This window comes from Bos indicus x Bos taurus, chromosome 6 (genome assembly GCF_003369695.1).
Source record: "Bos indicus x Bos taurus breed Angus x Brahman F1 hybrid chromosome 6, Bos_hybrid_MaternalHap_v2.0, whole genome shotgun sequence".
Taxonomy (NCBI): Eukaryota; Metazoa; Chordata; class Mammalia; order Artiodactyla; family Bovidae; genus Bos; species Bos indicus x Bos taurus.
The window spans coordinates 18,288,253-18,576,610 of NC_040081.1; the positions used below are offsets into that span (position 1 = coordinate 18,288,253).

The 288,358-nt window shown below is 38.4% G+C and overlaps 1 protein-coding gene across 1 annotated transcript; it reads left to right on the forward strand.

Annotated features, from left to right (window-relative positions):
* Positions 1–39,472: 39,472 nt before the first annotated feature.
* DKK2 (dickkopf WNT signaling pathway inhibitor 2) lies at positions 39,473–170,168 on the forward strand. The gene is made up of 4 exons (XM_027543888.1): positions 39,473–40,398; positions 163,627–163,777; positions 165,082–165,237; positions 167,804–170,168. Exons 1-4 carry the CDS (start codon positions 40,177–40,179, stop codon positions 168,052–168,054), a joined length of 780 nt encoding a protein of 259 aa, XP_027399689.1. The 5' UTR covers positions 39,473–40,176; the 3' UTR covers positions 168,055–170,168.
* Positions 170,169–288,358: the final 118,190 nt, after the last annotated feature.

Genomic DNA, 288,358 nt, shown 5'->3' on the forward strand with positions numbered 1-288,358 from the left:
TGGTTAAATGTATTAGAACTGTTACAGTGACTTCAGATGATTTAAAAGGCAGCATAAGCTTTTGAAAACTTTTAATAATTTATTTCTAAAGCATTTTCAAAATCTTTATTCAAAGTGAAAAGGTCTTTAAATGTAAAATTTTCATACGTTTTTGTCATAATTACTAAATATCTATATAACTTCATATATTCTCCCTTTGTTTATTCAGGATAAATCTCCATTCTCTTTGGAGAGCATGATCTCAATAAATGTTATATTACTTCAAAAGTATCAAATATACTTTCAGGATATACTCACTAATTTTATATGCTTCACTCCAAACACTAAATTCTGATAGTTGATGGTTTCATTGTATCAGAGTGAAAGTCAGGGTGGGCTTAAGAAAAAAAAAGCGAAACTTTCAGAATGAACATTTGCTGTTGATTATAAGAATGTGTCAGATATGTGTGTGGGGAAGGGGGAGGGTGTACGGTGGTGGGTAGTTGCATGATCTATTAATAAGAAACAGTTTAATTCAGGAGATCACTAAAGCATGGCTAATTCTGAAGCCAAAACCCACACATTCTTAACTTTCCCTCCAGCTTTAGAACCACTTTCCACACACTCAGTACAGGAACTGGAACATTATTCTTTGAAAGCAAAGCCAGTGTTTAGAAAATCTGAAATTGAGCTAACAGCACAGCATATAGAAGTCACACAGGATGTTATTTTAAGCTGTAATGCAGAAATGTCAGTTCATTTGATATCTTTATTTGTTACATGTGGGCTTGAAGAAAGCATGTTATATACATTTTTGCTTTACAGATACTCTGTTACAGGGTATATTCAACTGTCAGGAAATTTTGAGATCCATCAAAGAGACAGAATCTTTATGGAACAGCTTTTGGAGAAAGGAACATACAGTGATTTATCTCATCCCTTGCCCTAGAAGAATGTATATTTAAAAATACCACTCAGGAGTCATTCAGGAAGGATGTCCAGCTGGGTGAATCACATAAATGTAATGGTTATGCAATTTAAGCAGCTAGCTCGTATTCTATCAACATGCTCTCTCTCCATTGCACGTAAGTCAAAGACTTAAATACACAACTGGATCCAAAGACAGGGTTGTGCAATATCCAGAGGTAATGAACATGATGTTTAATTGAATGCACTTGACTAATGCTTGTGCTGTTTTACAGACACTCCAGTCCAAATATCTCACCACATCCTATATTTACGTTTTCTCTTTTTGCTTCATTACCAGCTTTATGTGATTACTTCAGAATATTAAATCAGATGGTCAATTGGTGACCTTCTACTACTTGATTAGCTGCTGTAAAAGGGAAAAATGAAATGTAAATTTTAAAATCAATGACACATGCTTTGATGTCCTAACAGCCTGAAGATTATACATCTCTGTTTTGTATAAAATGTACAAATAGGATAAGGTTGAAATTTTCTGTGTCTCTGTATTATAGATAAGCAGAAAATTATTTTGGATGTAACAGTAAAATAAAGCAGTCTTTGTCAATTTTTGTTGAATTGCTTCTAAAGGAAAAATAGGAAAGTTATTTCTCTTTAACAAGGATATAAGAAGAGAAAAATATGGAGTGAGAAAGGACCTTACTTGTATTGGTAGAAAAAGGTAGAAATGAATTTCTGTAAGCTAGAGCTGTATCTATATACATTACCTAGACATATAGCTGTAGGGATAGAGAAACTACAGTTGGGGGAAGGCTCTACCAATGGGTGATAGTGGTTTTGCATCTTGTCAGACGTCTGTGTGTGAGTCACCAGAGCACATTGGAGATAATGTACTACAATATCTGTCTACTGCAATTTCACTGAAAGAATTCACCTAGAAGTATAGATAATTAAAAAATATGTGGTGGGATATTTTAAATATTGTGTGATGGTTTAAAACTTTATTACCTTTCACAAAATATATTTTTAAAATTGTATTTATTTTTGGCTGTACTAGATCCTTGTGTTCTTGCCTGGAGAATCCCAGGGATGGCGGAGCCTGGTGGGCTGCCGTCTATGGGGTCGCACAGAGTCGGACAGGATGGAAGCGACTTAGCAGCAGATCCTTGTTGCTGCACATGGGCTTTCTCTAGCTGCAGCAAGTAGGAGCTGCTCTCTTTTGCAGTGCACGGGCTTCGCATTGGGGTGGCTTCTCTTATTGTGGAACACAGCCTCTTCATGAGCTTCAGTAGTTGTGGCACGTGGACTTAGTTGCTCCATGACCTGTGGGATCTTCCCAGACCAGGGATCAAACCCATGTCCACTGCATTGACAGGCAGATTCTTAATCACTGGATCACCAAGGGCAGCCCCAAGAAAATATTTTGATAGGACCACATCTCTTTCTTATAAGAGTGAAAACAAGCAGAAACAATATTTAATGTGGAAAGATTTTATAGCTATGTATATTCAAAAAAGTAAAGCAAGCCTCTTTTAAAATGATTGTATTGGTTTAAAATATGTAAAATCAGCAGATGAATGGATAAGAAAGCTATGGTACATATACACAATGGAGTATTACTCAGCCATTAAAAAGAATACATTTGAATCAGTTCTAATGAGGTGGATGAAACTGGAGCCTATTATACAGAGTGAAATAAGCCAGAAGGAAAAACACCAATACAGTATACTAACGCATATATATGGAATTTAGAAAGATGGTAACAATAACCCTGTGTACGAGACAGCAAAAGAGACACTGATGTATAGAACAGTCTTATGGACTCTGTGGGAGAGGGAGAGGGTGGGAAGATTTGGGAGAATGGCATTGAAACATGTAAAATATCATGTATGAAACGAGATGCCAGTCCAGGTTTGATGCACGATACTGGATGCTTGGGGCTAGTGCACTGGGACGACCCAGAGGGATGGTATGGGGAGGGAGGAGGGAGGAGGGTTCAGGATGGGGAACACATGTATACCTGTGGTGGATTCATTTTGATATTTGGCAAAACTAATACAATTATGTAAAGTTTAAAAATAAAATTAAATTAAAACAAAAACAAAAACAACAAAAATATGTAAAACTAAAGATACTGAATAAATTTTATTTAAAAATGTATTTAAAGCTACTTATGTAGGAGAGGAGGATATTGTATATTCCCATAGGTACATGTTGCAAAAAAAAAAAAAAAAAGAGAGAGAGAGTAATTAGATACCAATCAAGAACAATTTTGCTGAAAACTATTAAATTCCTTACAGGTTTTCATTATTGGTTTACAATTCTATGTTTTTACTTATATCCAATTATCATTTGTGGTGAGATGGGTGGTATTTTATAATGATTTAAATAATGATAGGCTGTACAAATCACTGTCAAAAATGTCAAAAAGTATTTTGACAGTGGATACATATTTTATCCAAGAATCGGAGTAGCTCTTTTCTTTAAAATGATTGTATTTATTCATTCGTTTAATCATCCAAAAAATGTGTGTTTTATGATCTTTATCTAGTAAGCACTGTTTGGGCATAAGGGTTAGCGTATTCACTAGTTCATGTACAATTGACCCTTGAACGCTGACCTGGTACAAAGTGGAAAATCCACACGTAAGCTCACAGTTGGCCATCCACGTCTGTAGTTCCACACCCTTGGATTCAGCCGAGGCTCATGTAGTGCTGTGGTACTTGAAAAACATCTGCACAGAAGTGAACCCTCTAAGTTCCAAGCTGTGTTGTTCAAGGGTCAGGAAAGTTTCTGTCAGTCATTTTCCTGGGATTCATGTTCTGATAGGGGTGATAGGGCTGTTTTGAAGAGAATGAAAAGGAGAGTCTTCTAGGGACATGGTATCCCTCCTTCTGTGGACCAACTCATTCTTTTCTTTAAATACATCTTTTCTGGGTTTTTTTGGTTCATGTTACTCTATTTTCTCTACTTCAATCTGTTATGGTTCTCCTGTACTATTCTAATCTCCAAACTAGTTTCCTTGTTTTCTTCCAAGCCATGCTGCACAATATGGCCAGACTGGACTTCTCAAGATACGTTTGTTCAAGTTGTTCCTCTATGTAAATCTTTTCAGTGGTATCTCTGTTTTTAGAATAAAGTGCTAACTCCGTAACACAGCCTGCGTGATGTGGCTTCTGCCGGCATCTTCTTCCTCACCTCCCATCACGCTTCACCTCTTACCTTGTGCCTCCACCTACCTTGCTCTGCTCAAGGCCATGCTACCAGAAGAAGCTCAAGCTCTTCTCATGTGGTCCCATTGCTTGGAATGCCCTTCCACCACTCCAGCACCTTTCTTTAACCTGAGTTGATGCTATCCATCTTATCCTAACTTCAGTATTACTTTATCAAGGAGAGCTTCTCCAACATTCCAAGTTTGTTTATCCTTACTTTCTCTCTAAGTGTCCTGAAGTTTCTCTTCCCACCTTAAGGTATCCTGAAGCTTCCCATGATAGTTATCTAAATTGCAGATTTATCGTTTGCTTGTTCAAGCCTTTAATAATGCAACTGAAACTTTAGCAAAGTCTAAGACTGTGTCTTCTTGCTTATTTTTGCATTTTCTGGCACAAGGTGACTGATCACTTATTTTTTAATAAATAAATGAATGAGTACTGCTGCCTTCACTAGGAATTTGGATGTTAGAAAAATTCCCTTACCCTCCTCTTCAGATTATCACAATTCACCATTTACTACATGAGTTTGGAAATTAGCCTCAGCTTTAAACTCTGTAGCCAGCAGAGAAACTGACTAAGAAATTTAATTATTTCAAACCAAAATATGACAAAATAATCATTCATTTAATCATCAAAAATATGTGTGTTTTATGACCTTTATCTACTAAGCACTGTTTAGGCATAGGGGTTAGAGTATTCACTATCTCTCTTATGGTAAAATAATGTGATTGTATGATTTTATAATTGAAATGTACCATCAGTTACTTTGGGTACATTATTTATGGCCATCTGTAATTTTGTGTTCAATAGCGGAAGGTTGGGCATGTTAGTTAATCTTTATTTGACTTGATTTTCTCATTTTTAAGTTTGACTATATGCTTGATCATCTACCTAAACTCTTTAAAGGCATTCTTGGACTATAGTACATACTCAATAAATTACAGAAGTTCTTTCAGATCTTTTTATTAATGTTTAAGCCAGATATAGCAGCTATACCTGAGTGCTGCATATATATAGCAGCTACACCTAAAAGCTGCACATACATATTGAAAAGTCTGTAAATAAGAGCATCCATTGCCAGCATGCTCACTATAGCTAACATAAGAGCAAACTATGCCATATGAAGCAACCCAGAACAGAATTTGGTATATAGCAGGAATGAAATACATGTTTGTTGAATGAATTAATAATAGCATGAAAATAAATAATTAATAATATTATAATACTACAGATCTTGCATTTCTTGGATATATAGGAAAAATGGAAGTAGTTTCAAAACTAAAGGGTTAATTTAGCAGAGTTAGGGTATTTTAAAATCGTACATCTCCATTGTTCATTGTGTAGTCATTAAGTCGTGTCTGATTCTTTGCGATACCACAGACTGCAGCACGCCAGGCTTCCCTGTCCTTCACCATTCCCCTGAGTTTGCTCAAACTCATGTCCATTGAGTCATTGAGCCATCCAACCATCTCATCCTCTGTTGTCCCCTTCTCCTCCTGCCTTCAATCTTTCCTACCATCAGGGTCTTTTCCAATGAGTCGGCTCTTTGCATCAGGGGGCCAAAGTATTGGAGTTTCAGCTTCAGCATCAGGCCTTCCAATGAATATCCAGGGTTGACCTCCTTTAGGATTAACTGGTTTGATCTCTTGCAGGCCAAGAGACTCTCAAGAGTCTTCTCCAACACCACAGTTCAAAAGCATTGATTCTTTGGCACTCAACCTTCATTATGGTTTAACTCTCACATCTGCACCCTACTACTGGAAAAACCATAGCTCTGACCAGACAGACCTTTGTCAGCAAAATGATGTCATAGCTTTTCTTCCTAGGATCAAGAGTTTTGTAATTCCTTGGCTGCAGTCACTGACTGCAGTGATTCTAGAACACAATAAAATAAAATTTTGTCACTGTTTCTAATTCTTCCCCATCTATTTTCCATGAAATGATGGATGCCATGATCTTAGTTTCTGAATGTTGAGTTTTAAGCCATCTTTTTCACTCTTCTTTTTCATGCTTAAGAGGCTCTTCAGTTCCTCTTTGCTTTCTGCCATTAGAGTTGTGTCATCTGCATATCTGAAGTTGTTGATATTTCTCACAGCAATCTTGATTCCAGCTTGTGAGTCATCCAGCCTGGCAGAGAACCCCAGGAACAGTACATCTCCATGTTGGTTGATAAGTTAATTTTTTTTATATTATTTTGGGTTTTAAGTGTAATATCTAAATTGGAAGTGGTCAAACAGGAGATGACAAGAGTGAGTGTTGACATTCTAGGAATCAGCGAACTGAAATGGACTGGAATGGGTGAATTTAACTCAGATGACCATTATATCTACTACTGCGGGCAGGAATCCCTCAGAAGAAATGGAGTGGCCATCATGGTCAACAAAAGAGTCCAAAATGCAGTACTTGGATGCAATCTCAAAAACGACAGAATGATCTCTGTTCGTTTCCAAGGCAAACCATTCAATATCACAGTAATCCAAGTCTATGCCCCAACCAGTAACGCTGAAGAAGCTGAAGTTGAACGGTTCTATGAAGACCTACAAGACCTTTTAGAACTAACACCCAGAAAAGATGTGCTTTTCATTATAGGGGACTGGAATGCAAAAGTAGGAAGTCAAGAAACAACTGGAGTAACAGGCAAATTTGGCCTTGAAATACGGAATGAAGCAGGGTAAAGACTAATAGAGTTTTGCCAAGAAAATGCACTGGTCATAACAAATACCCTCTTCCAACAACACAAGAGAAGACTCTATACATGGACATCACCAGATGGTCAACACCGAAATCAGATTGATTATATTCTTTGCAGCCAAAGATGGAGAAGCTCTATACAGTCAGCAAAAACAAGACCAGGAGCTGACTGTGGCTCAGACCATGAACTCCTTATTGCCAAATTCAGACTTAAATTGAAGAAAGTAAGGAAAACCACTAGACCATTCAGATATGACCTAAATCAAATCCCTTATGATTCTACAGTGGAAGTGAGAAATAGATTTAAGGGCCTAGATCTGATAGATAGAGTGCCTGATGAACTATGGAATGAGGTTCGTGACATTGTACAGGAGACAGGGATCAAGACCATTCCCATAGAAAAGAAATGCAAAAAAGCAAAATGGCTGTCTGGGGAGGACTTACAAATAGCTGTGAAAAGAAGAGAAGCAAAAAGCAAAGGAGAAAAGGAAAGATATAAACATCTGAATGCAGAGTTCCAAAGAATGGCAAGACGAGATAAGAAAGCCTTCTTCAGCTATCAATGCAAAGAAATAGAGGAAAACAACAGAATGGGAAAGACTAGGGATCTCTTCAAGAAAATCAGAGATACCAAAGGAACATTTCATGCAAAGATGAGCTCAATAAAGGACAGAAATGGTATGGACCTAACAGAAGCAGAAGATATTAAGAAGAGATGGCAAGAATACACAGAAGAACTGTACAAAAAAGATCTTCACGACCCAGATAATCACGATGGTGTGATCACTGACCTAGAGCCAGACATCCTGGAATGTGAAGTCAAGTGGGCCTTAGAAAGTATCACTACGAACAAAGCTAGTGGAGGTGATGGAATTTCAATTGAGCTATTCCAAATCCTGAAAAATGATGCTGTGAAAGTGCTACACCTAATATGCCAGCAAATTTGGAAAACACAGCAGTGGCCACAGGACTGGAAAAGGTCCGTTTTCATTCCAATCCCAAAGAAAGGCAATGCCAAAGAATGCTCAAACTACCACACAATTGCACTCATCTCACACACTAGTAAAGTAATGCTCAAAATTCTCCAAGCCAGGCTTCAGCAATATGTGAACGGTGAACTTCTAGATGTTCAAGCTGGTTTTAGAAAAGGCAGAGGAACCAGAGATCAAATTGCCAACATCCGCTGGATCATGGAAAAAGCAAGAGAGTTCCAGAAAAACATCTATTTCTGCTTTATTGACTATGCCAAAGCCTTTGACTGTGTGGATCACAATAAACTGTGGAAAATTCTTCAAGAGATGGGAAAACCAGACCACCTGATCTGCCTCTTGAGAAATTTGTATGCAGGTCAGGAAGCAACAGTTAGAACTGGACATGGAACAACAGACTGGTTCCAAATAGGAAAAGGAGTTCGTCAAGGCTGTATATTGTCACCCTGTTTATTTAACTTCCATGCAGAGTACATCATGAGAAATGCTGGACTGGAAGAAACACAAACTGGAATCAAGGTTGCCAGGAGAAATATCAATAACCTCAGATATGCAGATAACACCACCCTTATGGCAGAAAGTGAAGAGGAACTCAAAAGCCTCTTGATAAAAGTGAAAGAGGAGAGTGAAAAAGTTGGCTTAAAGCTCAACATTCAGAAAACGAAGATCATGGCATCCAGTCCCACCACTTCATGGGAAATAGATGGGGAAACAGTGTCAGACTTTATTTTTCTGGGCTCCAAAATCACTGCAGATGGTGACTGCCACCATGAAATTAAAAGACGCTTACTCCTTGGAAGGAAAGTTATAACCAAACTAGTTAGCATATTCAAAAGCAGAGACATTAATTTGCCAACAAAAGTTCATCTAGTCAAGGCTATGGTTTTTCCTGTGGTCATGTATGGATGTGAGAGTTGGACTGTGAAGAAGGCTGAGCGCCGAAGAATTGATGCTTTTGAACTGTGGTGTTGGAGAAGACTCTTGAGAGTCCCTTGGACTGCAAGGAGATCCAACCAGTCCATTCTGAAGGAGGTCAGCCCTGGGATTTCTTTGGAAGGAATGAGGCTAAAGCTGAAACTGCAGTACTTTGGCCACCTCATGAGAAGAGTTGACTCATTGGAAAAGACTCTGATGCTGGGAGGGATTGGGGGCAGGAAGAGAAGGGGACGACAGAGGATAAGATGGCTGGATGGCATCACTGACTCGATGGACGTGAGTCTGAGTGAACTCTGGGAGTTGGTGATGGACAGGGAAGCCTGGCGTGCTGCGATTCATGGGGTTGCAAAGAGTCGGACACGACTGAGCGACTGATCTGATCTGATCTTTATTATTAAACATTTAAATTAAAATTGATAAAGAAGTCTTGATATGAAGCAATATGAATTATTTTCATATGGACTAATTTTTAAAAATCTCTTTAATGCTTCCTAGTTGTGATGGAATCCCTCTCATGAGGTTTTAATTCCTATGTTACTATTTCTGACCATGGACCTTGTTTCTAATTGTCTTATATTGGAGATTTAAAAAAGAGTATAGGTGTCGTCTATGTCAAATGTCCCAGGAATAATAATAAACATAAATATATAAGGTTTACTCGAGTTAGTTGGCATTCTAGGTGTATCTCATGAAGAAGTAACTCTGTTTCTGACTTCTCTTGGGGCAGATTCAACTAAGTATTGATTAATATTGCCTTCCTTAATAAAGTTCTTTAACTCATGATACAGCTTCTGCTTCCCTGAATTGATCTTAGAAGTATTAAGCAGATGAAAGGTAAGCTCCTGCTTCTACTCTATTCAAGTCATGAAGTTGACTACTAAGAACATATTGTCTTCTAATGAATTAGTTGGATGGTCATGTTGAATGGAAGCTCTGTGGAGTGTCTGAGCTCTGGTCAAAACCAAGGGAAGCCTCAAGTGACATTCTAGACCTGTACAGTTAAGGTGATAATGCAAGAGGCAATCCCACTTTCCCATTTGCCTTTGTGTGGAATCAAAGAGGGTTCATATAACCAGACATAGCTAAGTAGAGGCATTAACATCACACAAGTCAAAGTGACAATTATTCCTAAGAGGTATAGCAGGAACTGATCCTGGGATAGAGCCTTGAGATAGGAAGGGAAGACTGGGAGCAGATATTACTGGTGCCAGTATTCACTGCATGCCCTCCACCTCCAGAAAATAAAACTTTATGGTCTATTTTTAAGTGCTATGAGCTGAATGTTTGTATCTCCAAAATTCTTTTGTTGAAAGCATAATTCCCAGTGTGATGGTATTTGAAAGTGGGGGCCTTTGGAAACTAGTGTTCTTATAAAAGAGGAGGTGACATGAAATCTCTTTGTCTTCACTTGTACACCAAGGAAAGGCTGTATGAGGACAAAACCAAGAAGGAGGCTCTTGAAATGGACCAAACTAGCAGTCTGATCTCTGACTTCTAGCCTGCCTAATCTTGAGAAATAAATGTTTGTTGTTTTAACAGCCACCCGGTCTATGGTAATTTTTTAATAGCAGCCCAAACTGACTAAAACAGTAAGGTCCTAGAACTGATAGCCCAGTTCATACAAACTGTTCAGATCATTTTGAGGGTAATTGTCTTTCAAATCAAGTAACTTTCTTGAGACCCTTTCTGAAAACTGCCTTGGTTGAAATAATGAAAATGTTAGATTGGAAGCATGTAAACCTAAAGAACATTGCAGAAGTCTTAAGTGTACACTGAGGTGCAGAGTTAGAGGTGGTGCAAATCAGATTTCTTACTCCTACACAAGATCTACAGTGGAATTCCAAGTGCCATAGCTGCACAGCACAGTCACCAGCTGGAGCTTACCAGACAGGAAATAAAATTGTTACAGAAAAGCAGAGGATTTGGAATCAGACCTGCCATCCTTCTTTACCACTAACAACTTTATGTTGATTTAAGACAATCTAAGTCAAAGGTCAAAGAGCAAATCATGGACATTGGTGGGAACAGGCATGTTTTATAAGATAATTTATAACTTTGTAAAATGTTTAACCGGAAGATCGTTGGTAAAGAGAATGTAAACATATACAATTAAAAATAGTTAACCTCTTAGTAATGAATTCACTGTCTCTTGTGAGATTGTTACTCTTGTCCAAAAATATCCATCTGTCTGTAAAATTAAGAACGTAGTAACTCCAGACCAACAAATTTCAAAGTCTTTTCCATGAAATTCTGGAGTTTGAGCAATAATTTAAGGAGGTTTGTTGAAATACAGTGTGGCCAAGGAAGGCATGCTTTAACACCACCACTTTGGGGACTTGATGCTGGCAATGAGAGTACATGAGGGATAGCAAATAAAACTGTCTGTCCTGGTTTGGGGAATTTGGATCTGTGTTAGGGAAACAGCGACTGATTTATGATAGGTATTTGGAGAAGAGATAGTCTGTCAAAACAAACACATCTCCCTTTTTTCTTGAGAGGAAGCAAGCTGTTTTATGGATTTCCTTGGAATCCTTAAAAATAGTAGGGAGAAATGTTTCCATTATTAACAGCATGCTTTAGTTTTGCAGATTGAGCAGGCGAAAGCGTTTGTACTTGTACAGGTAGAGCTGGAAAGTTCCACACCATGTTGGATATTGAGCTCTTTAAGGATGAATCACATCAACAGCTTACATCCCCCACATCCAAGATCTTTGGGCTTCCTCAGTCAAAGGGTTTGGCATGACTTAAGTCACACATGGACTCTGAAATTTAGGAAAGTCAGACACAGTAGGGAGGAGGATAAGCACAGGGTGGCCCAACTCTTGGTGGATGCGAGTGCTTGCTGTCCTCCTGTGTATAAAAGGGGCAGAATTAACACTTCAAATTCTCTGGTCACCTTGCTTCAGACTGTTTAATCTACCTGAAAAGTCCTCCATATTTTCTTTTCTCCCATCCTCAAATTTAGCCTTATAGTTTTGTGAAGTTTCTGAAGACTGGTAATTCTGGAGTTCAAATTCTCGTGTCAATTGGGTATTATTTACTTGCAAGGAAGTGATAAAGACCAAGTGGAAAATGTATATGCAGCCCTCAGTGAAGAGCCTGACATGCAGTAGGTACTCCATCAATGACTTATGTTGTTGTTCAGTTACTAAGTCAAGTCTGACTCCTTGTGACCTCATCAATGATAGCTTTACTAGAAAATACTAGCACTTGCATCTATATTCTTTGAACCAGTGACATAACAATATTATCCACAAATGATTTTTCCTTTATTGTATCTTTGGAGGCTATTTTCAGTGCACAGTAGGAGAGCATGCATTAGGTCTTTGATTCTGAAAATGAATTCTGAATATTTAGAGACATAAAGGTCATGCCCTGACCACCTCTGAAGTAGGACAGCTATACATAATCAACTTTCACTCTACTAGAAACAAATGTGCAGGATAAATTTATGGATGGTATTTGGCAGATTTAGATCCTTTTGGAAGACATGGAGGAAAATAATGCTTCATAATTATTGTAAATTCAATTTAAAATTGATTTAAAAGACTTTCTCTTTGGTTATTATGATTGTTTAAGTTCTGGCCCTTCTCCTCTAATTGCCATGATTTCTGGCCCCTTGTACTCCTTTATTTCTTGCCAAAAAATAAAATCAAACCCTGCTGTGATGATCCTTCTTCATTTTTCCAAACAAGCATTGTCTTTTCAGGAATACAGAGAGTGAAGTAGGGGAAAGTGAACTTCTGGTTGAACTATTTAGCTCAGAATTCCCCTCCCCTGGGAAATTTTTTTCTATACTTTCCTTCCCTTGAATCTCTATAGAGGTAATTATTCATAATTATTAATTTTTCTCTGCTACCTCTGCACTTTGCACAGACTGTTAAGCTTTCACTTCACTGTACTGTAACTTATTTCTTTGCATATCTGCCTCCCTTCTGAGACTGTGGGCCATTTGAGAGTAGAGACTATGCTGTAAACATCTTTGTATCCTGACTTGCTGCTTGACTATATATGTGGCAAATATTTACTGAACTGAATTATTGAGTTCTTGAGTCATTAAGTGAACACATAGTGAAAACATCCATTTTCACAACAATCATGACTATGTGAAATAAGTCATGGTTTTGAAAAAGTTCTCTTTTAACACATTTATATTTTCTACTTGTAAAAGTTAGGCTTGTTGTTATGCTTTTTATCTCTAAACTCTTGGCAGTGAATTCCTGCTGCTTCACATTGCAGTTTTAAACTCTTGGTGAAAATTTTCCTGTCTGTTCTGCCGTTTGTGATGAATGTTTTCCTGTTGTGTGTGTGTAAGTTATTTACTTTTCCTGTAATGACAAATTTTGTCCAACTATATAGTGCCTCTCTACCTACATTGTTATATAAATATCTTAGATTTAATTGTCCCTAAGGAACTAGCCTGAATTTAAAAGATTTATTTTGTCTCTCTTGTTCCTCTGATAAATAAATTCAGCAGATATAGAAAGGCTGTTCTTTGGAATATTGTGTACAATGTTTTTGTTTAACTACTTCAGTTTTTTTGAAAAGATAAAGGTGAGAATATATAAATTAGTAACTGAATTCTGTTTCTCTCTCTTCCTTATTTTCAACATTTACTCTTTAAAATTTTACTTTATAAACTTCCAAAAGTAACTGCATTAGAATATTACTACTGTTTTTCTTATACTCAGGAGAGATAAAAGCAATATATATATGTGTGTGTGTGTATATATATATATATACATAAATTTATATGATTAATGGTATGACTGTATATTGATAACAGTAAAATAATTTTCTGCATATAGTTTGGGCAAAAGGGAAGAAATTCAATCATTGTACAAAACGAGATTATTCTGTGCATAATAGCAGAGATAGTGAGATAAATACATTATTTTTAGTGTATTTAAAATTATAGTTAAAATGACCTCTGTATCCTGTTATATTACGGGACTTAAAAGGACAGTTGTGCTAGTTGGTTTAATGATGAAATTAAGTTACTTGTCCAGGGTCACACACCTAGTTCATAAGCAGCGTTTGCCTGACTTGCAGACCAAGCTCCTATTATTTTTAGGCAGGTAAATCAGACAGAGATTATTAGACCATGAATTGTTAATCCATTTCAGGTATTTCATTATTAACCATGACAGTTATATTAACCATGACATTATAACCATGACAGGCTATGCTTTAGTGCCTGGTTTTTATTAATTTTCATTGCAAGGCCTTCTAGAAATATGCAGAAAGTTACTGCTTAGCGTTTTCATTAAACACTTATTAAGCACCATTGGCGTGCTGCATGGGGCTAGGCACTCAGGATACCGAGTAGCAGAAAGTACCTCTCCCTGAGCAGGTATGGCTGCGGAAGAGCCACCCCTGTGAACACGTATTTTGAATGTTAAAAACCCTTTTTAATAGTTGATGAAGGACAGGTGATATTCCTGGAGTTGTCCAGGTTTAAGGAGATAAAACTTTCAGGGGAACATAACTGGACAAACCTGAAGCTGTGAAATAAACCGAGGGCGTGGCACTCTCGTCCCTGAGACACTGGCTTCCTGGAATTGCTGCTTTACATGCTCCTCTCATTTGTCTCCAGTCCATCCTGAGCTCTGCCCACCCAGGAATCCTGCCATGCACGCTTGCAGCTCAGTGTCTTTTTTGTTCCTCTGGCCTCTGTCACCGTCCTCTGGTTCACTATTTCCTGTTCATACCTTAAATCTCAGGTCAGATATCATCTCTGCTTGGAAGCATTTTTTGGTCCCCCTTCAAAAGCTGAGCTTATTACTCAGTTATCTGAAATGCCATATCTAGTGGAAGAGGCCACTATTATAAAATACTCATATATCTACTTAGTTTTCTTGTGATTTTGCACTTTATTAATTAACGAATCCTAACACTTTTCTAATACTACAAATAACATGTGGCTTTCATTAGGAAAAATTTGTCTTCTTCCTCTGGAATTAGATTGTAACAATTTAAACCATTCTTGTTTTGTTTCTAATAGTGATTATTTAAATAATCAGTCCTTCCAAAGAACACTTAGGACTGATTTCCTTTAGGATTAACTGGTTGGATCTCCTTGCAGTCTAAGGGACTCTCAAGAGTCTTCTCCAACACCACAGTTCAAAAGCATCAATTCTTCTGCACTCATCTTTCTTTATAGTCCAACTCTCACATCTATATATGACAACTGGAAAAACCATAGCCTTGACTAGACGGACCTTTGTTGACAAAGTAATGTCTCTGCTTTTTGATATGCTGTGTAGGTTGGTCATAACTTTCCTTCCAAAGAGTAAGCGTCTTTTAATTTCATGGCTGCAGTCATCATCTGCCATGATTTTGGAGGCCCCAGAAATAAAGTCTGCCACTGTTTCCACTGTTTCTCCATCTATTTTCCATGAAGTGACGAGACCGGATGCCATGATCTTAGTTTTTGAATGTTGAGCTTTAAGCCTTTTGCACTCTCCTCTTTCACTTTCATCAAGAGGCTCTTTAGTTCTTCTTCACTTTCTGCCATAGGGTGGTGTCATCTGCATATCTGAGGTTATTGATATTTCTCCTGGCAGTTCCTTTAATCAATCTCTTTCTTAATTTTTTTCTGTAGTTAAACATAAGCATAATTTCATGTCCAGATTGCTTCATTAGTGAAAAATCATCAAATCACCTTTATGAGCTTGAAATATCAAGCAGTAGAGAAACCCTAAACAGTTACAGCAAGTATTGTATATTTTTTATTTTATATATTTATATTGTTGATTGCTAATATGTCATTTGCTTCTTTCATCTTTTGAACTAATATCGTTTGCTCAATTGCCTCATCAGTACTCCTTTTAGTAGAGATTATTTCAATATGTCACATTTCAGAAAAAAATATCAGATCTCTGAGAGATTAAATTTTTTACTTTAGTTTCCTCCAAAATTGCTTTGCATATTAGGTCATAAAGATTCCCTAAAACGAAATCAGACGCATTTGATTTTGTATGGTTACAATTTCTTTGCTTTAGATAAATATTATCTATAGCTATATGAATATGTTTTAAATTATTTTATGATGTTTTGAGAAATTAGGTCAGTTGTAACATCAGAAACAATTTTGAATTTTTCAATTGATCTTGTAGGTTAGTCATTGATTTTTTTTTTCATTTCCTTTGTCCCTCCTCAATTTTCCAGTGAAACCAACTTCTCTAAACAATTATCAGAGTGAATTAATGTCTGGGTTGTTTCTAAAATCTTTCTTTTGTTCAGAAATATACCATACATTAATGAATGCTATAGAGGCAATACTGTTGATTTCCAACTTTCTAAAACATAATGGACAGAATAATTTTGAACATGTCTAAAGAGTCTTCTAACTTATGTATATTTTAATTTACTCTTAATAGAAACCAAAGTGCTCTGTGTGGAACACAAACCATGCAATAGTACCCTGAAATTATGAATTAATGATTCAAATCATTTTGTAAGGCTATCTCTTTATGTTCCCCTAGTGAGAAAGAATGTAATTATTTTTGTGGTAATCAAGATTATTTATATATTACTCTCTGCAGTAGAAAAATTAATCCCTGCCTTCCTCCTGAAAAGTACCTGTCCCCACTGGATGCTTCCACTATGGGAAATGGTGAATCCAGGTAGATTCTTTGTACCAGATGACCCTGCCCCCAAAGGGAACCAAGCAGATTCTCTTGACCAGGAATTTGGAATTTAGAAAAATCAAACTGACTGATTCATCCTGCTAAGAAAAACTGAGTCCCAAGATAACAAAGAGATATTACTGGAAGTTGGCTCTCCAAAAAAAAAAAGCCAAATCCAGTTATAAAGAGAAGACTGCAACAAGTCAGCAAAGAAGTGTGGTTTTCAGAAAAACAAAAACAAAAACAGCAGAATTAAGCAGTAGCACAAAGGTAGGCAAGAACAGGAAGCGGGGAGTCTGATGAAAAACAGAGGGTTCTCAGTTATCAGGCCTAGGCCAGTGTGATCAAGCTGAATTGTGCTTCTGTGTCTTAGTTCAGTTCAGTTCAGTCGCTCAGTCGTGTCCAACTCTTTGCGACCCCATGAATCGCAGCACGCCAGGCCTCCCTGTCTATCACCAACTCCGGGAGTTCACTCAGATTTCACGTCCATCGAGTCAGTGATGCCATCCAGCCATCTCATCCTCTGTCATCCCCTTCTCCTCCTGCCCCAATCCCTCCCAGCATCAGAGTCTTTTCTAATGAGTCAACTCTTCGCATGAGGTGGCCAAAGGACTGGAGTTTCAGCTTTAGCATCATTCCTTCCAAAGAAGTCCCAGGGCTGATCTCCTTCAGAATGGACTGGTTGGATCTCCTTGCAGTCCAAGGGACTCTCAAGAGTCTTCTCCAATACCACAGTTCAAAAGCATCAATTCTTCAGTGCTCAGCTTTCTTCACAGTCCAACTTTCATATCCATACATGACCACAGGAAAAACCATAGCCTTGACTAGACAGACTTTTGTTGGCAAAGTAATGTCTCTGCTTTTCAATATGCTATCTAGGTTGGTCATAACTTTCTTTCCAAGGAGTAAGCGTCTTTTAATTTCATGGCTGCAGTCACCATGTGCAGTCTTATCCTCAGGTGCCATCAAATTTCTTCTCTCATGTGCTTCAAACTTTCTATGCAAACTTGGGTAAATTTTTATTTATTGCAACCTAATTATCCTGAAAGTGAAAGTTTAGTTGCTCAGTCATGTCTGACTCTATATGACCCCATGGACTGTAGCCCGCCAGGCTCCTTTGTCCATGGAATTCTCCAGGCAAGAATACTAGAGTGGGTAGCCATTCCCTTCTCCAGGGGATCTTCCCAACCCAGGGATCAAAACCTGGGTCTTCTGTGTTGCAGGCAGATTCTTTACCATCTGAGCCACTAGGGAAGCCCTTAATAATCCTGAGAGTTATTTAAAATCAAAAAGTATTTATAAATTTAATAATATATAATAGGCATTATAAATCAAAAGAGTTTAAGAGATTCTCCTTACAGTTCCATTTCATATAAAATTACCAGATCCAAAGTATGTGAATAATAAAATACATTTCAATCTGAAAAAGAACTTTTTAATCTTAAGGTATATTTCCATATTAGAAAATCATAAGCAATTTTGGTATCTATCACATAGGATGATAGTTCTGTAGTAAATTCTCAAACATTTTGGCCCTAGTTAAACCTGAACTCTAGTTTGTGCTAAGCTTAAACTTAATGGAAAGTATACTTATTTGCTCAAGTAACAAATGTTCTCTATTTGTTTCTAGGCTGGAAAATTTTAACTGTTTATTCCAAATTCAGTGTATTTTGTTATAAGGCTCTTTTGACCTGCATGGCAAAATCCTCTACCTTGAAATAACTTAGACAAAAAGGAAAGTTTGTCAGTTCTCATAACAGGTCCTCTTATATTAGACTTCAGATTTGGCTCAAACTGTAACTAGTAACCTTTCTCTGTCTCTTGACTCAGTTTTCCCCTTGAAGAGCCTTCTTTCTTGAGTAGGTGCTTTTGTATCTTAGGTAGGTAAGTAGGTTTAGTCGCTCAGTCATGTCCAACTCCTGCAACCCCATGGCCTGTAGCCTACCAGTCTCCTCTGTCCATGGGATTTCCCAGGCAAGAATACTAGAGTGGGTTACCATTTCCTTCTCCAGGGGATCTTCCTGTTGCAGGGATCAAACCCAGGTTTCCTGTATTGCAGGCAGACGCTTACTGACTGAGCCACCAGGGAAGCCCTCCCCTATCTTACCTCTTGCAAATTAAGAAATCTTGGCAGGAGAACTTCTCATTCCACTGTTTCCAGCAAATGCCTCACCTTGACACTAAGAATCAGCTTCTGCGGCCAAGGATAGAATGCTGAGTTTCAAGGTCTGGGTCCTGTGTCCACTCTGAAGTCACATGAACTAAGAGCAGGGCAATGGGCGCAGGTAATTTCACCAAGAAAAACAAAGATGCTTTTATTATGAGAAGGATAGGTGGTGCTGGGAGGCATAAGCAAAGATATCCTCTACATCTACCCAATATATTTTGCATTTTTGTAGTTACTCTGACTGCATGCCCACCACAGTTATTACAGCTTTGTTCTTGTCAGTTGTGGTCTGTTAACCTACACATTCTTATGTACTGTGTGTGTTAGTAGCTCAGTCATGTCTAACTCTTTGCAACCTCATGGACTGTAGCCTGCCAGGCGCCTCTGTCCATGGAATTCTCCAGGCAAGAATACTGGAGTGGGTTTCCATTCCCTTCTCCAGGGATTTTCATGACCCAGGGCTCAAACCCAGGCCTCCTGCATTGCAGGCAGATTCTTTACCGTCTGAGCCACCACTAATAGTGCATTATCTTCCACATTAAGTGAAAGTCACTCAGTCGTGTCCGACTCTGCAACACCATGGCCTATACAGTCCATGGAATTCTCCAGGTCAGAGTATGGGAGTGGGTAGCCTTTCCTTTTTCCAGGGGATCTTCTACCAATTGAAAAATCATTCATCCTGTGACAGTCTTAGGAGCTGAGACCTTTTATGTAATATGATTCAAAGAGTGCCTGGATATTTCCTCTTTTTCCCAAATATTCCCTCCTACTTCCCAGCACGGAGATGTACTTTTTTGTATCCTTGGGGTCTCAGAGTTTTCCAGTTTAATTTAAACACAGATATCTCCTTAGAGCAGCAGTTATCTTAAGGCACTCAGAGTTGGTGCTCTAGCTGGGATTAGCTTATGGCCAGTGATAAAACAGTTTTCTGAGGGACAGTGTCTAAGAGAGATGGAATAGTAGATGATTTTTGTTGGCACAGCATCAAAGATTTACTTGATCTAACTTCACAGTTTTCTTATGGTTATTCCAGCTCTAAGTCATCTTTTATATTTCTTCAACTCCAATGGAAAAATGCAGATAAATTATATTGTGCATAAGAGAAGAAAGTTACAGAAGGATTTATTATTCATAGATGCTTTAAAAAAAAAAAGAAGGGACTTCAAGTGCCAAACCACAAGGAAGACATGACATGATAGCTATCCATCAGTGCTTATGGAATAAAATTCTATGTCAAAATAATGTTGTTATCTTTGCAAGTTTTTCTGGTAAGAAAAACTCACTGAATAACAGATGTTAAGATCGTGAAAAATATTATTAAATTCAAGTACAAAGCAATAATGTTTTATTGAATTAAACTGCAGAGGATCTAGTTAAGTCTTTTAACATTTAGTACCTTTTCCCTGCCAGGCATTAATCTAGGTGTTTGGGCTACAGTGATATGCAAACAGACTGACATCCTCACTCTCATAGAGCTTACATGTTAGTAAAGGACATAGACATTATGTACTGATTATTATCAACAAAACAAATCAGTAAACTATGTAGAATAGAAATGTATAAATGCCACGGCAAAAATAAAACATAGAATAAGTTAGCAGAAATAAGGTAGGCTGTGTGGCATTGTATGCGTGTGCTCAGTTGCTCGCGTCAGAGTCTTTGCGACCCCATGAACTGTAGCCCACCAGGCTCCTCTGTCCATGAGATTTCCTAGGCAGGGTAGATTTGACTGGGAAGATGACATTTGGGCAAAGACTTGAACCTCTGCAGGAATGAGCTGTAGGGTGTTGGCAGGAAGAAATTGTGGGCAGAGGGATCAGCCAGGGAGAAGTTCCTGGGGAGAATGTGTCTGTAGGACTCAGGACCAGTAATAAGGCTGGTATGCTGGGAGTGAGTGACCAAGGAGAGTGGGAGAGGTGAGAACACAGAGGATTTTATTATATTGTGTTGTTCAGTTACTCAGTCATGTCTGACTCTTTGCGACCCCATGAAGTGCAACACGCCAGGCTTCCCTATCCTTTACCATCTCTTGGAGTTTGCTCAGACTGATGTCCATTGAATTTATGATGCCATCCAACCTGCTTTAGTACAAATTAGTTGTATCCTCTGAGGTTCCAAACGTTCAGCTATTACATTTTTAATGTATTTTTCTTTGTAATTATGATTAGATTAACAAGTTCTGTATGGACTCCTTTGGTTTGATGTTAGCCGTACCCGTTTTAAGCTTCCTCAATTTGTAATCTCATTTTTTAAATAAATATGAGCTAAAAACCACCACCATCACGTATGTTAGAAGAGCACTCAAAAAAATGTGTGGTTTTGATAGGGCCAAAGGGTAGGAAGCTGCCATATGTGACTATTCTCAGCAGCAGACTAGATGGTCATGAGAAGGACATGCCTTGCTGCAAAATACACCTAAAAGTGGATGACTGCAACCAATCTCCCTCTAGCGTCCAAGAAAGAAAATGTGCAGCCCTTGCTCCACTGGAATTTGTTGGAAATGCAGCTTAAGTGAAGTCGAGATAAAGTTTAGTTTAGACATGACCACTGAGGCGCTGGTCAACTATGGGCTACGTATTGACCAGAATCTTAAATACATGAAAAAGTCTGATGACACTATTGTGAAGTAACTTAGTAGTTGATTAAATTTATCTGAGATTAGTTTGGCAATTGGCAATTATAATTCATATGTGATCATTTCATAAATATTTGTTAATATGAAACCCAGTGGATGGAGCTAAAGAATTTGGGGGGAAAAAATTACAAAACCAGAAAATCAGAGTCCCTACGCTTGATAACTATGATATATTTTGAATTTTCTGTCCTGAGTATGTATTCCCAGCCCTGCCTTTGCTGTTAAATGACGCAATTTATGGCTTCTTTCTTCCAGGGAATGTGAATGCTTAGAGAATAGCAATTTATTTAGTGTTAGCCTAAGTAAACACAAGAGAGCAGGTCTGTGAAAGGAAATAAAGTATTACATCCCCAAAGTGGGTCTTATGCTTTTACTTGTTTCTTTTAATAGTAAGAATTGATAATTTTTTAATTGATAAAAATTTTAATGTTTTACTAATTGTTTTGAAGTCAAAAATTTTCCCCTTTAGGTCTTGGATTCTTGCTCAGTATTTCCTGGATATTTACAGTTATAAAATTTATTTTTCTATCCACTTAAATATTATGTGAATATAAGTATATCTTAACATTTGCATAAGTAAAACAAAAATACAAGTTGATCCATAAAAAATTAAATAATGTTAGAATATATATATATATATAATAAAAAGCACCCTTCAGCAGCCTATTTCCCCTCAGTACTATATTCTTTCCCATGGTGAAACCAACCTATTAGAAGTATGAGTTTTATTTAAATGTTCACTTTTTGTGTACATACACACAAATACAAACTGTTTTTCTTTATTCTGCATTACTCATTTATCTGTATAACTTGGAGATATCTGTGTGTAACAACTATTCACTTATCTCTACCATTTTGTCTCTGTATCTGTTTACCTTCTTATCCATCCAGCCATTTAACTATCTGATCTCTCATTTTCAACATTATCACATAAGCTTATCGGTCATCTCCACCTCTTTCATCAGTCATCTCGATTTCTTTCTGCTCGCCTGCATCAATCTCTCTCCCCAAAGACTGACTCTCTTTCCTTCTTGGTCACAAGACAGAAACTATCACCAGCTGACTCTGAGTTTGCATCTTATATCAAGAACACACATAGAATCAGACTATTATTTTTAGTGCTGATTCCCAGTTTCACAGGGAAGGAAGGGGCTCACTGGCCTTATTAGCTCAGATGTGACACCAAATGGAAATAACCATGTGGCCAGAGGCAGATGGTGTTGTGGCAACATGACTGCCAGAAATCTTGTTCTGCAGCTGAACGGCAAATGTTACATGACATTACTTCTATGTGGGATCTACAAAATAATACAAGTGAATCTAGATACAAAACAGAAACAGACGCACAGGCATGGAAAACAAACTTATGGTTACCAAAGGGGAGAAGGACGGGGAAGGGCAAATTGGGAGCATGAGATTAACAGGTACAAACTACTGCACGTAACATCAGATCAGATCAGATCAGTTGCTCAGTCGTGTCCGACTCTCTGCGACCTCATGAATCGCAGCATGCCAGGCCTCCCTGTCCATCACCAACTCCTGGAGTTCACTCAGACTCACATCCATCGAGTCGGTGATGCCATCCAGCCATCTCATCCTCTGTCATCCCCTTCTCCTCCTGCCCCCAATCCCTCCCAGCATCAGAGTCTTTTCCAATGAGTCAACTCTTCGCATGAGGTGGCCAAAGGACTGGAGTTTCAGCTTTAGCATCATTCCTTCCAAAGAAATCCCAGGGCTGATCTCCTTCAGAATGGACTGGTTGGATCTCCTTGCAGTCCAAGGGACTCCCCAGAGTCTTCTCCAACACCACAGTTCAAAAGCATCAATTTTTCAGTGCTCAGCTTTCTTCACAGTCCAACTTTCATATCCATACATGACCACAGGAAAAACCATAGCCTTGACTAGACAGACTTTTGTTGGCAAAGTAATGTCTCTGCTTTTGAATATGCTATCTAGATTGGTCATAACTTTCCTTCCAAGGAGTAAGTGTCTTTTAATTTCATGGCTGCGATATCTTGTAATAACTTGTAATGGAAAAGAATCTGAAAAAATATTTAATGAATCATTTTACAGTATACCTGAAACTAATGCAATATTGTAAATCAACTATAATTTAATAAAAAAATTCACATACCATATAATACCAAAAGGGAACTGCAGATGAGAGTCTGTTTTCAGTGAAAATGGTTCCCCAAGAAAGAGATGGGGGTCTAGGCATACAGTTCACTCAGGGTCCACTTCCAGGCTGCTGTTGTGTTGTGCTGAGTCGTGTCTGACTCTTTGTGATCCCATGGAGCCTACCACGGAATTTTTTCAGGCAAGAATGCAGTGGCATATTACTTAGCCATAAAAAGGAACACATTTGAGTCAGTTCTAGTGAGGTGGATGAACCTAGAGCTTATTATACAGATTGAAGTTAGTCAGAAAGAGAGAAACAAATATCATATATTAACACACACACACACACACACACACACACATATATATATATATATATATATATATATATATGAAATCTAGAAAAAGGTACTGATGAGCCTGTTTGTAGGGCAGCAAGAGAGATCCGGGCATACAGAACAGACTTGTGGACATAGTCAGAGAAGTAGAGAGAGAGACAAATTAAGAGAGTAGCTTTGAAACATATATATTACCCTATGTAAAATAGACAGCCAGTAGGAGTTTGTCGTATGACCCAGGGAGCTCAACTGGCTGCTCTGTGACAATCTAGGGGGATGGAATGGAGTGGGAGGTGGGAGGGAGTTTTCTGAGGGAGGGGGCATATGTATACCTGTGGCTGATTCATGCTGATGTATGGCAGAAACAAGCACAACATTGTAAAGCAATTATCCTCCAATTAAAAGTAAACAAATTAAAAAAGAACACTGGAGTGGGTTGCCAACCCAGGAATTGACCCCATGTCTCTTACACCTCTTGCATTGGCAGGTGGATTCTTCACCACTGCGCCACCTAGGAAGCCCCTGCCACTTTTAGGTAATGTCCTCTTAAAACAATTTAATTCAGTTGTAAAACTTACCTCTCAAAGGTAAACTCTAGTATCAATAGCATTATTTTGTGTATTTGTATAGGAATTATCTTCGACAACTATTTCTAGGATAGTCTTTTATTCTTCTCTAGCTTCTAAACCTGCATTACAATTATGCATTCTATACTACAAAATGCAATGCTTTGGGATCTGAGTACACTCTCCCTCCACTCGCCCCCAAACTAAATCAGAAAACATAGTCTGAGATGTTATTACTGAAACAAAAACTATCATTGAAATTGGATGTCACCTAAAAAAAAAAAAAAAAAAAAAGTCAAAACATGCTTTTTTTCGATATATCTCCTGGTAAAAAATGTAAATGGATAGTGGCAGTGAAGCCAACTTGCCATGGCAGAAGAATTTAGAAGAGATTAATTCCTCGTGATGGTGACTGCAGCCATGAAATTAAAAGATGCTTACTCCTTGGAAGGAAAATTATGACCAACCTAGATAGCATATTCAAAAGCAGAGACATTACTTTGCCAACAAAGGTCCGTCTAGTCAAGGCTATGGTTTTTCCAGTGGTCATGTATGGATGTGAGAGTTGGACTGTGAAGAAAGCTGAGCGCCGAAGAATTGATGCTTTTGAACTGTGGTGTTGGAGAAGACTCTTGAGAGTCCCTTGGACTGCAAGGAAATCCAACAAGTCTATTCTGAAGGAGATCAGCCCTGGGACTTCTTTGGAAGGAATGGTGCTAAAGCTGAAACTCCAGTCCTTTGGCCACCTCATGCGAAGAGTTGACTCATTGGAAAAGACTCTGATGCTGGGAGGGATTGGGGGCAGGAGGAGAAGGGGACGACAGAGGATGAGATGGCTGGATGGCATCACTGACTCGATGGACGTGAGTCTGAGTGAACTCCGGGAGTTGATGATGGACAGGGAGGCCTGGCGTGCTGTGATTCATGGGGTCGCAAAGAGTCGGACACGACTGAGTGACTGAACTGAACTGAACTGAACTGAATTTATTGGCACAGACTATATTACTGGGATTTGAGGAAAGTCTGGGTGTTCACTGGAAGGACTGATGCTAAAGCTGAAACTCCAGTACTTTAGCCACCTCATGCGAAGAGTTGACTCATTGGAAAAGCCTCTGATGCTGGGAGGGATTGGGGGCAGGAGGAGAAGGGGACGACAGAGGATGAGATGGCTGGATGGCATCACTGACTCGATGGACGTGAGTTTGGGTGAACTCCGGGAGTTGGTGATGGACAAGGAGGCCTGGTGTGCTGCGATTCGCGGGGTTACGAGGAGTTGGACACAACTGAGCGACTGAACTGAACTGAATTCCTCATGAAAACTTTAAGTTACAGCCCTAATATTTCAGTGTTTCCAGTTCTCTTGAAGAGTTTAGAAGAATATAAAATGATATAATCAATATTCATGAAGATACTTTGCTCCAAAGGCCACCTGTTTGTATAATTGGAGTTTTTGCCTTTAATGTCTTATTGTTATTGCTATTGTTACTTTTATTTATGGAAATTTCATAACTATAAAAATAGAAGAGTGTAATTATAATGAATTCATATATGTATGATATGTACACATCACTGAGTCAACAATTACCAACTCATGATCAAACAGGTTTCACTTAATCCCAAAATCCCTCCCTGAGATTGTTTTGAAGCAAACTCCTGACATAAAGCCATCTCATCTTGTAAATATTCTAGTATGTATATATCTTTAAAAGATAAAAATTTTCTGCAAAAGAAAACTCATTCACAGAAACCATGATCACATCTTGAAAATTAATAATAGCTTCTAAATTTATCAAGTATCCATCATATAATTTTTCATTTAACTCAGGTCCATATATGATCCATGCATTACAACCATTTAATGTGACTCAGTTATCTTTTAATTTATGAGTTTCTTCATTTGTCAATTCTTTCCTTGAATTTTTTGTCATTTTTTCTGCTGTTCATAAAAATTGAGTCATTTGTTATACAGTTACACATGTAGTCAGGGTTTACTGATTTCATCCCCATGGTGCTATTTAATATGTTCCTCCATTTCCTATATATCTGAAAATTCATACTTCATTATAGAGGCTTGATCAGATTCAGTATTTTGGCAAGACACCTTGATAGGTTGTACAGCTGACCCTTGAACAACTCAGAGGTTAGGAACACCACCCTCCACACAGTAAAAATGGACACATAACTTCACAGTCAGCCCTCGAAATCCTCGGTTCCACATTTGCCAATTCAACCAACCTTAGATTATGTAGTATCATAGTGTGTATTTACTGAAAAAACTTTGTGTATAAGTTACCTGTGCAGTCCAAACCCATGTAGTTCAAGGGTATACTGCCATCAAGCAGTGTTTAATAGTTGGCAGTCTCAATATTTGTAATGTAACCAAGCACTGATGATAATTGCCTAGATTCCATAATTCCTTAAGAATGGCAAAATGATAATGTTTTAATTCTACCATCTATTCTTCATATTTTAACCCCTATACCTAGAAAGCCCTATATGAAAAGCACATCTTGATAATTTATTTGGTTACCCTGAAGTATTGTGAGACTAGAAAAAGCATAATAAATGCTTGTTTTTTCTTTTATCATTTTCAAAATAATTAGCTTGGTCTTTTATAATTTCTTTGCTGTCTGATTTGTCAAGATAATAAGGCTGATTTCGTATATTTCCTACTTTAGCCTTTTCTGTAAAGAGCCCTTAGTCCTTTTAGTAAGAAGTTGATAATGACACTGAAAATTCAAATTCCAATGAAGTGAAGGAGTATGTCAAGGCTGTATATTGTCACCCTGTTTATTTAACTTATATGCAGAGTACATCATGAGAAATGCTGGGCTGGAGGAAGCGCAAGCTAGAATCAAGATTGCCGGGAGAAATATCAATAACCTCAGATATGCAGATGACACCACCCTTATGGCAGAAAGTGAAGAAGAACTAAAGAGCCTCTTGATGAAAGTGAAAGAGGAGAGTGAAAAAGTTGGTTTAAAGCTCAACATTCAGAAAACTAAGATCGTGGCATCCGGTCCCATCACTTCATGGCAAATAGATGGGGAAACAGTAGAAACAGTGGTTGACTTTATTTTTCTGGGCTCCAAAATCACGGCAGATGATGACTGCAGCCATGAAATTAAAAGACACTTACTCCTTGGAAGGAAAGTTATGACCAACCTAGATAGCATATTAAAGAGCAGACACATTACTTTTTCAACAAAGGTCCATCTAGTCAAGGCTATGGTTTTTCCAGGGGTCATGTATGGATGTGTGAGAGTTGGACTATAAAGAAAGCTGAGTGCCGAAGAATTGATGCTTTTGAACTGTGGTGTTGGAGAAGACTCTTGAGAGTCCCTTGGACTGCAAGGAGATCCAACCAGTCAATCCTAAAGGAGATCAGTCCTGGGTGTTCATTGGAAGGACTGATGTTGAAGCTGAAGCTCCAATACTCTGGCCACCTGATGCGAAGAGCTGACTCATTTGAAAAGACCTTGATGTTGGGAAAGGTTGAGGGCGGGAGGAGAAGGGGACAAGAGAGGATGAGATGGATGGATGGCATCACCGACTCAATGGATATGGGTTTGGGTGGACTCTGGGAGTTGGTGATGGACAGGGAGGCCTGGCATGCTGCAGTTCATGGGGTCGCAAAGAGTCAGACACGACTGAACGACTGAACTGAAGAAGTGAAAGTCACTGAGTCACATCTAACTCTTTGCAACCCCATGGACTATAGAGTCCATGGAATTCTCCAGGCCAGAATCTGGAGTGGGTAGCTGTTCCCTTCTCCTAGGGACCTTCCAAACCCAAGGATTGAACCCAGGTCTCCCACAATGCATGCAGATTCTTTACCAGCTGAGCACCAGGAAAGTTTACACTTAGCCTCATAGATCTTACATCTGTTTCTTCCAATTCCAGTATCTCCAGTATCAAAAGTCCTGGCCCCCACCACATAAATTACAATTAAAACCCCATAGAAACCACAGGAAAGTCTCAAGATAATGCTACCACCCCTACCACTAAGAATCTGATGATTGAAAATAGTTCAGTAATGAATAATTGGGGTTCCTTGATTGCTCAGTCAGTAAAGGATCCACCTGCATTGTGGGAGACCTGAGTTTGATCCCTGTGTTGGGAAGGTCCCCTGGAGGAGGGCATGGCAACCCACTCCAGTATTCTTGCCTGGAGAATCCTCATGAACAGAGGGGCCTGGTGGGCTACAGTCCATGGGATCACAAAGAGTTGAACACAACTGAGCAATGAAGCACAATGAATAATTATTTTATAGTTATTTAAAGTACTTCTACAGTGACAATGCCAATTATTGTAAATGAGACTAATTTATATTCATGGTGCCCCCCACTCTATTTCTGTCCTCCATTTTAATTTTTGTGGTGGCTTATCTTTAATACTTTTTAAATTGTAAGCAAAGACAAGTGGATAGAATTACCGTTGTAGATATATATTTGTAACTATCCTTTCCTAGTTGAATGATAGTACACAATTTTCCATCTTGCCTTTTTCAGTTAATGATGCATCTTGGAGATCACTCTATTAAGTGTATTAAACATTTTACTTATTCATTTTTAAAGATACATAAAAATTCGTTATGGATTTGTGGATATGTTCTGATGGCTCAGACAGTGAAGAATCTGCCTGGAGCTCAGGAGACCTGGGTTCGATCCCTGGGTCAGGAAGATCCCCTGGAGAAGGAAATGGCAACATACTCCAGTATTCTTGCCTGGAGAATTCCATGGACAGAGGAGCCTGGCGGGCTACAGTCCATGGGGGTCTCAGAGTCGGACACAACTGAGTGACTTTCACTTTTTTCTGAGTGTATTCAACCAGTGCTTTGCTTATAAACATTTACATTCTTTTCAAACCCCTGTTGTTACAGACAGGGCTATAGTAAACACTGTTCTGTCAGTATATGATCTTACTTTTAGTGGTGTATCTTTGGAATAGATTCCTAAAAGTGGGATTACTCACTAAGTCACAGGTAAATGCTTGTGTTGTTTTATTAGGTTGACAAATTCCCTCGGCGTGGGATACCATCACTTTGTATTCCCATCAACAGAGCTGCTTGTTTTCTAACAGGCTTGTGTAGAGATAGTGTTGAACATTAGGATTTTTTCAGTCTTATAGATAAGAAGTCATATATTGTGTAATTTTAGTTTGTATTTCTCTTATATGCAAGTGCTTTTTCACATTTTCAAAAGCCAGTTGCTTTCTTTCTCTAAATGCTGTTCATATCACTAGGCTATATTTAATTAGAGCTGTTGGATTTTTCTATTTTTTAGAATCTCTTTACACATTAGGGACAGTCATCATTTATCTCTGACAAAATATCCAATTACTTTTCTTGTTTGTCATTAATATTTTATCTTTGTTTATAGTGATTTTTTACCATGAAAAATCATCTTTATGATATCAAATTTTTAAATCTTTCCATTGATTACTTCTGGATTTTAAATTAGGAGACTGTTAAATATCAAATGTTATTATTGTTAAATATTACATTTAAAAACTGATTCTTTGGTGAATTCCATTTCCCTGGTTAAGAAGGAATTCAGTTTATGGAGGAATTCATCCATGTTTTCTTTTTACCTCTTGGATTATTTGAGGTTTTTTTACACTTAGAATTTATCTGTTAGGGTGTGAAGAATAGATTCATTTCACTCCCCATATGATTATCTAGTTAAACTAATCATCTTCTAGCCCACTGATTTGGGATGGTACTTTTATCATATACTCAATGTCCATATGCAGTTGGGTAATCTCCTGAGTTTTCTGTTGTTTTATGGTGGTTTCTAAGTCTTTTCATGTGCCAGTAACAAACCATTTTTATGTGTCAGTAATAAACTAATGCCTTTTTTAGAGGTTTTTATTTCTGGTAAGTTTATCTCCATCTTTCCAATCACTATTCTTCTTTCTTAGAGTTTTCCTGACCTTTCTTGTTTACGTTCCTGAAAGATTTTAATCCAATGAATTTTAGAAACAACGTTATCAGTTTTGGGGAAAAGAAACATGATGTATTTTTTATTGAGATTACATGAAATTTATTAATTAATTCAGGCATAACTGACATCTTTATAATGTTTAGTTTTCTGCTCCAGGAATAGTGTATTACTTTCCATTTGCTTAAGTCTACTTTTTTTTTTTTTTTTAATGTTTCAGGAGTATTCGAGAGACTAAAAAGATTAAATATTTTTAAAAAATACTTTGTACATTTTAGGTTATGGTTTATACCTAAAAATTGTATTATTCATTTTTGGCAATTGACATGGGATTCTTCACTTCCATGGTAACATCTAAACACTTTTTTCTTATATATGAAGACTAGAGATTTTTAAATATTAAATTTAAAAATGGATTCCTTGGTGAATTCCATTTTTTTTTAGTTTTCCAAATATATACTTACATTATCTTCAAATAGTAGTTTCACTTTAACCTTTCCAATTCCTATGGCTATATTTGATTTCTGTTGCTCACCTGATGACTGTTACCAGTAACACAGTGCCCAGAAGTTGTGGAGATTGTGATCATCCTTATCTTGTTTCTGACTTTCTCATTTAAGCATCAAGTGACTCTATAAAGTATATTCCGTATTTTGTAATGATTTCTCTATCACTATTAACTTGATCTTGTCTATGTCCATCCCTATGTCTCTGTCTCTTTACCTATACCTGTGTTTATACCAATACCTGTACAGTTGGCCCTTGAACAATGTGCAAGGATTAGGGACACCAACTCTCTGTGAAGTAAAAACATCTGAGTATAGTATGTAGTCACCACCCTGTATACACAGTTCCTTTATATTCAAGGATATAACCAACCAAGCTTCTGTGGTACTGTGGGAGTCACCACTGAAAAAAAAAAAAATCTACATATAAGTTGACCTGGGCAGTTCAAACCTGTGTTGTTCAAGGGTAAACTGAATATAATTCCATAAAACCCCATTTTATTGAGGTGATTTTTAACATGAATGATTTTGACTTAGTATGGCCAAATGCTTTTTCTGCGACTATGGAGATAATCATATTATTCTCTTCTTAACTCTATTATACTGATGAAGCATATTAATGGATTTTCTAAGTACATTACATTTCTGAATAAACCCCATTTAGTCATGGTGTATTGTTGAAAAGATTTTACTAGAATTTTGTTTACTACAACCTTATTGAAGACTTCTTCACATTCATATACATAAGTGTTGTGCGCTCTCTCTCCTGTTACTCGTTATCGTAGACAGACTTTATATAATACTATATCCCTCTCTGGAGACCATCCTGTTGTCTTCGCTCTATAGGTAATTGTGTTTTCAGTACCTTGCTTCATTTCAAGGTCTCCCAAATCTTTGTGGTTGTCCAAATCTTATTTTCTGGCAAATTTCTAAGGAAGGGGTTTTGTGATAATGTTCTCTGACTCCTTGGATTCACAAACCATTTCTCTGAAACTTTAGTCCATAAAGATCAGTTTAGCTGTATTTAAAACCCTTGGTTCATATTTTCTTTCTTTGAATATCTTATATATGTTACTTAATTGTCTCCTAGTATAAAACATGGTTGATGCAAGTGACACAACTTTTTTGCCTACTGACCAAATTATATTATTTATTTTTCAAGTTCAGTAGTTTAACTAGAATATGTTATGGGGTTGTTCATTCTAGGCTTTCTCCTGTGTAAAATTATCATGTGTAATTTTAGATCTTTTTGCTTTTCTTCATGTTATTTTAGAACATTTTCTTATTTTGGGTTTGTTTTGTTCCATTGCCTGGTTTTCTTATTTGGGGAAAACTATTTTAAGTATGTTGAATCAGCTTTTCCTATCTCTGCATTTATTTTTCTTGAATTCTTTTCTTTCCTTCTTTCTTAATATATCAGCATTCTTCCTTTTTATCTGGTATTTTTCCTAAAGATTTTCTTTATGACATTCATTCAGTCTTAATTTCTGAAATGATTTTGCTTGTTACATCTCTTTTTATATCTTTCTTTTCTTGAAACATGTTATTAAAGTTTTCTAATCCTGACATATGTCCTTTCATAGTTACAAATTTTTCTTAATTTTCTTTATCATGTTTTGGAATATTAGGTTACTATTTGGAATATTAGGTTACTGTTTTTATGTGTTTACTGGGCATTGTGTTTTTTGTTTCTTTTCTTTCTTTTTTTTTTCCTGCAGGTAGTATTGCTATGTCTGTATTCTTTTTTTTTTTACATATTAAATTTGTATAGGATTGGACCACAACCCTCTTTTGTTGCCCATTGTTAATTCAGATAAGCATTTCTTTGTATTAGAGAGAGTTTTGGAACAAAATAACTTTTCTAGCTACATATCTCTAGCACTCCCTCTTCTCTCGTGTTTATGAAGTGATTTAAAAACTGGTCTCATATATTTGAGATCTACTTTCTCCCTTTGTTCATTTTTACCTAGGCTTTTTCTTTTGTCCTGATTGCTCTTGCAAATTCTGTTTCCAAAAGTTACTCTTCACTGAGGGGCATATAATACATGTTGATACCTAAAAGGCAAACTGATCAAAGATTTGAGAATGTGATTCTCTTATTAATTGAAATATATAATACTGGTATTCAAGAAGGAAGGTAACTGAATTTTGGAATATGGAAACAGGTATTGTGTTCTATGAGATGTTGTTTATCTTAGTTACATACAAATCTGCACATATATTCTTGACACCAATAATCAAATGGCATTTTATGGGTTTTAGACTAGATTGGGTGTGTTCAGGGTGGTATTGCTGTAGATGAGTTTTATGGATTTCAGGAGGAACAACAACAGTAACAACTAAAAAAATGAAGTTTGAGCTTATTCTAACTCAGATTTCTTAATAATTTAAAAACCAAGTGGTCACAGTGCACATATATTACAAAATGATTTCATGAACAGTTTCAGTGAAATTAGATAGTCCCTGTGCTTCAACATATTTAGCACTGCCTTGAATTAATTAAAGGTACTGTGATTCCAAGTGACTATTAATTTACTGAGTAAACTGAACAAGTTAAATTAAATAAATGGACAAATTAAGTTATTAACAGAACAATGTGCTGATTGCTAGATCACTCTATTTTTGATGGCTGCTTCCTTTTCCCTTGATCTATAATAACTTCATTTTTGTATTATTCACTCCTGTATTTTATTGTTTCCATCTTTCATTAACAAAGTCCTGTTTTTAAAGGTTGAAATGATCTTATCTTCTTGGCAAATAGCTTGTATTTTTTGTTGTCTTTTTCAGGGGCCCTGTGAAATCTCGACGTTCACATTCAGACTCCAGCTGTGTTCATATTTGGCCATAATTCACACAGAAGAAAGGTGAAGAAGTTAATATTATTAACACAGGTAAGAGGTAAAATGATAGTAGGAAAATTCTAAATAACACTTTTAATTGAACCTATACCACTTACCCCACATTATGTTTAGGAACTCTGGTAGAGTTCCAGAAATGTTACCCTTTCCTCAAATGTTTTATATTCCCGGTGTCTATAAATCCATCTGTTTGGGGCTGAATTTCATGCCCCCTCCCCAAATGTATATGCTGCCACCCTAACCCCCAGTACCTCCATAACTCCTTTACTGCCTTTGGAGATAAGGCATGATTACATAACTGCCTTTGGAGATAAGGTTTTTCAAAAGGTAATTAAGTTAAAATGCAGTCTTTAGGATACACCCTAATGCAAATATGGCATGTATTCTTTTAAAAAGAGGAAATTTGGACAAAGATGGAAGGAAGGCACAGCGAGAAGAGGGCTATCTGCAAGCTAGGGGAAACGGCCCCAGAGGAAACCAGACCTGCTCACACCTTGATCTTGCACTTCCAGACTGCAGAACTGTAAGTAAAGTTTCTGTTGTTTAGACCGTCCAGTCTGTAGTGTTTCACTGCTGCAGCCTGAGCAGATGAAGACACCCTCTTTATAACAGACAGTCTTTGTTGGTTTTCTGTTATATCATTGTTTCCAAGAGGCTTTTACTCTATTGGTTGAAGCTGCAATATACATATTCATCCACTTGTGTTGTAGGTGTTATTTTTGGCCCTTTATCAAAGGATTTATCTTGGCTTTTTTAGAGGAATCAGTGTTTTAAGTCCTCCTTCAGTGATGCAAAGGTGTCTCCATTTTCTTCAGATGAATTCTCCTTTTCTTAGGTGCATTCCACGTTGTTGCCATGGTTGCACCTCTGTAAGTATAACTGAGGGCCTGATGTGCTGCAAGTTACCCTCTGCTCAGTTTAATATTGGACATGTACTTAAAGACATGAACTGTGGGATACAAATAAGAGATAATACATGTAATACATGTAAAGTACCTAACAAGCCTGGTACATAGTAAGCATTTGTATATTTTGGTTATTATTATTTTTTGTTATTCCTGTATCTTCTAAGCCAGTTACCCGTAAAAGCCCTTAAACTGATTGAAAGTTTAATACCTTGATTTTTTTCATACCTCAAGCTGATTTTGAGCATTGGAGCCTATTTCCAGAGTATCAGAATGTAAGATCTGTTACAGAATAATCATTTTGAAGATGAACATCACAGTTTGCATTTCCTGTTACTAAGCCTGGTTAGGCTTCAAACACAGATTTTAAATTGCCACTTAAGAACCTTTTCCCTTAGTTTTTGCAAATAGTTTTCCTATTATTTTCCAATCTGTGCCACAGTTTATTTTATAGTTGAAGCTTTTCTGTGTTTATATTCATAGATTTAGATAACTGACCAGGAACAAACACATTTTACCATGACTTGATTAGCTACTCTGCCCTTCCATTGTTTAGTATTCTTTACTTCAAATGATCATATCTGATTGGAAAAACTGCCAGATTTTCAATAGCTTCTTCCTTTGAGTAATGTTTGTTTTGGAAAAAATCTGCAAACAGGATAGCAATCATTCCATGCAGTTGGCAGGTTAAGGGCTCATACAGCATTTTGCCCAACTCATTATTGCATCCATATCTATGCAGATGATTAAAAACAACCAAGCAACTAACACAGCCCTCCCCTAAATAAAAACAGTAACAAGACAGGCATTTAAAAATCCATCTTGCTGGAGCCATTTCCCATGAGATCCTGTCAAAAATAAGAGCAGGTCTAACTTCCTTGTCAGACTTCTGGAGAACTCTGGAGATCCAAGGAACAGAGTTTGGAAACTACTGCCCTCTGTCAAGAATTAAGTAGAATTCCCTTTTGCCACCAAGTCTAGTACTCTTTCCAAAGATGAATCTTAAAACAACCTGCCAGAGCTCAGCAGTAGAGGTGTAGAACCAGCAGAAATTGTGACAGGTTTGGTGTTAAATGTTTGGAGGTGATACCTAATTTCAGTTCTATTTAAGGTCACTCGTATGCACAAGAATCAATAGAAGTTTCTGTACCTGAGTTTCTGACTATATTATTTGCATGCTTTTTATTAGCTGGATTTAGTCTCTCCGGGAGGGACTACTTTAATAAATTTCTTTCATTTGGGTGGCAGATTAAGTATTGAGAAGACTGATGTGTTAGGACCATAAAACAAGACATTGGCTAAGAAATCATGTTTCTGATGGATTTACTCCGAAATAAACTTGAACCATTTCACCTGTGCTTGTTTATGTCAAGTACAGCTAGTGCCTTAAATGTGAGTGACATGGTCTTTTCTCATTAGCTGGTTCTGTTGTCCAGGAGATCAAGTTAGAAGAGAGTGAACAGCTGAACTATCGCAAGGATAGTGTGTACAGGAGATGCAATTTTTCATATCTGGTAATGTGTACAGTACTAGTGCTAACAACTATTTATTATGCATTATTTAAAATGTAATTGGTGCTGACACATGGTACTGTCTTTCCTTAGGCAAAGTGAGAAACATAAAATTGTCATTGGTAAGAGCCAAAGTCTTGCTAGAATAGAGGACCAGGTAGGCTGATTTATTGATTTATTATGGAGAGAGGAAACCTACAAAGACAGAAATTCCAAATCCTTTAACACCAGCATGATGATGTTTCATGTCTATCTCATGTGAACAAAATGATTGTGGACCTGTGGGCCCTACTGAAAATTAGTGTCCCTTTCCAAGTTTGCCATAGTACCCTACTTCTATTCTTATTTAGTGTCATTTCTCTGCATTTAACCACAAATATAGGGATACTATCTCCCTGTATGCTATTAAAATGCAATTCATGAGAAAAGACAAGACTCTGGGGGGACACTGCTAATACTTTTATTCCCATAGTCATGTGAAAATTCAGTCTAGCTTGGAAGATCCAAATACCCTCTTAGAGACTTTGGCTGGCAGAATTCAGTGGCAGATGAGAACAGAGGAAGGTCATGGCAGCAACTCCTGAGATGGGTGGAGGCAGATTTCAGTAAGTCACGGCCTTCACAGTGGAATGTGAGCCCCTCCAATGCCAAGGCCCTGACTTACTCACTTTTATATACTCAAGGCCCTACGTTTAATAAATTTACAGTGAATAAATGAGCAACTGATAATGGATTATTGTTGGAAGTAGTTGCTAATGCAGGGAGAGGTAATAGGATGGAAAACAAGAATAAGGCAACGAGGAGCACACTGAGCTCACGTTGGCCCTAAGTGTTCAGAAGGAAATCAGGACCCGGTAGGAACTGCTGAGTCAGTTGTGATTTTTCTGTGGAACAAAAGTTGACCCTAAAGTGAGGAGCAAAAAGAGGGAAATTATGGCCAAAGGAGAAAGAGGCACTTTCATCTGGTTAAGAGGACCCTATACTTCTGTATAGTGTTGCTTTTATACATTTGCTTCCTAATGATGCTATTGCAAAAGGTATAAAAGTCTGTTTTTGTAGAATATGAAATGTGTGTCTTCATACTTACGAAAACACATAAGAAAACATGTGTGGGATCATGACAGTAATCCAAAGGATTACGTTTATTTGCAGTTAGTTGATTTTGTGTATGCGTATCTACTTGTCTGCATGTGGGTTTTGTGTGTCTGTTTCTGTCTTCTATACAGTGTTACAGAGAGCATTTGTATCATGAATGAAATTAGTTTTTTACCTCCTTTTTAGCCTCAGGTGCAGTTGTGTATGTTTTAGCAGTTGATTTTGTTTTATATAAAAGGGACAATGTTTGTGAAAGTAACTTTCATGTGAACTTTGATTTTTAACTGTATTTGCAAAGTTTGCTTTTGGAATTTGTAGGGTCCTGTGTAAACCTCTGAGATAATCTCTTTATCCTGATATCCAGAGCCTAGGGGTTTCTCAAGAGTACATATGCTGAGCTTTACACTTATTTCTTTGTAGAACATGCCAGGAGTTAGGTTCTGACTATGTAGCATCTTACTTTGGTGGTAAAGAAAGAGGGAATCAACAGAAACAGGCAAAGTATCTTCAAATTTTCTTTTGATTCATTTGAGGTGGTTCTTCAGCAGATTGTGGATATCCACACTCTTCAAGTGGAGGTTAAGCAATTTATTGCTTACATATTTAACTCCCTTTTCCTCTTGCTCTAAAATACTCTTGAAAAATATACAAACCTTTAGCCTCCTAAGTTAATTTTATCTATTTCTCTGATTGGCAAATCCCAATGAAGACAAAAGATATGCCCCTGTATAAAGGCTATGCGTTGAATCCCAAGTACTGATCTATAGAGTGTAAGTCAGTTTTCTTGCCCTCCAGTAGTGCCTGGAATGTTTCACTTGTCCTTACAAATCCATTTCTGGGCACATTTTTTAAAAGTGAAAAAAATATTTTTTAAAGGTAAATCTCTTATATTCTGAGGAAGCACATGGAAATCTGAAGAAAACATACCTGAGGATTCCTCAAATTTTAATCACCTTTTGCTTGTGTATTCAAAAAGAAAAAAAAAATCATTCTGAAAATGAATTCCACACACAGATTCCATGCAAGGCTGGTGCAGCCTGGGGGACCCAGCTGTAAATTCACACTTTAGACCTCAGCCCTTTTGCGAGAAAAGAAAGGAATGGCTAGCGTTCTCAGTACCACCTTGACTGTGTGTCCCTGTCCATTCCCTTGTGTGCTAGGATCCGATGTGAAAGCTGAGGAACTCGGGTCTGAAAATTCGACAGCGTGTTCCGAAAGAACAGCTTCCTCCCCTAGCTGTTCTCCACCGAGTGGTGGTGCCGCACAGCCTCGACTTCTCTGTGCACAGATGGTAGCACAGCAGAGAAGGAGAAATGCAACAATTTCCTAAGCCCTCGGGTTGTTTTGGAAGCTTGGGCGCTCTATTGCCTCTGATCATCTCCAAACCGGGAGATTGCCTGGGACAAGTCTCATCTCTAGCATTTACTTCCTCGCCTCGCCAGCTGCCACTGGCGCCCCCAAGCGCCACGCTCGAGCCCTTTTCTGAACCTCTTTCCCGCCGAAGCAAAGGAGACCTGGCGAGCCTCCGGGTCTCCCAGGAAAGGCATTGCATATAATTGCCAGAGGCTAAGAGGCAGAAAGCAGAACCTCAGAGACTCCCTCGCCCGCAGTTCATTCCTATCTGGGATTTCCTCTTTGCAGAGGAGGAGTTGCCTAGGATGATAAAGATGCCCGTAGAACTGTGCGGTTCAGAGCTCAGGTCCCCAGCCTCTATTCCTCCCGCTCCTCAAAGACAGAGACAAACAGCTATTTGTGTGGTGGGGAGGGGGTCTGTAGGGTGAAGAAGGAGGAGACGAGAAAGTGCCAAATGCCTCTTGGTAGCGTGGTGGGACTTTCTTTCCCCCTTCTCTGATGCTCTTCTTCCCAAAGCCCCATCTGGATCGGTTACACACTCCCTGGCGCACCAATACAGTGCCAGCCTCACACATCCTCTGGGAGGCACAGGCTAAAACCCAACGTGAGTGTACACAGACCATTAACGCCCAGATGCTCATTTTACTTAACCTTCTGTCGGGCTTTTCTAGGGCTCCTCTCGGAGTCAGGGACTGGAGGTGGGTGGGGGAACCCATGGAAGGGTGCTGGCAGTCCTGAACCGCGGTGGCAGTTCGACCCTCTTAATTTCCACATTTGCCCTCCGTTTGTTGGCAAAGGCTTTTCCACCCTCTGGTGCGGTTGGTTGTCAGGAATTAGGAGTCCGCCTGTTACTCTAGGGGTAAATCCCATCTTCTCAGTTGCTGTTCGGTGGAAGGGTAGTGGGAGGGGGCGAGGAGAAGCCTAAGGGGAAGCCTCAGAAGGAAAAGCCGCAAGAAAAAGAGAAAGGGGGCGGGCGGGGACGTGGGGGTGATAGAAACGGTTTTAGTCTTTGTCACTCTTAAACTGGGGGCGGAGGGAACACCCCCCCAACCACCCCGCTGTGAGAAGCTATAAAAAGCAAAGGGGGCGGCGGTGAGAGAGCAGACGCAGCGAGGGAGACCGCGCGGAGCGCAGGGCAGCTCCCGGGGCAACGCAGCATCCCTGGCAGCGCTTGGCTGCGGGCTGGTTGAACACCGCTTCGGGCGACTTTGCATGCGCGTGGGAAACCTTAGCTGGCCTCTGATCTCCAGGGTCCGGTCTGGGGGCGGTTCCTGATCTCCCATATTAGTGCCCGCTAACTTTGAAAAGGAGGACTTGAGTCCCGCAGAGGTTGAGACCTAAGAGGTAGAGAAGGAAGAGAGGAGAGAAAACGCAACTGAGGCCGAAGGAGAACGAACTCATGTGGACCTCCTGAGCAGTTAAGAGGAGGACTGGACCTCTGAGAGCCGAGGCAGAACCTCGGAGGAGGTGTGGGCAAGGAGCAACGGAAGCGGTGCGGTCCGTGGGGCTGGGTCTGCTTGCACCTCGGGTCACGCCTCCTTGGCGAGAAGGCGCCTCGCCTTTGATTGCTTCCAGTTACTGCAGAACTTCCTGCCCTGGCGGAGAAGCGGGTCTTGCTTGGGTCGCGCTTACTCCGGGTCTGAGGCTTGAGACTGAGTTCACACGGTGCTGGGCCCCCAAAGCCAAGTGGGGTTGGGGGAACAGAGTCTGCGAGTCCCGGCGCCCCGAGTGCAGGGCCCCGTGTTGGGGTCCTCCTTCCCATTTGTATCCGCATCCTTGCGGGCTTTGCGCCTCCCCGGGGGACCCCTCGCCGGGAGATGGCCGCATTGATGCGGGGCAAGGACTCCTCCCGCTGCCTGCTCCTACTGGCCGCGGTGCTGATGGTGGAGAGCTCACAGTTCGGCAGCTCACGGGCCAAACTCAACTCCATCAAGTCCTCTCTGGGCGGGGAGACGCCTGCCCAGGCCGCCAATCGATCTGCGGGCACTTACCAAGGACTGGCTTTCGGCGGCAGTAAGAAGGGCAAAAACCTGGGGCAGGTAGGAAAATACCCCCAATACACTCTTCAACCAGAAGAGGTAGGGACCGGGGCTCTTGGGCACTTCATTTGACTTAGCCCACACGGAGTGCGCCCCCAGGTGTGGCGCACAGGATAGCTGGGGAGGGGTTCCCAGATGCACGATTGCACTGGTGGGAATGGCTGTGTGGGTGTGAGTGCTGGAGGATATGGAGCGGGCGGGATGGATAGGGGATAGGGTACTTTGTCATTTCTGTTTTGGGATATGGGCATGTACGGAGCCCTAGTGAGTACCGATGGGGAAAATGGGCAGGACGGTCCTTCTCCGCATTTAACACAGCGGATGTCGAGGATGCTGTTACTAGCTAACACACAGCAACTATTGGGTGTCAGGTATTGTTCTACGAGTTTTCCATATATTTAATCTTCACCACCCTATGAGCTTGGCGCTGTTATTATGCCTTCCCTGCAAATGAGGAAACTTAGGCAAGGAGTAGAAGCTATTTGCCCAAGGCACACACTTAGTGTAGGTGGCAGAGCGGGATTCCAATTCGGACAGTCTGAGTCCAGTTTCTGGGCTCTTATCCCATGCACTTTACAATCCGAAGGGAAAATTTACCGTTTTTCAGGTTCTCCTTCCTTCTCAGTTCCGTGAAGTTAGGTCACATACAGAAAACCTCAGTACACGTGCATTTCTCACGTCTGGATATAAATCATCCAAGAGGAAACAAAATAATGAGCTGACAGAGGTAGTATCAGGTGCGGAGGACCAGGGTACCTGGGACATAGCCAGGAGAACTCCCGAGGTATGTTTTCCAGTGAAAACTTTGCCGAGCATCTTTGTCTCTCTGTCACACAGGCAGACAGGGAGATTGACAGTCATGCAAGTAGTTACACAAACAGACACAGAGAGAAGAGCTCGCATGCTCCACGCGGCACCCGCTGTGGCCAGCACACAGCAGCCAGGAAAGGGGGCCCTGTGGGCACTGGGAACCACTACAGCTCCCCCTTCCGCTCCTTTTGTGGGAAGCCAAGACTGAGAGCCAGTTTGCCCAGCAGCACCGGCACCTCACACAGCCCAACTGTCAACTCATAAAGGCAGCTCATTGCCCCACAGATCGTGGGTTTCCTCGTTTTACGAGAGGAGCCTGCTGCAGCTGCTGTGCGCGCTCTCAGCAGCGTCTTCCACTGCCCATGCCCGCAGCGCAGGCGTCAGGGTGAAGATTGACAGCCAAGCCCGGTCTTGGAGGGACCACAGGGAAGAGTCTGCTCTGCTTGGCCCCCTACTGCCCTCTCACGGGGAGAGTTTTGCTAGTTCTACAGTTCCAGAATGCTTCCTGGGTTCTGAAATGTCAAACATTTCAGCTCTCCTCTGAAAGGAAAACAAAGTCTGCAAACACAGGATTCTTTTTAATGACTCAGGGGAAATAAGAAACTATACATCTGCATACACACCACAGGCATACATGTCCTGTGCATATTCTCACACATGTGCACACACCTCCATCCACACTTACAAGACCATTCTCATTGCTCTTTTTTCCTCGTTAGGAAATGCTCTGCCGTTTTCAATAGGAACTGACAACATTCTCTTAGAAACCCATCACACAATGGGTCAAAGCTTACAGAGAAAGGGTGCATTCAGTCCAAATCATCTGACTTTCCCCCCTAATGTTACTGACTTCAAATTCCACCTTATCAGTTGTTGAAAAGAGCCGTGTTGAGTTCAGCCAAGAACAGAGGGATGGACCCAGTAATCTTTGAGGTTCCTTTTGATTCTAATCTATGTACATTCTGTGAATTTCTGTAAAGAAGTTTAAAAGCTTCTGACACCATGGGCCCCAACACCTAATGTTGCTCAGTCAAATTATCAGTTATATCAGTACTACCACTAGCCATAGGGTTATATGGGCTAGACTGTGGGATCCATCTAAAAACCTGGCTTATCACTTATGTGTTGATATCAATCCATACACAAATATGTTTGCTTATTTTTCTATCTCTCCAAATTTCTGCTCCTTAAAGAGGATTTGAGTTATGTTGCATGTCTTCAAATTGAAGATTTCTTTTATACATCAGTTGAAGTTCCTTTTTTTTTTTTTTTTGAGTTGAATATCTTTTATGCTCTCCGTATCTTAGTGGTTCAATGGAATATATTTCATTATATTCACTTAATTGTAATACAGGATCCTTAAAAATTGACATCGGATTTGTGAGAAAATTGTAACGTATTAGAGACAGTGGGAACATGGAATGAAACACTGAGTTGAATCACAGGAAGACAGCTGGAAAATAAAATTATTATCTTTTGTATATTCTGGCTTTGCACTTGTTTATCGGGTGGTCTAAAATGTGTACTGCTGTGAAGGAACAAATAGAAAAAAAAACTTTTTCTTATAGAGGTAGAGGAATTCTTTGAATACTTATGGATCTCTTTATCTTCTTACTTCCACTTCTTACGTGGTTACCAAAAATTTTAGCACTCTTATTTTCAACAGTGGAATGGAAATTAGAAAGATTGTTCCAAACGGAAGAGGCCACATCCTTTTATGGAGAAAAACTACAAATAAAATTCAGTTGAGCTGAATTTTTATCCATCACAAAATAATTGATTGAGAAAATTTGTAAGTAAAATGCCAACTGTCAAAACTAATTATATAGTGTCATTTTGAGGCCTAATATGTCTGTCTCCCATCCTCAGTCTTTGATTGATGATGTTCTGTCAGTCACTGACTTAGTCCGACTAAGAGTCGTGTTCGACTCTTTGCGACCCTGTGGACTGTAGCCCGCCAGGTTCCTCTGTCCGTGGGATTTTCCAGGCAAGAATACTGGTGTGTGTTGCCATGCCCTCCTCCAGGGAGTCTTCCCAACCTAGGGATTGAATCCAGGTCTCCCGCACTGCAGGTGGATTCTTTACTGTCTGAGCCACCAGGGAAGCCCCGAACAGTAAAGATACAGGGACCAGAGACTGTAAGATAAAACCTCAAGTATGAGTGTCAGAAACTTAGTCTTTAGTCTTCTTTTCCTTAAGTGAAAGTTGAATGATTGTCTACTTTTCCTGATTTATTTTCATAATGGAGAATAAAAATAAAAATGTTATTGCTATTGCAGAAGAAATTGTTGAAGAAATTTAATAATTCATTAATCTACAAACGTGAAAATGAGGCTAAATGGGCTCCAAGGTTTTCTTGATTCACCGTAGTCTGATGTCATATAAAGAAAATATTCTTATTTATAGGAATTCTACTTGTCCTGTCAGCAAGGTGGATTATTTGTAAATCACTTCTGGAAAAGTTGTCTTTGAATTTCAGGAAAGATTTAGAGGGTGCCCAGAGAAAATCCACTGTTCTCCAGGGATGTTAAAATTCTCATCCTTAGGTTTGTTTTCAAAGACATAGTTATGAGTTTTGATTCAAACTGCCATAGAAAGTTGAATGTCTTACTCTTCATTCAGGTGATGGAAACAGAAGTAGCAAAAATTATTTTGGTGAATTATTCACATTGTTTTAATTTGACTTTCCACTTGCATCTATTATTACTGATGGGTTTTAAAAGGTAGTATGCGTTTGTATATGTATATTGGATAAATTAGATCGTAGGACTGTAACTAGCTTATATATGAATAATTTATACATCTCAATTTATGAAGAGACTTGCAAACTTTCTAAATCAAAAGCATTATTAGACAAAATTTCAATATCATGTGAACAAATATATTCTGTTAAGTACACTATTGCTCAACATCACCTCAGGTGTATGAGGTATCGATTTTTGCAGGCCACCTTAAAGGCAGATTTTTTTTTCAAAAAGCAATTTATAAAATCAGTTTACCCTTGAAATGAACAGTGATTTTTTTTATATGTGAATGAGAAATCTTTTGAATGTGTTTGTAATTGCTTCTTTTAGCCTTTACTCCTTGTTTTGTTTTTTGAGACCAGCAGATTTAATTTGAACACAACGCTGTATGAATTTGAAGTATTTGTAAAACTTATGATTAGAACTGTGAAAAATAATTATATTTTAAAGGTAGAAAAGCTTCTTGGTGTATGTCTCTAAAAAGAAGGTGAAATTGGTTTCATATAAATTCAGATTCCATTATTTTCTAATATAATTTGGACATTTGAGGGACAGGGGTTTGATGAAATTATGTTGTAAGAAAAGAACGCTTGAAATACACTAAAACGGAAGCTTGAGGAAGTTGGTAAGAGAACACTAATATTTTTTTTTTTTGAATTTTCTTTAATAAAAATGCCATATCTATTTGCATGCACTCATGAAAATGCTCATTGAAAAAAACTATATATCCTATTTTCTGGAGGTGATCGCTTAACTTTCTAAAATTAGCCATGACCTTTTTCTGAAAATCCCAGCCCAACTTTCCCCTCTTAGAGGTTAAATATTTGCTATCTCCTCTGTACTTCAGTTGACACTAAACGTAATCAGGAAAGCAAGTCATCTCTAAAATTAATTCTTTCCAAACAAACAAACAAAAATATTTGAAATACACTACACTACTTCTTTTCTTTATCGACAGTAGAGAGTTGATGGTTGACACCAGTGAAGGTTACCTAGTGAATAGCAAGAAAAGTATTTTAATGATAATCTAAGTGGGGACATCCATCATTTTATTTCTGTGTTAGAGAAGAGAAAGCAAAGGACAAGGTTACTTAAACTCACTCCAGCTGTGACTCTGACCTTACCATAGTCTTCTTGAGTACTCCTCTCTGATACAAACTCATTCCCAGGATGTTTCAAATCGTATAATTTTTAAAGTAGAGAAAGCAATGTAATAGAAGGGTACCTAGGAGACTATCGTGCTTTCTTCTTCTTTTCCCTGCACAGTTATATTAAGTGTACAGTAAACTGACCTGTTAAATTACAGAGGCCTTTATAATAGTCAGTATATTTAGTATTTTAGACTCAGTCTCTTCTGGCTGTTCATTCTTTGGTATTGATGTAGCATTGAAAAGAGTTACAATCTTATTTTTGTGATTTCCTCGGGGCCCTTTTAAGTCATTTTGCTTCATTATACCTCTAGTCACTTGTATTCATCTATAAAAAGGTGATAAAGCTACTCCTAGTTAATTATTTAACCATTGAAAACATTTGTGCAATATTTATATTCCTCTTAGAGTCATTTTTTTAAAAATCTGAAGCAACCTCCCCAAAACAAAATTAATAATAATAGATAGATTTTTGTGTCATGTAACATTGCTTTAAGATTACATAGAAATATGTTAATATGGAATGTAAAACAAAACTTTAGTATTACTGTTTAAGGAAAGCAGAAGTTAATTGTTTTTCTTCCTCTGTTCCCGCTTTACTTTCCAGGAATTAGAGAACGATATATTTTTCTCTAATAGTTGTTGTTGTTGTTTTCCAGAATAAATATAAACCATTCTCCCACACACAGAGGTCAACTGATATAAAATACGGGTGATTGTTTTTTTTTGATAGGAACATCTGTCCACAGGAGGAAAGTCAACATCCAAATATTTTAAATAGTGGCTTCCCAATGAGTCTCTCTTGTTAACAGTTTTGGGTTACTGCCCACTTCTTTGGGTTCAAAACAAGAAAGGAAGACCATGAGTAACACCAACGTCTAATCAGAGTCCTTAGGGACAGTTCATCCTGTAAATCCTTGTCTTTGTAATGGTAAATTAAATCAGAAACCATTGAGGCAGAAGAGATTTCAATATCAGATATAAACTGACGTATTTTAACTCAGTTTATGCAGCACTAAAAACAGAATTAGTATTTTAACTTTTATCCACAACCAGTGAACCTGATTAGGATACTACGTTTGTGGGATTTTAATAGTAGCTTAGATTTATCTATGTGCTTCAATGTAGGAATAAAATCAGCAAAACAGAAAAGTAGTAAATATTTTAATAAGTTACTTATCTCTCTTCCACAATCAGATAAAAGGGACAAATGTGCATCAGATATCTTTTGAAATATATTGCAGGGTCTAATTTAATTGGTTGATTCTACTTAAGTATTATAATTTTGGTACATAAAATAGCTTAAATTTAAATATTTCATTATCATACAACGTTTTAGCTATCCCACCCTGTCTAAAGCAAGCAAATAAATAAAAGCAGTGAATGAATATGAACATTAATTAGAAAAACAAAGCATTACAATTAGGGAGAGAGACTTTTTTAAGTGTTAGATTTATCCAAATATCTCGTAAAAATTTTAGCTCTCCATGTTATGCTTTATCATGTAGAATAAGAATGTTCTTCCCAGGACTGGAAGACAAGAGTGGCTTTCCGATATCATTTTCTTAAATTGGCATGCAAGTTGGTATAGCACACATTAAATTATAGTAAGAGGTTCCATTTGTTACTTATTTACTCTGCCAGGCATTGCTTCAAAAACTTCATTTGAATTAATTTTTTTCATTCTCTCAGTAGCCCTTTGAAGCGAGTAAGTCCTAATATTGCCCTTCTTTTTATAAATGATAAAGCAATAATTCTCCTGGGACACAGAGGGGTTTTGCCATTTGTACCAGTCACACAGCAGTAGGTGCAGAAAGCCACAACATGGACCTAAGTGATGTAGTGTTAGAGCCTGAATAGTTACCTACCAGGCTGCGCTGCCACAGTGTCCAGCCAAATAAGACATGGGTACGCTATCTATACAATACAGAGTTAAGAGGAGACATGGACCTTTATTTTATTCTTCCCTATTCTATTTTCGACTCACACAGGTATGACTCTAGGTTCATTAAAAACCATAGCAAAACCCAAACCCAAACCATCAAGCAGTTGATGCCAACTGCTACTCTGAGTAGCCAGAGTATGAGAATAGTTTATGGACTCAAAAGCAGGCACATAGTAGTGTCATCTCTGCCTTTACTTGCCTCCCTGCCAGAGAAAATTCACTAACACACGCACGCACACACACACACACACCCTCTTTCTTTCTCCTACTCTTCTCCATTAAATTATTGCATTGCCGTGAGTAGAAAGGAACGCTATTGCATAAATCCTATTTTGCTCTCCATAACCACCACACAGTACCCACCCCCCTGCCTCTAAGTGACACCGTGTGCCCACTGACATCAGCAATGTGGGGGCATTCCCAGCGGCCTCTCTGGAGTGACTTTTCATTGGTCTGGCTGGCATCCATCACACTCTGATCAGAGAGGGAGAAGCCATTTAGAACTTGCTATCGGTTTTGTTTTTCCTTTACTTTTGACCTCCTCCTAACTGCCTTTCAGATAATCGGTTGATTTGTAGCAGCACTAGAGTTTCGTAACAGAACTCCTAGGGGAGTTTTTCTCAATTGCATCTGGCTAGCTTAATGGCTTTGGAAAAGCCACTTAATCTCTGGTCCTTTTTTAAAAAAATCTGTAAAATAGGATAATAATAACAATAGCAACCATAATAGTAATAACACTCAACTTACTGGGCAACAGGGAGGAAGAGGAAAGTGCACTCAGTCATTTAACTGATGTTATTATTTCTATTACCATTACAGAAATATGTAAGGTCAAGTGCTCCTGTAAAAAATAGAAAGTGGCTACTTAATTTTCCCCACCAAGATGGGCAGGAGTAACTAAATGAATGCATATGATATCCATGAAGGAAACAAATGAACTCAATTACACCAATGCCAAGAATTGTCAATCAGAAGAAAACAAGACAAAAAAACATACATATACACACATACATATGCTGTCATGTTTCTTGTACTGCATGTTAGCATTAAAAGTGATAATAGGTCAGTGTTGTAAAAAAAAAAAAGCAAAATAGTACGTAATTGAATAATTGGTGAAATTACACAGAAGCAAGAGTGTACCAGACATTAAAAATACAACCATGATAGGAGGGGGTCCTAACAAGAATGGCAATATTAGTTATTTAAGCATAGGAACCAAAACAGTTGAAAAACATATTAGAGTCAGCTGCCAACAGCATTAATTTGATATTCTCTAAAGTAAGACAACCTGTGTAGAGGCAAACTTCTTGACACTTTATGCAGAGTGCTTGGACCCCGAAGAGCTTGCTAAGAATTTGGAAGACTTAAAACCCTCTTTGAGTGTCAGCCTGTCATGTACGAGGCGGACTCATAGATTCAGAGCTCATTATTCCCATTCCATCCCCTTGTTTGTTTTGAGTTCTTTTTTTTAAGATTCAGGTAATCTGGAAATATTTTGATAATGTTAAATTGAGAGTGAAAGTCAACTCACTGGAGTATGTAATATACTTCTTTCAATGTATTAGATATAAACTGCCAGTAAGAGTTTCTATCTGGTAATGAGCTAAAAACCTTCATTCAGATGGGGAAACCGTCATTTAAAATCAATCAACTGAGATGACAGCTCAGAGTCAAACAACAGTGTTCACTTGCTCATTCTAATTTCATCTCAGCCTTTTGAAATTTGGCTCAACGAGCATTGTCTTAATTTGTCACTTGAAATCCAAAGTCTGTTTTCTAGTCCCCATCCTGTATACTCTGTAGCCTGTTATCTATCTCTTATACCTAATACATTCCCCTACTTCTGTAATATTACAAATTTTTCTTTTCCGCTCTGGTTCATTCCTCTTTATGGTTTTCGCTGATTCCTCCACAGCGTTGTGCTATAAATGTGGGCATTCCTTCACATTCTCTCCCCAGTTCTCTTTTCTTTCTGTTCCATCTTCTTTTCTTTCCTTGTGTGTGGGTGTGCTGTGCTTAGTCACTCAGTTGTGTCCGACTCTTCGAGACCCTTTGGACTGCAGCCTGCCAAGCTCCTCTGTCCATGGAATTTTTTTCAGGCAAGAATACTGAGTGGATTGCCATTTCCTTCTCTAGGGGATCTTCCAGACTCAGGGATCGAACCCGGGTCTCTTATGTCTCCTGCATTGCAGGCAGATTCTATACTATCTGAGCCATCAGGGAAACCCATTATTTCCTTATTTGAAATCGTTTGTCACTTATGGAGGTATGTTTGTTTAAACTACTGAGCCTCCTTGCCTGCTCAACTGTTTTGGAAGTCCTTCCAGAAACAAACAAATCTCCATATCGAAATGTAACCTTTTATGGTTAACATCAAATTGTCAGGAATCAGGCAACCAGGTCTTTTTGATTTCTAAATGTTATAAAAAAGCCTGCTAGAAAGTTCCCAGGGTCAGACTAATGCAGGTCACAAGAATCTAGTCTGATTACCCTAACTTCTTATGCTCTGGTCTGTTTCGTCACTCGCTGCTGATCAATGAAAGCTGTGTACATTCCTATCAATGCTTTTGTTTTTTGACCTTTGTGTATTTGAATCCTTGGGATTTAAATGGCCTCCAATTTTTTTCCCTCTATGATGAACTTGTTACATTAATATCTGATGAGAAGATGCAAGTATCTATTATTTATGCTTATTAAATGTTACATATTATAATATGCACACAAATATTTTAAGCAATATGTAATGTTCGTTTTTATAGCTTGAACTATTCACTAAAGAGTCATTTTTTGCTACTTCCAATCTTATAAATGACTATTAATTTTTAGAGTGAGAAACCTCGACATTTATACATTTACTCAACATTTACCTGATACACTCTTAAAAGTGCTTGATATTTAATAACTGAATAAGAAGATTCTTAAAGTGTGCTTAATCACTATTAATCAAGATGGAGAGTGTTATAGAAAGAACAAAGAAAAACTTTTATCACCTGCAGGTTTCAAGAACTTGTATAACAGACTAAGGTGGGCATGCTTAGAGCTGGGATATACATTAGAAATCACCAAGTTTAACTCAGCTTATTTTACATATGAGGGAAGCAATTTGGGAGACTGTTGTGATCTGCTCTAATACTACAAATAATACTTTGCCTGTGACAAAGAAACTTCTGCTGAAACTTGTATCTTCTGACTTCTAGCAAGGGCCTTTCAAATAATAACAAAGCTCTGCAGACGAATTAATTTCAGTTGATTAAAAAAACTAATGGGAGATAAATTATATATAGAACCCCCTTTCAGCTCTCAATTTGTGTGTGTCAAAATGTATTAGCAAAGAATACAATACCATGATGACAACTGTGTCAGTAGGATTTAAAGAAAATTAATGAAATGACAGGGCTTTGGCTATATTATCCTTGCCTGCTCTTTTAGTCATGATACTTTAATAATGCATTTAGCAGGAAGCCTGGCTGAAGAGAGTCTCTACCAAAGAAAAACATTTTCCTTTGTAATCCAGAACATGCACACACGCATGCACACAACCCTGATAGAAGTTTCAACAATAAATACTTTTAAGATGCAGTTGTTCAGTCGCTCAGTCGTGTCTGACTCTTTGTGACCCCATGGACTGCAGCAGGCCAGGCAAAAAAAAAAAAAAATTCTTTAGTCCTTTCCTTCTATTCTGCGCTGTGCTACTCTCTTGCTCTGTTCTCTTTGCTCTTTATCTTTGAATACTAGTCATCACTATAGAATAGACTGACCAAAACCTGTTGTTTGAAAAACCACTGACCCGTCTGCTATTGCCCTTGCTTTGCAGCAAACTCAGGGCATGATGGTCGGAGATCAGTAGTACTTGAGGAGTCAGCCCCAGTGAGGGAAGGTAGACAGCAGAGGCAAGCAGGTTTTCATGGTATGACGCATCCGTCATCTCAGACTGCTCCCACCTTCCCTTCTCAGCTGCCTATCAGCCTCTGGTCTCGATGTAGGGGAGCTCTTCACCTGGGATGGACCGAATCTCTGCCTCTCTATTTCAGGAGTAAGTGACTTAAAACAATGCTGTGTTTGGTACTTGGATGTTTCAGACATCTTAATGTTAGTCTGTTATCCCACATTAGTATCGTTCTTTCTGGGTGTGTGCCCAGAATGTGTATCATCATACTTTATTTCTAAGAGTATACAGTTGAGGATACAGTTTCTACATAGGATAGCAGGGGAACGTGACACAGCCTGGACTATAGATTGAGAAGACCTGGTTAGCTAGCCTATTGTCTAACACACTGGACATGAAGAAATCATCTGACACCTTCAAGCTTTAGTTTTCTCATCAGAAAAGTAGGGCCTGTAATGATGGTGTTTTATCTTATCTGTTTGCAAAATATAAAGCATTGCTTATTTACATTATATCTTTAGAGGCTGTTTTAATGAAAAAACTAAAGACCTTTCCACTCTGAATTTATGAACGATAAATCTGAATTAGTGTTAAACCAAGAATAAGTTATTCTAGGTGATTATGATTCTGGAATTATAAGTTCAGTTTCTGTTTTGATAGACTGCCTCTTTTTTTTTTTTTTTAAAGAAAGAAAGACCGAGTGTGGAAGGTGTTTCTTCGCTTTTGTTTTCTTTCTTTGCCTTTTTGTCTTGATTCTCTTGGGTTTCTTGGGAAAAAATAAGTGCCAGTAGTAATACCTCCACATTTCTGATTAGAACTTGGTGATGTTATTATGATAATTATTACTTTTATTCCTGCAGGCTACAGACAGCCTGCTATTAGAATATCCTGCCTATGACTTCAAGAAGAGCCCTCTGCGTTTTTATTCTATCATGTATAAGATATGTTACTGTTTATATATTTTTAAAATGTCTTGGAAAGGCATAATAAAGGTCTCTATAATAGAAGTAAGTGTATTTTAAAGTTCTGGAACTAAACTTGAGCATCATATTTTGGGCATATATGTTACGCATATAACATATATATGTTATAGGGTTCACAAAGCATAAATTTCAGGGAAACAGCCAATTGTAAAGTCAAGTTGTATGGCTGTGAGATCACATTAATTGTGACAGACAAAATAGATTTTTGCCACAAACCCTTCAAACAGGAAAGTGGGTATTTTTCAAAGCTGGTGAAAACATACTGTTGTGTTGCTAAGTTGGCATTTCCTAGTGAACAGTGTAGCAGCTCTGATCTTTCATGTTACATGTGCAGGGATCTCACCCAAACATTTGTTCAGGCTATAAACAGTGCAGGCTTCCTGCTTGCCGTTCCTGCTCCTTAGTAATTATCCTCTAATTTAGAGGATTCTTCTTCTTCTTCAATAATGATTGCTTTTGTTGTTTTCTTGTCATCCAAGCCCTCATGGCCTTGATTCGGACCGTTATCATTTCCCAGGGGAACATTACAATATTGTGGTAGTTTTTTGCTTCTTCAAACCATCCTCCGCACTATTTCAGAAGTGAGCTTTCTAAAGTAAAAACTCTGATAAAGCTGTTCTAGAAATGTTCACTTCTAGGGCATGAAGTCTACACTTCTCAGCTTGGCACACAACAACGTCAGTTACCTTATACCTCATACTTTGGCCCTGAGACCACACAGCTGATGAGTGGCAGAGCTAGGGTTTAAAGCCAAGCAGTTTTACTTGAGTCTACTTAGTTGTGCTATGCCGCAGCCTCATATAAATTGGATGCCAGAGAATCCAGCTAAAGACTTTTTATTGGTATGTTTGAGAATTCAGATGTGATTAAATTCTTCTGGTAAGCCAGTCAGCTTGCTAATTGCTTACTTCTTAGAGGTATTAGATGCTACGATCACAGTCAACAAACATTTATTAGACACATATGTTCTACGGGGTCCTTGGTATAAGTAGCCATAAAAACAAATACAGTGTATTTGAGGAAGCCGGTTGGAATTTTAAGGTTGAATGAGACTCCCATATATTGTCCAGTTCAAGCCTCTATTTTCAGTACGGTATGAGAGCTGAACAGTTTGATGAGTTTTCCTTTTTATGCAGATTTTTAAGAGGAACACTTGTATCTCTTAGTTATCTGGTTACCCAGACTTTAATTATGTTAAGAACAGGAACCTTCTGTGTGCTGCTGTAAGTGAAACTTGAATAAAATGAAGCTGGATATTGATCTCTATGTAAAAACACTTCCTCACTAACAGAAAAGGTATCTACTTATTTTAGCCATTTTTCACAGAATATACTCTGGTTCCTTTGACAGACAGTCAGGTTGTCCTTGAAGAGTTATACTGTATTCATCAACCTGTTAAGAAAAGGTCTGACATGCTGGACATTATGGTGATCATGTTAAGAGGTGGTGCCTGCCTGCCTTTTCTGTTCCAAATATTTTGGAAGGAATTAAATTTTTATTATTTTTTCCTGTGTGTCAGTGCCTCACTGCTCCTGGAGGAAGTCGGATCTTAATTTTATCATGTACGAAAGCACTTTGAAAACATAAATGGGAAGAGGCAGTTGTTTAGTAGCTCAGACTCTTTTGCAACCCCATGGGCTGTAGCCCGCCAGGCTCCTCCGTCTATGGGATTTCCCAGGCAAGAATACTGGAGTGACTTGCCATTTCCTCCTCCAGGGATCTTCCTGGCCCAGAAAAAGGCAGGCTCACAAGGAATTAGAAGCATGGTAGGAAACAGCAAAATTGTACTAGTGGAAGGGTAAGAGTCTGGTGACCTCAGAACGAATGGTAGAAGGGTTGTGTTAATTAAAGTGGGCAAGTTCCTAAAACAGGGGTGGAGGAACAGGTGGACTGAAATGTATTAAAGAAAGAGTGTGGTAAAGTGCAAGTTTAAAATGATGTCACACGTTTTTCTAAACGAGCACGCTTAAGCATTTATTTTCCAAATTGGTCACTGCAGAAAACTCATTCCTTTGATATTGTCATTTAGACCTTTCTTTTGAAATCAACTTCAGAAATAGTTGACATGTTTATCGAAGGCCATAACTTTATGACCATAAACAAGGTTATATATGCTGATTAACATACTGTATTCGAAATCCTTGATTACCGAGTGCCTTTGTGTTCTTTCCATAAACAAAATATCCCACGGAAGGTGAGGACATCGAAGAAATGTGGTACACTGGGTGAAACCAATTCCCAAAAGCTCCAAAAGGCATTCGGAGTCACAGAATCAGTATTGTAGCTATAACTGTAAACAGTTCAATGTTGATTGCTTTAAGGTGGTATACCCTCAGTTTGGCTGATAGCCTTAAACAAATCTGTCATGTCACCTTGTAATCAAGTCCACTCTAGGAGAAAGAACCTGGCTGGAATTTATGTAATATGGTTGCCATTTCTCAGGGAAGCAGGAACTTCAGGAAGCAATTAATGAGTGCAAGCCACTAGTGTGTTCCCCACCCAAAACCCACTCTTTCTGTGAAAGAGGAAGCAAGAGCAAATCACACCAGCGCATTTCCCTAGAGTCCAGTCTGATGACACCCGTTACTTCATGTACCACTTTTTAGTTAAAATATATGCACTGAGGTCAGGGGGAAAAAAAAGAAAAGATGGTCTGTCAAAAGTTATTTTTTTTAATGCAAACGCATTCTATTAAAGTTTCATAGAAAAGACTAAACAGCTTAACTCAGTAAAAATGTTTTTTCAATTGTTCAAAATTAATCCAATGCTTCCAAAATGCTCTTTGGAAATCCTTGTAAGTTTCCTTGCCTATGTGCTCTCCTGCTATCTTCCCAACACTCTTTAGAAGGAAATTGGTTTTTAACAAGAAAAACCTTCTGGAAGTTGCATTTCCAATGGGGCCCTGGCCACACCAGCTACAACACACGGTGACTAAACCATTGTCTATTTTGGTTCTCATTGTTAAAAGCACAAGTGACCAACACTCAGGTCTTGTGCCACAGCCACCCCAGTGACTGACTACAAATTGGACTGGAATGAGTGCTGTGAATTTTCTTGTTAAAAAAATACAAGCTTTCAACACAAAAGAACAGCTATATTTGATAGCCTATCAGTTAAAAAGTTAAGACAGACCAAAATACAGTTCTGGTTCTTAGTGGACAGCAATAAAAAAATGTAGCCCAACCTCACGAGTAATTCTGTTTTATAAAAAAAGTCCATTTCTGGGAGAGTCAGAGACTAGCTAGAGAAAACGCTCTAATTGTGGAAGTAAGATAGTCCTAATTTTAAAGAACTCTTTAAAATATCTCAGGGAATCAAGGTAGAGTGGCCAGAGCCTTGGACAAATTATTGATTTCAAATCCCTGATAGCAGATTAAAGAATGGCACGTTCAATGAAGAGCTAGTATCAATCATCATAATAAGATTTAATATGAGGAACTGAAGGAGTGATATTCTGAAGCTAAGATGCATGGAAAGGAGAGGAAGACCATAAATGATAGCTACTTGTGTCTTAAACACAAAATTAAGCAGGATAAACAGGCTGACCTCCAAACTTTAGTCATTGCCTGCCCCATGGATAATGTAGCCTGATATTAACCATGTTGTGACTGTACCTCTCCAGCACATTTCTACCAATATCCTACAAACAGCATCAGTGTGGTTGGTACTGTGGTTGGATATCTAAGCAATACACAAGTCCTTGCTTCTAGAAGATAATACAACCAGCATTTGTTGAGAACCTACTTTATGTCAAGAAATTTCTGTTAATTTCACTATATTAATAACATTAGTTCATCGTCTCAATACCCTATAGCACCTGTCATGTGCAGAGCCCTCAGTAAATACTTGAGGGAGGCAGTCAGGCAGGAAGGAAAATGCTAAAAAAGTGACCATATGCATTGTAAGCGAGCTCAGTGTTTGGTATCTGTGGTCCCATGATGGATCAGCTTCAAACTCAGAGTTATTTGAGTATAGTTTTAATACAGAAAAGTTTTGTCTTGATGAATGCAATGGAAAGAACACACATTTTTTTTTGTAAAAGTGAATGAGACTTTTCCATATTGGGTTTTATTTATTTTTTCAGGAATTTAACAACTTTATAGAACTGTGCATATAAGCTCTGGAAACTATTATGAACTTTGTTTTCTCATCTCTGAAGAAGAAATCACAGTTGCTACAAGCTTCAAGCTGAGTAGAGTATATATATATCCATTAAAAGAAATACAAACCTTTTAAATATATAATAATTACTAATGGTCACTTAAAGATAACAACAGATTGCTAGGTAAGAACCTAAAGATAGGCTATGGGAAATTCAGATCCCAAACTGCAAATAGTTTATACTATTCTAGATGTCAGTTTTAGTGGGGAAGAAAAAACAATTAACACTAATTGTTCAATTGCTCTGGGTTGTCCGCCATGTTTTCTCTGACCATAATTTCATTACAGGTTAGTCAGTCAAGGTAGGGGCCAGATGGCTCTTTACAGCTTAAGGGAACTAGGCAAGAGAGAGAATTCCTTGCTGGTCTGATTGTTGCAAACCCGGTGACAAGAACACAGAGTATTTTTGGAATTTGCACATGCTTAACACCTGGAATATTCTGAGAGTTATAGTCATACTTCATCAGTCACCAGAATGAAAAGCCAAATGCCGATCTGAAGGAGAACTTCTGAGGCAGTTCTTCTGGAGCTCACTGTATACTCTACTTGTCATCTCTCAGACATAAGCCTTTAATCCCCTCTTCCTAAAATTGTTTATTTTAAAATCTGAGAAAGGCTAAGGATGTCACAGCCGAGTAGTGAGCTTTCCCTTTAAAGAATCCCATCCTTCAAGCCCATCTTTAGCAAAGAAACTGGCATTTCATGTGCTGAGCAGATGATGTCCTGAGGCCCCGGCCAGCCCGCCTGTGCAGCTGCGCCTATCTGGCACACAGGTGTCCTAATTTGGACCTTCTTGAAATTCTGACACCACGTTTTCCTCCACTGGGAAGTATGACTTGGCTATGCTGTTTTCCAGTGACAACAGATATACCGGGCTAACAATAACAGCCCCAAGTAAGGTGATAACATAGCCCTCTAACTCACACTTAGCTGGGACCCAGGGTACAGGGTTTGTTCTAGGAGTCTGGGCCAGGTTTTTGGTTTTGATTTCCTCTTTTATATTGTGTTTTGTCATTCATGTTCCCTCCTCTCACCTCTTAGGATTTGGGGGGCGTCTCAGAAGGGTGGGAAAGTTTCTTAGAGAAGGAAAATACTGCTGCAATACATAAACAAAGCTAAAAATTGTACATACATAGGATGGTAGTCTTCCAATCATTAGTATATATAGAGCAACCATATTCCAATGTTAAATAGTTGTCAAGGGTTTAAAAATAAGCAAAACTAGACAATTTCTTTAAATACTTTTCATAGTATTTTACAAAAACAACTGTGAAAGTAAAAGGAGATTTTTAAAAATGCAGGCAACAAGGAAGAAATGTAGTTGTTCTTTTCTACATAATCTTTTACATAATCATTTCAGTCTCACCGAAAATATTTCTTAGTGCAGAACCCAGATGTTCTAGTTTTTTTTTTTTTTTAAAGACAGCAATATTTAAGAACTTTCTTATTCCTTTCCATCTTAGTAACAGCTGCTTCTAACATCCACTTATAATGAATATGTCCAAGTAGGAAAAACATAAGTGGGAATAATGAGGGAAGTAGATGGTAACATAATTTAGTGCCATAGATTGTATTCCTGCCCTGACTCTGATTCTTTCTCACAAAAGATAATTCTGAAAAATGATGTCTTCTTTACCAAAAGCTATTCATCTTTACTCAAATATGTCCTACAAATCTGATTGGCTTTGCCTTTAGATAAGTAGACATAATTACTCAGCTCAGCTCAAGAAAGAAAAGTTTATTACTCAGAAGTGATTTTAGCCCACTGTTTTAAGATAATTCAGCTATTGCCTTTGATCTAAAAGGAATGATATAATATGGAAGAGATATCCTAATTTTCAAAAAGTGATGGTTTATTCCATAGAATGATGAGTTTGATACTGATTGTGGCCTACATTACAAAGCAGATTATAAAATTAAGTACTTATGGAAATAGATTTACCAAAGGAAAGACACAGGTTTACTTAGATTAAATCATGACAAACTAACTATAATTTCTTGAACATGGAAACCAGTCTGCTGACACTATGATGCCATTTATAGCCATTTCCTTTGAGAGTTAATGATCTTTTGTCTTTAAATACCACTGTATGCCAGTGACTCTCATATTGTATTTCTTAGCAATACCCCTGTCTTGAACTTCAGAATAATAAATGTCCACCTAACATTTCCACTAATACGTATTTCACACTGACCATGTCAAAATCATCTTTTCCCTTTTCCAAAGCTGTAGCACCCATGGATTCCCTCAACCCGTTTGATGGTAAATCTGTTTTTCTAATTGCTCAAACAAAAAGGCTTGGATTCATCTGTAACTTCTTTTTTTCCCATGCATTCATGTTCAGTCCCTCAGGAAAGCCCCTTAGCTCTATCTTAAAAACATATCCATAGATCAAAACAGGCATTTCTGCTTGTGAATTAACAGTAGTTCATAGAAAATTGACTTAGCAATTGAACTTAGGACAAGCTCAACCCTGAATATTCATTGGAAGGACCAATGCTGAAGTGGAAACTCCAATACTTTGGCCAACTGATGTGAAGAGCTGACTCACGGGAAAAGACCCTGATGCTGGGAAAGATTGAAGGCAAAAGAAGGGGCGGCAGAGAATAAGATGGTTAGATAGAATCACCGACTCAATGGGCATGAATTTGAGCAAACTGTGGGAGATAGTAGACAGGGAAGTCTGGTTGCTGCAGCCCAGGGGGTTGCAAGGAGTTGGACAGGACTTAGCAACTGAAGAACAACACCACCACATAGGGCAAAGCAGAACTTCCCAAGAAAATACCTTCATACAAACATGAGAAACATATTTATTATATAGTCTAGGAAGTGTTATATCTGTATACATTTAGAGTATTAAAAAATCTGGTATCCTAAAAACCAATTCAGTCATCAAGTCTGCATTGCCAGGGCAGGAAAAATTACTCAAGTAGCATTTACTGACCATAGCATATAAAAACAAAAACATTTTGAAAATCCTGTTGTTATACTGGATTCCTCAGTCATTTTTTAAGTGACCAGACAGCACCAAAACCCATGTCTTAGTTTGTTTTCTTGACACTTCTCTTTGGCTTTTTGGGGTCTTCTTCTTTTGGGTTTTTCTCTATGTTATATACATAGCTAGCAGACAAGGAGAATGGTTTCTTAGATTGGCCACTAGATTCTCTAATAGTCTTATAGGGACTTCCCTTGTGGCTCAGATGGTATTGAGATGTGACTTAGTTCTCCAAACTCAGACTTTTAAATAACTTTTGCTCTTTTTTGATTCTTTGAAAGAGCAGGCCTAATTTATTGTTTAGAAGTAGGGGAAATGATATCATAAAGAAGTGTTATGATGTTATTATGCCATTTATCCTGGTCTCAGTTTTTATCATAATTATTCAATTTATCTTTTTTAGTGTTTTCTTATATTGGAGAAGGAAATGGCAACCCACTTCAGTATGCTTGCCTGGAGAATCTCATGGACAAAGGAGCCTAGCAGGCTACAGTCCATGGGGTTGCAAAGAGTTGGATACGACTTAGCAACTAAACCAGCACCACATTACCAATAAATGATTGATCTGTCATAGACACATGAGGAAAATTGTATTTCATTTTAACTACAAAAAATATTTTATTTTGCCAAATTTTTGGGTTATTCTGTAATCCCATTTATAGGACTTAGTATTTATGTCTTGGGATATGAAAAATATAAGACTGTATTAGTTGATCTAGTGATATTGACAAATTAACCAATGAAATAGATTAGAGAGTCAAGGTAAAGATTGAGACATGGATCATTAAGAGACAGAGGAACTATTTAAAAACTGATCCTGGAAAATTGAGTATCTATATGGAAAAATCTGTTATTGTAACATTACCATACTAAATACTAAGATCAACTCTAAATGAATTAGTATTTTCATGCAAAAAGAATAAAATGAAAAACATTTAGAAGAAAATATAATAAATATTTTTTGAATCATGAAAAGGAGAAGGATTTTAAAAAGCAAGGCACCAACCAGAAAATAGATGATAAATTTGACTATGTTAAAAGTAAGAATGCTGGCCTACCCAATGATACCATAAAGGAAAAGTATATCACTAACTGGGATAGTACATGGAACTGGATAATAACTGGAAGCAGCACATGTAGCCAACCCAAATCTTGTATGACAAAGGATTAGTGTCTAGAATATTCAGCAAATTCCTGTGAGTTAACAAGAAATTAAAACCAGGGTAAACATTCCATAAAAATGAAAAAAAAAAAAAAAAAACCGATGAATAGGCACTTAAGAGTAATAAAATGGCCAAAGAAAATTTGAATAAAGTATCAATATTAATTAATAATAAAGAGAATGCAAATTAAGATACTGACTTTCCTTTTAACATACGCTGGATGATGAAAAATTAAAAACTTGATAATACCAAGTGTGTAAGAGAATCTCTGGAATTTCAGTATATTGTTCATGAGTGTGTAATCACTATATGCACATAAGCCCCTGGCTACGTGCTTGTGTGCTAAGTCACTTCAGTTTTGTCCCACTCTTTGTGACTCTGTGGATTGCTACCAGTCTCCTCTGTCCGTGGAATTCCCCAGGCAAGAATACTGGAGTGGGTTGACATTTCCTTCTCCAGGGGATCTTCCCGACCCAGGGATCGAATCACAAACCTTTGGCAGGCAGCTTCTTTACCACTAGTGCCACCTATAATCCCTTGACAATGCCTTGTAATTATAAATGTTCCTATAATCTCTCATCTAGTAGTTCTACTCCTAAGACTCCTGAGGGTATAACCCAGAGAAATGTTTATTTATGTGCACCAAAAGATATGTATAAAAAGGGCTATAGCATCATGGTGTGTAGTATAAAAAAACAGGAAACAACCAAGCTTATAGACAAAAGAATGTATATGTAAATTATGGTATATTAATGCTGTGGAGTGTTATGGAACAGTGAAGATACATAAATGAACTATAGCTAGACCCGAGCACAAATGAAGCTTTGAAATATAATGGTTAGTGACAGGAAATAATATATAAATAATATGGAAGACAGTGTTAATTTTGGAGAGTCAGGAGGGTTGAAATATAGGAGATATACTAAATTGAGATGAATTATTGATATTGTTCTAGTTCTTGGGTTAGATGGTGTGTTCATAGTTACACTTTACAATATACACATATTTAAATATATCTTGCATGTACCAAATATGCTTTAATATATTTTAAACATAAAAAATTAAAAGGTAATACCAAAGACAGATCTGAGAACCCGTATATAACTTGGGGATGATCCACTAAGGTGAGATTGGCAGATGAGAGTTGAGAGAGAGGTAAATATCTCTGAGCATACCCTTTAAGAAGTATTATCATTTTAAAAGTGATGTTTGGAAGTCATATGTTGACACTATGGTAAACAGATTAGGGAGAGTTGAATAAAAGTAGGACTCAGACCTTAGAGAATGTAGTTAAAGCCTTTATGAGTTTCCTATCCAACCAGTGATGAGCCTCTTTGCCCCTCACATATCCCACCTTTTGGCATATTCCCCTGATCTATGAGCCTAGATATCCCTCTGCTTACTCACCTTACTCTGCTTACTTAGGGTATTTTCTCCCTAACCTCTTTTCTAATCCTTAGAAGAGGATTCATGGCTTCAGTAAGCAACCCTTTCTACAAAACATGTCTCTATCCTATTTCTGCAACTTCTTAGGCGATTTGATAGAGATGAAATTACTTATTAGAGATGAAGAGAATATTAATGCTAAGGCCTCAGTGCTGCAGCTAATATGAATCCTGGATGGACTTAATCGCATGTAGAAAAACCTTTTGCTGAACTCTTCTATTGGGAATTTTATTAAATCTATTTGCTTCGTGGGTTCCTTGCTTGTAAAGTAGGTGATAATTCTTAAGCTGTAGTAAAGCAGATTGAAATATCTTTAAAACCTGTGTTTAAACTTTCCCTTCAGCAAGATTGCTTGTATGGGATAGGAGATATTTCAGCAGTTTAGCTTTGGATGCATTTTGCCTGTTGCATTTGGTGAATGTGATTAAAGTGATTTTTATTACATGAACGGTAGGTTATATCTGGTTAGCTACTTCCTGTTCTAAAGAGAATAGAGGTGGATACTAATTCTTTTCTTTAAGAGTAAAAATTACTTTCTCTAATTTATTAGCATGAAAATATTGCCTTACCTAAGTGGTTCTTAATGTTTGGTGCACAGACTCTTGGGTATATCCAGGACTTAAGATGTTATTTAATAAGTTATCAAAAACACAGTGCAAAAAAATGGTGAGTAAACTTGCTGGTGTCTTAGCATGAATCAATATAATGGCACCAAATTGTGCCAATAGCCATTGTGTTCTTCACCAACATACTCATAATAAAGTTATACTTACATACATGCACACAAGCATATGTATTTTACCTTAAGAATGTCCTTGAAGAAGCAGTAAAATTTAATTGTGCATATCTTCAAACATTCTGTGTGATGAAATAGAAAATATGCATAAAGCCCTTCTGTTGCATCTCATTATACAACTGCAGTACTTGAGTTGCAAGTTGAACTTGCTGCTGTTTTTCAGTGACAGCAGTTTTTTTTTTTTTTTTTTTAAATCTGAAAGAATTATTGAAAAACAAGCTGTAGTTATTCAGACTTAGCAAGTATTTAGCAAGTGTTTTCTCAGAAATGGACAAAATGAACCTGTTAATTCAAGGAAAACAGCTCATGATATTTGCTGCCATGATAAGATATGATTTTTCAAGGTCTGTTTAAGTCTGTGAACCAACATTTCCTAAAAGATCAATGGATGATGTTGCAAAGGACAGCAAAGGATTTTAATGTAATACAGTATGAATGTTTCATTAATATGGCCTTGGGTTCTATATTGTAACTAACCTTTAAGAAACTACCATCTGTTGAGTTTTGGTATAGTAATCAAAGAAGAATATTCATAATTATATGAAAAAGCTATTAAGATACTCCTCCCCTTTTGAACTACATATCTAAGTGAAGCCAGATTTTCTTTATCTGCTTCAACCAAAACAACATATCACAAGAGATTAAATGCAGAAGCAGATAAGAGAATCCAGCTGTCTTTTGCTAACTCAGACTTTAAAGAGATTTTGAAAAATGTAGAACAATTCCATGCTTCTCACTACAGTTTTCTCCTGTTTTAGAGAATATAGTTATTTTTCATAAGAAATAATGGGGTTATGTTATTCTTTTGAAATGAACTATTAAATATTGTGCCTTAAAAAGCTTTAATGTCTGATGTGGTCATTATTGATAGCTGTCACAAACATAAAGAAAAGCTTTTGGGAGCCCTCAATAGTTTCTAAGATTCTAATAGGGTTCTTAGACTCAAAAGTTTGAGGATAATTCTCTTTTGCAAACTCTTAGTCTTTCTATTTCAGTGGTTTGGAGCAAAGTAAATAGGAAACTTTCAGGAATTTTAGTACTTAACAGGAGAACTAGAAAGGCAACTTGATCCATTCTCTTTAGTTTTAGGTTCTGAGACTTGTCACCTCTTACTAAAATTGAACCCAACATTTATTCTCTTAACCACAAATTTTTGAGAACCTTTTATATGACAAGTATTGTCCTAGAACTGGGAACATAGAAAGAAAAAAGAAAAAAAAAAAAAAAGACAAATGTCCCTGTCCTCTCTTAGAAATGTTATTTAAATTAAATACTGGATTTAGCTTAAATTGATAAGAGTGAAGTCTGAGTGAACTCTGGGAGTTGGTGATGGACAGGGAGGCCTGGCATGCTGCGATTTATGGGGTCGCAAAGAGTCGGACATGACTGAGCGACTGATCTGATCTGATCTGATAAGAGTGAAAGATTGTGTGAAGGTACTTCATTTGTATTTTGTCAACCAAAAAATAAGACCATTGCTGTAAGGCAACAAAAGCATTTATTTGGGGCCTTAGGAATTATAATTCTGGAGACACAAAATCTGGTAGAAACCCAAATGTACTCTGAGGAGAGTTGAAAACCAAAAGGTTTTTAATGTAAAAGGAAGAATCTGATATAAGTCGTATTGCAGAAAGTATGATTGGGGCTGGCTGACTGGAACCATTTTTGTCTATACTTAATTAGTTGCTAAGGTTGTTATTATTCGAGAGTCTGTTGTGTAAGCGTTCTTTCAGGACACTGTGGCCCAGTTCAAAGTTCATGCATAGGTCTGCTTACCCGAAGGTCTCCTGGCTCCATTTCAGTGCTCTCTTAGTTAGTTAGTTAGTGTTAGTGGCTCAGTTGTGTCTGACTTTGCGACTCAATGGACTGTAGCCTGCCAGGCTCCCATGTCCATGGGGTTCTCCAGGCAAGAATAATGGAGCAGATTCCAACACCCTCCTCCAGAGGATCTTCCTGACCCAGTGATCAAATCTGCGTCTCCTGCATTGTGGGCAGATTCTTTACCATCTGAGCCACTTGAGAAGCTTTGGCATTGTAGACTCCATTTTATTCATTCCTTCACAATTTAGTAGATTATTTCAATTTTAAAAAAGGAATAGAAGTATTATCTATTTTTATTGCCTAATGGCTCTCATGTTTATGTATCTTAATACAGAGTTAACCTATACTTTGAAAGGGAATCATGGAATAGTGTATAGTCTTTAGTTGATGAGGGTTTAATCAAGACTCATGGCTGTCATCTAACTCAAAGCGCACACATGAGTATAGATGTTATTATATCATTGTTGGCTTCCCATCAGTAAATAAAAGCTCTGATAAGCACTGCAATAAAAGGATCTGTTTAAGGTTAAAAAAAAAAAAAAAAAAAAACAAGACAGCCTACTGGAAGGTAAATCAAGTCATTTAAAAAACAAGACAGCCTACTGGAAGGTAAATCAAGTCATTTAAATGGGAGTAATAAAAAAGTATACTTTTTTTTTTTTTTTTTTTAGTGTAAAAAACAGCTCATTTAAACCGATAAAGTGATGGTACACTTCACAGATGGCAAAATGCTTTGGGATCCTTAGAGGAAAATAAATTCTTTTGAAGTACAAACTTGAACAATTGAGGAACAGTCAGTCACCTGGGGCCAAAATCTTATTCCCTGTAATTCGAGAAGAATTCCCACAGAATTACACAGATTTAGAGAACTGGTTAGCAAGTACTCATTAAAAGAAAAATCTCTGTTGTCCAAGGAGCCTAAAACTGTTTTTTTGTTCGCATAAGAAAATGCCTTAGTCCACTTTGATACTGATTCAAGAACGTCCCTTCCAATGCTGTCAAAGTGAGGGTTTGCATATTTTATTAAAGTGACTTACTTGAAAAATATTGCTGTCCCTTTGCCCTCCCCCAGCTGCAAGTTCCCTTGTTGAAGCATGATTTCATAAATTTATTCTGAAATAAAATTTCTTTTTTCCTTTGCTCTACCCCTTCCAGCTGCAAACTCCTACCCTGCTTTGTTCAATAATTAATACATATGTTGAAAATAAGAACTCGTCTCCCCCCCTACCCTTCCAGCTGGAGATTTCTAGCCCTTTCATGGTTTTTTTGAGCTTCTTGTTTGTAGTAATATTTCATGAATCCAGAACAAGTTCAGATTCCCTGGTTCCTCTTTCCAAACCCACACTGTTGTATGGACTCTCAGTGGTTCTGATTCTTGCCAGTGGAGATTAGCCCAGGCCCTTCCTCAGCTGCAACATTACTTTTGAATTCCACTGTTTTTATTTTACTTTTGAATTCCCCAGTCCTAAAAACATTACTGAATGAGCATTAGCTAAGGAAGGGCATGTTATAATTTTCTAGTATGAAAACTGAGGAGAATTTTCTTTCTGTGCTTGAAGATGATAGACATGAGCCTTTTGAACTGGTCCATTAGTAAGTAATCTAGAATTCCCTTATATGAGTAATGTTAAGTGTATGAAAATATTTCAGTTGTTGGGAAGATTTATTTGGTTCTCCTTTGATAATCTTTGATGTTCATGACCATTTTCGTTTATCAGGTTGCAAACAGCATATTCTGTTATTTGGCATTTTATGAAAAGACATTACAAATCATGAAATATTCCTGATAACAGAGTGACAAATTGATACTTCTGTTATATAATCCAGTTTTGATTATAGTTGTTCATCATCTTTCTAAATACTCTTGAAAACATCTGTTTAGTAAAATGTCAAGTCTAGGAAACCATTCTATGTTATTACTACTAGTAACAATTTTATTTGACTTTTAATTTTCCTAGAATATTAAATCCTAAAACTTGGAAGCAAGTATAAGTCTTACTTGGCACTACATAAATAACCTGAATTGTATAGAATGTGCAGTTTGCGTGTGTGTGTGCATGTGTAAGGTATTGTGTATGAGACACTAAAGGAGGTTTAGCCTCTTGCTTTGCTATTCAATGTTATGGCTGGAGTGAACTTTCCAAATTGCATATCTGATGGTGTTTCTCCCCTTTAAGATAAAGTCTAACTGCTTTACCATGACTTACAGGTCCATGACGTTACAAGAGTGTTTATTTTCGCCTAACGTGTGGGCTTCTTCTTTTTCCCATTACACATTTTACCTGGATAACTCTTGCTCATCCTACAGGCTTTCCCGAACTTCTCAAGACAAAGTAAGATTCCTAGGTGTTCTATAGCACCCGTGAGTCTCAGTGAACTCCGGGGGTTGGTGATGGACAGGGAGGCCTGGCGTGCTGCGATTCATGGGGTCGCAAAGAGTCGGACATGACTGAGCGACTGATCTGATCTGATCTGATCTGATTTACCTTCATTATAATTGTTGCTGCTGTGAATATTTTTGGTCAGTTACTGCTGAGCCCCCCTTTCCACTCAGACTGAAAATCTTATTTTCACTATTGTATATCCATCCTTCATTTAGCACAGACACAGAGTGGACATGTAGTAAATATTACTTAAATGAATGAATAAGTGTTGAATTGTAAATCTTTTAAAGTACCTCTTAAATATGGAATATGATTCCATATTGCTTTTTTATATTGTCTACTTAGTTTTTATTAGTGGTAATTAGAGAATACCTATTTTCTTTTACCCTGTTTTATCAAAGGCTGAAACATTAAGTAGGGGGATTACGAGTAGAGAATATTGGAGTTGAATCAAGCAAGGTGCAGCCAGGAAAGGAGTAAAAGTCAGGAGATGAGATGGGGGTCTAGTTTGGGAAGTTTCTCATTCTGAGAGTTGGTATTTCCCAAGGAATCAGCAACCATGTTTAATGGCATGCACTTGCCTCCCACTGTTCACCACAAGTCTTTCCAATATCAAGTATGTCATTATCTATCTTTGCCCAAAGCATGACTTCATCTACTAGCATATCAGCTCCTAAACTTAGCTACATATTAGAATCATCAGATTCCCCAGTTGACCCTCAGAACAGTGAAGTCTCCTGGTGTAAAATCCAGGCATGGTTAGTTTGTAAAGCTCTTAAGTGAGTGTAATGTGCAGCCAATTTGAGATGTGATGTACTTGGAGATAACAACATAGCTGTTGCCTTGGGATTACATGAAACTCCACGAGCATGCTCAACGAAGAGCATCTTTCGGTTAGAAAATTATCTCGAGTTGTGAGCTATAGCACCACTGTACTTCAAGTCTTTCATTTCTTCTCAAAACATTTCTTATTTTGTAGTGGTATAATTTAAAACTGTATTTATTTGTACTAATGGAGTCACTCTATTTTCAGGAATGCTGAAATAAATGTCTACTTTTTCAAGAAAAAACAAATACATATGAAAAAATATTCTATATTCTTACCTTTCTGAAACCTATTCCACAAATTTTTCATGACCATATAATACAAATAAAACAGAGCCTCCGTTACTCCTGAGTCCAGTGACACAGCTGCTGCTACTAAGTCACTTTAGTCGTGTCCGACCCTGTGCGACCCCATAGACGGCAGCCCACCAGGCTCCCCCGTCCCTGGGATTCTCCAGGCAAGAACACTGGAGTGGGTTGCCATTTCCTTCTCCAATGCATGAAAGTGAAAAGTGAAAGTGAAGTCGCTCAGTCACATCCAGACTCTTAGCGACTCCATGGACTACAGCCTACCAGGCTCCTCCGTCCATGGGATTTTCCAGGCAAGAGTACTGGAGTGGGGTGCCATTGCCTTCTCCCCAGTTACACAGAGGGCATATTAAAGTTTCATGCAGGAGCTTAAATTTAAGCACAAACTTAAAGAAAGCACTAAATCTTCTGGGTTTTTTTAATAATGAATTCAGGATCATTCTGTCATTAATTAACCTATAAAAGCAAAGTTACTATGATAATTGCTCCTTCCGAATACATGTGCTCACTGATTTTATCCATTATCTCTGAAAATGTAAAGTGAGGTTCTGTTTTAAAGAGTGTCTTCTCTTTATAACATCTAAAATACTATCTTTTTGAAAGGTTTTCAGTTTATCAATGTTTGACATATTTGTCATATTAACATGCCTTATTTCCCTTTACTTTCTCCTCCAAAATAGCTGCATTTTACTTACAACCAAGGAAGGTTAAAATTTTCTTTTAATTTGCTCTCAAAATTCTGTCCTTTCCAATCAAAACTTGAGAACAATATTTTACCAAAAGGTTCTTACTTAACATCCTTAATTTTCACATGATTTGCTTTGTCTAGAAACAGGACCTAAGCCAGAGATTGTCACCTGGCTTTTTACTTCTTTCACTTAAGTCAGATTGGGAGGTGGGGAGTATAAGGGAGGGGAGGGGATGAGCAGAGCATAAAAAGAAAAGAAAACACCTGCACTCAATTCAGCCATCAAATGAATCACATAGAATTGAACACTTGACAAATAACTATGCACTTAACAAGATCTCGGAGTCACTAACAATTTCAACCAGACTCTAGAAATTTGATTCAAACAAACAAACCTTCTTGGTTACCCAGATTGTTTGCTGAAGGTATTCTTTTCCCCTACCACCAGGTGCTTCTAAGCATGGAGAGAGGAGCTGAGAAAGCAGGGAGGGCTCCCTCCTGGGGTTTAGTTAGGTATACAGAGAAGTGGGCTGCTTTGAAATGTTGTTGAGATGTTGGAATTCCACCTTCTGAATACTGCTGTAACACTCTATCCACTTTATCAAAATTGTATATTCAACTTTAGGATGATCATTAATAAAACAGAAAAAGCTGCTTGTTTTTTTTTTCTTGAGTCATTTTAATGTGAGCCTCAAACCATTGCTCTCCAGCCCTTTAATTTTTATTTCCGACATTTACCTTCCAGCTCATTAGTGACATTCTAGTTCTTTGATTACCTTCTCAGCTCTTTAGTTTTTATTTCCAACATTTTCTTAAATGGATTGTCTTTGAAGCCAGGACTGGGTTTTACATAGAAGGGTGTTATTTACTTTAAACCCCCATTACAATTCTAGTTTCTGTATAGTTGTGTGGTTTTAAAACAGGAGGAGACCATCATCTTCTTTGAGGAGCTTTTCCAGTGATTCTGGTAAGCCGCCAGATTTGGGAACTCATTGCTCTAGAAAACAAAGTATTTACTAAGTGAGATTTAAAAACTTCTGTCGACTAGTGTAGTGTAGTCAGTGAAACTCTACTGATAATTGTAAGATCATAATATAATTTGTCTAACAGAGAGTATATATGAGCCCATAGGATATTAAAAGAATAGAAACTTCAAATCTGTGCATTTTATCCTCCCACTTTAAAAAAAATACTGGAAAATAGCTTCTACCTCTTAAATTGCAAGTTTGGGATAATAATGCAAATAGACTGCAAGAGATGCAGAGGTGAATTAAGAGAATGGTGCTCATCAGAGACCATAGAAAAAAAACAAAAAATGCCATGATGTTAGAATATCATCCAAGATATTTGTATGTATTTTGGGGAGAACTGTGTTGAAGGCATCAAGAAGGGAGAAACAGATGTTCTAGGTCTCTCTGCTGTTTCACATTTTTAAATTTTTCTATTTTTTGTTTTCTCTTGCTGCCATAACAAATTACCACAAACTTAGTGGGTTAAAGGAAGTTCCCGAGGAACTTCAACACTTTCTCATGGAGATACTTCTCCCCTCTGGATGGCTTCAAACAGAAGATGAAGAACTTGTATTGCCCTCTAGCAACCAATGGAAGATTCTTAAAACTCTACATGAAACTTTCCATTTGGTAATTGAAAATACTTACCAATTTGCTAAGAGTCTTTTCAAGAGAAAAGGATTAATAAAAACCATAAGCCAGATTGTTAAAGGATGTGAAGTCTGTCAAAAGAATAATCCCTGTAACAACCAGTCAGCTCTTCCAGGTTTACAGCGTACAGGAAGATATCCTGGAGAGGACTGGCAGATAGACTTCACTCATGCCAAAAGCGAAGAGACATCAGTGCCTACTGGTTTGGGTTGACTGGAGAAGGAAATAGCAACCACTCCAGTATTTTGACCTGGAGAATTCCACGGAGCGACTTTCACTTCACTCGTGGGTTAAATCAACCATTTAAATCAATCAAATTATTTTATAGATTTATATGTCAGAAATTCAACACTAGTCTCACTGGGACTAAAATCACGGTGTCAGCAAGCCTGAGTTCCTTTCTACAGCCCTAGGGGAGAATCCATTACCTGGACTTTTCCACTTTCTAGAGGTTTCTCACATTCCTTGGCTCACTGGACCCCTTTCTTCCATGGTCAAAGCCAGAAACAGAAAGTTGAATCCTTTCACACTGCATCACTCTGGAATTTTTTCCAGTTTTAAAATCTGTGTACCCCAATATTCCAGACTAATCTCATCCCAAGGTATTTAATATCTGCAAAGTCTCTTTTGTCATGTGAAGTCACACATTCACAAGTTATAGGGACTAGAATATGGACATCATTGGGGGGACATTATCCTGCCTACTGTATGTGTGATCTTTAATCACACATTGTGCACATCACATCTTCTGTAAGTTTATTGGATTAATATTATTTTTATATAGTGAGATACATTTTAAAACTGTAAAATATTTTTTTGGCAACTGCAGATGACTTGTGGTTCATGGTAGAATAGATGTTAATAAATTTTTAACTGGGGCTTTGGTCTAGACCACTTGCACAAATCTCTTAGGAAGTCATCATTATGGACTCCAGCATAGGCCTATCACTAATAACTAATACAATCCATTTTTCTTCATGATTGGAAAGGATCACTAGAATTACGATCAGTATGAGCATCAGACACAGTAGTTAATAGGTTGAAAATGTAGTTCTCTAAACATCTGAGTCACAGTGAAATGAAATACCATGTCACAAAATATAAGAAGCATTTTGAATAATTCAGTAGCATATTCATATACCCAAACCCCATTCACTCTGATCACACAATTTGGAATGGTGGGCTTAATGTAAATTGTTCTCTCTCTTGAATTCTATTTTGTAGATTCTTGCTCTCTTTCAATCCACATAGCATTATTAATATGTTATGCTGAACCATTAGTTGCTTTATCACTTCTAATTTTGACCATCACTCATAAGAAAATAAGTAAAATAAACAGAGTATGTGAATTCCATGCCTGTGCTTTTTCCCCCATCCTGTAGTTCAGTTTGGAATGCAAGACTTAACTTCTTAGAGCTGGCTTAGCAAATCATAATGAGCATACAGATTACCTGGGAATTTGATTAGAATGCAGATTCTGCTTTAGTGGATCTGGGATGGAGCCTAACATTTTGCATTTTAAGAAGGTCCCAGGTGATGGGCTTATGGTAGAGAATCCACCAGCCAATGCAGGAGATTCAGGAGACCTGGTTTTGATCCCTGGGTCAGAAAGATCCCATGGAAGAGGAAATGGCAACCTTACTCCAGTATTCTTGCCTGGAGATTCTGATGGACAGAGGAGCTTGGTGGGCCACAGTCCCTGGGGTCACAAAGAGTGGGACACAACTGAGCATGTGTGCACACATAGGTCACGTAATGATGATGAACCCTGACTGGGACAGATTCAGTTCAGTTCAGTTCAGTCACTCAGTCGTGTCTGACTCTTTGTGACCCCATGAATCATAGCATGCCAGGCCTCCCTGTCCATCACCAACTCCTGGAGTTCACCCAGACTCACGTCCATTGAGTCAGTGATGCCATCCAGCCATCTCATCCTCTGTCGTCTGCTTCTCCACCTGCCCCCAATCCCTCCCAACATCAGGGTCTTTTCCAATGAGTCAACTCTTTGCATGAAGTGGCCAAAGTATTGGAGTTTCAGCATCAGCATCAGTCCTTCCAATGAACACCCAGGACTGATCTCCTTTAGGATGGACTGGTTGGATCTCCTTGCAGTCCAAGGGACTCTCAAGAGTCTTCTCCAATACCACAATTCAAAAGAATCAATTCTTCGGCGCTCAATTTTCTTCACAGTCCAACTCTCACATCCATACATGACTACTGGGAAAACCATAGCCTTGACTAGACAGACCTTTGTTGGCAAAGTAATGTCTCTGCTTTTGAATATACTATCTAAGTTGGTCATAACTTTCCTTCCAAGAAGTAAGCGTCTTTTAATTTCATGGCATCACTCACCATCTACAGTGATTTTGGAGCCCAGAAAAATAAAGTCTGACACTGTTTCCACTGTTTCCCCATCTATTTACCATGAAGTGATGGGACCAGATGCCATGATCTTCGTTTTCTGAATGTTGAGCTTTAAGCCAACTTTTTCACTCTCCTCTTTCACTTTCATCAAGAGGCTTTTGAGTTCCTCTTCACTTTCTGCCATAAGGGTGGTGTCATCTGCATATCTGAGGTTATTGAGATTTCTCCTGGCAATCTTGATTCCAGCTTGTGCTTTTTCCAACCCAGCATTTCTCATGATGTACTCTGCATATAAGTTAAATAAGCAGGGTGACAATATACAGCCTTGACGTACTCCTTTTCCTATTTGGAACCAGTCTGTTGTTCCATGTCCAGTTCTAACTGTTGCTTCCTGACCTGCATATAGGTTTCTAAAGAGGCAGGTCAGGTGGTCTGGTATTCCCATCTCTTTCAGAATTTTCCACAGTTTATTGTGATGCACACAGTCAAAGGCTTTGGCATAGTCAATAAAGCAGAAATAGATGCTTTTCTGGAACTCTCTTGCTTTTTCCATCATCCAGCGGATGTTGGCAATTTGATCTCTGGTTCCTCTGCCTTTTCTAAAACTAGCTTGAACATCTGGAAGTTCACAGTTTATGTACTGCTGAAGCCTGGCTTGGAGAATTTTGAGCATTACTTTACTAGCGTGTGAGATGAGTGCAATTGTGCGGTAGTTTGAGCATTCTTTGGCATTGCTTTTCTTTGGGATTGGAATGAAAAACTGACTTTTTCCAATCCTGTGGCCACTGCTGAGTTTTCCAAATTGGTTGTACCCTAATGATTTAGTTTTACCCTGATGATTTGTTGTTGCCATGGTAACCCTGCCAGGAGGAAAGGAAGCTGCTAGTTGAGGCATTTGGTGCATATTCTTGGCCAAGAAGCCAAAAGGGCCAAGCTGCTACTGCTGCTGCTGCTAAGTCACTTCAGTTGTGTCCAACTCTGTGCAACCCCATAGACGGAAGCCCACCAGGCTCCCCCATCCCTGGGCTTCTCCAGGCAAGAACACTGGAGTGGGTTGCCATTTCCTTCTCCAATGCATGAAAGTGAAAAGTGAAAGTGAAGTCGCTCAGTCGTGTCCGACTCTTAGCGACCCCTTGGACTGCAGCCCACCAGGCTCCTCTGTCCATGGGATTTTCCAGGCAAGAATACTGGAGTGGGGTGCCATTGCCTTCTCCGAAGGGCCAAGCTATTATCCTGGAATTATGACTGAATGCCTCTAAGTCAGCACTCTGCCAATACCAGCTTCAGGGCAATGTCAGCGAGCCTTGAGCCTCTTGTATAGCCTTTGGCTCAATGACAATGAAGGTCACTGGGCTGGGATCCTGAGGCCTCTCCAGTCAGCTAAGGGAATTCTGGGAACATGAACACATTTGTTAGGATTGAAGTGATGGTAAACTTGCCTGGGCCGAATGAAGCCTGAGCAGACTCTGGTGGAGATCCGTAGACATCCTGTGCTGATCCCTCTTCTGGCTTTGGGTGTAGGAGAGGAAAACTGAGCCATCCAGTAGCTAGTTCCCTCTGAAGATTCCATCAGGGTAGCAGGCACACATGGAGAATGCCATGTGAAGAGGAAGGCAGAGATCTACAAGTCAAGGATGGCTAAAGACTGCCAACAGCCCCCCTCAGCACCCTCAGAAGGAACCAACCTTCCCCTACCTGTTAAGTAACAAGGTTTTGTGGACTTGAGCTATGGAAGAGCTCACTTTCAACCTCTCCATAATCCTGTAGGAGGTGCCCTGAATTATGTACTATTAACCATTTGTGGAATGTGATAACATCTGTAACTATGTGTGAGTGCTCGGCTCAGTCTCTCAGTTGTGTCCGACTCTGTGACCCCATGGACTATAGCCCATCAGGCTCCTCTGTCCATTGGATTTCCCAGACAAGTACACTACAGTGGGTTGCCATTTCTTCCTCAAGGGGATCTTCCCAACCCAGGGATCAAACCCACACTTCCTCCATTGGTAGATGGGTTCTTTACCACTGTACCACCTGGGAAGCCCTATATGATACTATGCTAAGCATTTTACTTATGTTATCTAATTTAATCCTCACGGTGGTACCAAGAGATGGGTATTATCCCCATTTTATAGAAAAGGAAGTGAAGGCTGAGGAAAGTCAATGATTTGTTCAAGATTACATAGTTTGTAAGTGGCACAATTGAATTCAAACACGTTATCTATGTTATTCTAGAACCTGGGATTTTAATCACTGTGTTATGGTAAGTATTTTAACAGAGAGTATACTCTGAACCCCGGAGAAGGCAATGGCACCCCACTCCAGTACTCTTGCCTGAAAAATCCCATGGACGGAGGAGCCTGGTAGGCTGCAGTCCATGGGGTCGCTAAGAGTCGGACACGACTGAGCGACTTCACTTTCACTTTTTACTTTCATGCATTGGAGAAGGAAATGGCAACCCACTCCAGTGTTCTTGCCTGGAGAATCCCATGGATGGAGAACCCTGGTGGGCTGCTGTCTATGGGGTCACACAGAGTTGGACACGACTGAAGCGACTTAGCAGCAGCAGCAGCATACTCTGAACCCCAGGTCCAGAAGTTAGAATATTAGAATGAAACTGATTTTTAATTTTTTATACCATTTTTAGGGCATGCCAAATTTGCTTTTGACTCAACATTTGTTCAGTGACTAGTGCTAGTGGTTTTTCTATGCCTTTTCTTTCTTTTTTCCCTTCTTTTGCTTTTTGGCAGTGGAAATCATTGAGCCAGCAAAGCAGATGCATGTGAAGCCCTCCAGCAGATAAACATTTTCCATTCACATTTTGAAGAGAATAAAAAAGCCAAATAAAATAACCCAAATGGCAAACACTGTAAAGCCATTCCTTCATAAAAATAAATTTTTGGTAAAGAGGTCTTTCATTTGGAAATGAGATCCAGCTTCTGATTATGGAAAAAGCAAGTAAAAGGCGGGGAGAAGACCAGTAGGTCTGCTAACTGTAGGGCCACACAGTGATGCGCTGAGTTCCAGAATACAAAAATGTAGACTTAAAAGATTTGAACAATTTGTTTGTATATCTGTGCACTGTGAAATCAGGCATTGTGAAGAAACAGCATCCTGTAGCTAATTCAGAATGATATAATTCAGGACAGATTTTTTTTTTTCCTCCCCCGACACATGGTTTTAAAATCAAAGATTTTTTGAAGGAAGATGGAAAAGTCATCATGTACCAAGTGCAAAAAATTAAGTACAGAGTAAGAGTTTCATGGTATGTAACATTTCACTTCCTGCTTATTTTTGATTGGGTGAGTGTATTTCTTGTCAGCAAAGACCATAGTGCTTTTCAAGGCTGAGGTCTGCATTAGCCTACTGAAGGTAATGATGTAATGATAAGGCTTTCACATTCCAAAGGAGAGTGATTTTTCCCTATTGTGAATTAAAATGTTTATTTTTTCCTAACTGTTACAGAAGATTTCTTTAATACATTGTTATGTGCCTTTACTTATGGAAAACAAATAACTTCTCATTCCTTTAGGTTAAAAAAATAACAGTTCATTCTTTTGTAAATACAACATATCGTACTTAATGAGCAAGACAATGCACCAAATGGTGTGAGAGGTGGCAAGCCATGATTCTCTGCCCTGCATGACCTTAAAACTTGCAGATAATCTGAGATACAAAGGAAGAAAAAGAATGTACTATTTCTTACTGAGCAAGAGATACCACCCAGGTTTGGGGCTAAGAGCTTTAAATTTATTATTTAATCCTTACAGCAATCAGTGCCAGTTATTTTTAAACCCCAGTCCTGTTGCCTCAAAAAGCTATTTCCTTAATCTAGTCTTGAAGGCATGAATTTCATCATATAAGGGTTAAGTCGTTTACTTAGAAAATTCTTAGAAATGGAAAGCCTTAGGATTACCAAGATCTCTATGAATTTCCCAGGGCTGCTGTAATGAAGTGAGTGGCTTAAAACAATAGAAATTTAAATATTTAAGCCAAACCGATTGGTTTGAAACAGCAGAAATTTATTCGCTCTCAGGTCAGGATGGGAGAAGCCTGAAATCAAGCTGTTGGCAGCACCATTATCCCTCTGAAGTTTCTAGGGAAGGATTCGTTCTTGCTTCTTCTGATATTATTGGCAATCCTTGGCATTCAGTAGCTTTGTATGTTGTATAGATTGATGATGCTAAAAAGTGGTGAAGCTTGGCCTCACTGGGGCTCTATATTTCTAAACAAAAGGTTGTTGTTGTTCAATCGTTAAGTCATGTCCAGCTCTTTGGGACCCCATGGACTGCAGCCCACCAGACTGTCCTTCACTATCTCCCAGAGCTTGCTCAAACTCACGTCCATTGAGTCAGTCATGCCATCCAACCATCTCATCCTCTGTCATCACTTTCTCTTGCCCTCAATCTTTGCTAGCAGCAGAGTCTTTTCTAGTGCTCATCAGGTGGCCAAAGTGTTGGGGCTTCAGTTTCAGTATCAGTTCTTCCAGGTAAATTCAGGACTGATTTCCTTTAGGATTGACTGGTTTGATCTTCTTGCAGTCCAAGGGACGCTGAAGAGTCTTCTTCAGCACCACAGTCCTAAAGCATCAGTTCTTTGGCGCTTAGTTTTCTTTATGGTATAACTCTCATATCCATACCTGACTACTGGAAAAACCATAGCTTTGACCAGATGGTTCTTTGCGGCAAAATGATGTCTCTGCTTTTTAATATGCTGTCTAGTTTTGTCATAGCTTTTCATCCAAGGAGCAAGTGACTTTTAATTTCATTGCTGCAGTCACTGGACACAGTGATTTTGGAGCCCAAGAAAATAAACCATTTTCATTTTTTCCCATCTATTTGCCATGAAGTGATGGGACTGGATTCCATAATCTTCGTTTTTTTAATGTTGAGTTTCAAGCCAGCTTTTTCACTCTCCTTTTCACCTACATCAAGAGGCTCTTTAGTTCCTCTTTGTCTTCTGCCTTTAGGGTGGTATCATCTGCATATCTGAGGTAGTTGATATTTCCCCAGGCAATTTTGATTCCAGCTTGTGACTAATCCAGCCCAATATTTTGTATGATGTACTCTGTATGTAAGTTAAATAAGCAGGGTGACAATATACATCCTTGATGTACTCCTTTCCTGATTTGAACCAGTCTGTTGTTCCATGTCCAGTTCTAACTTGCTTCTTAACCTGCATATAGGTTTCTCAGGAGGCAAGTAAGGCGGTCTGGTATTCCTTTTCTTTAAGAATTTTCCACAGCTTGTTGTGATCCACACAGTCAAAGGCTTTAGTGTAGTCAGTGAGGCAGAATTTTTTTTGGAATTCTCTTGCTTTTCCTATGATCCAGTGAGTATTGGCAATTTGATCTCTGGTTCCTCTGCCTTTTCTAAATCCAGTTTGTACATCTGGAAGCTCTTGGTTCATGTACTTTTGAAGCCTAGCTTGAAAGATTTTGGGTATTACTTTGCCAGCATGTAAAATGAGTGCAATTGTGCAGTAGTTTGAACATTCTTTGGCATTGCCCTTCTTTGGGATTGGAATGAAAACTGACCTTTTCCAGTCGTGTATCCACAGCTGAGTTTTCCAATTTGCTGGCATATTGAGTGCAGCACATTAACAGCATCATCTTTTAGGACTTTGAATAGTTCAGCTGGAATTCCACCACCTCCACTAGCTTTGTTCATAGTAATGCTTCCTAAGGCCCACTTGACTTCATACTGCAGGGTGTCTAGGTTTGTAACCACACCATCGTAGTTATCAATGTCATTAAGACCTTTTTTGTATGGTTCTTCTTTGTATTCTTGCCACGTCTTCTTAATCTCTTCTGTTTCTGTTAGATCCTTACCATTTCTGTCCTTTATTGTGCCCATCTTGCATGAAACAGAGTGTAGGTTTTTTGTTTTGTTTTTTTGTTTTTAGCAGAGAAAGGAATCCTGTCCATATGATACGGAGAAAAGGTAAAAGAGATTACTCCTTCAACCAGTCATACCTGGGTTTTCCCTCTCAGGATGCTTCAAATCTAAGATCTTAGAGCCGGCTGCAGTTAGTATATTTCAGGTAGTGGTGAAACAGAAAAAAACAACTTACCCAACTCTCACAGATTTTCAAGGTGGTGAGATCTAAACTTCCTAGCTGTATTGTCCATGGACAAGAAACTGAACTCAAAGGCCAGTGTCCTCATCTGCAAAGTGGAGATAATATTCATTGTAAGGATTCTATGAGACATTACATTTGAAGAGTATGGCATCATGTCTTGCATGTAATGGACCATCTGTTCTCTTTGTCCTTTGATATATGTGGGTGCACTATATCTCAGAAGGGTCACAATTTAGGAAATCTGGTACAAGCCTCCTCTATTAGCATATGAAATAGAAAAAATAGGAGGATAAAATGATTAGCATAGAGAAAGACACTGAATAGTTCAGTTCAGATCAGTCGCTCAGTCATGTCCGACTCTTTGCGACCCCATGAATCGCAGCACGCCAGGCCTCCCTGTCCATCACCAACTCCCAGAGTTCACTCAGACTCACGTCCATAGAGTCAGTGATGCCATCCAGCCATCTCATCCTCTGTCGTCCCCTTCTCCTGCCCCCAATCCCTCCCAGCATCAGAGTCTTTTCCAATGAGTCAACTCTTCGCATGAGGTGGCCAAAGTACTGGAGTTTCAGCTTCAGCATCATTCCCTCCAAAGAAATCCCAGGGCTGATCTCCTTCAGAATGGACTGGTTGGATCTCCTTGCAGTCCAAGGGACTCCCCAGAGTCTTCTCCAACACCACAGTTCAAAAGCATCAATTCTTCGGGGCTCAGCCTTCTTCACAGTCCAACTCTCACATCCATACATGACCACAGGAAAAACCATAGCCTTGACTAGATGGACCTTTGTTGGCAAAGTAATGTCTCTGCTTTTGAATATACTATCTAGGTTGGACATAACTTTCCTTCCAAGGAGTAAGCGTCTTTTAATTTCATGGCTGCAGTCACCATCTGCAGTGATTTTGAAGCCCAGTTACCAAATAACCAATTGAGGTATGCAGTATAATGCCCATTTGCTCCTTGAATAGAAGCTTCCACTCTGAGTAAAAGCCTCTGGTACTAAAAGTAGTTTAGTATTAAGTGTTGCAAAATCGATGGTGCAAGTTTTGCTTAGATTAAAAAATCCATAGTCATTTTGTCTAAATCTTATAAACAACATTGTTTATTCTAATTGAAATGAGTGTTATATTTTTGATGAATTAAACAAACACTGGAATTTAATCTCTAGCTATTAACATCACTTCAAAACTATTAGACTGGTTTTTCACACTGTTAACACTAAAAAATAAAAATCCATAGTAAAAGCAAATTTGCCGTTAATCAAGGATCATTCTTCTTAAAAGTAAGAATTTATTAGATATCTAGCAAATTTTAAGTCCAACAAGTAAGTTTTAGTGGATTTTTATCTTGATGATTTTTAAAACTATGCGTTGTTTTTAAAATATTTTGGCCCGTTGACGTTTATATTTTCATTTTATCACCCTTTACACACTTTCCTCTTATGCAAATATATCTACTCTTATCACCTCTTTATGTATTTCTTTTCATATTACATGTTTCGTTATCACATTTATTCATTTTCATAGTGATAAGGTTTCAAAACATTCCCCTTCCTTTCATAGGCACAGTTCTTTCTCCTAGAAATATCTGAGGAGTTGATTTCTTACATTTTAAAATACTCCAGTTTACACTTAAAATTGACATTATGCATATGTCTATAAAATAGTAAAGTAAAAAGAAAAATACAAAAATTTGACTTAGATTTTTTAACAAGTTGTTTTTCAAGTAGCCATATCCTTTCTAACTAAAGAAATAAAGGCTGAACTAGAAAAAGAAGCCCCCTTAAAAAAAGATATATACATATATATGTATGTACACACACACACACACACAGATTTTCTTTATAAAGTAGGGTCGCTTCTAATGTATTCTTAAAACCCTAAAATATGCAGTGACCCAGGCTTTGTGCTAGGTGATTTACATACTTTAGTTGTGATTAGTGTAGTAACTCTGGAAGGTAGGTTTAGGATTATCACCAGGAAAATAAAATAATTTTGCCTAAGGACACAAAAGTAGGTCAGGATATTAACCCAGGTCTTTCTATGTCCAAAGTCTGTATACTGTCCCTGAAGCCAACTCCTACATGTTTTTCCCCCTAAAGAAACTTAAAGTAGATGACTCTCTTGTTGTTCAGTCATCCAGTCGTGTCTGACTCTTTGCGACCCCCATGGACTGCAGCACGCCAGGCCTCCCTGTCCCTCACCATCTCCCAGAGTTTGCCTAAGTTCATGTCCATTGCATTGATGATGCCATCCAGCCATCTCATCCTCTGATGCCCTCTTCTCCTTCTGCCCTCAATCTTTCTCAGCATCAGGGACTTTTCCAATGAGCTGGTTGTTTGCACCAGATGACCAAAATACTGGATCTCCAGCTTCAACATCAGTCCTTCCGATGAGTATTTAGGATTGATTTCCCTTAAGATTTACTGGTTTGATCTCCTTGCTGCCCAAGGGACTTTTCAAGGGTCTTCTCCAGCACCACAGTTCAAAGGCATTGACTCTCTGGTGCTCTGCCTTCTTTATGGTCCAGCTCTCCATAACTATAAGTGACCACCGGGAAGACCATAGCCATGACTACACAGACCTTTGTTGGCAGAATAATGTCTCTGCTTTTAATACACTGTCTAGGTTTGTCAATGCTTTCCTGCCAAGAAGCAATCATCTGATTTCTTGGCTACAGTCACCATCCACTGGGATCTTAGAGCCCAAGCAAAGGAAATCTGTCACTACTTCCACCTTTTCCACTTCTATTTGCTATGATGACTCTAAGGAGTTACTATACTGCTGCTGCTGCTAAGTCGCTTCAGTCGTGTCCGACTCCGTGTGACCCCAGAGATGGCAGCCCACCAGGCTCCCCTGTCCCTGGGATTCTCCAGGCAAGAACGCTGGAGTGGGTTGCCATTTCCTTCTCCAATGCATGAAAGTGAAAAGTGAAAGGGAAGTCGTTCAGTCGTGTCCGACTCTTAGCGACCCCATGGACTGCAGCCCACCAGGCTCCTCCGTCCATGGGATTTTCCAGGCAAGAGTACTGGAGTGGGGTGCCACTGCCTTCTCCGTTACTATACTACATCATGGTTAAGTCAGAGACACTCAGTTTTAATGTTTCAGTTGCTGCTCTGCTTTTCACATATTACTCAGGGAGCTGTTTGTATCAGCTGCAGAATCACACACTTATAATCAGTTTATGTGATTACTTGTGATTTAGTGTCTCAAATGTAGGCTTTCTAATATGGTCATCAATTTAAAGTACTATTTCATGCTTTCTGTAATTAACACAAATAAATAAGATTGCTCTCTCAAAATAAGACTTAGGACTATTTTTCTGATTAGCTATAGCTATTTGTATATGGCTTATTTTAAGGAAATTTGACAATAAATTATTTGGACATACATTTATGAAAATATTATTATTTTGTAGAACTATTCCCTTTATATGAGAATACATTGAAGATTAAAAAAAAATTATATCAGTATTCTCTTTTGACTAGAGCTACTGTGTTAAATGAGATGTATTGTAAATCCTTGGTGGCATTCATTTCAGAGAGTGCTTCTGTAGGGAAGACTGACTGGTTGCCCTTACTGGAGTAAAGGAACAGATGTAAATATCTTTGTGGGCATGCTAACTTGCTTCAGTTGTGTCTGAGTCTTTGCAACCCTATAGAATGTATCCCACCAGGCTCCTCTGTCCATAGGATCCTCTAGGCAAGAATACTGGAGTGCGTTGCCATGCCCTCCTTCAGGGGATCTTTCTGACCCAGGGGTCAAACCCATATCTCTTGTATCTCCTGAACTGGCAGATGGGTTCGTTACTACTAGTGCCACCCGGGAGGCCCAAATATACCTTTAAGCTCCTGCAACACCAAAGAGGTTACAGTAATTTGAATCCAGAAAAATCTGGATACACTTATTTTACTCTTCTTCCAGAAGAAATGTAAGCAGAATGACTTGTTTGTGGCCAGATGGAGGCCTACAATACTGTGAGACTGAAACAGAATGGACAGAAAAACTCAGTGCATTGAAAATAGAATAGAAAATATGATTCATTTATTTTGTGGAAAAACAGGATGTCTTGAAAGCTGAGAAGGAAAAAAAAAGTCCTTTGCTTGAATATTTCAAGTTCTCTTTGCCAGTTGTTTCACATTCTCCTGCCTCACCTGCTTAAATGTTCAGAAAATGGTGTTTCATATGCCGAACAATCTGATCATCCCTGCTCTTAAACAGTCCTGGCAGCTTTAAGACTGTAATTCTGGAAACAGGAGCCTGATATGATGCATCTGCATGTGCTCTCCATTATTTCCTCCTGAAGAAAACAATAGTTGGGTAAGATTATACTCTAATGGACTCCATTTTCAGACGTAATTTGGTAGACTATAAAAGAGAGAAAAAAGGAAATATTTAAAATGAAAAGGGCAAGTATAATGCTCATTAAAAATTGAGTAGCTGATTACGCATACATGCATAATTGCAGACCTGAATATTTGTTTCAATACACCTGAGTCTTGGAAATTGAAAAGAAATATCAGTATTTAAGTTACCATGTTTATCATGGATGTTTTGGTTTGTGGACTTACTATTAATACATTCCAGTCTTCCAATATCTTTTTTTAGATGAAATTACATGGAGTATTTTTCATTGGCATGATAAAGGAAAAATGAAGCACTAAGAGAATTAAAAATAAATCTCTTGAGTGCCTGGATAGCTGATTGGCCCCAGATAAACTTGTTGATACTCTTAGTAATTTCCTGTATTTCAGGAGGAATTGAATCTATTTGCATATTTACAGTATAAGCATAAGTATAATCTAAATATTCTGACCAAAACATGTGGCACTTGGCTGATAAAAAATCTGAAAATCATTTCATAGGATGAACAAATAAAATAATTGAAACTTTTAACCTGGAAAGAATATCTAGCGGTATTCTAAGTGTTGGTATGGAGTAATTATCCATTCACTCAATTATTTATATAACAGACATCAAAAGTCCACTGCATGTTAGGACCTGTGCTAAATACAGAAAGAGTTGCTGCACTATATAGCTAGTATGGTGGAAACAGTTTTTCTTTGTAACTGGAAAAAAGAACTGGAACTAATAGGCATTATAGGCATTATAGAGATTACACTTGAATTTTGATTAAGGTAAAATTTTCTAAAAGCCAGAGATTTTATGAAAGTAAGTGGGCTGTTTGGTGTTATAGAACCCTCTAGGAATGTTCTAGAGATAACTGTGTGCCAATTTGTAGGGAATATTTAATGTATACCATTATATATATTAATATAGGACTTCCCTGGTGACTCAGAGGGTAAAGAATCTGCCTGCAGTGTGGGAGACCCAGGTTCAATCCTTGGGTCAGGAAGATCCCCTGGAGAAGGGAATGGCAACCCACTCCAGTACTGTTGCCTGGAGAATCCCATGGACAGAGGAGCCTGGTGGGCTGCAGTCCACGGGGTCACAAAGAGTCAGACAGGACTGAGTGACTTTCACTGTCACATACATTAACATGGTGAAACTTCCTATGCTTCCTCTCAACTCAATGATTTCTTTTCAAAATCACATGTAATTTATTATTAGCCAGAGTTAACTCAGAGTTAACCTTGGCCTACAGACAAAGGCTAAACTGGTGTCAGGCACTTTTCAGAGAAGCAGGGAAGCCTACTAGCTGTGTTCCTGTCACAACTGCCGCAGAAAGCAGAGGCCTAATCTTGAGCAGCTGTTTTTCGTCACCTCACTGGTTTTTAGACTAGTGAAACAGGCCACTAGAGGAACTATGAAAACCCGTCTCCATCCCGTGGCCCAGCCATTTTGTGTGTGAGGTTAATCACCAGATCCTGTCCTTCTTTTGATGTCTTGGAGGGTGAGGGTGGTTGTAGCCTCCGAGATCTGTCAGCTTCAACATCCATGTGACTTCATAGTTTACCAGAGAACTTTGGGCTCAGAAGAACTCCATTCAAAACACTTTCTTGACATCATATTAAATTTACAATCATATAGTTTTAAAATGTGAAGGGTTCAGTTACCTTTCCTAGAAACAGAATGGGATCCTGATCAGAGCACCTGAAATAAGACATCTCTAAGTCTATACTTTTTTCCTTAATAGTCGCATATTCTACATTGTCCATAAATTGATTCACACTTTTTTTTAATCTAGAAATTACTGCAGTTGGGGTCAGTTTTGTATCTGAGCACTTATCAATTAAGAGACTCTGTGACTCTGAAGGTCTAAAATGACAACTATAGTTTGTCTGTATGCATTCTGTTTGAATTTTCATTACAGTTGAAAGTTTTCCAAAGTAGGCTTTTTTGGTTTTTATTCTCCAGCACTTTTCTACACTTTAAGGATTTCTCAATATCACAGAACTGAGTTTGGGACAGATGGCTACGTAAAAATATGGAAGTAAAATGTCTTTTGGATTTCTCTTGGTGAGTGGGTACCTAAAAGTACATAAATTCCTGTTTCTTAGTGACCTTATGATTCACTTTCACTTTCCCTCTTACATTATGTAGCATCCTGAAAATTCATATTGGTGAACTTATTTTTTAAAGATTTCTTCGATGAAAAATCAATCAATGAAATACGAACGAGGAAATAAGTCCCCACTGTGGTGCTGGAGAAGACTCTTGAGAGTCCCTTGGACTGCAAGGAGTTCCAACCAGTCCATTCTAAAGGAGATCAGTCCTGGGTGTTCTTTGGAAGGAATGATGCTAAAGTTGAAACTCCAGTACTTTGGCCACCTCATGCGAAGAGTTGACTCACTGGGAAAGACTCTGATGCTGGGAGGGATTGGGAGCAGGAGGAGAAGGGGACGACAGAGGATGAGATGGCTGGATGGCATCACCGACTCGATGGACGTGAGTTTGAGTGAACTCCGGGAGTTGGTGATGGACAGGGAGGCTTGGCATGCTGCGATTCATGGGGTCGAAAAGAGTCGGACAGGACTGAGCGATGGAACTGAACTGAAGCTGTTTGAGCAGTTAACACTATGTGTCCACGTGTTGGTCAAACAAGAGCCATTATTGTACTTTCTCTTATCGGGTGTGCAAGGCAGTGCTCAGAGGAGCATTGGGACTTCAGAGGAGAGTGGCTGGGCCCAGATGGGGCAAGTGGTAGGCCATGAAAGGGTTAGTTTGGTAAGTTCCTTAGCAAAGTTTCTTCATCTTCTCTGGTGACTTTCCTGTTATTTACACAAAAAAAGCCATGGTGCTGAATTATAAGATAAAAAGAATTGGTCTCTAACCTTCAGATTATTTTTCTTTTGCAGTGTCTGGTTCACTTAGTATAACCTGCTTTTTGAGTTATTTAATTCAGAATTGTTATCAACTCTAATTGAGAACTGGTTATGAGGAATCATCTGTGGGAGGGTGTGTGTGTGTGTGTATGTGTGTGTGTGATTGTTTTGGAAGAGGGATGCTGCTGCTAAGTCACTTCAGTCGTGTCCGACTCTGTGCGACCCCAGAGACGGCAGCCCACCAGGCTTCCCTGTCCCTGGGATTCTCCAGACAAGAACACTGGAGTGGGTTGCCATTTCCTTCTCCAATGCAGGAAAGTGAAAGGTGAAAGTGAAGTCGCTCAGTCGTGTCCGACTCTTAGTGACCCCATGGACTGCAGCCCACCAGGCTCCTCTGTCCATGGGATTCTCCAGGCAAGAGTACTGGAGTGGGGTGCCATTGCCTTCTCCGTGGAAGAGGGATAGATGCTCCTAAATCATGGATTAAAATCTGAAAATTTATCCTAAGTGAATGTAAGCAAATCTTCAGATCTGTTGTGGCCATACTGATCTTCAGAAATAGTCTGTGGTATATGGGCATTGCATTGCAGATTCTGAAACCTTGGCTTCTGTCCTCAAGAGGTCTTAGGCTGGTAAAAATCCAGAGATAAAGATAGTTAAATGGCCCCACTTGGTGAGAGGAGAGGATGGTATGTGAAGTTAATAGTGGAGAGGCTGCTAAATACAGTGTCTGCTGGCTGTTTTCACAAACCACAAAATACTCTTTAAGTTCTTCAAACCAAATTACTTCAACCACTAGATAAGGTTTCAGTGCATGATATTATTATTCTGCAGGCTTTTTTCCCCCTTCCAAGTTAATGTCTTTGTTTTGATTTTGGCTGGGGAAGTTCCTTTGTTGGTCAGCCGCAACATTTCCATTAACTCACATAAAATCCCTATCTCACAATGCTTGCCAGTTTTCTCCCTGCCCAAACAGGATAGATAACATTAGCAGTGTTGCATGAAATATCTAAAATGAAAAGTATGTTTCCCACAGCTTCTGACCACTGGCTTGTGAATAGCTTTGATACTATTCACAACCTTCCTAATCAAAGCAATGAACTTGGAAATACTTTTTATTTTGCCTAGGAACTAAGTCTTTATGATATTAGAAATTGTTTATAGGTTTTTAAACATAAAGGGGTAGCAGAGTTCCTTCAGAGATTATTTTTGATCTTGTGAAAAAACCAGTTTGCCTGTTTTAGTTGCCCAGGACAGTGGTCACTGAGCCTGTATGGCATCCCCCTTCAATTCTTAATGGCAGGGAGTTACCCAATAGGCTTCTGGAGTCTAATCAAGCAATCCAATCAGTCAGCAATTCAAGAGGCCAATATATTTACTAAATACCTAGCAGATGTGAAGCAAATAGGACTCCCCTGATAGCTCAGCTGGTAAAGAATCCAACTGCAATGCAGGAGACCCTGATTCGATTCCTGGGTTGGGAAGATCCCCTGGAGAAAGGAAAGGCTATCCACTGCAGTATTCTGGCCTGGAGAATCCCATGGGGTCACAAAGAGTCGGACTCGACTGAGCAACTTTCACTTTCACTTGTGAAGCAAATTGGTCCCCGTAGATATTTTGGCAATGATTACATGGGCAACTGAACTACTATCTCACAGTTTAAATAAACTAGAGAAGTTATTCTGTTAGTGAGATAATTAGGAACCTCCACTTCCTGAGCATTTCTCCATGTATCACTCGGCTATTCTTGCCTGGGAAATGCCATGGACAGAGGAGCCTGACGCGAACAGTGCATGGAGTCGCAAAGTGTTGGGCAGACTTAGTGACTAAACAACAAATAAAACCATGTACCATATTTTACCATTCAGTCATGGGCTAAGTACTTCATAGGCACAATCTTTTAAATTACTAACAACAACCCAGAGAGATAAAAAGATTTTAAATAATTTTACAGATTTTTGGGCACCTTTAATCAATTTGTCCAAGGGTATATGGTCATTGGTGGAAGAGTCAAGATTTAAACCAGACTCTGGGCTTCCCTGGTGGCTCAAATGGTAAAGAATCTACCTGCAATGCAGGAGACCCAGGTTCGATCCCTGGGTCGGGAAGATCCCCTGAAGTAGGCAATGGCCACCCCATCCAGTATTCTTTCCTGGAAAGTCCTATGGACAGAGGAGCCTGGCAGGCTACAGTCTATGGGGTTACAGAGTTGGACATGACTGAGTAACTAACGCAACACTGAAGGCTATACTCCGGACCATTATTCCATGCAATTTAATTGAACCCTGGTCACCCAGGCTTTGGGAAGAATGGAAAAGAATAAACTTCTTTGCACTTGAACCATTTTTTGATTCAAAGGAACCCAAAGAGAGATGCATACTTGTTCTATGCAGTATCTGTATGAGATCTTCATAACTCCTAAAAAGAACTCCATTCAATCCACATGCAACTCTTTCTATCTCAAGAGCACAGGAACACCAGTGAAGTCTCATTTAAACTGTGTCATGTGATAACAATGGCAATAATAAGCCCAAAGAGCACTTCTGTCAGGCACTGTTTTAAGTGCTTTCCACGCAGTAACTCGTTTCCATCTTCACAACAACCCCATGAGGGAAATTCTCATTTTCTGGGGCCAGAGATTAGGTGGGGGTCGGGAGGTGATTTTTTTCTACTCAAACATACATGTAAATGCTTCCTACTATATCTCTTTTTAATGATTCACAGTTCACATGAGCCTAGGAAAGGCTCTGAGAATCTCTGCAGCAAAGAAGCTTATCTTTCTTCTAGCCAGGGTATTCAAAATTTATTTTATTATTCACTCCTATTGCCACTAACACCTATTAATATGCTACAGAGTACAGATCAAGGATTGCTGTTCCTGATTTCAGTAACAGCCTGAATTCAGAAGCAAACCCATGGAAAAATCTTAATGGCTAGGAGGTGAGGAGTGGAGCAGCAGGGGGAGAGGGGTATTACTCCAGCAATTCTACAGACCACACCAGAGACACTGGGCTCTGGTGAGCAAAGCTACATTCCATGTGCCAATCAGAGTGTTGTTTGCCAGTGCAGAACTACATAGAGGGAAATTCTGGCACTTAACTGCAGGTCAGCACTTAACCCAAACTTTTTAGCATCTCTGCTTATTTGCTAATGCAAATCTCTCATCTAATAATCCAGTGATTCCATGGCTTAAGGCAGATGATGAGCACCATGAATGTAACTGATGATAATACGATAAATCTGTTCAAGCAGAGATACTCTTGGTACATTTACATGTGACAATGGTTGGTATTTCACAACCTGCTGCTTAACTCAGGCCTCTGAGGGAAGGCTTTAGCAAGTGACCCAGATTCAAAATCTGGTCACGTTTCTGGCTCCATGGGATCACTTAAGAGTTGAGCATTAGGATGGAGACAGAACGGAGCAGTGCAAGGTGGGCCATGGAAACAACTGGAGGCAGACGATCCAAGTGGCAAATGAGTGAGGGAACGGACTCTTGCTGGAGCTCAGGGTTTGAAGCTGAGGATGTAGAATGAATGATTTACCAGGCTTCAAAAGTTTGAGCCCCAATGAGGAACCTCACTGATGGGTGGGATTTGGAAAAATTCAGAAGAAAAGTAGTATTCTGATATGCACATGTGTGTACATGAATCTGCGTATGTGTGTATTGGAGGCCAGAAGAAAATGAGTTAGTATGGGAAAAAGTACGGTTGTAAATTGAGCCTGTATTCTGCAGATTACAATAACCTGATCTGGCTGCATGGAAATGCTCATAGGAAATTTGAAATGTAGGCTAAATTCAAGTGATGGAGTTCTTTGAAGGCCAGGCCAAGGATTGGCCTTGTCTTGGTAGAGAATAGAGAGCCCTGAAGTTCTTGAACAGTGGGATGATGGAAGAAGTGGTGTCTTAAGAAGACGAACCCAGCAGTGCCAGGTGGGATAACAAAAATACTACATGTTTTAATTGCTGACTCACTTATTCTTAAAAACATCATCTTAGAAAAGGACATTAGGACTGTATGAATCTCAATATTGAATTTTATGAAATTCTGGAAACAAAAAAGGAAACAAATTGGATTATAGGAAATTAATCTTTTAAGTAATAGTTTTAGTTTACACAAGATTAGTACTCTTAATGGATTAGTACTGTTACAGATAATAACAGTATTATCTATAACAAATGAAGCCAGGTTTTTTAATAAAATAATACACCAGTTCTGAGGAGTATTTCATATTTTACTAGAATAAAAGCATAGTATACTTTTTTGGTCCGTCTGTACTTGGCCATCTAGATTGGCTATGTAGCTTAACCAAAGGTATGTGGAGGACACTTTCTCCACATAGCAACACTGTTCAGGTTTCTGCCACCACCACTTCCTCTTCAGGCTTAAAAGAGATAATGGTTTCCTTTATTTCTCGAAACCTGTACCATTCGATATGGTAGCCACCAGCTACAGGGCACTATTGACAACTTGATGGTATGATTAACGTAATAGTGTAACTGATGACTGGAGAAGGCAATGGAACCCCACTCCAGTACTTCTGCCTAGAAAATCCCATGGACACAGGAGCCTGGTAGGCTGAAGTCCATGGGGTCGCTGAGGGTCGGACACGACTGAGCAACTTCACTTTCACTTTTCACTTTCCTGCATTGGAGAAGGAAATGGCAACCCACTCCAGGGTTCTTGCCTGGAGAATCCCAGGGACGGGGGAGCCTGGTGGACTATCGTCTATGGGGTTGCACAGAGTTGGACACGACTGAAGTGACTTAGCAGCAGCAGGAACTGATGACTTGAATTTTTAATTTTATTTAGTTAAAATTAATTAAATTTAAACTTAAAAGCCAGAAATAATATAAAACTAAACACAGCTTTATTATTTCGGTAGGACTATATTTTACATGAGAATTTATTATTTAAACTGAGATGGACTATAAATGTAAAATACACGTCAGATTTCAATGATTTAATATGAAAAAAGAAAAATATCTTACTGAACATTTAAAATATTTATTACATTAAAATAACTGGGATAGGTTGGGTTAAACTAAGTATATTATTAAGATTAATTTTACCTGTTTCTTTACACTTTTTTAATGTTGTTACTAGAAAATTCTGAATTACTATGTGGCTGCCACTAATGACCATTCCTGCTGTAAATCTTGCCCACATCATTGTAAATAGCCCCTTTATACTCTTCAAATATACACAGTTTAAATATGCCACCACTTTCTGACCCTGATCCCACTGCAACCAAAAAAAAAACCAAACAAAACTGTGACCAATTAACTTTATTTCTTGTGAACCATAATCACCACTCTGTTTTTAAAGAGAAGAAAAATATAGGCTTCTTTGGAGGAAGATACACACACACACACACACACACACACACACACATATATATATATTCCCCCCGCCCCGCCAGTGGGCTTTATATGAGTAGCCAGGCAATATGTGGCTTTTAAAGATGTTTCCTAAACAATGTTTACATTGTGGACTAGTAAAATAATCTTCAAAAACGTTTTCTGAATGAAAGTACTAGTATTAAGTAGCTATCATATGCCAGAAATTTTTTTGACAGATTATCCAGTCTATCCAACTCCTAGACCACTTTCTATGTCTTCTGCAGCCTCATGGGTAGCCACTTTCAAACAAACCTCAAGTCGTCTCCCAGCAGTCCTTTGAGGTGGGAATGTTTTGAGTTGCCTTCATTGTACAGACCAGGAAAGTGAGGCATGGAGAGGTTACTTGTTTAAGGTCACACAGCAGGCAAGCATAGAGGCCAAATTAAGTCCAGATTTGCTTGACTTTATAGCCCAGGATCATTCTAGCACACCAAACAATAAAATATTCCTTACTCTAAGACATTTTAAACAAAATTTAAGGGGGAAATTTGTTGACTTTACCAGGTATTGATTTTAAAACTTTCCTCGCAATGTAGGTGGTCTTTAGTGCTGTATTTCTTTTCTACCCAATCTCTCAGACCACATTCCACTTCTTCAGCAGCCCCAAGGGTAACCACTTTCAAACAGACCCAGAAAAGACCATAGCTCACAAAACTTCCATGCAAAGGAGCTTCTAGGGAGGGCTTGTCAGGTCACTAGCCAGAAGGGAGAGACAGAGGTTTGGTGGAATAAATCAGGCCAGTCTGGGCAGGCTGCATTCTGTTGAGTCCAGCCCCGATCCCGGCCGCAGCCTCACCCTATCCTTAATCAGAGTGCCGTGTGCACCCTTAGGTAGTCTTGCTTCCATTCAGTGACACTGGGGAAGGAGGTAAACAGGCTCAGAGACGTAAACTGTATCCAGATCACAAAAGGGACAAAGGTCCTTGAGCCTGGGGTTGAAGACATCATAGTGCTGCCTCCCATTCTTATTTTCAATGTATAGTCTGATCCTCCTGCATTTGATTCTGACTTACAATGTAATTTCTTCATGGGGGTTTTAAAGTGATGTTTACACATGTTAGCACATGTTGCTTTGGACTTCACTTTATCATCCCTAGCTAAATGGGTGTGAAATAAAAATGTGTTTTTAAATGCAGGTAGTTGAACCCATGTTAATTCTGGAATTGTGTACAGCTGTGTCACATTAAACACTAAAAAGAATTACAGGAACCTCCAGATTCATTGCAAAATTGGTCATGGTTTTGTACTCTTTATTTAGTGTAAGGCATTCTTCAGGTACACAGTGATTAAATGTAAACAGTGATTAAATATTTAATACTTAAACATTTAATAAATACTATCTGATTAAATGTAACAAAGAAAGGGATGTTTCCTCCTCTATTCATTTTATATTTTTGGTCTGATCTAATATAACTGTGTGACCTTCTAGACACTCTCTCATTTAAACTCTTCTGAAACTGAAAACAGAGGCAATGTTACTTAGGGATTAAAAGAGAGCTTGAAGCAGGCAGACCAGGGTTTAGCTGTGTTGTCCAGATGTATGGGTGTGGCCTGGCTCCTTCACTTCTCTGCACCTCAGCTGCCTTGTCCGCAAGAAGGTAGCAGCAGAGCAGGTAGAGTTCTTCAGGTGTAAGAAACAGAAATCAACTCTTGACTACACAAAATTATTTTTAAAAAGGAATTTACTGTAAGGATATGAGAGAGCTGAAATAATCAAATGCAAGAATGAGCTGAGCCTCAGAAGAGCTCCAGGGTTCTAGAAAACAAGACCTTTTGGGCATTATTAGGGCACCTCAGCCAAAGTAAGGTTTCTTATCAGATTTCATCCTTTGGCTCTTCTACTCAAGATACAAACTCCCAGAAAGAGTCAGTGAACTGACTTCATTTCCTTGATGAAGGGAAGGCAGGAAAAGGAAGTGTGGCCCGACTGACAAACTAGTAAATGAGGGAGGCTGAGTTCCTAAATAAAACATCAGGGTGGTGTTACCCAAGAAAGAGGTATGGGCATTGGACAAGCAAAAGAAATGATGTATTTTACATGCTCCTGACCTTATAGAGTGATTATGCTATTCAAATCAGATCACTGATGTAGGTCTACATAGTAACAGTACATATAAATTATCAATAAAGATAATTTGAAAAAATTATCAGTAAGATAGAATTTATAATTTAATTTATTCTTCCCATTATGTTTTCAAAGAGCGTATTTCAAACACACACAGACAGAGCAGTCCCTCAGATTTTACTAATGGGGGTATTGTAACAATTTGCTATCTACTAGATAGAGATATATGGAAAACAAAATAAGTAGGAATTATGTCCCAAATAGTTTGCATGCAATTATTTAACTTAAAAGTATGCCTTTGGTTTTTCGAACATAAGCCAACAATAAATCCCACGCCATCTATTTTAGTTACGGTAAATCATAGTCGTATGTGGTCATGATTATGGCTAATTGTGGGATAAAGGATTTAATTTTAGAGTATGAATGAAATATACTGTTGTTGACATTTATGCATGACATTCTGGGTATAATAGGGGAAGTGCTAACAGCTATGTGTTATAAATCCCCCTACAAAGAGAATATTAAAGAACATTTTAAAATCAAGGATTCTGATTCTTAATAAAGGTACTGATGATTCTAGAAGCCTGGGCTTTCCATATTTAGAATGTACTAACTGCTTCAAATTAGAGAGGCTCTAAACTCTTCTGACATGAGTTCACTGATGGTGTGTGTGTGTGTGTGTTGTATGTGTGTGTATGAATGAGTCTTTTCAGCTAAGTGCAAACAGAAGTCTAGAATACTTCCCTGAACTATTAGTTTTTAGAGAAATACATTCTGTGGTGGGCTTCCCTGGTGGCTCTGTGGTAAAGAATCTGCCTGCCAATGAAGGAGACACAGGTTTGATCCCTGGGGCAGGAAGATCCCCTGGAGTAGGAAGTAGCAACCTACTTGAGTATTCTTGCCTGGGAAATTCCATGGACAGAGGAGCCTGGCAGGGGGTGGCAGAGTTGAACATGACTTAGTGACTAAACCACCACCAATGTTCTGTGGTAAATTGCTATCCCACACTAAGATTGCCAATCTACATTGAAATTTGTAACTTTATAAAGAACATTAAGATTCGAGAGTCTATTTACACTTGGCCTGAAACTGCTTATGAACTGAATGCCAATACCAGAAACTTAAAAGGAACCATCTCTATTTTTTTTTCAACTTCTGCATTCACTTGACAATGTCTTCCATTAATACTAAATGATTAGATCAGAGAACAAGATGGCAGAGGAGTAGGTGGATGTGGAGTACATCTCTCTCCACTGATACATCAAGAATACACCTTCAGACACAGAAGTGCATGCAGAACACCAGCTGAGAGCGGACAGGAGTACCTGACCAGCAGAAAAGAATATATAGAACCACGCAGAACTCGGCAGGATGAAGGAACTAGGGGGAAAAACAGGAGTGTTAGTAGGAATGGACCTGCCCTCAGCAGGCAGGGGAACTGAAGCAGGGGTCCAATCCCTGCATCAGGGCAACTGTCTGAGTCAGAGGAGAAGCATTTAAGGCTGAGAGTGCAACAGCTGATCTGTGGTGGCCTAAATGGAATGAGAATCAGACAGTCCTTGCCACAGCCATACATACCCCAGATGACGCAGTGGCTGGGAGCTGAAGTTTAGGGATTGTGGAGCAATCCCTGGGCGAAGGCTGCTGCTGACTGCAGAGAGGATTGAGGAGATGTGAGGAAGGCCATTGTGGTGGGAATGCCTGTGGAGGAAAGCCAGGCAGCCATGGAAGCAAGGCAATAATGCTGAGTCACACGTGGTGGTGGGTGGAGCCATCACCATAGCCTCCCTCTCCCCATATGCCAGCATAGGCAGCTGAACAATAGAGAGGTTCGCCCATCAAATGCCTGAGGCACTGAACTACAGAGTAGGACCCCACCCAGGGTGCTCCTTTAAGTGACTGATGCACCAAACAACAGAGAAGGACCCCAGGCAAGGGAGCCCTCTGAGTGATGTACAGGCAGAGCTAAGGAGAAAGACTGGCCAAAGAGGCCTTCTGATCACCGGTTACAAGAGGCTAGAAAAAAGACTCTAATAGGTACTAACTCCTGTGGCAGTGGCTGCTGCTGCTAAATCGCTTCAGTCGTGTCCGACTCTGTGCGACCCCATAGACGGCAGCCCACCAGGCTCCCCCGTCCCTGGGATTCTCCAGGCAAGAACACTGGAGTGGGTTGCCATTTCCTTCTCCAGTGCATGAAAGTGAAAAGTGAAAGTGAAGTTACTCAGTCATGTCTGACTCTTTGCGACCCCATGGACTGCAGCCTACCAGGCTCCTGCATCCATGGGATTTTCCAGGCAAGAGTACTGGAGTGGGTTGCCACTGCCTTCAGCAAAAAAAAAAAAGTCTTGTGCTTATGCATGCAGGATCGCTTTGGTAGTGTCTCACTCTTTGCAACCCTCTGGACTGTGCCTGCCAGGTTTCTCTGTCAGGGAGGGGGGTTCTCCAGGCAAGAATACTGGAGTGTATTAGCCAATACTGATTGCCATACCCTTCTAGAGCACTGTATTTCCTGCTGCCCTAGCCGCCAACTCCACTGAGTACCTGCTGCTGCCAGAACCCTTGCAACCCAAGCAGCTGCATCACCTCCACACCTGGCCCTCACAGGGGCACACCCACGCCCTCCAGGGCAGCCTCAGGAGCAAACTCCAGTGGACAAACCACATGCAGAGGTGGAAATAAAACCACAACTGAAACCCAGGGGCAGTGTGGCAAAGGAAGAAGACCCCAAACCCTCCCACCAGCTCTACAAGCTGCAGATTAAATCCACGTGATCAACTAGGCAGACTCTGTGTCTATGGAATATTTGAAAGGTCCTTGAGAGCTCCCACAAAAGAAAACACACTAGTTCTGATAGTTGTGTACATTGGAGGCAAGAACACAGAGGAGTAGGACCAGATCAGAATCTGCCCCCAAAGCAGGTCCAGAGATCAGCACAATGTTAGAGGGCATCCTAGGGGGGTGAGGTGGACTGTGACTCCCAGAGAGGTAAAGGACTCTTGGCAGCAGTGACTCCAGAAGAACATTTATTATTTTTATGTTTGACTTGTTCTGTAGATTCTTTTGGATTTTTCTTTTTTTTCGTTTTTCTCCCCACTCTTGTAGTTGTCAGTTTTATTGGCACTATGAAATCTAATTAGGCTTTTGAGCTTTTTTTTTCTTTTTTTATCTCAGTCACATTTTTATTGTTATAAACCTCTGCCTGTGTGTTGGGCTTTTGCAGTTCTGGGGAGGTCTTTTTTTTTTTCTCTTTTTTAAATTTTAATTTCTAATTTTTTTAAACCTATTATTATTTTTTCCAAATTTATTCCTTTGTTTGCTTTTCCTACTGTACTTTTCCCCTTGTGGTTACTCTTTAATATATATAAATCTTCTTTATCTACCTCTGTTTAACTTTGCACATCTATTCTTTCTTTCTTTCCTTTAGTCTCAACATATTCGTTAGTTTTATTTCCATTGCTGTATTCCCAAATTGGCACCTTGCATTAGTTTTATTTTCCAATTAGTGCTTTAGTTAGTTTTGTTCTGGTAGACATACTGTTTGGTTACCTTTGTTTGCTGGGTCAATCTACTGTACTTTATTGGACTGTTTAGATTTTGCTTATGGGTATATATGTATATATGTACATTCGGTCACACTTTTTATTGTTGTTATAAACCTCTACCTCCATGTTGGGCCTTTGTGGTTCTGTGGAGTTTTCCTTTTTCTTTCTTCCTTTTTCTCTTTTTTATAATTGTAATGTTTTTAAACCTATTATATTTTTTCTACATGTATTTCTTTGTTTGCCTTTCCTACTGTTCTTTTCCCCTTGCAGTGAATCTTTGACTTAACTTTGCATATCTATTCTTTCTTTCCTTTCCTCTTGACTTATTTGTTAGTTTTATTATCATTGCTTTATTCCCCAATGGCACCTCGCTTTAGTTTTCTTTTCCAGTTTGTGCTTTAGTTAGTTTTGTTCTGATAGATATACTCTTTGGTTTCTTTTGTTCAACAGGTCAATCTATTGTACTTTATTGTTGTTGGGCTGTTTTGATTTTGCCTATGGGTGTATATGTATATGTGTATATTCAGTCACATTTTTTATTGGTCTTATAAACCTCTGCATCTACATTGGGCTTTTGTAGTTCTGTGGAGTTTTCCTTTTATCTTTCTTCTTCCACTTATTTTTCTTTCCTCTTTTTATAATTTTAACTTTCAATTTGTTTAAACCTATTATATTTTTTTTCTACATTTATTCCTTTGTTTGCCTTTCCTACTGCTCTTTTCCCCTTGCAGTTAATCTTTAATGTATATAAATCTTCTTCATCTACCTCTTCTCTGATGGCTCAAATGATAAAGCATCTGCCTGCAATGCAGGAGACCCGGGTTCGATACCTGGGTTGGGAAGATCCCCTGGAGACAGAAATGACAACCCACTCCCGTACCCTTGCCTGGAAAATGCTATGGACAGAGGAGCCTGGTAGGCTACAAACCATGGGATCACAAAGAGTCAGACAGGACTAAGTGACTTCAGTTTCACTTTCACTTTCATCTACCTCTATTTAACTTTGCATATCTATTCTTTCTTTCTTTCCTTTCCTCTCAACATATTTGTTACATTTGTTTTCATTGCTTTATTCCCCACTCAGCACCTTGCTTTCATTTTTTTTCCCCCCAGTTTGTGCTTTAGTTAGTTTTGTTCTTAACTGGTAAATATAATTTTTGATTTTCTTTGTTTGCTGTGTCAATCTATTGTACTTTTATTTTTGTTGGAATGTTTTGACTGTGCTCGTGGGTATATATATATATATATTCCATTATTTTAATTATTATTTGCCTGATTTGGTAACTGTCATTTGGCTGGGGTTCATCTTTGGTTTCTTATTTTTGGATATTTGTTTTAATCTCACTTAATGCCATAACAAACCACTTGTAGAATATTTGTTCCTGACCAGAGATCAAGCCCTGAGCCTTTGGAGTGGGAGCACTGACTCCAAGACCCTTGAGTAACCAGAGAACTAACCTTAGAGGGTATCAAATAGTGAGAACTCACACACAGGCAACTGCTGGAATACAAGACCCAGCATCACTGAACCACCAGTAGTACCCTGTGTAGGACACCCCATCTAAACAACAAACTAAACAAAAATACAAACCCAATCATCAGCAGACAGGATTACCTCCTCACTCAGCCTTGGCCAACAGAGGAAAACAAACAAACAAACAAAAACAGCACAAATCTCACCCTGTAAGAAGCTTACACAAACCACTGGACAAACCTTAGGAGGGCAGAAACCAAAAGGAAGAAAGAATTCAACCTTGAAGCCTGGGAAAAGGAGACCTCAAACATAATAAGTTAAGAAAAAATAATAAAAAGGCAGAGAAATACTACACAAATAAAGGAACAAACTAGAAACATAGAAGTCCAAATAAATGAAGAGGAAATAGGCAAACTACCTGAAAAATAATTCAGAATAATGATAGTAAAGATGATCAAAAACCTTGAAAACAAAATGGAGAAAATGCAAGAATCGATTAACAAAGACCTAGAAGAATTAAAGAATAAACATACAGAGATAACACAATTAATGATATTAAAATACTCTAGAAGGAACCAATAGCAGAATTTCTGAAGCAGAAGAATGAATCAGTGAGCTGGAAGATAAAATGGTGGAAATGACTTCTGAAGAGCAGAATAAAATAAAAATAATGAAAAGAACTGAGGACAGTCTCAGAGATCTCTGGGACAATATCAAACACACCAACATTTGAATTATAGGGATCCCAGAAGAAGAGAAAAAGAAACGGTATGAGAAAATTTTTGAAGAGATTAGAGTTAAAAATTTCCCCAACATGGAAAAGGAAAGAGTCATCAAGTCCAAGAGGCACAAAGAGTCCCGTACAGGATAAACCCATGAGAAACATGCCAAGACACATACCAATCAAATTAACAAAGACTAAACACAAATAAAGAATATTAAAAGGAGCAAGGGAGAAGAAACAAGTAATATACAAGGGAAACCCCTTACACTTAACAGCTGATCTATCAGCAGAAACTCTGCAGGCAAGAAGGGAATGGCAGGATATTTAAAGTACTGAAAGGGAAAAATCTACAACCAAGATTACTCTACCTGGTAAGGATCTCATTCAAAATTGATGGATAAATAAAAAGCTTTTCAGACAAAAAGCCAAAGTTAAGAGAATTCAGTACCACCAAACCAGCTTTACAACAAATATTAAAGGAACTCATATAGTCAAGAAATAGAGGAGAAGAAAAAAGATCTACAAAGTCAGCCCCAAACAATTAAGCAATAGGCAATGGGAACATATATCAATAATTACTTTAAGTATAAATGGATTAAATGTTCCAACCAAAAGACACAGACTGGTGGAATGGACACAAAAACAAGACCCATATATATATATGTCTATAAGAAACCCACTTCAGACCTCAAGACACATATAGACTGAAAGTGAGAGGATGGAAAAACATATTCCATGCAAATGGGAAGCAAAAGAGAGCTGGTGTAGCAATCCTCACATCAGACAAAACTGACCTTAAAATGAAGAAGATTACAAGATATAAGGAAGGACACTACATAATGATCAAGGGATCAATTCGAGAGGAATACATAACAACTGTAAATATCTATGCACCCAACATAGGAGCACCTCAATACATAAGAGAAACACTAACAGACATAAAAGGAGAAATTGACAGTAACACGATAGTAGTAGGAGACTTTAACACCCCACTCACACCAATGGACAGATCATCAAAACAGAAAATTAATAAGGAAACACAAGTCTTAAATCATACATTACATAAGATGGATCTCTTTGATATATCTTCAGGACATTCCATCCAAATGCAGAAGAATACAACTTCTTCTTAAGTGCACATGGAACATTCTCCAGGATAGACCACACCTTGATCACAAATCAAACCTCAATAAATTTAAGAAGATTGAAATCATATCAAGCATCTTCTCTGACCATAACGTTATGAGACTAAATATGAATTGTAGAAAAAAAAAAACAACAACAAACTAAGAATCACAAACGTGAAGATTAAACAACACATTTCTAAATAACCAATAGATTATTGAAGAAATCAAAAGGGAAATAAAAAAATTCCTAGAAACAAGTGACAATGAAAACTCGACATGTTTTCATGGGATGAAACCTATGGGATGCAGCAAAAGCAGTTCTAAGAGGGAAGTTTATAGCAATACAATCCTACCTCGAGAAACAAGAAAAACATCAAATAGACAACCTAACCTCATACCTAAAACAACTGGAAAAAGAAGAACAAAAAAACACCCAAAATTAGTAGAAGGAAAAAAATCATAAAGATCTGAGCAGAAATAAATGAAAAAAATGGAAAGAAACAATAGTAAAGATTAATAAAACTAAAAGCTGGTTCTTTGAGAAGATAAATAAAAATGACAAACCTTTAGCCAGATGCATCAAGGAAAAAAGAGAGAAGAATCAAATCAACAAATTTAGAAATGAAAAAGCAGAGGTTGGAACAGACAATGCAGAAATACAAAGGATTATAAGACACTATTATGAAAACTATATGGCAATAAGATAGATAACCTGGAAGAAATGGACAGGTTCTTAGAAAAATTCAGTCTTCCAAGACTGAACTAGGAAGAAATAGAAATTATGAACCACCCAATTATAGGCACTGAAATTGAGGCAGTGATCAAAAATCTCCCAAAAAACAAAAGCCCAGGACCAGATGGCTTCACAGGGAAATTCTATCAACCATTTTGAGAAGACTGTCCACTTTCACCACTATTATTCAACATAATTCTGAAAGTCCTAGCTAGAGCAATATGAGAAGAAAAAGAAATAAACAGAATCCAGATTGGAAAAGAAGAAGTAAAGTTCTCACTGTTTGTAGATGACATGATACTGTACATAGAAAACCCTAAAGATATATCAGAAAATTACTAGAGCTAATTAGTGAATTTAGCAAAGTTGCAAGATACAAAATAAATACACAGAAATCACTTGCATTTCTATATACTAACAATGAAAAATCAGAAAGAGAAATTAAGGAGTCAATCTCATTCACCATTATAACAAAAAGAATTAAATGTCTAGGAATAAACTTACCTAAGAAGACAAAAGAACTGTACACAGAAAATTATAAGATACTGATGAAAGAAATCAAAGATGACATAAACAGATGGAGAGTTATTCCATGTTTCTGGAAAGGAAGAATCAATATTGTGAAAATGTCTATACTACCAAATGTAATCGACAGATGCAGTGCGATCCCTATCAAATTACCAGTGGCATTTTTCAGAGAACTGGAACAAAAATTTTCACAGTTCATATGGAAACACAAAAGACCCTGAATAGCCAAAGCAATCTTGACAAAGAAGAACGGAGCTAGAGGAATCAACCTTCCTGACTTCAGATTATACTACAAAGCTACAGTCATCAAGTCAGTATGGCACTGGCACAAAAACAGAAATACAGACCAATGGAACAAGATAGAAAGCCCAGAAATAAACCCTTGCACCTATGGGTCCCTTATTTTTGACAAAGGAGGCAAGACTATACAATGGGGAAAAGACAGCCTTTTCAATAAATGGTGCTGGGAAAACTGAACAGCTACATATAAAAGAATGAAATTAGAACACTTCCTAACACCATACACAAAGATAAACTCAGAATGGATTAAAGACCTAAATGCAAGGCCAGAAACTATAAAACTCTTAGAGGAAAACATAGGCAGAACACTCGATGACATAAATCAAAACAAGATCCTCTATGACCTACTTCCTAGAGTAATGGAAATAAAAACAAAAGTAAGCAAGTGGGACCTGATTAAACTTAAAATGTTTTGTACAACAAAGGAAACTAAGCAAGGTGAAAAGACAACCCTCAGAAAGGGAGAAAATAAGAGCAAATGAAACAACTGACAAAAGATTAATTTCCAAAATATACAAGCAGCTCATACAACTCAATACCAGAAAAACAAACCACCCAATCAAAAAATGGGAAAAAGACCTAAACAGACATTTCTCCAAAGAAGACATACAGATGGCTAACAAACACATGAAAAGATGCTCAACATCCCTCATTGTTGGAGAAATGTAAATCAAAAGTATAATGAGATACCACCTCACACCAGTCAGAATGGCTATCATCAAAAAGTCTACAAATAATAAATGCTGGAGAGGGTGTGGAGAAAAGGGAACATTTTTGCACTGTTGGTGGGAATGTAAATTGATGCAGTCACTGTGGAAGATGGTATGGAGAGTCCTTAAAAAACTAGGAATAAAACTGCTATATGACCCAGAAATCCCACTCCTAGGCATATACCCTGAGGAAACCAAAATGGAAAAGACACATGTATACCATTGTTCATTGCAGCACTATTTTCAATAGCTAGAACATGAAAGCAACCTAGATGTCCATCAACAGATGAATGGATAAAGAACCGTGTACTACTCTTTGGAGTATTACTCAGCCATAAAATGCACAATGGAATATTACTCAACCATAAAAAGGAACACATTTGAGTCAGTTCTGATGAGGTGGATGAACCTAGAACCTATTATACAGAGTGAAGTGAGTCAGAAAAAGAAAGATAAATATTGTATTCTAATGCACATATACGGAATCTAGAAAAATGGTACTGAAGAATTTATTTACAGGGCAGCAATGGAGAAGCATACATAGAAAATAGGCTTATGGACATGGGGAGAGTGGAGGAGAGTGTGAGATGTATGGGAAAAGTAACATAGAAACTTACATTACTATATGTAAAACAGATAGCCAAGCAGGAATTTGCTGTATGACTCAGGAAACTCAAACAGGAGCTCTGTATCAACATATAGGGGTGGGATGGGCAGGGAGGTGGGAGGGAGGTTCAAAAGGGAGGAGATATATGTATACCTATGGCTGATTCACGTTGAAGTTTGACAGAAAACAACAAAATTTTATAAAGTAATTATCCTTCAATAAAAAACAAATTAAAAAAAAAAAACTAAACGATTAGCACCCTCATAGCAAAGCCTCCAACAATTAACATAGACTCAGAGTTATTTCCTTTATTGGAAATTTTCAGTGATAAGCAAAATATTCATTCAATATGAAGAGGAACCCGAGTATGCCCTCTGCTTCCATGAAACATCTCTAGTAAGAGAAACTCCTACTGAACTGAAGGTAGTAGCTACATAGTGTCAAGATATATAATGCCTGTCAAAACTTTTTGAGGGATTCTCTAAATAAACATGGGTTGAAGGGAATTTTAAATTGTGCCATTTTATAGTTGTACTTTGTGTAGTACACTCTGGATATTTAATCACTCTTTCTATTCTGGAAATATCTTAGTATTCACACAGTGTCTGAGCTACCTTTAGGGGGCAATGTGGAAGAAGCTTGACTAGCTGGGAACACTGATTCCTTTTAGAGTATTTTTTCATTTCAGTTATGGTATTTGTCATCCCTGGTTGTTCTTTATATTTTCTAATTCTTTGTTTAAAAATTCTAACTTCTGGCTCTTTACCTCTATTCTTTTCCCAAGTTCTCTGATCATATTTATGATGATTACTCTGAACTCTTTCTCAGGTAGACTCCCTATCTCCACTTTACTTAGTTCTTCTTCTGGGGTTTTATTTTGTTCCTTCATCTGACCATATTCCTCTGCCACCTCATTTTGTCTAAGTTGCTATTGGCATTTTTATGTATGTGGTAGGTTAGTTACATTTGTCAACCTTGGGGAAGTGGCACTCTGTAGGAGGTGTCCTATGGATCCCAGAAGTGCACCCCGCTCTGGTCACCCAAGCTATATGCTCTAGGGGTTTCCCCTGAACAGGCTGTGTGGGCCTTCCTTTAGTGGCAGGCTGGCTTTGTGGGCAGTCTGTTAGGCTTGGTTGGCTCCTAGTCTGCTTGGCTGCCAGGTCCTGTCTTGTGTGGATGCTGCTGGCTGCTGTTTAGTGGGGTCTGGTCACAAGGTGGCTGGTTGAAGAACCCTAGGGGCCCCGGGGCTAGTGCCATCTCACCAGTGGGCAGATTCAGGGTCCCCAAAGACTTGGGGGCTGTTGCCCACTCACTGGCAGGTGAAGACAGAACCTGGGGTTAGTGCCAGTCTACTGGCAGGCAGAGTTGGTTCCTGGAGTCTGGTTATAGGACCCATGAGTCCCAGAGCTTTCTTCAGATTGTTGGGGTGAGGCATTCCTGACACAGCTGGCTATGAGGTCTGGAATGTCCTGAAGGTTGTGTTGGCCTGTTAGTGGGCAAGGCCAGGGCCCAGCTGGTCACAGGGGACAGTCTGGCCAGTATTGCAGGATTACCGTTTTCTTGCTTCTGGGGTCTGTCCCCTAGTGGGTGAGGCTGGTCTTGAGGCTTGTGCAGCTTCCTGGTGGAGGGGCTGGTGCCTGCCCACTGATGTGTGGAGCTGGGTCTTGACCCTCTGGTGGGCTGGACCGTGTCTAGCAGCATGTCTGGGAGCAGCTGTGGGCTCTGTAGTCTTTAGGCAGCCAGTCTGTTGGTTAGCCAGTTCGTTATTTGGTGTGGTGTCCCCTGCACACTGAAGCCTACAGGCCATTGGTAGAGCCAGGTCTGGGTACTAGCGAGCCGATATGTAGCTGCCAGGAGGGTTTTTGCATTTGGATGTCCCCAGTATGTCTCCTACTAGTGTCTACATTCCTGTGGGTGAGCTGCAGTCCCCACCCACTCCCAGTACAGACACATCCCTCTCCAGGAGACTGAGACCAGCAGGAATGACTGGCCCAGGTTCCTATCAAATTGCTTGTTTTGCCCTGGGTGCTTGTGTGCATGAGATTTTGTGTGTGCGCCCATTAAGACTGAAGTCTCTATTTTCCCCAGTCCTGTGGGGCTCCTGCTATTAGGCCCTGAGGGCTTGGCATCTTCCTGGTGCCAGATCCCTGGGCTGGGGTGAGGGTGGAGGGCTGACATGCAGCTCAGAATTCTTCCTCCTGTTGGAGAACCTCTGTAATGTATTTATTCTCCAGTTTGTGGGTTACTTACCTGAGGGTATGGGATTCGGTATCACAGGTTTGCCTGCCTGTCTTGGGCTGTGCTTCTTTACATCTTTAATGGTAGAGGATCTTTTCTAGGAGGTTCCAGTCTTTTTCATCAGTGGTTATTCTGCAGATAGCTGTAGGTTCAGTGCACTCATGACAGGAGGTGAGCACAGTTTCTTTCTGCTCTGCTACCTTGGTTGTTCTGATCCAGCATCAGCTGGGATCTAAATTGAGTCCTGATCAAAGATTCAGGTTGATTTTGTATTGTATATTTGACTATCTGAGTGAAATTCCTTTCCTTCTTCATCCCCTCCCACCTTCCTCCCTTTCTTCTCTCCTTTCTTCAGTTAAATATTTTGTGACAATTAGATTCACAAGCAGTACTAATAAATGAGAGATTTACTGTATCCTTTACCCAGCTTCCTTCAGTGGTGTCATAATACTACAGCATAATATCACAACCAGGATATTTACATTGATATAGGCCAAGGTACCAAACATTTACATTCCATGGGGATCTACTGTGTTGCCTTTATAGTCACACTTGCTTCTCTCTTGCCCAAATTCTGTCATTTCAGGAATGTTCCATAAAGGAATCTTTCAGTATACAATCTTTTGAGATTGGCTTTTCTCACTTAGCATTCTTTTCTGAAACTTCATTCAAGCTGTTATGTGTATCAATAACGCATCTTTTTTATTGCTGAGTAGTATTCCATGGTATGGGTATACCAGTTTGTTTAACTATTATTCACCAGTTGAAAGACATCTGGGTTTAATTCCAGTTTTTGTTTATTCAGAATAAAGCTGCTATAGAAGCTTGTATATGAATATTCATAGCAGCATTATTCACAGTAACCAAAAGGTAAAAACACCAATGTACAGCAACAGATAAATGGATAAACAAAATGTGTGTATATATATGTGTGTGTGTATAAATATAAATATATGTATGTATGTATATTAACATGGAATATTATTCAGCCTTAGAAAAGAATGACATTATGTATATGCTACAACACAGATGAACCTTGCAAAGATTATACTAAGTGAAAGAAGTCAGACACAAAAGAACACACTGTACAATTTCACTTACTAATATGATTTTCCAAGAATAGGCAAATTCACAAAGACAGAAAGTAGAATAGAGGTTAGCAGGGGCTGAAGAACAGAAAGAAATGGGGAGTTATCATTTAATGAGGATGAAGTTTCTGTTTGGGATAATGAATACTATTGATGATTGCATGATATTGTGAATGTACTTAATGCCAATTAATTGTACACATCAAAACTCTAAATTTTATGTATATTTTCCCACAATTAAAAAAAAGAATATATAAGCATTTGTGTGTAGGTTTTCATATGAATAGAAGTCTTAATTTCTCTGGGATAAAAGTCCAGAAGTGCAATTGCTAGTTTGTATGATAGTTACATTTGTGTTTTTCAAGAAAATGCCAGAGTACTGTACATTTTAAATTCCCATCACCAATGCATGAGTGGCCCAGTATCTCTGCATACTCACCAAAATGTGGTGTTGTCACTAATTAAAAAAGAAAAGTTAACCATTCTGATAGGTGTGTACCGGTATCTATCTCACTGTAGTTTTAATTTGCATTTCCCTGATAACCAGTGCTGTTGAATGTCTTCTCAGATGTGTTTTGCCAATTTTATATCTTCCTAGTTGAAGTATCTCTTCATGTCTTTTGCCTACTTTCTAACTGTATGGTTTGCTTTTTTACTATTGACTTTTGAGAATTCTTTACATAGTCTACGTACTAGACCTTTGGCAGAGGTATAGTTTGCAGACAATTTCAACTACTCTTATCATCTGTCTCTCAATCTTTCTAATATCATCTTCCATAGAACAAAATGTTTAAGTTTTGATGAAGTCTGATTTATCATTTTTTTCTTTCTGTGGATTATGATTTTTTTGTGTCAGATCTAAGAAGGCTTTGCTTAGTCCTAGATCCCAAAGTTTCTTCCTACTTTTTTTCCCTAAAAGTTTTATAATTTTACATTTACATTTAAATGCATGATTTAGTTTGAGTAAATTTTTGTATAAGATGTACAGTTTAGGTCAAGATGATTATTATTTCCCTTAGGGATAACCAATTTCTTTTACACCATTTGCTGAAAAGACAATCCTGTTTTCATTGAATTTTAAAAATTACCCTAAGACAATGCTTTATCCTTTCTTCCTTCCCTCTCCCTCCCTTCCTCTTTCTCTTTTTGGCCACTGCTTTACATAATCTACACTGTCTTCGCTGTGGCTGTAAACACCTTCATGCTATGAAGTTTGATGATGAGTGTGTATGTGGAAGGCACACCTTTATATTTTCTAAATATTTATAAAACACCTAAATCAGTATTTTGCTGGTCGATTTTTTGCACTTTCATAACCCTCATTTAATTAATGAGCAAAAGAGAGATGGAGACAGGTAAGACCTTTCAGTGCTCTCTCTCTCGTACAGTGTGCTCAGTGCCAGCAGCCTCGGCTCGTCTGGGTTTATTTCTATCTGGTATACTGGGGGGACCGGGGACTTGGGAATGAGGCACAGGTGTCTCTGTAGCAAACGCGGTGATTTATGCAAACAGACCTTATACATCATTTCTTCCCTCCCTCCCTGTCTCCTTCCTTCTAAATATAATAAATAAATAGGAGTAATATGTTACACAAAGTAGACATTTTTTATTTCATAGAGATTTTATTCCGGTGAAATAGGAAGAAGATAAGCAAATAAAGTGAAAACAGAATGAACGTCATTTTACAGGGTTTCATCATTGTCATACATTGAAATACTCCAAACCTTCAGATTGTGTTGATTATAATATTGGAATTACAAAATGTGTCATTAGAGTGATATGTTTTGATTCATTGACAATGTTTTACTGATTTCCCAATATTTATGGCATATACCAGTAATGTCCTAGTTGCTGCAGTAATCTGAAAGAAAAAAAACTGTGTAAGTTTTGATTTCCAAGAATTTGTAATTTAGCTGAGGAGGTAAGAATATACATAAGCACAAATATTTTAAATTAGTGTCATATAAAGAGAATGATAAATAAACGTTAAAAAACAAACAAACACTAAAATAGTCCAGTGAAGAGGAAAAGTCTCTTCCCTTGGGAATAATCATGGAAAAGCACCACTAAGTAACATCATAAAGCTGGGCTTTGCGGCCAACAGTAACAGGCAGACTCGATGAACATGGTTTGGGTGGACTCCGGGAGTTAGTGATGGACAGGGAGGCCTGAGGTGCTGCGGTTCATGGGGTCGCATAGAGTCGGACACGACTGAACTGGACTGAACTGAACTTCATGTTGTTGCTATAATGATAAAATGAGATCATATATATGGATTTAAAAAATGGTATATAGTGCCAATTTAATATTATTATGTAAGAAACTTCATGATGGCTTAGACTACTCCTCATATACCTTTGCATTCTCCATGTGCCTGTACCCAGCACACAGAGCCTACTTACAATCAGCAGCATTATTAAAAGTAGCAATGATTCCACAGTACATTTATTCGCCTATACACATAATCTGTTTAATATGTCTGATAAATGCATGTTCTGTGAACTTGTTTACAAAGAATTTAGCACGTAATTATTCTGTTTAATTGCAGTGAATCCCTCAGAAAAGTCCTACTACTTGTGTCAAAAAAAAAGAACACCCAAAGAATTATTACTTGTTACACTTCTATGATGATATATCTAGTGTGAGGCTGAATAAAAGTCAAATTATATATCTTCCACTGGCTTCACTTTATGGGTAAGCAGATTTATAGTCACACTATAGCATGCAAAAAAGAAGTTTAAAAGGTTTGACCTAAATATTTAAACATAATTTTTAATAATATATGACTAGATAGATATATACATATTAATATATGTATATATAAACACAGATATCTAGAAGTATATACCTATATATGTAAATATATAGATGTATAGCTATTATAAATATACAACCGTATGGCCTAAATTGAAATTAATATTGCTAGTGTCTCAGAATGTGCTGAGTTTCAAGTCACATTCATAGGGAAACAAAATCAGAAATTGTGTTGTTAAAATTAAAACTTTATTCTAGAACTCTTACAGCATCCTATATGGGAGAAACTGTCTGTAATAAAGATTGATGTAGCAGAAATTGTAACATATCCACCAAAATGAAATTTTACGTTCAGGTTTGTGGGTGAAAAATTTAAGACTTGTGGTAGTAAAGTGATGAGTTTTATGTATTATCCCCTTATGAATCTTTTTGACCATTTGGAAAAGTCTTATGGGGTTAAACATCCAGGTTCAACAAACAAACAAACACCTGGACACTGTGACGGACGAGGACAGACAGAAACTGCATCTGTGGACGGGTGCAGGGAGTTTGAGTAAGTCAGTAGTAAGGACGGGAACAGCACGGTTTCTGCCAAGTGTGCTACACACTCAGCAGAGCAGATCCTGAACACGTGCAAGGCCTCAAGGTCTGGGTCAGCAACAGTGTTTAACAGTGATGTGGAGCTCCTTCTAGGATGAGTCACGAGTGTGTAATTTACCATGGAGTGGCCTATTTATGGTACACAGGGGGATACCTCGCTGGTTGTTTTTTCACACAGTTATTAAATCTTAGTGGCAGTTAAAATCCAGGAGACTGTATGACTTTGCACAAGATGACAGGATGCTTCCTACATGCCTCTTGTCTTTGGAAAAATGATATTAAGCATAAGCTAATCAGAACTCAAGGAATGGGAAAAACGTGAGTTTTCGAGCCAGATGAACTTGCCTGGCTCTTTATTTAGCTTTTGTTGGTCCAAGTTTTATGCTTTCTTATACAACAGACAGAACAATATTCACCTTGTATGATTATTTTGAGTATTAAATGAGATCAAAGTGAGTTAAAGTCGCTCAGTTGGGTCCAGGCTCTTTGCGAACCCATGGACTATAGCCCACCAAGCTCCTCTGTCCATGGGATTTTCCAGGCAAGAATACTGGAGTGGGTAGCCACTTCCTTCTACAGGAATCTTCCCAACCCAGGGATCAAACCCAGGTCTCCTGCATTGCCGGCAGATTCTTTACTCTTTTCATCCATTAAATGAAATAATGGATGCAAAAATTCAATGTAATGTCCAATATGTTTTAGATTTCACACTCCCTTGCCCTTGAACACCACCTCTCCTTTCCATTTCCATAGCCCAAGGGAAAATTAACAACAAATTTTAGAGTTCTATAAATTCTAAAAATAAAAACTGTGTTTTCCTACTGAAAACTGACGCTAATTCATATGAAAAGAATGCAATACCTTCTCAGATATTGGTACCTATAAGAAAAGAAAGCCAGCAACTGTCCTACCTATGAACTTTACATGCGTTATTATTTTTAAAATAATTTTATTTATTTTTGGCTGTGCTGGATCTTCACTGCTGTGTGAGATTTGCCTAGTTGTGTGTGCGGGGGCTGCTCTCTAGTTGAAGTGTGCGGGAGCACGGACACTACACGTTCAGGTTTCAGTAACTGGCTCGTGGGCTCCAGGGCACAGGCTTGGTAATTGTGGCACTTGACTTAGTTGTTTCATGGCATGTAGGTTCTTCCTGGATAGGGACAGAACCTGTCTCTCCTGCACTGGCAGGAGGATTCTTAGTCCCTGAGTCACTGGGGAAGCCTTATATACGATATTGTTTTAATCCATACGTCAATAAATACCCCATCTGGTAGGTATTATTGTAAGTATTTTGCATATGCATATCATAACAATTATGAAGAAAAAAGTACCTACTTACACTGGCCTTATGACAAGAATAAGGGCTTCCCGGGTAGCTCAGCTGGTAAAGAATCCACCTGCAATGCAGGACACCATGGTTCAATTCCTGGATCAGGAAGTTCCAGGGATAGGCTACCCACTCCAGTATTCTTGGGCTTCCCTAGTGGTTCAGATGGTAAAGAATGCATTGCAATGCAGGAGACCTGGGTTTGATCCCTGGGTTGGGAAGATACCCTGGAGGAGGACACTGCGAGCCATTCCAGAATTCTTGCCTGGAGAATTCCACGGACAGAGTAGCCTGGCGGGCTATAGTCCATGGGGTCACAAAGAGCTGGACAAGACTGAATGACTAAGTACATTACGATGCAAACTCAGCAAGAGGAAGGCAAGTTTAACTGCCTTTTGTTTTAATGTTATTCTGTTCTGCACTTAATACGTAGTCAGGAAACATTAGTTGATTTCTTTCCCTTCAGAACTTTCATTGCTAAACCCAGAAAGATGACAGCATAGAGACTCTGTTTCACTGACCTAAGTACTAATCAAGAAGCTCTAGGTACCTAGGTAGTACAAGAAAAAGTATGTTGTATAATTTGTGAATAACCTTGATAAAATCCAAACCTTGTCATTTGGTCTGTTCATTTACATAAAGATAGTGTGGAGGGGTGTGGGCAGGGAAAGAGAGAGGGAGGAACGGAGTTGACACAGTCTTCTGCGTCCTCAGGTATGAGAAAGTACTAGCAAATTACTCTTGGAAGTACTCAGATTGCATTTCAGGAGTTGCACTGAAAAAGGTATTTTAGCTAAAAATTTATTATAGCATTACCAGTCTGAGACCCTTACTTCTTTGGATCTATTAACTAGCATCACAAATGAACGGATGCTGCTTACAACAGATTTAGAGTACCAAGGGAGTAGCGTCAGGTTGCTACATCTGGATAATTTTCAGGGGTGGAAAATAAAATAATGAGGATACCAATTGGGCCACCCACTGCAAAATGTGGGTGACCAAATGAGCCAACGGAACCTCTAATGAGTGTTTACTCCAAGGGACTCTGCATGTAAACGACTTCCAGACTGATGTGGTGCCAAGCTTAGAGGATTAAGTCTTTCAAGGGCTTTTGTTGGTCAGCAGCCAAGGCATCTAGGAACAAAGGAGGGGGTCTCCTTGTTAAACATATCAAGAATATTACTTTCAGACAAGAAGAATGCAAAGAATGGATCAAAGAACACCATAAAATAGATGGAAGACAGTAGAAATAAGTAATAACAGCATCATTCATACTCTGAGTTTAGGGTGATTATGTTTAGTTAGGGCATTATTTTTCAGAGGACTTTAAAGCACTGCTTAGCATTTATGTGGTCTGGCCTACATTATAGGTAGTTGTGTACATGTCTTAGGTTTTGATGATCTTGAGGGCAAGAGTTTCCTCTGCTTTGTCTCATGAGTGTGTCATTAATCTTCCGTTTCTTTCTTCTTCTAGCACTAAGCAGAGTATAGATATAGGTTGTTGAAGAATTATTTTTGAAATACGTTAAAATGGATTTGCAACCACTTTTGCTTTAATAACATAAAAAGTACCAGGAGGAACATATCATGGTTTTGTTTTTGCTTTTTTAAGGAGAGGTAAATCTGTAATACAGAGAAATTGCATGTCCAGAGGGAACAACTCAATATCACTTAGAAAGTTAGTCGCTGGGTTTATCCTGACTCAGGGTTCTTTTATATCTGACTAATCAAATCCCCCAAAGCAATGCAAATGACAGAGTACATATGGAAAATCACATTCCCTGTATGTTTACCCGGAGAAAATACAAAGCAAGAAAATGTTTGCACACTGTGACAAAAGTCAGTGCTAGAATAGATTCTAAGATGGCCACCCAAACAAATGTTTACTTCTGTAAAGCAAAGCAACAAAACAAAACCTAATTGGATATTTTAAAAGTTTGAAACACAGCAACAAACTTATTTGATTCATTTTTTCTGTTTCCAAATAGTTGCGTTAACATTTTGGAACCTTTACCTTTCTGATCCTTCTCAAAGTGGTCAGTCGCATTTTACAGCAAGATTTCCTGATAGACATTGTCAAATGTAAACTTTGGCCACCAATTTCTCCTTCTTTAGGCAAAAGGTAGCCAGAGTTGGCCTGAAAGTTTGGAACTGCACTGTGTGGTTTGAAGACTTTCCCGATGGTCAGCCCTGCCAGTGTGGCCACGGTCCTAACAAAGAGCCATTACTCTTTTCTTAGATGGACAGCAGTTGCATGCCTGCAGTTACTCATGTGTTCAGAATGCTTCCAGAATGTTTGTTTATTTATATCCTTAATTTAACAGGCTCACATAGTGCCAGAAAGTGTTCTCTGTGAAGCAGATAGAAACATTATCCCTGTTTCATAAATGTGAAATTGAGGTTAAATAAATTGTTGAAAGCCATGCATCACAAAAGTGGTAGAACTGGGATTCAAACCCAAGCCACCTGGTTCAAGTGCACTAAAGTCTGACTCAAACTCAAAAACACATGTTTTAAGGAAAACGATGACAGTGGCTGGGTTTTTATACAGTCCTATCTAGCTTAATCTCGCTGAAACTGTGTGGTGTACATCTTCCTCCTCTAGTCCACATCCAGTTCCTCAGTAGAAACAGGAAGTTCTCCAGGTCTTATCCCCCTGTGGGGAGGAGGGTCTTGCATAGTGGATTTGAGAGGAAGCTTAGACTCAGGAGAGTGAAGGAGGTGACTGACTAGACATCTGGGGATATGTCGGTGCTCATGAGGACTCCTTGTGTCCCTTTTGTGACAGCTCCTTTCCTTTGCTGCTGCTGCTGCTAAGTCACTTCAGTCTTGTCCGACTCTGTGCGACCCCATAGACGGCAACCCACCAGGCTCCTCTGTCCCTGGGATTCTCCAGGCAAGAACACTGGAGTGGGTTGCCATTTCCTTCTCCAATGCATGAAAGTGAAAAGTGAAAATGAAGTCCTTTGCTGCTACCAGTAAATTCCAAGTTGCTCTATTTCCCATTAGTTCAGAAAGTGGTAGAGTATTTCTCACGCCTAAAGCAAGTGCTACAGTATATAAAAAACACTTAAGGTTTCTGTTGCTGGGGGGTGGTGCAGGCAGAAATAAACAGGTTGACAGTACATCAGGAACAAAAACATATTCCTCCTTTTTGTTTTAAACTATCTTTTTCCCCTCCCCACCCCGTCCTCTGTCCCCCATTTAAACACTTACCGTTGGTCCAAGTTACGTAATTGATTTTCAGAATAAAGCTTTTTTGGTGTGTGGTTATGGAGTCAGCTTGGCACTGGATTTCTGAGGGGAGGAGGGCTGGGACATGTGGAAACAGAAAGATAAGGGAAGAAGGGGCCTTAGTGCTACTGAGAGAGTAGGTCCCAGGAGTGCTGGTCCCCAGGGAAATAGTCCTGGAGAAGGTGAAGGGGCAGCACCTGGGATGGCTCCAGGCTATGTGGGACAGGAGGGAAGAGGGGTCTCAAACTGGAGCTTAAAGTCTGAGCAAAGGCAGAGTAAGGGAAGCCAGGTTTGAGTTCTCAGCAAAGCTCATCAAACTGCCTCTTTGCAGCGCTTAACTCTTAAATTAAAAAAAAAAAAAAAAAGAAGAAAGGAAAAAATAGCGTAAACCAGCCTTATCCTCTAGGAACCTAGCACTCCACTTAATTCCGGAAAAGAACTGGGATTTGTTTTAGGTCAAATGCTAAAATTTCTTCTTGAGTACTTTTGTTTTGCTCTGGGAGTGTCTCTAAGTTGACCAGTCATGCTTCTGTGAAATCCAAATTGGCAACGTGGGAAAGGGAGAAAGAATATGACCGCATATCTTGAGGGAGTGTCTTTTTATCGTCTCTTCAGTGGGGGAGTCAATAATATTTTTAACTCCTTTTCTCTTAACCTGAAGAACTACAACCAGAGCCAGCTCTTCCAATTTTCTGTAAATCCCATGTGTGACAAGGTTCAGGAATCTTGCCAACACATTTAAAGTCAAACTGCCCAGAAAGCCATATGGAGAAGGGAGACTCGATGACTCATATGCAGACCATTTTATGCATTCTGTGTTTCTGCTATCTGTTGGGCACACTGTGTTTTGCAACAAACTTTAATTAAATGTAGTATTTGCAAGAATTTTAAGAATATGAAGCATGGCCCCATTATGTAGACTCTCTAAATCTTAACCACTATCAAGACCCCCTCAGTGGAGAGAGGAAAAAAAAAAAAGATTTATGTGTGTGTGTGTATCGACACACTCACACTAACATGCTAGAGAGAGGGCTGGTATGGCTGAATCACTTTAAGCAAGCTGCTGAGCTATTCTGGCTTTATTATCCCATCTATATAAAAATGACAATAACAACCAAAATGAGATAAACTCCGTCAAAAGTTGAGGAGCCCCATAGTGGATGGGGGCTCTATTTGACTTGTGTGTGTGTTACTCACTCAATTGTGTCCGACTCTTTGTAATCCCATAGACTGTAGCCCACCATGCTCCTCTGTCTATAGAATTCCAGGCAAGAATACTGGAGAGAGTAGCTATTTCCTTCTCCAGGGATCTTCCCTACCCAGGGATCATTGCAGGCAGATTCTTTACCTTCTGAGCCACCAGGGAAGCCCTCTATTCGACTTAGATATCTCCAGATCTTGCAACTCTACTGTTTCACTCCCTGAGGTTTCCTTTCTTCCTTTTTTCCTCCATCCATCCCTTTCTTCCTCCTTTCTTTTTACATGTATTTGATGGCTGGATGGCATCATTGACTCGATGGACATGAGTCTCAGTGAACTCTGGGAGTTGGTGATGGACAGGGAGGCCTGGCGTGCTGCGATTCATGGGATCGCAGAGTTGGACATGACTGAGCGACTGAACTGATCTGATCAACTCTATTAAGTGCTAAGCACTGTGTTTAATGTAATTAACAAAACCCCCAGCAGAGAAGAAAGATCTGCGTCATAAGAGAAAGATGCGTCAATGCATCCTTCTCCTTACATTCCTTATGTGACTTCTTATTTCTTTTACAATAAAGACCAATATCTGGGTCATGGCTGAGCAAGCCTCATCTCTCTTCACTGTTACCTTGTTCTCATACCTCTGGACACTTCCACCTTCTTTTTCACCACACAGCCTCCTGCCACAGGGATTTTTCACAAACCATTTCCATTTTCTGGAACTTTTCCTCAGCATGGCTCTCCCTTCAATTAGTTAACTCCTAGGTTCCCTTCAACTCTCAGCTCAAATATTACCTCCTCAGAAAAACTTTCTCTGACCCTTCATCTGGATGAGGTTCTTTGGCTGTGTGCTTCTACGTGCTGTGTCTCATTTACCTATCTGAGCTTACATTTATTTATTACTCTCTACTCCACCAAGCAGCAAGCTCCTTAAGACCACACTCTGTATTTGTTTACTTCCTCCATTGAGAAGCCAGGGCGTCCCACAGCCCTGATCAGTGGTAAGTGCTCAGTAATTGTTATTTGAATGAATCGATGGTGAGTAAGTGAATCCACCAGGAAAAGTCACTGTCCTCAGTTCCTGTCCTATAAGTTGCTGTGTAGCTTTATATAAAGCAGTTCCTCCTTTTAAAAAACAAAAAAAAATGCACTGCTTTATTATACAAATGGACTATAATCATGAAGATAATTTTTTGAAGACAGTGCCTTATTGTGACCTTTCTTCTACTCGTAATTTATCAATATTATTAACCCGATTCCTGCAGCTGAAGAGCTTGGTAGTTCTGAGATAGCCTCCAGAGAATTAAGACTTGCAGGCTCTTCATTAAGATGCATATGGTTTAAAGAAAGAATGAACCCAGGGGCTTACAGCATGCTCTTTCAATCATGACTATTTGAGAACAAGGATCAAGACATTTAGTTTACTTCCTAACAGATGAGGTTTAAATTAAAAAAAAAAAAAAAAAAAGTACTTTCTTGGGAAAATTAAAATGGCTGAAAATTTAGGAGAGATGGAGAGTTGGCTACTAAGGAGAAAAACCCCAGGAAATTGATTAGTTGGTATTCAATTGCAGTTTTTGTGACTGTAGTTGACAGTAATGCTACATACATTTTGTCCTGTAATGTACATGAGTGAAGTCGTTCGGTTGTGTCCGACTCTTTGCGACCCTGTAGACTGTAGCCTACCAGGCTTCTCCGTCCATGGGATTCTCCAGGCAAGAGTACTGGAGTGGGTTGCCATTTCCTGCTCCAGGGGTTCTTCCCGACCCAGGGATCGAACCCGGGTCTCCCGCATTGGTTAAGGCAGAGGTTAAGGCAGACGCTTTAACCTCTGAGCCACCAGGGAAGCCCTGTAATACATTCCACAGTATAAAAGGCATATGAAAAAAAAAAGTGAATGAATTTCATGAATCTGATATTATATTACTAAAGCCAGTTTTTACTAGAGACAGCATATTAGCTACTGTTTTTTCATGAATTATTGTTTAAATTACTTGGTCATTATATCATAATTTCAATCATCTTAGAATATAAATTAATTATCCATGGCTTACTACAAACATCTGAACCAAGTTCATTTGAAATTAAGTATGTAAAAGCCTTTATATTTTTCTAAATTATTTTTATATCTTAAATTACTATATGTATCCCTGGATTTTTCACTAGACTTCAAATATAACCAAGAACTTCTCAGTGGTATTAAGATATTTTGGAAGAATACTGAAATAATTACATAAACAATTAAAAACAAGTCAGTAGGTTATATATATTAAATCTTGTAAACTGTTTGGAGCATTCCACCAAAAATAATCATTCCTTCTTTTAGTTTCTCACCCCTTAGTCATTTTGCTGAATATTGGTATAGTCATCTGAGAATCAGAGTAAATAAAGCTCCCTCTATCCATCCATGTACTTTAATCAGTAGGTCAAGTACACAAGTCCCCTTTGGCAGTCTGGTGAAACTTAGGGACCTTCTCAGAATAACATTGAAATAAAATAATAAAACTAAAAGGAATGTCGTTTATATTTAAATATGATTAACCAAGTTTGTAATATGATAATATATGTATTTATATTAAATAATAAGATATAGCTATAGACTAGAGATCTCTTCAAGAAAATTAGAGATACCAAGGGAACATTTCATGCAAAGATGGGCTCAATAAAGGACGGAAATGATATGGACCTAACAGAAGCAGTAGATATTAAGAAGAGGTGGCAAGAATACACAGAAGAACTGTACAAAAAAGAGCATCATGACCCAGATAATCACGATGGTGTGATCAGTCACCTAGAGCCAGACATCCTGGAATGTGAATTCAAGTGGGCCATAGAAAGCATCACTATGAACAAAGCTAGTGGAGGTGATGGAATTCCAGCTCAGCTATTTCAAATCCTGAAAGATGATGCTGTGAAAGTGCTGCACTCAATAGGCCAGCAAATTTGGAAAACTCAGCAGTGGCCACAGGACTGGAAAAGGTCAGTTTTCATTCTAATCCCAAAGAAAGGCAATGCCAAAGAATGCTCAAACTACTGCACAATTGCACTCATCTCACACACTAGTAAAGTAATGCTCAAAATTCTCTAAGCCAGGCTTCAGCAATATGTGAACCATGAACATCCAGATGTTCAGGCTGGTTTTAGAAAAGGCAGAGGAGCCAGAGATCAAATTGCCAACATCCACTGGATCATGGAAAAAGCAAGAGAGTTCCAGAAAAACATCTATTTCTGCTTTATTGACTATGCCAAAGCCTTTGACTGTGTGGATCACAATAAACTGTGGAAAATTCTGAAAGTGATGGGATTACCAGACCACCTGACCTGCCTCTTTAGAAACCTGTATGCAGGTCAGGAAGCAACAGTTAGAACTGGACATGGAACAACAGACTGGTTCCAAATAGGAAAAGGAGTACATCAAGGCTGTATATTGTCACCCTGCTTATTTAACTTATATGCAGAGTACATCATGAGAAATGCTGGGCTGGAAGAAACACAAGCTGGAATCAAGATTGCTGAGAGAAATATCAATAACCTCAGATATGCAGATGACACCACCCTTATGGCAGAAAGTGAAGAGGAACTAAAAAGCCTCTTGATAAAAGTGAAAGAGGAGAGTGAAAAAGTTGGCTTAAAGCTCAACATTCAGAAAACTAAGATCATGGCATCTGGTCCCCTCACTTCATGGCAGATAGATGGGGAAAACATGGAAACAGTGTCAGACTTTATTTTTCTGGGCTCCAAAATCACTGCAGATGGTGATTGCAGCCATGAAATTAAAAAATGCTTACTCCTTGGAAGGAAAGTTATGACCAACCTAGATAGCATATTGAAAAGCAGAGACATTACTTTGCCAACAAAGGTCCGTCTAGTCAAGGCTATGGTTTTTCCAGTGGTCATGTATGGATATGAGAGTTGAACTGTGAAGAAAGCTGAGTGCCGAAGAATTTTGATGCTTTTGAACTGGGGTGTTGGAGAAGACTCTTGAGAGTCCCTTGGACTGCAAGGACATCCAACCAGTCTATCCTAAAGGAGATCAGTCCTGGGTGTTCATTGGATGGACTGATGCTGAAGCTGAAACGCCAATATTTTGGCCACCTCATGCGAAGAGTTGACTCATTGGAAAAGACTCTGATGCTGGGAGGGATTGGGGGCAGGAGGAGAAGGGGACGACAGGATGAGATGGCTAGATGACATCACCGACTCGATGGACATGAGTTTGAGTGAACTCTGGGAGTTGGTGATGGACAGGGAGGCCTGGTGTGCTGCGATTCATGGGTCACACGAAAGGGTCGGACACAACTGAGCAACTGAACTGAACTGATCTGATAGATTTAATAAATACTGTGATTTAAAAATAATGATGGATAGGAACAGTATTTTGAATTCCAGAAATGACTGTAATGTGATATGAAGCTATCTGTGATTTCTGTTGTTGACAAAGTCACAGATACTGCTCATACCACTGTGATCCATTGTGTGTATTTACAATTGAAAGACATGGAGCTGGAGGTTAGTGACAATACAGATGTTGTGCCCTCCCAACCAAGTTCAGAGACCTCTGGTTAAGAATCAGTCCACTGTTTGGTAAGGAAAAAAAAGATGGTTTAATCAACTGCGACTTGGATGTTATCCATGGATTTAATTTCTCACGTTTGTACTGATGACAAGAACAGTAATAGCGGTAGCTAAACACTTAAAACAACTATTAATTGCCAGATATTGTTTTAAGTGTTTTAAATATGTCACATCACGTCATTCTTGGAAAAACTCTATGAGGTAAGATTTTACAGGTATACAGAGAGGCGAAGTAACTTGTCTAAAGCAAACAGTTTTGTAATGATAGAGCCAGGTCCTTCATGGTCTTTTAACTGTTGTGCTATATAACTGGTTTCTTTGTATTTGCTTGAGTTTTGTGGTAAATGATGGAAGGCCAGAAATATATGAGACATTTTTTCCAGTAGAAAAAGTTATGAAGCATATTTTAAATATCTGTAAATTTGCATAAAGGGTTTACTATTGTCTATCTAATTTATATAGTGTTCAAATTAAATGTCAGAAGCACAAGAAAGGGAAAATTCACACAAATAAAGTCTGTGATTGTTAGCCATTACCAGATTTTCTTATTTTTCTTCTTTTTTTTTTTAGTTATTGATGGTTAAAACATTGAGTTTGAAATTTCTTTATAAAGTTAAAACATTTTAAAATTTATTGTTGTATTTTTTTTTTGACTCTTGAAATTCTAGAACCACTTTGTTGTGAAAATGTCAAGGTCTCAGAAGTTTTAATAAGATTAAAATGTATATTTTTCAACTCTAAATTTTGCAAAAGAGAAAACTCATAATATGTACCAACTTTTCAACAGGGTGAAAACACTTTTTTTTTTCCTGGAAGATTTAATGAATTTAGGGTTTCTATTTTAGAACACACAAAAATTGAGCCAACTCTTAACTTTCCAGAGAAAGGGGAGATGAGATGGCATGAGAATTCATATTTAGTGTCAAGCCAAACATAGTGTTTAATGTAAAACTTCTATTTCATCAAAATATTAGTTAAGATTCTAACAAATAGATGAATTAAGTGGAAAACCTCTTTATATATAAAGTTGTCAAAAGAAAAACAAAACTTTGGGTAAAAAGAGAAAAAAAATCACACGCTTGGATCACCCAAATATGCATAATTATACTGAATAATAAACATCAGTGACTATATTATTAAGGGCTTCCGAGGTGGCACTAGTCATAAAGAACCCACCTGCCAATGCAAGAGATGTAAGAGATGTGGTTTTGATCTCTGGGACAGGAAGATCCCCTGGAGGAGGGCATGGCAAACCATTCCAGTGTTGCTGTCTAGGTTGGTCATACCTTTCCTTCCAAGGAGAAAGCATCTTTTAATTTCATGGCTGCAATAGCCATCTGCAGTGATTTTGGAGCCCAGAAAATAAAATGAGTCACTGGTTCCACTGTTTCCCCATCTATCTGCCATGAAGTGAGGGGACCAGATGCCATGATCTTAGTTTTCTGAATGTTGAGCTTTAAGCCAACTTTTTCACTCCTCTTTCACTTTCATCAAGAGGCTCTTTAGTTCTTCTTCACTTTCTGCCATAAGGGTGGTATCATCTCATATCTGAGGTTATTGCTGTTTGTCCCGGCAATCTTGATTCCAGTCTGTGCTTCCTCCAGCCCAGCGTTTCTCATGATGTAGTCTGCATATGGATCATCGAAAAAGCAAGAGAGTTCCAGAAAACATCTATTTCTGCTTTGTTGACTATGCTAAAGCCTTTGACTGTGTGGATCACAATAAACTGGAAAATTCTGAAAGAGATGGGCATACCAGACCACTTGACCTGCCTCTTGAGAAACCTGTAAGCAGGTCAGGAAGCAACAGTTAGAACTGGACATGGCACAACAGACTTGTTCCAAATAGGAAAAGGAGTACGTCAAGGCTATATATTGTCACCCTGCTTATTTAAAAAAACTTAATGTAATGAATTTTTGTGATGTGGATACTTGCAATATTTAATTTTTATCCACTAGGAAAATCCTTATATGTTTGGAGTATGTTTCCCACACAGACAAAATCTTTTTTTTAGACATCTTGTGAAAGTCAAGTACAATAATTAGGCACATTTTTTTGGTATTCCAAAATGTGTGCTTGACATGATCACCTGTAAAGAAAACAAATGTAAACGTGTGTCTTTATTTAGTCATTTTTCATCTCTTAGCTTTTTAATGATAATTTGTTGACTCCTTTCATTATATTTGCGGAATTGGGAGAACATAAAGAAAACTGAATCTATTAGGCAGGAGAGCAACTGTTTGAACTAGACACCAAAAATTAGAAACAGGATTGCTCAAGTACATAATTTTTGTACTCCTTACTTAATTAAAATTTTACCAAACTATATCCTTTAAAAATTCTAGCCATGTGACCATGAATTTAGATCTCCTTCACAGGGCCTCCCATATATTCAGTACAGTAGGACTTTTTTTTTTTTTTTTTAATATGTATGGTATAAATGAGAGATTAAGAGTGACAGTATCGCCTTATTTCTTGACTAACAGTACAGATTTTGTAAAGTTAAATAATGTGTAATCCAAGCATATTTTGACAGATCTCAGGTTTGCATCTATTTTTGATTGATTCTTTTAAAAGGATTGAGATTAGTATTGACACTTGAGCTTCAGATAATTAAAATTTTGTTAATAAAACTCTCAACAAAGATAAAAGTACCAACAGTCCATTCCAAGGATCCTATAATATAATCTATATATAATTTATATGATTCCCTGGAGAAGGCAATGACAACTCACTCCAGTATTCTTGTTTGGAGAATCCCACAGACAGAGGAGCCTGGTGGGCTGCAATCCGTCCATAGGGTCACAAGGAGTCAGACATGACTGAGTGACTTAGCATGCAGGCGAGTGCAGGAGACGTAAGTGATGCAGGTGCTGTCCCTGGCTCAGGGAGCCCTCCTGGAGGAGGGCATGGCAACCCACTCCAGTATTCTTGCCTGGAGAATCCCCATGGACAGAGGAGTCTGGCAGGCTACAGTCCATGAGGTCACAAAGAGTCAGACACGCATCACACATCATATTATTGGCCATTTCTATTCTAGGTCAGAGAAATTGCAAAAATACTGTTTTGCAATGCAGACAATTCTGAATCAATTCTCAGTTCTTTTACTTCAGTAGAAGTGGTCAGCTAAATTTTTTGAAGAGTTCTTGTTCTTTTGTTAAATGCTAGTATATTACCATCTAAATACGGAGTACAGTCTACAGTTTAGATGAAATTATCTCTGGAGTTCAGAATTTCTGTTTTCAATAATTATTCACTGACCCTTCTCTATATATCAGAAACTACTATGAACATGAATATAGAAATGAGTCTAACACCTTACCTGCACTAAGGAAATGTCTAAACAACTATAGTAGTTTGTGATAATTGCTGTAATAAAGGGAAATGAGTTCTACTGGGAGAAAAAGTGGGACTTCTGTTTCTAGGGTTGGGGTGCAGATGGAGGGAATGAAGGAAAGGGCTCCATCAGAGGGGTAACATTCACTTAACTCTTTACTGGGCCATGTCATAGATTAAACCTAGGATTTCTCTTTTAATCAGTATTATGTAGTTGATACTGATAGCTTACTACCAGGCAATGTTTTCATTTGTTCCCTCTGTATTTCTGACTGTGGCAAAACCATTTAGCATATCTAGGGTTGACTGCAATTCACCAAAGTTTCTGTGGTACATCAGAAATTTGTTAACCTTTTCGGAAAAAATTAATTGCTTTTCCTTTGTATTTTTAGGAGTGAAAAGATGTGTGATAGTGAGTTCATGGTGGTGTATTGAAACCTACTGGGTGTGACTGCATAGGTGAGAAAGCAGCTATTCCACAGACACACTCTGGGGTGGTGGCGCCCTTGCCAACCCTCTGAAACCTTCCCTGGTGACGAAAAGAAAGAGTGGGAGTTCTGTTTCTGGGGTTGGGGTGCAGATGGAGGGAATTGAGGAAAGGGCTCCACCAGAGGGGTCACGTTCACTTCTCTTTACTGGGCCGTGTCATAGCTTAAACCTAGGATTTCTCTTTTAATCAGTATGCTCAAGCCTAGTGAGTGGAGTCAACAAGGAGCCTGTTTTAAAAATGTATTCACCTTACACTTGCTTTCAAAGAGTTTCAGCTGTACAGAAAGTATACCTTTCTGACTTTAGAAGGATGGGTTGGAAATATGGGTAAAAAAGAGAAGCATAAAAACCTGCTTGGCCTTCAGTTTGGAGAAGGGCATGAGTATATCATTAAAAGAGAAAATAAAACCTACTACATTTCCAGTAGTTATTTTAAGAGATAATTAACAGTACAATCTAGCACATTGTCTTGTTCATTATTACTTGATTTGTGGATTAAAAAAAAAATCCATTGAGAAATTCCATGGAGAAGCAAAGTTGCCTCACAATGCAGTTTCCCAAGGCTCTCCAATTGAGACAAAGCAGTGCTATTAATTATGAACTTGTGGGATCATATTCCACAATGGTGAGATCTCTCCACACTGTCAGGAAGTGTTTCCATTCCAGTCTTACACACACACCCATCTAACACTGATGGTGGTTTCTGTACATATGAACTTTCAGATACCTGCTCTTCTCTGTCTCATAAAAATGAGACAGAGAAATTTCTCAACTCTGATTTAGGCTATCATTTGAAGTAATGGAGTGGTTTATTAAGGAATGTATTGTGCCTTACTTAAGATGTAATTACAGAAGTCATACCTCTTTCCTCTCTAATTTTGCTATGATAAAAATATAAAAAATTAGGTAGTCCAAATAGAAAATAAAAAGCAGTGATGATAACATTAGGCAAAACAAATCAACAAACAAAACAACTCAAAGCTTCAAAATTCATATGCACATCCTAGGACTTTTAGATCATCACAAATCATCTAAACCTTGTGTCTGAAATTTTAGCTGGTTCAGTGGTGACCCTGGCTATATATGGAAGAGCAGACAGATTTTCATCATGCAGCTTATCATCTATTTGGGGAATTTTATGTAAATTAATGAGAATAATAACACTTTTACAACATTTATAATGTACTTTAAGTAACAGGTTATCTCATTTGACCACTCAACAGTCTAGTAAATAGTGATTATTATACTCATTGTGTATTTGTGGAAACTGAGACATTACTTTGCCAACAAAGGTCTGTCTAGTCAAAGCTATTGTTTTCCAGTAGTCATGTATGGATGTGAGAGTTGAGCCATAAAGAAAGGTGAGCACTGAAGAATTGATGCCTTTGAACTGTGGTGTTGGAGAAGACTCTTGAGAGTCCTTTGGACTGCAAGGAGATCCAACCAGTCCATCCTAAAGGAGATCAGTCCTAAATATTCATTGGAAGGACTGATGCTGAAGCTGAACCTCCAATACTTTGGCCACCTGATGCGAAGCAGTGACTCACTGGAAAAGACCCTTATGCTGGGAAAGATTGCAGGCGGGAGGAGAAGGGGATGACAGAGGATGAGATGGTTGGATGGCATCACTGACTCGATGGACAGGAGTTTGAGTAAACTCTGGGATGCCTGGAGTGCTGTAGTTCATGGGGTCGCAGAGTCAAACACGACTGAGTGACTGAACTAAATTGAGGCTTGGCTGATAATTTGCAAAAGATGGTGCTCAAACTCCATCCATAACTTGTATTTTCCTCACCATAATGTACAGTAGGACTTTCACACTGTATGAAAACTAGATGTCTAGAGCCTTATGATAAATTAACTGGAATTATAAAGTGAGTATATTTTTGAAGTCTAAAATATTTGATTTTATTACTTGAAAGTGATAGAATTTATGATAGTGTAGTGCAACCCTATGTACCATTATTCTGTGATTCTGGAATGTGAGGAGGAGGATGAAATAGTCTCCTTTCTGCGGGGAATATTCTCAATCTCTTGCTGCTCAACTCTTCAGTGGGCTATTAGTGACTTAAATGTAGGATTGCTGTTTTTATGTGAGGGACTACCTCACATGAACACAGTGGGGAAAAAGTCTCAGTAACCTCTGAGCTTCTGAGGAAAGGGAAGGAAAGATGAGAAGTCTCAGCTTTCCCTTTTATCTACTGAATGAGGCAAATTATCTATAGCCTTCAAAATCATCAAAATGTAATTGATCTTCCAAGTGGTAATGGTTAAAGCCTTCATCTCATATTTTTCTGTATTAAACATTTGTTACTTTGTTCTCCTTCTATAGAACAAAACCGGTGGGAAGGTATGAACAAAATTTATACCAGAAGGGTGTTCTAGCCACCTCTTTAGATTTGTGTTACAAATGTGTTTTTGTCTGTTTTATTTCCATAGAGGAAGGTGAAGTGCAATCCCTGCTTTGGAGCATGAACACAGTGATGGGATGGCCGGCACGCAGTGCTGGTTGTCCTGGTAACAGCATCTCAAATCTTACACTAACATCTGGTGTTCTTAAGCTTAACAGCTGGTTGTCTACAGAAAAAATTGAACAAGGAGTTGAAACACAAATGGGAATACCATAAAATAAAAGGAGTTACCTAGGAGGAATACCAAGAAATAACTAAGCTAAAGCAGGAAATGAGATGCAACTTGCAAAATGCAGAGAGAAATATATCAGGGATTAAAAAATGGATAAAAGATAATGTCACTTGGAAAATAATGAATATTCTGAGTTAAAAGTTTTGCATTATTTTTATAGGCAAATTGACCAACATGTTGGAAAGATGAAAGATCAAAATTAAATTTTGGAGAATATGAACCAACAGACTATATTTTGTATTCCTTAAGTCCCAACACAAGTGGAAATCATGATTGCAAGTGTACTCAAACCTTTTGAACATTCTTGGTAAAGTGTTTGAAGATGAGAAAATACTCAGGATTTCTTGATCAGAGCTTTTAACTATTGATTTCTACTCATAGAATTACATGTCATTATAGTTGAAGGATTTGAGGTTATTTTTATTTTGAGGAGGTGTTTTTTTTATGGACTCACTGAATAAATACTGAAGTAGTACTCATTTTAAATCACAATGTTAATACAAATAAATAATGTTGGCACCAATATTACTCATTCTGAAGGGCACAGGATGTTATTTACAAAAAGTTGTTAACAGAGATTCATAGTGATAATTCTCCACCTTCACCTTTAAAGTTGGAAAGTTCATTAAATTTCCAATTACAATAGTACAAAAAAATTCCTGCTATATCTACTCTCATAAATAAAATATATGATATAGAAATAGGTTCTTTCCTACAAGGAAAGTGACTGAAAATAAGCAGAGGCTTTCTTGTGGTTTAAGATATAATCACAGAAAGCTAAATAAAGCCACCGGACTCATAACAGTGTAAGACTTATTCTGAGTAGATTTAATAGGCAGAACCAGAAAATCTAGATAGGAATAGAAAGGGAATCAGACTTTTACTTGTCACAGAGAAGAATAGTTTAGGAATTTGTTTCCAAAAAGGAATAGACAGCCCCTTGAGGTCATCATGTCCAGAGTTTCAGGGGACAAGTTTTAGTCATTACTGTTGAGAATGCTGTATATAGAAGGCAGTCAAGGCCATAAATGGACGGAATTCTGGAGCGAAACATTCTACCAAGAAACTGGAAAATCTGAGAGCAGAGCTGTTTAGAATTACTGTGTTAGAAAGGTGAAAGAATGAAGATGACTCATTTAAGATACGGTGAAGAACCAGGAATGATGAGTGCTATACACTAAGAAAATCAGTGTCCATTAAGGACAATCATGTCCTTCAGAGAGAGAGAATGAAACGAGTAGGGATAACTCTGTATTGAGCTCTTTGAAGGTTAACCAGGGGTAAATTATGAGTTTCTGCACATTGATAGCATCAGATCTCAGGTTACATGATGAATTAAGGAATAGATTAGCAGCCAGAGAGAGCCTGTGCAAACTACTCTTTCAAGAAATTTACTAACAAAAAGAGAATAAGCATAGAGATTTTTTTAAATAGAATTTTGCACAATTTGCTAGCAGATGGGAAGAAATAAAAATACACACTCTCCTTCTAACTAAACTCTCACTAGTCAAACTCCAGAAAACAATATATTCGGGTAGCAGGCCAAACTTATACAAGAGAAAGGAAAAACCATTAGAGAAGTAAAGAGTCTATGGAGCCTAAACGAGAGAGCAGTAGGGAGGAACAGTACCCTGTTAATGCTAGATGTGCAAAACAATGTTCATATAGCAATTCATTCATTTGTTTTTAAGCATTTATGATAGGCCGGGCACAGTTCCAGATGTTGTAGACACAGTCATATAAAAGAAAATAAAAATCCCTGCCCTCATGGTGCTTATACTTCAGTCAGGGGAGTGACAATAAATAAGTAAATGATTCAAATAATTAGCATGCCATATAGTGAGAAATGCTGTGGAGAAAAATAAAGCTGTAAAGGGGGAGAGGGAGCAACGGAGTTGGGTGTCAGGATGGCCTCAATAATACAGTGAAGGAAGGAGAGGGGCGACTGGGTGAGGTGGCTCTCTGGGGATGAGCCTTCCAGCAAAGAGAAGGGCTGGCTGCTGGGTCGTTAAGTATGAAGAGGCCTGGTGTGTGGGAATCATAAGGAGATCAGCATGGCTGGAGTGGGGTGAGCAGGGTAAGACAAGCACAGGGTCAGCTCCTTTCAAACCGAAGGGGTTCAGGCTTTTGTGCGGAAGGAGATGGATAGCCAGTGGACAGTTTCTAGTGAGTAACTGACAGCATAGATCTTCCATTTCAGCAGACCCACTAAGGCTGCTTTGTTGAGAATACAATGGTGTAGGAGAATTCTGGGATGGAGGAGCAAAGATGGAAGGAGTGAAGCAGTGCAGATAGTGAGCAGAGGCTGGATTCCAAAAACACATTAAGGATAGAGCTCCATGGATCTGGTGATAGATTTGAAGTTAGGAGTGAAAGAGGAATACAGCATGGTGTGAGGTTTTGGCCTGACAACTGCCATTACAGACTTGCCATTCACTGAGATAGGGAAGACTTCCGTGAAAAAGAAATAGAATAGCATTTGTAATCTTTTTCTGAAGGTCTCCAAAGGATCGTCCCCACCTATATGCAATTCCACAAAACATTCACTGGGATTTTTTAACATTCCAATTTGGAACTGAATTGAATTGAAGGTTTGCAATTCATGACATTTCACATTGTGCAGAAGCCTCACACACGTTACTGCATGTAAAGCACTTAACACATAACATAGTCCATAGTAACTACAAAAAATGATTCCAATAAATATTACCTATTATTAGAATTTTTGTAGTGTCAGGCTGTTGAGATGCTGGTGCTATATTTACCAAAAGTTTTGTCTAGATCTCTAGTTTGTTCTACTAGATGGAAACAAACAGTAAAAGCAGGTAATATCATATTATTTCTGTAATGCTAAAGAAAAGCAGGTTAATGACATATAGTCCCTGAAAATGGGCAACTTTTATATTAGTTGCAACAAATAGCTTTTATAAACAGAAACCAAAATACAGCTTTTAAGAGGTGATTTCCCTCATTATGTAGACAAAAACCAAAAGCCCACAGATGTTAGTGATATGTGCAAAGTCTACATGCTGATAAGGGAGAATCAGGACCTGAATCCAGAATTCCATCTCCTGGTCCTCAGCTACTTGGACCACAATAATACTACCTCTTTTGTTTGAATCCAAAATTCATCTGTACAAAGATTTCTATGTTTTCAGGCAACTGTGTTTATGTTCATCAGAGCCAAAAAGGTACACTCCCATTGTTTGTGCTTTTCTGTGATGATTAGGTAGAAAATAAATAGAAGTAATTAAAATGTGACCAAAGCTGTCATCTTTTTACCTAAAGTAAAAAAAAGAGTCCAAACAGCCACCCACCCGCAGAGCAGAGCTCTAGAAATGTGTGAGTAATTCAAGTCACCTGGGTACTATGGACTCTGCAGGTGTTTGTAACACATACCCTTTACTGGTAAATGATTTCCTGGTGTTTCATTTAGTCCCAGTGTCAGTGCATAAAGAAGGAAACCTCAGACATCAAAGGAAGAAAGAAGATTAAAGGATCCTAGCACTTTAGAAACAAGACATTGTCAAATCTACCGTTTTCTTCCCTGCAGTGCTCCTCTACACGCAACTCTAAGCAAAGTGACTAGGGGAGCAAGCACAATCTGGTAGGCAGATGTTGGAATATATGTTGGCTATATCGCCACTTGTCATCTATACACATGTACACACATGGGAGAGGGCAAAGAAAGTGGTTTGGGGTTGATGCTAAGACACTGACATCACTCTTGCAGAGATGCAGGATAGGAGTCGATGCCCCAATCTGTACTTCTAAGACCTTTCAGTAAACGTGGACTAGGACACAGGCAGAAAACTTTATGTGTGAGGATTGACCTGTGTCTTTATGTCAGATGGGTTGCTTACAGCTCTATGTATATCTCTATATATCTAGAAGCACCTCAAGTAATACTAAAATAATCCCTCTTACCTTTGACTGTTAAGCAAACTAATTCATTCAACATTAATGACTATTCTATGCCAGGCACTCTGTGTCAGACCCAAGATAGTAGTTATTAGTTCTAGAATTTTGCAAGTACAAACTTACACAGTTTAGTAATTTCCTCATACATGCTGGAAGAGATAGTAAGCTTAACTAGTTAAGTAAAAGTACTGACCTTCAGCCAGGAATAAGACACTAATTTACACTTTCCAAGGAGCAAGTACTGATATTCAGCCAGGAATAAGACACTAATTTACACGATCATTTTAAAGCTGACATAGTGCTCTCACCTACATGTTTTCATTTTGATGTTCACTCAGCCAGTGAACCTGTGATGTAGAAAAAGTGGACACCTTCTATAAGCCTGTTCTTGTTGTTCAGTTGCTCAGTCATGGCTGACTCCTTGCAACCCCATGGACTGTATGTAGCACACTTGTCTCCTTGGTCCTCCACTAGCTGCCAGAGTTTGCTCAAACGCATGTCCGTTGAGTTGGTGATGCTTGATCTAACGATCTCGTCCTCTGCCTCACCCTTCTCCTTTTGCCTTCAATCTTTCCCAGCATCAGGGTCTTTTCCAGTGAGTTGGCTCTTCACATCAGGTGGCCAAAAGATTGGAGCTTCAGGTTCAGCATGAGTCCTTCCAATGAATATTTATTTCCTAAATATGATATGATTTCCTTTAGGATTGAGGGGTCTGATCTCCTTACATTCCAACAAACAAGTCTTCTCCAACACCACAGTTCAAAAGCATCAATTCTTTGGCATTCAGCCTTCCTTATGGTCCAACTCTCACATCCATACATGACTACTGGAAAAACCATAGCTTTGACTGTACAGACCTTTGTCAGCAAAGTGATGTCTCTGTTTTTTAATATGCTAAGTTTGTCTTAGCTTTCTTTCCAAGGAGCAAGCATCTTTTAATTTTATAGCTGCAGTCACCATTTGCAGTGGTTTTGGAACCCAAGGGAAAAAAAATCTGTCACTGCTTCTTCCACTTGTTCTCCTTCTGTTTGGGATGAAATGATGGGACTGGATGTCATAATCTTAGTTTTTGAATGTTGAGTTTCAAGCCAGCTTTTTCACTTTTTCACACTCATGAAGAGGCTCTTTAGTTCCTCTTCACTTTATGCCATTAGAGAGGTATCATCTGCATATCTGAGCCTGTTGATATTTCTCCCAGCAATCTTCACTCAGGCTTGTAAGTCATCCATCCAGTCATCCATCATACATCCACATGATGTGCTGTGCATGTAAGTTAAATCAGCAGGGTGACAATATACACCTTGTTGTATTCCTTTATCAATTTTGAACCAGTCAGTTGTTTATAAGCCTATTTTGTTTAAAGAGACAATGTCCCTGATTGAATTAGCAAAACCTGTAACTAGGAAATATGCTAATAGGCAATTCAGTCTAGCATGATGGTTCACGTCTTGGTTATTGTAAACAGTGCTACAGTGAACACTGGGGATGCATATATCTTTCTGAATTATGGTTTTCTCTGGGTATATCCCCAGGAATGGGATTGATGACTCATATGGTAAATCTATTTTTAGATTTACGTTCATACTGCTCTCCATAGGGATTGTACTAATTTACATTTTGACCAACAGTGTACGGGAGGGTTCCCTTTGCTCCACATCCTCTACAGCATTTACTATTTGTAGACTTTTTGATGATGGCCATTCTGACTGGTGTAAGGTGATACCTCCCTGTATTTTTGATTTGCATTCCCCTAATCATTAGTGATACTGAGCATTTTTACATGTACTTTTTGACTATCTGCATTTCTTCTTTGGATAAATGTCTATTTAGATCTTCTGCCCATTTTTTTTGTTTGTTTGTTTGGGTTGTTTGTTTCTTTTATATAGAGCTGCATGAGCTGTTTGTAAATTTTAGAGATTAATCCCTTGTCAGCATCATTAACAAATATTTTCTTCCATTCTGTGCCTTATTTTTTCATTTTGTTTATAATTTCCTTTGTTGTGCAAAAAGACTTTAAGTTCAATTAGGTCCCATTTCTTTATTTTTATTTTTCATTTCATTACTCTAGGAGGCAGATACAAAAAGATATTGTGGCAATTTATGTCAAAGAGTGTTCTGCCTATGCCATCCTCTAAGAGTTTTATAGTATCTGGCCTTACATTTAAGTCTTCAGTCCATTCTAAGTTTATTTTTTGTATCTGATATTAGAAAATGTTCTAATTTCATTCTTTTACATGTAGCTGTCCAGTTTTCAAAGCAACAGTTATTGAAGAGACTGTCTTTTTTTTTTTGGAAGGTTTGTCGGTCCAGCTGTTCTAATTGGTGGTTGAAGCTTTCAAGTCAGAACAGCTAAGATTTGGGTCTCACATAGATACGTGATGAGAAAAATGGAGACAGAAGTTCTCTTGATGCCTTGTACTCAATTTTTCTAACTAGGAAAAGTTTTTTTTTTTTTTTTCTGATTATACAACTCATGCATTGTTTTGTAGAAACTTTGGAAAAACAGAAACTCATAACAAAGACAATAAGATGTACCCATAATTGCATTACTTGGCAACAATTATCAATATAAATTCACTTGCAACATTTTTTTTCCTTTCAGGAGAGCAAGGCATTTTGGGAATATGTTCTTTTTGTTTTTCTTTAATAGAAAATTATTTAATTAGTATACATGTGTTCCCCATCCTGAAACCTCCTCCCTCCTCCCTCCCCACACCATCCCTCTGGGTCGTCCCAGTGCACCAGCCCCAAGCATCCAGCATTGTGCATTGAACCTGGACTGGCATCTCGTTTCATACATGACGTTTCACATGTTTCAATGCCATTCTCCCAAATCTTCCCACCCTCTCCCTCTCCCACAGAGTCCATAAGACTGTTCTATACATCAGTGTCTCTTTTGCTGTCTCGTATACAGGGTTATCGTTACCATCTTTCTAAATTCCATATATATGCGTTAGTATACTGTATTGGTGTTTTTCCTTCTGGCTTACTTCACTCTGTATAATAGGCTCCAGTTTCATCCACCTCATTAGAACTGCTTCAAATGTATTCTTTTTAATGGCTGAGTAATACTCCATTGTGTATATGTACCACAGCTTTCTTATCCATTCATCGGCTGATGGACATCTAGGTGGCTTCCATGTCCTGGCTATTATAAACAGTGCTGCGATGAACATTGGGGTACACGTGTCTCTTTCCCTTCTGGTTTCCTCAGTGTGTATGCCCAGCAGTGGGATTGCTAGATCATAAGGCAGTTCTATTTCCAGTTTTTTAAGGAATCTCCACACTGTTCTCCATAGTGGCTGTACTAGTTTGCATTCCCACCAACAGTGTAAGAGGGTTCCCTTTTCTCCACACCCTCTCCAGCATTTATTATTTGTAGACTTTTGGATCGCCGCCATTCTGACTGGTGTGAAATGGTACCTCATAGTGGTTTTGATTTGCATTTCTCTGATAATGAGTGATGTTGAGCATCTTTTCATGTGTTTGTTAGCCATCTGTATGTTTTCTTTGGAGAAATGTCTATTTAGATCTTTGGCCCATTCTTTGATTGGGTCATTTATTTTTCTGGAGTTGAGCTGTAGGAGTTGCTTGTATATTTTTGAGATTAGTTGTTTGTCGGTTGCTTCATTTGCTATTATTTTCTCCCATTCTGAAGGCTGTCTTTTCACCTTGCTAATAGTTTCCTTTGATGTGCAGAAGCTTTTAAGTTTAATTAGGTCCCATTTGTTTATTTTTGCTTTTATTTCCAATATTCTGGGAGGTGGATCATAGAGGATCCTGCTGTGATGTATGTCAAAGAGTGTTTTGCCTATGTTCTCCTCTAGGAGTTTTATAGTTTCTGGTCTTATGTTGAGATCTTTAATCCATTTTGAGTTTATTTTTGTATATGGTGTTAGAAAGTGTTCTAGTTTCATTCTTTTACAAGTGGTTGACCAGATTTCCCAGCACCACTTGTTAAAGAGATTGTCTTTAATCCATTGTATATTCTTGCCTCCTTTGTCAAAGATAAGGTGTCCATATGTGCATGGATTTATCTCTGGGCTTTCTATTTTGTTCCATTGATCTATATTTCTGTCTTTGTGCCAGTACCATACTGTCTTGATAAATGTGGCTTTGTAGTAGAGCCTGAAGTCAGGTAGGTTGATTCCTCCAGTTCCATTTTTCTTTCTCAAGATCGCTTTGGCTATTCGAGGTTTTTTGTATTTCCATACAAATTGTGAAATTATTTGTTCTAGCTCTGTGAAGGATACTGTTGGTAGCTTGATAGGGATTGCATTGAATCTATAAATTGCTTTGGGTAGTATACTCATTTTCACTATATTGATTCTTCCAATCCATGAACATGGTATATTTCTCCATCTATTAGTGTCCTCTTTGATTTCTTTCACCAGTGTTTTATAGTTTTCTATATATAGGTCTTTAGTTTCTTTAGGTAGATATATTCCTAAGTATTTTATTCTTTTCGTTGCAATGGTGAATGGAATTGTTTCCTTAATTTCTCTTTTTGTTTTCTCATTATTAGTGTATAGGAATGCAAGGGATTTCTGTGTGTTGATTTTATATCCTGCAACTTTACTATAATCATTGATTAGTTCTAGTAATTTTCTAGTGGAGTCTTTAGGGTTTTCTATGTAGAGGATCATGTCATCTGCAAATAGTGAGAGTTTTACTTCTTCTTTTCCAATTTGGATTCCTTTTATTTCTTTTTCTGCTCTGATTGCTGTGGCCAAAACTTCCAAAACTATGTTAATAGTAATGGTGAAAGTGGGCACCCTTGTCTTGTTCCTGACTTTAGAGGAAATGCTTTCAATTTTTCAGCATTGAGGATAATGTTTGCTGTGGGTTTGTCATATATAGCTTTTATTATGTTGAGGTATGTTCCTTCTATTCCTGCTTTCTGGAGAGTTTTTATCATAAATGGGTGTTGAATTTTGTCAAAGGCTTTCTCTGCATCTATTGAGATAATCATATGGTTTTTGTTTTTCAATTTGTTAATGTGGTGTATTACACTGATTGATTTGCGGATATTGAAGAATCCTTGCATCTCTGGGATAAAGCCCACTTGGTCATGGTGTATGATCTTTTTAATGTGTTGTTGGATTCTGATTGCTAGAATTTTGTTAAGGATTTTTGCATCTATGTTCATCAGTGATATTGGCCTGTAGTTTTCTTTTTTTGTGGCATCTTTGTCAGGTTTTGGTATTAGGGTGATGGTGGCCTCATAGAATGAGTTTGGAAGTTTCCCTTCCTCTGCAATTTTCTGGAAGAGTTTGAGCAGGATAGGTGTTAGCTCTTCTCTAAATTTTTGGTAGAATTCAGCTGTGAAGCCGTCTGGACCTGGGCTATTGTTTGCTGGAAGATTTTTGATTACAGTTTCAATTTCCGTGCTTGTGATGGGTCTGTTAAGGTTTTCTATTTCTTCCTGGTTGAGTTTTGGAAAGTTGTACTTTTCTAAGAATTTGTCCATTTCTTCCTCGTTGTCCATTTTATTGGCATATAATTGTTGATAATAGTCTCTTATGATCCTTTGTATTTGTGTGTTGTCTGTTGTGATCTCTCCATTTTCATTTCTAAGTTTATTGATTTGATTTTTCTCCCTTTGTTTCTTGATGAGTCTGGCTAATGGTTTGTCAATTTTATTTATCCTTTCAAAGAACCAGCTTTTGGCTTTGTTGATTTTTGCTATGGTCTCTTTTGTTTCTTTTGCATTTATTTCTGCTCTAATTTTTAAGATTTCTTTCCTTCTACTAATCCTGGGGTTCTTCATTTCTTCCTTTTCTAGTTGCTTTAGGTGTAGAGTTAGGTTATTTATTTGACTTTTTTCTTGTTTCTTGAGGTGTGCCTGTATTGCTATGAACTTTCCCCTTAGGACTGCTTTTACTGTGTCCCACAGGTTTTGGGTTGTTGTGTTTTCATTTTCATTCGTTTCTATGCAAATTTTGATTTCTTTTTTGATTTCTTCTGTGATTTGTTGGTTATTCAGCAGCGTGTTGTTCAGCCTCCATATGTTGGAATTTTTAATAGTTCTTCTCCTGTAATTGAGATCTAATCTTACTGCATTGTGGTCAGAAAAGATGCTTGGAATGATTTCTATTTTTTTGAATTTACCAAGGCTAGCTTTATGGCCCAGGATGTGATCTATCCTGGAGAAGGTTCCATGTGCGCTTGAGAAAAAGGTGAAATTCATTGTTTTGGGATGAAATGTCCTATAGATATCAATTAGGTCTAACTGGTCTATTGTATCGTTTAAAGTTTGTGTTTCCTTGTTAATTTTCTGTTTAGTTGATCTATCCATAGGTGTGAGTGGGGTATTAAAGTCTCCCACTATTATTGTGTTATTGTTAATTTCTCCTTTCATACTTGTTAGCATTTGTCTTACATATTGTGGTGCTCCCGTGTTGGGTGCATATATATTTATAACTGTTATATCTTCTTCTTGGATTGATCCTTTGATCATTATGTAGTGCCCTTCTTTGTCTCTTTTCACAGCCTTTGTTTTAAAGTCTATTTTATCTGATATGAGTATTGCTACTCCTGGTTTCTTTTGGTCCCTATTTGCATGGAAAATCTTTTTCCAGCCCTTCACTTTCAGTCTGTATGTGTCCCCTGTTTTGAGGTGGGTCTCTTGTAGACAACATATGTAGGGGTCTTGTTTTTGTATCCATTCAGCCAGTCTTTGTCTTTTGGTTGGGGCATTCAACCCATTTACGTTTAAGGTAATTACTGATAAGTATGATCCCGTTGCCATTTACTTTATTGTTTGGGGTTCGAATTTATACACCATTTTTGTGTTTCCTGTCTAGAGAATATCCTTTAGTATTTGTTGGAGAGCTGGTTTGGTGGTGCAGAATTCTCTCAGCTTTTGCTTGTCTGAGAAGCTTTTGATTTCTCCTTCATACTTGAATGAGATCCTTGCTGGGTACAATAATCTGGGCTGTAGGTTATTTTCTTTCATCATTTTAAGTATGTCTTGCCATTCCCTCCTGGCTTGAAGAGTTTCTATTGAAAGATCAGCTGTTATCCTTATGGGAATTCCCTTGTGTGTTATTTGTTGTTTTTCCCTTGCTGCTTTTAATATTTGTTCTTTGTGTTTGATCTTTGTTAATTTGATTAATATGTGTCTTGGGGTGTTTCGCCTTGGGTTTATCCTGTTTGGGATTCTCTGGGTTTCTTGGACTTGGGTGATTATTTCCTTCCCCAGTTTAGGGAAGTTTTCCACTATTATCTCCTCAAGTATTTTCTCATGGTCTTTCTTTTTGTCTTCTTCTTCTAGAACCCCTATGATTCGAATGTTGTAGCGTTTAATATTGTCCTGGAGGTCTCTGAGATTGTCCTCATTTCTTTTAATTCGTTTTTCTTTTATTTTCTCTGATTCATTTATTTCTACCATTCTATCTTCTAATTCACTAATCCTATCTTCTGCCTCTGTTATTCTACTATTTGTTGCCTCCAGAGTGTTTTTAATTTCATTTATTGCATTATTCATTATATATTGACTCTTTTTTATTTCTTCTAGGTCCTTGTTAAACCTTTCTTGCATCTTCTCAATCCTTGTCTCCAAGCTATTTATCTGTGATTCCATTTTAATTTCAAGATTTTGGATCAATTTCACTATCATTATTCGGAATTCTTTATCAGGTATATTCCCTATCTCTTCCTCTTTGGTTTGGTTTGGTGGGCATTTATCCTGTTCCTTTATCTGCTGGCTATTCCTCTGTCTCTTCATCTTGTTTAAATTGCTGAGTTTGGGGTGTCCTTTCTGTATTCTGGCAGTTTGTGGAGTTCTCTTTATTGTGGCTTTTCCTCGCTGTGTGTGGGTTTGTACAGGTGGCTTGTCAAGGTTTCCTGGTTAGGGAAGCTTGTGTCCGTGTTCTGATGGGTGGAGCTGTATTTCTTCTCTTTGTTCAGTCGCGCTGTGGGGAGGGAGGGAGGGATGCTGCAAACAAATAACACTGGCGTGCGCTCGCAGTGCCTCAGCCACACTGGGTCTGCCCCTGCCCACACTGCTCGGGCTCTAGGTTGTTCCGCCGGGAACAATCCGAGGCTGGCCCTGGGTTGCATGTACCTCCCAGGTCCAAGCCGCTCAGGTTCAGGCACTCGGGTAGTCCTCAGAGGCGCAGACTCAGTTGGGCCTGAGTTTTGTGCTCTTCCCAGGTCCGAGCAGCTCAAGTGATGAGGTGTTTGGCGAGCGCCAATGCTGCGACTTATCGCCTCCCCGCCACTTGGTTATCTGGGTGTAAAACTGGCGCACCTTCTCAGGCAGATGTTAACCGTCCAGACCCCCAAGAAGTTTTAGTTAGCAAAGAAGCCTGCTTACAGTTTTATAGATAATGTCTCTCTGGGGCTGCGATTGCCCCCTTCCGGCTCTGGCTGCCTGTCACCGGAGGGGGAAGGTCTGCAGACGGCTATCTCTGTTCAGTCCTTTGTTCCGTGCATGGGCCTGGCGGTCTTAAGTTAGGGCTGGCTTTTCGCGTGGTAGATATCCCAAAGTCTGGTTTGCTAGCCCAAATTATTTCGCTCAGATAGTGCTCAGGGTATTCAGGCCAGATTCTTACTCTAAGCGATGCAGCCCGCGCTGCGCCTCCCTGCCCAGCCCCCGCTTGCTAATGGCGCGTGCAGGCGTCTGCGCTGCTTCTCCGCTGGGGGAGTTACCATAGGACTCGCAATCTTCGAGTTTTAATTGTTTATTTATTTTTTCTTCCTGTTATGTTGCCCTCTGTGCTTCCAAAGCTCGGCACAGATTCGGCAGTGAGAAGGTTTCCTGAAGAGACTGTCTTTACTGTATAGTCTTGCCTCCTTTGTCACAGATTATTTGACCATAGGCGTGTGGGTTTATTTCTGGGCTATCTATGCTGCTCCAATGATCTATTTATCTGTTTTGTGCCAGCACAACACTGGTTTGATGACTGTAGCTCTGTAGCATAGTCTGAAGTCAGGGAGCCTGATTTCTCCATCTCTGTTTTCCTTTCTCAGGGCTGCTTTGGCTATTCTGGGTCTTTTGTGTTTCCATACAAATTTAAAAATTTTTTGTTCTAGTTTTGTGAAAGATGCCATGGGTAATTTGATAGGAATTGCACTGAATCTGTAGATTGCCTTGGGTAATATAGTCATTTTGACAATATTGATTCTTCCAATATAATAATATGGTACTATCTTTCCATCTGCTTGTGTCATCTTTGATTTTGTTCATCAACATCTTACAGTTTTTGGAGTATAGGTCTTTTGCCTCCTTAGGTTTATTCCTAGCTATTTTATTCTTTTTGATGTGATAGTAAATTTGATCATTTCCTTAATTTCTCTTTCTTTTCCTTATTAGTGTATAGAAATGCACAGGATTTCTGTGTATTAATTTTGTATCCTGCTGCTGCTGCCAAGTCGCTTCAGTCGTGTCCGACTCTGTGTGACCCCATGGACTGCAGCCTACCAGGCTTCTCCGTCCATGGGATTCTCCAGGCAAGAACACTGGAGTGGGTTGCCATTTCCTTCTCCAATGCATGAAAGTGGAAAGTGAAAGTGAAGTCACTCAGTCGTGTCTGACTCTTAGTGACCCCATGGACTGCAACCTACCAGGCTCCTCCATCCATGGGATTTTCTGGGCAACAGTACTGGAGTGGGGTGCCATTGCCTTCTCCCACTGTATCCTGCAATTTTGCTGAATTCATTGATGAGCTCTAGTGGTTTTCTGATAACATCTTTAGGTGTTTCTATGTAGAGTTGATGTCATCTGCAAACAGTGACAGTTTTATTTTGTTCTTTTCCAATTTGGATTTCTTTTATTTCTTTTTCTTCTTTGATTAGCATGGCTAGGACTTCCAAAACTATTTTGGATACAAGTGGCAAGAGGGGACATCTTTTTCTTGTCCTGCTTTTCACCACTGAGAATGGTGTTAGCTGTGGGTTTGTCATATGTGGCCTTTATTATGTTGAGGTATATTCCCTCTATGTCCACTTTCTTGAGCATCTGTGTCATAAAATGGGTGTTGAATTTTGTTAAAAGCTTTTACTTCATCTATTGAGATGATCATATGTTTTTAATTCTTCAGCTTGTTAATGGGCTGTATCACATGGATTTGTGGATATTGAAGAATCCTTGCATTCCTAAGATAAATCCGTCTTGATCATGGTATATGATCCTTTTAATATATTGTTAGATTTGGTTTGCCAGTATTTTGTTGAGGAGTTGTTTTTTTAATAGAAGAGGACTTTAGAAAAATAACTGCAATACTATTATCAAAACTTTGAGTTCCTTAATATCATTAAGTATCCTAAGAATTCGTGAATGCTTACAATTTTGGAAATCATCAAGGAAAAGTGATTACAATTGAAATGTGTAAAGACAAGTGGTTGTTTTTTACTCATTGGTGAGTAACATATCGATAAGGTGCTTAGTCATACTGTGAAATCATTTTGTAAAAAGCACATCTGCAAAGTATTTGCAGTTTCCAGGAGCCTGTTATTTTCAGGGTCTCATGAAAATACAAACAGTTTGTAGAGAAGCTCCAGCATCTATGGCATCTATTAGCGGGAGGAGTCTTTTTGGCTGGTGACATGGTGAATTTAAGGATTTACATCTGGGCTGAGGTTATGGGGGAGAGTACTGAACTCATACTCACCACACCCAGGTTATGCACCCAAATTCCCAGACAACTTTTGTATTATTTTCGGCAAAGACTGTTCTCAATGAGAACCATCCTGCTCTATTGCTAGAAACAAATTTTTGCCAATGATCAGGGATTGGTTGAGGACTTGGCAGTGAGCCAGCCAGACAGCAGGACATGGGTGTGTACTCTTACCCCATCTCTGTACATCCAAACACATTTATCTAGCAATGGAAAGATCCCCCCAGACATTAAAAGGACAGGACCTATGAATTTTAAATGAACTTCTCCCTAGGGCTCTCCAAACACATGCTGGCAGTTGTGACAGAGACAGTTAATTTGTTAATGCTTAAGAAAGTCACTACTTTTGAAGACAAACAGCTGTATGCACAATTGATGTTAAATAGCAATTATTATTATTATTATTTAATCAGTAACTGGCTGATTACTCTTTTAACTGATTCATTCTATGAAACTGTGTTTTAAAGAATAATAACTTCTTTTTGGAAGGTTCCCAAAAAGTAGGACTGGACTTTTTAGCAAATTTGCTCTTGTTTATTAATGTCTACGTATAAGAAAGGCATTGTAATGTTTCTTGGAATCATCATTTGCAAGTTGTAAACAGTTTTCAGTATACCATTTATAAAAGTACAGCTCTTGTTACCATGGGATGAGCAGTATTATTTCAAAAGCATATTCTTGACTTTTCCAAAAAGTCCTGTTTAAAATTGCAGGTGGAATTTGGTCAGTGCATATTGGTCAGTGCTCAAGGAGGGGAGATGAAAAGCAGTGCATGACCAGATCCTTATGCTTTTGATCCACACTCAGAAAAGAGTCTGGCGAGTACTGGGTTTTGTAATAAAAAATCACTTCATCCAATGTTAATGTGGAAACAACTTGATTTGTTTGTGTGAATAAAGTTCTGGTGATCTCATTTAAACACAGGAAATGTTACAGTTAGGCTGTAATCCATCCTATCTGATACCTGCTGGGCCCAGGTGTGGCTGTCTTTCCTCTTCCTACGATAGGGAATCCAATCGCTCACGTCTCTAGACCATGCCCCAGAATTATACAGGAGTCTTAAAAAGAGACTTAACCTTTTCAAACATACAGTGACGCCCTTGCCTTGACTCACAACATGGAACAAATATGCAACTTCTGGCAACATTTCCTGATGTAGAGTTATTTTGTGCCTTTTTGCCCAGGCAATGGGCTCTTCCTACAAATCTTTTTACAAATATGAAATGTGATTCCAGTTTAGGCTGAGTAAAATACTTTGCAAATTTCTCTAAGCTCATAAACTTGGGAGCAGGGCCTGAAAAATGTATGGCTATCCTCAAAATTCTGATGCATGGCCATAACAAGGGGAGTTGATAGGTGTGTATAAGAATTATAGACATGATCTGAAGCGAGTTTATTTCAAACAATAGACATGCTGTCCATATTTTGGGGTGAAAACTGGCATGCCCATGAGATTGAACAGAATTAACATGGTGGGAAACTTGCTTACTGACTCAGTTTGTTTAGACTCATAAACAAGTTAGACTTTAAAATAAATGATTGGGTGGTGGTATTCCTTGGGGCAAGCATTTTGAAAAAGTAGTAGTTTTGTACTGGTTTCTGTATGGTGGTGATGAAGGTGTATCAGGAAACTGTATACCCTTAGTATTCCATCTACATATCTTTAGGATATTTAAAGGAAGCCATGACTAGCTGCTCACCTTTTTGTTTCCTTACAAAAATACAGTGGTGACGGTTAACTAGGAATGCTATAAGATACGACCACCAATGAGAAAAATATTGATAGACAAAGGCAAAGAAAATTTAGGAAGAGGTATTTAGGATGGAAGGTCAGCAGCTTCATTTGATCCTTGTAAGTACCCAGTGTAATAGCTCCCACCAACCAAGAGGCTTAACCAATTTCCTGAGAACAATCAGGGAAGAAATGAAATAGAGAGTCATTGTGTGCTGCTAGGACAGCATTATTGCCATGGCAGAGACCATCAATACCACTTAGGGATGAAAGAGTCTATTTTTTCCTTTAGATAATTTATATGTGAAAAATATCAGCTATAGGAATGTAACATGTGAATTTAAATTTTTTTAAATTGGAGTACAGTTGCTATACAATGTTGTGTTAGTTTCCACTGTACAATAAAGTGGATCAGCTGTACATATACACACGTACCTTCTTTTATGGATTTCATTTCCATTTAGGTCACACAGAGCACTGAGTAGAGCTCCCTGTGTAATGCCACAGGTTCTCATTAGTTATCTATTTTATACATAGTATGTCAATTTCAATCTCCCAATTCATCACAGACTCCCTTTCCTTGGTATCCATACGGTTGTTCTCCACATCTGTGTCTCTATTTCTGCTTTGGAAATAAGATCATCTATACCAACTTTTTCAATTCCATATATATGTATTACTATATGGTATTTTTTTCTTTCTGACTTACCTCCCTCCGTATGACAGACACTAGGTCCATCTACATCTCTACAAATGACCTAATTTCATTCCTTTTTATGGTTGAATATTATTCCATTGTCTATATTACAAATGACCCAACTTCATTCCTTTTTATGGCTGAGTATTCAGGACTGGAAAAGATCAGTTTTCATTCCAATCTCAAAGAAAGGCAATGCCAAAGAATGCTCAAACTACCGCACAATTGCACTCATCTCACACACTAGTAAAGTAATGCTCAAAATTCTCCAAGCCAGGCTTCAGCAATATGTGAACCTTGAACTTCCTGATGTTCAAGCTGGTTTTAGAAAAGGCAGAGGAACCAGAGATCAAATTGCCAACATCCGCTGGATCATGGAAAAAGCAAGAGAGTTTCAGAAAAACATCTATTTCTGCTTTATTGACTATGCCACAGCCTTTGACTGTGTGGATCACAATAAACTGTGGAAGATTCTGAAAGAGATGGGAATACCAGACCACCTGACCTGCCTCTTGAGAAATTTGTATGCAGGTCAGGAAGCAACAGTTAGAACTGGACATGGAACAACTGACTGGTTCCAAATAGGAAAAGGAGTTCATCAAGGCTGTATATTGTCACCCTGTTTATTTAACTTCTATGCAGAGTACATCATGAGAAACGCTGGACTGGAAGAAACACAAGCTGGAATCAAGATTGCCGGGAGAAATATCAATAACCTCAGATATGCAGATGACACCACCCTTATGGCAGAAAGTGAAGAGGAACTCAAAAGCCTCTTGATGAAAGTGAAAGTGGAGAGTGAAAAAGTTGGCTTAAAGCTCAACATTCAGAAAACGAAGATCATGGCATCTGGTCCCACCACTTCATGGGAAATAGATGGGGAAACAGTGGAAACAGTGTCAGACTTTATTTTTCTGGGCTCCAAAATCACTACAGATGGTGACTGCAGCCATGAAATTAAAAGATGCTTACTCCTTGGAAGGAAAGTTATGACCAACCTAGATAGCATATTCAAAAGCAGAGACATTACTTTGCCAACAAAGGTTCATCTAGTCAAGGCTATGGTTTTTCCTGTGGTCATGTATGGATGTGAGAGTTGGACTGTGAAGAAGGCTGAGTGCCAAAGAATTGATGCTTTTGAACTGTGGTGTTGGAGAAGACTCTTGAGAGTCCCTTGGACTGCAAGGAGTTCCAACCAGTCCATTCTGAAGGAGATCAGCCCTGGGATTTCTTTGGAAGGAATGACGCTAAAGCTGAAACTGCAGTACTTTGGCCACCTCATGCGAAGAGTTGACTCATTGGAAAAGACTCTGATGCTGGGAGGGATTGGGGGCAGGAGGAGAAGGGGACGACAGAGGATGAGATGGCTGGATGGCATCACTGACTCGATGAACATGAATCTGAGTGAACTCCGGGAGTTGGTGTGGACAGGGAGGCCTGGCATGCTGCGATTCATGGGATCGCAAGAGTCGGACACGACTGAGTGACTGATCTGATCTGATTATTCGATTGTATATATGTGCCACACCTTTATCCATTCCTCCGTTTATGGACGTTTAGGTAGTTTACACGTGCGGCTATTGTAAACAGTGCTTCAGTGAACGCTGGGGTGCATGTGTCTTTTGGAATTATAGTTTTCTCTTAGTATGTGCCCAGTACTGGGACTACTGAGTCACACAATAGACTATTTTTAGTTTTTTTTAAGGAATCTCCATATTGTTCTCCATAGTAGAGAACAATAATACATCCCCACTAACAGTGCAAGAGGATTCCATTTTCTTAAGACCCTCTCTAGCATTTATTATTTCTAGATTTTGTGATGATGGCCATTCTGACCAGTGTGAAGTAACATGTCATTGTAGTTTTTTTTTTTTTTTTTTTTTGCTTACCAGTTGCTTTCTTTTTACATTTTATTTTTAAACTTTACATAATTGTATTAGATTCATTTAACAATTAGTCATACTGTGCATCTTTTTATGTGTTTGTTGGCCATTTAGGGATATAATGTAAAGGGCTGAGGATAGCACTTGAAAATGTGAATCTGAGGCTCAACATGAAATATCTGCAGACAAATTGCTAGCTGGAAAATTACTTTTCAATTGATTTTCTTTTTATAAACACATATGAGGTTCTTAGTTAAAAAGTTATAGGTTACAAATAATTTATGTAGGACTTAGCTGATTTTTAAAAAATCTATTTCAAAATATATACAAAACCATCTCTTGATTTTCAAAATACTTCTTTTTAACGTCTTCTTATGGGTACTTATGTGAGCACTCAGTGGTACAAATTTCAAACCACTATTGCAACAATATCTCATTCATTAATTCATTACCAGACAAAATGCAGAAAACTAACTTACTTCATTATGTGTCCATGGGGAAATATAATTTCCATGATCAAAGATCATAAAAAAGGCAAAAGAATAACTTAACAGAACAGGATCTATAAACAACACAGTAGAAATAAGCATGAGGTGTTAGCAGAAGGCCGGTTAAACTGGATATCCAAATTAGCTGGGGGGTGAGAAGCCAGGCCAAAAATTTTCCCCAAAATGAAGTTCAGTTCAGTTTAGTCACTCAGTCATGTCCGACACTTTGTGACCCCATGCACCGCAGCACACCAGGCCTCCCTGTCCATCACCAACTCCTGGAGTTCACTCAGACTCACGTCCATCGAGTCAGTGATGCCAGCCAGCCACCTCATCCTCTGTTGTCCCCTTCTCCTCCTGCCCTCAATCTTTCCCAGTATCAGGGTCTTTTCAAATGAGTCAGCTCTTCGCATCAGGTGGTCAAAGTATTGGAGTTTCAGCTTCAACATCAGTCCTCCCAATGAACACCCAGGACTGATCTCCTTTAGGACGGGACTGGTTGGATCTCCTTGCAGTCCAAGGGACTCTCAAGAGTCTTCTCCAACACCACAGTTCAAAAGCATCAATTCTTCGGCACTCAACTTTCTTCACAGTCCAACTCTCACATCCATACATGGCCACTGGAAAAACCATAGCCTTGACTAGATGGACGTTTGTGACAAAGTAATGTCTCTGCTTTTTAATATAATGTCTAGGTTGGTCTTAACTTTCCTTCCAAAGAGTAAGCGTCTTTTAATTTCATGGCTGCAGTCACCATCTGCAGTGATTTTGGAGCCCAGAAAAATAAAGTCAGCTTCTGTTTCCATTGTTTCCCCATCTATTTGCCATGAAGTGATGGGAGCAGATGCCATGGTCTTAGTTTTCTGAATGTTGAGCTTTAAGCCAACTTTTTAACTCTCCTCTTTCACTTTCATCAAGAGGCTTTTTAGTTCCTCTTCACTTTCTGCCGTAAGGGTGGTGTCATCTGCATATCTGAGGTTATTGATATTTTTTCCCAGAAATCTTGATTCCAGCCTGTGCTTCCTCCAGCCCAGCATTTCTCATGATGTACTCTGCATGTAAGTTAAATAAGCAGGGTGACAATATATAGCCTTGACATACTGCTTTTCCTGTTTGGAACCAGTCTGTTGTTCCATGTCCAGTTCTAACTGTTGCTTCCTGACCTGCATATAGGTTTCTCAAGAGGCAGGTTAGGTGGTCTGGCATTCCCATCTCTTTCAGAATTTTCCACAGTTTATTGTGATCCACACAGTCAAAGGCTTTGGCATAGTCAATAAAGCAGAAACAGATGTTTTTCTGGATCTCTCTTGCTTTTTCGATGATCCAGCATATGTTGGCAATTTGATCTCTGGTTCCTCTGCCTTTTCTAAAACCAGCTTGAACATCAGGAAGTTCATGGTTCACATATTGCTGAAGCCTGGCTTGGAGAATTTTGAGCATTACTTTACTAGCATGTGAGATGAGTGCAATTGTGCGGTAGTTTGAGCATTCTTTGGCATTGCCTTTCTTTGGGATTAGAATGAAAACTGACCTTTTCCAGTCCTGTGGCCACTGATGAATTTTCCAAATTTGCTGTGATACTGAGTGCAGCACTTTCTGGATATCATCTTTGAATGAGTTGGAATTATTCTGATGATGAAGTGAGTGGAGGAAAGGTAGTCACACAGCAGAGGAAAAACGTCTGCTAATGCATAGACATGGGGGTGTGTGGCTAAGGGATGGGCAAGCAGCCCCTTATTTCTGGCATATATTATATAGTATAGGGGGTAAATAGGGATCAGAATGCCATGCTAAGAAGAGAAATATTTTCTGCTCGTCTTTATTGAAACAAAATCGCCTGGTTTGGGTAAACCAGGCAAACCAAAGTAAATGGGATAGATTTCAGATAGCATCTCAAACATAATGCCAGCAATACTTTACCGTTGGATATGAGCAGGGAAAAAATCTGAAAAAAAAAAAAAAGTGTAAGATTTCAGATTGACCCTAGCAAAGTTGTATCAAAAACTCTATTAGCCATTTGGCTAATTAATAATTTTGTTTGATTTGTTTGTCTAGACTTCCTTCTGACCGAAACAGCACTTGAGGAGTTGTGCTGAGGCAGTACATTATCTACCCCAATCTCTGGGGTGATCCTGCACTCCACTTCTCTTTCACACTCTCCCTCCTCCAGCTCACATGTTAAAGCCCCATAGTTGCTGAAAATCCTGCTGGAATGTGATGCCAGACACAGAGGTGTTAAAAGAGTCCGGTGCCAGCACATCTGGGGATCCTTAGTAATGAACACGGGCCGACAAAAGAAGCAGCAGAAATACATAGGAGCCTACTCTTTGCACAGTTTGCACAGTTTAGAAAAACCAATAGGATGAAGGGGGAACTGATCTGAGCCTGAGACGGGATTTCATTTCTTTCATCTAGTAACAAATCATCTGACCTCTCCTGAACTACTGAGAAGGTCCTGGTCAGCACACCAAGTAGATGTATTGAGATGCGTGTGGTTTGGGGGATTAATGTCTTCTATGTGTTTTCTTTGAGCTTACTGACACATTGAATATGTCATCACTAAATGAACCGCATTTCTGAGGCTGAGGTTTGAACACAAAGATCACACAAACCAAAGTATCTGTCATCTGGCTCATAATTTCCTACCTTTCCCATCTCAAGAAAAGCATTTACATAGAATTTTTTGACAAGAGATTATAAGCTAATGAGTGATGTTTTGCTCTATGCCATATTGCTCACTAGAAGTAGACTGTTTATGTGTTAACCTCCTTTTTCTTCTTCTACATAATAAGAGTTTAAATTTGGTCATGAGGGTAGAAAGCTGAGAAGAACCACATGTGTATTAAAATACTGACTATTTTTTGAAGAATTTTATTAATAAACATCATGTAGTCATATAATTGCTATTATCTGACACTAAAACTCTCCCGGTTGGGGCTTTTCAATCCAATCATCTTGTGAATGTCTGAAATAGATGAGTATCATTATATATTATAATTTCATCTTACAGAAACTCAGGTAATAATTTTCCTGGATGATTTAACCATATGATTATATTAGAGTCTCTTAGACTAACTCAAACTCTAACTGAAACATTGTTTGGATCTTTGGAACCCAGAAATGATGACATGGGAGTATGTAGAGTGCTCTTTGCATGAAGAACTTCCATGTGAGATCTGCCTTACCAACTAAACATTCCAAGTTAATAAAAATGAGACAGATATGTAGCATAGATCTTTACATATTTTACAGGTTATGTATGTATCAGGTATGTAAACAACCTAAAGAAAAAAACTAGAAACTGGGAAAGAATAAGTATGGTGAAATAACTGATGCTATAACTCCTATTCCTTTCTCTTAGTAACATACAAATTTATCTCTCAGTAACTCATCCAAAGTGCAAGAGTTGAAGTCTTTATCCCATTGCACCTATAACTTGTATCTTAGTCCCTCCATAGACTCTTCACGCACTTAGTGTTTTCCTCCAAATGGCAAAGGCAGAAATACACTGAGTTACTTAGGCAGAGTTGTGAATTACCTCTTCATCTTACTCTTTTAATTAAAAGGTTTCTTAGGTTTCAATCTAATCTCTGTGGTTATTGCTATTGAGTAAATCTCTTATTCCAATATTCTGGATCATCTAGGGCCATGCTTTATCTCAAATGATTGCTTCTCCCCGTAGAATATCTAGAGGATAAAATGCTGCCTGCTTTCTGATTTATGACTCTAAATTTAAATGGTAACATTTTATATTTTTGAGAAATATTTATAAGGAGCTTCAAGTAGTTCTTTTTTTTTTCAAGTAGTTCTTTCTTAAACAGAATTTGAGTATTTTCACTACCAATGAATATTGAGTGTTATATTTTGCTGTGCTTTTTCCATCTTCCCAAGTAAAACAGCAATATTTTCAGTTTTATCAGCTTCCATCAACTGTTGCATCAAAGTCAGAATAGAATATGGCAAGTGGCTATTTGACTATTGGTCTAACCTGATTCTTAGAAGAATAAAGGAGAATCAAATGAGATTAGAGAAGCATAAAGTTTGTACATTATATATTAAATTATATGAGCCAAGACAATAAACATTAGCTCAATTAAATAATTGTTGGGACAATGGATTGTTTATATGTGAGTATGTATGTCTGTGTGTATATATATATTAAAAATTAAAACACCATCAATGCAACATTCAAATTATATTTGAATATTATATATATATTATATATATTTGCATGTATATATAATTTGAATGTTGCATTGATTGATTCTGCTAATAAGATAAACATTTATGAAACAAAAGAGAAAATTTTTAATCAAGAAACTTCAATCTGTATTCTTGATACTCTTGCAAGAAACCCTGGCTTTAGGAAATCCAAGTTCTTCCAAGCCTTCCTAATATGAAAAACATGAGGCATAAATTAGCAAGGAGTAAAAAATTTCACTTTGAATCTCATAATATTACAGTTGTTCATCAGTATTCACAGGGAATTGGTTCCAGGGACCCTCATAGTTGCCAAAATTTGAGGATGCTCAAGACCCTTAAAAGAAATGGCTTAGTTATAGTCAAGCTTCTGCTTTGGTGTGTTCTATGGGGCCTATTAACTGTAGATCTTTTAAAAATTATGTTAATATTAATACATGTACCCATCACATATTATAAAATGTTAAAAAAGCATTTATATGGAAACTAAATGTTCCTTTTTTTTTGTTCTCAACAACCCTGTCCACATTCCCACTGATAAATTTTGATGTGTGTTTCTTGAGTATATCTTCCCAAGAGAAGGCAAGAAGGCAAGGTAACTTATGTACATACACATACACACACACCTCCATAGGATTTTCATTTCTATGAAATTATGATATTATATGTGAAAATTATAAGTGAAATTATATTATATTATATATATTATATATATATATATATATTATATATATTATATATATTATATTATAAGTGAAAAATGACCCCAACTCTTGAAACATTTAAAATTCACAAGTGTTTACACTGGGGGTGCAGAAATATTTACCAACACTGACCTATTCTATCATCATAAAGACTGTTTGAAACAGCAGTTTGAAAGAATGTTTTCATATCTACCTGGACATCAATATTTGAATTTTCAATGTGCGTTTCATTAGAAAGGAAAATCTGATGCTATACAAAGAAATAGAAAATAATAATAAAATCATATGTCATCTATTTATCATACTTGATGTGGGGAGGAAGAGTACTTGTTTTGTAAAGACCAACAGGACACACGATGCAGAGAAAACTGCAAAGCCACGTGCTGTCAACCAGAACCAGGTGGACACCACATGAGGATATAAAGCCAGCCCGCCCTAAGGGGTGTGTTGACAGCTCTGAGTCTACACTGTGTTTCTCCCAAATGCACTGCTGTGTTATATGTTACTTTACTTTATCATACAGTTTTAGAAATTCTTAAGCCACCCCTAAGCACAGTGGCTACGTCCTAGCACAGAGGATAAACCTGTGTGGAAATAGTTGTTGTTGTTAGTGCGTCTCTTACTTAGATTCATGCTGATGTTAGGGAACCAATCTCTACCTTATATTCATGTCTATCTGGAACACTATGGAGTCCGTATCTCATGTAGACCAGACATTGTCAGTATAATACATGTACAAAAGCATCTGTAATTTTTGCAGCAATTCTGTAAAGCAGTGTTTCCCTATCTTACCTTAACATATAATTACCAGGACAGTATTCATTAAAAATAAAGATTCCTGGACCACATCTAGTTCTACAGAATTAGCCTCTATGGGTAGTCCGTGAAGGATAAGTTGTTTTTAAAGAAACCTAATGTGATTTTTAAGATTAGTTAAGGAAGGGGAAGGGCTCCCTGGTGGCTCAGTGGTAAAGAATCCACCTGCCAATGAAGGAGATATGGGTTTGATCCCTGGGTCAGGAAGATCCCCAGGAGAAGAAATGGTAACCCGCTGTAGTCTTCTTCCTGAAAAATTCCATGAACAGAGGAGCCTGGTGAGCTATAGTCCATGGGGTCACAAGAGACTCAGACATAACTTGGCAGCTAAACAACAAACAGGGGGAAATGCTGCTGAAGGTAGGGATTATTTCCATCTTACCAAGGAAGAAACTGAGACTCAGTTAAATAACTTGTAACAACAAATTAATTGTGAATGCATAATTCAAACTTCAGTATAACTCCAAATTTCTTCCTACCATATTACTTTGCTACAGGTCATGAGGTCAGGTAAATCTGAAAGGCTACAATGAAAATTATATATTACAGACATTTGATCCTGGATTTAAAAGAAAATGCAAAATTGTGGAATTTCTTTTGCTGTTTTGGATAGGACAGTTATATGGAACCAACTGCAGAATTACAAACGGCTTTATGATTACATATGGAGTATAAAGGGCTCTAGCCACTGCTATAAAAGCACTCTGGAAATGCTTTTTGAACAGGGATAGATGTGTTCTGCACTATATATTCCAAATGAGGGGGAAATGGCCTAAAACCAGCAAAATAAAAGCCAGGTTAACAAGATGGTTTAGATTTCTCAGGTCCTGAGACCATAAAAGAAGGGTTCCTCTTTCCATTCACCCCTGATCAACAGCAGAAAAAACACACAGTGCTGTTGAGAATGTGGTCTGTGTTGGAAGCGGGGAATTCCTTAGAATCTCTTTTCTACTTAATGCCATACAGAGAACAGGGTGAAGAACTGAAGTGGGAGAGGACCCTGCATTTATTTCACAAAATTATTGTTTCTTAGGATTTAAGTGAGGCTTTCTGAACACTGGGGAGGTTAATGAACCCTTGCCAGAAACCTAGCATTCCTAATTTATAATCCAGGAAGTATTAGTAGAAATTCTCTAAATTCTGAACTTTTATATAAAAAAAATCAAATGTCTTACAAACTTAGTCTTAAAATGAGTATGTGTAAAAGGTATCCAAAGGTTTTCCACAGTGTGCAAAGCATGATTGTTTTAGGGAATCAATTTCCAGATCTTCACCTTCCATGGTTCTTTTCCTTAAAATTGTCTGGGAAAATGCCTGTGTTTACAATAAGTCTTTTGCTATTTTATGGGGAGAAAAAAGGAAAACAGTTGAATTCAGTTCAGTCCTTTAGTCTTATCTGACATTTTGCAACCTCATGCAGCACAGCAGGGTGCCCTATCCATCACCAACTCGCAGAGCTTGCTCAAACTCATTTCTGTCAAGATGGTGATGCCAGCCAACTATCTCATCCTCTGTTGTGCCCTTCTCCCCCACCTTCTATCTTTCCCAGCATCAGGGTCTTTTCTAAGAAGTCGGTTATTCACATCAGGTGGCTAAAGTATTGGAGCTTCAGCTTTAGCATCAGTCCTTCCAATGAATATTCAGGATTGATTTCCTTTAGAATTGACTGGTTTGATCTCCTTGCAGTCCAAGGGACTCTCAAGAGTCTTCTCCAACACTACAGTTCAAAAAAATCAATTCTTCAGTGCTCAGTTTTCTTTATGGTCCAACTCTCACAACCATACATGACCACCGGAAAAACCATAGCTTTGACTAGATGGACCTTTGTCGGTAAAGTAACATCTCAGCTTTTTAATATGCTGTTTATGTTAGTCAAAGCTTTTCTTGAAGGAGCAAGCTTCTTTTCATTTCATGGCTACAATCACCATTCACAGTGATTTTGGAGCCCAAGAAAATAAAGTCTGTCACTGTTTCCATTGTTTCCCCATCCATTTGTCATGAAGTGATGGGACCGGATGCTATGATCTTAGTTTTTTGTATGTTGAGTTTTAGGCCAGCTTTTTCACTCTCCTCTTTTACTTTCATCAAGAGGCTCTTTAGTTTCTCTTCACTTTCTGCCATAAGAGTTGTGTCATCGGGATATGATATTTCTCCTGGCAGTCTTGATTCCAGCTTGTGCTTCATCCAGCCAAGCATTTCACATGATGTACTCTGCATAGAAGTTAAATAAGCAGGGTGACAATAAATGCCTTGATGTACTCCTTTCCCAGTTTGGAAGCAATCCGTCATTCCATGTTTGGATCTAACTGTTGCTTCTTGACCTGCATACAGATTTCTCAGGAGGCAGATAAGGTGGTCTGTTATTCTCATCTCTTGAAGAATTTTCCACAGTTTGTTGTGATCCACATAGGCAAAGGCTTTAGTGTAGTCAGTGAAGCAGATATTTTTCTAGAACTCTCTTGCTGTTTCTGTGATCCAATGGATGTTGGCAATTTGATCTCTGGTTCCTCTGCCTTTTCTAAATCCAGCTTGAACATCTACACATATGTGGTTCATGTACTGTTGAAGCCTCACTTGGAGAATTTTGAGCATTACATTGCTAGCGTGTGAGATGAGTGCAATTGTTTGGTAGTTTGAACATTCTTTGGCATTGCCCTTCTTTGGGATTGGAATGAAAACTGACCTTTTCCAGTCTTGTAGCCACTACTGAGTTTTCCAAATTTGCTGGCATATTGGATGCAGCACTTTCACAGCATCATCTTTCAGGATTTGAAAGAGCTCAGCTGGAATTCCATCACCTCCACTAGCTTTGTTCATAGTGATGCTTCCTAAGGCCCACTTGAATTCACTCACCAGGATGTCTGGCTCTGGGTGAGTGATTACACCATCATGGTTATCTGGGTCATTAAGATCTGTTTTGTATAGTTCTTTTATGTATTCTTGCCATCTATTCTTAATATCTTCTGCTTCTGTAAGGTCAATACTATTTCTATCCTTTATTGTGCCCATCTTTGCATGAAATGTAACCTTGGTATCTCTAATTTTCTTGAAGAGATCTCTAGTTTTTCCCATCCTATTGTTTTCCTCTATTTCTCAGCATTGATCACTGAGGAAGGCTTTCTTATCTCTTTCTATTCTTTGTAACTCTGCATTCAGATTGGTGTATCTTTCCTTTTCTTCTTTCCCTTTTGCTTCTCTTCTTTTCTAAGCTATTTGTAAGGCCTCCTCAGACAACCATTTGCCTTTTTGCATTTTTTTTCTTGGGCATGGTTTTTATCACTACCTCCTATACAATGGTATGAACCTCCTCTGTCCATAGTTCTTCAGGCACTCTGTCTATCAGACCTAATCCCTTGAATCTATTTGTCCCTTCCACTGTATAATCAAAAGGGAATTGATTTAGGTCATACCTGAATGGTCTAGTGGTTTTCCCTACTTTCGTCGGTTTAAGTCTGAATTTGGCAATAAGGTGTTCATGATCTGAGCCACAGTCAGCTCCTGGTCTTGGTTTTACTGACTGTACAGAGCTTCTCCATCTTTGGCTGCAAAAAATATAATCAATCTGATTTATGTATTGACCATCTGGTGATGTCCTTGTGTAGAGTCATCTCTTGCGTTGTTGCAAGAGAGTGTTTTCTATGATCAGTGCATTCTCTTGGCAAAATTCTGTTGGCCTTTGCCCTGCTTCATTTTGTACTCCAAGGCCAAACTTGCCTGTTAGTCTATGTATCTCTTGATTTCCTACTTTTGCATCCCAGTCCCCTATGATGAAAAGGACATTTTTTTGGTGTTAGTTCTAGAAAGTCTTGTAGGTCTTCATAGAACCATTCAGTTTCTTTGGCATTAGTGGTTGGGGCATAGACTTGGATCACTGTGATATTGAATGGTTTGCCTTGGAAACGGAGAGAGATAATTCTGTCATTTTTAGGACTGTACTGCATTTCGGACTCTTTGGTTGACTATGAAGGCTACTTCATTTCTTCTAAGGGATTCTTGCCCACAGTAATAGATATAATGGTCACCTGAATTAAATTCACCCATTCCAGTCCATTTTAGTTCACTGATCCTAAAATCAATGTTCACTCTTGCCATCTTCTGTTTGACCACTTCCAACTTACCTTGATTAATGGCCCTAATATTCCAGGTTCCTAACCAATATTGCTCTTTATAGCATCAGACTTTACTTCCATCACCAGACACATCCTCAACTGGGCGCTGTTTTTGCTTTGGCTCCATCCCTTCATTCTTTCTGGAGTTATTTCTCCACTCTTCTCCAGTAGCATACTGGGCACCTATGGACCTGGGAGTTCATCTTTCAGTGTAATATACCACCCATCAACATAAAATTGGGTTAAAGATTTACTGAGCATGGTCTAGCCCATCAGAGCAAGACCCAGATTCCCCCACAGCCAGTCCCTCCCATCAGGAAGCTTCTACAAGCCTCTTATCCTTATCCGTTAAAGGGCAGACAGAATGAAAACCACAATTACAGAAAACTAACCAATGTTAACTAATTACAGAAAATTAATCACATGGATCACAACCTTGTCTAATTCAGTGAAACTATGAGCCATGCCATGTAGGCCCACCCAAGATGGACGGGTCATGGTGGAGAGTTCTGACAAAACGTGTTCCACTGGAGAGGTGAATGGAAAACCACTTTAGTATTCTTTCATTTATAACCTCATGAACAGTATGAAAAGGCAAAACTGCCACACATTCCAAATCCTGATACACTGCATTAGTCAGAGGTAAAAAACAAACAAACAAAAAAAAACTTTTGTTGGCAAACTAAAATAGAATTCAGAATATTGGTTTAACAAAGTATCCTTAGTGATTGATCAGGACATTCTAAACACAGAAAGGCACTTTCTTTCCTTCTCTTCTCTTCTTGGATTGATCCCTTGATCACTATATATTATGTTATCCTTATCTTTTGTAACAGTCTTTACAGTCCATTTTGTCTGATATGAGTATTGCTACTCCAGCTTTCTTCTGATTCCCATTTGCATGGAATACCTTCTTCCATCCCCTCACTTTCAGTCTGTATGTGCCCCTGAGCCTGAAGTAGGTCTCGTGTAGGCAGCATATATATGAAACTTGTTTTCGTAACCAGCCAGCCAGTCTATTTCTTTTGGTTAGAGCATTTAATCCATTTATATTTAAGGTAATTATCAACATATATGTTCTTATTGCCATTTAAAAACCTGTTTTGGATTTGTTATTGTAGGTCTTTGTTCTTCCCTTCTTTTTGTGCTCTTCTTATGGTTTGATGACAATCTGATACTCTATAGAGTTGTGTTTGCATTGATTTTTCTTTTTTGTGTGTCTATCTATTGTAGTTTTTTGGTTTACAGTTCCCATGAGGTTTTGATATAGCAGTCTACACACACACACACACACACACACACACACACAGTTGTTTTAAGTTGCTGGTCTCTTAATTTCAAATGTGTTTCTCATTTCTTGCATTTGTGCTTTCCTATTCTCATGCTTGCTGATTTTGATATCATATTTGTGTGTGGGTGATTTCCTACTTTTACTGTACATTTACCAGCTTTCCCATTTGTGATTTTCATCTTTCTAGTTGTGGCCTCTTTTTTTCCCCTGCCTAGAAAAGTTCCTTTAGCTTTTGTTGTGAAGCTGATTTGGTGGTGCTGAATTCTCTTATCTGTAAAGCTTTTGATTTCTTGTCAAATCTGAGTGAGAGCCTGAATAAGAGCCTTACTTGGTATTCTTGGTTGTAGGTTTTTCTTTTTGATCAATTTACGTATCCTTCATCACTTTAAACGTCCTTATCATTCTTTTTTTTTTTTTTTTTAAGTGAGTCTTGGCTCTAGTTGCAAAGTTCTGAATATAGAACATTCAAAACTGTTGTGATGACTTGTTCATTTTAACATTTAATTGAATGTTTTGTAAGATTATCTTTCTCAAGGAAGAATATCTACTAATAAATACATTGCAATTTACTTTAGGATCAGGCTGCATTGGGCAATATTTTATTGAATCATGACAAATTACTGTGAACTTCATCTATAAAATGTTTAACATTTATATTAATAAAACAAACTTACACTGAAACATTTTACACATCAAATGCATGCGATGATGCATGTTTTTCAAAATTATTTTAGGTGCAATGATTTGCAGATCACAGAATATAGTTTTTAGTTTCTGTATTATAGTTGGGAGTTCAATAAATAAAAGCTGAATAAGTAATTATTGAATACTAAAGGAATATCCAAGCAGCTGCCTTAAGAAACTATGGTACACATCCAGAATATCATGAAATATCTGAAAATTTCCCCTCAAAGTTAATACAGCTCATTTCTCCTGGCCTTAGGTTCAGGAATCCTCAAAGATGCGGTTCAGGAATCCTCAAAGATGCATCTAGTAAACCCCTGTCCCCTAGAGGTAATTGTGGACAAAGGAAACGATCCAATTGCCTAGCCTTTGGCATGAAGTGTACAACTGCACAGATTGAGTTATATTTCCCTGCACCTCCTGCAGTTACAATGTTAGGGTATGAGTCTGAAATGACCACTTTAAAGAGTAGCATATTTTGCATGCTCATTGAAATATAGCTGTATCATGCATAATGTCATGACAAGGGAAATTAATCTTTTCCCTAAGGACTGAGAGGAAGCCAGTCTGATCTGGTTTCCCAAGCGCACTCGCCAACCCTTCGCCGTGTTCTCTTTAAGCCCTCAGACACGTTCTAGTCCCCAGCCCTTTCGGCCACCTCCCTCTGTCCACTTGCTTCAAATGTTTTTCATTCCCACAGCTGGATTGTCCCCCTTCAGGCTTTCTTCTGCCTGCCCAGCTGATGATGTTTTTCTGGCTCCAGAAAACTTCCAAGATTGTTACAAACAGTGCTTGCGGGGACAAAGGATTGTCCCGAGTAAAACAACAACAAAACTGGGACGCTCTTGCAAGAATCCGGATGGGTGGCTCGCCCACATGAAAACTTTGTGATGTTTCTCTCTTCCTTTTTTCCCCCTTTATTAAACAGGAACAATGTCACTGTTTTGAAAGCTTGGGAGTTAAACTAAGGTTTTACTTGTGGCAAAAGGTCTATAAAAAGTACTCAGTGCTGCTGAGATACCTGAAACACTTCTCATTTCATAATCACTTCACTGTTGCATTGGTTGGGGGGGGTGCTGCGGAGAAGGCTGTAAGGGATGGGCAGTAATTGAAAAGTAAAAAAAAAATATACTCGGCCCTAAATCTAAGTCTTGATTTAATAAGCCTTTTCTTTCTGCAGTTTTAAGAATAATAGGGGAAAAAAGAGGCTCAATTAGTTTAAGAAGATGCAGTAACATTTTATCTTATTCATTAGAATATTATTTATCATTATTTGCATGATGGGATTTTGCTTATAACTCTGGTTACACTGAATTTAAACAGCCATAAAACGGTTGTCAAAAAGATGGAAAGAGGAAACGCTGTTTATAGTCTTGTCAGTGTTTTCTGCCAGTATTCTGTTTTTCCAACAGCTGCAGCAGGACATGCTGTTGGTATTTGGAGGCTTCTAGAAAGAGAAGTGGCCAAGTTTATTTTCCTAATCTCTAAATTCAGCACACTGGTCACCATTCAAATACCTTTTCTATGTGTGCATTAACAGTCATTAAAAGATCAGTTGTGACACCTTACAGTGAGGTCTGCAACCCAGGGCAGGGCTCTGATCCCCAACTTTTCTGCCGCTGAGCTCATAAGACTTATTTGCAGAAGTTACTTAAGCTCTCTTCACTTCGTTGCTAAAACTGTAAAGAAAGGTTTCAGATTAGTACAGAGTAAACAGATGTTAAAAAATACCCTTTATACTAAACAAGAAATGCTCACTTCTGATGGACATTATTTTCAAGCTGTGCCCAATGTGTTCACTCTTATTTTAGTCCATGGCATCGTGCTAATGATAACTGGCACTTCTATTTATGGGAACCACCGTATTTTTAGTCTAAAAGGCGGGGGAGGTGGTTGGTCAAAACGTCTCTGCTTTTTGGCTTGATCAGGGACAGCTCTCATGCTTTCTTAATTTATGGCCTATCTTCTGCTATTATTAGGTCTCGCAAATGAATTCAGCCCCTAAGTGTGACTGAGGATAAGTCATGAATGATTTTGCATGAAGGCGCGTATTCCTGGATGCTCAGGGAACTGGAATTCTGATTCAGTTTTGGAAATATTAATACAGGATAGGCATGTATAAAGTCTCTAATTCTTTCATTTGATTTCTAGACATCCGCACAGACTGTCACTGTTGCTTATACTGTTCACTTAAAGTCAAGTGAATGAAGAGCCAAAGAAATTCACTATTAATAATTTCCATATCAGGCGAAGAGAATCAGTCTTCTTACTCATTTATAAAATAAGAACCAGAGATGCATATTATTATTTTTGTTAAATGGAAACTTAGACTGAGGTGCTCAAATGAAAAAATCATCATTAAATGGCCCCTTTGGGGGCCAAAGGAAAGGAAAGTTTTTTAATGACACTTTTTTTTTTTTAAACTTTTATTTTTCAACTTTACAATATTGTATTGCTTTTGCCATATATCAACATGAATCTGCCACAAGTATACACGTGTTCCCCATCCTGAACCCTCCTCCCTCTCCCCTCCCTGTAAGTCCCTTCAATGGGCTTGTTAATTGCCACAGGTCATCACTTCTTCAGGATTCTCCATAACTATATGAACTACGTGCTTTTCTTCTCTGTCTCTCCCTCCCTCTCTTGCCTAATATGATACCGTTTCCAGACACGTTAGAAGGGACTAATGTAGGACGGAGAAGCCTGGCATACTGCAGTCCATGGGGTCGCAAAGAGTTGGACATGACTGAGCAACGGAACCAAACTGAATGTTCAGGAAAAACTCAATAGCAAACTGTAGAACCCTCATACTTGAGTTTAAAACTCTTTCCTGAAAAATAATGCATTAGGCCAAAAACATGAGAATCCCTTTTAATCAGTCAGAGTCGTGTTTTCTCCTGGTTCTGCATTTTCTTGCTAATGGTTACATCAAGTAAACTTTATTGCTGACCAGATCCATCCTGAGGGACACTGATTTTCAGAAGACAAAGCATGTCCCCAAATATCAGTTGCTTTCCCTATAACTTGTTTCAATCAATTTTTCTCATCTATTCTTTATTTTATTCATATATAAATGCTGTTTATTGGAGCCAGGAATTCCATAAGCATACTGGAAGCTATGTAATATAACCTTGTATTTTAATAATTAAAAACTTATTTTTGTCAAAGAACTTCCCTTAATATTATGTTCTGGGATTCCATTCCAAGGACAAGTTCACATTAACAATAACCTTCCATTAAAAAAAAAAAATTTCCTGCATACTTATTCTGCCTATACCATTTCTAGTTCAATAAAAGACACACTGAAATATAATAAAACTGCCTAATATTTTTGCTCTCTCCTCTGAAAAATTGGTGAGAATTTTACTGTGATCCCATTCACAAAGTACTGTGCATACTGCTTTCTGTAACAGTGTCAAATATTTTCCATCAAGTATTTCCCACCAACTGAGAACAGGAAGATGATAATGTGCCTTCTCTAATTTTCTGCATAAATGAACTTCAACTTTTAGAAAACAAGTTGCTTTCTACCGTACAGGCTATTCTTTTAGGAATGGAATCAAGTATTTCTCTATATTCAAAATCCCTTGAAGAGTCATTGTTTGAGTTGAATTACACATGATGTTTTAGGTGGCCTGTTTACTTCCATTGAAAGAACGTGTCCTATTTTTGAGAAAAGAAAACAAACAAAACAAAGCCTTGTGATACATCAAATGTTTCTTGCAAAACTATTTGGTGAAATAAATGTAAATGAATCAGAAACATGTGAAGTGTATTTCAGTTAAACTTAATGGGTTTAAATATGAAGGCAGTAAAGTGCTCAGGGGGAAAAGAGTGTAGCAAGTCGGGAAGTGACGTTTGTTTTGTTTTCATCAGTCCTGGACTCTTGAAAAGTGGCCTGATACTCTGAATTCAAGCTCATTCAGATTCTTTCTTAAGCCTAATGATGGAGTTACAGAATGGGACAGTAATATCCAAATTAATTTTATAGTTTTATCTGGCTTCATTTCCAGTGTGCAATGCTTCAAGAACACTTTCAGTCTGAAGTTAGAGGTTTTTCTATTTTCTGTTCTCTTCTGAGGGTAAAAGTAAATTGTAATGATGTTAAAGGTTTATCTTTTTTCATCAAATAACATGTAAAGTTTCCAGAGTCACATATCAACTTCACACTTATTTCCTCTTTCTAACATGATCAGATCTGAATAGAAAACACAAGGGGTCTGAACGCATGCAAACATACGCAGGAGGAAAGCCCAGGGAGAAAAGGTGATGGAAGAAAGAGAGGGGTGAGGGGAAGGGAGAAGCAGTGCATGCAGGGTCAAGTCATCAACCTCATTTCAAAAGTAAAACATTCAAAACACACTAATTGAGAGTCACAAAAACTTTATCCCGTAGTTTTCTAGTCCTATCGTTTATGCTTGCTTAAAAACTATATTGCTTTTTAAATTTTTTTATTTTGCAATTTTAAAAATGCATTATTGTGAAAAGTAGGAAAAAAAACATACTATACCACAGCAATAAAAAAGACTTCCAAGTAAGTCTCCCTGTCAACATGCCTCAAGATGTGAGTTAGTTTGATGTGTGGTGTGATATTTCTATTTCTCAATTCTCAGTCTCTGAAAACAGGGATATTTTAAGCATTCCAGTAACTTCCTAGATACAAGGAATATATAATTGGAGTGTATATATAAATGCATTTTTTGAGACAATATATGGCATTGCTTAAGTAGCCTTCTGAATCAACAACTTGGTAGAGAAATGTAGGAACAGAAGTCCTTTCTGTGTAAGTAGCCTGTAGGGCTGTTTTGTATGTTCCAAGTCTGCTTTTTTGTTTCCTGAGAACATAACGATATAACTGGAGTTTAGCAAGCTCTGACCACTCAGAATGCTACTGCTGCTCATCACTGAATTTGGAGTGAAGATGCTGCTCCTTGAATTCTTTGTTCCCAAAGTTTCATTGCTTCAAACTCTCTGGAAGCATCTCCTTGTGTTGAACTGAGAAAACACTCTTAGAATATCTGTTCCATAAATGGGCAGGAGATGTATTTTAGCTGCTAGCACAGCCCATTGTTGCTTTATGTAACCTTCTCCTTATGCTAGTTCAGTGGGTAAAAAAAAGAGTGACTAGGCCGTTTCATTTATACCTTAAATCACTGGCAGTATAACAATTACAGCTATTTTTTGAGCCTCCAGAGTCACACTTTAGGGCTCTACTAATCAAAATAAAATCTAAATCCTAACCCCAAAGTCGTGTCATTGAAAGCATATGGATACTGTCAACTTTATCTTTGTCATCACCATCAGCAATCAATGTTTGCTGCTGCTGCTGCTAAGTCGCTTCAGTCGTGTCCGACTCTGTGCGACCCCAGAGACGGCAGCCCACCAGGCTCCCCCGTCCCTGGGATTCTCCAGGCAAAAACACTGGAGTGGGGTGCCATTGCCTTCTTCGGCAATCAATGTTTATAAAGCCCTTAATTAAGTAATTGTTACTATGTAGTACCTCTGCTTAATTAAGGGCTTTATAAACACTGATTGCCGGAGAAGGCAATGGCACCCCACTCCAGTGTTCTTGCCTGGAGAATCCCATGGACGGAGGAGCCTGGTGGGCTGCAGTCCACGGGGTCACTAAGAGTCGGACACGACTGAGTGACTTCACTTTCATTTTTCCCTTTCATGCATCGGAGAAGGAAATGGCAACCCACTCCAGTGTTCTTGCCTGGAGAATCCCAGGGACGAGGGAGCCTGGTGGGCTGCCGTCTCTGGGGTCGCACAGGGTCGGACACGACTGAAGCGACTTAGCAGCAGCAGCAGCAGTACCTCTGCTCAGAACATTATTAAATATTTCCTTTGAGGAGGGAAATATTCTGATTTTCCATCACGATTTGGTGCAATAGCTTTTTGCTTACAAGATCTAATCTTTGCTTTTGGTGTTCTTGTTCTATTTCATGACAGGCCTACCCTTGTAGCAGTGATAAGGAATGTGAAGTTGGGAGGTACTGCCACAGTCCTCATCAAGGATCGTCGGCCTGCATGGTGTGTCGAAGGAAAAAGAAGCGCTGCCATAGAGATGGCATGTGTTGTCCTGGTACCCGCTGCAATAATGGTAAAGGTCTCATTCGGTGCTGATGGGCCTCTTTCCTTTCATGTAGGAAACCTGGATACCTAGTTATACTGCCTTCTCCTTAGTCATACGTCTAAAATGTAAGGAGACTTCCAAACTGGCAGGAATGGGATCAGGGTTTAGAAATGTATAAGATTACCTTGTGTGTGTGTATTAGTCTCTCAGTTGTGTCTGACTTTTTGCGACCCCATAGACTGGGGCCTGCCAGGCTCCTCTGTCCATGGTATTTCCCAGACAAGAATACTGGAGTGGGTAGGCATTCCCTTCTCCAGGGCATCTTCCTGACCCAGGGATCAAACCTTTGTGTCCTGCATTGCAGGTGAGTGCTTTACTGTCCCTCTCAAATCTTGGTTTTCCTGGGCTCTGATCACCTGCTGTAATTTATAATCTATGCTGACCTGGGATGTGCCATGTTGAAATGTTGCATATAAATAGCTAGATGTTATATTCCACTGAACACTTAAGTGGATATGTGCAAAGGAACCAAAGATAGAAACCTGTGATTCATCAGTACACTTGTGAGTTTGTTTTCATTTTCATACCAATTTCATAGCTTGATTCTCACACGCAAAGTGTCCTTTTTTGAAAGCCCCACACTGTGGCACACACAAATGCTGACAGAGTGATTGTTTCCTCTGAAAGGAAACACAGAAGTCTATTACTCGGCCTTCAGCCAATCTCAATGACCTTATGGGCAGACAGTTCAGCATTGATGATGAAATGAAGAACCTCCAACACATGGTAAACAATTAAATACTTACAGAACATGATCAGGAACACAATTAGTCATGCAAAACATCATAATCAGGCTCATATTCCTACACTTGTTCCTGACCTGTGGGCCTGGTCCTACTGAGAGTACCCTGGACAAGAAGCGAAGGGAAGAAGACCTCACCCCATTAGAGATGTTTACAGTGTAGATGGGGATTTTATTTTTGATTAAAAAAGGAACCTTGATCCTGAACACAGATGTCTGATCAGACAGTTTTAAGCTACTAAGATTTGATAATACTTCACGCTGTCACTATTCTAAACTCTTCCTGTGTATTCACAGTAACTTTATGAAAGGAATTCTGTTTTTATCCCTATTTTTGCCCAAGGTCACTTGGTCATGAGACTGACAAGACTGAAATCAAGAAAGCCTGGCTTAGGTCCAAACTATTGAGATCTCAAGTCTAGATAGATGATAGATACATGGCCTCATACTTCACGTCAGGAGAATACTTGGATAAAAAACACACTTTACAGAACTGAACAAGTCTAACTAATTATCTGACCATCTCCAGGCATCTGCATCCCAGTCACTGAGAGCATCTTAACCCCTCATATCCCAGCTCTGGACAGCACTCGGCACAGAGATCGGAACCACGGCCATCACTCGAACCACGACCTGGGATGGCAGAACCTGGGAAGACCTCACACTAAGCTGTCACATATAAAAGGTGGGGATAGCTGGAGCTCCAGAGAAATGTAGATAATTAATTCCATTGCTTCTGAGTGCAATTTGAAAAAAAATAATGGGAAGTTACTGTAATAGTAAGATTTTAACTGAATTTCTTCTCAATTTTGAGGATGCTAGAGGTTTCTCAGAGATCTTAAATTGTGAGAAATACATATGACAAGAATTGTATTCTAATTAACCATGCCATCTTCTAAATAGTTCAGCCTTTTTACAGGATATTTAGAACAAATCTTTTACACAAACATTTCTCTTCCATAATCAAGAATAAAGCATTGCAAAACATAAATGGGAAAATGTTTGCTGCTATAGATTAAATTACTAAGATTTAGAGTCCTTTTCTCACCTTTGCAGATTCAGAAATTTTATTTCACTAAACAACCAGGTAATATACTATGCATAAACCAATTTTCCAAAAATAATTCATTTCTAGAGGGATTACGTATGCCCATAAAAATTCCCTTCCTTGTGTCACAATATTTGGTAAGCCTAATCACTAATAGTAAAATTTTGAAAAGTAGAAATACCTATATTTTTAAAGGAGGCTTTTGCGAGTGTATTCTGTGGAACACTGTTCTTTCAAGACATTATATGACTAAAAGAGCCCGTGTGTTCAAGAGTTTTGTAATAGTGTATCTGCCCATTTTTGGAACTTTAAAATAAACATTGATAAATTGACGGCTCTGAGAAGTTCAGCAATGAGGAAAATAGGTTAACTTTTTCAGACACTGTATTTCCCTAGTTTACTTAACCATAAAACCTTTTCCCCATATTTTTACCTTCTGTGGATCTAGTATCCTACAAAATATCTGACCTGTTAGTCCAACCTGAAATACTGATGATTCTATCAATAGGGTTAAAGTAACTGACAGTTCCTCTTCAACCAGCCCCCGTCTACACTTTCTGAAGGCCTAGCCCTTTTCCCACATCTATTTCTATCCCACTGAAATCACATGCATTTGTTAGTACATGCATGCTTAGTCACTCAGTTGTGTCCTACTCTGTGACCCCATGGACTTGTAGCCCACCAGGCTCCTCTTTCCATGGGATTTCCAAGGCAAGAGTACTGGAGTGGGTGGCCATTTCTTTCTCCAGGGGATCTTTCTGACTCAGGATCAAAGTCGCACCTCCTCTGTCTCCTGCATTGCTGGCAGATTCTTTACCCGCTGAACTGTCTGAAAAGTTTTTAGTACATGAGTGTCCATCTTTATTCTGACAGATATCTGTGTTACAGTACAGTTTCTAATTTATTAATCACTATTAGCTAATTATATGTATAATTTCCTGATGGCAGCTAGCAAGAAATGTTGATGGCTAGTGAGTTGTGCCCACATTCACACAGTGGGACTGGTGACATCCAGGATGGCAGCTAACCTTTTAGACCAGGCTTGGCACACTACGGCCCGTGAGCCAAGTCTGTCCTGCTGCCAGTTTTTGTAAATAATGTTTTATCGTAACACAGGCCTGCCCATTCACTTAGGAATCATCTGTGGCTGCTTTTGTGATATGAAAGCAGAATGAAGAGCTGTGTCACAGATCACATGGCCTAAAAAGTCAGAAGTATTTACAATCTGGGAGATGACAAAGCAGCTTGTGGGCTACACATCAACCCCACTGTGACATGTGGGTGCTCTCTGCTGACTTCATCCTTTTACTGAATTGAATCCCCAGATCTGTGCTCCTATGATTTTTTTTTATGGGTTCTTGGTTGACCCTGGGGCTGTTTGCCCTTGCTCTGCTCCACTCTGTATCATAGCTTTTCACAGACTTCATTGCCTAGACTCCCTGTCAGGTGGCTTCCAGCTGCATGGGTTTGGCTGTGGTGAGAGATTGAGAGGCAGAGGAAGGGAACGGCCAATGGATTCGCTCTGCCTCTGGGAGTGTTTCTGGCAGAGCTGCGCCTCCTCAGGGTCTCAGCTCCTGCCGGGATTCCAGTCCCCTGCCCTTGCGCCATTCTGACGTCACCAGCTTCTCCGGATCCTCCAGCCTAAATGTGGTGGTGGTTTCCTGCGGTGCTGCTCTACGTTCTCTGGTGCTTCTTAGCCTCATAACTCACTGCCTGTGTGACCCATTCTCTGCATTAAATATCTTCTCTCTTGAATACTCAGGTTCTGTTTTCCTGGCTAGATTTTAACTGATACCTGGCCTTAGGAGGTACAGACAACTTCAGCCTTCTTGACTCAGTTTGTTTACTTTTTCCAAGAAGGTATCAAATTAAATAGAAGGCATTTCTTTTTACTTATTGTCATTCAGTTAAGTAAACAACAATACAAAACAGAAATATCTAAGTAAGTTCACACCATACCAAAGTGAAGAGAAGATGCAGCCCCATCCTAGCTATTCGTTAAACTTAATATTCAGACAGCAAACAACAGAAAGAGATGAAAGTTGGTTCACATGATTAGAGGGAAAGTCAATTGATATGACTGTAAGACATCACGGAAGATAGGAAGATAGTATGAGTACAAATATTTTAGGTGCTTCTGTTTGCAGAATAGATTTTTCTCCTACAGTGTCATGGTAAAATCTTTTGGTTATCATTTCTTTAGGACATGAAGGAGATCCCTGTCTACGATCATTAGACTGCACTGAAGGGTTTTGCTGTGCTCGTCACTTCTGGACCAAAATCTGCAAACCCGTGCTCCATCAGGGGGAAGTCTGTACCAAGCAGCGCAAGAAGGGCTCACACGGGCTGGAAATCTTCCAGCGGTGTGACTGTGCAAAAGGCCTATCTTGTAAAGTATGGAAAGATGCCACCTACTCCTCCAAAGCCAGACTGCACGTCTGTCAGAAAATATGACCACCTCTGAGGACAAGCATCAGGAGCAGACTGTGAATCCATGTATTTAATGCATTATAGCATGGTGGAGAGTAGGATTTGGGTTTCAGAAGACGGGGTAAAATGAGGAATATGATAAGAACATAGATCAAAGAAAAAGGAAATGGAAGATCAGAAAGGGTGACAAGTGTGGTTAGTGTGTTTTCCATCATGCAACTTTTTTATGTAAATAATGTACACATTTGTGAAGATGCCATGACTAAAAAAATAAATAAATAAAAGGCACACAGAGGGATTACTGATGAATACCATGTGACTTTCCAGGTGTTTAGGTTGTGCTGGAGGATAAATGTCTTTCACAGTGGTGATTGCCTATAAAAAATAACCATAAAGCCTTATTTCTATTTAAACAAAGATCTCCCCATATACCCTGGCATACAGCAGGCTCTAAAACATGAAAAGAGGAATCATGTAATGGGAAATAAAAGCGTGGAGCACAGAGAATCTGCAACATAGATTCACCTTTTAGTTTGGAACACTACTTCTTACTGCTCAATTAAAGACCTTGGTAGGAAAAAAGTAGTCAATATTTTCCAAATAATTTCAAAATAATCACAGGTCTTTAAGTCCTTCAGGAAAAAAAAAAAAATCTTTGTTTTTCCTTAAGCTGCTTATTCATATTTTTGAAAAGTTTAATTTCAGCTACAATTAATAAGAACCAGTAGAATAAGACCAAAATAATCCATTCAGATTTCTAGAGGATATAAATTGCATCTCTTGATTATGCATTATTCTTACTCATTTTATTCTCCAAATTACACGCATTGTGAATAACACAGAGCAGAATTTTCAGGTTGTAAAAATTTTAAGATGCCCAAAGTAAAAGTTACTAGATCATATTATTCAAAGCTTTGGCATTCCCTATGTTAGATAGAACTAGACATTTACTCTTCACATACTCTGCAGTATAGTAAAAATGATAAAAGAAACGAGATATATCTGTTCTGCACTGAAGCACAGCAAGGAAATGGGGAAAACTTTGTCAACTGTCCAGTTTTGGCAACACATGGATCATGTGTTTGAAGCACAAGCTGACTTTTCATATGTGAAGCCCAAGGCTGCACAACATACATGGAAATTGTCCATGGGATTTGCTATCATAATATTTACTACGCAGATAAGTTCAGTGTGAGGTAACTACTTGACCGCAAAATATTCTTTTATATTTCTGAGGTCATACAATCACCTTATTTTGAAGAGGTCTCATTAAATGGACTCCAAGACAGTTAGGATAGTAAGATTCCATTGCTCTTGGTAAGCTGCTTTCTAACTGGCTGACGGCACCATCTGACTTTTTTCAGCATCAACTCTTTCTGTAACAGCTGTGTTTTTTTGTTTTTTTGTTTTTGCCAAAGATACAGTTTCTGTCTTCTACAGCCACTGAGATTAAAAATTATAAATGGAGTAACTTGTAAAATCTACATTTTGCTAATCTATAGAAACCACAGGTTCTAAATTTTTACATCCATTTTATTACTTTTTACTTTATTCAGTTCTATTCAGTTCTAAATATTATGTCTAGAGATTAAAACCAAAAAGTTATCTTATACTTTTTACTTTGGACCTTTTCTTTTACAGACTATAAATCACTCCCTAGTTTTCATTTACTTAAAGCTCATTTGCAGTCTCAAATTCAAGTTCTCCCAATAGAAACTGAACCTGAGCCTGCATGTCTATTAAGAATTTCACCTTCCCACATAGGTTCACTAATATGATTAAGATTTCCATTTTCCCCCCACATGTCTGTTAAAACAAAAATTAAGAACCAAAGTCTGTACAAACAGGTTTCTATAAGCTTAGCAACGTGAAAATGGAACATTTCAGGGAAACATTTCCTATACAACAATTACAATTAAAATCTGGTTTCTGCATTATTTCCCTTATGTACATCCCTTCAAAAATTATTATTTGAAGTAATTTATTTACAGGAAATGTTAATGAGATGTATTTTCTTATAGAGATATTTCTTACAGAAAGCTTTGTAGCAGAATATATTTGCAGCTATTGACATTGTAATTTAGGGGAAATGTATAATAAGATAAAATATATTAAATTTTTTGCCTTCAAAAATGGAATTCAAATTTCCTTGTGTTTTGCTTTGGGAAAAACTTTTAAGAAGCACAGATTTTCAGAGTTCAACTGAACAGATGGGTCTGATTTTGCAGTCTTAGCAGATATCCTTTGGATGACATCACCATGAGATGATCCAAGGCAGTTTATGGTTAGGTGCTTATTTCATGGTGGGACAGCTGTAATTGTCTAGAGATCTCTTCAAGAAAATTAGAGATACCAAGGGAACATTTCATGCAAAGATGGGCACAATAAAGGACAGAAACTGTATGGACCTAACAGAAGCAGAAAACATTAAGAAGAAGTGGCAAGAATACACAGAAGAACTATATACAAAAGAGAGTCACTAAGAAATGACTCAGAAAACCATGATGGTGTGATCACTCACCTGGAGTCAGACATCCTGGAGTGTGAAGTCAAGTGCGCCTCAGGAAGCATCACTATGAGCAAAGCTAGTGGAGGTGATGGAATTCCAGCTAAGCTATTTCAAATCCTATAACATGATGCTGTGAAAATGCTGCACTCAATATACAAGCAAATTTAGAAAACTCAGCAATGGCCACAGGACTGGAAAAGGTCAATTTTTATTCCAATCCCAAAAAAAGGCAATGCCATAGAATGTTCAAACCACTGCACATTGCACTCATTTGCTCACCCGCTAGCAAAGTAATGCTCATAATTCTCCAAGCTAGGTTTCAACAGTATATGAACCGTGTATGTGTAGATGTGCAAGCTGGATTTAGAAAAGGCAGAGGAACCAAAGATCAAATTGCCAACATCTGTTGGATCATAGAAAAAGCAAGAGAGTTCCAGAAAAACATCTACTTCTGCTTCATTGACTACACTAAAGCCTTTGACTGTATGAATCACAATAATCTGTGGAAAATTCTGAAAGAGATGGGAATACCAAGCCACCTTACCTGCCTCCTGAGAAATATGTATGCAGGTCAAGAAGCAACATTTAGAACCAGACATGGAACAATGGACTGGTTCCAAGTTGGGAAAGGAGTACATCAAGACTGTATATTGTCACCCTGCTTATTTAACTTCTATGCAGAGTACATCACGTGAAATGCCAGATGGATGAAGCACAAGTTGGAATCAAGATTTACAGGAGAAATATTAATAACCCAGATATGCAAATGACACTACCCTTGTGGTAGAAAGGGAAGAGGAACTATAGAGCCTCTCGATGAAAGTGAAAGAAGAGAGTAAAAAAGCTGACTTAAAAGTCAATATTCAAAAAACTAAGATCATGGCTTCCGGTCTCATCACTTCATGGCAAATAGAAGGGGAAGCAATGGAAACAATGACAGATTTTCTTTTCTCGGGCTCCAAAATCACTGCAGATGGTGACTGCAGTCATGAAATTAAGACACTTGCTCCTTGGAAGCAAAGCTATGACCAACCTAGACTGCATATTAAAAAGCAGAGATGTTACTTTGCCCACAAAGGTCCATCTAGTCAAAGCTATGGTTTTGCCAGTAGTCATGTATGGATGTGAGAGTTGGACCAAAAAGGAAGCTAAGTACCAAAGAATTAATGCTTTTCAACTGTGGTGCTGGAAAAGGCGCTTGAGAGTCCTTTGGACTGAAAGGAGATCATACCAGTCAATCCTAAAGGAAATCAGTCCTGAATATTCATTGGAAGGACTGATGCTGAGGCTAAAGCTCCAATACTTTGGCCATCTGCTGGGAAGAACTGACTCATTTGAAAAGGCCTTGATGCTGGGAAAGACTGAGGGCAGGAGGAGAAGGGGATAGAGGATGAGATGCTTGGTTGGCATCACTGACTTGATGGACTTGAGTTTGAGCAAGCTCTGGGAGTTGGTGTTGGACAGGGAAGTCTGACAAAGCTGCAGTCCATGGGGTCATAAAGTGTTGGACATGACTTAGAGACTGGACTGAACTGATTTTTTTCTTTATTAAACCTATAGTGTTCTAACTTGTGCTTTCTACCCATTTATCCTTTTTTTTTTTTTCCTTCTGAAACATCTTAGAACACAAATATTCCACAAACCTCTTTAAAACACTTGAAGTCACCTACTGTATTTCCTATAATCCTCATTTTAGGTCAAAATTTCTCCAAATAGAAATGCTAATATGCTTAAGGTATTGGTTCATTCCTGTATGGCACAAATAAATTACAAAATATGTTTACCCCTGTGGCTACAGAGAGCACCCATGAACTAAAATCTAGTTCCCTGGAAGGTTTTTCCCCTTCTTCCTGAACACAAAGATGTCAGGAGTGTTTGACAAACATTACTCATCAATTATGAGACTGGGAGTGGTTGCAAGAGCACATGTTGTATTAGATGTTAATGGGATGGAAATGTGGAAAATAAACATTCTGTGACATAGTGGAATGAATTAAGTACAGCTTCATGGCAGCTTAATGAAGCTAAAACAGTGCGACAGAGGTCAGGATTGAGGACATCTCAAGCATGGCTGAAATAACTCCCCACATTATTCTAATTAGTCACTTAGTGTTTTCACAAATAGTTATCCATTTCTTCAAATTGAGAACATTCAGATTTCCAAGCTACAGTGTATTTTTAGATTATAACAATCATACGGGTGATATTTTTCTTTTCCACTGAGCTCAGTGAGATGCTCTGAGAAGTGATGAATTGCCCTGACTTTCTTTTTAGCCAAGAAAAAACAATACCCTATTGCAGCCTTAGAATTTAAGGGGAAACAATCAATTACCCTTTTCTCCTCCCTCAAATTGAGACCATTTGAGAAAAAGGTTAAGAAAGAAAGGCAGATGACAGATAACCCTGTGGCTGATAAAGTTAATAATGGAGAGTGTGGCACGTATCTGTGGGCAAGGAGACAGAATTCGTGCCCACTGTCAGGCAACACCAGACAATATCAATTCTACCTGTTGGAGCTGCCCCTGTAAAACTTACAATATACATGGGCAGAATCGAATGAGACACTTGCTTCTCGAAGTTACTGCCAAAGAAGACGGGTGAAGAGAAGATGGAACAATGCATTTATCATTCAAGCATCTCTTATTTGAAATTCTCTAAAACTGGGTAATTCATACCACAAGAAAGGAGTGAGTGAGGGATGAAGTGAGACAAAGATTATTATACATTTCACATAAAACTAAGGATTAGAAAAGAAGAGCTTCTCTCCATTTTATTCCCCAGATCTTTATATTTAATCGAGTATACATAACTATTGACTATGGTGAAGATAAGGGTTGTAACCAAAGTCTGAGAAGCTATCTACTAGTTGAGGTCATTTCCCCAATTCCAATTACTCCCTCTTTATGGATCCTCTAGGTGATTTAGGTTTTATCTGCAGAAAATTGTAAAATGGATGAAAATAGTTCACTAATTCAACCGACTCTAAAATCACACTATCCTCAGGACTGAAAAGAAAAAAATCCAATAGCTGCCTCCTTCTTTTTATAATCCAAATTATGTCCATCACATTACTAATATAGTTGATTAGAGGTTCTGTAGTGGGATTAAATAACACGTGTATCTGGTAATAAAATGTATAAAAGCACTTCAGTCATAAAATTCTGAGAAAACAGATACCCCACTTTTTAATATAAATCCTCTTCCATTAAAAAATTCCTGGAATGAATTCAAGTACAAAATTTATATCTTGTTGCATGTTAAAACCAAAATAAGTTGAAGTCCAGAAAAATCAGTCTATATTTGCTATCTTCAATGGACAACACAGAAGAAATGGACAAATTCTTAGAAAAGTACGACCTTGCAAGACTAAATCAGGAAGAAACAGAAAATATGAACAGACCTTTCACAAGTACTGAAATTGAAATAGTGATGGCTTCACAAGCAAACTCTATCAAACATTTAGAGAAGAGTTAACACCTATCCTGAAACCCTTCCAAAAAATTTCAGAGGAAGGAACACTCCCAAGCTTATTCTATGAGGCCACTGTCACCCTGATACCAAAACTGGACAAAAATATCACACAAAAAAAGAAAATCACACGCCAATATCACTGATGAACATAGACATGAAAATGCTCAACAAAATAGTAGCAAACCGAATCCAACAATACATTCAAAGGATCATTTACCATGATCATGTAGGATTTATCCCAGGGATGCAAGGATTCTTCATTATCCACAAATCAACCATTGTGATACACCACAGCAACAAATTGAAGAATAAAAACCATATAATCATCTCAACAGAGGCAGGAAAAACTTTTGATAAAATTTAACACCCATTTAAGATAAAAGCTCTCTTATCTCTCTTGCAGTAAGTGGGAACTTACCTCAACATAATAAAGGCCATATATGACAAATTCATAGCTTACATCATTCCCAATGGTGGAAAGCGGAAAGCATTCCCTCTAAGATCTGGAACAAGGCAAGGATGTCCATTGTCACCACTTTGATTCAACATGGTTTTGAAAGTCCTAGAAAAGAAAAATAAACGGAGTCCAAATTGGAAAAGAAGTAAAACTGTGACTGTTTGCCAGTGACATAATACTATACATTTGCTAGCTTCCTCTACAGAATAGAGTAAAAGGAAATCAAAATTCAAAATCCTCAAGTTCACAGCTGAAGTATTTCTCCCACATTCCATATTCTTCTCTGACTCAGCCAGAGGAGTTATTTTTTGTTTGTTTACTATAAATTAATTCACTTTTTAATTTTGTTATAGTAGGTCCTTATTGGTTATCTCTTTTAAATATAGTAGTGTGTACATGTCAGTGGGCTTTCCTGGTGGCACAGACAGTAAAGAATCCACCTGCAATGCGGGTGATCTGGGTTTGATCCCCAGTTTGGGAAGATCCCCGAGAGGAGGGCATGGCAACCCACTCCAGTATTCCTGCCTGTTTAATCCCCATGGACAGAGAAGCCTGGTGGGCTACGGTCCATGGGGTCACAAAGAGTCGGACACAACTGAGTAACTAATCACAGCACACGGTGCATTGTCAGTGCCAGACTTCCCACCTATCCCTCCCCCTAGCACCTCCCCCCCGGTAACCGTCAATTCCTTCTCTCCATCTGTAAGCTGCCAGAACAGTTCTGGATGCCTGGGTGAAGTGGGATTCCAACAGTTACGGAATGGACTGTGTCTCACTGGAATGAGAGACTTTCACTTTTAATAAAGTCCAATAAATTTTTAGGATGCACAAGATTAAGTAAAAACTGTCACCACATTGAGAAAAGAAAGCCCATCTCTACCTCATAGAACAGATATCTCAGAGAATGTGCTATTAACAAATCTAGGACTTGGTGTTGTCAAAAACCACAGTAGAGATGCTTGGAATCTAAATGAAGAAAGATGGATGGAGAAAATCTTTGTTTTTGCTTTGCTAAAGTCAACCAATCCAAATTAGCTGTCTGGAACCCATGGCCTATATACCTAAACTTATGTGCAAAAAATGTCCCACCAAGATATTAGCTACAGAACTATATTTTACCATAAATTGGGGTGGAGAGAAGGGAGAATCCCAGCTATGTTCTTCACCTACTGTTAGAGACTGTTAGTTGAAGTATTGCTGCCTTCGTGTAAAACTGGTCAAGTTAGAAGTCTGCCACAGTGCGGGCCTCTCTGAGGCTGCTTTTGCTCTCAGCATATTCAGAGCATTACCAGTGCTTATCTGAGGACAGGTTTAGCTGGGGGATGTGGCCTCCAGTCTCCTGCAAGCTGGCCTTTTCAGGATTGTACTGCAGGAGCTGCTTCCACTGCTTCATACTGTGGAATTCCTTACTCCCTCTACCCCGCATTTGCTCTAATTGTAGAAGCACACCAACACACATTCCTGAAATTAAACTGCTACAGATATTTCTGAAAATTATTTTAGCAAAGAGTGCACAGGGACATAGACGACAATCCCAATTTAACATTCCTTCACTCAACACGTACTTGTGAAGAGCAATGTCTATTGTGCTAGGCAACTTTGCAGGCACAGTGGGCAGAAACAGAAAACCAAACCAGTAAGGTTTATTCATTTATTGTGTTTACCCTCCAGTTATTTTTCAGGGAGATGGCTAGGAGGCAGGAAATAACTAAGTAACAATTGTATAAATACTACAGGAGAGGAGATATGAGCCCTGTGAAGAAAACCAAAGCAGGGTAAAGGAACAGAGGGAGATGAGGAGTGTTATTTTAGCTTTTGCAGTCAGGGAAGATCTGTCAGAGGAAGCAAACCTGAGTAGAAACCTGAATGAAATGAGGGGTGGTCTGGAGAAACAGTGTCACGGGAAGAGCAAAATAAACATTTGACCCTGGGAAGAAGTTGAGAGGCAGACTGGGGTCGAATGGGTAAGGGAAGAGAGAAAGAGGATGAGGTCAGACAAAGAGTTGAGTCAGACTGTGTAGACCCTTACTGCCCATCATAAATACGTCTATTTTGAAAGATATGAAGCTGGCAAGAACCGTTGAGTAGGAGAGTAGCGTGAGCTGACACACTTTGAAAGGACCACCTAAGCTGCTTTGCAGCAAAGAGACTAGTGCATCCAGGCAAGAACTGTTAGTGACTTAAATGGTGAGATAAGGTGGAAGTACTGACAGATCACTGGACTTAGGATATGCTGGAGATGGAGGCAACTGTATATGCTGTTGACCTGGATGAGGGTTGTGAGAGAAAGTAAAACCTCTTTAGCCTCATATAAGGATCAAGAACATAGAGAAAGTATTGATGAGAAAAGAAAGATTAAAAAAAATATCTCTTCCCTGAACAGTGCTATCATAGTAAATATATACAGAATTGCCCTCAGTAGAATACTGACAATTCTTTAGAAAATTTCCCTTTGTAAGTTTCTCACCAGACATTTGAGAACATAATGAAAAGTTATATGAAGGACAGATTGCATCAATAAAAAGAGAGAGATTGTTGGATGCGCTAAGGGAAGCAGTTGCAGACAAATGAAAGGATGAGGGGCATCGGGAAGATATAGGAAAGGGAATAAACAGGTGCCAGAGCATAGAGACTGAGGAGAGAAAGCATGAGGTGGATGGAAAGAGATAGCAGAAATATTAAAAGGTGCTAATGCTGCTAAGTTGCTTCAGTTGTGTCCGACTCTGTGAGACTCCATAGATGGAATCCCACCAGGCTCCCCCATCCCTGGGATTCTCCAGGCAAGAACACTGGAGTGGGTTGCCATTTCCTTCTCCAATGCATGAAAGTGAAAAGTGAAAGTGAAGTCGCTCAGTCGTGTCCAACTCTTCGCAACCCCATGGACGGCAGCCTACCAGGCTCCTCTGTCCATGGGATTTTCCAGGCAAGAGTACTGGAGTGGGGTGCCATTGCCTTCTCTGGAAAGGTGCTAATGCTGCTGCTGCTGCTAAGTCGCTTCAGTCATGTCCGACTCTGTATGAACCCATAGACCGCAGCCCACCAGGCTCCCCCATCCCTGGGATTCTCCAGGCAAGAACACTGGAGTGGGTTGCCATTTCCTTCTCCAATGCGTGAAAGTGAAGTCGCTCAGTCGTGTCCAACTCTTAGCGACCCCAGGGACTGCAGCCCACCAGGCTCCTCCATCCATGGGATTTTCCAGGCAAGAGTACTGGAGTGGGGTGCCATTGCCTTCTCTGCAAAGGTGCTAATAAGGAGCTTCAATTTGAGGCAGATGTCAAAGAGTGTCAAGGAAAGCTTACAGGAAGAGAACAGTTGACTCTCAGCAGTAGATTTAGGAAACTATTTTAGCAAAGGGTGTAGCTCAGGCAACACTCCCATTGACACTGGGCCAATGCGCTGCATTAAAGGGCAATTTGTCAAAGCAAGTCATAGCTATCTTTTGAGTCTTAAGTAATTGTATAGTGTAGGACCTGGGGATTCTAAAGAAATAACAATATGCAAGTAATTGAAGTACTTTCATGAGAAATACACTGGCTATCATACCTCTCACACATACGTCATGAATACCACAGTGCATGGCCTTTTAAAATTTCCTGGGGGTCAGCATTTCTTACAGATGCCATGGACTTGTTTTATTTGTTCCACACCTTCCCACTTCACTGCACCTGCTTCACCAGTCATCATTCTGTGTTTAATGGCCAGTCAGCCTCCAGGGCCCAGTAACAGATGGAGAACATCAGATCAGCTAGTGCATGTAAAATATTCTAAGTCCTACTTAAGCTTCTCACGCAGACTTTGAAATTGAGATCATTTTATCGACCATTTATTTCTCTATCTTGCCTATTGCTCCTGGCAGCTGTGTTTTTTCCCTGTTTCAATAGCTTTTTATTCTGTGCCCAAATGTATGCCATTACTTCAAGCTTATTTAGATAACAGGAAGGCTAAGCAATGTCTATGGGAATTGCACTGCATCATTCAAGCTATTTAACATGTATCCAAGTCTTATAACTTTCTAAGATCAAAATATAGCGATGCTACCTTTTAATAATGCCTCAGAGGAAGATATAGCAAAATTCATTTTTACATTTTAAGGGACCTTGAGTTCTCTATGGGGAGTAAATGCCCCAGTATACCATGGGCTTCAGTTTGGGACTGTTAAAAATGAACATTAGCTAAAGAAAAGTTGGGGGTGCTGTGCTAACTTCTCTTGAAATAAAAGTGGTTTAAGAAAAATCCTTGAAAACAGGATTTATTTTGTAAATGAGTGTGAAGTCACTCAAAACACTATTTTAAGGTTATAGAGGAGAGTGGGTATCTGTTATTTAACAGGGAAAACCCACCTTGGGTTGGGGAGAAACTACTCAGTGTTAAGAGGGAGAGAGGCTGAAGAGAGTGATCATGTGCAAGAAAGAAAAGCAGAAGCAATTCGAGCAAATGTTAAAGAATCAGGACTGTTACGCAAGCTCTCCTTGGAGAAATCTTTGTTTTGGTAGCTTTGAAATAAGTCGAATGCAGCACTGGAAAAGGAGGACTGACCGGGTAAAAACTGGTTGTTATGGGTGGGAGCGTCACAGAAAAAACAGTGATTTAGAGACTATCCGAAAAGAACACTGCACTAGTCCAACATTCCTTTCTGATGCTTCAAGTCATCTTACTGAGAATCCAGCTCTTATCTCATCGTCAGTTGGCAAAGAGGAATGTTCATAAGGACTTTCCCATAGGAAACATACACAAGAGGGATGATGATAATCATTACTATTTACACAGCACTTATTTGCTTCAGAAATGCCAAGTGTCTTACTATGCTTTATTCCTTATAATACGATTGCAGCTCCTGTCTCTTTTGAAGGTTGACGGTGGACCAGGTGCTCGCTTACTGATGTCTCCCCATCATCTCTGGTCACTTTTCACAGCAACTGCTCTGTAGCCGAGTGCAGTGAAGCCAAGACTTGAGATTGACTCTCTCAAGCCAGACTCGGCACTCTTATCAGTTAGTCCATGCTGCCCCCATTTGGAAATGATGACCCTTTTCAGGATTGTAGGGGATTCTGTGGCCTGCCTGCTACCACAGAGCTCATTAGTATCAGATCTCAAGTTAAAGGACATCTTTTATAACCATTTCTTCACTCCCAAGATTTACTGAGTACTTCCTAAAGCACTTTCCTTATCTCCCCTGAAATCATAGTGCTAGAATGTGGGCTAATTGGAGAAAACATCATTTTCTCCCCAGCAGGTATTACTCCCCACTGACTTCTTTCCAGGGGACTGCTGCTACTAAGTCACTTCAGTCGTGTCTGACTCTGTGTGACCCCATAGACGGCAGCCCACCAGGCTCTCCTGCCCCTGGGATTCTCCAGGCAAGAACACTGGAGTGGGTTGCCATTTCCTTCTCCAGTGCATGAAAGTGAAAAGTGAAAGTGAAGTCGCCCAGTTGTGTCCGATTCTTCGAGACCTCATGGACTGCAGCCTACCAGGCTCCTCCGTCCATGGGATTTTCCAGGCAAGAGTACTGGAGTGGGGTGCCATTGCCTTCTCTGTTCCAGGGGACAAATCTATCTAATTAGTATTTTGGACAATGTTACCAAGAATAAGTTTATAAAGTTTACAAATAAATGATCTATCACTTTACAGGTGCACAACTGGAAGGTAATTTAAAAGTTCAAAATTTCACAACAAGAATGGAAAGCAGGAATCGGATGTTTCAAAGCAGGATTTGGAGAGTATATGATTGCAATTTGCTCTGGTATGCTGCTGCTGCTGCTAAGTCGCTTCAGTCGTGTCCGACTCTGTGCGACCCCATGGACTGCAGCCTACCAGGCTCCCCCGTCCCTGGGATTCTCCAGGCAAGAACACTGGAGTGGGTTGCCATTTCCCTCTCCAATGCATGAAAGTGAAAAGTTGAAGTGAAGTCGCTCAGTCATGTCTGACTCCTAGCGACCCCATGGACTGCAGCGCGCCAGGCTCCTCCATCCGTGGGATTACTAACATGCTAAAATAGTGATTGAATCTCCATCCCACCTCACATTGCATTCTGCTGTGAAACATAGTTCATATCAGAAAATTAATCATTACTTCTTTGAACATCTTGTTATCTTGTAAAAAAAAAAATCAGTTTAAGGTTCCACTGAGTTTACACTATGTTCTGTGCTACTTATACCAAAACATTAAACCTATTTAGATAATACACAGAATTACTACACACGATACAAATGTGTTAATCACTCTTTGACTGCACACATTCAAAGAGGGTCCAGTCATCTGTCAGGGAAACAGAAATACAAACTGAATGAAATGACTTGCCAGTGTCACTGGAGTGGGGGCCAGAGGAAGTGAAGGTGGAGATTTGCCCAGACCATGTCCAATATGCTTTGTTTAGACACCTGTACTTTACTTGTGGGCCAAGTTCTTTTATATATTTTTAAAAATATTACTATACATATATTTTGCTTCTTTGCCTAGTGTGGCCTAGAGAACTGAACAGCTCCTGGAAGAATGGTGATTCTTATATTATACAGTGCTTCACAGATAGCCTCCTTTGTTCCCTCCATTCATTCACTACACCCAACTCCTTAATAGGAATGTGAGGCCGACTATGAGTTCAGATTGTGTTTTCTCAAAAACCCTGGGTTGGATGAGTAATTTTCACCAGAATATGAAAAGTACTCTTGAGAAGCAGTTCTTTCCTTTAAGGAAAACAAAAACTTGAAGAATCAGAGTCAGGTAAGAAAAGACTGCATAATGGCCACTGTTTGCTAGTTAAAAGAAAAAAAAAAGCTACAACTTTTAGTTTGCAATTCATTTTCATAAAAATATCTTAAATTGGAAAGGTTTTTAATGCGTTCTGGATGGATATTAAAGGTTATAAAGTATTTTAAATCACTTTTTAAAAGAGTTGCCTGACTGTGCAGGGTGGTCTACCTTGGTCCTCCTGTGTCCCACAAGACTGACCAGTACCAACTGCGGTCAGGGGGCTCTCTAAACCTCTAGCTCCTTTCTGGGTTTGGCCATTGGAAGACACCCGAGAAAGGTCTGGGAATAAGAACAGATGGCTCAGAGTGTATCTACATTTGGCTCCTGCCCTGGTGTGGCAGAGTCTGGCAGTGGCTGTATTCTTCCACCAAAGGCCACAGGCAGGGATGAGCATATTTCTTCTAAGTCCTCTCCAGGTTTCAGGAACGAGTCCTTCAGTCCTACCAACATTACTTCAGGCTAATCCTAGCCCTGAAGACGTGAATATTCCTTGTTGCCTTTTCCTAACACTGCCCACACCATTTTAAATAGTACTTTATCAGTCTCTCCTCAGTGACCTGTCTCTGTCTGCCACCTGCTTCCTGCCAGGAGCCTGATACCTGACCAGGTCTAAAGGTTAATGTGCTTTTCCTCTTCACTGTTCTCACTCACAGTCTATGCAAGCCAAGAGGTAGCATCATCAAGATGTAGCATCATCAAGGCCAGTGCTTCATCTGGCTTCCCAGTTTGTTCAGTATTGTCTACTAACCACTTGAATTTACAAGCACGGGGTTGTATGCTGATTTTAGAAAAATGTGGATTATTTCTAGCATTTCAAAAATAGAGTTTTTTTACCAAAAAAAATCTGACTTTTAGTACATTATATGTAAGATTAATTTCTAAAAAACATATTTACCATCTACATATGATATAGCTTGACTTTTTGACTGAACATGCTTCAGTTTTTTTATATGAGAGTATAGTTGACTATGGAGAAGGCAATGGCACCCCACTCCAGTACTCTTGCCTGGAAAATCCCATGGATGGAGGAGCCTGATGGGCTGCAGTCCATGGGGTCGCTAGGAGTCGGACACGACTGAGTGACTTCACTTTCACTTTTCACTTTCATGCATTGGAGAAGGAAATGGCAACCCACTCCAGTGTTCTTGCCTGGAGAATCCCAGGGATGGCGGAGCCTGGTGGGCTGGCCCTCTACGGGGTTGCACAGAGTCGGACACGACTGAAGCGACTTAGTAGTAGTAGTAGTATAGTTGACGAACAATGTTGTGCTTGTTTCAGGTGTACAGCAAAGTGATTTAGTTACATATATACATGTATCTATCCTTTTTCAAGTTATTTTCCCATGTGGGTTATTACAAAATATTGAGCAGAGTTCCTGGTCTACACAGTAGGTCCTTGTTGATTAGGGTTGCTTCCTTTCTCTTTTATTCTGTTCCTCCTTATGTTTCCAAGACAATCCACTGAATCTCTAATGTTTTATGAAGATGAGTTACCACTTATTCTTATCTGCCTAGCATCCCACAGTCTGTTATCTGTGCCCTTGTTGATATGCCGGCTAGCCTATCTGAAAACCTAACTGCTAACGCTGTGTAAAGGCAGTTATTCATTACTCATATGCTCATAAAAGGCTAGCACTATGATTTTACAAGTAATTTTTTGCATAAAAATATTAAAGCAATAAAATAAAAATTATATTATCTTCACATATAACCCCCCATAAAAAACTTGGATTTCTATATCCTCCTGAAAAAGAAAACATACTACCCTGAACTATAGGAAAATGCTGGATCTGTATTTCTGCCCAAGAACAATTGATTAGGGCCTTGGGGAGCTGGAGTCTCTTTCTTCAATTACCACCACTCTTGCATTTGGTTATCAATGGCTATTTTTTTAATTGAATGTGGAATGTGAAACAATTAATTTATAATTGTTGTATATTTGGTAACAAAATGCAATATCATAGATTTCTCTGCTACAAAAACTCCAGTCACTCATTACCCTCAGAACAGCCTCTAAATTCAATGTGGTCTGGCCTCTGTCTATCTTTTAGAGCTCCTCTCCCATCTCTCTCTCTTTCTCTCATCCCACTCCAGTCAAGCTTTTCTTTTTCCTGTTCTTTGAAATTCACCAAGGTTGTTCTCATCAAACTCACTCTTCCTTCAGTCCTTTTGCCTAGTGTAGTTTCCATACACACATTCCCACCTGATGTTCACATGGCTTGCTTCCTTAATTTGTAAAGATCCATGAAATGCTTTTTCTTGAAAAAGTCTCTCTAGAATCTGGAGTATCCGTTCTGAAAGCAGAAGCTAGCATGTAGGACTTCGCTGGTGCAGTAGATAAGAATCCGCCTGCCAACGCAGGGGACACGACTTTGATCTCTGTCCCGGGGGGAGGATTCCACATGCTGCAGAGCACCTGAGCTGGTGTGCCACAACAACTGGGCCCATGTGCTGCAACTACTGAAGCCCGCACGCCTAGAGCCTGTGCTCTGCCACGAGAAGCCACCGCAATGAGCAGCCCTCCACCACAACTGAGAAGCCCCGATTGACCGCAACTAGAGAAAGCCTGCACAGCAACGAAGACCCAGCACAGCCAAAAATAAATTAATTAATTAAAAAAGAAGCTAGCATGTATGCGTACAGCTCTTATATCTTTCTTCTGGATCCTCGGCCTACTTTTTATACAATCTCCAGCACCCCTCTCTCTCAGGATCCTCCACCAACAAATCCATAAATTGTAGCAGCAAGCAAGCTACCACCACATGACCTCTGCGTGGTCCAGACTGAATGTTGCTTCAGCCCTGGGATTAAGAGGAGGAAGAGTTATTATGCAGTATTAAAACCAGATGGTGTTATTTTAATTAGTGTAATGGGGGTTCTTAATCAGGAAAAGTGTACTAATAAAGCCAGGATATATCATGATCATTAAAAAAATCAGGAAAGACATTACTTTAGGATATCCTTGAATTTTTCTACAGACATATATTTCCATTAACATGTACTTGTGAGCCTTCTCTAAAATTCCTTCCACATTTTTTAATTCACTGAATGAAGAGACAAAAAGCACAAATGTCTTCAAAGGTACAGAGTTTTGGTGCTTCAGTTTTGGGGTGTGGGTGTGCATGTCTGTGTATTTTCTGTGTGCATAAGGTGTGTTTTCTCCAAAATAAATAAAACAAAAGATAAGTTCTCCCTTTGGAACCATTAACCACAAAAGATTCCTACGAGGAAAGTGAAATTTAATTTGGTAAGGATGAATGGAACAATCTGGTCCCATAAGTAGTGCAATATACTTAGTTCTATTCCAATCATTTTATAATAACTCACACCCACTCTTTATCCTTTTCATTTGCCTGTGTTTTAGCACTTCTATGCATATCTCTAGAGACCTAAGCATTCTTTCCATGTTTTTGACACTTGTGCTTATACGTATTGGGGCTGATCCTCTCTCCTCCATTAGATTTTAAATTTATGGCGCACCAAGAAGTTTATAACTCCCCACTCCACTTAGTAGCCCCACAGCTGAAGCCTTACCTCTTTCATGAACTCTCCCTTAGACCTTTCTGACCCCTGGTGATCCTTTCCTTCTCCAAATTCATATTGCGTTTTTCATTGCATCACATCCCACAGCACTTTCTGTAATAACATTTACGGAGCACTTGTTGTATGACACACACTCCTCTGTACTTTACATGAATCACAAAACTTAATTCTCACAATAACCCTATGTATCAACCCTATTGGCTCTTTATGCCAATTCAATAGACCAGATTAAAATATTTGCTCAAGTCATATGGTCAGTAAATGTTATCACCTAACCAATATTTTTGAATTTAGAAACATTCTTTTCAACCATTCTGTTTGATTATGTTACACTATCTCCCACATAAAAACATCTACTCATATATGAATTATGTCTTATATATTCATTGAGTCTCAGCTAAATGTCATACTATACTCAAATAGTCCCTATAGTGCCCAGGCCTGTATTATGGGGGTCACTCAATAAATACATCTTAGAAATTCAGAAGCTGTAGTTTGAACTAAACATTCCTCATAAAGAGTCTCCACAGTTCTACACCAGCTCACCTACCTGCATGTGGAGAAGGCAATGGCAGCCCACTCCAGTGTTCTTGCCTGGGGAATCCCAGGGATGGGGGAGCCTGGTGGGCTGCCATCTATGGCGTCGCACAGAGTTGGACACGACTGAAGCAACTTAGCAGCAGCAGCAGCTGCATGTAGCCAAGTTTTTTAAATCTATGAGACTTCAGCATTTTTATTTCTGAGATCATTAGAATATTCCAAAGAAATAGATTTATGCTATGTAACTGAGGTTACTATTTTTAGGATCTAAGGAAGGAAAGCTGAGCTTGCAAAACCTTCCATTCACCAACATGATCAGAAATAATATTTCTTTCTGGAATAGAATGAGTTACGATTAACTAGAAACACTTTATACTCTGGGGAGAAAGAGAGATGACGAGAGAGGATAAAAAGAAACCACTATTCATTAAGCCTGTCTGTATCTTATTACCCAAATTTACATTAAAACTGTATTATAAAGCAATTTAAAGACATCAATTATAGGAAACAATTCTTGGTTTTCTTGTGCAGTTCCTAGAACTCTATGGTGTCAACTGACAGACTTCGGGGTGTTAAAAAACATTACGAAATTCTCTGTAATATCTGTGTGTCCATTGTTGTTTAGTTAAGAGGCTTCATAGTTTTCATCAGTTCCTCAAAGGAGCTTCGACAATACCCTCAAAATAAAGAGTTCAGTAAGATCCACTGCTTTCCTGATGATTACAGTACATCATAAATGACCTAAATGTTACTCATCTGCTCATGAGCAGATAGAATAATATCTACTAAGTTTCTATGAATGACAATTTACAGGCCTTAATGTAAGGAAACTGGCAACTGAAAAAACTGTTCCTATTTTAGAACGGAACTCTTTGATACTCTTAACAATTGAGGAATTTACAGCGCTTTTGTTTATGTGGAATGTACCACGTGAGGAACTGAAACAAATACAAACACATACAGGCACACAAGGCTGATTCCATCAGCCTTCAGAGTAATCACCATCAGAGTGACGGCCATGTGATCTTTGGAAAATTCCACTGTGTGAACAAGAGACAGTCAAGAGAGAGAAGGCAAATAATGTTTTTGTTTTATTATGAAAATAATTTCACTTTGTAACCCCCAAAGCATCTGCTGCTGCTGCTGCTGCAAAGTCGCTTCAGTCATGTCTGACTCTCTGCAACCCCATAGACGGCAGCCCACCAGGCTCCTCTGTCCCTGGGATTCTCCAGGCAAGAACACTGGAGTGGGTTGCCGTTTCCTTCTCCCCCAAAGCGTCTAAGAGGCACTAAGGTGGACTCAGATGACATTTTGAGAATTACTGCTTTAATTGGCACTATTTCACCATTTCATTAGGGTTCTCATCTCTGATGAGATGAAACGGAGTGAACTATATGAAAGAGTTAACACTATCCTCACTATAATTTCACCCCTTAGTTTTTTTTTTTTTGCCTCACTTTGATCATGTATTTATTTCATCTTACTATACTGTGAACATATTTACAAATCCCTTTAAGTCTTTTTTGGGACAAGATAGTATATAAAGAGATAAACAAAGACAGCACTAAATGATCATAAAATACTAATTCAGGCAGTAGTTTCTTTTTTAAAGTAATTATTCTGAAATTACTAAGTGCAATGTCATGATATTATTAGAAAATCTGAAATTTTTAGCAAGTTAAAAAAAAATTTAAACCTAGAAGTTTTGATGTTTTACTTATCTTTTTACAGAGGAGAAAACTGAAGCACAGTTTTCTTTTAGCTTCCTCAACTATGGAATATTTTTAAAAAGATTCCTTTAATTAAATATTTGAAAATAGAAGTACCTTGATAGAAAGTACTTTATTGTATTTTTTTATTGTTAATGAACATTTGATAGTTCTCTTACATACATGAGCTGTGAGGCCACCAATCTACTACGTGCTCAACCTATAATGGCTGATGTCTAATATACCCAAGGAATGGAGGCTGTGAGTGGGAGCAGAGCCAACAGAAGCAACCAGGGTCTGTGCCAGTGCATTGCTCATCATCGACAACAGGATACCATACTTTTCATGCGCAACTGGTGGCCTTCCCTCCCTGCCAGTAGCCTACTGTTAAAGATAAATGTTTGAAAACAGGAGATTTTTCCCATGAAACCATAAATCTGTGTTTGTGGTATTGTCTAATCTCTGTTGTGGGAATGGATCTGACATCACCACGTGAAAATTATGACTGCTTTCAACTCAAAACCAGGATGTAAGCAACAATGAAGAAAGATTTCCTCTGCATATTCAGGCAAATGTTACAATTGTGTATAATTCTATTACCCATGTTAGAGGCAAATGGACTTAGGGTTTGCTATCCTTTAATTAGAATTATCTTCCAGGAGAGGTCATGGTTTATGTGCTCACTAAAGCAATTGAACTGAGCCCTTACTTCCTCTCTAGCTAATCCTGAGCTGGAGAATGCAAATGTCATCACGGTAATATTACAAGTCATGGAAACAACCCAGAAAAGAGGATTTTCATCGAAAGGTTCAAATCAACTCCATATTTCCAGGTCCCCAATCACTTCCCCATGTTCTTTCATCAAACATTTCCAGCATACATCACACCTTGCTGGAAATATCTTTTAAATTCCACTTGTCAGAGTGACATGATGCAAAAGTTGTGCTTTATGGTAGGAAAACAACCTGCCACCTACTTATCTGTGCATCCCTCCTACAATCCCTGAAACATCCTCCAAGAAAAGAGGCTTGCTTTCCTTATCTTACCTTGTTTTCTTTTTTTTTAAACATCTGAGCATATGTTGGAAGCAATGACATCATGCAGGAACCTTCCTTCCTCAGAGCATGCAACACCTTTCAGGCAAGATGCTCACAGTGAACACTGACCATGCATGCTAACTCTCCCCTGCACAAGGTAACCCACTCCACATCACACAGATGTTCACTTGCAGAAGGTCACTCTGTGATCTGATGGTGCAGCTGGGAACAGATGCCAGAAGCTCCAGCGCTCTGTGAAGTGTTCCAACTCAAAAACTCAAGGCCTGCTTCTTGGGGGGAAGGAAGCCCATTCTGGGAGCAGGTTGATGATCTGGCTAAAGGGAAGACGGTTGTGGCTTCCTCAGCCCCGAGTATGCACCCTTTCAGAAACCTGCACAGGGGTTTTAGGCAGGTGTGACTTTTACAGAGTAACTATTTCTATCAGCACAAAGACTATCCTACTCTATCTTTGATAGTAATATGAAGGCAATTTTATTTCAAAACAGAGAATTAAAGACTGGAGAAGTACCAGTCTTGAAAATTCCAATCACATCCCTTGACTTATAGAACAAAGCAAAACAGAACAACAACAAACCCCACTGTGAAACTTTATGAACATCAGGGGAATATATATGCCATTTTGGGGGAGGAATTAATAATTTTTTGTTGCTATGAGCTGAATTAGGTATTTGGAGTAGCTGCTTTAGGTGGTACTATTAAAGCTTGAATATTCTGAACTTATTCAGACCTTAGAATCTGACAGTTTCAGTACCTTTCCCACTACATCCACTCTCTGCCCTTCAACCTACCAGCAAGGCCTAGATCAGCATCATGGAGGCCATATATTGAACTGAATGTGTCCTTCAATTTACTTTTCCATCCTGCATAGCACTTCTCCATTGACATGACTGATTAGCCAAGGTAACGAAGCCACTGTGTTCATTTAAGTTTTATTTTTTCAAAAAGGCAAGACCCAAAGGAGGAGTCAGAATCTTTTCCTTATAGAAATGCAGCCTGAGAACTAATTTTCACTTTTCATTCTTCTTTGTAAAATTTCCCTATGAACTATCCCTTCTTAAGTAAGGCTTAACGTTTTCAACTTAAATAATTATAGCCATATAAAGACAGACAGACATTTGTCAACCAGTAGCCTGGAAACCAGTATATGGTGACACACAACTTGTATAAAGAAGCGATAGACGTAAGTTAATTACCAAGACAATGGGGAGGGGTCAGAAAGAAACATTAAAAAAAAATCCAAAGACACAAAGTAATTTTAAAGTTAGTAACCTTTAACCTGACTCACATTGGTTGGAATCCAATATTGACCAGAGGGACTGGAATTCATTCTGATGATGTGATGGTAAAAAGTTGTGAGCTCAATGAGTCTGGTGGTCTTGGCACTATTCCCAGAGAAATCGAGTTCCCAGCACATAACTAAAGGACCTCAACTCTGGTCCAACTAGCCATCTTTACTCTGTCAAAAAAAGACTCAGGGTGGAAATGGGCCATGGGGACACATTTTTTTCCTTCCTACTGACAGGTTTCGTCTCTGAATGAGTGGAAGGAACTCTGGTGGTCACCTCTGGAGAAGTAGTGGCCGAGACCTCAGTCTCAATCTGACCTGTGGCTGCAGTAGATTTGGGTTTCGAAGGAGTCCTTCTCAAAGCCTAATGCTATCTTTGGGGAACACAAAGGAACATAAAATTTATCACTTGGAAAGATAGAATAATTTCATCTGCAGCCTTCATCTCAGAGTCCTTAAGGAGAAATGATGAATAAGCTGAGAAATTTTATCCAGCAGAACTATTCCCTTGGGTACGAGGAAGAGTGAGCCACAGTCATCTTTATTAGAAATTATGCACCTGAAGGCTCCCAGACAGAGGGAGAGAACATGCACAACCCACTGTAAGACACTTTTAAAAAATCTTTGGAAAGCATAGTGCATTAATACACAAGGGTTTTGCTCTGATTGCCTGATATAGAAATCCCAGCTGCTCATCTTTAACAGTTAACACTTTCCATTATAAAGTGGTTTTTGCACTGTTTTCCTCTTTCTTTTAATTTGTGGTATTCATCAATAGAGTCCTTATATGGTCCCTACGGTTTCTAAAATTACTAAAGGAAGAAACTCTTCCCAAAGTCATTGTTAAGTGACTGAGGTGAGTGATTCTGGTTCGTGGATCAGGCTCCAAAAATACATGAAAAAAAAGTTCAAGCTAGGTTACAGTGAAGTGATTCTAGTGTCTGTAATTACATTATTTCACTGGTGTTCCAAACCAAATGGATTATCGAAAAGAAAATGATGCAAAACCCATTAGTTTCTTGGAAGGGTTCAATCCCAGTGTGAACAGGATATGGGCAGCTAGAAGATACATTGCAAATTAATTTTATAATAGAGAGAAGGAACCCTGAAAGAATATTCACAAAGGGAAAAAAATAACACACTAAGTAAGAAGGTGCAAGATGAAAATTTAGTCAGATCTTCCAACTTAAATTTTATCAAAAGGTCAAATAAAATACAACATTGTTTTTCATGCCCTCTGGCTTCAAATATTCTGTTCTCTCGACTTCTGTAACACTGATTTTCTATCCAGTCTCCTGTTCTGATATCTTTTTGCCTGGAAAACGTGATGCTTTTTTCAAGGACCTGGATCCTCTCTTCACAGACTGCAGACTCTCCCAGGGATAGTCTGTCTTATTGTTTGACTTTAGATTTCATCTACTTGATAACATTGCAAATGTTGTGACATCTTATGTTTCTTATCATAGTAAATGCTACAACCATCTTTCCATTTGCCCAAGGAAGAGAGCTGGGAGTTATCATTCATTTCTACTTGCCCTTACATTCAATGAATCATAAAGTCCTGTACATTCTCTATTCTGAATATCTCTTCCTTTGGGGCCACCATCCACAGGATTATACCTGCAGCTCCCTGACTGATGGCTTTATTCTTAACCCACCCTTTATTCTAATTAATTTTTCATACTGCAGACAGTGATGTTTGTCCAAGAAAATACAATTCTATGGTTTCTTTGCCTAATGTCCTCTTATCAGTCCTTGTTAGAATAATGCAGCTTCAAAGGTCCCCGCTTACCTCTCCAGTTTCCTGCTCAGTTACTATTTACCACTCAGGCAGTGTTCTCAGCATACTAAACACATTCAGTTCCTCTAAGGAACTCAGGACTTTCCTCTTACCTTGAGCTATTGAATATTTGGTTTCTTTTCCCTGGAATATATGTATTTCCAGATAGATCTCATTTCTTTTAGCAAATATTTTCAACTCGCCCTTCCACTGTTCTTGGCTGTTACTCTTCTTCAACTTCACTATAGTTACACACTTTATGTGGTGTTTTATTGACTAACTGCCGGTAACCAATCACTATATTTTAAATTTCATAAGAGTAATGATTATGTCTTGGTCACAATTTTCTCTCTCAGTAATTGGTTCATACTAGTCAAAGTATCCTATGTATCAATGAATAAACTCTGACCTTCAACTTTTTGTAAGGAAAATTTAATCATCACATAACAGACATAAACTTCATTTAAAGTTTTGCTGTTGTTATTTTAGTATTATGGAATTCATCCTCAGAAAAGTTTGTATCAGAGGCAGGACAAAGACTAATCTAAAAAAATCAAAGAAAGAGAAAGGAGTATAAGAAAAGATTTATGATGGTGAGTCAATTTTTCAAAAAATCAAGATGGGAAAATTCCTATTTTATTGCTTAGGGTTCATCAATGGAGGCAGAAGAGATGCAATTATTGCTATGGAAAATTTATTATGGTTATTATATTTTAGGCAATTGTGGGAGGAGTTGAGAAATGAACGTCTGGAATACAGAGTTGGAAGATAAAGGAGAGAGTTGCCAACCAGCCAGGCTCCTCTGTCCATGGAATTCTTCGGGGAAGAATACTGGAGTCGGTTACCATTTCCTTCTCCAGGGGATCTCACAGGCCCAGGGATCGAACCCATGTCTTTTATGTCTACTTTCACTGGCAGGCGGGTTCTTTACTACTAGTGCCACCTGGGAAGCCCAGGAACCAAGTCTGTCCAGTTGCTAAAGTGAGTCTCCTCAGTGGGAGCTTGTGGCTATGTCTAGAGAAAACTCGGCTACAGCAACCATCCCTGTGGGGTCACTGTCAAGTTCATCTGCTAGTTGTCCTGAAGCCACTTTGGTCAACAGGACCTGAAGTGGAAAGATCTGAACGTAGAGCAGAGGACAGAAATGATAAACTGGGCCTGATGAGAATTGCTAAACAATGTTCTTGAAGACATCTGGCTTGCAAAGAGGTCTGTTTCATGTCTCTTTTCTAGATCTCACTCAAATTTCTAACATGGATCCACATAGGCGAGGAGTTTCTAGGAAACATATTTCCCAGCTTCACATATTTGACCAGCATCAACTGATGGATGCTAAAGGCTTTCTTTAGGTGCTAAAGACACATGTGGCTTTACTTACCCATCCAACCTGAACCTGGAAGAAAAGCAGACATTTATTAGATATCTGTTGCCCTGTACAGCATGGTGACCTTGACTCAGACTTCACTGAGTGTCTGTAGTGTAAAGAAAAGGATGGAAATGCCAAAAAGTCTACGTAATAATCTAAATAATCCTGAAGATCAAATAAATTCATGGCATATGGAAGAAAGAATGAGATCTAGTCTTATTTTTATGGGTTTTTAAAATAGAAAACATTCTGCCAAGAAATAAAGTATAAAAATGTTTAGAGTGAGCTTCAATTATAGTTCAGTTCAGTTGCTCAGTCGTGTCTGACTCTTTGCGACCCCAGGGACTGTAGCATGCCAGGCATCCCTGTCCATCACCAACACCCAGAGTTTACCCAAACTCATGTCCACTGAGTTGGTGATGCCATCCAAGCAGCTCATCCTCTTTCGTCCCCTTCTCCTCCTGCCTTCAATCTTTCCCATCATCAGGGTCTTTTCCGATGACTCTGTTCTTTACATCAGGTGACCAAAATATTGAAGTTTCAGCTTTAACATCAGTCCTTCCAATGAACACCCAGGACGGATTTCCTTTAGTCTGGACTGGTTGGATCTCCTTGCAGTCCAAGGGACTCTCAAAAGTCTTCTCCAACACTGTCGGGAGCCGCGTTAGGCATTACTGACAAAATGGAGGCACAGTCCTCAGCCCCCTCTCCTCATTCCGCAGTCACGGATCCTGGGATGAAGGAGTTAGGCCTTGTAATTCTGACTTGTCTTTTCCTCTCCTCGGCAGAGTTGACTGAAAAGGAATATTAAGGTGCTTATGGTTCTTGAGAGGAGCATGAGAAGGCACAAAGCCTTCTGCAGCATTGCTCAGAAAATAATTCAAAAGTTAATCATTGTAAGGACTTTTACAAAAGAGTGTTCCAGGATGAGCACATAGGCTGTAGCTTGAGGCCATGGGAGGGATTGATATCTGAAGCCTATTTGTGAGGAGAATGTTTATGGCAAAGGAGTTTACTGAATTTAGGGCTTAGAAATAATTTAAACAGTTAAAAGTTAAAGATTTAAGGAATGTTGTAAAGTTAGCATATTTTACTATAGCTTACAGAAGTTAGGAATTTTTAGAGACACTATAGCTAGAAGCCTTTTGAAGAGATAGTGAGCTCAGGATGTTACAGGCAAACAGGATTTAGGAAGATAAGTAGTAAACTGAGGAATGTAGCATGAGTTACAATGTAATCACAAGTTAACTATAGGACACAATAGAGGAGGTAGGTAATAGATGATAAGGCTGATTCCCAGAGAATCACTGAAGCAGGGACTCTGTTTGAAGAGCAACAATCATTTATGGAGATAATAAATCTGGGAGAGGGGGAACTGAAAATGTCAAACCTCTGGCCTAATGTTTTTGTAAAAGTAAAAAGAGACTCTTAAACTTGGAATAAGCAGGCAGTCCATAGAAAAATGAGAGGCTGTCTCATTGCCAACACCCTTCACCTCTTCGGGTTGAATCCCTGGTTACTGGAGTTGGACTCCGGCACAACATGACAGTTCAAAAGAATCAACTCTTCGGCACTCAGCCTTCTACACAGTCCAACTCTCACATCCACACAGGACCACTGGAAAAACCAGAGCCTTGAACAGACAGACCTTTGTTGACAAAGTAATGTCTCTGCTTTTGAATATGCTATCTAGGTTGGGCATAACTTTCCTCCCAAGGAGTAAGTGTCTTTTAATTTCATGGCTGCAGTCACCATCAGCAGTGATCTTGGAGCCCAAAAAATAAAGTCTGTCACTGTTTCCACTGTTTCCCCATCTATTTGCCATGAAGTGATGGGACCAGATGCCATGATCTTAGTTTTCTGAATGCTGAGCTTTTAGCCTACTTTTTCACTCTCCAATGCTGAGCTTTTAGCCTACTTTTTCACTCTCCTCTTTTACTTTCACCGAAGGCAATGGCACCCCACTCCAGTACTCTTGCCTGGAAAATCCCATGGACGGAGGAGCCTGGTAGGCTGCAGTCCATGGGGTCGATAAGAGTCGGACACGACCGAGCAACTTCACTTTCACTTTTTACTTTCATGCATTGGAGAAGGAAATGGAAACCCACTCCAGTGTTCTTGCCTGGAGAATCCCATGGACGGTGGAGCCTGATGGGCTGCCATCTATGGGACTGCACAGAGTCGGACACGACTGAAGCAACTTAGCAGCAGCAGCAGCAGCAGAGGCTCTTTAGTTCCTCTTCACTTTCTGCCATAAGGGTGGTGTCATCAGCACATCTGAAGTTATTGATATTTCTCCTGGCAACCCTGATTCCAGCTTGCGCTTCATCCAACCCAGCGTTTCTCATGATGTACTCGGCATATAAGTTAAATAGCAGGGTGACAATATACAGTCTTGACGTACTCCTTTTCCTATTTGAAACCATTCTGTTGTTCCATGTCCAGTTCTAACTCTTGCTTCCTGACCTTCATACATGTTTCTCAAGAGGCAGGTCAGGTGATCTGATATTCCCATCTCTTTCAGAATTTTCCATGGTTTGTTGTGATCCACACAAAGGCTTTGGCACAGTCAATAAAGCAGAAATAGATGTTTTTCTGGAACTCTCTTGCTTCTTCAATAATCCAGCAGATGTTGGCAATTTGATCTCTTGTTCCTCTGCCTTTTCTAAATCCAGCTTGAACATCTGGAAGTTCCTGGTTCAACTATCACTGAAGCATGGCTTGGAGAATTTTGAGCATTACTTTACTAGCATGTGAGATGAGTACAATTGTGCAGTAGTTTGAGCATTCTTTGGCATTGCATTTCTTTGGGATTGGAATGAAAACTGACCTTTTCCAGTCCTGTGGCCACTGCTGTGTTTTCCAAATTTGTTGGCATACTGAGTGCAGCACTTTCACAGCATCATCTTTTAGGATTCAAAATAGCTCAACTGGAATTCCATCATCTCCACTTTGTTCATAGTGATGCTTCCTAAGGCCCACTTGACTTCACATTCCAGGATGTCTTGCTCTAGGTCAGTGATCACACCATCGTTATGATCTGGGTCATGAAGATCTTTTTTGTACAGTTCTTCTGTGTATTCTTGCCACCTCTTCTTAATATCTTCTGCTTCTGTTAGGTCCATACCATTTCTGTCCTTTATTGAGCCCATCTTTGCATGAAATGTTCCCTTGGTATCTCTAATTTTCTTGAAGAGATCTCTAGTCTTTCCCATTCTGTTGTTTTCCTCTATTTCTTTGCATTGATCACTGAGGAAGGCTTTCTTATCTCTCCTTGCTTTTTTTTTTTTTCAACTCTGCATTCAGATGGGTATAGCTTTCCTTTTCTCCTTTGCCTTTCAGTTATTTTCTTTTATCTGATACTTGTAAGGCCTTCTCAGACAAATAATTTTGTCTTTCTGAATTTCTTTTTCTTGGGGATGGTCTTGATCACTGCCTCCTGTACAATGTCACGAATCTCCATCCATAGTTCATCAGGCACTCTGTCTATCAGATCTAGTCCCTTAAATCTATTTCCCACTTCCACTGTATAATTGTAAAAGATGTGATTTAGGTAATACCTGAATGGTCTAGTGGTTTTTCCTACTTTCTTCAATTTAAGTCTGAATTTGGCAATAAAGAGTTCATGACATGAACCACAGTCAGCTCCTGGTCTTGTTTTTTGCTGAGTGTATAGAGCTTCTCCATCCTTGGTTTCAAAGAATGTAATCAATTATAGTTAGAAAATGTAAAACAATGACTTAGAAATGTTATATTTGTCTTATGGACTTGGGATGAAAATTAAATGTCCAATAGGAGGTGTCACATGAGCTAGTAAATTTTTTAATATTAAGTGTCTCTGTTCAGGATATACTCTCTAACACCGAATCCTCTGAGGCTATCTATCTCTTTGAGCCCTCTGCCCAATTTCTAATAAGATCTTGGTTTCTTCTCTGACAAACTCTTTCCCATAGCTTCAGAGCTTTTTGCCAGAGGAAACTGGGAAAATACTTAACTTCACAATACTCTCTCTGCAAAGATGATCCCTTCATTCATGACACAGCCTTTTAAAATCATTAAGTACAACAACATGCCAGCCTGAAGCATTTGCATTTGGATGCTGTCCTGATGTCCTCTTCTAAAACACATGCAATATCAGCTCAATGGCAAAGAAGCTCATCAAACCAACAACAAAAAGATCGTAACAAATACAACTTCTGCTGTCCTCTTCTTTAAAGTTACACAAAACCAACTTCTGACAGTTTTTTCATAGTCATTTTGTCCTGGCGGTCAGCCAATAAAGCTTCAGTTATATTGAGGTACCGTGTCAGAACACTCTAATAGATAAATGACAAACTTTAAATGTTATTCCCATCATGAAATTAAATACAGATTTTCCAAAATTACCTCCCTTTCACTAGGTGGAGCTTCGTATAAACTACCTTGAAGAGCTATCTATCAAGTAGATTCAAAGCCCACTTTTGCCACTTGTTTTCAAAACCCACGCAGGAAGTTTAGTGTTTCATTCAGTTCATTCCCACAACCGCTTCCCGTGCCTCTCACCCCGGGAGAGGTGCCTTCTTCGTTCATACTGTACTGTTTCTAATTAACGTGCTTTAATACTGCCTTTGCATTCCCTCTTAAGGTCCTTCCTACGATTTTGCCTTTGTCTTAGTTGTTAAGTTGTGTTAGTTGTCTTCTTTCTGGGCACACGAGAGTCATAACAAAAGATTCTGTGGACAAACCTTCCTTACTACAGATCATTGCTCATCTTCTGACTCAACGGGCCTGGAGGCTTAGAATCTCTGTTTTAGTTACAATTCATTTTTAATAGAACTAAAACAAGTGTGTTGAGAAATGGGACATTTTAGTTGACTGTTGGGGAGGGGTGCTTGCCTTTAACATAATGCAGACACTAGAGAAGCACATGATACACAGTTCTTAAAATTAAGTTTAAAGATACAGCAAAGTAAATTAACAAGCTAACACGCAACTTTAATTCTATACTTTAAAATTAACCATTTTTAGGAAGTTAAATATTAAAAGTTACTTCCAGACTTAACATATTCTTGAATGTTAGTCAAGAAAACAAATTGGAATGTTCAATGTCCAAAACCTAAAAAAAAAAATTAAATCTTATGAGTCTTATGTCGTTATCTTTTTTTAAAATTTATCTTTAAAATAGTTTATTAACTTTTATGTTATCAGCGTGATTATTTTAACAGAGAATTTGGCTGTCTTAACTGAACAGCTGACACTAACCAAGAGAAAATTTAAGACTGAAGTAGCTGTACAGGGTGATGAAGACATCATCCCCTGGTATTCACCTTTTCCTAGGAAACCAACTGCCATATTTGGACAAGTTTTGAAGTTAGAAACTGACTTAAGAAGAGGATAAAGGGCATGAAGCTTTAACATATTAAGGCATCTAAGATGGGACAAATTCAGATTTCAAAGTTGGAATTAATACAGATATAATAATTTTTGGAAAGAACAATCTCAAACTTTTCTACTAAAAAAAGGAAAAAAGTCAATATCCCAGGCAAGTCATCAAAGTAAAACTATTTATACATATGCAACTGAAACAGAAAGAAACTAATGTCCAAATATATTCCAGTGAAGTATTTTAACATTTTTCTGAAATAAAACAAAGGAATAAAAGATGTCACTATGTAATCCAGCAACCAAATTCTATTTAGGGGCTTTATTAAGCAATGCTGATACTATTTCATGAGTTAATCATAACACATGAAGTTTAAATTTAGAGCTCCAGAAAATCCGACCCTACTTTTAATAGCCACTACACTTCATCCAGTAGAGGGCAATGGTGCATACTTACAGCTCAGCTCTAACCAGGGAAAGGGGGAGAATCCACGGGAAGGAAAGTTTGGAGCAGCCAACAGGCAAGGTACAATGCAGTCAGAACTTATTATAAATATCCCCAGAGTTTGTTACCAATGGGAGATAAGCCATTTCAGATCTATGAGGTTTACTGAGATATTGGTAGAAAGAGCCAAGAAATGGGGGAATTTCGCTTCTGAAATGCTTTATCTCAAATTACAGAGTCAGAGGATTTAACAGTGGTAGGAATTATGCAGCTTTCTTGCTCTCTCTCTCTCAGCCCTTTAAAGCCTGTTTCTTACTTTTTTCACTTAATACTACTAAAATCATCTTGTCATAGTCTTACATGCAAGAACAAAAATTCTGATAACTAGTATTTATTGGGTATTTATAATTTATAATATTGTTCTGTCAAAGTCTTTACATATGCTTCAAGTTATGAACTGAACATATATGTTCCTCCAAAATTCATATGTTGAAGTCATACTCAGCTTTTGGGAGGTAATTAGGATTAGATGAGGTCAGGAGGATGTTGCCCCATGATGGGACCAGTGCCCTTCTAAGTACCTTGAGAGAACTGCTTTCCTCTCTGCTTTCTGCCGCGTGAAGACACAAGGAGAACTCGTGATAGCTATCTGTCAGAAGGTCCTCAGCAGAACCTGTCCATGCTAGCAATCTGATCTCAGACTTCACGCTACTACAACTGTGAGAAATAAATTTGTTTTTAAGCCACCCAGTCTCCAGTCCTGTGCTACATCAGCCCAAAGGGACCAAGGTGCTATATTAACTCATTACTTTTTTCAGTAACTCCATTGTATATGCATTTTTATTATTTCTACTTAAAGGTGAATAAGGTTAAGCAACTTTTGCACTGTAGCTTATTGCTCCTCACTGGTGAATCATATTTTAGAGTTTTCTCTCTACCACATCTTATATATTAGGTTCTGCAAAGACACAGATCGCCTCCAACTTCCCACTATGGCCAATCTTAAGGTGTAGAGAAAAGGGAACGCTCTTACACTGTTGGTGGGAATGTAAATTGATACAGCCACTATGGAGAACCATATAGCAGTTCTTTAAAAAATTAAAAATAGAACTACTATATGACTCAGCAATCCCACTACTGGGCATATACAGAGAAAACCATAGTTCCAAAAGACACACATGCCACAATTTTCACTGTAGCTCTATTCACAATAGCCTGTACATGGAAGCAATCTAAATGTCCATCAACAGAGGAATGGATAAGGAAGATGTGGTACATAGGTACAATGGAATATTACTCAGCCATACAAAGGAACAAAACTGGGTCATATGTAGAGATGTGAATGGACCTACAGACTGTCTTCAGGATGAAGTAAGTTATAAAGAGAAAAACAAATATTGTGCAGTAACACATATTCGTGTAATCTAGAAAAATGGTATGAAAGTGAAAGTGCTAGTCACATCCAACTCTTTGTGACCCTATGAACTGCAGCCCACCAGGCTCCTCTGTCCATGGAATTCTCAAAGCGAGACATTGAGTGGGTTGCCATTTCGTCCTCCAGGGGATCTTCCCGACCCAGGGATCGAACCCAGGTCTCCTATATTGCATGCAGATTGTTTACTGAGTCACCAGTAGGAACTAATACAACTTTGTAAAGCAACTATACTCCAATAAAAAGTAAACTAAAATATATCATATAGTGAAAGGGCATGCATAGTTTACTTGTATAGAAATAAATCCTACTAAAGCAATATCCCATGATTAAAAAAAAAAAGAAATAGCTATCTCAAAATCACAAAGATCTTTTTCTCACATAAATTTTTTTCTCAAAGTGTTTTAAGTTTGGGTTTTACAATGAGAAATACAATCTATTTTAACTTAATTTTTATATATCTTGAGAAGTAAGGGTCAAAGATTATTTTTTTATATATGTATAGCAAATTGTTTCAGTACCATTTGTTGAAAAGACTGTCCTTGCTCCATTAAATTTCCTTTGTTCTGATACAATAATTGACCACGTGGGTGGGTCTATTTCTAGATTCCCTATTCTGTTCTGCTTTCTACATAGACTCTTGCAGCCAATACTGTAGCTTTAGAGTAAATCCGGAAATCTGATATTATGTGTTGCCTCTGTTCTTTTTCAAAATGTTTTTGAATATTCTAGTTCCTTTGCTTTTCTATATATATATTGGAAAAAATCTTTCAATTTTTAACATATATGAGATTTTTATGGGATTATAGTGAACATATAGATCAAAGTAGAGGGAGTTAATGTTTGGCAATACTCTGTCTTTTGGTCTATGGATGAAAGTGCCGTGGAGAATTTAATGCCTTCCCACAGCAGTGTGACACTGTTCAAGCCTGCACCACTCACAGGAGCTCTCTAGCTTTCCTGACTGGCTTTTCAGTTTTCTTGTGAATGCCTACTTGTGGAGAAGAGCCTACAAACTTATACAAACTCCCTTTGTATCTGCAGCCTCATACTTGCCCAAGAACTTTATACCTTCACGCTCAGCCTTCAGATATTTGTGAAATGCAAATTCTTTCTACCCAGCTGTATGGCAGTGCTGTCTTTCTGCCATGCACAAATTTCAGTTGGGAGCAAAAGTCTTTCTTTAAATTGGGGGCAAACAGGTTACTCTGTAGCCTCAGCTCACTGAGGAGTTGAAGAACAATAATAATTTTGTAGATGCTTTGCACTTTTCGTGTCAGAGTGAGAGTGATGCCTTCTCCATCCTAGGTACAAGAGCCAGAAGCTCTTGTACTATAGCTTTAAAACATCTTTTAATATCTGGGAAGAAGGCATTTCTCTCTGTTATTATTAACTTTCATAAAAATTCTTTCCACATAAGAGTCTACTTGAAATATTAATTCATTATACTGTGAAAATGAATTTATCAAAAAAATATCTATACCTCTATGTTCACTGCAGAATTTTCTACAATAGTCAAGATATAGATACAACCTAAGCAACCAAAAATAGATGAAAGGGTAAAGAATATTTCACACAATGGAATATTATTCAGCCACAAAAAGACTGAAATCTTTTTGTAGTTACCAGAGGTGGGGGAAGGAAAAAAGAGAAAATGGTCAAACTTCTAGTATCAAGATAAATAAATACAAGGAACATAACATGCAATCTGTTGATTACAGTTAATACTGCCATATGGTGTACATGAAAATTGTTAAAAAAGTAAGTCCTAAGAGTTATCACCACAAGCTTTTTCTTTTTTCTTTTTCTTTTTACTGTCACTATATGAGATGTAGGATGTTAACTAAACTGATTGTGGTAATCATTTCATGATATATGAAGTCAAATCATTATGTTATTAATCTTACACAAATACAGCAATATATATCAATTTTATCTCTATAACACTATGGAAAAGAGTGAAATCTTGCCATTTACAACAACATAGATGAGGTTTCAGGGTACTACAGTAAGTGAAATAAGTCAGGCTAAGTCAATATATGATATCATATGTGGAATCTTAAAAAATAAACACACACACACACACACACACACACACAATAAAAACTCAGCTATACAGAGAACAGACTGGTTGTTACCAAAGGCACAGTAGGGGTTGCAGAGGGAACAAGGAGCTAAATGGGTGAGGTGCTCAAAAGGTACAAATTTCCAGTTATAAAATAAATAAGTCCATATGATATAAGGTACAGCATGGTGACAAGAGTTAATAATACTATATTGTATATATGAAAGTTGCTAAGAGAGTAAATCAGAAATTTTCTCATCACAAGAAAAAAATGTATCATTATATGTAGTGGTAGATGTAGATGTTAACTAGACTTACTGTGGTGATCATCTGGCAATATATACAAATATCAACTTAATATATTGGACATGGTAAAACTAATATAGTGCTGCTGCTGCTGCTGCTAAGTCGCTTCAGTCGTTTCCGACTCTGTGCGACCGACCCCATGGACTGCAGCCTACCAGTCTTCTCTGTCCCTGGGATTCTCCAGGCAAGAACACTGGAGTGGGTTGCCATTTCCTTCTCCAATGCATGAAAGTGGAAAGTGAAAGAAGTTGCTCAGTCGTGTCTGACTCTTAGCGACCCCATGTACTGCAGCCTACCATGCTCCTCCGTCCATGGGATTTCCAGGCAAGAGTACTGGAGTGGGGTGCCATTGCCTTCTCCCAATATAGTGCTATATATAATTTATATTTCAAAGAGTTTATGGGAAATTTAAAGATAATTAACATATTTTCTAGGTTAAAATTTCTATATAAAGATGTTTTATATTTCTATGTATTCAGGAGTTATTTTACCTTTTACAATGTTTTGCTGACTCATTCATTCATTTACTTATTTTTAGAGAGGCAAAATTCACTAAACATCAAATTTTATGTTAAAGTGCATAATTCATTGGCATAAAATATTCATAGTGTTGTGCAACTACCATGTCTATCAATTTATAAAAACTTCCATCATCACAAAACAAAATATCGTACTCACTAAGCAAGTCAACCCCCTATTTCCCACTTTCCCCAGCCACTGAAAATCACCAATTTATCTTCTGTCTCTATAGATTTACCTATTCTGGATATTTCACATAATATACACAATAAATAGATTCGAGTATGACTCTGTGCCTCTCTTATTTCACTAAGCATAATGTTTTCAAGATTCCTCCATGTTGAAGTATGTATCAGAATTTTACTCCTTTTTAAGGCTGAAAAATATTCCATGCTAATATATATATATATATAATATATATTGATCTTCCCTGGTGGCTCAGATGGTAAAGCGTCTGCCTACAATGCAGGAGACCTGGGTTCAATCCCTGAGTCGGGAAGATCTCCTGGAGAAGGAAATGGCAACCCACTCCAGTATTCTTGCCTGGAAAATCCCATGGACGGAGGAACCTGGTTAGGCTACAGTCCATGGGGTCACAAAGAGTTGGACACGACTGAGCAACTTCACTCACTCACTCTCTCTCTCTCTCTCGCTATACACACACACACACACACACACACACACACACACACCAGGCTTCCAGGGTGGCTCAGATGGTAAAGAATCTGCCTGCAATGTGGGAAACCTGGGTTCAATCCCTAGGTTGGGAAGATCCCCTGGAGAAGGGCATGACAACTCATCCAGTATTCTAGCCTGGAGAATCCCCATGGACAGAGGAGCCTGGCAGGCTAGAATCTCTGGTGTTGCAAAGAATCTGACACAACTGAGTGACTAAGCACAGTACAGCATAATATATATATCACATTTTGTTTATCCATTTATCTGTTGACCTACACAAGTGTTGTTTCCACTTTTCTGCTATGACTAATGCTGCTATAAACACTGGCATTAAAACTCCTATAGCAGCTTTATTTTTAATAGACAAAAACTGGAAATAAACCTAGATGTCTTTCTAAACCATTAACAGGTAAATGGTTAAACAACCTCATATATCCATACCATGGAATACCACTCAGCAATAAAAAAGAATGAACCATTGATACACACCACAGCTTGAAATTCCAGATTATACTGAGAAGAGCCAATCTCAAAAGATTATGTAGTATATGATTCTATTTATGGAATATTCTTGAAATGACACAATTAGGGCAAGAGAGAAATATATGTGACTATAAATGGTAACAAGATAGATTTCTGTGAATTGGACAGAAATCCAATTTCTGTGTTCTGTACCTTGATGTATAGCAATGCCAATACCTTGCTTGTGATACTGTAATATAGTTTCACAAGATGCTACCACTGGGAGAAACTGGGCAAAGTATAAAGTGAACCTCTCTATGTAATTTATTACAACTGCATGTGAATCTATAGTTACCACAAAACAAAACATTTAACTGAAGAAAGAAATGAAGAAAGGGAGGGAGGGGAGAGGAAGGAAGGAAGGAAGGAAGTGAGGAAGGTAGGAGAGAATGGAGAAGGAAAGAAATCTCACTCAACTATTCAATACGCAATACAAAAGTCCACCTGAATTTTGGATCAGGACTGATTTAGATATCAGCCAGACAGGGCTAATGTTTTCACAGTTTAGCCATGTTGTAGCATATATGAATACTTTATTCTCTTCTATGGCTGAATAATACTCCATTGTATGAATATACTACTATTGGTTTACCTACTTATCTGCTGATAGATTATTTTTCCCCCACCTTTGGCTATTGTTCACAGTGCTGCTATGAATACTTGTGTACAAGTATTTGAGTAGCTGTTTTCGATTCTTTGGCCTTCTACTTCAGAAAAGAATTTCTGGGTCACATCTAAGTTTAACTTTTTGACAAATCAACAAATTTTTTTGCATAACTGCTCCATTTTACTTCCCACGAGTAATGTGTGAGGATTCCCATTATTCAATAGCTTCTGCAGCTCCTGCTTTTTCCTTTTTATTTTAGCCATTCTAGTGGATGTGAAGTGGTATCTCATTGTGGGCTTTATTTGTATTTCCATAATGACTAATTATGCTGAGCATCTTTTCATTTTTACTCCTTTAATATATTTCTCATGTTTTTCTCTGAGGAGCTTTATGTACTGTTAGTTTTACTTGTATTAATTTATAACATAAGTTATATATTTTACATTTCTCTTGTAAATCTAATCCCATTTAAAATTATTTTTATTTGCTTGATGCTAGTAAAGAATTGTATCATTGCTTTTCTAAGTTGAACTTTCATTCAGGGGAACTGTCATTATTATTTAAAAATTGTTTACTATTGAACTATCTATAACAGATTTTTTTTCCTTCCCTTATAATCCTTAACACTCTTCCTGCCTGTTTCTCAAATGTTGGCTGTCTTAGTCCATTTGGGCTGCTCTAACAAAACACCACAGGCTGTGTGCCTTATAAACAGGAGAGATGTATTGCTTACAGTTCTGAAGGCTGGACGTCTGAGAAGAGCATAGTCAGATAAAGGCCTTCATCTGGGACACAGACTTCTTAATCATATTCCCACATGACAGAAAACAAGGCTATTCTCTGGGATCTCGTTCAGAAGGACATTAATTTCGTTCATGTGGATGACCTAATCACCTCCCAAAGATCCCCGCCTACTAATACCTTCACCTCGGGCATTTGGATTTCAACACATAAATTTAACAGGAAGAGTGGGGGGTGCACGCACAAACATTAAATCACAGCCACTGGCAATGATCTTCAATATTATGCTAAAAAGTAGCTGTGATGAACTCTGTATCATATCCCTGATATTATGCATCTAAATTCATCTAAATTTCTTGCAGTAAGAATGCTTTCTTTCTGTGGGTTTAAGGTATACAGATGTTTATTGTTAGGAAAGTTCAATCTAGTCCTTGTTTTATGAATTTTAAAAACCAAATATAAGTAATTAGTTTTATGAAATGCTTTATCTGCTTGTTGTAATACTCACTTATGTGGTAAAATGAAGGTAGTTGAAAAAAATAATAGTTTATAATGATGAACCATCCTCTGTTTCCTAGTGTATTTTGACTTTGATACAATTTACTTAAGATATTTACTTCTAGATTTAAAATAAAAATTATCTATCACATATTTTTCTTATACTGTTCTTAGATGATTTTACAGTAGTGTTGTGCCAGCCTCATAAAATTTATTCATGAACTTGTCCTTTTTTCCTATGTCTTGAAACAAAATACTTATGGTAGATATTTCTGTCAATATAAAGTTCAGCAAAATTAAGAAATAAAGCAATACAGACCAGGGCTTTTTGTGGAAAAGGAAGGGTAGGAAAAGAGGAAAATGGCGTATCTTTCATTAATCATTTCAATTTATTTCAATATTTTAGTTTTCTATCCTGGGCTCTGGACACTAAATATATCACATCCCCAGCCACTGTGATAATTATAAAGACAATTATACAGATTTCCAAATGCCAGCTAGGAACTGATATTGCCTCTGATTGAAAACAAATTATCATATTTATATTTTATAAAGTATTCATATATTGCTTTTAAAAAATCTGTTATATCTGAGATTACTTCCCACTTTCCTAGAATATTTTTGCTAGCACCTTCCTTTTTAATCCATACATAAATCTTGCTAAAATTTTGACTTCTTTCATTATTTGTTTAAATGACTTCTGCTTTTATGTTTGTTGTATTCTTGTTTCATTGGCATTATTCTGTTGCTCTTTTTCAAAAGGAAATTAGTATGACTTCAACATTTCCTGCTTTGTGACTAACTCTATACAAGGCTATAATTTCTTTCCAAACTCTGTTTTAGTGTACACAATAAATTTTAACTGTAATGTTTTCATTTTTGTTCAGTTTTTACCATTTTATAATTTCCCTAAAGATTTGCTTTTTAATTCAAGGGTTTTTTTCTAGTACATTATTTTGTTTTTTCCAGACATTCAGGATTTTTTTTTAAAGTTCCTTTAATTATTAATTTTTAATTTTATTGTTCTGTGGATCAGAGAACACATTCAGTATATTTGCTTGTTAAAAATATAATGATGCTTCCACATGGCCTTGAGAAAATTTAATTTTTGACTGCTTCTTGTTTAGTCATGTAACAATATTTAATGAATATTCAGTTTCTGAGTTTCTGATACACTTTTAAGCACTTGAGTAAGTTAGTGAATAAAATAGATAAAATCTCTTTCCTCAAGGAGCTTACCTTCTACCAGAAATAAAAAAGATAATTAATACTAGTTAGTAGATAAATGGAAAGCTAGAAATAAACAAACGTTATGGGAAGAAAAAATGGAGAGATGGGTAAAGCAGACTGGCAATGTCAAGTGAGACAGGATTTCAATTTTATAAAACAAAATGATCAAGGTTGGCTTTCTTGAAAAGGAGGCATTAAAACAGATAGTGAAAGGAGATGAGAACTTGAATTAATAAGATATCTGGAAAAATATAATTCCAGGGAGAAGGGCCAGCCCGTCAGTGTCCTGAGGTAGCCAGATCCTTCAAGGAATGTGTGGTTATGGAGGCCAAATGATGGAGAGTCTCACAGGGCACTGTAAAAAACTCGCTTTTTTATTCAGACAGAGAAGCTTTCAGAAGTTTTAGAACAAAGGAGTAATATGATTCTCACATTTTAAACACTGGCTATTGAGTGACTTATTGGCTATGGGGTCAAGGATGGAAAAGAGAAGAATTAAGAGACAACAGCAGATCCCTTGGAGGAGGAAATGGCAACTCACTCCAGTATTCTTGCTTGGGAGAATCCCAAGGACAGAAGAAACTCATGGGCTACAGTCCATGGGGTCACAAAGAATTGGACATGACTGAGCGACTTAGCATGCATGTGCCATGATGAATCACATCATGGATGTTGCAATGGAAACAGTGAAATATGGCTGGATTGTGAGTATATTTTTCAGTCCAGTTCAGTTGCTCAGTCATGTCTGACTCTATGCGACCTCAAGAACCGCAACACGCCAGGCCTCTGTGTCCATCACCAACTCCCAGACTTCAGCCAAACTCATGTCCATTGAGTTGGTGATGCCATCCAACCATCTCATTCTCTGTTGTCCCCTTCTCCTCCTGCCCTCAATTTTTCCCAGCATCAGGGTCTTTTCAAATGAGTCAGCTGTTCACCACTAAACCATCAATGGATAACTGAAGAAATCAAAGAATAAATTAAGCAATACTTAAGAGAAAAAATGAAAAAGAAACCACAAAGAGCCCAAACCTATGAAATGCAGCAAAAGCAGTTCTAAGATTGAAGTTTATAACAATACAAGCCTATATCAGGAAACAAGAAAAATTTCAAATAAACAGTTTAAATTTACACCTAAAGCAACTAGGAAAACATGAATGAAGTCCAAAGCTAGTAGGAGGAAAGAAATCATAAAGAACACAGAATAAATAAAAGAAACAGAAAAACACAAAACAAAACAAAAAATGAGGTCAATGAAATTAAGATCTGGTTTTAAAAGGATAAAGAAAACTAATAAACTTTTGTGGGTTTCCATGGTGGCTCAGTGGTAAACAATCTGCCCGCCAATGCAGGAGATAGGGGATTGATTCCTGGGTCAGGAAGATCTCTTGGAGAAGGAAATGGCAACCCACTCCAGTATTCATGCCTGGGAAATCCCACAGACAGAGTAGCTTGGTGGGCTACAGTCTATGAGGTTGCAGGAGAGTCAGTCACAACTTAATGACTAAACAATAGCAACAACAATAAATCTTTAGCTAGCCTCATCAAGAGGGCAGATCAAATAAAATCAGAAATTAAAAAAGAGAAGCTAAAAATAACACTGTGCTATGCTGTGCTTATTTGCTCAGTCCTGTCTGACTCTTTGTGACCCGATGGACTATAGTCCACCAGGCTCCTCTGTCCATGGGGATTCTCCAGGCAAGAATACTGGAGTGGGTACAGAAATACGAGATAAGAGATTATTGCAAACAAATATATGTCAGTAAAATGCACAACCTAGAAGCAATGGACATATTTCTAGAAAAATATAATCTGCCATGACTGCACCAGGAAGAAATATAACATATGAAGAGACCAGTGAAATGGTAATGAAAGAAACTCCTGACAAACAAAAGTCCAGGACAAGAAAAATTTGCAGGTGAATTCTACCAAATATTTAGGTTTAACTTCTCAAACTTCTCTAAAAATTGCAGAGAAAGGAATGCTCCACAACTCATTTTCAGATCAGGATCATCCTGATATCAAAACTAGATGATGATATGACAAAAAAGAAAATCACAGGCCAGTATTACTGAGGTACACAAATACAAAAATCCTCAATAAAATGTTAGCAAAACAAATCCAAAAATACATTAAAAGGATCATACAACATGATCAAGTGGGATTTATTGTAGGGATGCAAGAATGATTCAATATCTGCATATTAATCAATGTGATTAATATGTGTCCGACTCTTGTAACCCCATGGACTGTAGCCTGCCAGGTTCTTCTGTCCACACAGGGATTCTCCAGGCCAGAATACTGGAGTGAGTTGTCATTTCCTTCTGCAGGGGATCTTCCTGACCCAGGAATCAAACCCAGATCTCCTGCATTGCAGATTCTTTACCCACTGAGCTACAAGGGAAGCCCAATCAATGTGATACATCATATTAACAAACTTAAGAATAAAAGTCATATGTTCAACTCAATAGATACGGAAGAAGCTTGACAAAATTCAATACCAATTAAAGAAAAAAAAAAAAAAACTCTCCACAAAGTGGGTATAGAGAGAACATAATGTAATAGAATCCACATATGAAAAGCCCACAGATAACATCATACTTAATGATGATAATATGATGATGATATTATGTTGATAGCATTTTATCTAAAATCATAAAAAAGAAAAGGGTGCTCACTTTCATCACTTTTATGAAATATAGTTTTAGAAGTCCTAGACACAGTAATCATAGAGCCAAAAAAAAAAAAAAAAGGAAAGAAAAAGACTCCAAACTGGAAAAGAAGCAGAATCATCATGTTTGCTAATGACATGACATGACACAGAAGATGTCACCAAAATACTACTAGAGCTCTTTAATGAATTTGGTAAAATTACAGGATGTAAAAGTAATATACAGAGATCTGTTGCATTTCTACAAACAATAAACTATCAGAAAGAGAAATTAAGGAAACAACCTGCCTTACATTGAAAAAAAAAAAAAAAAAAAACTAGGAATAAATCCATCTAAGGAGGAAAAAAACTTGCATTGAAAAACTATAAGACACTGGGAAAGAAATCAAAGAAGACACATATAGATGGAAAGATATACCATGTTAATGGCTTAGAAAAGTTAATATTGTTAAACAATCATATTACCCAAGGTAGTCCCTACCAAAATACCAATGGTATTTTTCATAGAAATAGAATAAACAATCTTAAAACACTTCAGTTCAGTTCAGTCACTCAGTCATCTCCGACTCAGTCACTCAGTCATCTCTGACTCTTTGTGACCCCATGGACTGCAGTAGTCAGGCTTCCCTGTCCATCACCAACTCCTGGAGTTTACTCAACCTCATGTCCATTGAGTCAGTGATGCCATCCAACCATCTCATCCTCTGTTTTCCCCTTCTCCTCCCACCTTCAATCTTTCCCAGCATCAAGGTATTTTTCAAATGAGTCAGTTTTTCGCATCAGGTGGCCAAAGTATTGGAGTTTCAGCTTCAATATCAATCCTTCCAATAAATATTCAAGACTGATTTCCTTTAGGATGGACTGATTGGATCTCTTTGCAGTCCAAGAGATTCTCAAGAGTCTCCTTCAACACCATTTTTTGGAACCAAAAAAGACCTCAAATAGCCAAAACAATCTTGAGAAAGAAGAATAGGGCTGGAACAGGGAAATATCACATTTGCTGACTTTTGACTATGGTTTAAAGCTACACTATTTAAAACAGTATGGTACTGGGTCAAAAACAGACACATTAAAAACAGAAAGACCCATAGATCATTGGAATGGAACAGATAATCCATAAATAAGCTTACCCACTTATGGTCAATTAAACTATGACAAAAGAGGCAAGAAGATACAATGGAGAAAAAAACAGTCTCTTCAATAAGCAGTGTTGCAGGGAACCCATTCTGGTGCTCTGTGATGCCCTAGAAGGATGGGACTGAGGGTGGTGGTGGAAGGGAAGTTCAGAAGGAAGTGGATTTATGTATACTTACATCTGATTCATGCTGTTGTACAGCAGAAATTAATACAAATTTTAAAGCAATTATCCTCTAATTAAGAAATAATTTAAAAAAACAGTGTCAGGAAAACAGGACAGCTACATGGAAAACAATTAAAACATCTCACAATATATACAAAAATAAACTCATATGAATTAATCATTTAAATCTAAAACCAAAACCCACAAAACTCCTAGAAGAAAACAAAGACAGATTTGACATAAATCATAGCAATATGTTTTTGTTCTCTTAAGGAGAGCAAAAAAATCAGATCTAATTAAACTTAAAAGCTTTTGCACAGCAAAGGAAACCACTGACAAAATAAAACAACAACCTACTGAATAGGAGGAAACATTTGGAAATGATATGACTAATAAGAGGTTAGCATTCAGTCCCATCATTTCATGGCAAATAGATGGGGAAAAAACAAAAACAGCAACAGACTATTTTCCTGGGCTCCAAAATCACTGCAGATGGTGACTGCAGCCATGAAATTAAGACATGCTTGCTCCTTGGAAGAAAAGCTATCACAAACCTAGACAGCATATTAAAAAGCGGAGACATCACTTTTCCAACAAAGGTCCATCTAGTCAAAGCTATGGTTTTCCAGTAGTCATGTATGGATGTGAAAGTTGGACTGTGAAGAAAGCTGAGCACCAAAGAATTGATGCTTTTGAACTGTGGCATTGGAGAAGACTCTTGAGAGTCCTCTCGACTGCAAGGAGAGCAAACCAGTCAATCCTAAAGGAAATCAGTCGTGAATATTCATTGGAAGGACTGATGTTGAAGTTGAAGCTTCAATCCATTGGCCACCCGATGTGAAGAGCTGACTCACTGGAAAAGACCCTGATGCTGGAAAATATTGAAGGCAGAAGGAAAAGCAGATGATGGAGGATGATATGGTTGGATGGCATCACTGACTCAATGAACATGAGTTTGAGCAAACTCTGGAAGACAGTGGAGAACAGAGGAGCCTGGCGTGCTACAGTCCATGGGGTTGCAAGAGTCAGACATGACTTAGTGACTGAACAAAAGCAACATCCAAAATATATAGCTTATATAACTCAATATAAAAAAAGAAACAACCTGTTTAAAAATTAGGCAGTATACCTGAATAGATATTTTTCCAAATAAAATACACAGATGGACAACAGGCACATTAAAAGATGCTCAACTCAGCTAGTTTGTGACCCCATGGACTTTACAGTCCATGGAATTATCCAGGTCAGAATACTAGAGTGGGTAGCGTTTCCCTTCTCCAGGGATCTTACCAACCTAGGGATCAAACACAGGTCTCCTGCATTGCAGGCAGATTCTTTACCAGCTGAGCCACCAGGGAAACCCAAGAATACTGGAGTGAGTAGCTTATCCCTTCTCCAGTGGATCTTCCCAGCCCAGGAATCAAACTGGGGTTTTCTGCATTGCTGATGGATTCTTTACCAACTGAGCTATTAGGGAAGACCAGTTACCAGTGAAATGCAAATCAAAATCACACTGACATATCACCTCACATCTTTCAGAATTATTACCATAAAAAAGAACACAGTAACAAATGTTGGCAAAGCTGTGGAAAAATGGAAACCCTTGCACACTGTTGGTGGGAATGCAAATTGGTACAGCCACTATGGAAAAACAGTATGGATACTCCTCAAAAAACTAAAAATGGAACTATCATATGATCTAGAATTTCCACTCCTAGGTAAAAGATATGGAATACTATTCAGTCATAAAAAAGAATAGACTTGCCATTTGCAACAACATGGATGGACTTAGCAGATGCTATGCTAAAGAAGTAAGTCAGAGAAAGAAGGATAAACACTATATATCATCTCTTGTTTGTGGAATCTAAAAAGTAAAATGAATATAACAAAACAGAAACAGACTCACAGATACAGAGAACAAAGAAAGTAGTGGCTACCAGCAGGGAGAGGGTAGAAGGGAGGGGCAGACTTGGTGTAGGGGATTAAGAGGTACAAACAACGTGTAAAATAAGTAAGCCATAAAACATTTTGTATAGCACAAGCCACAAAGCCAATTAAAAGACACTTACTCCTTGGAAGGAAAGTTATGACCAACCTAGACAGCATATTAAAAAGCAGAGACATTACTTTACCAACAAAGGTCCATCTAGTCAAGGCTATGGTTTTTCCAGTGGTCATGTATGGATGTGAGAGTTGGACTATAAAGAAAGCTGAGCGCAGAAGAATTGATGCTTTTGAACTGTGGTGTTGGAGAAGACTCTTGAGAGTCCCTTGGACTGCAAGGAGATCCAACCAGTCCATCCTAAAGGAAATCAGTCTTGAATATTCATTGGAAGGACTGATGTTGAAGTTCAAACGCCAATACTTTGGCCACCTGATGCAAAGAGCTGACTCATTTGAAAATACCCTGTTGCTGTGAAAGTTTTAGGGCAGGAGAAGGGGATGACAGAGGATGAGATGGTTGGATGGCAACACTGCCTCAGTGGATATGAGTTTGGCTAAAGTCTGGGAGTTGGTGATGGACAGGGAGGCCTGGCGTGCTGTGGTTCATGGGGCCGCAAAGAGTTGGATACAACTGAGCAACTGAACTGAACTCAGCCAATATTTGATAATAAATTTAAATGGGTACAATACTATAATAAATAGCCTCTATAAAATTTGTATCACTACATTGTATATCTGAAACTAATGCATTGTAAATCAATAATACTTCAATAAAATATTCTAATGTAAAAATTAAAAAATAATAAAATTATATACACAGCATACACTATAGTTTTACTGACATTGCTGATATAGCTGATTACAGGTCAGATTTGTAACTAAATGTATTTTTAAAATTAATATTTCTAACCTGACTTTACTTAGTAAGTTAAGAAGTAACAGGGATGGAGTATAGCTGGTGGTGGTGGGTAGATATAGAGTAAGGATCAATAATATTATAATTCCCAACTTTGAGAATAATTTTGCCTCAAAGTATGTGCCAGAACATCAGTCACCAGTGTCATATGCCATCATTTCACTAACACAGGGGAAAAGCAACCTAAAAACTATAAAGGTAAAGTAGAAGACAGAAGTCAGTCATCCCTCCTCATTTAAAGAATGTTTCCTGAAACTTCAAACTGAAAATGGTACTTTATGGAAGAGAAATAGAAGTCAGTTAAAAAGTCTTTGCTTCTGGATGTTCTCCAGCCTTGCAGTACCTTGAGAATTTCACCCAACATAACCATGGTCTTAAAGGAAATCAACCCTGAATACTCATTGGAAGGACTGATGCTGAAGCTGAAGCTCCGATACTTTGGTCACCTGGTGTGAAGACCTGACTCACTGGAAAATACCCCAGTGCTGAGAAATACTGAAGACAGAAGGAGAAGAGGGTGACAGAGGACAAGATGGCTGGATGGCATCACTGATTCAATGGACATGAACTTGGGCAAACGCTGGGAGATGGTGAGGGACAGGGAAGCCTGGCATGCTGCAGTCCGTGGGGTTGCAAAGAATTGGACATGACTTGGTGAGTTAACAATGACTACCATGGTCTAAGCTGCTGCTGCTGTCACTTCAGTCGTGTCCGACTGTGTGTGACCCCATAGATGGCGTCCTGGGATTCTCCAGGCAAGAACACTGGAGTGGGTTGCCATTTCCTTCTCCAATTCATGAAAGTGAAAAGTGAAAGTGAAGTCGCTCAGTCGTGTCCGACTCTTAGCGACCCCATGGACTGCAGCCCACCAGGTTCCTCTGTCCATGGGATTTTCCAGGCAAGAGTACTGGAGTGGGGTGCCATTGCCTTCTCTAGTTGTAGCTAAAACCCCACCCCGGGCAGTGATCCGGCCTCACCAGCACTGCTGGACTCTACAGTAAGTGAACCAAGGAGCACATGAAGAATGTTGCTTTCATGTGATCTGCAGGGGAAACTAGGATCATGGACCAAAGCACTCATTTCTAAAACCGACAAGCAATTTTTTTATTATCAAAGAAGTCCTTAAATTCATGTATTTCCTTCTACCCGCACATAACCACAATTATGGAGACTAAAAACAAAATTAGTTATTTTTTTTCCTATGCCAGTATAGTAGCTGATCATGGGCCTAGAATAAACTTGGATTTTAATTGGCTTGACCACTTCCTAACTCTGTAACCACGGATTTGTTACTGCTCCAAAGCTCATCTTCCTCTGGTAAAACGTGGAGGACACAATGGCATCTATGGCCAAAGGCTGTTGAAAGAATACAGAAAATAATTCAAGTTCCAGGCATTTACTGAATAAACGACAAACATTATTTTTATAATATAACCAAGGAGATAATTCTAGTATCATCCCCAAATAACTGTCTTACTTTTTATAAAAGTTAAATTAATGCACATAAAAACTTAAAAATATTAAAATCAACCCAAAGCTTAAAATACAAAATGTATATTTTCATAAAAAAATTAGAGGTGTTATAAATTGTCTGGAAATAAAAACTGATTTTCAAAATGAAGTATTTTCAGGAAGTACTTATCCTTACTGAAAAGTTCCATAAGCTACATTTCAGCAAGGATCGTCATACTCAAGGTATCCATAAATTACACTATATATTACAAAGACCTTAGAAAGAGAAGAGCACAAAATAAAAGTGGTAATAAAGTGACTGTGTCCTAAGATACATAGTTTTATCACTGATTGCATCATCTCTTTGTGGCTTGACCACCCAGATACAATTTACAGTTAGTACCATTCATGCCAGTAACAACTTCATTATGCTCCAGCCCTTGCACAATTTATTTCCTCCTTATTGTTCTTTTTTATTACTTTATTCTTACCATACTTTTACTTCTAGGAAACAGATATTATGGAACACAGTCTTCTCTGAGCATACAGATTTGAGTTAATTTGAAACCACTTAGTGAAAAGATAGAAAGTCCATATACCACATTTCAATAAACATGTCACACTTGGTGGAATAAAAATGGCATATGTTAATTGACCTTGACATTAAGTTGAGCAAACTCAAGGGAATTTGCTAACTCTATTAAAAAGAATAAATCATATATATTTCAATATGTATTGTTTTAACAATTAACAACATATGCTATGACATAGGTATTATAAAATATTCATACATACAACCACTACTTTATCAGTATAAAGCAAAGATAATCACTCTCTCCTCATTTTTGTTATTTAAAGTTCAATTGTTTTCAACTTTTTTCCCATCTGCTAAATAAATGACCAATCTGTATGTCACTGTTTTTTCCCTGCAAACATTATTTGTTTTGTAAAGGGAAAGGGAAGTCGCTCAGTTGTGTCTGACTCTTAGCGACCCCATGGACTGCAGCCCACCAGGCTCCTCCATCCATGGGATTTTCCAGGCAAGAGTACTGGAGTGGGGTGCCATGGCCTTCTCCCTCTACTGCACTAAGGAGGACCAAAGCCTCTCAGCCTGAATCCTCTGCAAACACTGGGGGGAAAGCACTCAATTAGGTATTTAATATTTTATTGAAAAGACTGAAAATTCAATTGTCTATTCTCTCTCTCCTATGAGTTGACTATCACATGAACTAGTCTTCTGATTGTGACCACTTAACAACTGCAAGAAATTTGCACTGATTTTAGAATATGGGCAAAGGGGTTTGTGTAACTCAGTAAAGCTATTAGCCATGCCCTGCGGGGCCACCCAAGATGGACGGGTCATGGTGAAGAGTTCTGACAAATTGTGGTCCACTGGAGGAGACAATGGCAAACCACTTCAGTATTCTTGCCAAGAGAACCCCATGAACACTATAAAAAAGCAAAAAGATAGGACACAAAAGATGATCCCCCCAGGTCAGAAGGTGTCCAATACGCTACTGGGGAATAGCGGAGGACAATTAGTAATAGCTTCAGAAAGAATGAAGTAGCTGGGGCAAAGCAAGAGTGACATTCAGTTGTGGATGTGTCAGGTGATGAAAGTAAAATCCAATGCTGTAAAGAACAGTACTGTATTAGGAACTTGGAATGTTAGGTTCATGAATCAAGGAAAATTGGAAGTGGTCAATCAGGAGATGACAAGAGTTAAACACTGACATTTTAGGAATCAGAAGCTCTACACAGTCAGCAAAAATAAGACCTACATCTACTGTGGCTCAGTACATTAGCCCCTTACTGCAAAACTCAGGTTTAAACTAAAGAAAATGGGGAAAACCACTATGCCAATCAAGTACAACCAAAATCAAATTCTTATGATTCTATAGTGGAAGTGATGAATAGATTCAAGGGATTAGATCTGGTAAACAGAGTGCCTGAAGAACTATGGACAGAGGTTCATAATATTGTATAGGAGGCACTGACCAAAACCATTCCAAAGAAAAAGAAATGCAAGAAGGCAAACTGGTTGTCTGAGGAGGCTTTAAAAATGGCTGAGAAAAGAAAGAAAACAAAAAGCAAGGGAGAAAGGGAAAGTATAGCAAACTGAATGCAGAGTTCCAGAAGATAGCAAGAAGAGTCAAGAATGCCTTCATCAACGAACAATGCAGAGAAACAGGAAAACAACAGAAGGGGGAAGACTAGAGAGCTCGTCAAGAAAACTGGAGATATCAGATTCCTTCTTGGCTTCCTTCCAGGACAGTCTACTTTTTCTGGGACTAGGACACTTTGATTTCCCTCAGCCAGTTCCTTCTGGAAGCTGTGAACCTCTCTGGGTAACCCTCATGGTGGAGAAACTTTTCATCTTTAACCTAGATGTTTTATCAATGGTGCTCTATAGAAGGAGAAGCTTTGAGACTACTGTAAAAATGCTGGAGAGGGTGTGGAGAAAAGGGAACCCTCTTACACTGTTGGTGGGAATGCAAACTAGTACAGCCACTATGGAGAACAGTGTGGAGATTCCTTAAAAAACTGGAAATAGAACTGCCTTATGATCCAGCAACCCCACTGCTGGGCATACACACTGAGGAAACCAGAAGGGAAAGAGACACGTGTACCCCAATGTTCATCGCAGCACTGTTTATAATAGCCAAGACATGGAAGCAACCTAGATGTCCATCAGCAGATGAATGCATAAGAAAGCTGTGGTACATATACACAATGGAGTATTACTCAGCCATTAAAAAGAATACATTTGAGTCAGTTCTAATGAGGTGGATGAAACTGGAGCCTATTATACAGAGTGAAGTAAGCCAGAAGGAAAAACATAAATACAGTATACTAACACATATATATGGAATTTAGAAAGAGGGTAACAATAACCTGGTGTACGAGACAGCAAAAGAGACACTGATGTATAGACAGTCTTATGGACTCTGTGGGAGAGGGAGAGGGTGGGAAGATTTGGGAGAATGGCAATGAAACATGTAAAATATCATGTAGGAAACGAGTTGCCAGTCCAGGTTCGATGCATGATGCTGGATGCTTGGGGCTGGTGCACTAGGACGGCCCAGAGGGAGGGTATGGGGAGGGAGGAGGGAGGAGGGTTCGGGATGGGGAAACACATGTATACCTGTGGCAGATTCATTTTGATATTTGGCAAAACTAATACAATTATGTAAAGTTTAAAAAGAAAAAAAAATAAGACTGATAACTGGAAGCAGGAGGCTCAAGTCCAAACCCTGACTCCAGGGAACATTAATTGACAGGAGCTCATCAAACACCTTCATACCTACACTGAAACCAAGCACCACACAAGGGCCAACAAGTTCCAGGGCAAGACATACCAAGCAAATTCTCCAGCAACACAGGAACACAGCCCTGAGCTCCAATATACAGGCTGCCCAAAGTTACTACAAAACCATAGACATCTCATAACTCATTACTGAACACTTCATTGCACTCTAGAGAGAAGAAATCCAGCTCCACCCACCAGAACACCGACACAAGCTTCCCTAACCAAGAAACCTTGATAAGCCACCTGTACAAACCCACACACAGCAAGGAAACTCCACAATAAAGAGAACTCCACAAACTGCCAGAATACAGAAAGGACACCCCAAACTCAGCAATATAAACAAGATGAAGAGACAGAGGAATACCAAGCAGGTAAAGGAACAGGATAAATGCCCACCAAACCAAACAAAAGAAGAAGAGATAGGGAATCTACCTGATAAAGAATTTCAAATAATGATAGTGAAATTGATCCAAAATCTTGAAATCAAAATGGAATCACAGATAAATAGCCTGGAGACAGGATTGAGAAGACGCAAGAAAGGTTTAACAAGGACCTAGAAGAAATAAAAAATAGTCAATATATAATGAATAATGCAATAAATGATATCAAAAACACTCTGGAGGCAACAAATAGTAGAATAACAGAGGCAGAAGATAGGATTAGTGAATTAGAAGATAGAATGGTAGAAATAAATGAATCAGAGAGGAATAAAGAAAAACGAATTAAAAGAAATGAGGACAATCTCAGAGACCTCCAGGACAATGTTAAATGCTACAACATTCGAATCATAGGAGTCCCAGAAGAAGAAGACAAAAAGAAAGACCATGAGAAAATACTTGAGGAGATAATAGTTGAAAACTTCCCTAAAATGGGGAAGGAAATAATCACTCAAGTCCAAGAAACCCAGAGAGCCCCAAACAGGATAAACCCAAGGCGAAACACCCCAAGACACATATTAATCAAATTAACAAAGATCAAACACAAAGAACAAATATTAAAAGCAGCAAGGGAAAAACAACAAATAACACACAAGGGAATTCCCATAAGGATAACAGCTGATCTTTCAATAGAAACTCTCCAAGCCAGGAGGGAATGGCAAGACATACTTAAAGTGATGAAAGAAAACAACCTACAGCCCAGATTATTGTACCCAGCAAGGATCTCATTCAAATATGAAGGAGAAATCAAAAGCTTTACACACAAGCAAAAGCTGAGAGAATTCAGTACCACCAAACCAGCTCTCCAACAAATATTAAAGGATATTCTCTAGACAGGAAACACAAAAATGGTGTATGAATTCGAACCCAAAACAATAAAGTAAATGGCAACAGGATCATACTTATCAATAATTACCTTAAACATAAATGGGTTGAATGCCCCAACCAAAACACAAAGACTGGCTGAATGGATAAAAAAACAAGACCCCTACATATGCTGTCTACAAGAGACCCACCTCAAAACAGGGGACACATACAGACTGAAAGCGAAGGGTTGGAAGAAGATTTTCCATGCAAATAGGGACCAAAAGAAAGCAGGAGTAGCAATACTCATATCAGATAAAATAGACTTTAAAACAAAGGCTGTGAAAAGAGACAGACTGTCACTACATAATGATCAAAGGATCAATCCAAGAAGAAGATATAACAATTTAAATATATATGCACCCAACATAGGAGCACCACAATATGTAAGACAAATGCTAACAAATATGAAAGGAGACATTAACAATAACACAATAATAGTGGGAGACTTTAATACCCCACTCACACCTATGGATAGATCAACTAAACAGAAAATTAACAAGGAAACACAAACTTTAAACGATACAATAGACCAGTTAGACCTAATTGATATCTATAGGACATTTCATCCCAAAACAATGAATTTCACCTTTTTCTCAAGCACACACGGAACCTTCTCCAGGATAGATCACATCCTGGGCCATAAAGCTAGCCTTGGTAAATTTAATAAAATTGAAATCATTCCAAGCATCTTTTCTGACCACAATGCAGTAAGATTAGATCTCAATTGCAGGAGAAAAACTATTAAAAATTCCAACATATGGAGGCTGAACAACACGCTGCTGTAACCAACAAATCACAGAAGAAATCAAAAAAGAAATCAAAATTTGCATAGAAATAAATGAAAATGAAAACACAACAACCCAAAACTTGTGCGACACTGTAAAAGCAGTCCTAAGGGGAAAGTTCATAGCAATACAGGCATACCTCAAGAAACAAGAAAAAAGTCAAATAAATAACCTAACTCTACACCTAAAGCAACTAGAAAAGGAAGAAATGAAGAACCCCAGGGTTAGTAGAAGGAAGGAAATCTTAAAAATTAGGGCAGAAATAAATGCAAAAGAAACAAAAGAGACCATAGCAAAAATTAACAAAGCCAAAAGTTGGTTCTTTGAAAGGATAAATAAAATTGACAAACCATTAGCCAGACTCATCAAGAAACAAAGGGAGAAAAATCAAATCAATAAACTTAGAAATGAAAATGGAGAGATCACAACAGACAACACACAAATACAAAGGATCATAAGAGACTACTATCAGCAATTATATGGCAATAAAATGGACAACGTGGAAGAAATGGACAAATTCTTAGAAAAGTACCACTTTCCAAAACTGAACAAGGAAGAAATAGAAAATCTTAACAGACCCATCAGAAGCATGGAAATTGAAACTGTAATCAGAAATCTTCCAGCAAACAAAAGCCCAGATCCAGATGGCTTCACAGCTGAATTCTACCAAAAATTTAGAGAAGAGCTAATACCTATCCTACTCAAACTCTTCCAGAAAATTGCAGAGGAAGGGAAACTTCCAAACTCATTCTATGAGGCCACCATCACCCTAATACCAAAACCTGACAAAGATCCCACAAAAAAAGAAAACTACAGGTCAATATCACTGATGAACATAGATGCAAAAATCCTCAACAAAATTCTAGCAATCAGAATCCAACAACACATTAAAAAAATCATACACCATGACCAAGTAGGCTTTATCCCAGGGATGCAAGGATTCTTCAATATCTGCAAATCAATCAATGTAATACACCATATTAACAAATTGAAAAATAAAAGCCATATGATTATCTCAATAGATGCAGAGAAAGCCTTTGACAAAATTCAACATCCATTTATGATAAGAACTCTCCAGAAAGCAGGTATAGAAGGAACATACCTCAACATAATAAAAGCTATATATGACAAGCCCACAGCAAACATTATCCTCAATGGTGAAAAATTGAAAGCATTCCCTCTAAAGTCAGGAACAAGACAAGGGTGCCCACTTTCACCATTACTATTCAACATAGTTTTAGAAGTTTTGGCCACAGCAATCAGAGCAGAAAAAGAAATAAAAGGAATCCAAATTGGAAAAGAAGAAGTAAAACTCTCACTGTTTGCAGATGACATGATCCTCTACATAGAAAACCCTAAAGACTCCACCAGAAAATTACTAGAACTAATCAATGAATATAAAAAAGTGGCAGGATATAAAATCAACACACAGAAACCCCTTGCATTCCTATACACTAATAATGAGAAAATAGAAAGAGAAATTAAGGAAACAATTCCATTCACCATTGCAAGGAAAAGAATAAAATACTTAGGAATATATCTACCTAGAGAAACTAAAGACCTATATATAGAAAACTATAAAACACTGGTGAAAGAAATCAAAGTGGACACTAATAGATGGAGAAATAGACCATGTTCATGGATTGGAAGAATCAATATAGTGAAAATGAGTATACTACCCAAAGCAATTTATAGATTCAATGCAATCCCTATCAAGCTACTGACAGTATTCTTCACAGAGCTAGAACAAATAATTTCACAATTTGTATGGAAATACAAAAAGCCTCGAATAGCCAAAGCAATCTTGAGAAAGAAGAATGGAACTGGAGGAATCAACCTGCCTGACTTCAGGCTCTACTACAAAGCCACAGTCATCAAGACAGTATGGTATTGGCACAAAGACAGAAATATAGATCAATGGAGCAAAATAGAAAGCCCAGAGATAAATCCATGCACATATGGACACCTTATCTTTGACAAAGGAGGCAAGATATACAATGGATTAAAGACGAAATCTTTAACAAGTGGTGCTGGGAAAACTGGTCAACCACTTGTAAAAGAATGAAACTAGACCACTTTCTAACACCATACACAAAAATAAACTCAAAATGGATTAAAGATCTAAACGTAAGACCAGAAACTATAAAACTCCTAGAGGAGAACACAGGCAAAACACTCTCTGACATACATCACAGCAGGATCCTCTATGACCCACCTCCCAGAATATTGGAAATAAAAGCAAAAATAAACAAATGGGACCTAATTAACCTTAAAAGCTTCTGCACATCAAAGGAAACTATTAGCAAGGTGAAAAGACAGCCTTCAGAATGGGAGAAAATAATAGCAAATGAAGCAACTGACAAACAACTAATCTCAAAAATATACAAGCAACTCCTACAGCTCAACTCCAGAAAAATAAATGACCCAATCAAAAAATGGGCCAAAGAACTAAATAGACATTTCTCCAAAGAACACAAACAGATGGCTAACAAACACATGAAAAGATGCTCAACATCACTCATTATCAGAGAAATGCAAATCAAAACCACTATGAGGTACCATTTCACGCCAGTCAGAATGGCTGCGATCCAAAAGTCTACAAATAATAAATGCTGGAGAGGGTGTGGAGAAAAGGGAACCCTCTTACACTGTTGGTGGGAATGCAAACTAGTACAGCCACTATGGAGAACAGTGTGGAGATTCCTTAAAAAACTGGAAATAGAACTGCCTTATGATCCAGCAATCCCACTGCTGGGCATACACACTGAGGAAACCAGAAGGGAAAGAGACACGTGTACCCCAGTGTTCATCACAGCACTGTTTATAATAGCCAGGACATGGAAGCAACCTAGATGCCCATCAGCAGATGAATGGATAAGAAAGAGGTGGTACATATACACAATGGAGTATTACTCAGCCATTAAAAAGAATACATTTGAATCAGTTCTAATGAGGTGGATGAAACTGGAGCCTATTATACAGAGTGAAGTAAGCCAGAAGGAAAAGCATAAATACAGTATACTAATGCATATATATGGAATTTAGAAAGATGGTAACAATAACCCGGTGTACGAGACAGCAAAAGAGACACTGATGTATGGAACAGTCTTATGGACTCTGTGGGAGAGGGAGAGGGTGGAAAGATTTGGGAGAATGGCATTGAAACATGTAAAATATCATGTAAGAAACAAGTTGCCAGCCCAGGTTCGATGCACGATACTGGATGCATGGGGCTAGTGCACTAGGATGACCCAGAGGGATGGTATGGGGAGGGAGGAGGGAGGAGGGTTCAGGATGGGGAACACATGTATACCTGTGGCGGATTCATTTTGATATTTGGCAAAACTAATACAATTATGTAAAGTTTAAAAATAAAATAAAATTAAAAAAAATTCAAAACAAAACAAAAAAAAAAGAAAGAGACACGTGTACCCCAATGTTCATCAGAGCGCTGTTTATAATAGCTAGGACATGGAAGCAACCTAGGTGTCCATCAGAAGATGAATGAATAAGAAAGCTATGGTACATATGCACAATGGAGTATTACTCAGCCATTAAAAAGAATACATTTGAACCAGTTCTAATGAGGTGGATGAAACTGGAGTCTATTATACAGAGTGAAGTAGGCCAGAAAGAAAAACACCAATACAGTATACTAACACATATATATGGAGTTTAGAAAGATGGTAACAGTAACCCTGTATACGAGACAGCAAAAGAGACACTAATGTATAGAACAGTCTTTTGGACTCTGTTGGGGAGGAAGAGGGTGGGATGATTTGGGAGAATGGCATTGAAACATGTATAATATCATGTATGAAACGAGTTGCCAGTCCAGGTTCGATGCTCGATACTGGATGCTTGGGACTGGTGCACTGGGACGACCCAGAGGGAGGGTATGGGGAGGGACGAGGGAGGAGGGTTCAGGATGGGGAACACATGTATACCTGTGTTTTTTAGAAATAAAAAAAATAAGTAAAAAAAAAGAAAACTGGAGATATCAAAGGAGCATTTCATTCAGAGATGGGCACAATAAATGAAAGAAATGGTAAAGACATAATAGAAGCAGAGAGATCAATAAGAGATGAGAAGAATACAAAGGAGAACTGTACAAAAAAAAAATCTTACTGACTGGGATAACCTTGATGCTGTGGTCACTCATCTAGAGCCAGACATCCTGGAGTGGTAAGTCTAGTGGGCCTTGGGAAGCGCTGCCAATAAAGCTGCTGGAGGTGATGGAATTCCAGCTGAGTTATTTAAAATCCTAAGAGATGATGCTGTTAAAGTGTTGCACTCATTATGTCAGCAAATTAAAAAAACCCAGTAGTGGCCACAGGACTGAAAAAGGTCAATCTTCATCCCAATTCCCAAGAAAGGCAGCACTAAAGAATATTCAAACCACTGGACAATTGCACTCACTGCCCATGCTAGTAAGGTTATGCTCAAAATTCGTCAACCTAGGTTTCAGCAGTACTTGAATCAAGAACTTCCAGATGTACAAACTGGGTTTAGAAAAGGCTGAGGAACCAGAGATCAAATTGACAATATTTTCTGCCTCATAGAGAAAGCAAGGGAATTCCAGATAAACATCTACCTCTCTTTCACTGACTATGCTAAAGCCTTTGACTGTATGGATCATAACAAACTGGAAAACTCTTAAAGATGGGAATACCAGACCATCTTACCTGTCTCCTGAGAAAACTGCATGTGGGTCAAGAAACAACAGTTAGAACCTTACATGGGAAAATTTACTGGTTCAAAATTCTGAAAGGAGTATGACAAGGCTATATATTGTCATCCAGTTAATTTAACTTATATGCAGAACACCTCATGTGAAATGCCGGGCTGCATGAGTTACATGCTGGAATAAAGACTGCTGGGAGAAATACCAAGAACCTCAGATATGCAGATAGAGAAGGACCCCACTCCAGTACTCTTTCCTGGAAAATCCCATGGATGGAGGAGCATGGTGGGCTGCAGTCCATGGGGTTGCAAAGAGTCGGACACTACTGAGCGACTTCACTTTCACTTTTCACTTTCATGCATTGGAGAAGGAAATGGCAACCTACTCCAGTGTTCTTGCCTGGAAAATCCCAGGGACAGGAAAGACTGATGGGCTGCCATCTATGGGGTCGCACAGAGTTGGACATGACTGAAGCGACTTAGCAGGAGCAGCAACAGATATGCACATGATACCACTCTAATTGCAGAAAGCAAAAAGGAACTAAAGAGCCTCCTGATGAGGGTAAAAGAGAAGACTGAAAAAGCTGGCTTAAAATTCAATATTTAACAGTCTAAGATCATGGTACCTGGTCCCATCACTTCATGGCAAAGAGAAGGGGAAAATGTGGAAGCAGTAACAGAGTTCCTTTTATTGGGCTCTAAAACCACTGTGAAATTGTGACTGCATCAGTGAAATTAGGAGAGAATTCCTTCTTGGAAGGAAAGCTATGAAAAACCTAGACAATTTATTAAAAAGCAAAAACATCATTTTGCCGACAAAGGTCCATATGGTCAAGACTATGGTGTTTTCCGGAGAAGGCAACGGCACCCCACTCCAGTACTCTTGCCTGGAAAATCCCATGGGCAGAGGAGCCTAGTGGGCTGCAGTCCATGGGGTCACGAAAAGTCGGACACGACTGAGTGACTTCACTTTCACTTCTCACTTTCATGCATTGGAGAAGGAAATGGCAACCCACTCCAGTGTTCTTGCCTGGAGAATCCCAGGGACGGGGGAGCCTGGTGGGCTGCTGTCTATGGGGTCGCACAGAGTTGGACACGACTGAAGTGACTTACCTTATGGTGTTTTCAGTATTCATGTATGGATATGAGTTGGACCATAAAAATGGCAGAACACTGAAGAATTTAGGCTTTTGAGCTGTGGTGCTGGAGAAGAATCTTGAGAGTCCCTTGGACAGCAAGGAGACCAAACCAGTCAATCCTAAAGGAAATCAACCCTGAATTCTCATTGGAAGGACTGATGCTGAAGCTGAAGCTCCAATCCTTGGCCACCTGATGCAAAGAGCTGATTCACTGGAAAGGACTCTGATTCTGGGAAAGACTGAGGCAGGAGAAGAGGGCAACAGAGGATCAGATGGTTGGACGACATCACTCATTCAATGGACACGAACTTGGACAAACTCCAGGAGATGGTGAGGGACAGGGAGGCCTGGTGTGCTGCAGTCCATGGGATCACAAAGAGTTGGACATGACTTGGTGACTGTACAAGAACAATATTTGAAAATGGAGTAGAAAAATTCAAGAAGACTAAACTTTCTCATATTGTGGAGGAAATAAAAATTTGTCATTTTGGTTAAATTTTATATGTGTATAGAGTAAGGTATAACACTGAATTGAGACATCATTAAAATTATATTCTGGCTTACCTTTCAATTTAGTTGTATTTTGATAGGTAAAGGACATATACTGCTTACACATAAGTCACAGAAAATAAATCAGTTCAGTTCAGTTCAGTCGCTCAGTCGTGTCCGACTCTATGTGACTCCATGAATCGCAGCACGCCAGGCCTCCCTGTCCATCACCAACTCCCGGAGTTTACCCAAACTCTTGTCCATCGAGTCAGTGATGCCATCCAGCCATCTTATCCTCTGTCATCCCCTTTTCCTCCTGCCCCCAATCCCTCCCAGCATCAGTCTTTTCCAATGAGTCAACTCTTTGCATGAGGTGGCCAAAGTATTGGAGTTTCAGCTTTAGCATCATTCCTTCCAAAGAAATCCCAGGGCTAATCTCCTTCAGAATGGACTGGTTGGATCTCCTTGCAGTCCAAGGGACTCTCAAGAGTCTTCTCCAACACCACAGTTCAAAAGCATCAATTCTTCGGTGCTCAGCCTTCTTCACAGTCCAACTCTCACATCCATACATGACTACTGGAAAAACCATAGCCTTGACTAGACGGACCTTTGTTGGCAAAGTAATGTCTCTGCTTTTGAATATGCTATCTAGGTTGGTCATAACTTTTCTTCCAAGGAGTAAGCGTCTTTTAATTTCATGGCTGCAGTCACCATCTGCAGTGATTTTGGAGCCCCCCAAAATAAAGTCTGACACTGTTTCGACTGTTTCCCCATCTATTTCCCATGAAGTGATGGGACCGGATGCCATGATCTTCGTTTTCTGGATGTTGAGCTTTAAGCCAACCTTTTCGCTCTCCTCTTTCACTCTCATCAAGAGGCTTTTTAGTTCCTCTTCACTTTTTGCCATAAGGGTCGTGTCACCTGCATATCTGAGGTTATTGATATTTCTCCTGGCAATCTTGATTCCAGCTTGTGCTTCATCCAGCCCAGCGTTTCTCATGATGTACTCTGCATAGAAGTTACATAAGCAGGGTGACAAAAGAAAATAAATAGATGGTGGTAAATACTTTATGAGAAAAATCAGTATCAAATTCATTAAGTTTCTTTAAAAAAGAAGCAGAAATTAATTTTTTGAGTACGTTTTAGGTGCCTAGCACAGTTGATGTGAAAGGGAAAGTTTCTACTGTGATTAAATTCCATAATAAACTAAACTTTTAAAAACTTTATGTTAATAAATATATTTGAGCAACCTTATAAGACCTGGAAATACAAAGTATTGTTATACATTTTGACCTATGAAACTTATTCTGATATTTAATTTGTGTGTGTGTTAGTTGCTCAATCGTGTCCAACTCTTTGTGGGTTCATGTAGCCCACCAGGCTCCTCTGTCCATGGAATTCTCCAGGCAAGAAAGCTGGAGTGGGTTGCCATGCCCTTCTCCAGGGGATCTTCCGGACCTAGGGATTTAACCCAGGTCTCTCACATTGCAGGAAGATTCTTTATGCCTTAGCTACTGGTATATTTAATTTAGATAGGATTTAACCCAGGTCTCTCACATTGCAGGAAGATTCTTTATGCCTTAGCTACTGGTATATTTAATTTAGATAGGATACATACATATATGTATATATATGTATGTATGTATGTATCTTCCTCTTACTTTTCTCATTCCTCTTTCAATTCTCCTTCTCCACCCTTAATTTGCCTGTCCTTTATTCATTCCTCTCTCTGAATAATTAAGTTCAAAGACATTTGGTGAGGCTGAAAACCAGGTAGGTATCTGTACTGAGGAGATGGAATGAGTCATGGTGGTCTAGATGGAGGAAGAGCAGCCTTCTATGCAAGGAAGGCTTTTTCACAGAAGGACTGCCAGGCCTCAGTGTTGAAAATTAAGAAGGGTAAAAGGAATATCCATGCATTAGAAAATCTATTGTAGGCTGTCAGAATTCAAGCAGGGAGAGTAGGGCATCCTTGCAGAGGGTTGACCAAATGAGAGGTTTTAGAGACTAAATGTGGATGGGAGGAATGACCAGAACTGGGTGTCAAAGCCTGAACTGTGTGGGGAAATCATCCACCCAAGGGACAGTCTCACTTCAGAACCTGAAGATAGGCAAGAGAGGATTCAATAAGAAGGCCTGGCATGGATTATCAGAGCTTGAGTGAGATGAGGAGGTGTCCATGCAAAGTAACTGCCTGGCACAGCATGCCAGCAATTTAGCAGCTTGAAAAGAGCATCTACATGGAAGGATGAGCTGACAGGGCCTGTCTTGAGTTCAACTAGGACAAAGCAGACATCAACTCAGGGGTAGGATGTAGGCAGCCTGGCTTGAGAATCACATTTCAAGCAGAGTAAAGAGAATGTCCATGGTGGCAGGTGGCAGGGGATGGAAGAGTGGGGAAGGAGCAGTAAAATTCAGGGCAGTATATGAGAACCTCAGTGTGACTGGGAGGGTGTCTGCAAAGAAGAAGAAGTATTGTGACTGAAAGCAGGAGATAATCGAAGAATGATGGCCCCATGTCAAAACGACACAGAAACCATACTGAAGGGGTTCACACTGGTCAAATCTGGGACAATAAGAGCATTGAAATAAATGATGGTAAAGAATTAGAAACCATAGGTCAATATTTATAAAAATTAGTGAGTAAAATGCCAGTTTGGTTAATATATGAGTTTTCTGCTGCTATGCCACAAATTACTCCAGGCTTTGTGGCTTTAAACACCACACATTTGTTCTTACACACTTTGAGCAGGTCACAAGTCTGGGCACTGCTTAGCTAGGTTCTCATTCAGGGCCTTGCCAGGCTGCAATCCGATTGTCAGCCAGAGCTGTGGTCTCATCAAAGGCTCAACTAGGGAAAGATCTGCTTCCAAACCTCCTCAGCTTGTTCGCAGAATTAAGTTCCTTGCAGCTGCAGGCCTGAAGGTTTTGACTTTTTTGTTGAAAATCACCCTTGGCTCATAGAGGCCACCTCCAGTCCCTTACAATGTGAGCTTTTTCACACTGCCCTTAACTTCATGGCAGCTGGCTTCTTGAAAACCAGCAACAGAGGCTCTAGTCTACTGGAAAGACAGCCTTATACAAAGTAAAGTAACAATTATGGGAGTGACATTCTATCACCTTTGCCATATTGAGAAAGAACCAAGTCATAGGAACCAGCCCTAGTCAAGGTGAGAGATTATACAGGGCATGAATTCAAGAATAAACGAATATTGGGGTCTCATTGGGATGTTCTCACCACCACCTCTTGGCCCTCTGCGTTCGTATGCTTCACTCCCTTCCATATGCAAATAATATTTTCATATATCATTAGTGGAATTATAACTCATTAAAATTTTTCTGGAGTGAAATTTGGCTGAGGCTCATTTTGCATTATTTCTATTCAGGGAAACTTTTATTAGAGCAATAATTAGAGATAAGTGCATAATTTAGCTATAGTGGATGTTCTTTGTTTTAGATAACAGCAAAAAAAATAGGAATACTAAACTTTTACACAGGTTGGAAGACATGTTTACTCATTGTATGGAATGCCACAAAGCTTCTGAAAAGAGGCATTTATACTTTCAAAGCCAAATGTGCAAAATACATTAAGTGAAAAAAGTAGGTTGCCATATAATATTTAGAGTATAATCTGATTTTTATAAAATCTATATTACATCCATATGCATAGACAGCAAATTGAGAAATAAATATTCCAGTTTTTAAAATAATTTATTTTTGTTCTGTTTCTTTTTCTTATATATAGTTTCTTGCGACCCATGGACACCAGGCTCCTACATCCATGGCATTTTCTAGGCAAGAGTACTGGAGTGGGTTGCCATTTCCTTTTCCATTAAAATATATATATATATCGTTTAATTTTGAGTGTTTAAAATTTTAAGAATACTATAGATACAAACTGATTCATTAATTCAGCCTCTATAATATAAAAATGATAAATTCACTGAAGAACAACAAATTATAGCTATTGAAAATTATAATATGTAAGTAACAAAAAAACAATGGTAACATATCGACATGAATAAAATTTCTAATCAATAACACTTTATGAGTGAACTTTATGTCAGTGTAAATGTTCAGGAAAAAGGGATATTCCCCAAACATTTATCCAATTTGAGATAGCATAGTTTTGTTTTTAATGGGAGTGACATTCTATCACCAAAAAACAGAAAAAAATTTCACGAAATATTTCCATATCACATTTTCCTATGGATTTTAGCATAAAATCTTATTTTCTCTACCTGGCATGGTCAATTGCTCTTTTTTCTCTCACCTAATTACATTTTTTCACATCTTTTTTTTTTTTTTTTCCAGTTTACCTAAATTATCTTAATGGGGCAAGGAATCCAGAACCTAAAACTTCTTTATGAAGTAAAACAACTTTCCCTTTAAAACTTCTATATCTGAAGACCTCTTCTAAATTATTAACAAATTTTCTTTTTTTCTTTTCCCATATAACCAAGACTCCTCTCCCTTTTTATTTCTGTATATTTTTAGCCTTTATTCTCTTCTTCCCAAGCCATTTCTGCTTAGTATTCCTCTGCAATCTTCATTTTCCCTGTTGGAGTGCTTACATCCGGTCTGCCCAAATGTAGTCCTTTTGGGGATCAGGGACCAATATCAATGTGAAGCTGAGGATGACAGTAATCATGCAGTTAATGGGCAAAATGTTTGCCCAAATTATATTGTAATTGTTAATATGTAATATGTCATAGCTTGGCTCTGGGTTGAGAGACAGGGATTCTTAAACCAGCTTTATTGAAGCTATCTCTTTAAGATTCCATTTGCCCCAGATAGTACAACATTTAATTGTAGTTTTACTTAGAGCTCAGAAGAGGAACAAACAAAAAAAAAAAAGGATCAATGAATGACACAGCTAAAGATAAAAGTGCCCTTTCTTCAAGTCTTGCTTGAATGAACAAGGAATTCAAGGAGATATTTCAGGGGAATGATATTCAGGACAAAAAGCCAGAAAAAAATTGGAGCATCACTTATTTCTGAGGATATAGGAAGAATCCAATTTAAATACGCCAGTAGTGACAGACCTATTGCTGATCTCGAACTGTGGTGCTAGAGAAGACTCTCGAGAGTTCCCTGGATTGCAACGTGATCAAACCAGTCAATCCTAAAGGAAGCAAATCCTGTATATTCATTGGAAGGACTGATGCTGAAGCTGAAGCCCCAATACTTTGGTCACCTAATGCAAAGAACCAGCTCAATGGATAAGACCCTGATGCTGGGAAAGATTGAGGGTGGGAGAAGGAGGGGACGACAGAGTATGAGATGGTTGGATGGCATTATCGACTCAATGGACGTGAGTCTGAAAAAAATCTGCGAGATGGTGAAGGACAGGGAAGGCTGGCATGCTCCTGTTCACCGGGTTGGAAAGAGCTGGACATGACTGAGCAACTGGACAACTACAACAAATGGCTAACTTAGTTGGTTTTTACTGGATCCTGTGGTTCCTGGATTTATTTCCTTATCTGGGTACCCAGATTCTGGTGAGCAGGCACTTAATGACTTTCAATAATGCTGATATTAAAGCTTTTTTTTTTTAGAAAAATACCATTTCAAACAGGCCCCCAAGCAACATTTTTATTTCATTAATTCTATTTCAATTTGATCCTCAGTTAAAGTTTTATATGTGTGTGTGTGTGTGTGTGTGTGTGTGTGTGTGTTTCCCCTCCAAAAGCAACAAGATCATATATTCAATAGGCCCATGAGTATACTACTTGGATTTGAATTCTGGTTTATAAGTTTACAAACTATGACTCTGGACAAGTTACTTAATTTCTTTGTGCTTTGGTTTTCTCTCTATAAACTATGTATAATGGCAGTATCTATTTCAAAAAATGCATTATATATGTGAAGTAAATAATACATATGGGGCAAGCAATAAACATTCCAATGAATGTTATTTTATCTAATATTTATATTAAATGTATACCTATTAATGTATAAAACACAGTAAGTTTTACTTAATATTAAGTTTAGATATTAGAGCTAGCTCTAATTTTTATGACCTAACCTTTCCAAATTACTTCTTTGTAATGTAATAGCATAAATGGTGAGGTATTAGGAGGAAGCAATACATTCTGATATTTTCCTTGATGACTTTTCAGATATTAAAGTTAAAAAAAAACAAAAAAAGTGCTTTGGGAAAATAAACTACAAATAGTAATCATAGAGACCATTCAGGAAATGTTGAAAAACAAAACAAAATCCCAAGAGGGTGACCTTAGTTTACATTGTAAACAGAATGCTAATTAGATGATAACATATTGATTACCTTTTCAATTAACTGAGTATTTTTAAAGTTGACCCCCAATAAGCTATTATCCTGACCCCACTGATCTTATACCCTCTTATTTCTCACTATCATTCCCTCATCAGCATTTAGACAAGATAATCACAAACATACATAAAGCCCTAATTATGCCCCTAGTTCTTTACAGTTTCTGAGCTATTAACATGAGACACCTTCCTTATGTTTATGCAACTTGAACTCACACAACTCCATCACTTCTCAATCAATCCTTGCTTCTTAGACTTTGGCCTTTACCCTCATTAGGACTCAGTCTCTCAATTAGCGCCTACAATAGGCCCAGACCCACTGGGTTTTATATTCTTGGCCTGGCTTCAAGATTCAGAGTTTTTCTCACTGCTGGCCCACTGCTGGCTGATCAAGGGCTCCCTAGTGGACATGGATCTAGATGCCTGTTTAACTTCTGTCCTCAGCATTTCAAAATTATTAGTCAGGATCTGGACTGGAGCCAGGAGAATATGAATATTTTTAGATGCACAGTTGCTCCCATACTTTCCTGGCCCCTGCATCTGGAAGACAGATAATGACTCCTCCAGAATCTTGCTTATCCATACCCCATATTAATTTTAGTTATGATCCTAAGCTAATAGCTTACTCCTGGCTATTAAGTTTAGGATGTGGACATTTCTGGCATGCTGTGACCACAAAGTAGCTTTGGACACAAGGAGAGACTAGTAGAATTGAAGACTTGGGCCATGGAGTACTTAAAGCACACCCTGAGCCCTCCCTCGTATCGGTTGATTCTGCCATTTTCATTCCAACAGGATGGGTTCATGACAGTCTGAATTAACTGTAAGCCAACTTGTTGTCAGTGTGATCCATGCCTGAAAACCACTCAGTCCTCAAGCCTTTGTGCCTCCAGCTGCATCACTATAAATACAAGGTCCTTCTTTCAGAGGAGCCCAACTGTGAAACTCATCTGCAGGCATGCAGTGCTGATGGAAGCCCAGTCTCCAGGCAGCCCTTTTCTCTTTAACTTCTCTGGTCTCAAGTGTTTTCTCTCCGGGGAAAGATAATCCTGATCTCACTAACTCCTAATTTCTAGGGATATAGAAAAACAAGCTGAATCTGTAAATGGAATAAGGGTAGCCAATGGTAGTTCTTCAGCCAAATTTGGATGGTGAGGCTCTTGACTTCTAATCTTGCTTCTGCATTCTCCACCACTCCACAGTATTTGTCTTTTTCCTACTTTTACTTCTTGGTCATTCCTTTGATCGCTTGACTGCTCGCTTTCTCTCATCTGTCTTAACTTCTTTTATTATCACCAAATTCTACTCTTACTGTTTTCCTTCTTGATATCCATTTTTTCCCTTTCTTTAGAACACTTGCCCAGAAGACTACTCCTACTTTGTATAAGCATATGGCTTTGCTGACCTAAAAAATAAGACTGTCGATCATTTCTCAAGAAAAAATAGGCTTATTCACAATCAATAAAAAATTGCAATTCAGGGTGTACAACCATGGCAAACAAGTGAAACACAAGGCCCCCCAGATGGGGGAAAATAACTCTTCTATAGAGGAAAAGTGGGCAGGGCTATATATAGTAAATCGAGCTTTTCATTGGCTATGTCCTTGCTGGCAAAGTAGAGTTTTCCTTTCTGTTGGGCTCTGCTAACATCACAGGGTGTGAGAGTTCCCCCTTTTGTTTACCTGACACTAACTGAGGCTAATTTTTCACAGTTTCATACATTAAAGTTTTTCCTCTCCTTTCGACTTACACTTAATAATATTCTATAAACTCGAAAAATTAAAGGCTAATTTGTATTTTATTAATGCTAAATGTTTATCTTAACAAAACGTTTTCCACATTATAGAAAAATCTGTCACATGATTATTGTATATCTTAGGTACACATTTCAAGTCAATGGAGTAAGTCTCTATATATTCCCCATATTTCCAGAAGAATCAAAAATTTAAACAAAGCAAGAAATGAGAAACTGTGGACCAGATGGCTTCACTAGGGAATTCTACCAAACATACAAAGAAAAACTTAAAAGGATTCCTCTCAAACTCATCCAAAAGACTGGAGGAAGGAATACTCCCAAAGACATTCTGTGAAGCAACCATCACCTTAATACCAAAACCAGACAAAGACACTACCAAAAAATACCACAGGCCAATATTTTTAGTGAATGTAGATGCAAAAATTCATAATAAGATATTAGCAAAATTAATCCAACAATGGACAAAAAAGGTCATACAACACAACCATGTTGGATTCATCCCTGGGTCACAAAGATGGTTCAACATAAAGAAATCCACAAATATGATACACTACATCAACAAAAAAGGACCAAAACCACATGAGCATCTCAATAAATGCATGGCATGTACTTTATAAAATTCAACATCTATTTATGATAAAAAAAACTTTATGAAAGTTTGTATAGAGGGAACATATCTCAACATAATGAAAGCTATCTATGACAAACCCACAGCCAATATAATACTCAATGGTGAAAAACTGATAGCCTTCCCACTAAAATTTGGAATGAGACTAAGATGCCCACTCTCACCACTTCTATGCAAGTAGTAGTGGAAGTCCTAGCAATGGAAATCAGACAAGAAAAAGAAACAAAACATATTCAAATTGGTAGAGAAGAGGTAAAACTGTCATTATACACAGATGGTATGATACTGTATATAGAAAAGCCTAAAGACTCCACACAAAAACTACTAAAACTAATTAACAAATTCACCAAGGTAGCAGGGCACAAAATTAACATACAGAAATCAGTTGCATTTCTTTACACTAACAATGAAATATCAGAAATGGAATGTAAACAATCTTTTTAAAACCATATCAAAAAATTTAGTAATAAACCTCACCAAGGAGGTGAAAGATATATACTGAGAACTACAAAACATTAACAAGGAAAATAAAAAATGATTCAAAGAATGGAAATATATCCATATTCTTGGATTGGAAGAAATAAAATGGCCATATGACCCAAAGCAATCTCCAGATTTAATGTGATCCCTACCAAATTATTCATGACATTTTCCACAGAACTTGAACAAATAATTCTAAAATTTATATGGAAAAATACAAGACCCAGAAATGCCAAAGCAATCCCAAGGCGGGAAAAAAAAAAATCAGGAGGCATAACCCTCCCAGACCTCAGACAATACTATAAGGCTATAGCAATTAAAACAACATGGTTCTGGCACATAAAACAGACATATGGATCAATGGAATGGAATAGAGTCCAAAAATAAACTCCACACCTATAGACAATTAATCTTTGACAAAAAAGGCAAGAATATACAATAGGGAAAAGACAGCCTCTTCAAAAGTGGTATTGGAAAAGATGGACAGCCACATGTAAATCAATGAAGTCAGAACAGACCCTCACAACATAGATAAAAATAAATTCAAAATAGCTTAAATACTAAATATAAGACAAGACACCAAAAATCTCAAAAAGAACATAGGCAAAATATTCTCTGACATAAATTATATTAATGTCTTCTTAGTCTCTTAAGGCAATATAAATAAAAGCAAAAATAAACAAATGGGACCTAATCAAATTTATAGGCTCTTGAACAGCAAAGGAAACCATAAACAAAATTAAAAGACAACCTGTGGACTGGGAGGAAATATTTGCAAATGATGCAGGCAACAAGGGCTTAATTTCCAAACTATACAAATGGCTCATGCAACTCAACAACAAAAAATTCACACACCCCAATCAAAAAATAGGCAGAAGACTTAAACAGACATTTCTCCAACAAAGACATACAGATGGCCAATAGACACCTGAAAAGTTGTGCAACATCGTAAAATTATTAGAGAAATGCAAATCAAAACTACAATGAGGTACCACCTCACATGGATCAGAATGGCCATCACTAAAAAGTCTACAAACAATAAATGATAGGGAGGTGTGGAGAAAAGGGAACCCTACTACATAGCTGGTGGGAATATAAATTGGTGCAGCCACAATGGAAAATATCATGGAGGGTCCTCAAATAACTAAAAACAGAGTTGCAATATGATCCAAGAATCCCACTCCTAGGCATACACTCAGACAAAACTATAACTTGAAAAGATATATGCAGCACCACTTACATCAGCCAAGACAAAACAATAACCTAAATGTTTATTGACAGATGAACAGATAAAGAAGATGTGGTACATATTCACAATGGAATACTACTCAGCCATAAAAAAGAATGAAATAATGCCATTTGCAGCAACATGGATGGACCTGGAGATTATCATACTAAACAAAGTAAGTGAGAAAGAAACAAAAATACCATATGATATCACTCATATGTAGAATCTAAAATATGACACAAATGAACTTATCTACAAAACAGACAGACTCATGGACATAAAGAACAGGTTTGCAGTTTCCAGGGGTGGGAGGAAATTGGGAGTTTTGGGTTAGCAGGGACAAACTATTGCATATAGGATGAATAAACAAGAAGGTTTTATTGTACAGCACAGGAAACTCTATTCAATATCCTGTGATAAATCATAATGGAAAAGAACATTAAAAAGAATATACACACACATATATATATGTAATCACTGAATCACTTTGCTGTATAGCAGAAATGAACACATTGTAAATAAATTACATTTGAATAAAATTTGTAAAAAAATTTTTAAACAAATTAAAACAAAGCAGTCATTGCTCATAAATACACAGAATGATCTTTAAATATTATATTTAGATTAGCAGAATATTTGCATGAGGTGCAGAAAATATCCAATCCAAGTATAATCCTGGCTGAAGTGAAATAAAATATTTCTTCCCACAATCTGTCATGACAGAAATGGCATCTTTTACAAACTACATATAAATTATTATTCAAGTATAAATGAAAATTGGATATGAAATTATTGACTTATACAAACAAATAATAAAAGCTGATTCTGTTTATTGTAGTTAGAGGAAGAAATGTGGGCTGGCAAAATAAAATTGTCTTTTAAGTCCATATTGTTAACTACACACCATATATAGGATACAATTCATCATAAAAATTTAATCAAAAATGGTACTAGTATAAGATGGTGGAGTTTAAGAACATGGGCTCATCTTCTCCTATGAGAACACCAAAATTAAAACTAGATGCTGAACAAACCATTGACAGGAGAATGTTGGATCCCACCAAAAAAAGATAGCCCATGTCCAAGGGCAAAGGAGAAGCCCCAACAAGATGGTAGAAGGGGCACAATGACATTTGAAACAAAATCTCAGACCTGCCAGAGATGTTCAGAGGTGACCGAAGGCAAGGAGTAGTGACTCTCACACGAGACTGAGCAAGACCTACCTTTGAGTGTCTCTTGCGGAAGTGCGAGTCAGCAGTGATCTGCTGCAGGGACAGGGGCTCTGGCTGCAACAGACCTGAGAGGTGCAGCATATAGTGTAAGTCCTCTTGGAGGAGGTTGCTATTAGCACCACTATAGAGCCACTGAGACGGAGAAGGCAATGGCACCCCACTCCAGTACTCCTGCCTGGAAAATCCCATGGACGGAGGAGCCTGGTAGGCTGCAGTCCAGGGGGTCGCTGAGGGTTGGACACGACTGAGTGACTTCACTTTCACTTTTCACTTTCCTGCATTGGAGAAGGAAATGGCAAGCCACTCCAGTGTTCTTGCCTGGAGAATCCCAGGGACGGAAGAGCCTGGTGGGCTGCCGTCTGTGGGGTCACACAGAGTCGGACACGACTGAAGTGACTTAGCAGCAGTAGCAGCAGCAGAGCCACTGAGAAGGCAACTGATAAACTGGAGAAAAATTGCACCAAATAAGTTCTGGCACTGTAACAAAAGTCCGAGGGCCCACAACATATTTCCCAACCTGGGGATCCAGCAAAAGGACTCAGAACCGCCCCCCCCTACCCAGGGAAACAGACTCTAAGAGGGCACAAACAAACCCTTGTGTGCACCAGGGCCCAGGAGAAAGGAGCAGGGACCCCAAAAGAGACTGAGCCAGACTTGCCTGCCTGTGAGTTCCTGGGAGTCTCCAGCAAAGGTGTGGGTCAACAGTGACCTGCCGCAGGGTCAAGGACACTGACTACAACAGTCCTGGGACCATGGGATGCTGGCATAAGCCCTTTTGAAGGAGGTCACCATTACTTCCATTACCCCTACCATAGTTTGGCCTCAGGCCAAACTACAGGGAAGAAACACAACTCCACTCATCAGCAGAAAACAGGATTAAAGGTTTATTGAGCATGGCCTTGCCCATGAGAGCAAGACCCAGTTTAACCTGTAGCCAGTCCTTCCCATTAGGAAGCTTAGGAAGCTTCACAAGCCTGTTATCCTCAACCAGACAGAATGAAAACCACAATCACAGAAAACTAACCAAATTGATCACATGGATCACAGTCTTGTCTAACTCACTGAATTGACTATGAGCCATACTAAGTAGGGCCACCCAAGATGGACATGTAATGATGGAGAGTTCTGACAAAATGTGGTCCAATGGAAATGGAATGGCAAACCATTTCAGCATTCTTGCCTTGAGAACCCTATTAACGGTGTGAAAAGACAAAAAATATATGACACTGAAAGATGAACTCCCCAGTTGGTAGGTGCCCAATACGTTACTAGAGAAGAGCAGACAAATAGCTCCAGAAGGAATGAAGATGCTGAGTCAAAGAGGAAACACCGAGCTGTGGATGTGTCTCGTGATGAAAGCAAAGTCCATTTTTGTAAAGAATAATACTTCATAGGAACCTGGAATGTTAGGTCCATGAATCAAGGTAAATTGGAAGTATTCAAACAAGAGATGGCAAGAGTGAACATCGACATTTTAGGAATCAGTGAACTAAAATGGACCAGACGGGGCAAACTTAATTCAGATGACCATTATATCTACTATGGTGGGCAAGAATCCCTTAGAAGAAATGGAGTAGTCCTCATAGTGAACACAAGAGTCTGAAATGCAGTACTTGGGTGCAATCTCAAAAACAACAGAATGATCTGTTTGTTTCCAAGGTAAACCATCCAATATGAGGGTAATCCAAGTCTATACCCCAAACACTAAAGCCAAAGAAGCTGAAGTTGAATGGTTCTATGAAGACATAGAAGACTTCCTACAACTAAAACCCCCCAAAAGATGTCCTTTTCATATAGGGGACTGGAATGCAAAAGTAGGAAGTCAAAAGAACCTGGAATAACAGGAAAGTTTGATCTTGGAGTACAAAATGAAACAAGGCAAAGAACAACAGAGTTTTGACAAGAGAACTCATAGGTCATAGCAAACGCTGTCTTCCATCAACACAAGAGACTAATCTGCACATGGACATCACCAAATGGTCATTGAAATTTGAGTATATTCTTGCAGCCAAAGATGGAGAAGCTCTATACAGTCAGCACAAACAAGACCAGGAGCTGTGTGTGGCTCAGATCATGAACACCTCTTGCCAAATTCAGACTTAAATTGAAGAAAGTAGGGAAACCAATAGAGCATTCAGGTATGACCTATATCAAATCCCTTACAATTATACAGTGGAACTGACAAATAGATTCAAGGGAATACATCTGATAGACAGAGTGCCTGAACAACTATGGACAGAAGTTTGTGACACTGTAGAGGAGGCAGTGATCAAAACCAGTACCAAGAAAAAGAAATGCAAAAAGGCAAAATGGTTGGCTGAGGAGCTAGGGGAGGTGAAGGAATTCCAGCTGAGCTATTTCAAATCCTAAAAGATGATGCTGTGAAAATGCAACACTCAATATATGAGCAAAATTGGAAAACTCAGCAGTGATCACAGGACTGGAAAAGATCAGTTTTCATTCCAATCCCAGAGAAAAGCAATGCCAAAGAATGTCCAAACTACCACACAATTGCACTCATTTCACACACTAGCAAAGTAATGCTCAAAATTCTCCCATGAAAAGAATAAAATACTTAGGAATATATCTACCTAAAGAAGCAAAAGACCTATATACAGAAAACTATAAAACACTGAACAGTATGAAAAGGTAAAATGATAGGATACTGAAAGAGAAACTCCCCAGGTCAGTAGGTGCCCAATATGCTACTGGAGATCAGTGGAGAAATAACTCCAGAAAGAATGAAGGGATGGAGCCAAAGCAAAAACAACACTCAGCTGTGGATGTGACTGGTGATAGAAGCAAGGCCTGATGCTATAAAGAGCAATATTGCATAGGAACCTGGAATGTCAGGTCCATGAATCAAGGCAAATTGGAAGTGGTCAAACAAGAGATGACAAGAGTGAATGTCGACATTCTAGGAATCAGCGAACTAAAAATGTACTGGAATGGGTGAATTTAACTCAGATGACCATTATATCTACTACTGCAGGCAGGAATCCCTCAGAAGAAATGGAGTGGCCATCATGGTCAACAAGAGTCTGAAATGCAGTACTTGGATGCAATCTCAAAAATGACAGAATGATCTCTGTTCGTTTCAAAGGCAAACCATTCAATATCACAGTAATTCAAGTCTATGCCCCAACCAGTAATGCTGAAGAAGCTGAAGTTGAATGGTTCTAGGAAGACCTACAAGACCTTTTAGAACTAACACCCAAAAAAGATGTCCTTTTCATTATAGGGGACTGGAATGCAAAAGTAGGAAGTCAAGAAACACCTGGAGTAACAGGCAAATTTGGCCTTGGAATACGGAATGAAGCAGGGCAAAGACTAATAGAGTTTTGCCAAGAAAATGCACTGGTCATAACAAACACCCTCTTCCAACAACACAAGAGAAGACTCTATACATGGACATCTCCAGATGGTCAACACCGAAATCAGACTGATTATATTCTTTGCAGCCAAAGATGGAGAAGCTCTATACAGTCAGAAAAAACAAGACCAGGAGCTGACTGTGGCTCAGACCATGAATTCCTTATTGCCAAATTCAGACTTAATTTGAAGAAAGTAGGGAAAAACACTAGACCATTCAGGTATGACCTAAATCAATTCCCTTACAGTGGAAGTGAGAAACAGATTTAAGGGCCTAGATCTGATACATAGAGTGCCTGATGAACTATGGAGTGAGGTTCGTAACATTGTTCAGGAGACCAGGATCAAGACCATCCCCATGGAAAAGAAATGCAAAAAGCAAAATGGCTGTCTGGGGAGGCCTTACAAATAGCTGTGAAAAGAAGAGAAGTGAAAAGCAAAGGAGAAAAGGAAAGATATAAGCATCTGAATGCAGAGTTCCAAAGAATAGCAAGAAGAGATAAGAAAGCCTTCCTCAGCGATCAATGCAAAGAAATAGAGGAAAACAACAGAATGGGAAAGACTAGGGATCTCTTCAAGAAATTAGAGATACCAAGGAATATTTCATGCAAAGATGAGCTCGATAAAGGACAGAAACAGTATGGACCTAACAGAAGTAGATGATATTAAGAAGAGATGGCAAGAATACACAGAAGAACTGTACAAAAAAGATCTTCACGACTCAGATAATCATGATGGTGTGATCACTCACCTAGAGCCAGACATCCTGGAATGTGAAGTCAAATGGGCCTTAGAAAGCATCACTACGAACAAAGCTAGTGGAGGTGATGGAATTCCAGTTGAGCTATTCCAAATCCTGACAGATGATGCTGTGAAAGTGCTACACTCAATATGCCAGCAAATTTGGAAAACTCAGCAGTAGCCACAGGACTAGAAAAGGTCAGTTTTCATTCCAATCCCAAAGAAAGGCAATGCCAAAGAATGCTCAAACTACTGCACAATTGCACTCATCTCACACACTAGTAAACTAATGCTCAAAATTCTCCAGCCAGGCTTCAGCAAAACGTGAACCGTGAACTTCCTGATGTTCAAGCTGGATTTAGAAAAGGCAGAGGAACCAGAGATCAAATTGCCAACATCTGCTGGATCATGGAAAAAGCAAGAGAGTTCCAGAAAAGCATCTATTTCTGCTTTATTGACTATGCCAAAGCCTTTGACTGTGTGGATCACAATAAACTGTGGAAAATTCTGAAAGACATGGGAATACCAGACCACCTGATCTGCCTCTTGAGAAATTTGTATGCAGGTCAGGAAGCAACAGTTAGAACTGGACATGGAACAACAGACTGGTTCCAAATAGGAAAAGGAGTTCATCAAGGCTGTATACTGTCACCCTGCTTCTTTAACTTATATGCAGAGTACATCATGAGAAACGCTGGACTGGAAGAAACACAAGCTGGAAGCAAGATTGCCGGGAGAAATATCAATAACCTCAGATATGCAGATGACACCACCCTCGTGGCAGAAAGTGAAGAGGAACTCAAAAGCCTCTTGATGAAAGTGAAAGTGGAGAGTGAAAAAGTTGGCTTAAAGCTTAATATTCAGAAAACGAAGATCATGGCATCTGGTCCCATCACTTCATGGGAAACAGATGGGGAAACAGTGGAAACAGTATCAGACTTTATTTTTCTGGGCTCCAAAATAACTACAGATGGTGACTGTAGCCATGAAATTAAAAGACGCTTGCTCCTTGGAAGGAAAGTTATGACCAAACTAGATAGCATGTTCAAAAGCAGAGACATTACTTTGCCAACAAAGGTCCATCTAGTCGAGGCTATGGTTTTTCCAGCAGTCATGTATGGATGTGAGAGTTGGACTGTGAAGAAAGCTGAGCACCGAGGAATTGACGCTTTTGAACTGTGGTCTTGGAAAAGACTCTTGAGAGTCCCTTGGACTACAAGGAGATCCAACCAGTCCATTCTGAAGGAGATCAGCCCTGGGATTTCTTTGGAAGGAATGATGCTAAAGCTGAAACTCCAGTCCTTTGGCCACCTCATGCGAAGAGTTGACTCACTGGAAAAGACTCTGATGCTGGGAGGCATTGGGGGCAAGAGGAGAAGGGGACGACAGAGGATGAGATGGCTGGATGGCATCACTGACTCGATGGACGTGAGTCTGGGTGAACTCTGGGAGTTGGTGATGGACAGGGCGGCCTGGCGTGCTGCGATTCATGGGGTCGCAAAGAGTCAGACACGACCAAGTGACTGATCTGATCTGATCTGATAAAACACTGATGAAAGAAATCAAAGAGGGCACAAACAGATGGAGAAACATACCAATTTCATGGATTGGAAGAATCAATATAGAGAAAATGAGTATACTACCCAAAGCAATCTATAGATTCAATGCAATTCCTATCAAGCTACCAATGGTATTTATCACAGAACTAGAAAAATAATTTCACAATTTGCATGGAAATGCAAAAAACCTCAGATAGCCAAAGCAATCTTGAGAAAGAATAGTGGAACTAGAGGATTCAACCTACCTGTTTTCAGGCTATTCTACAAAGCTACAGTCATCAAGACAGTATGGTACTGGCACAAAGACAAAAATATAGATCAATGGAACAAAATAGAAAGCCCAGAGATAAATCCATGCACATATGGACACCTTATCTTTGACAAAAGAGTCAAGAATATACAATGGAGAAAAGAATCTTTTAAAAAGTGGTGCTGGGAAAACTGGTCAACCACTTGTAAAAGAATGAAACTAGTACACTTTCTAACACCATACACAAAAATAAACTCAAAATGGATTAAAGATCTCAATGTAAGACCAGAAACTATAAAACTCCTAGAGGAGAACCTAGGCAAAACACTCTCCGACATATATCACAGCAGGATCCTCTATGACCCACCTCCCAGAGTAATGGGAATAAAAGCAAAAACAAACAAATGCGACCTATTTAAATTTAAAAGCTTTTGCACAACGAAGGAAACTATAAGCAAGGTGAAAAGACAGCCTTCAGAATGGGATAAAATAATAGCAAACGAAGCAAATGACAAAGAATTAATCTCAAAAATATACAGGCAACTCCTGCCGCTCAATTTCAGAAAAATAGATGACCCAATCAAAAAATGGGCCAAAGAAGTAAACAGACATTTCTCCAAAGAACACATACAGATGGCTAACAAACACATGAAAAGATGCTCAACATCACTCATTATCAGAGAAATGCAAATCAAAACCACTATGAGGTACCATTTCACGCCAGTCAGAATGGCTGCTATCCAAAAATCTACAAACAATAAATACTGGAGAGGGTGTGATAAAAGGGAACCCTCTTACACTGTTGGTGGGAATGCAAACTAGTACAGCCACTATGGAGAACAGTGTAGAGATTCCTTAAAAAACTGGAAATAGAACTACCATATGACCCAGCAATCCCACTGCTGTGCATACACACCAAGGAAAGCAGAATTGAAAGAGACACATGTACCCCAATGTTCATCACAGCACTGTTTATAATAGCCAGGACATGGAAGCAACCTAGATGCCCATGAGAAGATGAATGGATAAGAAAGCTGTGGTATATATACACAATGCAATATTACTAAGGCATTAAAAAGAACACATTTCAATCAGTTCTAATGAGGTGGATGAAACTGGAGCCTATTACACAGAGTGAAGTAAGTCAGAAAGAGAAACACCAATACAGTATACTAACACATATATATGGAATTTAGAAATATGGTACTGATAATCCTATATGTGAGACAGCAAAAGAAACACAAATGTATAGAACAGTCTTTTGGACTCTGTGGGAGAAGGCGAGGGTGGGATGATCTGAGAGAATAGCATTGAAATGTGTATATTATCATTTGTGGAATGAATCACCAGTCCAGGTTCAATACAGGGTGCTCAGGGCTGGTGCACTGGGATGACCCAGAGGGAAGGGATGGGGAAGGAGGTAGGAGCGGGGTTCAGGATGGGGAACATATGTTCACCCATGGCTGATTCATGTCAATGTATGGCAAAAACCACTACAATATTGTAAAGTAATTAGCCTCCCATTAAAACAAATAAATTAAAAAAAATTCTACAAGCAAGGTTTCAACAGTTGGTGAACAGAGAACTTCCAGATATTCAAGTTGGATTTAGAAAAGGCAGAGGAACCAGAGATCAAATTGCCAACATCCACTGGATCATAGAAAAAGCATGAAAATTCCAGAAAAACATCTACTACTGCTTCATTGATTTCCGAGGTGGCGCTAGTGGTAATGAACCTGCCTGCCAATGCAGGAGACCCAAGAAGCACCAGTTCCATCCCCAGGTTGGGAGGATCTCTTGGAGGAGGGCATGGCAACCCACTCCAGTATTCTTGCCTAGAGAATCCCATGGACAGAAGAGCCTGGTGGGCTACAGTCTATATAGGGTTGCAAAGAGTTGGACACAACTGATGTGACATAACACACAAAGCCTTTGACTGTGTGGATCACAACAAACAGTGGAACATTCTTAAAGAGATGGGAATACTAGATCACTTTACCTGCCTCCTGCAAAACCTGTATGCAAGGTCAAGAAAGAACAGTTACAACCAGACATGGAACAACAAAGTGGTTCCAAATTGGGAAAGGAGTACATCAAGGCCGTATACTGTCACCCTACTTATTTAAATTCTATGCAAAGTGCATCATGCGAAATGCTGGGCTGGATGAAGCACAAGCTTCATCCTGGAATGATGGAATCAAGATTGCCAGTAGAAATATCAATAACCTCAGATATGCAGATAAAACTACCCCTATGCAGAAAGTGAAGAGGAACTAAAAAGCCTCTTGATGAATAAGAAAGAGGAGATTGAAAAAGCTGGCTTAAATCTCAACATTCAAAAAACGAAGATCATGGCATCCAGTCCCACCATTTCATGTCAAATAGAGGAGGAAACAGTGGAAACAGTGACAGACTGTATTTCTTGGGCTCCAAAATCACTGCATGTGGTGACTGCAGCCATGAAATTAAAAGATGCTTACTCTTAGAAGCAAAAGTTTGGAAGCAAAGTTATAACAAACCTAGACAGCACATTAAAAGGCACAGACATTACTTTGCCAACAAAGGTCCATCTAGTAAAAGCTAAGGTTTTTTCTGGTGAGAGTTGGACCATAAAGAAAGCTGAATGCCAAAGAACTGATGATTTTGAACTGTGGTGTTGGAAAAGACTCTTGTGAGTCCCTTGGACTGCAAGGAGATCAAACCAGTCAATCCTAAAGGAAATAAGTCCTGCATATTCACTGGAAGGACTGATGATGAAGCTGAAGCTCCAATACTTTGGCCATCTGATGTGAAGAGCTGACTCCTTAGAAAAGACCCTGATTCTGGGAAAGATTGCAGGCAGAAGGAGAAGGGGACGAAAGAGGATGAAATGGTTGGATGGCATCACTGACTCAATGGACATGAGTTTGAGCAAGTTTAGGGAGATGGTGAAGGACAGGGAAACTTGGTGTGCTGTAGTCCATAGGGTTGTAAAGAGTCAGACATGACTGAGCAGCTGAACAACAACAACAGCAACAAATGTTTAGAATAAAGACATGATAAATATTATGTTCTATTATTATTGTTTAGTTGCTAAGCCACATTTGACTCTTTGGAACACCATGGATTACAGACCACCAGGCTCTTCTGTCCATGAGATTTTCCAGGTGAGAATACTGGAGTGGGCTGCCATTTCCTCCTCAAGGGGATCTTCTCCACCCATGGACCAAACTTGCATCTCCCACATTGCTTGCAGATTGTTTACCACTGAGCCACCAGAGAAGCTATCATTATGTTTTATTAACATGTTTTGCCAAAAAAAAAGGAGCTTTTAAAGCTCATGTGTCATTAAATTAACAGAATGAATGAACACTGGGAATTAAAGATTAGAAGTAGAATAAATTTTATTTACGTACCTATAGGTTATGAAGCACTTTTCTGACAGTATCAAAATAAAAATCCTTGACTGTTATATAACTCACTATACACAATAAAGAACATATCAAATATATAATCACATGCATATACAGACTAGAAAACATGTTAATTTTTTAAATTCCTTATTTGAATTACTTTGAGTTTACCAAGATATTTTGTTGAATTTATTTCCTTAAAGCAAATACAAGTTTTTAAAGATGAAAAAGAATGATAGTCATTCTCACTTTAGATGCTTTTTTATGGTATAGGTCCTATAGAAATCTTCCAGAAAAATATTTTGGTAAGGTGGCAAGAAGGTAAGTCAGCAGCTTATCAGATGCAAATAAAAATCAAATAATATGAAGATTTTAGTAAACAGAATTGGGCTTCTGAGCTCTTACCAAATAAAGCAAAGATACAGGATGAAATGTCATTAAAATTAGGAAGCTGAAAAGAAAGATTAGGGCCACCAGATGACACCCACATTGTTGAATGAATAAATAAGGCATGAATAAGGTACAAAAAAAAAAAACCAAAAAAATAAAATCAACGGGAAGCAAAATTAAAAAACAAGACAAGAGCTGATTGCAGCTCAGATCATGAACTCCTTATTGACAAATTCAGACTTAAATTGAAGAAAGTAGGTAAAACCACTAGACCATTGAGGAATGACCTAAATCAAATCCCTTATGGTTATACAGTGGAAGTGACAAACAGATTCAAGGGATTAGATCTGGTAGACAGAGTGCCTGAAGAACTATGGATGGAGGTTCATGACATTGTATAGGAGGGCAGTGATCAAGACCATCCCCTAGAAAAAGAAATGCAGAAAGGCAAAATGGTTGTCTGAGGAGGCCTTACAAATAGCTGAGAAAAGAAGAGAAGCAAAGGCAAAGGAGAAAAGGAAAGATACACTCATCTGAATGCAGAGTTACAAAGAATAGCAAGGAGATGTAAGAAAGCCTTCCTCAGTGATCGATGATAAGAAACAGAGGAAAACAATAGACTGGGAAAGACTAGAGATCTCTTTAAGAAGATTAGCGATACCAAGGGAACATTTCATGTAAAGATGGGCTCAATAAAGGACAGAAATGGTATGGACCTAACAGAAGCAGAAGATACTAAGAAGTGGCAAGAATACACAGAAGAACTGTACAAAACAGATGTTAATGACCCAGATAACCATGATGGTGTGATCACTCTCCCAGAGCCAGACATCCTGGAATGTGAAGTCAGGTGGGCCTTAGGAAGCATCACTACGAACAAACTAGTGGAGATGATAGAATTGCAGTTGAGCTATTTCAAATCCTAAGAGATAATGCTGTGAAAGTGCTGCACAATATATGCCAGCATATTTGGAAAACTCAGAAGTGGCCACAGGACTGGAAAAGGTCAGTTTTCATTCTGATACCAAAGAAAGGCAATGCCAAAGAAGATTCAAACTACCACACAACTGCACTCATCTCACACACTAGGAAAGGAATGCTCAAAATTCTCCACGTGAGAATTCCTGATGTTCAAGCTGGATTTAGAAAAGGCAGAGGAATCAGCGATCAAATTGCCAACATCAGTTGGATCATAGAAAAAGAGTTCCATAAAAACATATATTTCTGCTTTACTGACTCTGTCAAACCCTTTGACTGTGTGGATCACAACAAACTGTGGAAAATTCTTAAAGAGATATGAATACCAGACCACCTGACCTGCCTCCTGAGAAATCTGTATGCCGGTAAAGAAGCAACAGTTAGGACTGGGTATGGAACAATGGACTGGTTCCAAATTGGGAAAGGAGAACATCAAGGCTGTATATTGTCACCCTGCTTATTTAACTTCTATGCAGAGTATATCATGAGAAATGCCGGGCTGGACGAAGGACAAGCTGGAATCACCACTGCTGGGAGAAATATCAATAACCACAAAAATCCAGATGAAACCACCCTTATGGCAGAAAGTGAAAATGAACTGAAGTGTCTCTTGATGAAAGTGAAAGAGGAAAATGAAAAAGCTGGCTTAAAACTCAACATTCAGAAAATGAAGATCATAGCATCCAGTCCCATCACTTCGTGGCAAACAGATGGGGAAACAATGGAAATCGTTAAAGGCTTTATTTCCACGGACTCCAAAATCACTGCAGATGGTGACTGCAGCCATGAAATTAGATGCTTGCTCCTTGTAGGAAAAGCTATGATCAACCTAGACAGCATATTAAAAAGCTGAGACATTACTTTGCTTACAGGGTCCATCTAGTCAAAGCTATGGTTTTTCCAGTAGTCATGTATGGATGTGAGAGTTGGACTATAAAGAAAGCTGAGTGCTGAAGAGTTGGTGCTTTTCAACTGTGGTGTTGGAGAGAACTCTTGAGAGTCCCTTGGACTGCAGGGATATCAAACCAGTCAATCCTAAAGGAAATCAGTCCTGAATATTCATTGCAAGGACTGATGATGAAGCTGAAGCTCCAATACTTTGGCCACCTGATGTAAAGAACTGACTCACTGGCAAAGACCCTAATGCTGGGAAAGTTTGAAGGCAAGAAGAGAAGGGGATGGCAGACGATGAGCTGGTGAGATGGCATCACCAACTTGATGGATATGAGTTTGAGCAAGCTTTGGGAGTTAGTGATGGACATGGCGGCCTGGTGTGCTACAGTCTATGGGGTTGCAAAGAGTTGTAAACGACTGAGCGACTGAACTGAATTGATGGTATGAAAAACATTAAATTATAGAAAAACAATATTAAAATGTTTCAAAATTTTCCAGTAATATATAACTTTTAATTCCATGCTTAAAAAATTTTGGCTATATACGACTTCTAAATGATACTGAAAAATGGAAAACAAAATAAGATTATATCTAAATTTTAAAAACATTTTTTATTCAGTCTGTAAGATCATGATTAAGTAAAGACTAAGATTTGTTTAGGATTGATTTTATAATAAAGAAGCAGGTACCTCCAGTAAGCAACTTCTTAAAAAAAAACATTTTTGTGACCATCAGATGATCTCTTTGGCTTCCACTGTGATATATCTTTGAGAACAAATAATCTGTCATTATCAGAGATTTTTAGTCTTCCAAGACTTGGTGTATGATATTCAGTTATTATTTGGAATAAGTCCAATGCCATATTGCATATTCTTCTGAGGAAACCAGATAGTCATTGTAGCACATTTAGTTATTAAGTCATGAGAGAAAATGTCTCTCTGTCCCCTGCTGACCAACACCAAAACTCAAATCAGGAGAATTAACAGTCATTATGTTTTTCTTTAAAGGCTGATGACTGGAATTTACATGGAAATATTTAACCACTTTCAAAAGAACTCTTTCGTATATGAAATCGCAGCAAATCAATTTAACCATGGCAAAAGAAAAATGATATGATTTTGTGTTTTAGTTTCAGCAGAATTTATAATGGTAACAATTAGCATTTGGATAGGATTTTAAGTCCTTTTAAGTCATGCTCAAATACTGGATTTATTGTTTTGTTTTTTTTTTTCATTTCACTTATTCAGAAAATATTTACTAAGCATCCATTGGTACTCTGTGACAGGCAACTGATGAGGCTCTAGAGATAGAATTGCAAGGACACCAGGCCCTATCCTCAAACACAGTTGTCATAAAAACCCATGAGGTAAAGCGTAATGCCTACTCAACAGATTAAAAAACTGGACCTCAGAGAGATTGAAGGCCAGTATGTATGCAGGTGTGTGTGTGTGTGTGTGCGCGCGCGTGCATATATATATATATATATTAGAGATGTGGGTTCAATTCCTAGATAGGGAAGATCCCCTGCAGTAGGAAACAGCAACCCAATCCAGCATTCTTGCCTGCGAAATCCCATGGACAGAGGAACCTGGCAGGCTATACAGTCCATGGGGTCACAAAGTCAGACATGACTCAGAGACTGAGCAAACACCAGGAAAAAAAAAAAGCCGTCATATATCTGCATATGTGTGGTGTGTGTGTATCTAATTTTTTTAACTCAAGAAACATTTTGGGAATAGCCGTAAGAAAATATATAGTACTTTCCATAGAGAGCTTCCAAATTATGCTCCTTATCCCTCAGGATAGGGCAGGGACTTCAGGACTCTCTGGCAGGAATGAAAAAGTTGAGCAAGGCAAAATCTGTAGCTACTTGAGGGGCTCCCTTCAACTAGGAGTGTTCTTGCTCCCCAACACTCCTAGGTAGACCCCTGTTGCTTTTAGGTCACTAAGGAACTCAGGCAGACCATGATTGTAGGACCCACACTGTTCCGTTCCCTAGCTGCTTCTTGAGTTTCATTTCCCTCTGTATCTTTTTCCATCATGATTCATTAAAAGGGAGACAGGATATGTTTAGTGTCACTTTCTGAAACACCATTGTAGTCATCTTATTTTTTTTAAGTTTTCAATCTCCTCTAGTTTTTTGATCAAATTTCCTTAGATGTAAATTACTTTTGGGGTACATTCTCTGAATTAAATTTTCTTTTTAACCTGAAGTATAGCTTGGAGGAATTCCCTTTTTTAAAGACCTGAAAATTGAATAAATACCAAGGTAGTTTGAAAGTCATTTGGCAAGTCAGCATTCTCTGTAAGTTAAGCTTCATACCAAGACTTAGAAACATTGAGATGATTACTTTAAACACGACAGCATTTTTAGCTTTTAAAATATCAAGTTCCAGAGTTAAAATGAAAACCATTTAAGTCTTTAAGCTGGCCTCCTGTTCCTGGTAATAGATCACAATACCATAGTGAAGTAGAAATTCAGATCTGGACAGATAGGGCTGGAAAATGCTGTGCCATGGTTCTGAAAATTAAGGAATGTTATGCCATATTTCTTTCAGAGAGGGGCGTACAGCATTTCACTCAACTGCTGTACTCTTTGATAAAGGCAGGAGAGGAAAAGAGAGGAAAGAATCTTAAGAATCTGAGTATCAAAGAACTTCCTAACAACATCTCAAAAATGACCCTATGAAAGTTCTCTCTTGGAACAACAGGGCACAGAAGTGTATAAAGTCAGTAAATAAATCTTCTATTTGTTGAAATAATAATAACTTGGATTGATCGTTTCTTAATCAGTAACATTAGGAAAGTCCTGAAAAAACTTTTGGAAACTAAAGTGAGAACCACAGTATTTCCCAAAATGCTAAATATCTTTCTTCATTTTGTAATCCCTGTCCCTGTCAACACTACCCCTCTGCCTCTGGCAAAAAATTTCTGATTGTCTCAAGAGGAATGGTAAAGGTCTCTAAATGAAATGGATTTTAACTTAATTTCCGATAGAACTATGTGTTACAGAGAACATTTGTAGGTATGCAGGGTAGTGTTAATATATTTATGTTTGCTACTCTACTGCAAAGAATGGTGACTGCTATAGTAGAGGCAACCAATAGGAAAAAAACTGAACCAATTGTTAAATAAACTACTTGAAAAAGACAGGTTTTAAAAACAATCAAAAGGTCAAGTATGCTTGCTTTACCTTTAGAACTGAAATGCACTTCTCTTAGTTTAGCTAATTGCAGGTTTCTTAGGAAAAATTACCTCCCTTAGTAAGATAAGGTCCACAAAGCTATAATGCAGGAAGAAGTTTAACCCTATAAATATAGGTGCTATTTTGAAGCACCTGCCCTATGCTTAGTCACTCAGCCATGTCCGACTCTTTGCCACCTCATGGACTGTAGTCTGCTAGTCTCCTCTTTCCATGGGATTTACCAGCAAGAATATTGGAGTGGGTAGCCATTCCCTCCTCCAGGGCATCTTTCCAACCCAGGGATCAAACCCAGGTCTCCTACATTCTGGCAGATTCTTTTTCTTCTGAGCCACCAGGTAAGCCCACGGAACTATTTTAAATGTATCTCTCATAGTTTATACCATTTAGTGGTTATAACTACACTAATATATATTACTTTTATCCTCATCTTAGTAACCATAAAACAGGTTAGGATAATTGACTTGTCCACAATAATACAAAATCTAAAATGGATAGGCAAGTTCAGTTCAGTTCAGTTCAGTCGCTCAGTTGTGTCCGACTCTTTGCAACCCCATGAATCGCAACACACCAGGCCTCCCTGACCATCACCAACTCCCGGAGTTCACTCAGACTCATGTCCATTGAGTCAGTGATGCCATTCAGCCATCTCATCCTCTGTCATCCCCTTCTCCTCCTGGCCCCAAACCCTCCCAGCATCAGAGTCTTTTCCAATGAGTCAACTCTTCGCATGAGGTGGCCAAAGACTGGAGTTTCAGCTTTAGCATCATTCCTTCCAAAGAAATCCCAGGGCTGATCTCCTTCAGGATGGACTGGTTGGATCTCCTTGCAGTCCAAGGGACTCTCAAGAGTCTTCTCCAACACCAGAGTAATGGCCAGCGACTACTAAGGAATATTGCAATGAGGAGACTCTGAGATGACACATTGAAAGTCCTTACCACTATGCCTGGCATAATACGAAAATGTCAACTATTTTACTGTTACTGTTACTGTTATTTTTCACTATGATTAACAGAATACCACAACCATTAGGGTTCCATATAAAAATAGTGTCTTGATTTTTCAATTCAGTAATGTCAACTAACTTGAGGTGAAAAATCAGCATCTCTTGGTAAGTAAATAGCTGTGAGTTTGAAAAAGATTAATTTTTAAATGTGAAAGAATTAAAAGAAAAGCCACAGATTGGGAGAAAATATTTGCAAAACACATAGGCAATGAAGAGACTGAATCCAAAATATACAAAGAACTAGTAAAACTCAACGATAAGAAAATGAATAGCCAATTTAAAAATGGGCAAAATACCTGAACAGACACCTCAAAGAAGATATACTACATAAATGGCAAGTAGGATATGAAAAGATGCTCAATATCACATGTGATCAGGGAGTTATAAATTAAAACAACGAGACACCATCTTTTAGAATGGTCAAAATCAGGAACAGTGACAACATCAAATGCATGTAAACAGCGGGAACTTTCATTTATTGCTGATGGGAATGCAAAATAAAACAGCCACTCTGGAAGACAGTTTGGTGGTTTCTTAAAAAACTAAATATACACTTTTCATATGACCTGGTAGCCAGTATTCTTAGTGTTTACCCAAAGGAGTGAGAAACTTAAATCCACATGAGAACCTATACATGGATATTTATAGAAACTCTACTCATAACTGTCAAAACCTGGGACAGATGAATGAATACATCCATACAACAGAATATTATCCAGTGCTAAAAAGAAATTTGGACTGCAAGAAGATCAAATCAGTCCATCCTAAAGGAAATCAGTTGTGAATATTCATTGGAAGGACTGATGCTAAAGCTGAAACTCCAATACTTTGGCTACCTGATGCGGAGAACTAACTCATTTGAAAAGACCCCAATGCTGGAAAGATTGAAGGTGGGAGGAGAAGGGGATGACAGAGGATGAGATGGTTGGATGGCATCACTGACTCAATGGACATGAGTTTGAGTAAACTCCGGGAGTTGGTGATGGACAGGGAGGCCTGGCATGTTGCAGTCCATGGGATCACAAAGAGTTGAAGATGACTGAGCAACTGAAATGAACTGCAAAAGAATAGCAGTTTTGAATAGCAAAAGAAATAAGCTATCAAGCTATAAAAAGACATGGGAACTTCCCAGTGACTCCACGGTCCCAATGCAGGGGGCCAGGTTCGATTGATGATCAGGGAATTAGATCCCATATGCCAGCAACTAAGAGTTTGCATGCCACAACTAAAGAATTTGCACATGGAAATGAAGATCAAAGATTCCATGTGCTACAAGTAAGACCAGGCACAGACAACTTTTTTTTTTTCCACAAAAAGACAGTCAGGAGAGAATGTAAATTAAAAAAAAAAAAAAGAAGAAGATGTGAAAGAACCTAAAATGCATATTGTTGAGTGAAAAAGCCAGCCTGGGAAGGCTCTCAGTTCAGTTCAGTTCAGTCCAGTCACTCAGTCGTGTTCAACTCTTTGCAACCCCATGGACTGCAGCTCACCAGGCTTCCCTGTCCATCACCAACTCCCAGAGCTTGCTCAAACTCATGTCCATTGAGTCAGTGATACCATCCAGCCATCTCATCCTCTGCTGCTCCCTTCTGCCTTCAATCTTTCCCAGCTGATATCAGAGTCTTTTCCAGTGAGTCAGTTCTTTACATCAGGTGGCCAAAGTACTGGAGTTTCAGCATCAGTCCTTCCAATGAATATTCAGGACTGATTTCCTTTAGGATGGACTGGTTGGATCCCCCTAGCAGTACAAGGGATTCTCAAGAGTCTTTTCCAACACCACAGTTCAAAAGCATCAATTCTTCGGTGTTCAGCTTTCTTTATAGTCCAACTCTCACATCCATAATGACTACTGGAAAAACCATAGCTTTGACTAGATGGACCATTGTTGGCAAAGTAATGTCTCTGCTTTCTAGTATGCTTTCTAGGTTGGTCATAGCTTTTCCTCAAAGGAGCAAACATCTTTTAATTTCATGGCTGCAATCACCATCTTCCATGACTTTGGCACCCAAGAAAACAAAGTCACTCACTGTTTTCATTGTTTCCCCATCTATAGGCTAAAGCTATACATGATTCAAACTATGCAATGTTTTAGAAAGGGCAAAACTTCTCAGACAGTGAAAATATCAATGATTGTCAGATATTGGTGGGGGCTGAGGGAATGAATAGGTGGAGCAGAGAGGATTTTTAGTGCAGTGAAATGATTCTGTATGATATACTAACTGTTGATTAGGCATGCATCAAAACTCATATAACTGTAAGGGCTTCCCAGGTGGTGCTTATGGTAAAGAACCTTCTTGCTGATGCAGAAAATGTAAGAGACACAGATTTAGTCCCTGAGTTGAGAAGATCCTCTGGAGTAGGAAATGGCAACCCACTCCAGTATTCTTAGCTGAAAACTTTCACAGACAGAGGAGCCTGGCAGGCTATAGTCTATTGGGTTGCAAAGAGTCAGACATGACTGAGCACATACACACACACAGACACACAAACAACTGTAAAAAAAAAAAAAAAAAGCGAACCCTATTGAAAACTATGAACTTTAGTTAACAGTAATATATCAATATTCATTAATTATAGTAAATATACCACATCAATTCAAGGTATTAATAACAGAAGAAACTATGTGTAGGTGGCATGAAAGAAGCTTGCTTTTCTTTCTACTTAATTTTTCTGTAAACTTGAAACTGTTCTAAAACATAAGTCTAGTAATTTTTTAAGAGTAACCAACTATAGTGATGGTGGGGATATAAATTCATATAACTATGGGATAGTATGGAGGTTCCTTTAAAAACTAGGAATAAAGGTACCATATGACCCAGCAACCCCATTCCTGGGTATATGTCTGGAGAAAACCATGATTCAAAAGGATACATACACCCTGATGTTCACTGCAGTGCTGTTTACAACATTGGAGACAAGGAAGCAATCTAAATGTCCATTGACAGAGGAATGGATAAAGAAGATGTGGTGCATATATATAATGGACTATTACTTAAATATTACAAAGAATGAAATAATGCCTCTTACAGCAACACAGATTATGGAGATTATCATACTAAGTGAAGTAAGTCAGACAAAGGCAAATACCACAAGATATCGCTTATGCATGAAAACTAAAATATAAAAAAAAATCCAAATGAACTTATTTACAAAACAGAAACACTCACATACTTAGAAAAAGAACTTACGGTTACCAAGGGGAAAGGGTTGGTGTTGGGGGATAGATTGGGAGTTTGGAATTGACCTGTACTCACCTCTATATTTAATATAGATAACCAACAAAGACCTACTGCATAGTATAGGGAACTCGGCTCAATATTCTACAATAACCTAAATGGGAAAAGAATTCGAAAAAGAATGAATACTTATATGGGTATAATTGAATCACTTTGCTGTATATCTGTAACAAACACATCATTGTTAATGAACCATAATATAAAATAAAAATTAAAAGTTAAACAAAATAAAAGTAACCAATTATAGAGGTGATGAATCTAATTAAAACTCATAGGAGTCTTATTTGTGCTATGTTAAAAAATACTTTGTTGTATTCGTAATTTTTAATATTTTCATACTTAATGTTTTATATTTAAGAAAGCTGAAATATTTGTTCTGTGATTTTGAGCTGAAATATACACAGAACTTTGAGTGTTTGCAAACTGTAAAGGAATAATTAAAAGTAGTTTTACTCATTTATATATAACTTGCAATGCTTCACTTTTTAAATTGTGGCAAATTGTAAATTTGTTTTGTCAAATATATAGAACACAAAACTTTTTAATATATTACATTTCTGAAATGCAGCTTAATATGGAGAAGGATATTAATTAGGTTTATAATTGGACCTGATAATTTCGGAGTTTACTGTGTTCAATCTGATACAATAGAACATAAAATTTTCCTTAAATGATATGTGTGTGCTCAGTCACTTCAGTCATGTCCAACTCTTCATGATGCTATGGACAGTAACCCACCAGGCTCCTCTGCCTATGGGATTCCCCAGGAAAGAAATACTGGAGTGGGTTGCCATGCCCTCCTCCAGGGAATCTTCCTGATCCAGATATTGAACCCGCATCTCCTATACTGCAGGCAGATTCTTTATAGCTGAGCCACTGGGGAAGTCCCTTATTAAATGGTGATTGTTCTTATTTTATGGTATCCATAAACAACACAGCAAGTTGAACTTAATGATCCAAGAAAAATAAAGTTTATGAATTTTTAATTGGTATAAATTAAACATTATTTTAAAGCATAATTAATTTTAAGAAGTTCTTCATGCAAAAATATCTCTTAGACAATCTTAGATTGTCAGCTAAATTAGTAAGATTTATGACCAACCTAGACTGCATATTGAAAAGCAGAGACATTACTTTGCCAACAAAGGTCCATCTACTCAAGGCTATGGTCTTTCCAGTGGTCATGTATAGATGTGAGAGTTGGACTGTGAAGAAAGCTGAGCGCCGAAGAATTGATGCTTTTGAACTGTGGTGCTGGAGAAGACTCTTGAGAGTCCCTTGGGACATCCCTTGCAAGGAGATCCAACCAGTCCATTGTGAAGGAGATAAGCCCTGGGATTTCTTTGGAAGGAATGACGCTAAAGCTGAAACTCCAGTACTTTGGCCACCTCATGCTTAGAGTTGACTCATTGGAAAAGACTCTGATGCTGGGAGGGATTGGGGGCAGGAGGAGAAGGGGACGACAGAGGATGAGATGGCTGGATGGCATCACTGACTCGATGGACGTGAGTCTGAGTGAACTCCGGGAGTTGGTGATGGACAGGGAGGCCTGGCGTGCTGCGATTCATGGGGTCACAAAGAGTCGGACACTATTGAGCAACTGAACTGAACTGAACCAGATTTTTTACTCAAAACTTATTACAGCCTTTACTTTTCTAATGTGAAATTAGAATTTCTAAAAAGTTATTGCAGCATTCAGTGTTTACATACATATTTGTCCATGGAAAACATTTTAAATTAACATTACTATTAATATTATAATTTATTTTAAAATGCTATTTGTAAACATGGAGTTTTTAGAAATAAATCTAAATGGTAAAATATCCCTTCTTAAGAGAGAAAAATAGGTAAGAACAATTAAGGGTGCTTTCAAACAGGTACATTTAAAATAAAGTAACCTAAATAGTTAACACTGAAATAAATAAGTAAACAGATGTAAAAGGTAAAGCAGAGTGTACAATTTTAATATCAAATTAATCTGGCATTGAAAACACTAATACGATATGGTAACCAATATACCACAGTGAAAGTGAAAAAGCTGGCTTAAAACTACACATTCAGAAAACGAAGATCATGGCATTCGGTCCCATCACTTCATGGCAAGTAGATGGGGAAACAATGGTAACAGTGACAGACTTTATTTTCTTGGGCTCCAAAATCACTGCAAATGGTGACCGCAGTCATGAAATTAAAAAAAACGCTTGCTCTTTAGAAGAAAAGTTATGACCAACCTAGACAGCATATTAAAAAGAAGATAACATTACTTCGCTGACATAAGTCCATATAGTCAAAGCCATGGTTTTTCCAGTAGTCATGTGTGGATATAAGAGTTGGACCATAAAGAAAGCTGAGTGCCAAAGAATTAGTGCTTTTGAACTGTGGTGTTGGAAAAGACTCCTGAGAGTCCCTTGGACTGGGAAGGAGATAAAACCAGTCAATCCTAAAGGAAATCAGTCTAGAATATTCATTGGAAGGACTGATGGTGAAGCTGAAGCTCCAATACTTTGGTCATCTGATGCAAAGAACTGACTTCTTGTCAGTTGGAGCTGAAGCTCCAATACTTTGGTCATCTGATGCAAAGACCCTGATGCTGGGAAATACTGAAAGCAGGAGGAGAAGGGGACGATAGAGGATGAGATGGTTGGATGGCATCATCAACTTGATGGACATGAGTTTGAGTAAGCTCCAGGAGTTGGTGATGGACAGGGAAGTCTGGTGAGCTGCAGTCCATGGGGTTGCAAAGAAGCAGACATGACTGAGCGACTGAACTAAACTGAACCAATATACATTTGATTGTATCAAATCATATTAAAGAATATTACTACAAGTACATAATACAGTTGTTCAAAACCTGATTTATATATATATATATATATATATATATATATAAAATCTCCCAATAAAGTAATGTTCTATTTTTTAATATGCATGTCCAGAGTACTTCTTTGATCAGCATCAATAAAATTTGGAATGATACTAGAAATCAAAAAGCAGAAAATTAGAAACTAATTTTGCTCAGCTATAACCGGGGCTATCCACTATACAGGATGCACAGAAAAGTAATGATATAATAAATAATAATGGTTTAATTGTTTCATATAATTTAACTCCAATAAATAACACTTCTTATACACCCATGGAAACCTTAAAATTGATGATATATTAGGCCAGAAAGAATATATTTCAAGATTCCCAGATATAGAATTTATACAAATTACATTTTCCATCCACAGTGAAATAAATTAGGAAGTAATAGGAAGGGTTAAAGGAAAAACAAACATCCAGAATATCTATCCACTTGGAAACTTAACAGCACTTTCTTAAATAAGTCCTGTATCATTAAGAAAATAAAAATTGCAACTGCTTTCTAGTTAAATATTCAATTTGCACTACAAGTTGTGGAATACAAGAGGAAAAAATAAACAGGTTTTAGCTTTAAATGAAAACACATTCAATATTCAACTCTTCAAACTAGTGAAAGCTCTCCACCCTACAAACTCAAGCTTAAAGAAACCCATGAGGAAATTAAAAAAAAAAAATCCAGCAAAGGTGAAACACAAGAGAACAGAAATATAGCAGAATTCCTAATTGTACTTAAAAGCTAGTTCTTTGAAAAAATGCATGACATAAACAAGTCTCTAGACTAACTTGCAGATGAAAGGACAGAATGACAGGCATAAATAACATCAGGAATGAGAAAAGGTATATGACCACAAATAGGAGGTCATACTGATTCAAAATATTAAAATAAATAACCAAGTTGTAAACTTTGAAATTTAGATTGCTTTTATGCTTCTTTAGAATATAAACAGGCAACACTGAACAAGAAACAGGTTGCCCAAACTGTAAAAGCAATGGAAAATATTGTCAAGGAACTACCATCAACTGGTCTTGGGTCTAGAGGCCATATGATTTTGGGAATGGGTTTCTCCAAACTAATAAAAAATGATAATTCCTCTTGTTTTTGTTGTTGTTCAGTCGCTCAGTCATGTCTGACTGTGACCCCATGCACTGCAGCAAACCAGGCTTCCCTGTCCTTCACCATTTCCTGGTGCTTGCTCAAATTCATGTACATTGAGTCAGTACAGCTATCTGACCTCCCTTCTTCCCTGCCTTCAATCCAGCTTGTGATTCATCCAGCCCAGTATTTCACATGATGTACTCTGCATCAGATCAGATCAGAGCAGATGAGTCGCTCAGTCATGTCCAACTCTTTGCCACCCCATGAATCGTAGCACGCCAGGCCTCCCTGTCCATCACCAACTCCCGGAGTTCACTCAGACTCACGTCCATCGAGTCAGTGATGCCATCCAGCCATCTCATCCTCTGTCGTCCCCTTCTCTTCCTGCCCCCAATCCCTCCCAGCATCAGAGTCTTTTCCAATGAGTCAACTCTTTGCATGAGGTGGCCAAAGACTGGAGTTACAGCTTTAGCATCATTCCTTCCAAAGAAATCCCAGGGCTGATCTCCTTCACAATGGACTGATTGGTTCTCCTTGCAGTCCAGGGGACTCTCAAGAGTCTACTCCAACATCACACTTCAAAAGCATCAATTCTTTGGCACTCAGCCTTCTTCACAGTCCAACTCTCACATCCATACATGACCACAGGAAAAACCATAGCCTTGAGTAGATGGACCTTTGTTGGCAAAGTAATGTCTCTGCTTTTCAATATGCTATCTAGGTTTGTCATAACTTTCCGTCCAAGGAGTAAGCGTCTTTTAAGTTCATGGCTGCAATCACCATCTGTAGTGATTTTGGAGCCCAGAAAAATAAAGTCTGACACTGTTTCGACTGTTTCCCCATCTATTTCCCATGAAGTGATGGGACCAGATGCCATGATCTTCGTTTTCTGAATGTTGAGCTTTAAGCCAACTTTTTCACTCTCCCCATTCACTTTCATCAAGAGGCTTTTGAGTTCCTCTTCACTTTCTGCCATAAGGGTGATGTCATCTGCATATCTGAGGTTATTGATATTTCTCCCGGCAGTCTTGATTCCACCTTCTGCTTCTTCCAGTCCAGCGTTTCTCATGATGTACTCTGCATATAAGTTAAATAAACAGGGTGACAATATACACCCTTGACATACTCCTTTTCCTGTTTGGAACCAGTCTGTTGTTCCATGTCCAGTTCTAACTGTTGCTTCCTGACCTGCATACAGATTTCTCAAGAGGCAGGTCAGGTGGTCTGGTATTCCCATGTCTTTCAGAATTTTCCACAGTTTAATGTGATCCACACAGTCAAAGGCTTTGGCATAGTCAATAAAGCAGAAATAGATGTTTTTCTGGAACTCTCTTGCTTTTTCCATGATCCAGCGGATGTTGGCAATTTGATCTCTGGTTCCTCCACCTTTTCTTTTCTTTTTTTTTTTTTTTAATTTTATTTTATTTAACTTTACAATATTGTATTGGTTTTGCCATATATCAAAATGAATCTGCCACAGGTATACATGTGTTCCCCATCCTGAACCCTCCTCCCTCTTCCCTCCCGATACCATCCCTCTGGGTCGTCCCAGTACACCAGCCCCAAAAATCCAATATCATGCATCAAACCTGGACTGGCAACTCATTTCATATATGATATTATACATATTTCAATGCCATTCTCCCAAATCATCCCACCCTCTCCCTCTCCCACAGAGTCCAAAAGACTGTTCTATACATCAGTGTCTCTTTTGCTGTCTTGTATACAGGGTTATTGTTACGATCTTTCTAAATTTCATATATTTGCATTAGTATACTGTATTGGTAAAACCAGCTTGAACATCTGGAAGTTCATGGTTCACATATTGCTGAAGCCTGGCTTGGAGAATTTTGAGCATTACTTTACTAGCGTGTGAGATGAGTGCAATTGTGTGGTAGTTTGAGCATTCTTTGGCATTGCCTTTCTTTGGGATTGGAATGAAAACTGACCTTTTCCAGTCCTGTGGCCACTGCTGAGTTTTCCAAATTTGCTGGCATATTAGGTGCAGCACTTTCAAAGCATCATCTTTCAGGATTTGGAATAGCTCAACTGGAATTCCATCACCTCCACTAGCTTTGTTCGTAGTGATGCTTTCTAAGGCCCACTTGACTTCACATTCCAGGATGTCTGGCTCTAGGTGAGTGATCACACCATCGTGATTATCTGGGTCGTGAAGATCTTTTTTGTACAGTTCTTCTGTGTATTCTTGCCATCTCTTCTTAATATCGTCTGCTTCTGTTAGGTCCATGCCATTTCTGTCCTTTATCAAGCCCATCATTGCATGAAATGTTCCTTCGGTATCTCTAATTTTCTTGAAGAGATCTCTAGTCTTTCCCATTCTGTTGTTTTCCTCTATTTCTTTGCATTGATCACTGAAGAAGGCTTTCTTATCTCTTCTTGCTTTTCTTTGGAACTCTGCATTCAGATGTTTATATTTTCCTTTTCTCCTTTGCTTTTCACTTCTCTTCTTTTCTCAGCTATTTGTAAGGCCTCTCCAGACAGCCATTTTGCTTTTTTGCATTTCTTTTCCACGGGGATGGTCTTGATCCCTGTCTCCTGTACAATGTCGCGAACCTCAGTCCATAGTTCATCAGGCACTCTATCTATCAGATCTAGGCCCTTAAATCTATTTCTCACTTTCACTGTATGATCATAAGGGATTTGATTTAGGTCATACCTGAATGGTCTAGTGGTTTTCCCTACTTTCTTCAATTTCAGTCTGAATTTGGCAATAAGGAGTTCATGGTCTGAGCCACAGTCAGCTCCTGGTCATGTTTCTGCTGACTGTATAGAGCTTCTCCATCTTTGGCTGCAAAGATTATAATCAGTCTGATTTCGGTGTTGACCATCTGGTGATGTCCATGTATAGAGTCTTCTCTTGTGTTTTTGGAAGAGGGTGTTTGTTATGACCAGTGCATTTTTTTGGCAAAACTCTATTAGTCTTTGCCCTGCTTCATTCCGTATTCCAAGGCCAAATGTGCCTGTTACTCCAGGTGTTTCTTGACTTCCTACTTTTGCATTCCAGTCCCCTATAATGAAAAGGACATCTTTTTTGGGTGTTAGTTCTAAAAGGTCTTGTAGGTCTTCCTAGAACCATTCAACTTCAGCTTCTTCAGCATTACTGGTTGGGGCATAGACTTGGATTACTGTGATGTTGAATGGTTTGCCTTGGAAACGAACAGAGATCATTCTGTCGTTTTTGAGATTGCATCCAAGTACTGCATTTCGGACTCTTTTGTTGGCCATGATGGCTATTCCATTTCTTTTGAGAGATTCCTGCCCACAGTAGTAGATATAATGGTCATCTGAGTTAAATTCACCCATTCCAGTCCATTTTAGTTCGCTGATTCCTAGAATGTTGACATTCACTCTTGCCATCTCCTGTTTGACCACTTCCAATTTGCCTTGATTCATGGACCTGACATTCCAGGTTCCTATGCAATATTGCTCTTTACAGCATTGGACCTTGCTTCTATTACCAGTCACATCCACAGCTGGTATTGTTTTTGCTTTGGCTCCATCCCTTCATTCTTTCTGGAGTTATTTCTCCACTGATCTCCAGTAGCATATTGGGCACCTACTGACCTGGGGAGTTTCTCTTTCAGTATCCTATCATTTTGCCTTTTCATACTTTTTGTACTCTGCATAGAGGGATGGTATCTGTCATCCCCTTCTCCTCCTGCCTTCAATCTTTCCCAGCATCAGGGTCTTTTCCAATGTGTCAGCTTTTCACAACAGGTGGCCAAACTATTGGAGCTTCAGCTTCAGCATCAGTTCTTCCAATGAATATTCAGGACTGATTTCCTTTAGGATTGACTCGTTGGATCTCCCTGCAGTCCAAGGGACTTTCGGGAGTCTTCTCTAACACCACAGTTCAAAAGCATCAATTCTTTGGTGTTCAGCCTTCTTTAAAGGTCCAACTCTATCATCCAAACATTACTGGTGGAAAAACCACAGCTTTGACTATATGGACTTTATTGGCAAAGTAACATCTCCGCTTTTTAACAAGCTATCTAGGTTTGCCGTAACTTTTCTTCCAAGGAGCAAACGTCTTTTAATTTCATGGCTGCACTCATGTTCTGAAGTGATTTTGGAGCCCAAGGAAATGAAGTCTGTCACTGTTTCCATTGTTCTTCATCTATTTGCCATGAAGTGATGGGACCGGATGCTATAATCTTCATTTTTTGAATGCTGAGTTTTAAGTCAGCTTTTTCACTCTCCACTTTCACCTTCATCAAGAGGCTCTTTAGTTCCTCTTCACTTTCTGCCATAAGGGTGGTTTTATCTGCATATCTGAGGTTATTGATATTTCTCCCTATAATCTTGATTCCAGATTGTGATTCATCCTTCATCCAGCCCGGTATTTCACATCATATACTCTGCATATAAGTTAAATAAGCAGGGTGACAGTATACAGCCTTAATGTACTCCTTTCCCAATTTTGACCAGTCTGTTGTTCCACATCCAGTTCTAACTCTTGCTTCTTGACCTGCATATGTTTCTCAGGAGGCAGGTCATGTGATCTGGTATTCCCATCTCTTGAAGAATTTTCCATAGTTTGTTGTGATCTACACAGTCAAAGGCTTTAACCTAGTCAATGAAGCAGAAGTACATGATTCTCTGGAATTCTCTTGCTTTTTCTATGATCCAACAGATGTTGGCAATTTGATCTCTGGTTCTTCTGTCTTTTCTAAATCCAGCTTGAACATCTGGAATTTTTTGTTCACCTATAGTTGAAGCCTAGGTTGGAGAATTTTGAGCATTACCTTGCTAGTATGTGAGATTAGTGCAACTGTGTAGTAGTCTGAATATTCTTTGGCATTGCCTTTCTTTGGGACTGTAATGAAAGCTGACCTTTTCCAGCCCTGTGGCCATTGCTGAGTTTTCCAAATTTGCTGGCATATTGAGTGCGGCACTTTAGTGACACCATCTTTCAGGATTTGAAATAGCTCAGCAGGAGTTTCATCATCTCCACTAGCTTTGTTCATAGTGATGCTTCCTAAGGCCCACTTGACTTTGCACTCCAGGACACCTCGCTCTAGGTGAGTGATCATACCACTGTGGTTACCTGAGTCATTAAGATGTTTTTTTGCATAGTTCTGTGTATTCTTGCTGCCACTTCTTAATATCATCTGCTTCTGTTAGGGCATACCATTTCTTTCCTTTATTGTGCCCATCTCTGCATGAAATGTTCCCTTGGTATCTCTAATTTTCTGGAAGGGATCTCTAATCCTTTGCACTTAAGAACCTAAGATAAATATATTTTATTTTCTGTGGAACATGGAGAGCTCTTTTAGTATTTCATCAGATTTTTCCCCCATATCATAAAACAGTCTCTACTATGTATTATTGATTACTGTTTGTTTTCCATTTGGCCTAATATTTTCTCAAGGAGTATTAATTTTCAGCTTAAGTCTTTGGCAAATGCATGTAAGTTGTTCCTATTTGTTACTTGTTAAGTTGTATACAGTATCAGCATAGAGTAGTATCTTGTGGATTTTTAATCTAATACTGAATTAGATATTCTCAAAGTTCTTTTAATCCCCTACCATTATTTTCACCCCAGCCTATTGTCTTTTTTCATCTCTTAGTGATTTCAGGTTTTCTTTTCTCTTCTAAGACAATGTTTAAAGAGTCCATACAATTTTTTAACATTTTCTTCTGGATTTCTTAAGAGATAATTCTCAGAGGTGGCTATTCCTTTGGTCCTTTAGGATATTTCTTTCCTCATGTCAGGTCATTTTTCTCATTGATTCTAATAATGTTTTATTTTCATTACAAATTCTGAAGTGATGGATTGTTGAGTTGGGTCTGGTGCAGAGCCCACCTGGGTCCCACTCTCTTTCTGTATTGCAAAACGATTCAAAGCCCAGACATTACAACCATATTGCCTGGTTTCAAATCCAAATTTCACCACTAACTAGTTTTGTGAATTTTACATTTCTATACTTCAGTTTCACATCTGTAAATTTTGAGTAATACAGCAACAATATCTCCCTCATACGGTGTCTAGTAAAATTAAACAAGTTGATTTACACAAAGTTTTTAGAATAATATCTCATGTACACTAAGTGCTGTAGAAAGTGGTAGCAGTTTTGCCTTAGTTAAGGGTGATCTTTTCAGATCAACAAAAGAGCTGGTTAATGATCATAGGTCTATACTCAATTTCAAATTTTTGTCAGGGAGGTCAATCATATAGATATATTATTTTATTCTTCTCCCCACACCTGGTTCTGTGGTACTCTGAATTTTTGAAAAAAAGTGAGAAAATAACATTCCCAGTAATCTGGCGACCAACATTCTTATCTCCTTACCATGAGACAATCAAGTTTACATAATACCAAGTCATTTTCTTTCCTTTATGTCCAACTGTTTGCTTGGAGTTGCTATTTCTGTATGAATGTGAAAACAACACAGAAGTGTCTGGAGATAGGGATTACAGACAAGAAGAAACCGGAATCCGGGCCTCAACAAGTTAAGCAAATAAATAAATAACTTTACAAAGTAGCACCTCGCTGGCAATGGGGAGGATCCTCTAGGTATTTTATTCAGCTGGGAGCATGCTGTGTTGGGGAGATAACGTCTTCCCATCATCCACGGAACTCTACTGCATAAGCAAATATCCAGATATGCCATGAGATCAGGGTGCGTGTTCTTATCCTGGTTCACTCTCTCTGATAGTTAGTGGGTGCGCTAAACAGGCCCTGGTACTTTCGTGTTCATATTTATTACTGTTATTGTTGTTATTTTTGTGGCACAAACACTTGAGATCTACTCTCCTAGCAAATTTTTGGTATATAATGTTAACTAACATGCTATAAATTAGGTCTCAAGAATTTATGCATCCTACATAACTGAAACTTTGTACCTTTGACTCATATCTCCCCATTTCCCCCACCTCCCACTCTTGGTAACCACCATTCTACTCTACTTCTATGGCTTCAACTGTTTACATTCTCCATATAAATAAGATCATACAGATTTTTCATTTAGCAAATGTATAACTTTTTTGTGATTTTATAGGTATTTTAAGCAAATTTGAAGGGCAATATATCTGGGGTTACAAAGTGGATAAAATTTTAAACTTTATATATTGTTAATATAAGGAGATATTACATACAAGTTTCCTAGGTTCGTGCCTCTCATCCCTCCACTGCCCTGCCCAACCACCAGCTTTTTGAAACATAGAATAATTATTTATCTATAATGCATTCATTTGACTGAGGGGGAAAAGGTCATTTTTATGTTTATTCCTCAAAATGTAATAATAATAAATAACTCTAGCTGAAGAATACAGGCATGCAATATGTAACTTCATACAATATGAAGTACATGAAGAAACCACAAACTAACACAGTCATGTCTCCCACGTTTAAGACTAGTTACTACTCTTTCTCCAGGAACACCTCCTTCATAAATATGCAATCTTTTGCAATAAGTTATTCATTTTTTTTATTATTTATCTTACAGCCTATTTAAATGAGAACTTTCCACTCTACCACATTCCAGTGTTACTTAGTATAATTTATCTCTTTCTCACATGTGGTTTCCACTTGATTTCAGAATATTTGGCAGATTTTCTCTTGGGCAAGTTAAATTGATTACTTGAAGTCAATTGAAACCAATGTTACAACTTTTGAAAATGTATGACATCTGCTATCCCTTTTGGTCAAAAGTTCTCTTTAACCATTCTCTTTTTAGCATCTATTTTCTCACTAAGTAAAGAGAGGCTAGGAAACGAATGCAATTTCTTGGCTACTTTGGTTAATTCATTTAAATTTAAACTAAAACCATGTGTAAGGAAAGTATCAATATTAAAGCAGGTGCAAAACAAAGAAAAATCAAGAGGGAATGCTATCATTTATGCAATTATGGAATCCCTTTCTCTTTCTTATTGAACTTTGAACAATCTTATACTTGGATCTACCAAGTATTTCTCCAACTCCAGTAGTTGGCTCACTTGCTAATTAAAAAATAATGTCTCTGTGGTTGACTGATATTTCAATCATGTAGCAGATGACGATTGTGCATAAACAAGTCAGGAGTTCCAAGATACAACAAATTTCATGCCTTTTGTCTCTCCTGTACTTAATGCCACAACCTGATTTTTTCTTTAAAGAAAAACATTAACGATAACTGGTTTTGATAGCCCCTCATGCTGACAAAAATGGTCTTGGTTGCATATGCTGTACATATTTATAAGTAGTTGCAAAGACCATTTGTTTATAAAGATCACTGCACATATGGTCAACAACTGGAACTCATACAGAGGCTTCATCAGTGTAAACAATTATTGAAATAATGAAATTGGCTATTTTGGTCCTCTGGGTTGCTTTGTGAATTGGGACAAGTAATTAATCATTTCTATCCTTCTTATTAAGAAAAATGTATCAAAAATTTGAACTAAGTTATATACATTGTTCCATTAGTCCTCAGCAAAGATATTTACAATATGAAAACTAGCATTTTAAAATTAGATTTAAATTTTGTTGTTGTTCAGTCACTAAATCATGTCTGACTCTTTGAGACCCCATGCAGCACAACAGGCTTCCTTGGCCATTCACTACCTCCTGGAATTTGCTCAGATTCATGTCCATTGAGTCAGTGGTGCTATGTAATCATCTCATCCTCTGCTACCCTCCCATGAACAGATTTACATTAGAACCCCATGAACAGATTTAAATTAGATAGCATTTAAAATATAGATTAAAATCTCTTATACACAGGCAGTCTTCTATGTTAAGATTGCCTAGCATAATGAATAGATTATTGATGACAGTACATTTTCATGACAGTAGTAGTTTTTCATGATATTGCATTTATACGTATGACCTAATTACCATTCTAATAAACTCAACTGGACAGCTTCATTGTCATATCAAAATTCAGAAATAATAAGAGAAATGAAAATTTAGGACATGCAATAAGAATATGGCGTCATAAAACAATTTCTTATTCTCCTGAAATCCATAAAAAGTCAACTAGAAAACATAAGAAAACATGAAAGCTACATTTTCAACAAATCTAAGTGTACCTGTATGTATGTATGTATATGCATACACACACATACACTCCAAAGTTTATAGAAAAGCTTGTAAAATACCTGATATCTTGGCAAAAATACGTAACAGGAAGTACAGAGAAGAATCTGAAAGTGACTGAGTAAACCCCTAAATGCACCAATAGATGAGAGGCATGTCCCAGGAAAATGTTGCTATGGAGAATATGGGAATACTATATTTTCTGATTCAAAATTAAAATGACACAATTTCCTTTAAAAAGAAAGCAAAATTGGAATAACTCAGGAGAAGTGAAGTCAATAGGATTAGTCAAAATATACATAGGTAAGCAGTCAGAACTCAAAAAAAGTAGAAGAAAACACACGGGAGAAATAATGGATATGTCCTGTAAGATACAAAAGAACATCTTTTGGACAAAAGTAAAAGCTCAGTACCTCCAAAATTATATTGTTCTTTTGAGAAGTACCTCAATATTCTATAAATTATCTCAGTGATGGGACAACGTATGATCCAGGAAGAATGAAGTGGGAAGGGGCAGTGATCAATGAACTGATAGGATTCTCTGCACCCATTGACATTTTGATCATATTATATGTGATCATATCTGTTTTGTATGTAGGAGTTCCCATAAGATTTCATTTCATTCAAAAAGTGTTTTTATTTTGAAAATCATGGAATTAGACATTTAAGTCCAGGAAATAAAAGTAACCTCTGTTGTAAATATAATATGCTCTGAATATCATGTTATTAATATATATACATTTTCCCACTTTTCCTGTCCAGTTAGGTATAAGTCTTCAGGTATTAAGTATTTTGTCTAGAATTATATGGCTCATGCTGCTGCTGCTGCTAAGTCGCTTCAGTTGTGTCCGACTCTATGCGACCCCTAGACGGCAGCCCACCAGGCTTCCCGTCCCTGGGATTCTCCAGGCAAGAACAGTGGAGTGGGTTGCCATTTCCTTCTCCAATGCATGAAAGTGGAAAGTGAAAGTGAAGTCGCTCAGTCGTGTCGGACTCTGGCGACCCCATGGACTGCAGCCTTCCTCCGTCCATGGGATTTTCTAGGCAAAAGTACTGGAGTGGGGTGCCATTGCCTTCTCCGATATGGCTCATAAGTGAATCTAAATCTTAAGTAAGACTCCTAAACATTTGTGTTTTTCAATGTTTATGAGTGCTAACACAGCCTCTATGAAGTGGTTTGAGGTGTGATCTATTTTCCATACCTCTTGCCTATCAAGCAACAATCTTGTCATTTTATGCTATTTCACTAAAATAAGCAAGGTCTAGTTTGAAGACGTAAATAGTTAAAACATAAATGAAATATGTCTAAGGAAGAGTTGATACAGAAGAAATCAAAACAGTAAGACAATTTTGTTATGGAGAGAGTAAAAAGAAAAAAAATAAAAAGATATATCACTAAGGAACATACAAGAATGATTTACTATAACCTAAAATGGCTAAGACCATTAGGAAAAGTATATGACGAAGCTTGGATTTTTGTATCAAAAACTTAAGTCAATATAAAATATGATTTTTCTTGTCACTATAAAAACGTAGGCACATTGATATGAATTTTAATTTAATTCTAGATTAAATACATTCATCTCAAGGATTTCTAAGGGTGGGATCAAGATGACAGAGTAGAACCCTGAGCATACGTCCCTACATGAATATATCAAAAGGCAGAGGAACCAGAGATTAAATTGCCAACATCCACTGGATCATCGAAAAAGCAAGAGAGTTCCAGAAAAACATCTATTTCTGCTTTATTGACTATGCCAAAGCCTTTGACTGTGTGGATCACAATAAACTGTGGAAAATTCTGAAACCGATGGGAATACCAGACCACCTGACCTGCCTCTTGAGAAACCTATATGCAGGTCAGGAAGCAACAGTTAGAACTGGACATGGAACAACAGACTGGTTCCAAATACGAAAAGGAGTACGTCAAGGCTGAATATTGTCACCCTGTTTATTTAACTTATATGCAGAGTACATCATGAGAAACGCTGGGCTGGAAGAAACACAAGCTGGAAGCAAGATTGCTGGGAGAAATCTCAATAACCTCAGATATGCAGATGACACCACCTTTATGGCAGAAAGTGAAGAGGAACTCAAAAGCCTCTTGATGAAAGTGAAAGTGGAGACTGAAAAAGTTGGCTTAAAGCTTAATATTCAGAAAACGAAGATCATGGCATCCGGTCCCATCACTTCATGGGAAATAGATGGGGAAACAGTCGAAACAGTGTCAGACTTTATTTTGGGGGGCTCCAAAATCACTGCAGATGGTGACTGCAGCCATGAAATTAAAAGACGCTTACTCCTTGGAAGGAAAGTTATGACCAACCTAGATAGCATATTAAAAAGCAGAGACATTACTTTGCCAACAAAGGTCCATCTAGTCAAGGCTATGTTTTCTCCTGTGGTCATGTATGGATGTGAGAGCTGGACTGTGAAGAAGGCTGAGTGCCGAAGAATTGATGCTTTTGAACTGTGGTGTTGGAGAAGACTCTTGAGAGTCCCTTGGACTGCAAGGACATCCAACCAGTCCATTCTGAAGGAGATCAGCCCTAGGATTTCTTTGGAAGGACTGATGCGAAAGCTGAAACTCCAGTACTTTGGCCATCTCATGTGAAGAGTTGACTCATTGTAAAAGACTCTGATGCTGGGAGGGGTTGGGGGCAGGAGGAAAAGGGGACGACAGAGGATGAGATGGCTGGATGGCATCACTGATTCGATGGACGTGAGTCTGAGTGAACTCCAGGAGTTGGTGATGGAGAGGAGGGCCTGGCGTGCTGCGATTCATGGGGTTGCAAAGAGTTGGACACGACTGAGCACTGAGTGACTGAACTGAACTGAACTGAACTGAACTACACATAGAGCAGCTCTCACTGAGAATGATCTGAAGACTAGTAGAATGCTTCTTCTACAATCAAAGCTGAAACTCCACAGAGTTTCTCCACAGTGTACAGAAAGAACCACACAAAGTTTGGTAGGAAGGGAAGAAAAGCCAACTACTCAGAACCTGCACCACTAGCAGGGACCTGTAAGAGCACAGTAATATGTCAACAAACTGGACAACACCAAAAAAAAGAAAAAAATGTATGAATTCCTAGAAATATACAATCTTTCAAGAGTTAGGAAGAAACAGATAACCTAAAGATACAGATTACTAGTATTGAAATTTAATCAGGAATAGTAATAATAAAGATAAACTCCCAACAAGCAAAATCCAGGACTGAACCACTTCCCAGGAGAATTCCAAACATATAAAGAAGATATAATACCTATCCTTTTCAAAATATTCCAGAAAACTGAAGAGCAGGAACACTCCCATGTTCATTAATCAGGCCAGCATTACCCTGATATCAAAATCAGAACAAGAAACCACAGAAAAAAAAATAAAGAAAATAGGTCAATATCTCTGATGAATATATATGCCAAAATCATCAAGAAAATATTAACAAGCTGAACTCAATAATACATTGAAGGATCATGTACCATGATCAAGTGGAATTTATCCTTGGGATGTAAGAATGGTTCAATATCCACAAATCAATATGATATACCATATTAACAAAATGAAGAATCACATGATCATTTCAATTGATACAGAAAAAACATCTGACAAAATTCAATATCTATTCATGATAAACACTCTCAACAAAGATGGTATAAAGAGAACATATTTCAACTGAATAAAAGCCATTTATGACAAACTCATAGCTAACATCATACTCAACAGTGAGAAGCTGTAAGTGTTTCTTCTAAGATTAGGAACAAAACAGGATGCCCACCATAGACATTTCTATTCAAAGTAGTATTGATGGTTCCAGCCATGGCAATCAGATTACAAAAATTAATGAAAGGCATCTGAATTGGAAGGCAAGAAGTAAAACTGTAACTATTTGCCTAAGGCATGCTACTGTACATAGAATTCTGACACAAAATATCATCAAAAAACTACTAGAATAAGTTAACTCAGTAAATTTGGAGGATACAAGTTTAATACACAGAAATCTGTTGCTTTTCTATACCCTAATAAACAATCAGAAAGAGAAAACAAGAAAACAATCACACTTACAATTGCATAAAAGAGAATAAAACACTTAGGCTTCCCCGGTGGTGCTAGTGGTAAAGAACCTACCTGCCCATGCTGCAGAAGTAAGAAACATGGGTTTGATCCCCGGGTTGGGAAGATGCCCTGGAGGAGGAAATGGCAATCCAGTCCAGTATTCTTGCCTGGAGAATCCCATGAACAGAGGAGCCTGGTGGGCTACAGTGCATCAGTTCAGTTCAGTCACTCAGTCGTGTCCGACTCTTTGCGACCCCATGAATCGCAGCACGCCAGGCCTCCCTATCCATCACCAACTCCCGGAGTTCACCCAGACTCATGTCCATCGAGTCAGTGATGCCATCCAGCCATCTCATCCTCTGTCATCCCCTTCTCCTCCTGCCCCCAATCCCTCCCAGCATCAGAGTCTTTTCCAATGAGTCAACTCTTCACATGAGGTGGCCAAAGTACTGGAGTTTCAGCTTTAGCATCATTCCTTCCAAAGAAATCCCAGGGCTGATCTCCTTCACAATGGACTGGTTGGATCTCCTTGCAGTCCAAGGGACTCTCAAGAGTCTTCTCCAACACCACAGTTCAAAAGCATCAATTCTTCAGTGCTCAGCCTTCTTCACAGTCCAACTCTCACACCCATACATGACCACAGGAAAAACCATAGCCTTGACTAGACGAACCTTTATTGGCAAAGTAATGTCTCTGCTTTTTAATATGCTATCTAGGTTGGTAATAACTTTCCTTCCAAGGAGTAAGCGTCTTTTAATTTCATGGCTGCAGTCACCATCTGCAGTGATTTTGGAGCCTCCCAAAATAAAGTCTGACACTGTTTCGACTGTTTCCCCATCTATTTCCCATGAAGTGATGGGACTAGATGCCATGATCTTCGTTTTCTGAATATTAAGCTTTAAGCCAACTTTTTCACTCTCCACTTTCACTTTCATCAAGAGGCTTTTGAGTTCCTCTTCACTTTCTGCCATAAAGGTGGTGTCATCTGCATATCTGAGGTTATTGAGATTTCTCCCGGCAATCTTGATTCCAGCTTGTGTTTCTTCCAGTCCAGCATTTCTCATGATGTATTTTGCATATATGTTAAATAAACAGGGTGACAATATACAGCCTTGACGTACTCCTTTTCGTATTTAGGATTGCAAAAAGTCATTCACGACTGCATTACTAAGCAAATTTAATCAAGGAGGTGAAATACCTATACTCTGAAAACTATAAAATACTGATGAAGTAGATTAAAGATAATACAAAGAAATGTACAGATAACCCATGCTCAGTGAAAGTGAAAGTCACTCAGTCGTGTCCAACTCTTTGCAATCTCATGGGCTATATAGTTCATGGAATTTTCCAGACCAGAATACTGGAGTGGGTAACCTTTCCCTTCTCTGGGGGATCTTCCCATCCCAGGGATTAAACCCCGGTCCCCTGCATTGCAGGTGGATTCTTTACCAGCTGAGCCATAAGGGAAACCCCCATGTTCCAGGACTGGAAAAATTAATATTGTTAAAATGTCCATACTAACCAAAGTAATTTTCAGGTTTAATGTAGTTCATATCAAAATTCCCATATTTCTCATAGAACTAGAATAAACAATCCTCGAAGTTGTATGGAGCCACAAAAGATCCTTAATTACCAAAGCAACTGATAAAAAAAAAGTTAACATGTTCCCTGAATTCACACTATACTACATAGTACTGGCACAAAAACGGGCACAGAGATCAATAGAAGAGAACAGAATACAGAGCCTGGAAATAAACACACACACATATGGTTGATTATCTACGAAAAATGAGGCAAGAATATACGATGGGAAAAAGACAGCAAGTGGTGGGAAAACTGGATAGCTACATGCAAAAACAATGAAATTAGAACATTTATTCATGCCATACATGAAAATAAACTCAGAATGGATTAAAGACCTAAATATAAGACTGGAAACCATAAAACTCCTAGAAGAAAGCATAGGCAACATACTCTTTGACATCTATCTTAGTGGTATCTTTTTGAATCTGTCTTCTCAAGCAAGGGAAACAAAAGCCAAAATAAATGAAACCTAGTCAAACTTAAAAGCTTTTGCACAGTAAAGGAAACCATTAGCAAAACTAAAAGGCAGCCTACTGAATAAAAAATAATTGTAAATGATACATCTGATAAGGCATTAATACCCAAACTGTGCATCCCTGGTGGCTCAGTGGTAAAGAATCCGCCTGCCAGTGTAGGAGATGTGGGTTTGATTCCTGAGTCGGTAATCCCCTTGAGAAGGAAATCCAGTATTCTTGCTGGGAAATCCCATGAACAGAGGAGCCTGGCAGGCTACAGTCTATGGGGTCACAAAAGAGTCACCTACAACTTAGCAACTAAGCAACAACATCTAAATACATAAACAGAACTCGGATAACTCAACATAAAAAAAAAATGATTAAAAAAATGGGCAGAAGACCTGAATAGGCATTTTTCCAAAGAAGACATGTGGCCAATAGGCACATGAAAAGATGCTCAGTATTAGTAATCATCAGAAAAATGGCAATCAAGTAAAAACTACAATGAGATACCATCTCACACCTATTAGGATAGTTATCCTCAAAAAGACAGTAAATAATAAGTGTTGGTGAGGATGTAAGGAAAGGGAACCCCAGTACACTGTTCATCAGAATGTAAATTGGTACAGCTACTATGGAAAAGAGTATGGAGGTACTTGCCAAAGATTTAAAAATAGAACTACCGTATGATCCGCAATTTCATTTCTGGGTATACATGTGAAGAAAATGAAAACACTAATTTGAAAAGTCATATGCACCCTGATGTTCATAGCTGCTGCTGCTGCTGCTAAGTCGCTTCAGTCGTGTCCGACTCTGTGCGACCCCATAGATGGCAGCCCACTAGGCTCCTCTGTCCCTGGGATTCTCCAGGCAAGAATACGGGAGTGGGTTGCCATTTCCTTCTCCAATGCATGAAAGAGAAAAGTGAAAGTGAAGTCGCTCAGTCGTGCCCGACTCTTAGCGACCCCATGGACTGCAGCCTACCAGGCTCCTCTGTCCATGGGATTTTCCAGGCAAGAGTACTGGAGTGGGTTGCCATTGCCTTCTCCAGATGTTCATAGCAGCATTCTTTAAATTAGAAAAAATTTGCAAGTAACCTAAGTGTCCATCTACAGATGAATGGGTAAAAAAGTAGGGGTATATATACAATGAAATATTGATCAGCCATAAAAAAAAATGAAGTGCTGCCATTTGCAACAACACAGGTTGACCTGGAGGGTATTATGCTTAAATAAATAAGACAGAGAAGGGAAAAAAAAAAACTGCATGTTTTCACTTATATGTGGAAACTAAAAAAAATTTTAGATGAATGAATGTAACAAAACAGAAACAGACCAACAGATACAGATAAAAAAGTAGTAGTTACCAATGAGGAGGAGGGGTGTAAGAAATACAAACTACTAGGTATAAAATGGGAGAAGGCAATGGCACCCCACTCCAGTACTCTTGCCTGGAAAATTCCATGGATGGAGGAGCCTTGTGGGCTGCCGTCCATAGGGTCGCACAGAGTCGGACACGACTGAAGCATGTTATTTCATACCTGCAGTAACAGGTATAAAATAAGATAAAGGCATATAATGGATAATATAGACAATACTTTATAATAATTTTAAATAGGGTATAATCTGTAAAAAAAAATATTGAACCACTATGCTATACATCTGAAATTAACTACTAGAAAGGGTTAGTCGCTTAGTCATGTCTGATCCTTTGCAACCCAATGGACTGTATCCCACCAAATTCCTCTCTCTATGGAGTTCTCCAAGCAAGCATACTTGAGTGGGTAGCCAATCCCATCTACAGAGGATCTTCCTGACCCAGTGGTTGAACCCAGGTCTCCTGCATTGCAAGCGGATTCTTTACCATCTGAGCCACCTTCTCCTAACTATTCAAAAGGTGCTGTTAAGCTACACCTTCAATTCTTACTATAAATTTCTACAACTACCCCACAGATGCTGCTCTTTAGGGACATCTTAATCATCCCCCTTACACATTATTTAGAGAAATTCACATTTAAAGATGTCAGGATCATAGCATGATGTCTCCTGAGAAATCATACAATAGAAGTTGAGTATGAAAACATTGTTTTTGGACTTAATATATATTTGAAATCTTCTTTCCCATTCATACGAAGTTCCTTAGCCAGATGAGTGAAAATATATGAATAAAACCATCTATTTCAGGTTTAGAACACAATTATGGAATCTTCTACTGTCAGATCAGTGGGATATATTTATAAATGGTAATATAATCTGCAATTTTTTCTGAACAATTTAAGCAGTCAGATAAGCCATCTTTGGATTACAAGTAAAAACAGAGTGTAGAGGGAAATGCAATTGACAGAAGATTTGGGAAATTACATTTATTAAAAATCATATTAAAACATACCTATGTAATGGCTTCCATAAATATCTTACGGAGGGAAAAGACCCTGCAGTGACAGAGCCCAGACTCTTGTACTGGGCAGGCATCCTAGTTCAAATATAAGCATGGCAAGTCCAGAACTGTCGTTCTGAGCACTTTATCTGTATTTTATTTATTTATTTATTTATTTTAGTTTTACTTACTTTTTTTTTTAAATTTTATTTTATTTTTAAACTTTACATAATTGTATTAGTTTTGCCAAATACCAAAATGAATCCGCCACAGGTATACATGTGTTCCCCATCCTGAACGCTCCTCCCTCCTCCCTCCCCATACCATCCCTCTGGGTCGTCCCAGTGCACCAGCCCCAAGCATCCAGTATCATGCATTTAACCTGGACTGGCATCTCGTTTCATACATGATATTTTACATGTTTCAATGCCATTCTCCCAAATCTTCCTACCCACTCCCTCTCCCATTGAGTCCATAAGACTGTCCTATACATCAGTGTCTCTTTTGCTGTCCCGTACACAGGGTTATTGTTACCATCTTACTAAATTCCATATATATGCGTTAGTATACTGTATTGGTGTTTTTCCTTCTGGCTTATTTCACTCTGTATAATAGGCTCCAGTTTCATCCACCTCATTAGAACTGATTCAAATGTATTCTTTTTAATGGCTGAGTAATACTCCATTGTGTATATGTACCACTGCTTTCTTATCCATTCATCTGCTGATGGACATCTAGGTTGCTTCCATGTCCTGGCTATTATAAACAGTGCTGCGATGAACATTGGGGTACACGTGTCTCTTTCCCTTCTGGTTTCCTCAGTGTGTATGCCCAGCAGTGGGGTTGCTGGATCATAAGGCAGTTCTATTTCCAGTTTTTTAAGGAATCTCCACACTGTTCTCCATAGTGGCTGTACTAGTTTGCATTCCCACCAACAGTGTAAGAGGGTTCCCTTTTCTCCACACCCTCTCCAGTATTTATTGTTTGTAGACTTTTGGATCGCCGCCATTCTGACTGGTGTGAAATGGTACCTCACAGTGGTTTTGATTTGCATTTCTCTGATACTGAGTGATGTTGAGCATCTTTTCATGTGTTTGTTAGCCATCTGTATGTCTTCTTTGGAGAAATGTCTATTTAGTTCTTTGGCCCATTTTTTGATTGGGTCATTTATTTTTCTGGAGTTGAGCTGTAGGAGTTGCTTGTGTATTTTTGAGATTAGTTGTTTGTCAGTTGCTTCATTTGCTATTACGTTCTCCCATTCTGAAGGCTGTCTTTTCACCTTGCTGATAGTTTCCTTTGATGTGCAGAAGCTTTTAAGGTTAATTAGGTCCCATTTGTTTATTTTTGCTTTTATTTCCAATATTCTGGGAGGTGGGTCATAGAGGATCCTGCTGTGATGTATGTCAGAGAGTGTTTTGCCTATGTTCTCCTCTAGGAGTTTTATAGTTTCTGGTCTTATGTTTAGATCTTTAATCCATTTTGAGTTTATTTTTGTGTATGGTGTTAGAAAGTGGTCTAGTTTCATTCTTTTACAAGTGGTTGACCAGATTTCCCAGCACCACTTGTTAAAGAGATTGTCTTTAATCCATTGTATATTCTTGCCTCCTTTGTCAAAGATAAGGTGTCCGTATGTGCGTGGATTTATCTCTGGGCTTTCTATTTTGTTCCATTGATCTATATTTCTGTCTTTGTGCCAGTACCATACTGTCTTTATGACTGTGGCTTTGTAGTAGAGCCTGAAGTCAGGTAGGTTGATTCCTCCAGTTCCATTCTTCTTTCTCAAGATAGTTTTGGCTATTCGAGGTTTTTTGTATTTCCATACAAATTGTGAAATTATTTGTTCTAGCTCTGTGAAGAATACTGTCGGTAGCTTGATAGGGATTGCATTGAATCTATAAATTGCTTTGGGTAGTATACTCATTTTCACTATATTGATTCTTCCAATCCATGAACATGGTATATTTCTCCATTTATTAGTGTCCTCTTTGATTTCTTTCACCAGTGTTTTATAGTTTTCTATATATAGGTCTTTAGTTTCTTTAGGTAGATATATTCCTAAGTATTTTATTCTTTCCGTTGCAATGGTGAATGGAATTGTTTCCTTAATTTCTCTTTCTGTTTTCTCATTATTAGTGTATAGGAATGCAAGGGATTTCCGTGTGTTGATTTTATATCCTGCAACTTTACTATAATCATTGATTAGTTCTAGTAATTTTCTGGTGGAGTCTTTAGGGTTTTCTATGTAGAGGATCATGTCATCTGCAAATAGTGAGAGTTTTACTTCTTCTTTTCCAATTTGGATTCCTTTTATTTCTTTTTCTGCTCTGATTGCTGTGGCCAAAACTTCCAAAACTATGTTGAATAGTAATGGTGAAAGTGGGCACCCTTGTCTTGTTCCTGACTTTAGAGGAAATGCTTTCAATTTTTCACCATTGAGGATAATGTTTGCTGTGGGTTTGTCATATATAGCTTTTATTATGTTGAGGTATGTTCCTTCTATTCCTGCTTTCTGGAGAGTTTTTATCATAAATGGGTGTTGAATTTTGTCAGACTTTCTCTGCATCTATTGAGATAATCATATGGTTTTTATTTTTCAATTAGTTAATGTGGTGTATTACATTGATTGATTTGCGGATACTGAAGAATCCTTGCATCCCTGGGATAAAGCCCACTTGGTCATGGTGAATGATCTTTTGAATGTGTTGTTGGATTCTGATTGCTAGAATTTTGTTAAGGATTTTTGCATCTATGTTTATCAGTGATATTGACCTGTAGTTTTCTTTTTTTGTGGGATCTTTGTCAGGTTTTGGTATTAGGGTGATGGTGGCCTCATAGAATGAGTTTGGAAGTTTCCCTTCCTCTGCAATTTTCTGGAAGAGTTTGAGCAGGATAGGTGTTAGCTCTTCTCTAAATTTTTGGTAGAATTCAGCTGTGAAGCCATCTGGACCTGGGCTTTTGTTTGCTGGAAGATTTTTGATTACAGTTTCAATTTCCATGCTTATGATGGGTCTGTTAAGGTTTTCTATTTCTTCCTGGTTGAGTTTTGGAAAGTTGTACTTTTCTAAGAATTTGTCCATTTCTTCCACATTGTCCATTTTATTGGCATATAATTGTTGATAGTAGTCTCTTATGATCCTTTGTATTTCTGTGTTGTCTGTTGTGATCTCTCCTTTTTAGTTTCTAATTTTATTGATTTGATTTTTCTCCCTTTGTTTCTTGATGAGTCTGGATAATGGTTTGTCAATTTTATTTATCCTTTCAAAGAACTAGCTTTTGGTTTTGTTGATTTTTGCTATGGTCTCTTTTGTTTCTTTTGCATTTATTTCTGCCCTAATTTTTAAGATTTCCTTCCTTCTACTAACGCTGGGGTTCTTCATTTCTTCCTTTTCTAGTTGCTTTAGGTGTAGAGTTAGTTTATTTATTTGACTTTTTTCTTGTTTCTTGAGGTATGCCTGTATTGCTATGAACTTTCCCCTGACTGCTTTTACAGTGTCCCACAGGTTTTGGGTTGTTGTGTTTTCATTTTCATTCATTTCTATGCAAATTTTGATTTCTTTCTTGATTTCTTCTGTGATTTGTTGGTTATTCAGCAGAGTGTTGTTCAGCCTCCATATGTTGGAATTTTTAATAGTTTTTCTCCTGTAGTTGAGATCTAATCTTACTGCATTGTGATCAGAAAAGATGCTTGGAATGATTTCTATTTTTTTGAATTTATCAAGGCTAACTTTGTGGCCCAGGATGTGATCTATCCTGGAGAAGGTTCCATGTGCGCTTGAGAAAAAGGTGAAATTCATTGTTTTGGGATGAAATGTCCTATAGATATCAATTAGGTCTAACTGGTCTATTGTATCGTTTAAAGTTTGTGTTTCTGTGTTAATTTTCTGTTTAGTTGATCTATCCATAGGTGTGAGTGGGGTATTAAAGTCTCCCACTATTATTGTGTTCTTGTTAATGTCTCCTTTCATACTTGTTAGCATTTGTCTTACATACTGTGGTGCTCCCATGTTGGGTGCATATATATTTATAATTGTTCTATCTTCTTCTTGGATTGATCCTTTGATCATTATGTAGTGACCGTCTTTGTCTCTTTTCACAGCCTTTGTTTTAAAGTCTATTTTATGTGATATGAGTATTGCTACTCCTGCTTTCTTTTGGTCCCTATTTGCATGGAAAATCTTTTTCCAGCCCTTCACTTTCAGTCTGTATGTGTCCCCTGTTTTGAGGTGGGTCTCTTGTAGACAACATATGTAGGGGTCTTGTTTTTGTATCCATTCAGTCAGTTTTATTTTATAATAGCACCAGTAAGTAGGAAACAGTACTATCTCCACTTTACAGGTGAAGGAATTTAGGCTCAAAGAGTTAAAAAGTTGTTTACATGTAAAGTCATTATATGATTTGTTTTGTTCCACTGAATATGAATGGAAGTGACCTGTGCTACTTCTAAACAAAATCTGTAAAAGCCATGGTCTTATCTAACCTTCTCTCTTACTTGTCTGCTGTGAGAGCAGCCTTCCCCAGAAATGGGTCAGGCCTATCAAGTTGGGTCCTGGAGTGAAGAATAAATGCAGTTAACCCAAAATGGATATATAACATGATAAGAAATAATTTTTTGACAAATCACTAGGATAATGGATAACTGGTTATCACAGCAGAACTTAGCTATACTGATTGACATGGAAATTGGTACCAGAATTGGGGTTCAAATGAAAAAAATAGTAAATGACATTGACTTTGGTGGTGGGCATTAGGTACCAAGGACATTTATATAGGAATCTGGAAAGATGACAACCAATATCATCCTGTACAAAACATTAAGTAATCATGTCACTTGCGATAACTTGAAAGGCACATAATGTACTGATTTAGTTTCTGGTTTTAGATAGAAATTAGAAAGCAATATTATTAGTGTGCCACAGCTGCACACAAAGTGACACATGAAAGATATGAGTCAAGAGATGAGGGGCCAGTTTTCAGGAATAAAAGAAAACCAGGTATTGCAAATAGTCCAACATTTTCTGGGATAGAAAATGTAGTATTTCTCATTTTTGACAAATGAAGTAAAACTAAGAAGGCCTTAAGCAACAGAGGCCAACTGAAACTCATACTGGGGTCAAAAACCACATCAACAGTACACTGTTCACACTTGCAATGGACTGAAGGTTTGTGACTGCCCCCCACCCAAATTCATATGCTAAAACATAATTCATAGCCAGATAATATTTGGAGGCAGGGCCTTTGAGGAAATTAGGTGATGAGGGTGGAGCCCACATCAATAGGATTAGTGCCCTTATAAGGAGTCAGACAGACATTAAATATTTTTCTACCATGGGAAGATACAGTGAAAATTCAGCCATCCACAGCCTGCAAGAGGGCTCTCAGAAGAATCCTGTCATGCTGGCACAATGATCTCAGGCTTCCAGAACCATGAGAAACAAATTTCTGTTGTTGATAAATCACTGAGTTTATGATATTTCAGTATAGCAATCAGAGCGAAGACAAAACATTTTATTAAAAATCTGTGAATCATTAAGTGGCACCAAGTAAATCCTTTCAGATGGACAAAAAGACAGAAGGTAAAGAAAGAGTGAGTTTCTCTAAAGTAAGACTGATAATCTTAAAGGTAATTAAGTAAAGACATTCTTAATTCTCTCAGAAAAATTCTGTTGGCATGCCTATTGGTACTAGACAGAGCAGGAATCAAATGGATAAAAAGCAACTGAGGCTACAAATGACCTAAGTTGGATGACAGACCCCATGATGGTAAAATCTATTATAGATATGAAATACTTTGATTATTTGTAACTATCAGTTCAGGTAAAAATATCACATAATGATATTTTTATGGCTAAGCAAATAGATAAAAACATCTGTCATCAGTCTTACATTCCTCCTTGTCAGGAGCTTCTTGGTGTATATGAATGTCCTTTTTAAAAAAGAAATGTATCAAGTTATATATTGGAACTGATTTTCTAAGATACTAGTATGTTTATCACCCAACTGTATTTCAATACTATATCATTTCACAATGGATGAAATGCTATTTGAAAAGTTTCAATTTCAAACGAGGATGAGGTTAAACGCTGGGGTTCTCAGTGCACATAGATTTTTCTGACATAACATCTGAATTATGCTGTATGCCTATCCCACGGATGCCTGCTCCTTTATAGATACTTTTCATTTTTATATGAAAAGGAAAAAACTAACAAGCTATCCAAATAAATGTGGGAGGAAAACTCTTAGCCAATCATTGAAAGATCATTTTCCCCAGGCAACCACAAATTAAAGTGAAAAACAGGATTAATCAAGTGGAAGAAGATGTATACTGTATAGCTCAGGATTTTTATAGGAATCATATTTCAAAATTAAAAGGAGATATTGTGAAATTGGAAGGAAAGGACAAGATCATAATTTTAACTATATATTGCTTAATTTCAGTATAATCTTAAAAAGTCTTTGAAAGGTGTGATGGTTAATTTTACATGTCAATTAGGGGCATATTCTTGACTGATATTAACATTTAACTCTGTAAGAAGGCTGCCATCAATCAGTTGAAGGCCTGAATTGAAGAAAAAGACTGGCATTCCTGAAGTTATTCTATCTACATTAGACTGCTTTCAGACTTCATCTGCACCCTTGGCCCTCCTGAGTCTTTAGCCTGTCCATTCACGCTGAAGATTTTGGATCCTACGGGCTTTGTAATCATGTGAGGCAATTCCTTATAACACATGTCCTTTTCTCTTATTTGTCTTAGTCTGCTAGGGCTGCCATAGCACAATACAACAAGGTAGAAGGGTTAAACAACAGAAATTTATGTTCTCACAATTCTGGAGCCTCAAAATACAGGAGCCAGGTGCCCACAGGATTTGCTTCCGGTGAGACTCTTCTTCCTGGTTTGCAGACGGCCCTCTTCTCACTGTGTCCTTACTTGGACTGTTTTCTATATCTGTGCAGAGAGAGAACTGTCTATTATCTCTTGCTCTTATTTTAAGGATATTAGTCCTATTGGATTAGAGCTCCACCCTTATGACTTCATGTAACCTTAATTAACTTCTTAAACCATAAAATCTTATTGAGGATTAGGCTCCAATCTATGAATTTGAGGAGGATGTAATTCACTCCATAACAAAAGACATCTGGAAAGAAGTCATATTTTACTATTTTCTGAGACACTGACAGAGAAGATGTGATCCTAAGAGGAAACATACAAATTTGGGAAACAAATATCGATATTTCATGACCCAATGAGAGGTTTGCTTTTCCAGAAACACTCTTTCCAAATTTTAAAAATTGAAACTCCAGAAACTATGGTCTATTCTACTCAGAATGTAACTGAAAAAAAATGTAGCATCATTTTGCTAGGAGATAATTTGCATTTCCTGGGATATCACAAATAGGTATATTAGAAGTTTGATATTGTACACTGTGAGATTATGATGTTTATCTTATGTTGCTTGAAAGCCCAGTTCCTTTTATCTGGAAAGGTAGAAAAATGACACTATAGTAGTAAGGAGAGAAGATTATGAATAAAATGGACATAGCATCTGTGAAGGGAAATTTGACATTTAGAAAAACTTTTCTGAATTAGTATCTTGACTGGTTGTAAATTAAATGCCTAATTTAAATATTCTTTTTAAAGTTAAAGAATTGTGTTTTTTTCATCCAAATAAAATGTCATGACCTTACATAAAAACTGTTTTAATTGTAGGTATTTGTAGAGGTTAGTTAGCTTGAACATTACAATGAACTATAAAATAATCAGCTCAAACCATAAAATTCATTCACCTCAAATTATTCTGGAGGAGCTACACTAACAATGTTTATACTATTTCTGAGAGTAAATTCATTATAAATGAGTAAATATATTTTAAATTTCATTTTTATAATGGTAAACACAAGCTTACCTATCTTATTTGCTACATTTTCCTAAGACAGAAGCTCTACTATTTTATTGTGTGACTGTCTCTAGTCAGAGTAATTAGGAAAGGAAAATAAACAGCATCCAAATTGGAAAGGAGGAAGTAAAACTGTCCCCATTTGCAAACTACATGATCTTATATATAGAAAACCCTAAAGATCCACAAAAAATATTTGAATTAGAAAAGAAAATCAGTGAAGGTGCAAGATAAGAAATCAATATACGCAAATCAGTTGCACTAATAAAAAAACTATATAAAAAGGAAATTAGAGTCTGTGGGAGAAGGCAAGGGCGGTATGATTTGAGAGAATAGCAATGAAACATGTATATTACTATATATGAAATAGATTGCCAGTCCAGGCTCGATGCATGAGACAGGGGGCTCAGGACTGATGCACTGGGATGATCCTGAGGGATGGGCTGGGGAGGGAGGTGGGAGGGGGGTTTTAGGATGGGGAACACATGTACACCCATGGTGATTCATGTCAATGTATGGCAAAACCCACTACAATACTGTAAAGTAATTAGCCTTCAACTAAAATAAATAAATTAATTTTTTAAAAAAAGGAAATTAGGGAAACACTATCATTTACAATAGTATCAAAAAGAACAAAATACTTAGGAATAAGCCTAACTAAGTCAATGAAGCACTGAACACTGAAAGCTATAAAACACTGCTGAAAGAAATTGAAGAAGACACAAATGGAAAAACATCTCATGTTCATGAACTGAAAGACTTAATATTGTTAAAATGTCCACACTGCTCAAAGTGATCTACAGATTCAGTGCAATACCTATCAAGAGTCCACTGGAATTTTTTATAGAAATAGAAAAAAAACAATCTTAAAATTTACACTGAAGCACAAAAGATCCTAAGCAGCAAGACCAATCTTAAAAAAGAACAGAGCTAGAGCCTTTAATGTAGGAACTATGTCTCAAGAATTGGGTTCCTTCAAGTAACTGTTTTACTACCTGAAAGAAATAGATACAGAGAGGGCAGTTATTTTATTTTTGTAAGTTACAGCCTATTTCTCTTACATGTACCAGTGGGGATTTGGCTTGCTTTGCCACCCTGCTTTGAAATCAGTGGATTCAATCAGTATCTCTATTACAAGAAACAGTTTGGTTTTCCTGAAAAATGTCAGAGAGCATCCTACAATTCCTCCATCTATAATAACATGTAACTGAAATTAAATTGTTGGGGCTCCTGAAAAGTAATTAGACTCCAAGGATACATAGATAATCTAGAACCAATCTAATCACTTTTTGATTCTGTTTTACTATTGATTCACGGTTCAGTGTCTGCTGATTTTCTGTGATGTTGAAACTGTATGGCATAGTGAGAGGTAGAGAAACTGTCTGTGCTTTTTTTGTCCTTGGTTGTTCCTCACGGTTGTATCCAACACTATCATATTTGTATCTATTCCCTCTCCTGAAAGTT

Coding starts and splice junctions, on each gene's coding strand:
- DKK2 (XM_027543888.1), top strand. CDS start 40,177: ATGGCCGCATTGATGCGGGGCAAGGACTCCTCCCGCTGCCTGCTCCTA. Junction 40,399..163,626: donor AGGGCAAAAACCTGGGGCAG/GTAGGAAAATAC, acceptor ATTTCATGACAG/GCCTACCCTTGTAGCAGTGA. Junction 163,778..165,081: donor TGGTACCCGCTGCAATAATG/GTAAAGGTCTCA, acceptor GACCATCTCCAG/GCATCTGCATCCCAGTCACT.